Below are 232,637 nucleotides of genomic sequence, written 5' to 3'. Positions count from 1 at the left end.
AACAGTCAGATAAAATATATCTACTGGTATTTTTTGTCAAATCTTTGTGATGTGAAGGCCCTCTTTGACATTAAAAGGTACCCACACTCTTCCCAAACTTACGGTTCTACTTTTGTGTGTGTGTGTTTCTACTTTATCATACATTGGCAGAGAAAAATTCCATGACAACATATTTTTAAAGGCCCCTAGGTACCATTCAAAAATACTAATACAGGGGTTCACAAGATACTGTTTTTTATTTCAGGCAATGTTTAGAGGACATTGGCAGGCTGTGACAGCTCCAATCAACCCAGAAGGAAAAAAAGCTGACATATGCCTTCCCCTAAGAAGTCTTCCATTTTTAAAATGGGCCTACACAGGTCTTAATGTCACAGCCTTGACATTAGCACCCCACTGGGCCACTGAGATGTTCTAGGGGAAGCAGGCTATGATTTGATCTTGGAAGTCCCCTCCCCACAGAGTCACCTCTGGAAGGCTTGCTAAATAACTGAGGAAGAAGAGGATTGTGATTGGTTTGGCAGCCTGACATGCCACCAGCTACTGTAGTGAGCCCTGGTGGGGACTGGGAGAGGGGAAAGGGGGCAGAAGTGAGATAATGGGCCCACTCTCCTACCTTAGGACCTCAATTCCATCTCTCCCTGCTCCTTGAGAAATACAAGCTTTGTAGACAGAAACAGCCTGAAGGAATCCATCCAGCACTTTGAAAACCAGATTTCATCTCTCTATCTAGAAATTAGTCCTCTTCCCCTGGATAACTTAGAGGGAAGTAGTAAAGAAAAAATAAATCAGCAGTCTGATCTACCTTCCAAGCCCAGCCAGGGACCAGACTAAGGTTAGTCAGAAAGGAAGTGTCTGTTTCCTACCCGAACCCCCCCCCCCCCCCCCCCCCCCCCCCCCCCCCGGGGGCAGACTAACAAACAGTCCAAGGCTTCTTTTTAGGAGGGAGCTGTCATGTGAGCGAGAGAGGGCACCTGACTAATCACAGGCAGTTGAACAAAGAAAAATTTGTATTTTATACTTGAGGTATGTGGTCGTAACTATGGGAAGAAAATGTAAGTAGGACATATCCATAACAAATCACAGGTTACCAGGAAGTTTAGCAGAACCCAGAGCTGGGCCCAGATAAAGAAAATGAGATCTTCCTGATGAGTACCTCTAAATCACGAAGAAAAACCAACAGAAAGCGGTCGCCTCATAGCAATGCCAGCTCAGCAGAAATGATGGTCCCCCAGAGCAGTAGATTCTCCAGGATGAGAAGCCAAATGAGTCTAGTAACTTCGTTAAAATATCTTCTCTCCTTTGCACTCAGGAGCACTTGGCAGCTTTTATCAGGGCCATAATTACATTAGGTACCTGCAAAAGGCTTCAATAAAATTAATGTAATTTTCGATAGCTCCAATGATTTGCTGATTCCATGAAAGGTCAGAGCCTGCTACCATTGGCACTCTCTGTGGACAGGGACTTCACTGTGGTCTGTACCCAGAAATATCACAGGTATGAGGATATTCCATGGATCAGTCCCTCACTCTCGCCTTTCCTTCCTTTCACATGTACTCAGTGCCGGCTATATGCTGGAGATTACAAAGACTAGTTAGACACAATCCCTGGCCTCACTGAGCTTCCAGTCTGGTAGGAAAACAGCAAAGATGGCCCTTCCCAAAAAAGACCTAAATGTAGTGGTTAGAAATAGCTACACCTTGAAGAAAAAGGAACACTCACAAATGTGTAAACATAGGAACATAAAACAGCTCTACGGTGTCTTATCCATCAATGGTAGGGGCAAGGAGTCTTGCTTATAAATGGGAACACACAGAAGGTGTTTGATAAGGTTTTTTTTTTTTTTTGTAATTTTTATTTTTAGTTGTAGATGGACATAATAACTTTATTAATTTATTTTTAGGTGGTGCTGAGGATCAAACCTAGTGCCTCACATGTGCTAGGCAAGAGCTTTACCACTGAACCACAGCCCCAGCCCATTGGTAAGTTCTTGTTGAAGAAATTAGCTAAGCCACAGATGAATGCTAGCACTGGCTTCTGTGCTCCTCAGGTTCCACCTTTCTAGTCAATGGAGAAGCAAACCGAGACTCAGAAAGGTCAAGAGTGTTGGGTGAGTAAAGATTAGAAGCAGAGTACAAGACAACAGCCATTTCTGTCATCTGGCTCTCTCTCCCCGCTGATGCCTGACCTGGGCCTTCAATAATGCTTTTTTTAAAAAAGAATTAAGATGTGAACTTTTCCTTCCCAGGCTCCATATATTTTTTTTAAAAATACTTTTAGTTGTAGATGGACACGACATCTTTATTTTATTTAGTATTTTTTATATGGTGCTGGAGATTGAACCCAGTGCCTCATGCACACTAGGCATGCATACTAGTGGCGCCACTGAGCCACAACCCCAGCCCTTCATATATCTTAATTCAGCCTTTGCCCTCAAGTAGCTCAGAGTAAGAGAGGGAAGATCCTACTGCCCTAGGACCTAGGGAAGCCCCAAGGCTGAGGCTGAAAGAGAAGTGGGTTTCCAAGCAGTAAATGAAATCAGGTAAAGTAGTTAAAGGAGGGTTTAGAAGAAACCCCGCATAAGAAGAGAAACGTGTTTGTTATGTTGGTGCAGCATGGTCCTTCTGTGATCACAACATTAAGGACTTCTAGAAGAAATTTTCCAAGCCGCCTAATGTTCTCATTTTCTGAGTATGTCAAATGCAGAAGTTAAGCAACAGCCATATATGAATTTTGACAAGGCCAATTTAAATATCAGCCTACACACTGTGAAAAAGTAGAGAGGGATTAACTTAAAACACATTTGAACAAATTAATTTTTTTTTTTTTTTTACTTTTGAGAAAGGAATACAATTCCAGTTATTCACTTGGGGATCACTTATTTTGGAACAAACATTTTGTTGATAGTATCAACAAAATGGGTAGAGTGGGGTGCCAAAATGGCCACCTCTTTCAGAACGGCTCTCTCATTCAGAATTGGCCTCCCAGAATTCTTTTGCCAGAGCTTTCCCCCAAAATCAGTCTGATTGTTTATGTAGCAGGTAAAGGAATAGGAAGTTGACTGTGTCACTTAACCCAGAGTTATCAGATGTGGGGGACTGCCAACCTGCCACCAGTGGTTCTGAGGTCACTGATCTTTCCATTAAGCCCTTCTCTCTGTTGCTGTCTACCAGAGAAAGGCCAGCCTGTTTAGGCCACAACCCCTCTTCTTTCTAGACGCCTTATATATTCACATGGACCCTTTTGGTCATAATTGTCATGACAACCTACTCCCTCTTCAGCAACATATTTTTATTGCACAACAAGTAGAAAGAAAGGGCCATCTCTTCTTTTTATTGGTAGGCAAAATCCCCACAAATTCCAAGAGGAGTTTCACTCTGTGGCAAGCAGGAAGACTTGACCCAAATTAACTAGATTTGGTGGGTTCCCTCAACAGGCCAAGGGGCACCAAGGATTACGTTCAATTTGGAATTATTCATTTGACTTCATTATTCCTTTCAAATATAAGGCTTTTACAAAAAGTTATTTCAGATGTTTAAAATAGGCCTTCAGATGATCCACTTGAGCAGTGGAACTGCAAAAGGACTCAGCTGTGTGAGCTTGTGAGGGTCAGGTGTTAGGCTGTCATCGGACAACTCCTGTTTGGAAGCCTTGACACTTCCTCCTCACGTGTCTCCCTTTGTGATTCTGTCACCCATTTTGGAGGCTTCAGCTGTCTCTCCAGAAACGAGCACAAGAGGGCCAAGAGACATGATATTAAAGGGAGTAGGGAAGGAGTCAGGGGGAGTCCTTTCTAACACCCGAAGAGCTACCTTCTAGGCAGAGTAAATCCAACTGCAGACCAGGAAGAGTTTTGAGGCCTGACACCTTGAACGTGGCCTCTTAGGGTGGGTAGGGAAGGACACACAAAACCTGTCCCATTAACACTCCAGGACCCTTTCTTCGGTGGGCCAGGAAGAGGGGCTCCACCAGGACTAGAACTGTGAGACAAGTTCCTTTAGCAAAGGAAAAACTTTCTTCTAAGATGTATGAACCATCCCGAATGAGAAGCATTCAAACTCAAATTTACCATCTTCATAGTGACTTTGGCAGTTCTCTTCCATATATTTCCATGCTAGAATTTGCTGGATCATATACAGGAGCCTCACATTTTGCTAGTTTGAGAATTTTAAAATGATGTTCACATCACGTTTTCAAACTTGGTCAAACTTTTTGTTTTTTCCCTATTACCCTTCTGTTTCACAGGTTTACTTCATTTCCAGGTGTGGTGTGGGAGGGGCAATAATCAGATTTAATGTCCCTTGAGCCCTTTTATGCTGGGGGGGCTTCAGTAACAAACTATTCCAGAAAACTTTACACATTAGCACATGTGCCTAATTGCCCCAGTAAGATGCAAGGGTAATGAACGTTTCCATATGGCCTCGATTTTTTTAAAATGCCACATCAGTGTTTGAAAGTAACTTGTATTTAAGTAATTGCAAGGCATTTTGAATAGATTTTCTAACAAGCAGATGAGGACACATGCTCACTTCACAAGTGTTCTCAAGATGAGAAATGGACTAGAGGGACCACTGACGAAGCTAATGCCCTGTGCGGGAAGCCAGTCAGCTGGCAGCACTGCATTCATTCTGACTTCATGTCTTCTGCATCTTACCATAGGATTTTTTTAAAAAAAATTTACATTTTAAAAACGTTGTCACAAACTCTCACTATTACTTCTGATTTTCAAAAGAATTGAGTACTTCCTTCAACTGGCAACAATAATCTATAACATGTTAAGCCTGGCCCCTCTCTCTTCAAGGACCTAAAATCTAGTTGGGAAGAAAAAGGTTAGGGAAAAACAAAACAAACAAACAAACAAAAAAACAAGAAGTACTTGGATTTTAATACTGAGTTTTAAAAAATAATTCAAAAGTTTATTTTTTAAAGGGTGCAATAGTTCCTTTCTTGCATTTTCAAACTTGTCTTTCTGTTTATTCCCATACCCACTATGTAGGTCTGACCTTGCCTTTTGTTTCTGTCTATCCTTGTCTAGCCTTGCCTCCTTGTTTTTTTTTTTAATATACTTTTTTTAGTTGTCAATGGACTTAATTTTATTTATATGCAGTTCTGAGAATCGAACCCAGTGCCTCACACATGCTAGGCAAGCACTCTACCACTGAGCCACAACCCCAGCCCTGTTTTGTTTTTGATTATGAGCATCTGTTCTTGAAATTTCATGTGGGGGATTTCTTTGGAGCCTAGGTTCAAGATACTCCTTCAGAATGGATTTGTCTGTTTCTGACATTTGCTTAGAGGGCCATAAACTGAGACTCGTAAAGTTTATTCAATAATCCCATGGTATCATGAATTTGGGTCAAAATTTTATATGAAGACCACTTCATAGTCATGAATTATCAAAGAATATCCTTTTTATATTCTTCATCCCACATAAGCATCAAGAGAGGTGAATTTTTCTGTGATCCTCTTCAGCAAAGCAAGTTAATTTTATTTTCATCTTGACCTTGGCCCTTTAGAGTACCAGTTTTATGGGAAAGTTGTTATTCTTCTGATCTGAGAGATGCCTGAGGATATATCTTATGTCTCTTAGATCCTGCACACTGGTCAAAGTGGACACTCAAGGACACAGTTGTTTGAAAGATGTTTTAGGAGCTTGTTCACTATCCAGGAGTTCCACCTTAGTTTTGTTTTTGGTCTGTAATTTTCTTGTTTTCTTGCTAGCTCAATGACTGATTTTTAAAAATTAAAAAAGTTTTATCCAGCTTTAGTTTTTGTGTGTGCATTTTTATGTGTTTCTTTTTCTCTTTTCTGTTTATCAGATTTAGTTTTCATCAAGTTTGTATTTGCAAAAGCACATACTTACTCCACTGTATTCAACTCAAGTACTTTAAAACCAAGTATATTAGTCAACTATTTTACTGCTCTGACTAAGGACCCGATCAGAACAACCGTAGAGGAGGAAAAGGTTTATTTGAGGGTTCATGATTAAGAGGTTTCAATCCATAGACAGCAGACTCCATTCCTTAGGGCTCGAGGTGAGGCAAAACATCATGGTGGAAGAGTGTGGTGGAGGGAAGCAGCACACATGATGATCAGAGAGAGGTCTCCACTTGCTAGATACAAATATATACCCCCAAGCCATGCCCCAATTCCCACAGCCTCCTGCCACACCCTACCACTTCAGTTATCACTCAGTTAATCCTTATCAGGGGATTGATTCACTGATTGGGTTAAGACTCTTACAGCCTAATCATTTTTCCATGGAACCTTCTTGCATTGTCTTACATGTGAGCTTTTGGGAGACACCACATCTAAACCACAACATCAAGGTTAAATAATGCATAATCAATTGGTAAAAGAAGTCAAGTGCTTCTGTTGTCCCTTCACTTTATTTTTCTTTTTGTTACTGGGGATTTGACCCAAGGGTACTTTACCACTGTACCACATTCTCAGCCCTTTTTTTAAAAAAAAAAGAAAGAAAGATAAGAAATCTGAGAAAGGGCCTCCTATGTTGCTGAGGCTGGCTTTGAATTTGCAATCCTGCCTTAGCCTCTTGTGTTGCTGGAATTACAGGTATGTGCCACTATGCCCCATTGTTGTCCTTCCCTTTCTATTTGAATAGACCCCTATATCAGTGGTTTATTCAAAACAAATCTTCCTCAGAATGTAAGATAGTAGCTCAGTGGAGTAGGGGTAAGGGTATGCTGGTTAACTGTCCCCAAGAATGAAGAAACAGGAAAGCATAAAGAAAGGCAGGAGGGCTGGAGCTGTGGCTCAGCGGTAGAGTACTTGCCTAGCACATTCAAGGCCCTGGGTTTGATCCTTAGCACCACGTAAAAATAAATAAATAAAGTAAAGGTAGTGTGTCCACCTGCAACTAACTAACTAACTAAATATTTAAAGAAAGGCAGGAACCAGCTTAGTAGAGCACACCTATAATCCTGAGTTAGAAGGATCAAAGCTGCCTCAGCAACGGCAATGTGCTAAGCAACTCAGAGAGATCCTGTCTCTAAAACAGGGTTGGGGATGTGGCTCAGTGGTTGAATGCTCCTGAGTTCAATCCCCAGTAACCCTCACCCTGTCCCCACCCCACCCCACCCCCCCAAAAAAAAGAAAAGAAAAGAAAGAAAGAAAGGCAGGCAAATTTAGTTGTTAGCATTGGCCACTTTCTGTGGAATAAATATGCCCATAATACTCTACTGCAAACTACAAGGGATGAGAAAAGTTGCCTCTCATGAACTGGATAGACCTCCAACATGCCACTGAAGAGTAGAAGGTACAAGTTAGGGTGGCTAAGTCAAATAAACACCCAGAGATCAGGCAGGAGGCATAAATGAGGGAAGAGGGCCTGATGATGTAGAGGTGAAGTGAAGAGCTCATTTGTTCCTCATTTTTAGTAGGAACAAATCAGCCAGAGCTGAGGGCAGACACTGGAGTATGAGTCAGAGAGGGCCCCTATCTCAGTGGTCTCTACAGTCTGTGCCTCTGATTCCTTTAGCAATTGAAAATATGTCAGTGTCAGACCCTACCTTCAGAAATGCTAATTCAGTTGGTTCAACATAGCTCTTGGGCAGCACTATTTTTAAAAGGTTCCTTAATTCAGTACTATTCTAATCCTAAATGCTTTAGATCCATAATCTCATTTAACCCAATTCTTCCAACAATCCTAGAAGGCCTAAGTCTCATTTTATGGGTGAGGAACTGGGACTCAATGGTTAAATAACACTTCCAAGGTCACATAGCTGGTAAGTGGGGGAATCTGACATAACCTTAGAATCTGTTCTTACTCCCCATGTCACTGAACCTACCTCACAAGGCCTCTGTGAGGCTTAAATGATGAAAGTCTTAAAGTGCTCCATTCAGGGTCTGAAACATATTAGGGGACAAACAAAGGTTAACTATCATCATAACCTTATAATACCAAAACAAAATTCTTACCAATTTCTTGTCTACCCAGTTCAATTTCAGGTAAACATTCACATTTTGGGGTTCACTTACTTCTTCTGTTCCCCCTCCCCCCAAATATTCAAACACTCTGTCCAAATGAACCACAGCAGTCATCCTTACAACCTGGATAGACTTTCCAGGGCTTGTCATGCTTGACGTCTTCAAAGAGGAAGAGAGAGGACCAGAGTTCCAGACTCTCTTGGAGAGGGTGGTGATGAAACTTGCCTGGAATGACACCCCAAAGGACAAGCCAAAGCTCACTCTGTACTTTGGTACACGGTGTTCAACAAAGAAGTTTTCCATGTGACTGGTCTGTAGAGGAGATAGGAAACAGAAAAATAGACTGATGAGCATGTATAGATTGGGGAGGAGCAGTAGACCTGCGTGTTAAGGATACTCATTTCTTTCCAGCTGGTCACAATCTATTGATATAGACACAGGAGCCACTTCAAGGAGAAACTGAGCAGTGTACTTGGTCCTTAATATTTGGGCTTTGGAGTCAGAGGGAGGCCCCTACTGGCTTAGATGCAAGGCGAACTGACTGGGCTGGCACACAGGTGCTGAGTTGCAATCTCTCAGAGGGAGAACCCCAGCATCTTTCACTACCAACCACCCTCACAACTAAAGGTAAAGGTTCTCAGTTTTATCTGGTGAAAGTTTTGAATACCTCCAGTGACTGAATTTACAAAGTGCAGCAAACCACTGCCACCTTAAATCATTTTGCAGAAATAAATAGGATATAAAATTGTTTAGAAGGGAAAGTTTTGACCAAAAATTCTACCTAAAAGGTAATGCTAGCATTCTTTCTCAATAACCATAACTTACTGAACTTTCATATAATAATAAAGTTTAGAGACTAAGAAAGGTGGGAAGAAATAGAAAAAGACCGGTGAGGCCTACAAAGGGAAGGCAAAGGTCAAAAATTTAAGGCTAAAAGGGAAAAATCTGAGATTCAATCTCTGTGTTCTCAGTTTACCCATAGGGATAAATTACCAGGGTAAATTCTTTGGGGTGACATGCACAACTAGCAAAGCTAAATATTTATAGTCACTGCCATCTTAAGTTTTTTGATCAATTCATTTGATGCTTAACCAACACTATATGAATGTCTTCTTGATTTGTTCTAAGCTGCTTTCAAACTCTTAAAATATTTAACTTTAAAGTATTTCTTATGTCTGTGCGATAAATGGCTTTATTATGTGCCTGTCCCCCATTCCTCACTCTGAGGGTCACAATGTTCTTAGTGCATCCACTGACTCTTTAACACACACACACACACACCCTTTCTGGAATGCCCTTGGGATATGCATTCTGTAAATGAACACTCAACATGTTTATAGTGAAAAATCTAATGGCTGAGAGCCCAGCCAGTGTAAACACATTCTTTCTACTTCTGCAGATCTGCACTATAATGACAAAGGATTGCTTAGATTTATAGAGGAACAAGAGTGGATTTTTTTTTTTTAATAATAGCATCCTGAATTTAAAACCATCAAGTGAAAATTCTTTGGATTTTTCACTGCATGCAACGTGAAGCCCTGGGTGATCTAGCCTCCTGGTATTTAATGTAAAGCTGAACATCAGACTCTGGGTAATAAGCTTTTAGCACTGGCACCTGAAGCTGTGTTGTGGTCATACACCACCGTCTACACTGCCAGGCTGTGAATCAAATTCAAACTCAGGGATTCTCAGGCCCATAAGGAGAGAAGAGCATCCTCAGGCGAAGGAGCAATCCCAGGAAGCACAGGGTTCCCTTCCCCTAAACTTCCCTTTCCAGAAACAACCCGAAGTAGAAGCCTATATGTATACAGGCAGAGCCCTACGTCTCCAGACCTGCACACGTGGACTGAGGATGGATATTCGGAGCAAGGGAGCTAGGGCACAGACCACGCAGGGTGCTGAGAGTCCACCTTGCGGCCAAGATGTGTGTGCCACTGAGTGTGTACGTGGTAATTTCTGGGCCACCGCAGCGAGGCCCGGCCAGGCGCGGCTTCCAGAGCAAGGACAAACTGGCGGCTTTATTCCTTCAGTGCCGAAGCAGATGGCGAACTAGGGCGAAAAGAGGCCGCGTGCGGCGACTACCACCTGCCGATTCCGTGGCAGCTCGCGCAGAGCCCGAAACTAGCAGTCAGGCTCCCGGTCCGGGTCTGCCGGATACGCAGACAGCGCGCCTTAGGGACAGCCTTACCGCCTCTGCAGTAGTGCTAGGAGAGGCCGCCACGCTGGCCCCGCCGCGTCCCCCAGCCAACGCCGGCTGTCCCAAGCGCCCGCCACTCTGCAGCGCAGGCAGCCCCACATTCTATTTAAAAATAACACCCACGTGCGCTGGTAAACAAGCGCGCGCGGCCTCCCCGGCCGCGCGCCCTGGGTGAGCAGGTGCGGAGCGCGCACCCCTCCTCCCGCACGTGTCTCCTGGCTCCGCCCCCCAGCGCCGGTAATACCTCGTCCCCGCCCCCTCAGCCGGCCTGGCCCCGCCTCCAGCCCGGAGCCCGCTGCCCCCGGGCCCTAGCGCCGAGCGTGCACGGAACGCTAAGTTTCCTCCTCCGACTGTTGCTTACCGCAGCGGGACCTGCCTTCCCAGGTCTGCCCCCTCCTTTCCTCTCCGGTTCTCCCTCGTCCCTCCTTTTAATCCTCCTGCCGTCCGCACGCGAAGGACTCCTTCTGGAGCGCCCTCTTTCTCTCCTCCTTCCCCTCCTTCCTCCTTTCGAATTTTACTCGATTGTTTATTATTTGCTGGGGGGGGGCGGAGGTTGGGGGCGGAGAGGGGCGTCTGGGGCCTGGAGACTGGTGCCTGTAGCCAGTCAGCGCACAGCGTGGCTTGACGAGTAAGCGGCGCAGCGAATGAAGACGCGGCGCAGAGCTCCGGGGTCACGCGCGTGTGGAGACAATGACATCATCTGTTTGTACGCGTCGAACTAGCTTGGTGCAGGGGCGGGGCCTCGCGTCACTTGAGTGGCAGGCCTTGGGCAAAGCCCGGAGCCCGGAGTCAGCTTGGTGGGCGGACTCCTGCTTACGCTGTGCTGCTGGGTCTTTTTGTGTATAGGGCAATGTTGCGGAGCCCGCTCCTAGACTCTGGAATATCTCCAATGACTTAGGTTTTATTTTAAAGAGTATTTATGAACCAAAGTGGCTAGACTTTTGGTGTACATATTGCATGTAGTACATTCTATAGGATACTAATGAATGATTTGGAGCACGCATCCTAAGGACTAGCGAAGATGATTTTTTTGTTAAACCTAAAGGCACATTTCTTTAAAAAGTCAGAAATGCAGTTAACTGTTTTTGGTGTCATTTTTACAGATTAGAATAAAATTGTTTCCCACTTTAAATTGTGCGGTATCTGGTCTTGCGTTTAGGACTGAGGAATAAAGTGCTTGTACTAAGTTACTCTTCTCCCTTGTTTGCCAAGAAATCCATAAAAAGTGAAAAACGATTGTGGTCGAGTGTCCAAGGTAAGGGGACTCAATGCACACCTTTTGGTGCTTAATCAAATCTGAGGGAATCAGCTTATCGAAGTCTTGCAGGCACCAACATCTTGGCGGGTTAGTATTTCCACGCCTAGGTAACCCTTGCCATCTGTGATCAGCATCTTATCTAAGGTGTTACTAGTGTCGGGTTCTAAAGGAGAATCGGATACTAGGGGGTGATCACAGCCTGGTGGGCGGACGCGCAGGCCGGGGACCCCAGATGCCCGAACGGGGCGCCCAGAGTCTGGGAGGCCGCGTTACGGCGCTCAGAGGAGGGTTTGGGGATCTGGGTCTCTCCCTCTCCCCTACCAGCGCTGTGCTTTGTTGTCCGTGAGGCTCCTGGAGGGAGGAGGAGCCCGGCGGGGACTGCTGCTGGAGCCCGCCGAGTTCTGGCCGGCTGCGCGCGCCCCGACACCCACGCCCGCAGCCCCGCGGAGCCTGGCCGCGCAGGCGCGCGCGAGCACACACGCGCACTCACACACGCACGCACACCAGCACACTTGGGCCCCCGCCCCAACCCTCCCCCTGGGCGGGGATCCGCCCGCCCGCTCGCCGTCATTCTAGGTTGAGGCTCCCTGCGTGTGTCTATAACTTTGTGCTGCTGCCGCGGCCGCCCTGCTCGTGGAAGGGAGGAGGAGGAATGTGGAAGGCGGCGGCGCGCAGGCTGACAGGCGGTTCCTTGGGCGGGCTGCAGCGGTGGCCCGAGCGCCTCTCCTTCTCCAGGGTTTCACGTCCTCTCCTCGCCTGGCCCCGGACCTGCGCGGGATTGTGCGTCCTCCCGCCTCGTCCCTGAAAGGGAAGGAACCGAGGTAGGCGCCGGAGCTGTGCAGCGGGGCGGCCGCCTTCCCGGTGACTCCGGATCTGCTTCCGAGCTGGGCCAGGCTCTTCCCTTTTCCCTCCCCGTGACTCGGTGTGCGCGCCCCCCTTCTCTCCCGCTAGTGTTTTTAAAGGACTTGAGGGAAGGGGGAAACTGTCAAGATGGCAGCAGCGGGAGCGAGGAGGTGATGAACGTGCTGGTCCGGGTTTTCTGGCAGCCCGGGAGACTTGGCACTTCCCGACCTGTTGGAAGATTTATGTTCCGTCTTGCTCCCTCCTTCCGACCCTGACTGGGAAGGGGGCGGAGGACACCACGTCCGCGAGAAAATAAACCACACAAACCCTCCGAAGTAGCCGTTCAAACAGGGCTCGACCCTTTGCGAACACCCGCCGGCTGCTTGCCCCCTTCTTTCGCCTTTCTTTTTTTGGAAGTGACAAGGGCCTGTTTGAACTCAGCCCTCTGTTCTCCTTCCCTTTCCTCAGCCCGCGGGCGAGGAGAGAAGGGAACTGCCCGCGCCATCCCGGTGCTTGGGCCACTCTGCTGGGAGGGGTTGGCAGGGGGATCGCGGAGGCGACAGGGCCGTGCAAGGGGAGAAGAGCCTAAGACGCCACGGACTTAGGCGGCTGCGCCGCGGGAGGTACTTGAGCGGGCTGGAGCGAAACATAAACAAACGCACGCCCGCACGCCTGCCTGCCTGCCTGCCTGCCTGGACTCGGGCTCCGACCTCGGTTCGGCTGCGCCAGCTCCGGCCGCTGCCCACTTTAAAGGCGCGGCCCGGCCTCCCCCCCCCACCCCGCCTCTCCCCTCCCCCTTTCTCCCCGCCCAGCCACCTAGCCCAGGAGAGACCTGCAGATCTGGCGGCGGGGGAGGGGGCTGCCCCGTGCGAGGCCGTCGATTCGCTCACAGCTCCCCAGCGGCCTGGCCAGGGGGCGGCGTCTGCTGCGCCAGGTTCGCGGGACGCACGTCCCCAGGTCTGCTTGTTCCTGGGAGGCAGGCGCGGTGAGGTCGTGAAGCCGCGGCAGCGGCGGGCGAGGACTCGCCAAGGACTGGGCTCCCGCCCGGGATAACCAACTCTCCTTCTTTTTCCTTTCGCGGTTCCTTAGGCGGCGGCAGCAGCGGCGCCCGGGAGCCGGAGCCTTCGCGGCGCCTCCGTCCCTCCCCCGCCGCACCCCGCCCGGGCGTGAGAGGAGAGCGCGAGAGTCCTAGCCGCCGGCAGGCGGGCGGGCAGGCGGCGAAGATGGCAGAGGCACCGGCCTCCCCGGTCCCGCTCTCTCCGCTGGAAGTAGAACTGGACCCGGAGTTCGAGCCCCAGAGCCGGCCGCGCTCCTGTACGTGGCCCCTGCAGAGGCCAGAGCTCCAGGCGAGCCCGGCCAAGCCCTCGGGGGAGACGGCCGCCGACTCCATGATCCCCGAGGAAGACGACGATGAAGACGACGAAGACAGCGGTGGCCGGGCCAGCTCGGCTATGGCGATCGGCGGCGGCAGCGGGAGCGGCACGCTGGCCTCGGGGCTACTCCTTGAGGATTCGGCCATACTGCTGGCTCCCGGAGGGCAGGACCTCGGGTCCGGGCCAGCTCCCGCGGCGGGCACGCTGAGCGGGGGGACGCAGACGCCGCTGCAGCCTCAGCAGCAACTGCCACCGCCGCAGCCGGGGACGGCGGGGGGCTCTGGGCAGCCCAGGAAATGCTCCTCACGGCGGAACGCCTGGGGGAACCTGTCCTACGCCGACTTGATCACCCGTGCCATCGAGAGCTCCCCGGACAAACGGCTCACTTTGTCCCAGATCTACGAGTGGATGGTGCGCTGTGTGCCCTATTTCAAGGATAAGGGCGATAGCAACAGCTCAGCTGGCTGGAAGGTGCGTACTCACCAGGGGCTGGCAGCCGGACCGCCGGGCCTCCTGCGCAGCGCCGGACGCGCCTCGAATCCGTCGGACGCAGCGCGCCTAAGGGCGCTGGGGAGAGGGTTGGTAGGGAAGCCTCTGTTGTGAGGCTTTGGAGGGTTCTGTTTGACCTCTGGAGCAGGGGAACCTGGGGATAGCCTCAGAGAGGGAAGGAGTCTCCCTGGGAAGCCTCGGGCGAGACCAGGTGAGGAGGTGGGGGGCAAGGTTCACTGACAAGGGAAGGAAGGATGGGCTGGAGTGCATTAGCTGGATTGTCGGGGCAGCGGCGAGGAGGTAGGTCCGCGGCCAACTTTGGAATAGAGTTTACTGTAGCTGGTTGCAGCGAGGACACCGTGGGTGGAGTGAAGGGGTGTGTGGGGGGGTGGGAGGAAAGAGATTTTCATTTGGTCGCAGGAGCTGAATGAGAACCTTGGAGTCCCAAGTTTCGGACTGTGGGTGTTAACTCCCACAGGCATATCCATCCCCTTAAAAACAAAAACAAAACCAATGATTGCAAACCTTTTTCCGGCTGGCTCCCTTTCCTTGCCTATGCTGACACCTTTACTCTTAAGAGGTATCTGTCACTTCACTCAGCTTGCCCCCGCGGCGCCTCTGAAATGTTCTGGGACCTGGAACAGATCAGCCTCTGGGACCTGGAACAGATCAGCCTCGCCACCTGAACGTGAACTGGCCGCACCTGCTGCTTCGGACAAGGCCTGGACTTTGGCACTATTCGAGGCAGGTGTGGGCCTGCGTTTTACTGTTCTGTTGAGAGGGAGGTTAGATGGCAGGGCTGAGCCTTAATGGCTTCTTCCTATATATGAACCTGAAGAGAGGTTCTCTACAGTTCCTTTTCAGCCTCTTGAGGCATCGGACTCGACTCCTGTTAGAGAGAGAGGTGTGGAAAGGCCTATGATGTAATGACTTCCTGCAGTTGGGCATCCGAAGAGATTAACTCCTCTGGCCTTGCTGAGCTGCTGACATCCAGCGCTGTGCTCTTACTGGGCACATTCCTGCCCTCTTTCCCTAAGATAGGAATGTGTCAGAACCAGGAAAAACGGAGTCCTCCGTGGTCATGGGTACACATCGCTTATTATAAGTCCCTCTTATTGGCAGTTTAGTTTGTTTTTAATGAAAGAAATCCTTGCTTCCCCTTTCTGTCCCTTCCTTCGTTTTTCATTGGGGGAGCCCTGTGTCTTTTTGGGTTCCAGACTTCCCAGGTGTATAAAATAAGGACAGTTTAATAAAACTGAAAAACCGACTTGTAGCACCTGAGAGGAGTCTTAGTATGAAAAAGCTAAGGAATATAGAGTAGGGTGTATCTTAATTTGCTTTTAGGAAAATCTTGTTTAAGAAAAAAAGTGCCTTTATTTTCTTTAAACTGGTACTATTGGAGAGGTCTTGTTTAGATACTTTAAAGCAAAATGTGTGCTTTGATGTTATTCCACAAATCTGTCTCAAATGAGACAAATGCTGACATTATGAATCTTATATTTGATCTTATATTATTGCTTTACAAAGGAATGCCAGTTGTGTGATCTGAGAGTTGTTTACAGAAAGGATGAAAGTTCCATTTCAAAGTACTGCTAATGTGATAGCTTTTTAAAACTGGGATTTCCAAGTGGATGACAAGGGTTAAACTCAGGGTACAGTGTTGAAAGGAGTGAGTATATAGAACTTGAGAAGATGGATTTGGGGATTTGGATATTTTTCATATTTCTCACACTTGAAATTAAGTCCTCCATGTTTGAATTTGGTGCAGAGAATGTATTAGTTAAAAGTTGCCTTTATTGTTAAAAATTAATGCAAATAGGAAAATTTCCATTTTTCTATGTTTGTAAGATGACAAAACAACTTAATTTCACAAATAACATTTTTGCTATTTTGTTTATAAAGATAATAACAGTTTAATTTTATTTTTTTGAAGATTTATGTGAGATATTGTGTACTAAAAGTAGCCATGAAATGAGCTTGAGCTATATTCTCATATAGTCTGCAGGATTTAAGTAGAGATTTTGGGCTTACTTGTAAGTGGTTTTATGTCATAATAATTTGTGTGTGTGTGAGAGTGATGGTTTCTTTTTTCTTCCCTTGCTTTCTCATTTCTCTTCAATTAAAACCTTATGAAATACTGTAAATTGAAATTCTCAAGATTAATAAGTTTAATGTGGGCACACATTTATGGTTATTCTTACTTTAAAATATTTTTATCAGTTCCATTTCTGAATATCACATGGCAACTAATCCTTGAAGATAAAGGAGATATAAATTAGTTCCAGTTTTTGTAAGATGACCTTCATCGAAAGATGCAGCCATGCAGGAACTTCCCAATCTTTGATGATGGAGAAGGCCTTTGAAACTGGGGCTGGTTTCATAGTCTGATTATGACTAATAGCTAACCATTTTTATGTTTGTGGTTTAGTGGGGGTGGAAGAAGAGGGAAAAGGGAGAGGTCAGGAACTAATCGTGACCCATTTCGCTGCGTCCAAGTTGAGGAGTTGATTCCTGTCATGATTAGTCATTTTGGAAGCATGCATGTGCATTTAAACCACACTACTTTCATTCTGAGTTATGCATTGGGATTTTTAACTTCTAAAAATGTCTAGAATTCAGGTTAACCTCTCTTAGTGCACACGGGGCATATAAGCCCGTGTAGACCTTCTTTTGTGGCTTTTTGGGCCAGCATTGTGAGATCCTGTAACCAGAATTAGTTCCTGAGATCAAATAATGAAGGAATTGGAAAGGAGAACTTGAAGATTGGAGTTCAGACCAGTGATTCTCAGCCCATGGTTGCTTCTTAGAATCACCTGGAAGCTTTTGAAACATACCAGTACTCGGAGCATCTGATATAATTGGGCTGGCATGTAGTATAGCATTGGTGGATTTGTGGTGTCGTTGTCCTTGTTCTTATTTTGTTTTAAAGTTTCTCAGATAATCCTAATGTATAGCCAGGATAAAGTTTGCTTGTCTAGTTCAACCCTCTTAGTTTATTGGTGAAGAACCTGATTCTTCAAGAAGTTAGTGACTTTTTTAAGATCACACAGCTAATTAGTACAGAGGTAATTAGTAGCTGCAGTTCTAGATGTCTTTGTTCTTTATCTTATTATTTTTTTTTAAATTGACCTTTTAAAAAAAACCATTTACTAAGTAATGGATTCTTAAATTAGCCTTCCTGAATAGTACATTTGCCTCAGTCTAAAAACACCTTGGTTATTATTTCAATATCAGAGGATAGGCCCATATTGATGGGGGCTCAATGGATATGTCATGTTTGCATAGCTGCATAGTCCAGTGCTTGGGAACTACCAGAGTGATAAAAGTGACAAGAGAGATAGCATTTTAACAAAAAGAGGAAGCCCTTGGTCACCATGCATCTGTCAGAGGCATTCTGTGCCAGGGAGAAGGATGATGGTTATCTTACAAGTTCCCTTACCTCAGGCATTAAAGTAGAAACAAATAATCAGATGTGGTTATGAGGGGAAAAGGTTACATTTCCTTTAATTCAGATTAAGTTTGCTCTCAGTACACCCATAATTGAACTAGTGAGTTCGTGGTTCCTCTTAAGAAGACCCAAGCATTCCAGGGTTTCCCAGGAGGGCTTGTCACTGACTCCCTGTCCACACCTGCACTCTGTTTCCCACAGGTCAGGGCGGGATCTTATTGGGTAGCCACGAGTGTCCTGTAGGATACAGCATGAAGACTGCTTTTGCAGAGACAAATTTCTTAAGAGTCTGAGCCTTCCTTCATGTGAGAATACTTGTTCTATGGCTTCTTGCCAAGGTCAAAAGATGAGGGCTGACCTGCCACAGTTTGCATATTTATGCCCTTACCCTTCTTGTTCTTTCGATCAGTGCAGCCAGTTTCTTTATAATATATTGAATTAAGAAAGTGTTATTTTAATTGTAACTTTGTTTTAAAATTTGTTTTTAAATTTCAAAATGACAAAGACATAATGATTCCACATTGGCTCATAATTTTGACCTCTTTCACCTTTTGGAATAAGGACCACCAAAGGGCCAGAAATGGTTGTATGTGAAGAATCTGTCTTCTTGGCCCATGTTGCCAAAATGCTGTTTTGTAATTTCCTCTGGCAGTACTGTCTTTGTCAGTGATTCTCAACTAATATACTTCCTCTTTCTACAGCAGCAGTACACTAGGGGGACTGTTTTTCCTCTTTTTCAAAGCTGTGTCATTGACCTATGAAGTGAAGAAATTGGCCCTTTTAGACTTTGATCTGTGAGTCTATATAGCAGAAAGACTCTTTAAAAAAGAAGCTAAGTGTGTGTTTTTGTGTGTTTATCTCCTTCTTAGAAAATGAAATGAAACTACAGCAGACTTATTTTTAGGAGATTTTGGGAGGGTTCTATTTTAAGAAAATGACACCATAGAAGAACATCTTGTAGTTAAACTTTTTAGTACTCTGCTTGTGATTCTTACTTAAAAATCTACCAGATATTTTTCTTTGGAAAATTAACGAAGAGGCCTTGTTCCATTAAAAAGTCGTTTCCTTGGGCTGGAAAGAAACTCAGCAGACGCAGTCCATCTGAAGCTCTTGATGACAGTGTAGAATGGAATGTTTAGGCCTGTGTATTCTGGTGAGTACCTCACTTACCTACGGCTGGTGCCTCAGATTCCAGATTTCCAGGGCTGGAAAGAAAATGGAATTTAATTTGCTTTCATATCCACTCATCATGCCTGTTAGGAACAGACTTGATCCTATTCTTTTTTCTCTCCTTTTCCTGTATCACAAATTGAGGGGCCCTGAGGAGCCACTTTGCCTCCCTGCTGCCACAGCAGAGTCTGGAGAGCATACATACAAAGGTGGTTAGTATCCGTGGATGTTATCACTGGTGAATGTTTAGTGAATAAAAGATGGCAAAGAGAAAACCCATTTGCATCACCATCCTGTTACATTCGTTCAACTAATATTTTTCAAAGGCCCCTGTGGGGAGTATTCTGCTAGATTTCAGGGGTATGATGGTAGCACAAGGCAGGTAAGGTTCCAGTTCACAGTGGCGGGGAGAGAGACAGTGAGCATGCAAGGCTGTGCTTTGTGTACTTGTTATTATTTCCCATTCTCTTTGCCTTTTCACATTTGTACTTCTGCTTTCCTCAGTGCCTCAACTCTGCAGAGAAGTTATGAGCAAATGGCAAAGTTGATGTTGGGCAAGGCTTGGAGCTGGCCTTTAGCTTTCTGCAGATCCTTTTGAGCTTGCTGTGGAGATGCAAAACCACTGTAAATGAATTCTGTAGTTTGGGTTTGTTTGGGAGAAGCTTGGGTTTTCCTAGATCTACCTGGTTTAGAGCACATCTGTGGCCCTGGACTGATGTGGGATCCTCAGTTCTGTCTCCTGGAGCCTGGTACGGGACCAGCCTCTTTCTGGAATGGTTGTGTAACCTTTTACAGCTGGTTCATGTGCATTGCTTAAATTCAGAACTGAAAGAGGTCTTAAAGATATTTACGTGCTTCATTTAATAGGCGAAGCAACAGGCCAGGAGCGTGTGAGTGACTGGCTCAGGGTCTCAGAGCCAGCAGGGTCCACAGAAGCCCAGGGCACCACGGTTCTGTAGTGTCTGCTGCTAATTCTGTGGCTTCACAGCTGTTCGTGTCAGTGCCGCTCTCCTCCAGTTCTGCAGGCTCTTTCTTCATTTGCTCTCCTCTGCTGCTCCTCCTCTGCTCTAGGCTGACTTGAACTGGAGTGGCTGTTTCTTTTTGCATTCTCCGTAGGTGCTCTCAGATCACCTTCCTGAAGAAACCTTCTCTCTCAACCCACCATACCCTGCCCATCCCACGACTCCTGCCTGTTTCTTTTGTCATTTTCCTGTGACTTTTAAATATTTCCAAGTACAGGGTAAGAGCCTTGTCTACCAGGAAAGAAGGCATTTGTGACGCTGCTTTTTTGGATTTTTATGTTCTCAGGCCACGAGGATGGCCTTGTTTGAGACTCTGATCCTGAAAGAGGCTCATCCTGAGTCACAGTATCCTATGTCACATGAGGAGTCTTGATGCTTGTAGCTGTGAAGGTGTTACACCTTCTAGTGTTGACCTTCTTGTGTTGCTTTTGCTGTGATGTGGAGTAAACGGGAAGGATGCTCTGCTGCCTATGGGGTTGGTTCCTTGCAGGGTCTTGTTTCCTAGTATAAAGGTCCCTGAAAACTTCACAAGTACTCACCACTACCCACCACAGAAACGAAGGGAAACCTGATTGGGGGATGATCTTTCAATAAGAAAAAGATGGAGTCAAGTTTACCTTCTGTGTGACTACACTGTTTCATTCAACCTATTCTTGCACGGTCTGGAGAGTGACTGTAGAATCATTAGCCTGCAGTTCACTAACCTCTTAGAGGAGTAGAGCTGTCACGTAAAACTAAGTTGTTCATGATATTCTCTGTTTTGGGGGCATAAGTCCCAGATGTTGTAAAGTCTTATATCCATGGATTGGGAAATAAGAAGTCATCTATGAAGAAAGAGGAGGGAGGAGGAAGTCTTTGCAAAGAACCGTCTGAGGGCCAGGATGTAGCCTTGCTGAGTTAGTTTTCTGAATAGGTGGTTAACCTAGTGATTATGATAAAAGGCCCCAATTCTGATGGCATCACTGCCCAGATAGTCTTAATGTCTTTAACTATTTTGTGCTTAACCAAGCCCCTTTTACTTCCTAGTATCTCTCTTTCCCCAGTAGGAGAAAGAACCAGAATAGCAGGCATCTGTAGAGGACTGTGATATAGCCCTCTTTCCTGGTAAAACCCAAATGTATGATTGGAGTATGTTTTAAGCCAGGCTTTTCTAGGGTACATGTGTTCCACTTTTCACTGGCTGTTTTGATGTTCTAATCTTGAGCCTCTTTCCCTGCAGTGCTTCAGTTACTATTATAGGATAACATTGCCCAGTGAAATGGACTGACTTCTCTGATGGGCTGTGGTCTTTCTAGCAGTTCTGCTTCTCCTGGGTCATTGCATATGGTGAAGAAGCCAGGTTATCTTTTGGGACTCCCGGACCTGTCCAGATGTACCTTAGTCCTGCAGTACAGAGATGAGTGCAGAGTGAGGAAGGCATGTGGCATATTTTTAGGAGGCAAGGCCGAGGTAGGAAGTGACTTCTTCCCCGAATGATAGGAGTGGCCCTATTTAATAAACTCAACAGAGGTATGTTTGTCGGTCTTTTAGTATGTTTAGGGATTTCTTATTTATTTGAAGACCTTTATGTATGCATGCATAAGGGGAGAATCCACATCATATTTCTCCTTGTGTTTTAGATGTCTGGTGAAATTAATAATTCAGCTCCTGAAGCCATGGAGAATTCACTTTAAATTCAGAGCCAGCAGAGGGAGTACACAAGTCTTTACGCTGATCTCAAGTATTTTTTTCTCTGTAAAGCTAAAATAATACCTTGATTTTAAAAAAGATTCTGATATTTCCATGTAGGTAAATTGTCATCATTAGAAAAGGATAATTTGGTGGTAGTGGTGGGGTGTAGATTGAAAACCTAATGGTAACTCTCTCCCAGGAAGCTTGGTTGTCTAAGCTGGTGGCCGTCTTCTGGTCCCCGAATAATTCAGTGAGAATGCTTTTAAATGAGAGTGCCCTCCGCTGTCTTTCATCTTTTTGCTACTCTGCCCCTGATAACTAATGCGAATGTTCATCTATACCTAACACCACACTTTACAGAGTATGCTGAATGTCTGGGCCAGTGAAGTGATCTTTATTTAGTGCTGTTTCGATTGTGGGACTTAGGATACTTTCTAAAGCTTCACAGTTTCCCATGAGTGAAAGGCAAGAATGTCATTATTTCCAATTCAGATTCAGTTGTCATACCAGAGAGTAGGACTCTGAACTTTTTAATAATTCCATAGTGCTGTAATTTATTATCTCCCTCCATATTGTCCCATTGGGTGTTGGTGGTTTATTTTGATTTAGCAGTTGTGGTAGTTTGAATCTTGTCCCCCTCCCAAAATCATGTCTGCCTGCAATCTCTGACAGAATGTGACCTTATTTGGAAATAAGATCTTTCTGGAAGTAATTAGTTAAGATAGATCACGTTGGAGGAGGGTAGGTCCTAATCCACTGACTGGTGCCTAGGGAAGAGAAGACAGGTCCACGTGAAGAGGGAGTAAGATGGAAGCAACATAGTTACTTCCAGTGGCTAGGAAGTAGCAGGAAGAGACCCTTCTCTGGAGCCTGCAGAGGGAGCATCGCTCTGCCAACACTTGGATTGTAGTTTGTTAGTCTGCAGAACCATGAGGGAATAAATTTCCATAGTTTTAAGCCCTTAAATTTGTGGCAATTTGTTGCAGGTAGTCCTCGGGAACTAACTTTGGAGCCTAGGGTTGCAGGTGGAGGACTAAAAAGGCTTTATTTAGATTCAGATGTTAATAATCATTCACTTTCTTCTTTCTCCTGATTTGAGGGACAGAAGAGGGGAAAGGATTCCCTGTGATTTCCCAGTTATAAGTACCAGAACTTGTCCCTGTCTCCGGTTTTGAACGAGGGTGTCCTGTGCCCTCCCCCTTGGATTTCTTTTTCTTGGCCTATTTCCTGAAGTGGTGGTATGGCTGTGCTTGTCAAGTGTGGTGAAGACTGGCTGAGGGCTTTGGCTTAGAAGTCGGTATTTGTGGGGAGAAAAGAACCAAAAGGGCTCAGCGGAAGAATAGTGTTGAAGAAGAGTCCTGCCTTCCCAGGGCCTGTCAGGAGGGCCAGATGAGGCATGTCTGATGCACTGCCCTCGATGGTGGTAGAAGGGCTAGTCCAGAATCTCTCTGGTACCTCCTCAGCTTTTCCTGTGCTCGGTTCAAGCCATTTAAAGTTCCACACATCTGAGACTTCAGGCGCATGCCCCCCTCTGGCTTCCTACATTGATATCCAAAAAAATCCAGCTGCCCCAGTGAAGCAAAGAACAGAGACTAATGGCCCTCCTAGAAGTAGAAACAGATATTTTCTAGATACCTAATAGGTGATTGGCTTGGTAAGTTCAGGCATAATTAAGAATCAGGGGGCTGAGGTTATGGCTCAGCGGTAGAATACTTGCCTAGCACGTGCGAGTAAATAAAGATAAATAAAATATTGTGTAAATAAAGATAAATAAAGATATTGTGTCCAACTACAACTACAAAATAAATGTTAAAAAAAATCAGAACTGTATCTGTTTATTCTTATATCATAAAATGGTATTTTGGAGGAGGAGAGTCAAGGTTGTATTGGAGACAGTTTGGTTTATATGGTGAAAAGAGGAGTCTACAGTAGACGTTCTCAGGCTTAGTTATTAATAGTTACAGTAATATTGACAACAATAACGTGATTTATTGAGCATTTATTATGTGCCAAATGCTCAGCTACTGGTTTTTTTTTTATGACTAATATTGATTCTACAAGATAGATATATGAATGGGAGCCCTAGGATAAGGAAATGGTTTAAAGAGATGAGGTAACTTGCTTGGACTTTAAATTCAGGCCTCTGACTCCAGAGCCCTTGCCTTTTCTGTTCTGCTCTCCTGCCTCCTGGAGTATGAGTGGGACTTTGAGTGGGTGGGGTGTAGCAATAAAAAGTTAAACAGCTGCCATTTAAAAAGTTTCTACTGTGAGTCACATTCTCAACATGAATTACTACTAATCCTCATATTAATCCTGCAGAGTATGTCTTGAATGCTTATCCTTAAGAGTTGTGGCTGGCTCAGGGTAAGGAGCACCTCTCTGTGTCGGAGACGTGGAGGTGGATGGTGATTTGGTTCCTTTCCTTGATATTCCATGGACTACTAACTTTTAGGAATGAGGCATACCTGGGCTTTCAGTAGGGGTAAACCTGTTGGATTGGGTATTACCATTTCTCTTTGCTCACTGCCTTGAATCATGGTTTACTATGGGTCAGATACAGAGTGTACTATTTAGAAATAATAGCGTGATGCATAGTGGGTAGAAATCCTTTGGGTTGGGTCCTTATCTCTGAGAAATTTTTGCCTTGGGACATCAGAACATCTGCACTTCTACAGGTAGATGCAGGGAGATAGCAGCACCTAGAAACACAAGTTTCAGGGAAAAATAAAACAACACATTTACAAGTTTCTGGCAGAAGTCTGGCTGTCAGATCAGATCTCATAATTAAAGGTATTAAAATATTTTGTGAGGTGGTTGACTCTTTGCATTGCAGTTATTAGTGGGTTTAAAGGCAGGCTGCCAAGACTGAAACAGAAAATGTTGCATAATTCAAGTTGCTGGCCAGGTTCAAATGTTTATCTCCACTGAAGAGCCTACTGCTTTTGTCTTGAAGGTAAAAATATGTGGGAGTAGGACCCAAAATGGTGGTTTTAATCGTCCACAGGAATGCATTAGCCATGTGCCCTAAGATAAAACATGGCTAGCTGAGTACTAATTATCCCTTGTTATTATCTGCATCTTGGAAAAAAAAATTCAGAACCCTCAGTTTCATGTTAAAGCTAGGTAAGTAGTGTCTGGAGAGTGTCCAGGGGACAGACTGAAGCCCTGTGATAACCGGAAGCAGGCAGGACTGCGCTGCCCGATAACTGAGCACAGCTGGTGTGCGGGAAGGGTGGCTTGCTAGGGGCAGTAGTGATAGCAGGTGACAGTGCCCAGGGTGGCCTTCTAAGAGGGCATGGCTCTGGGCTGACACCAAACGTTAAGGAGGGCATAAAATGACATCCAGTTTAAGCTCATTAGAGGTCTCCTTGGAAACTGGTACTACATTAAAAAGATCAAGTGGATAGTTAAGGCATCAGTTCAGATAATTCAGACCTCAGAACTGCTTTTTTCCTGAAGTGTCCTAATAATTGATTGTAAAAATGGTATTTCTCTCCTCATAAATTATGTGAATAATTGCCTTGGCTCCATATCTCACAGCAAGCTTCGGCTAGTGATGTTTAACTCTCCTTGCCCCCCAGCCCAGCTCCCCTCTCTTTGGATCTTTTTATTTTACTTAATTTTTTTTTTTTTAAACAAGAAGGCAGTTTGATTTTCTTCTGATACTATAAACAGTTTATGGAGTGAAACACTTTCCCTAAATCTCTACATTTAAGTTTTTCATATTGGTAAGTTTCTTTTTTTTTTTTTTTTTTAAAAAGGAAAAAAATAGCCTATCTAACTTAAACTTAGTGTTGCTTTGGGTCTTCCAGTGTTTTTACCTGATACATAGGTGTTTTTGGTGTTCCAGCCAACACTTATGTCCAAATCAAGGACTTATTAACCTCACCCTTCAGACTTAGAAGTCTGAATAGATTATTCATTTGGCAGGATGAGATGGGACATAATTCTGTTTACTAGTTTGGTTTTTTTTTAGAGCTAGGGTTGTGGCTCAGTGGCAGAGCGCTTTCTTTGCACATGTGAGGCACTGGGTTTGGTCCTAGCACCACATAAAAATAAATAATTTAAAATTTTTTCTTAGTTTCAGATGGACACAATATCTTTATTTTGTGTATTTTTATGTGATGCTGAGAATCGAACCCAGTGCTTCATGCATGCTAGGCAAGTGCTCTACCTTTGAGCTACAACCCTAGTCCCGTTTACTGGTTTTTTAGTTTACTAGTTTTTCATTAACAGCATTAATTTGCCATTTATGACTATACCTATTTATGCTAAATAGTGGTCCATTTATTTATGATAAATAGTGGTCCACAGACTAATTTGTAAGCGAGGTAATTTTTAAAAATAAAAACTGAAGCTCTGAGTTTAAGCTTTCTTCTAAATTTCTTCTGAAGAATAATTGATCTGGTGCCTCATTTATGTAACCCTGAGAGGAGGGCCTGGAATTGACTTCTGACAATGTCTTGGACCTGGTTATTTTAAAGCTCTCATGGAGCTGATACTGGTATGTGCGCTGGCTTCAGCGCACTTGGGCTCTTAAGCCCCTGAGAGATAACTTCCTAGGTGAGCTGGTATACTATTTCTTGAAATTAGTGTCCTAGATCAGGCCTTCTATCTCCAACCCTGTCCAATAAAGATAAGTTTACAGCCTCCTGTTTGAATAGGTGCACGTCCTCTGCTGAACTGAATTATCTAAATCAGTCCTAGTTAGTCTCTTCCCTTTCCAAGAAAGGTCCTTGTTTCAGACTGAAGGCCCAGGTGCTTTCGGCCATATTTTAGGCTTTATCCCACTAAGCCCGCATGTCAGTTGCTAAGGTGAAATTTGGCACTTGACTGTAAACATTGTTTAGTAGGTGTTCTTTGGCAGGAGGGGAAAGGTTTATTCTAGTAGTCTCACGAATGAGAGAATGGTTTGAATTAACTTATGTGCAGCCAGTACTGTGTAAGTGAGGTACCAAATTAAATTAGGAAGAGTATCTTGTGGTATTGGTGAAAATTGCCATGTCTTCTAATTTGGCTTTAAATAATTACCAAATGTATGTTTTTATCAAAAATTACAATTCTGATTTTTAAGATGCATTTTTATCCACATCTCAGTTTTCTAATCAAATCTTAAATTTAAATGAAAAATTTTTAAACTTTTTTCATGCAGTTGGAAATATGTCTGGAATTTTATGTTTGGGCTCTTCATGTTTCCCCACTGATGTGAACAGAGAAAATTCTCACCTGATATAATTGTTACCTGCTCTGATAGTCCTTCCTCTTTCCATTGATTTCCACCAATACCCATTCTTCTACTTGGTTTATGCTCATCATTCTGGGACTATAAAGCTTTCAAAAATATTTTTTTTTTCCTTAGCTTGTTACCTTATGCATTTGTGCTCATCAAGAAAGCAAAGAAGAAAATGTCTTGGCTTTATTGTTTATATCACATGACTTTACACCTTTGAAAACCCATTTATCAATGTAGTTACTGGAAAGATAATTTCAAGTACTTAGTTCTCTGAGACTTCTTTTTAAAATCTTTCCTCTCACCCCTTTAAAAAGGTGAAAATTGCCAAGGGAGAAATTTCATTTCAACCCTCCCTTTCTTGGGAAGATTACAAGGTCGAATTTGCCTGTGGAAGCTCCATGTGAAGCTGGGATATAAGAGTACACTCGGCTTCAAAGATAAGGACATCCTTCTCTTAACAAAATATATTTAACCGGGATCTCCTCCTCTCCTTTCTTTTGTTTAATTGTATGTGGCTTATTTAAAGGTTCCAACTCCCACTTGTTTTTCTAGACTCCACTGGACCCTTGTTAACTTATTTTGAAGTTTTCTGAAATTTGTAAGAAGGGATGGTGCTATTTCAGATTGTTGCATAAGGCTTAGAAATGGAGACACATAAACTTATCCTCCTTTCGTGCAACCTCCTCTGTTAGACCAGAGAGCTCCACATACTCTGATGCATTTAGCTAATGACTCTCAAAGTGTGTTCCCCAGACCAGCAGCATTAACAGCACATAGGAACATGATAGGAATGCACACTTTCAGGCCCACCCTGGCATGTTAATTCAGAAATTCTGGACCCAGCAATCTGTGCTTTAACAAGTCCCCCAGGTGATTCTGCTTCAAGCTGAGGTTTCAGAGCCACTCTGTTTTTTTTTTTTTAATTTTGTATTCTAATTTGTTATATATGACAGCAGAATGCATTACAGTTCATATTACACATATAGAGTATGATTTTTCATATCTCTGGTTGTATACAAAGTAATATATTCACACCGTTTGTGTCTTCATACATGTACTTAGGATAATGATGTCCATCTCATTTGGGAGAGCCACTCTTTTAAAGTCATTTGCTAAGTCAGTGGACCTCTACTGCTGACATGTTTGTTTGCTTCAGAACCCTGACAAGAATGGGGAAGAATCAACAGACTTCTCTGATAGGGTCTGTTGAAATGGAACAAAGCCCTTGCCCTTTGAGTCCTCTGGACTTCCCACAGAATCCTTGATTTCTTGTGACTTTCTGTACCAGGCAAGGCCATCAGCCTCCTTCCAGGATGACAGTTGAAATAACAAAGGATCCTGTCAGGTGTACAGAGGAAACCAAGTGTTCATCCTAGGGCAGATACTGTATTCAAAGGGCTTGTGTTTAGACTGGACTCTGATGGTTTTGTGATCTTTTTTCCCCTTTGTTTGTTTTCGGTCTTTAGGGAATGTTCTTACTTTTAAGACGAGCATCAGACAGGGGAGTAGTCACACTGACTCATCCCTAGACGGATGTGGGACATGTGTGAGGAAGATAAAGTTAAAATGAGCTGGGTGTAATCAGGGTGTGAGGGGCAGGGAGTGAAGGGGAGAGTGATGTGGCTCTTGTGATGAAGTTAAAGGAGAGGCGGTGACTTCTATCTTGGATCAGGATCCTAAAAGGTGCCAGCCTTCCCCACCACAAGGTGAAGCCGGGGATAGATCCGAATGAGTTATTGCTGCTTGCCAGTGCCATTGGATTCTGTAGTCCATTAAGTAAGGCCTCATGGTCAGCCATATCAGGCATAGCTGATGGCTTTAGGCATATAAATAGTGCAAAGAACAGTGGGTTGGCTAGTATCAGAAGTTCATTTCAGGACCTTCTTAGCAGCTGCTTCAGAATACTGAGATTCATAAACACTCATATCTGACACATTAAAAAATACCTGCCAAAATTAGTTTGGATTACAAATTCTTCTGCTGTTATGAGCATACCTTCTCCTGTAGGAAGCTGTATCTGAGACAATATGGCTTGAGTGCTGAGCTTCCAAAGGGTGGCCATCTGGGCCTTTTTTTGTTTCCTCGGGGTGGTGGGAAGGACAGGCAAATCACTCTCCTCAGCCTCATCAAGATCCTTGGGAAGGGTCAAGAGGGAGATTTTGGTGTTGGATCTCATTGGAAGTTCCACGCAGAAGCGACAGCTGCACTGGGGCGAGTTTGAGGCGAGTCGTGTGCCATTACCACTGCAGGCAGCATCACAGGTGGCCTCCAGGAGAGCACTAGGGACTTCTGAAGACCGGAAGTTGGTCAGGTAGAGCTGATGGGAACTTGAAGCACTTGGGAAGGTGGGGGCACTTTGCAAAGCTGCCACTGCTCACAAAGGAACTATAAAAACTCATGGTGGTGGTTTTGTTGATCCCAAAGCATGCACCTCTGCTTTCCTGTTTTGGGGGCAGGGAGAAGGGTGTATCTTGAAAGGATCTGGCATCAAGGATTCATTTACTGAGGAGGAGTCTTCAAAAACAATCAGGCTCCTAAGAAAACGCTGGCCTGGCAGCAGTCTACAGGCCTTGGCTCCCTGCCCAGAGGGACCTGAATCCTTGACTCCTGTGGCCCTGATATGAAGAGAGTGATGAGGGCCAGTGTCTGCTCCATCCCTCTTTAAGAATTCCCTCCGGGCCATAGAGGAGCCCTTGGTTTGGAGGAGAAGGTCCCTGTTCTCCAACTTCTACATGCTGCTGAATTGCAGAGAGTTGAAGTTGAAAAGCTTTTATCCTGCCCCACTCAAAAACAACAACAAAGGACAAAATCTACAACACTGTCCATCTGAGTTGGTTTGCCTGTAAGTGAGGTGTGCAGTCACAGCCTTTGGCTTATGCATTGTTTTTGTGGCTGTAACTAAGACACGCTGTTCATTGACCATTTATTAGCAGTGCACCATGTTGTTGAGAGTTTAATAGCCCTTCTTTAAACACGAGGAAACTGAGGTACAGAATGGTTAAGTGACTAGGCTAAGTCTACACAGTTGGTGAATAGTAGAGATGGGATACTGGCCTAACTCCAATGTCAATAATCTATCCGAGCCTTAGGGATTTTGATTTTATAGTTCTGCCCGAGACCTCATATTTTTCATTTGGGGGTGTTTATATTATCGGTTCAAATGGAGATGAGATGTATTCTACCCAACCCATCTGAAGCACAGCCTTGAGCATTTGGGCATCTCCTACTCCTGTGGAACACGGGAGGCTTCCCATGTGCACTCTGGTGATATGCGATGGTTCTTAGGGATGGGACTCTCCAAACTGCCCATTTTCTCCAGGTGCAAATGTAAGCGATATTTTAGAATGGGTGACCCGAGAGGTCTTTTTTGAAGTTTCAGAAATGAGACACACTGCATCTGAACTTCCCTGTGATCTAGCCTTTCTCCCTCTTGGTTCCTCTCCTGGGAAGTAGAAACGGCCTGACAGCAAGTAACCCGTCATCTAGCGAATAGCCAGCTGCACAGCTCCTGGAAGAAGGTGGGTTATTTGGGTCTAGCTCTCATTCTTTCCTTTGTTCTGCTTCACACTCCAAGGCCCAGGACATTGTGGGTGGTGTGGTTCAAGGTGACCACAGTGAACAGATGTTGAATGATGGGGCCAGGAGGAGGCGGCCAAGTAGTGGAGGTCAGGATGATTACTTGATGGGCAAATGGTGGTCTAGGAGTGCTGAAGATGACCCACTAAAAATTGTTTGGCGGAAGCTGGAGGATTGTAGTGTTGTGATTGTGATGAAATACTAGGGTCAGTGGCTGGGTTTAGGAGAATTAAGCCGGCATGTAATTTCTTCAGAGAACATTATGGATCAACACATATGTACTCCCAGGAAAATGCTGTCACTAATGAGCACATGTTATAATTAAAATGCAGACAGAATTTGCTTTCAGTCTCATCATGGAGACACTTTGGGAGGAAAGTGAGCCACTATAGTTCTTTCTAGACTGGAAGGGAGAAAAGGAAACAAAGTTATTTTGTGGTTCTGGAATAATAAAAAGAATGTCTGTGTTTTGGTAGCACCTTCCCAGGAGTTCATAATTGGGAATCATTTCTTCTTTGCCAAGGTGGGAGAGGCATTTCTGTCCATAAACCAAATCTCCCAAAGTTCTCCATGTTTGATGGTAAAGGAATGAGAGGGAAGAAGTGGGAAACTGCCTGGGCCATCTTTCCCCCATTATCACCCTTTTGTGAAAAATGAGCTGCGGCTTGCTGCCAAGACTTTGTTAAAAGAACTTGGTTGTCTGGTATTTTTCATCTGCATGAAAAATAAAAAGTATCTCCATTTATTTCTGAGATTAATGGTAGAGATAAAGCTTTCTCAATATTTTAAAACATAGGCTGCACACTCCAAGAAAAAGTGCTAAAAACAATGCAGGCTATTTTGGGAATATTATATAAACAAGAGTTTCAACAATCAGATAGGAACAATTCCACCCTCCACTTCCCCCATCCCCCGGACTCCAACCTTCACAGGGAAAAGAAGAACATTTCTTTGTTGGTTTGGCATAGGTCATTTATTTACCCGCCACTTAAGCCGTGCCTACTGGTCACTTTAAGGTTAACTTTAGGGATCATCTTAAGCATCTTGTTTTCCAAATGGGGAAAGCAGGCCTGGTAGGGTTGTGGGTGGAAGTAAAGGCAAAGTATGTGCTGAGACTCCTTGTCCTGTGCTCATGTGGGACATAGGTTTTCATTTGAGGAGTCACAGGTTTTCATTTGAGGAGTCGTAAAAATTAGATGCCCCCCCCCCCATACACAACATTTTGTAACTGTTAAAGTCTGATAATCTTAATTTTTCTAAGTCATGGACTAATAACAATTTTAAAAACAGTTGAACATTTTAAAAATAAAAATTTGTGTACCTCTTCATGTTAAAAGGAGGCATCCTAAAAGTCATAAAAGAAAATAAATGAACCATTTGTCGATAATGCATCTATCCCGCTCATCTCCATCCCTTCAGTTTGGTGTTTGTCATGGAGGTGGTGAGTCACTCCTAGAGCGTGTTCACGATTGGGTCATTTCTTTTTTTGAGGACAATTTTCAGGACAGACTTTTGTAGTATTTTGCTGTCTCTTGCTTTGTGTGTATAAGTGTAGGGGACATAGGAAAGCCCTTCTGACTCAGATAAAGGAGTATGGTTAGCCAGTACTCACTTTGGCCTGCTGTGCAGACCAGGTTGGGTGTGCTTGACCTGTACTCCTGACTGTGAGGGGTGTAGAACCCTTCTTGTGGCTCCTCTCCATCTTACCTGAGTCCTGTATCTGGAGAGGTTTCCTCAGGATAGCACTAATCTGCTTCTCAGAAGTGACAGTGGAACCCCTGAGCTCCAGAGCTGAATGCCTTGAATGTCATCTAATATGCCCTTTTATGTTCTGCATGAGGAAATTAAGGTTCAGAATATAAAGAAGCTCATAAGAAGCCACACCGCAAGGCCCCTCGTGATTCAGAACTGATGTGGTGGTCACCACCACTCTTAGGAAGATCAGCTGACGGTCTCATGAAGATCTGTGACTTGTCTGCACCCGCCTGAGCATGCTTTTCACTTCAGACACTGCTCCCTCCTTCCCTAGAGAGGAGCACTTCACTGTGCCCAGTGTGGAGGCATTCTGTAGAAGTGTACCAGTGGGAGACTTCTTTGGGTGCTAAAATGCTGTCTTCTAAACCTCTGGATCTTCCTGGTGTTAGCCTCCTGATCCAGAGTGATGAAGCCTGAGTTTTCTAAGTGATTATAATTTTCAGGATTGTGACTTTGGGAAAGAATTATGCTGTGTGTAATATTTCCAAGAATTACTCTGTGCCAGGGAAGTGGGCACAGTTAGCTGGATCAATGCTTTAATTGGCAGTAGTTTGCTACAAGGGAATTTTGCAGTTCTACCAGTCTTAAAGCTGGGCAGCTCATGCATTCAATACTGTTGGATGGACTTGGGTATCTTTTATTGGGAATTAGTGGGGGATGGAGGGAGGGACAACTTCTTTCACTAGTAAAATCTGATTAATAATCCTAAACTCAATTCTTTAGGTACTGGAGAAGTTTGGCAGTCTTTGAAATAAGGAATTTCTTTGGCTTTGGCCCTGAGGTCAAAATCATCATTTCTAGTCACTTTTAATGTTACTAGGATATTTCAGTCTCAACACTGAATGAATGAATGAATGAATGAATGAATCTTTATTGAAAGATTTATGGCAAATTGCATTTCTGATGTTGAGAATTAATCTTTATGTGCACTTCTAAAAGTGAAATAAAAATACAGCAAATTATCTGACTGTGACTGCTGTCACATATAGGTTAGATGCTCTGGTCTTCAGCAGTGGGTTGGTGGCCTTAGTGTTGGCTTCTATAGCTCGAGCCAAGTCCAGGCCTAAAGCCAGGGGAACATACACATGTCCAGGGCTCATGTGACATGACCGTGTGAGGACAGGGCATGAGGATTTGCTGCCTGGGCCACAGCCGTTATTATTCCTCCATCTGTTTCCATTTAGCTAACATGTGGTAATGCATGGAGTAAAGATAGACATAGAATTGGCTTTCATTTTTTTTTTTCTTCTTGAGATGGGACCTTGTTATGAAGCTTAGACTGACCTAGAACTCCTGGGCTCAAGCAACCCACCTGCCTTAGGCTTCTGAGTAGCTAGGACCACAGGAGCACACCACATGCTCAACTTAGTTTTTCTTTCCCTTTTTTTTTTTTTTTTGGTATGGGGAATCAAACCCAGGGACCCTTAACCTCTGAACTACACCATCAGCCCTTTTGATTTTTCATTTTGAGACAGTTGCTTAGAGCCTTGCTAAGTTGCTGAGGCTGGCTTTGAACTCACAATCCTCCTGCCTTCAGCCTCCTGAGCCATTGGGATTACAGGTATGTGTAACCACGCCTGGCTAGCATTGTTTTTTTTTTTTTTTTTAATTTTTTAAATTATATTTTGTTTATTTATATGTGGTGCTGGGAATTGAACGCAGTGCCTCACGTGTACAAGGCAAGCGTTCTACCACCGAGCTACAACACCAGCCTCTGGCTAGCATTGCTTTTTGATGAGTCTACAGTGTAGTGAATAATAGGGATATGCAAACAGAAGTGTGCAGTATTTCTTGGAAGACTGCGCTACCATGTCTAGATAGAAGGCAAGTCTTGCTGAGCTGAGCATCCTAGCCCATATCTCTGTCATTGTTCATTATTCTCACCTCTGATAATGTAATTTGTGACAATACAATATGTTTGTTGTTGGAGTTCATTTTCTTTTGTTGATAAAAGTATTACAGTGATCAAAGAATTTCTTGCAGAACTTTTGCAACTCTCAAGGAAAAGTGATACAGCACAGACCCTGCTTGATAGGTTGCAGGGAACAGGGAGTGGGAGTTGTCCTTCCTTTCACTTTGGCTTTGCTCTTTGTGTAGCTAAGAAAGACTATCGAGTCTGCTTTTTGTAAAGGAGATAACATGACTCATCACTAATATGCAGAATGCCGGGTGAATTAATGAGTGGAAGGCACTTATGAAGTATTTTGATGATTTCACCTACACTCTTGCCATCTGGAAACCTGCATTTACTAGGATGCAGAGCCAATTTCAGATGATACTGAGTCCAGTGTGTATTTAGAATGGTTTAGATTTTCATTTGGCTAAAACCTAGGATGTTGTAGACTAATAGAATAATAATGATAGCTTTTCCTAAGGAGTTCGGAATAGCTTCAGAAGTACTCTAATGGGAGGTAAAAGGCAAGAATCTTATTGTATTTCATAGTGATGATATTGAACGCATGGCCTGTCCGGGGTCCTAAAGCTTTCCCCTTTTGAAATGAGAAGTTGAATTCCTGATTATGGCTATGGCTCTTGCTTTGCCACTAACCATTGTGGTCTTCAAAATCTTCCCCCCTGAAGAATCTTTTGCTGTTTTATTGTACCAGTTCCCAGAAAGCTTTCCCACCTGGAGTTTAAATTCCACCGAAGGTGCATAAATCCAAGCTTCAAAGTTCTCAGAGCAAGGCTCACAGGCTATTTGACCTGGGGACCTTCTGTGCAGTGTTGAGTTTGGAACCCAGTTGGTAGTAAGGCCAGGCAGGGCCCCTTCACTCTCCAGGAGGGCCTTCTACCATTCTCCTCAGCACTTCAGCAGGAGGGGGCTGGACACCTGGGAACCTCTGCAAGGTTTGCCTCATCTTCCCATCAGTTCTGAAATGCCTTTTAACTCCCATTAGATACTGTGCAGGGCACCTTAGGAAAAGCTATCGTCATTTTTCTATTAGTCTGCAGCTTCCTAGGTTTTAGCCAAATGAAAATCGAAATCACTTTAAATACACATTGGATACAGTGTTGCCCCAAATCATATCTGTGTTCAGAGGCTTCCAGAGTGTGAAGAGTGTTGCCCTAGGCCTCTGGCCCTTCCTTTTGTTGTGCCCTAATGCGTCTTTCTAGGGCACATGGCAGAGAGATGAGGCACATGCCTGAGTTCTTCCACCCCATTCCTGCCCTGCTTCCTCAGAACGGAGGCTGTTACACTGTCATAGACTTGCCATTCCCAGATGGACCCAACCTATGGGAAAGCAAAGACCACTCTTCCCTAAAGGTATAGATTTCAAGCTTATGTTTGTTTATGCACCTCCTCGTACTGCAGTGGCAGCTTACAAAAGTATTACCAAGTGATGAAGCCTGCGGGTCAAGGATGGCCTAGTCTTGATGGGTGCTGGAGTTATGCCACAGGTACGGCTAAGTTTCATAGCAGCTGAAGCAGCTGAGATTTGCCTTCAAACTTACAACAGATCAGTTTCACAGAAGTGGCATTTGTGTGTGTGTGTGTGTGTGTGTGTGTGTGTGTGTGTGTTTTCCTGTTTTGGGGAACCTTTTCCTCTTAGGACATCATAGAGAGATTATTGTTCTAATAAGTGGCATTCTCATATTTGAAATTTGGTCTTCTAAGGTAATTAACTTGTCCACTTGTTTGAATATTCTTTCCTCAGTGATGTATTTATGTTCATATATAGCCTTGTGGATCCTTTTCTGACATAAGGTGTTTGGTTGAGTGCATATGGCTCAACCCAACTGCAGACTTGGGCAGGGACTGGATCTTACAGATGAAGCAGTATGGATCAGGTTCTTTGGAAAAGGAACAGTCCATTGGAGGAAACCTCTGATACATCGGCAAATGAAGGAATCAGAAGAAGGTGAAAACCCTGGTATAATAAATTGTATACACCCAAAGTAGCAGAGACTCAGCAGAAGGGGTTAGGGTTGAGGGGAATATGAGGGGGACTGGTATGTAGATCAACCCCACAACTTCTTCTCTCCAGTGCAGATAGGTCCCAGATTGTTCAAGGGAGTAAGGGGGCCCATTAAAGGAGCATCGGATATGGGGATGGATGGGAGTGGGTATTGGGCAGTCACTTGATGCTCTGCATGCCTATGGATGTTGCATATATTATATAAACTATTACAAAAATGAATCTGTGTATGAAGACACATGCCCACCCCCACATTGACACACAGAGATTGCACAGTTTGATTTTGAAGTGAGAGCCATGGTTCAGTGTTGGCCTTGTTTTTTTCTCCTCTCTATTGTAGGCCAGTCCATGTTCCTGCAAACAGACAGGGCATTGTTGAAAGTACAATGTACTCTCCTGCTTTTGCACTGTCATCAGAAACCCTTGATGAAATGCTTAATTTCTCTCTGAGGTTATGCTGTATTTAGTTGGCTTCTCTGATGGTACATTTGATTCTGGAACCTGGACCTTTGCTTATGCCCACCTGTATTGTGTCATCAGTCATGGGATACCCATGTTTTTATAGAAAACTTAAGGATTCCTGTTCTTTGAGATGATTCCAAACTAGTAACATTAACTGGGATACACAGAGATGGGGTCTCCCTCTTTCCTTCCTTCACCTCTAGCTTTTCCTTAGTATAGCTGCCCCTTCCTAATGACCACTATTTACAATAAGGCAAAAGAGACCAACCTCTAAGTGTAAGGTGCCCCCTAAAAATGAGGATAATTTTAAGTACTTTTTTACAAAATTAAAAGCTTAAAATTCTGTGATAGTCTGCTAACCAGTTGCATTGCTCATTTAAGAACATGTTTTATTTTTTTCATTTTTAAATTGATAATTTCAACAAAGGTATACAGATAAGTAGTTAAATCATTTTGAACAATTAAAGTTTATTTTCTGTTTTTCTCTGCACTTGGGCTTATTCTTGCTAGTTTGTGATTAATTTGCATGGACCACTGACTGGGTAGAGTAGAATTTGTTTTTAAAGGTAAATTATATGAAAAATAAAGATTTACAAAGGAGAGAAAATGGAGTTGTTGTACATTTTTTAATGAGCTGTTATGTTTTAAACTTTTAATTAATGAGCTGTTTTACTGTTTCAGAAATCGTTATAGTCTACTTTACAAGAATGTATTTGTTATACAAAATGAGACATGTTTTTATAGACAGATCATGCATTCTCCCTTCTTTCTCTGGTCAGTTCAGCTTCTACTTTATATCCCCCTGTTTCCCCAACCAGAGGCAAAGAAGAAATTTAAAATATCAAGACACAGAGCTGTCTTTGTGGTGAGTCAGGCCACAATGCCTGCTGGCTAGGAAACAGTAGGCTGGGCTTTTGCAATAGTGATGGTAGGCTGGAGAAACAGAGAATGCAGCTTGCCTGGGACTTGCCCTCATACTCGTGAAGCCTCAGCAGGATGCTAGAGCCTTAGCATTGCTTTCTGCTGTGCTGGGATTGTTTTCTGCAACTAGGCCAAAAAAAAAAAAAAAAAAAAAAAAAACCTCACAGTTTGTTCCAGTGTGAACTTGGAGAAGCTTGAAGGAGTACTTCAGTTTTTGATGGAAAAAATAACCACAGTATCTTGGTTACTTAACATTGATTAGGTAGTGTTGTAGGTTTGCAGGACATTTACAAATTGATATTCCTAAGGGTGTTTTCTAGGACAAAATAGCCACACTTGCTTTTGACCTGGTAAGGTGGGAGTAGTTTGATCCAAATCTGTTTTGAGAAGAATGGATGGCATTACAGGGCCTTGGTACTATTCCGGTGGCTCTCTCCGCAAGTAGCTGTTTCCCATGATCCAGCTTTACTTAACTTTAGAAAATTATTGTTTTTGAAAATAAAAAAAAAAAAACAACCCAAAAGTAAGTAGTAGAGAGAAATACAGGCTGTATTTAAAGTGGCCTTTATAATTTTTCCTGGTCACATGCAGCCCCATATTTTTGAGCTCTGTGAAGTGAGCATCCCTGGCTTGGGTGCTGGAGTCTTATGGGGCCTGGCCTTGGCTGCCTGGGGCTCCATAGACACGAGCACAACCCGGATCCTTGTTTACTTCCTCTCCAAGTGCTGGGGACATTGAGTACTAAGAAGGACCCTGTGCTTGCACAAACACTCCTGCCAGTGCGTGCTTCTCAGCCCTCTGGTTCCTGGCTGTCTTGGAAAGCACCACATCCCTGAGGCGGGCTTTTGCTCCAATTACGCACCTTTTCTAGGATTCCAGTGCAGACTGTGGTCCCTCTCCGTACAGTCCAGCCCAGGGAAGGAACCTTAGCTCTGACTGCCACTAACTTTAAGAGCTGGAGGAGGAGTCAAGCAGGGCTGGCTGGGTGCTCAGCACGAGTTCCTGTGACTAATATCTGGGAAGCAGTGCTTTCTTCAGATGCCTGTGAGAAACTTAAGGGGCTTTTGGATCATACAGAGTTGTCTCCTCTCCGTTTTAAGGCAGAGTTTTTCCGAGCCAGCCTGTGAACATATTTCACACTGAATGTTAGTCAAGCTGAAAGTGATCCCTTGCAAGTTCGTGAATAGATAAAACAAAAGCACATTGCCAGAACGAACTGTTGCAAAAGCAGGTGGCATCATTTTCAAGGAACTTTTTCATCCTCTGTTAGTCTATTGGCATTCAGAGATTTATTATTAATCAAAGGGTATCATGTTTTGTGCAGCATCATAATAGAAAACCTAAAACATTAGTATTCAGACAAAAAGGTATATAGATGTATAAAGCTAAATGTAAAGTCTGTAACTCATTAGCAGGGCTTCATTTAAATAAAAATTTGAAGGGATAATACTCAAATTTGAGGAAAGGAAAGAAAAAAGGGGAGACAACAGAAAAAAGTACTTCTTTAGATTTAAGACTGATAATTCTATCAGAATTGTGGGTGCCTTGTTCACAGATTCTGTGGTTTTAAAAATAGGTGACTTTCTCATTTTAACACTGGAGGTTTGGCTCTTTTATGAACCTCATGGGACAGCTTTCAGACTGGAGAGAAACTTTGGACTTTTTCTAACTCAGCCTCCCCATTTGACAGAAGAAGAAACTGAGGCCAAGGACTTGGTGGGCTCAGAGTGCCAAGCTAGTTTATGAGGCAGAGGCTAGAAAACAGCCTTCTCACTCTAGACCCTTTCTTTCAGAAAATGTCACAATCAGCTTTTGTGGCTGTTATGACGACTTGTTTGAGGCATGGTTAGGGATGTGGAAGATAGAGGTAGAAGAATTCCTTGGCATCTGGAAGTATCAGATTGTCTCATGTCACCACCTCAGTGTAGCTGGGCCTCCTGTTTAGAACCTGTAGAGCACATCAGGCCAGCACGGTCCCTTTCCATTGACAATAACCATGCCTGTTGTTGACAGGCAGGCTATCTGAAACCAAGTGCCATATGAGGCATATACTTTGTATATCTGTTCCCTTGGTTAGGTTAAACAGAATTTACATGGTTTATTTATTTTCTAAACAGTTCTTTCCAGAGCAACCCCATCTCAAGGGAAATCCTATCATGTCCTTCTAGTGGTAGGGAGTCAGCATGAAATTCAAACTCCCCAACAGTCAGGAAAAAGCAGAAGGCTCAGAACCCAAATTAAACTATAATCCTAAAGTTCACTTTTCGGTCAGGCATTCAGGAAGCAGCACATGAAAATTTACTTGGATGGAGTTTCCTCATAGTTCTTCAGCAGCTTGAAATAACATCTTGAGCTGGCAGTAAACAAAATCGTGGGTTATCATTTTTCTTTCCATTTGATTCAACAAGTTTTCCTGTAGGGAGGTGGAATAAAAAACAAAACTTTGTGTTTCTGAAGCCTGATGTTTTGGGATCTGTACTTTTTTTATGCAGTTACTTACAGGTTCTAGTTATCTTGAAAGGAAAAAAAAACAAGAATCGTTAGAAGGTTTTATTTGCATGTTTTGAAGTTAAGCACTACCTTTTTTTTTTGATTAAAAAAAGTTTGGAAATTTTTTATTTGCTTTATTGCTTTTTATTGCTGAATACTACTTAGTAACAAAAAGGAACAAATCATGGATGAATCTCAAAACATGCTCAGAGAAAAAAGCCTGACGTAGAATACATACTGTAGGACTCTGTTTCTGTGAAATTCTAGAAAAGGCAAAACTGCGGTGACAGAACACAGATCAGTGATTGCTGGGGCACTGGGTGTAGGAGGAGATTGATGACAAAAAGGCACAAGGGGACTTTTTGAGGAGAAAATGTCCTGTGTGTGTATTGTGGTAGTTGCACTGATTGTACATTGCCCCAAATTCATCTAACTACATGCTTAAAGTGAGTGTACTTTTTGGTTATGTAAATTATACCTCATAAAGTTGATTTAAACAGAGTTTTAGAAATAGCTATGGTTGGAATTTCTTTATGTAACATGAGAACAAAGAGTAATTTAGGCCAGTGTTTTTTTTTTTTTTTTTTTTTTGGTACCAGGGATTGAACCCAGGGGTACTTTACCACTGAGCCACATCCCCAGCCCTTTTTATATTTTGAGACAGAGTCTTGCTAAGTTGCTTAGGGCCTCATCAAGTTGCTGTGGCTGGTTTTGAATCTGCAATCCTCCTGCCTCAGCCTCCTGGGCCATTGGGATTATAGGTGTGCACCACCACGCCCGGCCTAGGCCAGTTCTTGCAGCAGTGTCAGCAAGGCCCTTTGTGGTCACATTTCCTCAGTTTGCCCTTCATTTACCATCACTTGAGGGTCCTCCATCTCTTCTGCCTTTCTCCTCGTCCCATGATTTGAGCAGTAGAAACTCCTTCCTTTCAGAAGCTTACAGTCATCAGTAGTAAGCAAGCACGTGCCGTGCCTTCAATTCAGCACACGTGATTTTTAAAGTAGGGGCTCCTGTGGGCACTGGCCGTCTTGGGTGAAGCATGGCAGAGGTGTGCATTTCGTGTAGGGAGAGGCTGTGCTCCTCAGATCGTCCTTCTGGGGTTCCTCACACCTATCTAAGGGACTGTGTTTATTCTGAAAGAAAGTGTCATGAATTTCGATTCTGGTACTGGTGTGCCACAGCTGGGCCTAGGTTGCATGCCTGTCGTGGTTTCAGAGTCTCTGAGAAGCCATTTGTCGAGGGTGCCGTGTGTGGTTGCTGCGGATAGTAATTGAGAGGCTCAGAGGAGGAGGAGGATCCTCGGTGCAGTCATTGCTCTTCAGCCTTTAATCTCAATACCATTAGAATTTAGAGAGGGCTATTTTTTTTACTGTGTCCACAGAGAAATGGATGCATGCTTAGGGATGTATAATTTATTGGGCAATTTGAACATCTAGATATTGGGAGTAGTCTTGTTGAGTGTTCATTTGAAAGTTCAAGTCCTCCATGCTCAGTCGACATTGGCCTCTAAGAAAGAACTAGTTTGTCCTTAATGGACCACGTTGGCTGGACTTGGTACAAGGGTTTTTCTTAGAAGGGAGGATTACATATTACAGTAACAAGATGTTCTTTTATTTCCTAGTTTATCAAAAGATGTTGATTGTGAAATAGGGTGTGCAGATATTTTAGGTCTGTTTTTTAAATAGAGGAGCTTGAAAGGGTGGTAAGAGGTTGTGTCAGGAGGTTAACTGGGCTTAAGGAAAATTAAATAATTGGCATAGCATGGAAAAGCAAATTTTTTTTCCTTCTGTTGTGTATTTCTTTTGGGCATCTTTTGGCTTGTGTTTTGTGTTAACTTTGACTTAAAAGTCAGTGAAGGAGAGATGGCAGAAAGTTGCTTTCCCTTTTTTTTCCTCTCCCCTAAAAATTAGTTTAAAAAAAAATTAGTTTTTTAAGTGGAGGTCAAAGGGCAGCTTGATATTTTCACTTTAAGTCATATGTTTGTTTACAAAAAGATGAAAGCTGGTGAAGTCTGAGAAACTTCAAAGAAGAAAAGGGAGAGTCCCTATTTTCCACCTTCCACCTCCCAGGAGAGTTGTAAATATAGGAAGCCTGTTTGCTTTCAAGGTTTAGAAGCCAAGTAAAGAAAACAAAGCTAGCAGGTTACTAGAGTGTCAGCTCCTTAGTAGAATGGTGGTATGAAAGGGCCACATCCTGGTTCCTGGGGTTTCCTTAAGGTGAGGGGCTGGCGGTGCTTTCTTCTTCCCTCCCCACCTGGGCCACCCCTCCCTCCTTGCCATGCCTCCCTCTAGCTTCGCCTTTTGGGCTCAGCCTGCCGCCCTGCCCTTGTTTCTAATTGCTTTCTAAACCCTAAAAATAGAGATAGCAAGTCCAGCTCTGCCTCACTGTGGTGGCCCTGGTCCTCCATGTCCCCTGGAGCTCTGTGGGCATGTGGTGCCTCCGTGAAGGGCCGGGGCAGGATAGCCAGGCACTGGCATGCCCTCTTGTCCCCAGGTCGGGTTTTGTTGAACCTGGCTGGGCTCCAGCTCTTTCCAAACAGGACTCCTGCCGGCCCCTGTGCTGCGAGATAAGGATGGGCTACACCTGAGCAAATTTTTGAAGGGCAGCTCTCCCTTTCTTTATGTCCTTATAAGACCTTTCTAGCGCCTGTGTGTGGTGGACTACAATGTGCCCGGGAAAATGTGTGATTTTGAAACAAACATTTGTGATCCAAGGTATTTTCATGGTGATTTTCCCCAAACATTAGCAAGAACTGAAAGTTCAGTTTATCCTTCTGGTATTTTAATGTAGTACTCGGAGGGCTCCCCTCCAGCCCCCCCACAAGGCATGACTTCCAGCCTTCCCTCTCCCCTTTCCCCTAAGCAGCGTGATTTGCAAACCCTGGTCAAGCCACAAGTTGGTGAAGACAAAGCCTTTGGCTTATTTCGGTTTATTGCAGGTGTGGACACAATTTTTAGGTAGTGATGTGGAATGTAATTTGAGTTTTCCGGAGTATCAGAGGTATTTCTAAAGAAGGAAGGAGAATAGAAAAATACTTTCCAGTATAATTGTCAACTCTACTTTTCATCTTAAGCTACATTTAACTAAAGATATAGAAAAACTTTGGTGCTTATTGTATTGAATTCATTTCCCAAACATACTATTGTTTTGTATGAAATACAATCTTAATTTTTTTTAACCCAGCAAAAAGCCAAGAACTCTTTTGCCTTTTCATTAAGACAATTTAAATAAATCTTTAGTTTCTTAACCTAGTATTCGATGTTCTCCTTCTCTCATAGAAATGTTTCTGGAGAGAAGGCAAGTTATTAATACAAACGCTAAAGATAGACTACTTAACTCTAGAAAGGAAGGATCAAAGAAAGCAGGAACTACAGACAGTTTCTTGTTATGCCTCCCATTGTTAAGACTTTAGGGTGAAACCTGTTCTTCTGTTTTAAGGAATTGTTGTGCCAGGGAGATTTTGAACACTCTCTGTATTTGCCATGGGTGTGAGGGATCTGCTGATGGAAAATGTCAGGCTGCCATTTTATCTTCTGAGTGACAAGTGTCATAATTCTGCTGTAAATCCTTTGCATTAATGGACCAAGTATAGGATACTTTATTTGTGTAAGATAAATATTTTTTATGGAGGCAGTTCAGTTTGCTTTCATTCTATCAGACTGACTGGACCCCGCTTCCCACCTTCTCTCTCTCTCTCTCTCTTTTTTTTTTAAACTATTTTTTTAGTTGTAGATGAACACAATGTATGTCTGTATGTCTGTATGTATGTCTGTATGTGGTGCTGAGGATCAAACCCAGTGCCTCACATGTGCTTGGCAGGCGTTCTACCACTGAGCCTCAGCCCCATCTTCTCTCTTTTTGTTTAACCTTACCACCCTTCTTTTTTTTCCTTAGATGTTCTTACTTTGAAGAATACCCCCCAGATTTATAATGTCAGTATGTATTATTTTATTATACAAGTCAAATGCTTTATTTTGTACATTCCTTTTCATTCTATTATCCCTCAACATTAAGAATATTTTTAAAAATAATACTATTTTTGCTATTATTTGCTAGTGATTTTTGAGGAATGATAAACCCCTTTGGGAAAGCTGCCTTGGCTGTCACCCAGAAAATGATCATATGGGACATTTTGGTGTGACTTACATGTGCTTTCAGAAGCTTATGAACCCTCTAAATCTCATACATGGACTTCTGGTTAGTACCCTAAATTTAAAAAAAAAAAAAATTGTGTGAAGTAAAAGTAGGAAGGTAAACTCAGATGTAAAAACATCTAGATAATTGGAAAAGTTAGGAGTTAATGAGTGAACAACTCCTCAAGTATGTTTTGTAAGCAGGGAAGGAAAATGCTTGTTAGCAAAGGGGATGGGAGGGTTTAAACAGGATGTGGAAATCAGAGATGGGAGGCTAAGAAAAGATGTTTAGAAGAAAGAAGGTAAACATGCACCTATGTATAGGTGAAGTTATGTGAAATTGGGGAGAATCAAATACTAGCTTAATTATATATTTTGTTTAAAAAATGTTTAAATGAATTTGGAAAGTTCTTTAGTACATGCTCACCCTTTGAGTGCTTTAGGATGTGTGCCAGGAGTTGGGAGCTACTGACAAATCCTACAGTAAAGAAATCTGTTCTATATGGGTTTTGTTGTTGTGTGTGTGTGTGTGTTTGTGTGTGCGCGCGTGCGCTGGGAATTGAACCCAGGGCCTTGTGCATGTGAGGCAAGCAACTCCTCCAATTGAGCTATATCCCCAGTCCTATTCTATATGGTTTAACCCAGCATATTCCAACCAGTTCTAGGCTCAAAGGGTGCTTTAGGCCAGACTGTTATCAGCAGAAAACACTTTGCAAAATGAAATGCTTTTCCAACATTTTTAGAGCTTGAAGTGTGAACAATATCCTGAACCACAATTAGGCAGAGAAAATCCTAAGGATAGAGAGAAGATATCACTCAGGAGATGACCAGGTGAGAACATAAGGAGGCCTGCAGTTATGTCTTTATTCCTCCCAAAGGGGAGGCACTAGGGTGTGAGTGGTAAGGCTGCATTGTATTAGAGACACTTGGGTTAGGGTTTGTGTAGGTTCTTACCATGTCTGGAGGACAAAGAGAGCCAGACCTAAGAGTGTTCAGTGGAGACGTAGAAACAATGTCAACTTCTCAGTCCCCATTAAATCTAGAAGCATATTAAGCTGAGAACAGGTAATGGGTGTAAGCACAAAGAAATTGCTTGCGATTCTGAACTTGGAAGGCACTTTTAGGTTGTGAGGATGTTCATTTCAGAGAAATTGCTTTCTTATTAAAACAAAACTGATTGTGCTGTTTTTAATTGTATTAAAGTATCTCCATTCTGCCTTGTGGTATCCATACTCATTCTGGATGATAGCTGTGTGGAACAGTGGATTCTGTGACCTAAGTTTAAGCTAGCATTGTAAGACTATGTGCCACCAGTCTCCGAAGCCCAGCATTCTCTTGGTTTGGTACCGGGTTTTCATGCTTCAAGATTTTTTTTTTTTTAACACAGATTTCTACAGTTTTGGTGGTTCACCCTATGAAGTCCAGCCGCAGCACATGAGGTGGGCCAGAGAACTATTTCAGGAGCAAACCTCATGTTTCCTCTAATTTTTTATAAGCACTTAGGTCTACCTGATTCTGAGGTGTTTCACAGAGTCCATCCCATGCCACCTCCTAGAGCACTAAGAAACCGCTAAAACTAGAATGCATGCTTTGGTTTCTTAAAATTAGTGACTCTTCTTTGGATGAAACTGAAGTAGAAATTATGAATAAACTAAAGCAAGACAAAACTTAACTAAAAAATGAAACCATAATTTCTTTCATGGAGTTGGAGGACCCCAGTTATCTGGTGTGGGGCATGTGCTTCCCTTTGGGAGTCCAGTTCCCTGGCTTCAGTCCTGCCTCCTTCCTCCTGACCCTCCCCGATTGCATCTTCCACCTGTATGGGGAGGGGAAAATCCCTGTGCTTCTCCCAGGCCCTTTACCCTAAGGTGCCTGTCGTCTAATCAGGTCTTCATATTTACTCAACCCCAGAGGAGGGGTGGATTGGCTGAATTCTGCTGACTTGTTGCTGCCCAGCTCTGCTGATATGGACATTTGTAGGGTGGGGAATGACAGGGGATTACCAAGCAGTTGCTGAGTGATAAACCAAGCTGAGGCCACCACAAGCAGGATGCACAAAAAAGAGCAACAGGACACACTGGCCCACTGCTCTGAACCAGCTGTCTGTGCTGCAGCCTGCTGGGAAATGGTGTGGGGCGGGTGGGATCCAGAGCTTTCCCTTGAACAAAGTTAAGGATAGCATGAGTCACAAAATGTTTGGGGCCGTACAGATTTGGGGCGTGGGGGAGTATTCCACATTTTATGGCGATTGACTTACTGGAAACTCATCATGGAAACAGAGATTTAGGGAAAGAACTCTAAATATGTTCTGGGAAGGCTCCCATTCATGGAATTGGTTAAGCAGACAAATGGCTTCCAGGAATGCCCAACCAGATTTATATAGCAAGATGCAGATGGTTGATAGTCTCTTTTCCTGATACTGCAGCCTAGGGCAGGGGGACACACACCCTTTCACCCCCTTCACTCGCAAGTTCTCATGATGGCCAGCAAGAAAATCTCTGATTCTCATCTATGCATATCCTCCTCCTTCCCCTTTTCTTGTTACATGTAATTAATAAGAAGGTTACAAACAGTTATTACATAAGAAACTTGAGATGTAAACAGAGTTCGCTAGAAAACGGGATGAGAGCTGGCTGTTTGTTCCTACATCAGTGAAACTTTGTAAAGAGCACATTTTTGTTTTGTTTTGTTTTGCTTGGTACTAGGGATTAAACCCAGGGGCACATTACCACTGAACTACATTCCCAACCCTTTTTTATTTTTTATATTCAGATAGGGTTTCCGCTAAGTTGTCGAGGCTGGCCTTGAGTTTGTGAGTCTCCTGCCTCAGTGTCCTCAGTCACTGGGGTGTAGCACACACCAAGCACCTGGCTTGTGAGCACATTGATTTTTTTTTAAAGTATTATTATTTTAGTTGTTGATGGACCTTTATTTTATTTGTTTAGTTACACACGATGCTGAGAATCGAACCCAGTGCCTCATACATGCTAGGCAAGCACTCTACCACTGAGCCAGACTGCACATTGATTTTAATTCCTTATCTTCCATCTTTCCTTTTCCTTGTTATTATTAATAACCCTCTGAATTGAAACAAATTTGTGACTTTTTTCTTTAAAAATATAACCTTTAAAATTGATAAAATAGGTAATTTCATGAAAAGAAAATTATTAATTTTATCGTTAACCTTCTTTTAGATAATTTTACTAAAAGAAAAAAAAAATGTAATCTTGCTAGGTACTACCTTTGTTGCTTATTCTGGACCAAGAAATACATTAGCTTCTATGCCTCTGTACGATTTCAGCTATGTCTAGAATGTTGTGTGTGTGTATGGATGCACATATCACAGCTATAGCTTGTGAGTTTGTATTTTGAATACAGTTATTTTTTCTTGTTTGAATGGTGTCCAATGTTTTATTTAGGAAGCAGCACAAATAGTTTAAAGATTTCTGGTTTTTCCTAATGCTTCTCATAGTGACCTTTCATCAGTACTGCCTTGCCCTGGGACCTGATGGAAGAAGGTGCGTCTTCCTGGCCTTTGCTGTTGCAGCCAGCCCCAGAAGGCTTTCCCAGGTTCCATTTGGCAACTTTTAACTGCAGTTTAGTAGATCTAGGTTATCTAAAATCCTTTTCCTACCTTCCTGTAAAAAATCTTAGTTCATTAAAATTTGACTCACAAACTTTTAAATGCTTTAGAATAAGTTTTTGAGAATAAGTTTTTGAGAAGCAAGCCCACCCCAAATCCATCGTTCACATAGCTCTTACGCGCTATTCTATTTCAGATAAATTTCAGCCACTTCCTTCCATCCCGTTTGCTCTTAATTCTGGGTGTGGATTGTCCCATCTCAAGTTTCCTCCTAGAATGTAGCTACATTTCTGCAAGAAAATACTGGGTGGCAGTTTTCTTTAAGACCATAAAACTATGTCAGTTCTCTGAGCAAGATTGAATTGCTGCCCAACACCTCTACCCCCTAGATAATCTCTGCTTCTCAAGATTTCTAAGAGGTAAGTCACTCATTTTAAAAGACTACTGACAAAACTTTAGTTACTTGAGAGAGCAACTGTACAAGCACATTGACGTTCATAGATAAAAGCCTTTTTAACTGTTATTTCCTCTTCTTAAAATCTATGTATTCATAGAAAATGTAGAAATGATGGATTGCAAAATGGAGAAAGTCAAAATCACCTGTAATTCTGCACTTGATCACTGTTAAAATTTCTCCATGCTTATTTCCTGGTTGTTTGGTTGACTGGGATTATACATGTGTTTTTTGTTTTGTTTTGTTTTAGTTGGTGCATATTCACTATACAGAATGGTGGCTTTCATTGTGGCATATTTGTATGTACATAAGAGCATAATTTGATCAATTTCACTACCTAGTATCTCCCCTACCTTCACTATACATATGGTTCTAAAATCTTGATTTTTTTTCTTAAGCCTTGGGGGCTTTGTGGTTGGATGTCTTGGCTAATTTTTGTAAAAAGGGAGAGATTTTGCATACTTTTCTGTGTCATTAAATAAACATCAATGGCTTTATTTTTTAATTAAATGTCATATTTCCAAATAATTGTAGATTCACATGCAATTATAGGAAATAATAGAGAGAAATCTTGTGCACTGTCACCCTGTTGCCCCCAGTGGTAATGTCTTGCTAACTATATTGCATACTGCCAAGACCTTGCCATTGCTACAGTCAAGATGCAGAGCATGTCCATCAGCATGGAGGTCCCCCCAGTCCTGGCTGGTCTTTTATAGCCACACCCATTTCTTCCTGTACTACACCTGACCACTGGCAACTGTTGATCTTTTCTCCATTTCTATAATTTTGTCATTTCAAGAATGTTAGGTAAGTGCAATCATATAATATGTGAGCTTTTAGGATTTTTTTTTTTTTTTTTGCGGGGGGATGGGGGGTGACGGGGTGGTGGTGGTGGTTTTGGCTTTTTCCATTTTCTGCATTCCCTGGAGATTTATCCAACTTGTTGCACATCTCAGTAGTTTGTTCCTATATGTTGCTGAATAGTATTCCAGTTTCTGTATATTTCAGGTTCTAAAGTTTTTGATTATTTTGAATAAAGTTGCTATAGACATTGGTACACAGGATTTTGCATGAATGTAAGTTTCATTTCTTTAGGATAAATATCCAGTTATTTCATTTTAATAATGGCATAATGTTTCTTTGTGGGGCATTGTTTTTTATTTTATGAAATAAATATTTATTTACTTCTAGATGGATTGTTAAGGATTTTCTTACATCCTAGTTTTCCTGCTTATTAGAAATATCACTGATGAAATTCTCACAGGTAAATTTGAATGCACATATCCCCTTTATTTTTCCCCTAGAATTGAAATTGATGCTTCAGAGTATGAAAAAATTTAAAGACTTTCTTTTTAGAATTTCTCATTTTCCCTTCTAAAAACCTTTTAAACTCCTAACAGCAGAGCACAAAATTGCCTATTTCTCATCTCTTGGTCAACACAGAGCATTATTACTTTAAAAATCTTTGTAATTGTCTACCATATCCCTCTAGCAACTTGTACCTAGAGCTTGACTATTAGTTTTCCAGTTCTGGTTGGCCTAAGAAAATCTTCCACAATAAGAGATACCACCAAAATCTTGTTTTTGCATAAAATTTGGGCCTCTACTGAGGTACTTCTGTAAGATTTGTTTAAACTTACCATCATTATTTTTCCTTCCTAAAATATAGTCCCTCATCTTGAAGAATGCTCCCCAGACTTAAAATCTGTCAGTATGTGTTATTTTATTGTAGAAGCTAAATGCTTAATTTGGATTTGGATAGAAGATCTATAACAAATTACCCTAAGCATGCCTGCTCTTTTATGTTGTCCTTTATCTGTTCCTCATATTTATTCAGAACTAGATAACAATGTATTGCCAGAACAGATAGCATTTGAAAAAAGCAAAGGAGGTCCGGGGGTGTAGGGCCATGGTAGAAGCCCATGCTTAGCCTGCACGGAGCCCCAAGTTTAGTCCTTGGCACACAAAAAATGAAAGGAAAATGCTTTGAAATTGTGAACCACTTTTTAGTGAAGGCTGATTAATATATACAGTATAGAGGTAGGTGTGTGTGTGTGTGTGTACACACACACAGGACCTGTTGAAGCCATTAGAACCGAGTTGGGTAGTCATTTAATGGGAGCACTGTGTGAAGGCAGAGTGGTGAGACACTTTGCCCGCTTCTCATGCTGCCATGTTTAGGGTTTCTCTGAAGAGGCAGTGACTTTGAGGGAATAAGATAGGGCCATTGATGTATAGCTACCAAGGCTGAGGAAATGTATTTGTGTTTTCAGAGGTAAATTAAATCTAGTTTGAAAATTACTTTCTGGTGGAATATAGCAAATCGACTTTCTGTCCAGTGTAAGACTTGTTCTTTTCTTTCTGTGTTTCAAGATCTGGAGTTTTTTTTCCCCCCTTCCCTTCTTTACCTTCAGGACCATATTTATGATAAGCACATGTGTCAGTAAAAATTGATTTTTTGTTTATCACTCTCATAGAAAGCTGGATGATTTTCAGGAAAGATTATGCTCACTGACATCTTTGGTGACAAAATTAGTGTCCTGTAATCAAGACTCCATTATTACAAATAAATGAATAACGGAAACCAGCAGAATCTGGCATTTCTGCCTTTAAAGTTTATAAGATACTCTTTTGTTTAGCCAGCCACTTACGCACCTCTATCTTGCAGCTAAGAATTATGTTTATGATCGTAATGAAATGAGCAAATAAAACATCATCCATGAAAACTGTTCACTTTCTCAGAGATGACAAAAAAAATTTTTATCATGATCCATCCCCTGAAACTTATTTTACAGGGTTCTATAAACCTGCATTTTTAAACAAGCCTTTGATTAAAAGTGGTTTGGGAAGTAATTCTAACTTCATTTTTGTGTCAGATTACATAATATAATAAAATTAAAATCCATATGATTAAACAAGAATTCTTTGTTATACAGAGTATTACTAGATACCTAAATACAACTTGGTTTGGAAAATGAAATAAAATGAAGTCATATGTATATACTTGTCATCATAAGTATGCTAAATCAAAAGCTGTGCAACAACGAGAAACATTAATGGGTCAGATCCAAGTACAAATGAATATACTTCTGATTTCCCACGTTTCATTGAGCATCAAAACTCACCAATCTTTTGGTTCTTTTCTTGTACACTGTTCTATATCTTCTGCATCTGATTAGCTCCCTGGATTTTATTTCATTTTTTATGTGACATTCTCTACAGATACAGTCATTGGCTGCTGCTTGGGGGGTTGAACATCCTTCTGGGTGTGCATTATTAGTACCTATACACCATAGAGAAGGTTCCCTGTGTTCCCAATAGAACTGTTGCAGCACTGCAGCCCATTTTTCTGCAATTTATCATGATTCTTACAGCATCAGTCACATGAGCATTAAGTATCTAGAATATAAACATATGTTTTAGACTAAGAAAGAGTACCGTATTGAACATCAAGATGGTCATTTTTGCTCCAGATATATATACCCTGATTTCCAGAGCCTGATTTCAAGTATAAAGGGGATAGAGGGAGGGAGTGCGCTAACCAGGGCGGAGGCCGCCATAACTGAAGTTTTAAGTAGGTATTTCTGTGAGGCTGGCCCTTGCAGGCTTTTCCTCTGGGTGTACCATCCTTTCCTTCAGAGCACTTGACAGGTCCTGGAATTTGTCAGTTTTATTGAGGCAGAGAGTTTATTTCTATTTTTGAAACAAATTTTATCTGCATGGTACATTATAGTCTTTTTAAAAAAATCTTTAAGAAGTGGTTTTGCAGTGATCATAGAACTAACTATGGGTCCAAGGACTAGAGTGGTCTTTGACTAGTGCCTAATACTCTGAAAGAATGTGGTTCTGAGGATGATTAAATATGAACAGCAACAGTGTCAGACCCTCACCTGCTTTGACTCCAGGAGCCGTGTTTGATTCTGACTTGATTGGTTGTTGGTAAACCAGTCAGCATCACGCAGAATTAGTGTACTGAGGTCAGATGGGAGCTAGAAAAGAAAAAGGAAAATAATATCTAAACAATCAAGATTTATTACATAGATATTTTAGGAAAGATTTGCTCATAAAAATTTAGAATTATGGTGAATGTTTTAGTAATAAAGAAAAATTAGAAGGTAGTATCAAATGTTAGTATATTTCTTGGCAAATAAATGAGGTGAAATTCATTGGGTTCCTTTGCCCTCTTCAGTGGCAGATACAGTTTTGTGAATTATTGTACTTTCAGATGACGTGTTTTGTGGTCTTTTTGGCTTTGGATAAAATCGAGCGGTGATATACTTTTGCCTGAAATGAGTGAGTATATTAAAATGTAGAAGCTTCTTATGACTTATTAGTATGTAATACATTTGACTCTCTGAATTCATGTAGTGAACAGGTACAGAGTTTTTCCCTTGTCATTATTCCCTAAACAATACAGTGTAACTATTTGCATAGCATTTACATTGTATTAAACATTGTAAATAATCTCCTGATGACTTCTGGTATTGGGGAGGGTGTGCGCAGGTTATGTGCCTGTAGTACCCTATCTCATAGACAAGATTTGAGCTTCTGCAGCTTTTTTGGTATCTGCCAGGGAGTTGGAGATCCTAGAACAAATTCCCCTAGATACCGAGGGACAGCTGTAATTACATTTGACATTGACCTATTTGTGAACAAGGAATAATCACAGCTGATTTCATTGTTCATTATTGTGTTTGGAAAACAAATAGATCTTATAGTTTTAGAAACTGCTAGAACCGAAGTTGAATTTAGCCAAAGAAAATGGCTAGTCTGGATGTTTTAGGCCCCCTCAAGTCTTCCAAATTTGGTTTTTATGTTGTTGCTTTTTCCCTTTTCTGTTTATTTGATTTGATGACCTGCCTCTTTTTAAAAAACAAACAAACAGGAAAAAAACCCAAACTCTGGTTCATCCCTGAAAAGATGCTCTCATTGCCACATCTGAATGTCATAACTATGTGGTGATTGTGGTGATTTTAAGCCTTCCTACCTTATTTTTGAGACTTGGCTCACATGTAGGTCATAATGGCCCAATAAGAAGAGAAGAAAGGGGGTTTAAGGTCAAATGCTTCTGTTTTGCAGACTTTTTTCCCGCTCATTCCTTTACAAGGCATGGCCTCTTGGCTTTCCAACTTTTATTTTTAAGCTTAAATTGTTGCTTTTGCCAAAATAAACTTTTTTAATTGAGGCAAGTGAAGTTTGTAGTCATACTCTATTTTTTTCTTTTTCTTTTTCTTTTCTTTTTTTTTTTTTTTTTACATATAGTATTTACAATCCATACTTTGAAAGTCACCCATTTCTAAGTCAGGGCTTAGGTTAATGAAAAGCTTGCCTGAGATGTTACTGTAGCAAACAAAGTGGGATTAGAAGTCACATTTTTTTTTCTACTTCATAAATGGTTCAGGGCTGATTTTGGAATTATCATAGAGGAGAAGAGTTGTTTGTTTTTGCTTTGTTTTAGCACAGGAAACATCAGGATATGCCCTGTTTTGATTACCTGCTTAGATAAAAGTACATGACCAGGTCAGGGTGGCTGAACAGTCCCAAATGGAGTGAGTGGGAACTCTAGCATGAGGCAGATTAGCATGTGGGACTGCAAATTAGGAGAAAAATAGGTTGAAGGGAGAAGTCAAAGACCCAATTATGTTATAAGAGGTGGTGCTTTTAAATCACTATAAAGACCCAAGTTGGGGATAGTTTTATAATATGAATATGTGATGCTTGGTAATTCTTGTCATTGGTGAAATATTGGGGGGAAGTTCAGTATAAGAATTAAAAGTAAAATAAGATAGTTTGTGCCACAAAGAAAGTTTGGTGCAAAACAGAACAATTATAAATTTAAAAGAGGTGGGAGTGAGAGAAGAATTAATTTGGCAACCAGGGTTTAAGCCTGGCATTCTTTGTGGTCTGATGGAGACTCACCAGAGTCTCTTCCTTGGTTGTCAGTAATGTTCTTATTCATGACTAATTACTGCTCCTGCATTGAAATCCAGCAACTCTGAAGATGGGGAATTTTTTTTTTTTTTTTTGAAATTAACTCCATAGTACTCACCCCTTTTGTTCAGCACTACGCACTGTACCCTGGCTCCTCTTCCCAAGGGCAGTTCATTGGCAGGGCTGCCTGGGAGGGCAGTGTTTTCTGCATAGTAATAAGGCCCCTGCAATTGTGATATTCCTGCCCCTCACCCTAAAGTCTTGGGTGCTTGACATACAGTGGCAATGCCACTTGTAGAACAAAAATCAAAAGGAGAAAAGGAAAAAGGTCTTCCTGAACTTGATACATCTATTCATTCTGCCACGCTGAGATTAAGGCTTATCTACAGGAAATCCCATGGAAAACTTTCTTTTCCTTCCCAGGAAGTTGCTCTGTGAACAGGAATGTTCAGGAAGCCAACAAGCTTTTCCTAGACCTTTTACCAGTCTGTCCTACTTTTATTAAGGGCTTAGTAATCTGTCTGCCTTTTGATCACCTTTAGTGCATGCTAACTTGCATGTCTGTTTTGAAACCTAATGTGAGCTAACCACTGATGTGTGTGATTCTCATTTCTGTTGCTTGCTGTAGTAGATGGGGGTCCCCTAAAGATAGGTGTTGAAGAAGTTGAAGAAGACAATGCTTGTTCAGCCAGCAGGCATCTGGGTTATTTTTTTAGAGAACCAAACCCTTGAGATATTAGAATATTTAGGAGCAAGGTGTTATCGTTGGTTCTCAGACTCAGGGAATTTAGAATTCAAGGACTTTTAAATTATTAACTTGTACGTTTTGTCTTTGATACCCAGAAGGGCACATTAAGGACATGAAAGAATTTTTATGCCAAATTGAAATACTGTAGACTACTTCCAACACTGCCTTCTTCAGGAACTTGCGTTGTAGATATCCTCTCTGATCATGGAGAAGTTACATGTCTTCAAAAGAGCACTGTAACATGTTTCTAACCCTGTATGTCTCACTCTGTTCAACTACCTGGATAGATTCTGCTCATTCTCTTGAGAGCAAGGGAGTCCCTGTACCTTCTGGCTTTTCTGCCATCTGATACATAATGGGATATAAGTATGCCTTTCCTTTAGGGGCTTATAGGTTAAATAGCAGAATGCTTTATCTCAGATGCTAAGAAAGAAATTTATTCATGCACTAAATATTTACTGATGCTTACCAAGTGCCAAGCATTGTTCTAGGCATGGGAAATCCATCAGTGAACAAAAGACAACCAATACCATCCCCAGCCTGCCTAAAGGAGACCACATCTTCTAGAAATGCACGTTCTTTAAGAGTAGATTGACCTGGATGAACTGATCTCCATCATTACCAGTATCTCAGGTCAGGACAGTGGCATTCAAAGAGTTAATGGAAGTTGAACCTTCAATCCTGCCTGTCTTTTTGCTGCCTTTTCCCAAGGATTTGGGGATTGTAGGATGTCAGAGTTGAGAGTTCTAGCCCCAGTCCTTCACTAGTCCCAGTCCTTCATTTTATTCATCAGAAATGATTAGAATCTCATGCATATTTCCAGTTGGCCTTAAGATCATCTCAGGTTTCTCTGTTTCAAATGTAACAACACGGAAACATCGTTTTCTGCTCGGTCATCTTTGGAATACTTGGGTGGGGTGAGATCTCTTGTTTAGCTCCTTGGAAAACTGATGCTTGGATAAGTTAAGTGACTGAGTACTGGCTATCACAGACCTGTTTTCTAGTCTAACAAGTAATTTTGCCAAAGAGGCTAATTTCTAACTGGAAACTATCTTTCTGTTCCCAGAGGGAAATGGAACATGGATTAGATTATAGTCTCAATCCAAACAAAAGAGAAGAATGTTCAAAACAAACAAATAAACAAACAAACAAACAAAAACCTCCCACCCTTTTCTGTTGCCACTGAAGTTTCTCTATCAAAACAAAAATCCAGAAGCAAAAATACTCTTGAGAGAAATCGGGAAACCAGATAGCCTACCAGCTAGCCACTCTATGGTTTCTGAACAGAGTGTACTGTTTAGGATCCCTTTTAGCTGCCTTTGGGCTTATTTAAAAACCACATTAGCATGTTTATAAGTGGAAAACAATTTAATGGTTCTTCTTTTGGCCTTGGTACTTTCATAAGGTTTAACATTTCTAATAGTAAAGTCTTCAAAAAAATTTGAAGAGAAAGAGGATATTTTGACAGAGAAAAAAGCTTAACTTTCTGTTTTTCTCTACCTCTACCCCACCCAAAGTCAGAAAACTGGCCTTATGTACCCTGGCCAGCTTTGTTTCAACTCTAGGACGGTTGTTCAAGTAGTTAGTACTCAGCAATCTGAAGTACTACCTTTTGTTAATGCTGAGGTTGCCAGGGTGCTTCCCAACTGCAGGGTTTCCTAGCAGGACCTCAAGCTAAGAATATCTTTGGTTGTTTTCACCTTAATCCAAATGGACAGTTACCAGAGTACGTGATGCACAAGAGGTTATTGGAGATTAGTTCTTAAATGTCTTTAAGATCAGCCTATTGTAATTCACATTCTGTAGAGCTATGCTTTATAACTGGTAAGCTGAGTAAATAAATGGATTATCTCTAAGCCTTGCTGTTTTTAACCTTACCCCTCACCCCAAGCAAATGGTGAATCCTCACATCACTTCCAAAAGTGTTTTATTTTGGCAAGTGTTTAGATACTGGACAGATCTCAGGATTTGTTCCTAGGAGCAGACAGAGGGTAGGAATGGTTGTGGTCCTCCTGGGATAGCATCTGCCATGGACAGAGAGGCACCGTTTTTTACCCAGTGGGTGGCAATGGGCCTGGGTCCTTAGCTGCTTCATAGCTGAGTCACCTTGGGCCAAGTTATAAAGCTCTGGTCTTGATCTCTTCAGCTTTAAATTAGCCAAAATACTAACTGCCCTGTCTAATGCATTTCAAGACTGTATAGAACTACAGCATAGAGATGGCAGGTGGTATTGTTAAGAAGGAAGGGGGTGGGGGCTTAGCGTCAGATCCTAGTGAACCTGTCTCACTGCACTCCTCTCTGTGTGGAGCTGTGATCACCTTCAGGCTAAATTATTTGTGTCACTGGGTCAGCCACATGGGCCAACAGAGTGACCCCTCTTAAACTGGGAAGCAGTGTGTTCTCACCTGTCTCCTCAGGTCACACCCCATTAGTGGGACTTACCAATTCAGGTCCTTCAGTTGTAGCTTAGTTTAACACTTGGGGATGTCCTGCTGACTTGACTGAAGGACTTTACTGTTCACAGCAGGACTCCTTGCCTAGGCTGGAGTCCTTCCATGAAATTCAAGAGTCATGCATGTTGGATTAAAGGACACACATGAAGTTGGAAAAAACCTGTCCTCTTAATTTATGAATTCATTGAAGGTTAGTTTGTATGCACATGTATTATGTACTTAGTTGAATAAGAGATTTTCTGGTTTTTGCTTTTAAAAAAATATTTTTAGTTGTAGATGGAAACGATACCTTTATTTTTTATTTATTTTTATGTGGTGTTGAGGATTGAACCCAGTGCCTCAAACATGCAAGGCAAGTGCTCTAAAACTGGGCTGCCACCCCAGCCCTGGTTTTTGTTTTATGTACTTCCCATATATAGGTTTAATAATGACTATTTCATATTATTGCTTTAATAAGACAAGGATTAGATGGATTTGTAATTTAACTGTTTCCCTGTAAGAGAGCCTTTTTTTTTTCTTTTGATACCAGGGTTTGAACTCAAGGGCGATTAACCACTGAGCCACATCCTTAGCCCTTTTTATTTTTATTTATTTATTTTTGTTTTGAGACAGGGTCTCACGAGATTGCTCGCAGCCTCACTAAGTTGCTGAGGCTGCTTTAGAACCTGTGATTCTCCTGCGTACGTCTCCTGGGCTGTAAGGGATTACAGGCATGAGCCACCAAGCCTGGCTCATTTTTCTCCTTTAATATGATAATTTTTTGTTTTAATAATTTAAAAGGAATGGATTTAAGTATCCTATAAATGGCTTAGTTCTAACTGTGGACGCCTGTCCTGGAATTCACAGTAAACTGACAATGAAGAAATTTGCCCCATAAGAAACTCAATAGAATCAAAAGTGTTCTTAAGTACAAATGAGAGTCCTGGGAGGAGACTCTCAGTGGAATGGGCTGAGCCTCTTCACCTTTGAGCTCTGAGTCAAAAGAGAAGAAAAGAGTGGAGCTCTTGGATTTGTGTGTTTTGTTTAACAAGAGAGCACACACATTCACAGTCTGGGGCCTTTGTAAGTACGGACAAATTGGGTGAAATCTGAAGCTGTAAGTGGAGTTTAAAACAGTACTGAAGTAGCCCCCTCACATTTTCTAGTACTTATTGTTTTTGCTCCCCTCCCCCCAACACACACATCTTATGACTCAGAGATAATACTCTCTGCTTTTGAGGCATTTGGATAATTTTATAGGAAACTACCTTTCTCTCTTTTTAAACTATGGTATGGTGATTTATTTAGAAATTACCTGTAGAAAAATTTAATCAAATTTATTGAGTTATAATTTGAAAACAAAATTTACTACTTTTAGTATAAAATTTGAATTTTGATAAATGTGTATGGTTGGATGTAAAACATTTTTAAACAGCTGAGGGAGTTGGGCAGCCGTGGAGTGCTGACCTGGCATACATGGGGCCCTGTTCACTCCCCACCACTATAAAACAACAACAGCAAACCCAAAAACACTTCAGACATTTTCATCTCTTCTGATTTTTTTCTGTCAGTCCCCTCTCCCTCCGCCTACCCGCTGGTAACTGCTGTTGTGCTTTTTCCCTCTTGCTTGAATGTCCCATAAATGGATTTCTAGTCTGTGTAGCTGCCTGTGGTAGTATCTTTCACTTAGCCCATTACACTTGAGACTCATCCATGCCTTTTGTCGGTGACTCATTTTTTTTAATGGCTAAGAATACTATTTTACGAATATTCTATTATATAGATCACAGTATTTTATCCATTCATCCGTAGGTGGACTTTTGGGTTATTTCTAGTTTTTTACTACTGTGAATAAAGCTTCCATGAATATTCACATCAAATCTTTTTGGGGATATATTTGTTCATTTTTTGGGGACAGATACCTAGGAGTAGGATTGCTGGACCATAGGTACAGTATGTTTAACTTTATGAGAAATGGCCAGACTTTTCCAGGGTGGGTGTACTGTTTTGCATTTCCACCAGCACTTTCGAGAGTCGAAAGTTGTTCCACATCTCTCCAATGCTTGGGATTGCTACTCTTTACTGTTATCTATTGTAGAATGTCATGAGTGTGCAGTAGTAGATACCTGAAGATACTTTCAATGTGCATTTGCTTAATGACTAATATTGTTAATGCTTTTCATGTGCTTATTTGTAATTTTTATGTCATCTTTGGTGAGATCTGTTGAAATCTTTTCTTTTTTAAAAAAATTGGGTTATTTATGTTCATACTATTAAGCTTTTAGGTGTTTCTAGTGTATTCTGAGTACAAGTTTTTTTTAAATTAGAAGTAAGTTTTACAGATATAGTTTCCTGTGAAACAGTTGCTTATTTGTTAGTGCTTTTTTTAAATTTTATTTTAAATTTTGGTTCAAGTCCAGTTTCTGCTTTTTCTGCTGTGTTTGAGAATTTTTTGTCTAATCTGTGATCACAGTAATTTTTTTTCAGTATATTTGTTAAAATCTCATAGTTTTAGCTTTGAAATCTAAGTCTCTGAACCATTTGGAACTAATTTTAGTATTTTAAAAATATTTTTTAGTTGTAGATAGACACAGTATATTTGTTTATTTTTATGTGGTGCTGAAGATTGAACCCAGTGCCTCAGACATGTGAGGCAAGTGCTCTACCACTGAGCTCCAGCTCCAGCCCTAGTTTTAGTATTTTGTATGAGACTTCATTTATCTACAGAATATCTTCGATGCTTTCGTCTATTCCTGGGTCCTTTGTTCTGTCTTTTGATCTGCATGTCTTTTAATGCAAATACTATAGCATCTTTAGTATTGTCAATTTATAGTAAATCTTGAGATCATGTAATATAAGTTTTCCATTTTTTTGATTACTTAGACTGTTCTACCTTGATTGTCTTTAATTTATCTCAACAATGTTTTATGTCTTATAATTCTGACACACTTTTATAAAAATTTATCCCTGAGAACTTCATATTTTAATGCTGTCAAAACTGGTTTTTTAAAAATAGTATATTTCCAATTGTTCACTTTCAGTATATAGAAATATAATTAATTGGGTTTTGTATAAAAACTTTATTTCATATCATTTTTAAAAATTTATTAGTTTTCATACCTTTTTTGTAGATTTTTTAGATGTTTATGTCTGAATAAGGAGTATTTTCCATCTTCCTTTCATATAATATATATATATATCTTATATATATCTATCTAACATTTCTTTTTCTTGCCTTATTTCACTGACTGGGTCCTCTAGTAGTCAAATAGCAGTGGTATAGGCAGAAATCCTTGCCATGTTCCAAGTCTAAAGGGAGTAGGAAGCATTCCATTTTCCATTGTTAAGTATAATGTTAGGTATAAGTTTTTCATATATGTCCTTTGTCAGGTTGAAGAAGTTTTCTCTGTTCCTATGTGTGGAGTGGAATTTTAATCATGATTAGATACTGAATTTTGCAAGATGTTCTTCCCACCTCTGTTGAGATATCATATGACCTTTCTTTTTTATTCTTTTAGTATGATGAAATATACCTTTGTCTGGTTTTGGTAATCCCATAAAATGAGTTGGAAAATATTTTAGTTCTGCTTTTTTGGTAGAATTGGTATTTTTGCTTTCTTAAATGTTTGATAGAATTCAATAACAGTGAGGACATCAGAGTTTGGAGTCTTCTTTACAAGAAGATCTTTTTTTTTTTATTTTTTTTATTTTTTTTATTTTTTATTTTTTTTTTTATTTTTTTTTATTGGTTGTTCACAACATTACAAAGCTCTTGACATATCATATTTCATACATTAGATTGAAGTGGGTTATGAACTCCCAATTTTACCCCAAATGCAGATCTTTAACTGCTAATTCAACTTATTAATAGCTACTGTGCCATTGACTTATCTGTTTCTTCTGAAGTGAATTTTGATCATGTCTTTTAGGCAGTCTGTCCATATCATCTAAATTGTCAAATTTTTGGCATACAGTTATTTATATTATTTCTATATTATACTTTTGAAACATATATCTGTAGTGATTTAATTTTCATTTCTTATGTGGATTGTTTGTTTTAATTCTTACCCTCACCCCCTCATTAATCTGGCTTGTACCTTACAATTTTACTGATCTTTTAAAGAATCAACATTTAATTTTAATTGATTTTTTTTCCTCTGCTGCTTTTATATTTCTTAATTCCATTGATTTCTGCTCTTTATTATTCTGTATGTTGTGAGTTTAGTTTGCTTTTCATTTTTTTGTATCCAAAGTAGAAGCTTTGATAATTTATTTTAGACCTTTCTTCTTTCCTAATATAAATATTAAAAGCCATAAATTTCTTGCTATAACTGCTTAAGCACATTTAGCAACGTTTGTTTTCATATTCATTTCAGAATGGTTTCTAATTTATGTGTGATTTTTTTTTTCTTTAATCTATGGTTTGTTTGGGAGTAAATTATTTAATTTTCAAGTATTTGGAGGATTTTTTTCAGCTATCTTTTTATTATTGTTTTCCAATTGAATTCTTTTGTGGTTAGAGAACCAATTTTTGTATTATTTCAGCATTTTAAAATAGATTTGAGATTTGTTTTGTGCCTAGAATATGGCCTGCCTTGTTGAATGTTTTGTGTGTACCTGAAAAATGCATTTACTGCTGTTTTGGGTGGTGTGGTCTATAAATGTCAGTTATGTCAAGTTGGTCAGATTCTTTTTCTGATTGCATGTTCCATCGGGTACTGTAAAAGGAGTATTGGATTCTGCAGCTGTACTTTGGGTTTATCTGCTTGTCTTCAATTCTGTTAGTTTTTGCTTCATGTATTTCAATTTTTTTTAATTTTTAGTTGATATATAATGACTGTATACTGCTTCATGTATTTTAAAAATATTATTAGGTAAACTTTTTAGGTTGATATATCCTCTTAATTTATTGACTTTTTGTTATAGAATGTCTCTTTATTCCTGGCAATAATCTTCATTGAAATCTGATAATATAGCTGTAATTAATATAGCTACAGCAGTCTTTATTGATCCTTTTCCCTCCTTGTACTTTTAACCCAGCTGTGTCTTTATATTTAAAGTGGGTTCCATGCAGACAGCAAATCACTGGGTCTTTTTGTTTTTATTGCTGTTATTTAATGCAGTCTGACAATCTCTGCCTTTCATTCAGAGATTTGGTTTTATTTTTAAATGCCATTTCATAGTGTGTAATTGTGATAGACTTGGGTTTAAGTCTACCATCTTGATATTGCTTTTCCATTTGTCCCATCTGTTCTTTGTGTCCTTTTTACTCTTTTTCTTCCTATCTTCTTTTGAGTTGTTTTATTTTAATGAATTCATGTTATCTCCACTCTTGGCTTATTAGATAACACCTTTTTTTTTTTTTTAAATGGCTGCTCAGGAGTTTATACATCTAATTGATCGTAGTCAAACTTCAAATAATATATAATTTTACACAGAGTATGAGATCCTTGGAACAATATATACCCATATCTTTCAAATAATTAATATATATGACAAATATATTGATATTTTTGCCTTAGTTATCTCAAACAGATTAAAAATGAAAAAAAATTTTATTATCCATATATTGATCATTCTTAGCTTTTCATACCTTTGTTTAAATTCAAACGTCCTTGTGGTATCATTTTCTCTCTGCTTGATGAACTTTTTTATTTTATGTGGCACTAGAGATTGCACCCAAGGGGTGCTCTGTCACTGAGTCACATCCCAAGCCCTTTTTATGTTTTGATTTTGAGATAGAGTCTCACTGAGTTGCCAAGGTATCCCTTGAATTTGACAATCCTCCTGCCTCGGCTTCCCAGGTTGCTGGGATTATGGACATGTACTTCCATGGCCACTGCTTGATGAACTGTTAAAATCATTTCCTTCAGGATAATTTTGCTGGTATGAATTCTCAGTTTTGTTTGTCTGAATAAGTATTTTATGTACATTTTTGTAAGACACTTTTGCTAGCTATAGATTTTTAAGGTTTTAGCTTTTTCCCTTTTAGTTAAGTATGATCTTCCATTGTCTTAACTTAAATTGTCTCTGAAAAAGTTAGCCCTCATCCTGTTAATCTTCCTAATGACTTTTGTCTTGCTCCTTTTAGATACTTTTATCACTCATTTTGATTATGATAAACCTCTGATTTTCTTTCTGTTTGGGGTTTGTCAAGTTTTCTTGGATCTGAATGTTTATAATTTTCAGCAAAAAAAAATTATAATTTAACCATTATTTCTATCTTTTCTTTTCTTTTTTCTTTTCTTTTTTTTTTTTTTTTTAGTTTTAGATGGACACAATATTTTTATTTTACATTTATGTGGGGCTGAGGGTCGAACCCAGTGCCTCATGCATGCTAGGCGAACACTCTACCACTGATCCACAACCCCAGCCCCTAACCATTATTTCCTTAAAATTTTTGTTCTGTTCTTTTCCTCTTTTCTTTTGCAGCTCCAATAGAAAATTTACTGTCCTCACAACTCACTGATACTGTTAATTTTTTTTTTTTTTTAGTTCTTTTCTTTTTCTGTGCTTGTGGTCTACTGATCTTGTGCAGTATCTCATCTGCTCTTGATCTCATCTGTCAATTTAAATAGCTAATTCTTCTTCACTGGAAGTACCTCTGGATAGGTTTGTTTTGTATCTTCCATTTTGGGGCTTATTTTTGTTCTACCTTCTTACTACATGAAGTTTGTTTATTATAACTTTTTAACAGCTTCATTTAGACATAAATCTGTTTTAAAGTGAACCAAGTAAGTTGGTTCTAATTTTAGAACATTTTCATCATTCCACAAAGAAACCTCATACCTATTATACCTATTAGCAGTCACTCCCCATATCCAGTTCATAGAGACTATTTTGACTATTTCATATCAGTGGAATCCTACATGGGGTGATCTTTTATAACTGTTTTCTTTCATTTAATATTATGCTATCAGGATTTATCCATGTGGCTGCATTTATAAACACTTCATTCCATTTTATTGCTCAATAATATCCCCTTGTATGAGTGTGCAACATTTTATTTATCAGTTGCTGGACATTGGAGTTGTTGCCTTTTTGAATGTGAACATTTGTTACAAGTTTTTTTGTGGATGCTTTTGTGGGTTGTATGATAACTGTTTAACTTTTTAAAGTACTACCTTTTTTTTTTTTAAGAATCTGTGCCTCTATAATAGTTAATTTAATGCCTTTTCTGGTGATCTGGGTCATCTTGTCTTATCATTTCTGGTCTGTTTCTATTGATTAATTTCTCTCCTGCTTAGGGGAGAGAGATTTTTCAGATCCTTTGAATGCCTGGTGATTTTTGCTTGAATACGGGAAATGGTGAATTTTACCTCATCAAGTGTTATGCTTTGTTATTGTTGCTTTCGTTTTGGGCACAGGGGATTGAACCCGGGTATGCTTTACTACTAAGTTACATTCCCAGTCCTTTTTATTTATTATTATTTTTTAAATTTTGAAACAGGGTCTTGCTAAGTTGCTGAGGCTGGCCTTGAATTTATACTCTTCTTGCCTCAGCCTCCTGAGTTGCTGAAATTATAGATGTGAACCACTGTGCCTGGCTTGTTTTCTTTTTGAAAAGGCCCTAGACTTTGTTTCCACGTGCAATTGAATTATTTGAAATCAGTTGTATCTCTTTGAAGCTAGTTTTGTAAGCTTTGTTAAGGGGGTCTATTAGTCTAGGGATGATTTAACTCCAATCCTAAAGCAATATTCTTCTGAGGACTTTACTTTATGCCACGTATATTTATGAATGATTTGCTTTTGCTGGTGAAACATGAATTATTCCTAGTCTCTGGGTCTTCTCAGGTCAGCTGCCTTCTGGTGCTTGTGTCCCCAACTTTAAGAGGTTTTCTCTCAAACATGTACAGAGCAGTCTGATGTGCTCTAGAATCCCCCTTCCCTGTTGCCTTCTGGCCATAAGTTCAGGTAAATAAAGGGCTTGCCTCATTTATTTCACCTGTTCTAGTAATTAAGTTCTGTGCTGTCTGTTGTCCAGTATCTGAAAACAATAGTTTTGGGTATTTTGTCTGATTTTTCTAGTGGTTACTGTGTCATAGATGGAATCCATGATAAATGGGATGCCGTGGTTATAATCTGTATAAAACACACACACAATATATACATATATACACATATTAAATACTACATTTCATACAGTGTGTGTGTGTATACACATCTGTGCATTATGTAATATATTAACTGTTTAAAACAGAGCCTGTTATAGAAGGAAAAAAAAAAGTTCCTGTAGCCGTGGGCCAAGTGGAAAGCATTCCTCCTATATACCACAGTCATGGTCATCTTTACTTTCTAACTTGGAGCATTTGGGATCTGAAGAGACAGCGCTTGAATTTTCATGCTGGTGGTTGTTTGAATAATTGCTCCTTCGCACTCTTTCAGTCATCATCCACACTGTATTTACTGAGTCAATACCCACTGAGTGCTGGGGGCCCTACTAGGCATGACTTACTTTTCCTTATGCCTGCTTCTCGGTGGTTGGAATATGCCAAACAAATGAAATTAAAATAGTTTTCCTATTCTGGTTACAAGGTTGGATTCTTGGATTCATCTCCTAAACATTGACATTTGGAAACTGAAAGGGGAATGTAGTGTGTTCTCAGATGTAAAGGGTATCTTATTTCTTCACTGGCCATCTGTTTATTTGTGTCCAAGAATAACAAAGCTTTGGTCATATCCGTACTTTTTAATTACTAAAAATAACGAATGGGCTGCACCAGACTTGCCCCACTTTTGAGCGCTTCTTCCTATAGACTGTTGCAGTAGGACGCTAGTATCCTGATGAAGATAAGACCAGACCTGCGCAAGCATATATGGTATTGCTGTATCCAAAGTTGGGAAGGTGTGATTAATGATCCTTAAGAGTTTTAATTTGGCATGTCTTACTCCTAAATCGCACTTAAGCTTGGTTGCAAAACCTGACAAATGGGTCTTCTGTGCTTGCTGGCTGAGACAGGCACTGCCTCTTTGAGGTCTCATTTCCTAACTCTGCCTGGCAGCCTTCTAGATTTGATTCACAGGGTAGGGCCCAGCTTGCATGGAGACAGAGGGAATCTCCACAGATCAATCTTTGCAGAATAGTTAGATGACATTCCTTGGCCGAAAGCATGGTTCATGCTCCAAACCAGTTCTAACAGGGTCCTCTGTTAGATCTTTAGGTTAATAAATCCTCTTGTTGTAGTTTTGGGATCAGAACAAAAGACCATGCTTATATCCAGGAACTAGAAGTACATAAGATCAATAGCTAATTCATATCAGATCTTAGTATGGTTTTGACTTATTTTCATGTGGGGGATATTTTCTCTCACATTTTAATAGTACATTTTATTTTTTCATCCTTTCCAATAGAAGGGAAAAAATTTTCTTCAGTAGGAAAATATGTGGTGGTACATGGTATCAATTTATGCCTTGTGGGATGCAGAAGTTTCTCCTAAAAACTAGTTACCTGCTTTTTTGCAGATAGGGCCTTATTTCTTGCACAGTGCTTTACCAGAGGTGAGGCTGTGCACAGCGAGGACATTTGGAATCATGGTGTTTTTCTGGTGGAGCTGGGATTGTTTGTTATGAAGCCATGCTTGTGAGTCTGAGGATGAGAACATCAAGTCATTATTTATCTTGGAAAGAGCTAATAATTTGTTTATAGTAATAGCAATTTTATTTTTCTGTCTCAGTCAATAGCAGCTGCTGTTGGCAGTATTACTAAAAGATTTCAACTTGAAGTTTTTAATCTAGGGTGGGGGTTGGGGAGAACAAAATTAACATTGTAAGTATTTTTACTTAATACAATTTATTTGATTTGATTCAGGGTCTGTTCTGGTGTCTTTGTTGAACAGTATTTTTTTGCTGACCCTCAATCCTTGGTGCTGCCACAGTTTCCCAAATGTTGGCACTTCTTAGTGTGTAAGTGGTACAACCAAAAATATTAAAGTGTTTACTAAAATCACATGCTACTTATACTTTCCATTCCAAAGAGAATGTTGAGGCTAACTAGTATTTTAATTGCTCAAGTTGGATAATTTTATTTGGATAGAGAATCTGTGTTCTCGTGAAATTGGGGCTTATGAAATAAGATTGGAAAAAAATAGAATATATAATTGGGCACATCCTGTGCCCTGGTGAATCACCAAGCCAATGTAATCTCCGTGAAGCATTTGGAAACCAGGCTTGTATGCCCTTGCTCTGCCCAAAAACCTAGGAGTTGCCCATGTGGAACAGCAGTTCATCCAAGCTGTAGTCATCGTGATGACTTGTGGAGCCTCTTGCTCATGTGAATAAGCCAGCTGCCTGCTCCTGCAAGTCACAGTGGCATCAGATGTCATCAAAACCAAACCAGAGACCTCCTTAGTCATTCTTAAGGGCCACAAGGCACAGTTCAAAATACCGCTTACAAAGCAGCATCCGGAAGGAAGAACTCATTGTGGGTCTAGGGCCCCATGTACCTTACCTATTGCAGTGACAAATTCTTGGATTGAATCTTTCATCCCATTGGTCAGTTTTCCTTTAGCCCTAAATTTTCTTCCTACTTTGGAATCGGTATAAAAATGCCTGAAAGGGGGAAATCTAAAACCTTGTATAAATCAGGGGTTCATGTTGCCCTGACCTTGTAAAGCATGAAAGTCTTTTTAAGTGCTCTGAAAATGGAATGTAGAAGATTGCACTCGTACGGGGTTTTCCTAGCACACAGTGCTAGGAAAGTCTGTGACTTCCAGAGACGGTACCTGGATCTCTGGAGTGGTGGGCTTGTTGTGATGAGCCAGCTAAACCTTTAAATACCCCAGAAAGTAACCTATTTAACCCTATTAGCTGTATTTACTGGCCTTCATCGGTGCCGGCTGCAGCACCCCCTTTGCTCCAACACTGAATCCTTTTAAGGACAGACTTTGATTTCCTTGTGGGTAGTAGCTGGTTAAACAGTATGAGACACAGAGCTAATTTTTATTGAAGTTTTTGCCTTGGAAGCACTTTTTCTTCTTTGCCAATCCTAGTTTTTAGTTTTGTTTCGAGGTCCTAGCAGTCTGGGGCCTCACACTTGGCCCTTGGCACATACTCTTGCAGCGTGGAAGTCCAGAGCACTGTCACATGGTGCTTATAGTTGAGAGCATGCAATTAAAGAAATCCATATTTGAACCCCAGCTCCACCATTTACCAGCTGTGTGACCTTGGATAAGTCCTTTAGAGTCTCCTTGAACCTCATGGTCCCCCCTTTTTTCTCTTATATAGAATGGGGATAGTACTACCCTCTTATTATAGGTTTGCTCTAAGGATTAAAAGAAGAGAATGGCTATAAAGTACAAGGCATAGAGTTTGGCTTATTATGAGCTTCCCATAAAACTCCAGCTGCTACTATTAGGTGGTAATAAAGATGTTGAATATATGATTAATCTTTTATCTGTCCAACGTGGTTGTCAGTGACTTGAGGTCAGGGGTGCCTTCACCTTGTGTTTATCGTTCAGCTGTCCTAGAATAATTAATTGTTGGTTGCTTTTTAAGCATGGTCCTGAGTTCCTCTGAGGCTACCAGCAAAATCTTACTCTTCCTGTATCAATGCTCACAAGACATGGTGAGCGTGGCTTTCATCTGCTCCTGCTTCTCCTGCTTTTCTACTTGGGATGCCAGGGTGCTTTGTGAGTAGCTCCAGAGACCTTTCTCAGCAGCAGCACTATAGTTTTTAGCTTCATTTCATTGGTCAGCTCCAGTGTGACCCTTTGGTTATGAATGTGTGGTGCAGTTTGACTTCTCAGAGGTTCTGTTAGCTTTTCAGAGTGTCCACTCTGTAGTCCTCAGATGAGACAGGCCATGAATTTAGTTCCGCTCCTTTGTAAGTAGGGGCAGAAACACTGTCAAGTCCACGCTGCAAACGGGAGTCAGTTGTTCCTCTTGTACCGTGTTTCTTACTGATGTGGTCTCCATTCTTGGCCCTGTCTCAGCACTGCCCCAGGCTGAGCCTCTAGGTTTTATTATGTCCTCCTCCCTCTAAGAATACGGGAACTTGCAAAGAGAATATAATCAGAAGTGATGATGGGAAGAGGGGTTTGCAGTTTTGTCTCCAGAGGACATTTAGACATTTTGATTATCATACTGGGGGTACGGGGTGGTGCTACTAGAATTTAGTGGGTAGAGCCCAGGGATATTACTAAACATCCTACAGTGCTCTGGACAACCCAACAATAGAATTAGGTGGCTCACAATGCCAGTAGTGCCAAGACTGACGAGGATGCAGATAGACCATATCACAGGTATGTTGGGGAGAAAGTCAGGGGTGAGGGGCTTCGGCTCCCCTGAAGCCAGGCCCCTTCAGTGCTTGCCAGGTAGGCAGTGGCTAGGATGCCCTAGAAAGAGTTCTCCAGAATTTGGCCTTAGCCTAATGCAGTCCTGTCCATGTGGGATCGGGGGTGGGAGGGCCTGGTGCAGCTGAGGACGGCTGGAAAGAAAGAAGCCAGGGCCTTTAAAACTTTGAGGAGAGGTCAGGGCGGCTTGCCTTCATTTTCTCTCTGCAAGCAGAAGAGTTAGGGAGGGAGGTAACTTTGTAGCTGAGTCAGCTAGGAGAGGAGGAGGGGAGGGAGGGAGGGCAGAGGATGGAGTCCCTGCCTCAGGAGAGGATTTGGTTGAATTCCCCCCATCAACACTCCTTTTTTTTTTTTTTTTAAACATCTGTGCTTTCTTCCCCTCCCTCTTATTACCCCTATTCCTTTTTCACCCGTTACCACAGCTTCCAAGGGGAGCCTTTCTACTCCTGGAGGGAAAGAGGCAGCAAGAGCTCTTCTTAGACTCTCTCTTCCCATTGCTGTGATAATCCTACACTTGAGTTTCTACTGATTTCATGGGATCAGTGTGCCTTATTTGTTTATAGCAACAGCAGTAAGTATAGATTAAGTGACTCAGTTTGTGCAATTTTTTAAGGGAGGTGGCTGGCCACTGGGGATTGAACCCAGGAGTACTTTGCCACTGACTACATCCTCTGTCCTTTAAAAATATTTATTTATTTATTTTTTTAAGTTTGAGATAGGGTCTCACTAAGCTGCTCAGACTGGCCTCCAACTTGAGATCCTCCTGCCTCAGTCTGCCAAGTTGCTGGGATTATAGGTATGTGCTACTGTGCCCAATTTATTGAAGATTTGGTGGGGGCTACTACGGATTGAACCCAGAGGCACTTGATCTTTTTACTTTTTATTTTGAGACAGGATCTCACTAAGGTGCTTAGGGTCTTGCTAAATTGCTGAGGCTGGCTTTGAATTTGTGATCCTCTTGCCTGAGCCTTCTGAGTTACTGGGTTTACAGGCATGTGCTGTCATTGAGGCATCCTTTCAAAAAACTTGGTTCTTCTGGAATAACCAAGGGCATAAGGGGAACTTTGAAGGAAAAAAAAAATGTTGGGAGCCATCTGCTCCCTGAGGTGAAGTGGAAGCTGGAGGAGGGTAGGCCACTTCCAGAACAATGGGAGAGGACACAGAAGGAGGCCTAAGCAGGGCAAGACCTGGTGTGTTCAGACCCTTTCTGTGGCATCTTGGACATGCCTGAAGACTAGTGCATGCTCAGAAGTCTACCAGGACCTGCTGCTGATGGTTTCCAGCATCTGAGTTTGGGGAGAATTCTGTTGAAGCTCCCAGGGATATCTCCGGGGAAATGGCAGGGCCGACCTGGAGAGCCTGAGATATCTCTTATACCTTCTCTAATGAGCTTATAAGTGGCCTGGTTTCATGATTTCTGGGTCATTGGTGAGTGGGCGTAGTGGGTGTTTTGTGAGTGAGTAGAAGACACTTGGGGCAGGTAAGTATTAGTGAACCCACCTGCACATGTCAATCTTCTTCATAGTGACTCACTTCCCAGCATGGATGGAGAAGCTTGCTGCTTGCAGGTTCCTTCCTAAGCAGAGCATGGTCTTAGGTTCCAAGCTGACAGATGCTAGCTTGAGCGACTGGGCCTGGCCTTCTGCTTTGGAAAAGCTTGCTTTTTCCTTGGAAAGCCTTGTCAGATTTTCTGCTCCTTAGGATTTGCTTTTTTTTTTTTTTTTAAATCTTTGCTATACAAAAATCACACAGCATCTTTCTAGGAAGGCAGAATACACATAACCTGTGAAGCCCCTGACCTTTGTAGAAAACACAGTTGTAACAAGTATAACATAAGTTGTAACAAGTCTGTAGCAAAGTTGCTAGTTGATCTGTTTCATTAATAAATAATAAAAGGAATAAAGGAAATTCAGGTCTTCATCTGTGGGTGCCTGAACTGGAATTAAGAAGAAACTTCCTTGTATGATGCTAACTGTTCTTAGTGTTTCTGTCTTTATGAATAGTTGGAACTAGAGTTTCCTTCCATAGAGAAACAGTTGAGCGTGGTGGTGCACATCTGTTATCTTAGGTACTGGGAGGCTGGGGCAGGGGGATTGCAAAGTTCAAGATCAGCCCCAGCAACTTAGGGAGGCCTTATCTCAAAAATTAAAAAGAAAAGAGCTGGGTTGTGGTTTAGTGGTAAAGTGCCCCTGGGTTCTATCCCTGGCAAACACAACCCCCCAGAAGAAAAAAGAGAAAGAGAACAACCTTCAAGTTTTCATTGGTTCATTTGTTAACTGGATTTAGAAGTGACTGGGAAAATTGTATTCTTCAATGAAAATAGGTGAATATTGGGTGGGGGTGGCAGTGATTGTTGCCATCAAGATTTTGTCATCTGGATTATATTCAGACTGTGACAGGAACATGATAAAATAGTTCTGGGGCAAGGGAATTTCATTCTTATGAACTTGTTTGATATTTGGGGAATGTTCTAAGAGACATTATTTCACTTACTTGGTAAACGAGGTCCAAGTTTGTATGTCCAGGTCAGAATATATCCTCGGCTTTCCAAGGACATTTCTTGTATATGAGCCAAAGGCTTTGAAGCCTGTGGTTGATGGAATTTAGGGTATATCTTGTTCTGATGAGACATTTCTTAGGATAGACTAATTTTTTTTCTTTCTTTTTAAAATTTATTGGTGTACTTTAGAAAGATACTGCTTTTGGGTACAAATCTAATGAAGTCCAAAGAAGGATTCTATAATTATTTTTCAAAATGCAAGGGGGAAATCATCAAGTTTATCAGACCAGTATGTTTCTTACCTAATAAATAATGGCAAAAAGAAAGCTGTGAATCCAGGATGAGTGCAATTTTTAGAGAAGATTATTTGTAGTTGCAGAGCACATCCTGTATGTGGAGTTTGACATAAGAAATTAAATTGCTACTTCATTTTTCCAGGAAATAATCAAAATGTGAAAAGTAAAAATTAGAATTGCATTTTGGTAGAGCTTTAGATGATGTATTTTATATTTCTTAAATTAAACTTTATGGCATAGAAGTGGTAGTCTAGTAAATCACAAGTGCATCCTTAAATTTATTATTATTTTTACAGTTGCTTGACATTTTTAAAGCTCAGACAAAAAAGGGTATGCATTGAATACAAGCCATGCATAACATTTTGTTATTTGTTACTATTTATTTAAGCAAGTGAGTTTGTAAAACTAACACAAACTAGCATACATTTAATATTATTTTATCTTAGTTATTATTATGATTATTTTGAATAATTATGATTTCTTTGAAAAATTCACATAACATTTCCTGTTCCATTTTGTTTGCGCTACTGTTTCACTTCAAAATAATGATTGAAGTAATAATTGTGTTAGATCAGAGATTGGTAGACTCCAACATTCTGTATAATCACAGCAACTAATTTCACTCTGTAGGTTTTAAAAACTAATACAGATTCTAGGCTGGTCTCAGGACCATAGTCAGAGTTACATTCACACATCTGGTATGAGGTACCTGTCTTCACTGTATTGATCATTTGCATTAATCAATAAATTTTAATTTTTTAAAAGATTAGATGAGTAAGAAAAGAAGAAGAAATGATTTCTCCAAAATGGAAGAAATCCTGCTTTAAGCAACTGTGCCAAATGGTGTTCTAAGTTCTTCTGCCTTTGTCAGGGCCCTGTGAGGTGGCTTTGGGGTCAGGGAAAGATGCTGTATTGTGGGCCAGGAGGCCAGGACCCAACCCCCTGCTGCCACCTCTCACCACTTTGCCAGGATTCATTTGCCTCATCTTTAAAAGTGCGTCCCTGTGCCCTGGCTTGCTGCAGGAGGTTGTGCAGCACCAGCCCAGGGCCTCCCTACCACAGGGGCTCCCTGTTCTCGCCTCCTCCAGTGGGAGTCCAGAGCACTTTGACTTGGGGTGGTCAGCTGATGTGTTGCATGAGCTTAGTTATCTGTTTTTCCTTTCAGTTCTTCTAGGTCGTCAGCTGATGAGAGGGAAGTGGGGGCTGGGGGAGGAAGCTGTGTGGAGCCCCAGAGGAAGTAGTCTGAGGCCTGTTACTGGAGGAGCACACTTCAGTGTGACCAGGACCTCTAGAAAAGGTCAGGTTATGTCCACTCTACTCTTTTGAACTGGCTAACATCTTAGGATTTGGGCACTGAGACATAAGTCAAGTTGGTTCTTTGGAAGTGTCCCTTGTGTATGACCCCCTTTTGTGTGCAGTGGTGCTTATTAGCAGTGTGCTTTCAGTGGGTGCCAGCTTGCTTTCTGAGGCGTCAGAACTTAGTCCTGTTGCCAGCCCACGTACCTGTGGTGCCTGTCCTCCTAGCTGCTGCCTCATGATTTTAATCCTTATTCCTAGGTTAATTAATGACTTGAACACATGTATCAGAGATAGATAGGCAGGTCATTTTTTTGTTTTTTTTTTTAGATGAAGAAAAGGTCTATTGCCAGGAAAGGGAAGATCAAATCAGCTTACAGGTTAAGGTGGTACAGGGTTCTCTGCCTTCTCAGATGATTTTTGTTTCTAGAAATCATTGACTTTTATGGCTTAAAAAAAAAAAAAAAACACCTATACCCATTCCACATTTGTCTGTGAAATGTCCTATTAGGATAATCTTGGAATTTTGTGTTCTCCATCTAGCTATGCCAGTAGTTTGGTTAGGATTATAGGTGGTGCTGAGTATGGTGGCACATACCGGTAATCCCAGCAGCCCAGGAGGCTGAGGCAGGAGGATTGCAAGTTCAAAGCCAGCCTCAGCAATTTAGTGAGATCCTGTTTCAAATTAAAATAGACTGGAGATGTTGCTTTGTGGTCAAGCACCCCTGCATTCAATCCCCGATACCAAAAAAAAAAAAAAAAAAAAAAAGTCAAAAAGAAGTCCTGGTGTGTGGTGGGATTTTCCCAAATACTTGTCAGATAAATAAATGACTGAACCCTAGATAAGTGTATATGCTGGGAAGGTAGGAGAAGAAACCTCCCAAAAAAAAGATTTGAGTATGAGACCAGAGGATTTGTTCCTCTTTTTGCATGACAGGACTGTTGTAGATGCCCTCTTGCACATTTATGTGCTGATTGGTGGCTTCTGAGACACTCCTGATCCTGTCAAGAGCCAGGGCTTCTATCTCTAATGGACACCAGGGAGGGGATGGAGCAAGACAAGACTGTCCAGTTGCTGAGAGTTTGCTTTTCAGGGATTTGGAAATGGGGAGTAAAGAAATGAGCTCTTTCTGTTAGACTGTTTTCAGTCAGTACCAGTCTGCCTTTGGGTATTCCCAGAAGGGTACACAGCTGATCAGAGTGTTCTTGGAGCTTTTTTTTTTTTTTGGAGGGGGGGGTGGTGGCTAGAGGTTTGCACAGGATTGTAGGAATGAGCTGTGGGTAAGAAGCTTCTAGCAGTGTGGCCCTTTTACCCAGTTATTTACTGATGACTGCCTAGCTAGGTCACAATACTGGTGACGGACCATCACTGTGGTCTCTGGCCTCAAGAACTTGCAGCTTTATTGGAGGAATAACAACCTAGAAGTGGAAAAATAAAAACTCAAATAATAAATTTGTGGGGCTGGGATTGTGGCGCAGGGATAGAGCGTTCGCCTAGCATGTTCAAGGACCTGGGTTCCATCCTCAGCACCACATAAAAATAAATAAAATAAATGTATTGTGTCCAATTGCAACTAAAAAGTAATTATTCTTTAAAACTAATAATAATAAATTTGCAGTGTAGTTCAGTAACTAGGAGCCCTGGCGTGGAAGTGTCTTGATCTACATCCTATTCCTTTGCTTACTAACTATGTGACCTTGGGCAAGTGGCTTATGGACCCTTTCCCTCAACTTGCTCTACTGTTAATAATTTTGCCTACCTCTGGGCTATTGTGAAGGTGGAGTGAACAGTGTTCGCTTGTTTAAAGTACTTAGGACAGAGTTGGCACACAGTACATGCTATGTACCCAAACTATTACTTTGGAGGTAGAGTCCGTAAGCCTGGGTTTCCTCTTTGTAACTAGACTTCATGGGGTTGTGAAAGTTCAGAGAGATAATATCTGTAAAGCATCTAACAAAGAGCTTGGCAGAGGCCAAGTGCTCAGTTACTAGCGATCATCATCATTATCATTTGGTTCTTGCCTGTTGGTGAGTTTGTTTGGTTCTCCCTCCAGAGTCATGGGAAGATCTGATATATTGTAGTCATCTATTTTTACTTTTGGTTTCCGAGTCTGCTTTTCAAAACAAAACAGGCATTTGTTAACAGGCTGCTCCTATGCCAAGAAGAGTGACAAAATTACCTCCACATACTCTTTCCTGCTCCCAAAGCCCTGTATGAGCTCGTCTGTGGCTGTGCACATATAAGTATTAACTGAGCTAAAGCATGAGCTCAGCTTCTAATGCTAATCCACAATAACCCGTTTTAAAAATCTTTTTGGCTCACACAGGAGAACTAGAGGGACAGGGCATTTGGGTGGTTATTTGAAAGGCATATCACTCTTGAGTGTGGAGGGAAATGAGGGGACAGTGATGCCCACTCGTTTCTTTGCTTGGTGCATGCCTCTTCTTCCAGTCCACCTGCCTTACCCAGGTCATGGGGCAAGACAGAAAGAAGGAGGGTCTGAGCAGGTCCAGTGGTGTGGAAAGAGTTTAAGCCCACACCATATCCATAGAATCAGAAGAAGTGGAACAGTACTCTTCTGCCCTGGGATAGGGTGGGCAGGACACCTTCTTTCTCTCCCACTGGACACTGAAGGCTAAAGACAAAAGGTGGGAAGAACCTTGGGTGCTGGTGGTCTTCTGATCTCTGGAAGCTTTTGAACTTCTGGAGTTGAGATGAAACATGGCTCTTTTTGCCTGAGGTCATAAAGTGGTTAAAAAATTGAGTTTTGTAATCTCACCAACTTCCGTTCCACTGTGAACCTGGCCTTCTGGCTGAGGACCGGAACAAGTTCTGTAACCTCTCTCACCCCCATTTTTCATAGGAATAGTCTGGGCTGAGGAGAAATTGAAGTTATACATAGTTCCAACCAAATGTAACTTTACACATTATCTGTTCCTGGTGGTGGTGGGAACACAGCAGCGAATAAAGGGCAGATAGAGGGAGCAACAGGCAGCCTTCTCAAGGGTAGGAGACAAAAGCTGCCACCCAGAGTGTAAAGGGCCCTTCTGAGACCTTCTTTTAGTTCAGGGTTGAGAATAACAGGGTTGAGAATAAGTGTTGTGTAATTTTCTGGTATCTTCTTCCTGTGGATAGCTTAAGATCTGAACCACAGAAAGAAGTTGGTAGTCTGGGGTGTCATCTTAGGGGGAGGTTTGTTGTTTCTCCTTTTTGACTATGATATCCAGCAATTTATATTTTGTTGGAATTGCAGAGTCAAAGGATGATAATATTTTCAGCAATTGTTCTCTTTTCAGAAGGGATTAAGAGGAGGTAGAAGCTTTAGTTAGGTAGTATTTTTGCTTCATAGTTAAACCTCTCTTTTAGCAGTATTGTTTTATAGTCTTCTTTAAAATACCCTCTTTTCTGACAGGAGATATTAAATAAATGAGATATCTACTTTTTATGTGGTTTTCTCAGTCTTTTTATGAATCAAGTAGCACTTGTCTTTAAGCACCTTTGATAGGAATTTAGATAATAAACCAGTGAAAGCTCTTTTTCATCCATAAATCCCTGTGGCCTTGATAGTGAACCCATGATAAAAAGATTAGAACTACAGACTGGGAAATTGATTCAGATACATTTGCCTGGTTATATAAGTGCTGCACTTTCCAGCCCTGAAATAGAATAGGTCTACCTAAAATTTAGGGGACCTCTTAAACAACTTCCAGGTCCCCTTTAGATGTCTTAAGATTTTTTTAAAAACGTGACCAAGTATCTTTTTTGTGTGTGGGGGTGGTGCTGGGGATTGAACCCCAGGACCTTGTATACTCGAGGCAAGCACTGTTTCAACTGAGCTATTTCTCCAGCCCAAAACCATGACTAAATATCTTATATTACATTGTTCTGAACTCTCATTGGTCTTTTCTTAGAGCAGATCATTTCTTCTGATTTGGTCATAGGTTGCAGGTGGCAGCAGGGGAACAGGCTTCTAAGGGTAGCATAAAGAGGGAAAGGAGGGTGGGTAAAGAAAGTTTTGGAGACCCAAGTAAGAGTGGAGACAATTGGGGAACAAAGAAGAGGAAGGTGCAAGGAAGTCAGGGAAAAGAGGAAAGTACAGATTGGAAGAGAAGACATAAGGGTGAAAACAGAATAAGGAGCCACCCTGAGAGGGCTGGGGAGGTATCAGGCGGGTGTGGCCGAGCTCTGGTTGAGATGAAAGGGCCCAGGTGGATAAATGGGGGGAAAAGTGCATTGGACCTGGCAGGAAGGGGGTGGGTAACAGAGCTGGAGAGATGTCTTTACTGCTGTGAGACACCAGGGAATTTGAACTTTTGGGGTGTGCAGGATGACCTTGGAAACCTGACTTGGCAAGGAAGCCCCGGGGCATTTGTGTTTGATGGGATCTTCTGGACTTTTATGCTGTGGGGGCAGAAGAAAATAGAAGGCAGCTTGCCTCCCCTCTTAGGTTAATTTCTTGTGGTCCTGTGACTAAGGCCAGTCTCTGTTGGGTTGACCAGATCTGCATCTGCCTCCTTTCTCCAAGTTGGATTTGGATCAACTCATAGATTAAGTCTTGCCACTTTTCTCCTTAATTCTTTTTAGCTGGTTTCATTCCAAATATAAAAAGCTTTATTAGACCATCTCAAACTTTGCTACACTATCTTCCTTTTTTTCTCTCTGTTACCACTTAGGGTCATTGTGTTCTTCTCAAGGAGTATTACAAAAAGATGATATTTGTTAACTAACTTCTCTTGGGCTCTAGGATCCTTTATTACATTTCTTTGGAGAGAGGGTTTATTGTGGTTGTTTTGTTTTAAGCATGCAAGTGCTCAAGCCCATTTATTTTAGACACTGTAGTAGTAGTCTTTCTAAAATATATGAAATTTTCTGCTTTCTTAAACTCAGTCATCATGGGCCCATCAGGATTTTCTAAATTCATCTAGTCTTTAGAAGACTGAGGTAGTTAGGATTGTGGGTCCAAGTATTCACATTGACTTGAGTGTGTTTTATGTGTTGGGAACCTGACAAATAAGACCAGCACCATCCTGCACTGTTGAAGGTTAGTCTGTCAATTCTGAAAAATGATCAGGACCTTTAGGTGTAGAAAATACCCATTTTAGTCTGGGTGCAGTGTCCCAAGCCTGTAATCTCAGTGATTTGGGAGACTGAGGCTGGGGAATCCTGGGTTTAAAGCCACCTTCCCAATTTAGCCACACCCTAAACAACTCATTGATATCCTGTCTGTAAATACAGGAAAGGTCTAGGGATGTGGCTGAGTTGGTTAAGTGATGCTGGGTTCAATCCCTAGTGCCCCACCCCTGCCAAAAAAAAAAAAAAGAAAGTACCCATCTTTGGCTAGGCATGGTGACATATGCCTATAACCCAGTAACTCAGGAGTCTGAGGCTAGCCCCAGCAACTTAGTGAGACCCTGTCTCAAAATGAAAAATTTAAAAAAAAAAAAAAAAAAAGGCTGGGAAATGTAGCTCAGTGGTAAAGTGCCCCAGGTTTGAGCCTCTGGGGGGGGGGGGGAGGTGGGCAGGAGAGAATAAAAATACCCATTCTATGTTCTGGATGGTTAGGGTTGTCAGACTGCCTTTGGAGTTTTATCTTCTTGCAGGTGGTGGGGAGGAAGAGGAGAGTGGCACTTGTTGATTTGCATTAAGACAGTCAATGTTAGTCTGGGATTTTTTTTTTTCCATAGTTAGAATCATTCTAAATGATTAGTCTATAATCTTGAAAAAAAATGCATGTATTTTTTTTCCCTGACGGAAGACATTAAATATGGGAGGAGCCAGCTTTTTCAAGTGGTCTTCTCAGATCATTGATTGATGAGTAAGAGAGCACTTCTCTTTAAGCTCCTTTGACAGGAATTTGGATATCAGCCTGTGAGAAGGGTGGTACTACGCCTACAATAAAGTGCCTTCTGATCCCCTCTTGTGCTGATAAGTTTAGTCTTATGCTGTGCCCAGCATTTCTCTTTCAGAGTTGCCTGAAGGGGCTTTGGTGTAATCGCTGTCCTTCCTGGTACTGGAATTGTGCAGGGTGGGGGTGGGGTCTGCTAAAGAGACAGCAGGGCGTTGTTTAAGGGGGGACACTACTGAAAGGATAACTGTTTATTACTCATCTGACAGAACATTTTGTCCTTGGAAAACATATTAGTAGAGGGAATCAGAAAAGAAAGCTTGGTTGTATCATTTGTCAGATGAACCAGCTGTCAAGTGCATAAAGATTTCCTAGGTGATTTTCAGCAGCAGACCCTCCCTCAGCAATGGACACGGACTGTGGCCTGTGAAGGAACCGACTGTGGTACTGGCCACTCCATTCTCTTTCCTTCAGATCTCAGGCTCGAGGATCTGTGAACAGTTTGCCAGTTTAAGCTACTTTGATGATAAGACTGAGAATGTGGTCAGAGAGGCTTGAAAGTATTTGCTTAGTTTATGCATAAATATTTTTAAAATTATGCTTTTGAGCTTTCTTAATTTAGAAAGTATGAAAAATTCAAACATATGCAAAAGTCTGGAGCAAGTATTCAACAGTTATCAAGATTTACCTCATTTGCATAATCTATCCCACTTTCCCCCACAGCCTACCCCCTGTACTGAGGATCTTCAAGCAAATCCTGGGCCTCAGTTATTTCACCTCTATATTCTTCAGTGTGCACCTCAGAATACAACTTGGGTGTATTCTTCCATAATCATAGTGCCATTATCACACAAACTTAGTGACTGTATTTTGTTGGTATCACCAGTTTATAATAATTTTTTTAAAAAATTATGAACAGAAAATATCCTTTTAAGGTTGTTTTGTTTGAATCAGCATTAGACAAGGGCTGTATATGGCACACAGATATTCTTTCTCTCTTAATCAATAACTGTTTCCAGCCATACACCCTCCGCCCCTTTTTTCCATGCCATTGACTTGTTGCAGAAACTGGGTCAGTTGTCCTGCAGAATGTCCCACATTCTGGATATATCTGTTTTCTTGTGTCATTATCGTGTTCCCAAATCACCTGAATTTCCTGAAACTGGAAATTAACTCTGGAGTCTTGATTAGATTGAAGCTAAACCTTTTTAGATGGGAGTGTTGTGTTTCCCATTGTACTACAATAGGAAAAGGCTCCTTCATTTACTTAAAATAAAAAATATTAGCACGGAGTTGGGTGTAGACATGGTGCTGGGCCATATGGGGATTACACAAAGGTGAAAAGTTGTAGTCTCAGATGCCTTATATTTCTTATTGGAAGCAGACCACCCCAGCAGCCTGATGGACGATCAAGAGTTAGTCAGGGGGGCTGGGGATGTGGCTCAAGCGGTAGCACGCTCGCCTGGCCTGCGTGCGGCCTGGGTTCGATCCTCAGCACCACATACAAACAAAGATGTTGTGTCCACCGAAAACTAAAAAATAAATATTAAAAAATTAAAAAAAAAAGAGTTAGTCAGGGATAGATACATCCATATCTAAGACAGGTTGTCCAAGGAGCCTTGCAAATGTCAATACTCTGGAAAAGTTAACACAGAAACGTGCCACTCTCCCATGCAGCAGCAACTGTGTTCTTTTCTACACCTGGTTTTATTCCACACAATTCTTTCCTGAGTTTTTTTCCCACTTAACTCACTGTGCATTACATTATTTGGGAGACCCTAACATGGACATTGGTGCCTTTTAGTGCACCTGGGTTAGATTGGGATCTACAGAAATCCCTGTAACTTCCCATGTCTAGTCACAGTAAAAGAGACAGCTGGCACCATGCTTGAACCCGTGATCCGCCAGTGTCAGCCAGCTCTGTTTCTCCAGGCCATTCTGCCTGACCCATGAAAAGTCAGAGCACAGAAACAGAGAGTATGGACAGGGGAGAAACTTCAGCTTTCTAGAGGACACCTTAGTATTTTTTTCTTTTGGAGGGAGGTCATGGAGAGGTTTGTAGGTTACCAAGCATAAAGATAGTTTATGGGTACTTTGTAAGATTTTAAAACCTATGAAATAGCATGCTAATATATCACAACCTTTTTTTAAACCTCTATCTTCTCTACCCAGTTGCTACTCCTTATAATTTATTCTTTCCCATAAGAAAGTGAAATTTCAGTTGAAGGATAGTCTCTCAATTGAAGGTTCATAAACCAGGAACTTAAGCAAAAGAGAGAATTCCTCCATGTGTTAAAAATAAAAAGCTCTCCAGGGAGTATTTTGTTCACTGTTGTATTTCAACATTTAGTAGAGTACCGGGACTCAATGCTCAATAAATACGGATTGGATAAATAAAATAAGATGTTGGGGCAGTAGTGTTTATTCTTGTTTAGAAAGCTTAAGTAAACAGAATGCTCACAGTGAAGAACCCCTGGCCTGCCCTGGACAAGAGATTTTAACTTGTGCATAGAAAAGAGAGAAATAGCTGGAGGAGCAGAGAGCAGGGGGAGACACGGGGCCATTGGCAGATGGAAGAGAAGGATTTGTCTTAGCTGCTGATTTCTTTTTAAAAGATTGTGTGTCTGCTATAAAGAACATAGCATTTAAAATGTGTACATCCTAGAAAGTTGCTGAGTAAAGTTCTGTATTTGGTTCTTCAAAAAAAAAAAAAACAGTCATTTTTCTTCTTTAAAGACCAACTTCTAATATAAATGACCAAAAATTGTTAGAGGACTAAGCTTTGATGCATTTAAGGTCAAATGCTTGGGTCATATAATTATGCCCCCTTTTGTGCATGTAGTACAATGCTCTCTTTGACATGGTGTTGCCACATTCTCATGATGGATGGTCACGTGTTTGGGGGCATTAAGAGCATGATCTCCCTGTCCTGTTTTAAGTGGCTGTTGAGGCTATAAAGTTGAGGAGAGAAGCTGGACTGATGAATGGCTTTTGTTGACACCTTTGTGCAATTTTTTACTTTTCTTACACAGAAGTCCATTTGATTGCAACCTCTTAAAAGGAAAAGTTGAATGTCATAGAGCTGCAAACCAGCAGTCCAGAGCAGTCCACAGATGACTCTTAATCTGGCTTGGTTACTCAAGATTTTTGTCTCATACTTGCTAGTGGAATTTTGATTGCTTTCTATTCCACTGGGGCAGGTCCTTTTGCTAAGGAAAAAGTGTGTGAGTTACACGGGCCCTGCAGTTCATCCCCCTGGGCCTAGCACATGGGTTCTGTTTATTAGCGATTTGACCTTGGGGCATTATTTCACTACTGTGTTCCACAGTTTCCTCATCTGTAAAGTGTGTTGATAGTGTAGTGTGAGGCATCGGAGAAGAAAATCACTGGCACAAAATTGCTAATGTGATAAACGTTAGCAACTGCTGCTACGTGTGCAGATGCAAGTTTATTTAGAGATGCAACTCGAGTATTGACTGTGTGCAAGAAGGGAAGGTTGTGGTTTCTCTCAAGGTGACAAGAAAATACAATCTTGGGTGGCTCAAGGTTTCAGAGGTAAAGCTGAACTGAGGTTAAATGTAGTGGGCAATGGGAAAGTTCTGGGGTGACCTCCCTGCCCTAGAGCCACTAGTAAGGAGAAGCTCTGGCTCAGACTCCTGGCCTGTCCACAGAGTGACTGGAGGGTGATAAGTTGGTAGGGAATAGATACAGCAATCTATATATAGTTTATAAGATTGATCACAAGGCTAGATGATGAATATATGGGGTTTATTAGAATGTTATTTCTATCTTAGCATGTTGGAAATTTTGCCTAAGAACCTTTTTTGTTTTGTTTTGTTTTGGTACCAGGGACTGAACCTAGGGGCATGTGACCAGTAAGCTACATCTCCAGCCCTATTTTGTTTAGATACAGGGTCTCACTGAGTTCATTAGCACCTCGCTTTTTGCTGAGGCTGGCTTTGAACTCGTGATCCTCCTGCCTTAGCCTTCCAAGCTGCTGGGATTACAGGTGTGTACCCCTGTGCCTGGCAAACTTTTTTAATTGAGCAAAAATGAAAGTTAAATGTATGATGCCATTTATTTAAAGTTTAAAATTTGAACAGTATTCTACATTTTATGCATATTATATTTATGTAATAAAAATTAAAAGTTTTGTAGAAATGTTAAATACAAGCGTAGTGATTATAAGAAAGGTGGGAAAGAAATGGAATGAGCAGGGAATACATAGGTATTTCACCTACATCTGTAATATTTTGTTTCTTTAAAATTTATTTGAAGTAAATATGGCAGAATACCAAGTCTTGTTAAAGTTGAGAAATAGGTACTTGGGTTTTTGTTATATTCTCCTGTGTTTTTTTTATGTCTATTTAAAATGCATGAAAGTAATAATGAGATGTGGGTATTCTGTAAGAAGTATTTTTCAGGCACATCAGAAACCCAGCTGTAGGAGGTACTAAGTGTGCCTTCCCTGTCCTGTGAGAGCACTTCACCCTAGAGCTGGGGTGAGGCTTTAACTCCTGGAGGCAGCCTTCATGGGGCAGGAGAGAGAGAGCAGGGAAGGGGACAGAGTCACAGGTGTTAGATACAGCAGAATTCGTGGTTGTTGGTGCATGCTGACCTGCCTTCATCAAAGGGATTGGGCTAGATTATGGGGAATGAGTTGGTTACAATGACTCAAGTGTTTAGAAACAACAAGAAAAACGAAGATTAAAAAAAAAAGCATAACATGGGTATATGTGTATTCTCAGATAAGAGAAGGCTCCCAATTCTTGTGTGGGTGGTTCAGCCTTCCCAGGAATCGAAGCTGGAGTAGCTGGCCGAGCCTGCACCTGGGAGGCAGGCCCACCGATGGGCAGTGAAAGGAGGATCGGGAACCTGGGCTTGGGGGCTGCTTCCAAAATATGACTACCTCCTCATGCCTCCTCCCTGCTTGTGGGATGAACACCTGGTGATTGAAGTGATCCTTGTGCCCAGGTCCCATTCTGTGTGTGATTTAATGTGTTTATAGATGTTCGGGGTAGTGAGCATGCAGAGTGCCAACAGGAATGCAGGTGTGGGATGTTCATGTCTTGGTTATCCTTTCACCAGATCTGTCAAGAGAGGATCTGGAGAGACCTCGTTTAAAAGCAGAAGGAAAGGAAAACCCAATATACCTTATAGATTCAACATGATGCTAGTCATTGAGCCCTGTGTTGAGCCTGCCTGGATTGGTATGAGGGGCGGTGTGCATGAGGTAGGAGCCAAGCACCCTAGAGACCTTGCATTTATAACACATGTGTGCTGGTTCCCTGGATTTTGAGGAAGGAGGGAACTAGATCAGACTAGTGCTTCATCACTGTGCATCATGGAAAGTGGCCTGCCTCCTCAGTTAAATAGGGATGGCAGTCTCTAGGGCATGTTCTGAAAGTTTGTAAGCATGGGGACTGGAGTGAGCTCCCCACCCAAGATGGCACCTCCTTTTATATTTGCCAGGTGAGAAATCACGGAATACAGACTCCCCCCACCCCATCCCTAACCGGCAGCTGCTGATGAGCCTCACTTCTTCTTCTGTACTCCAGCCTTATTTGCATTCTCTGGGAGAATTTAAGAGGTTCCAGGACTCCAGTGGCCTGGGCAGCTCCACAGCATCCTCCTAATATATGGGCCTGCTGATCTTCTGACATTCAGGAATGACCTAGGAGAGGTGCAATTTCTGCAGAGAGGTTTCTGGGTATCAAGTAGAGTTTTACCACATTACTGCTGTTCTTTATTTTAATCTATATTTTTATGTCTTCCCTTAACAAAGTTTTCCCCAAAGCTGGCAAAAATAAACCAAGTTATAGAATGAACACACCTATAACTGAGAGGTTATTTTTCTATTACCTATTTTTGTCTTCCTTACTTGTTTGGCTAATCTAGCACCACTTGAAAAAAAAAATAGTTTTACATTCAAGTTTGATGAGTGCACATGAAGCAGTAGTTATTTTGACATGCTGCTGGATCCAGTGACAAGATAGGACACATAATTAGAGAACTAGAAACCAGCCTAGGGTCTTGTCCAAGAGTCCTGCTTACTACACCTTGTTATAGATTTTTAAGTGTCTATTTAATAGGAAGCCAATTATATAACTATGAGAATATGTAAAAAATATTTTAAAGTCTCTAAATTCAGCCCATGTTCCCCCCCCCCCAGAATAGTGGGAGGTTAAGCTGATCAATAATAGTGAAGTGATGAACCACTGCATGTTTTCATGGGTACAAACATATATGTAATACTAGATGACTTATGCCTGTATAGGTTTATTGCACAACCAGACTCCTGGCGAAGATAAAGATGGTTCATTTTCCCAGAGTTGTGATTCTATGAGTCTATATTTCTTTCTTTCTTTTTTTTAATACCAGGGGTTGGACTCGGGTCACTCGACTACTGAGCCACATCCCAGCCCTGTTTTGTATTTTACTTAGAGACAGGGTCTCACTGAGTTGTTAAGCACCTCACTCACTGTTGCTGAGGCTGGCTTTGAATTCAGGATCCTCCTGCCTCAGCCTCCTGAGCTGCAGGGATTGCAGGAGTGTTCCACCGTGCCTGGCTTGAGTCTATATTTCTGCAAAGAATTTCTTTAGTGTCCCCTGAAGTTTCTCTCCTCACTGGCCGTAGGCAGTGTGTTTTTTCCTTTTGTCCTGGCCTTTGCCTCCTCCCCGGGCTTCTCTCCAGTAGCTTTTTGCTGTCTTCTTTTCTTATATTGTCTTCATTAAAATTCCCCTCACTTCAGTGGAATGATTATAATGTTCAAATTTTGTGACATATTTCAGAAGGTAGCCGTTTATCAAAAAGAATAATCTGAAGTTCTCACGAGTATTAATAACAATTTAATAGGTTGAGCAAATACATGTCCAGTGTCAGTCTATAAAACAGGACAGAAAATTATGTTTTCAGTTTTTCAAAACAAATATGCTTGGGAGGAAGAAGATGAAAAATGATATCAAAATGTCAAAACCAGTTAGAAGTAGAATATGAGTGACCTATAACCCTGGTTCCCACATTTTCAGCAGTGTCATTCTGTGCATGCTCACGTGTGTCCTGTGCACGTCCAAATGGCATCATGGATGTGTGGAACAGGAGAATGTGCAGGGGTGTGGCGTGGAGCAGCAATCCTACACAGCCCTAAGAAGCCCCACAGATCCTTGGAGGGGCTTCTGGGTCCTACCAGGGAAGATGGGGCCCGATGGGGAGGCCCTGAACCTTTCCCCTTCTATTTTAACCAGTATTTCCACCTTCATTTTCTGTGCATATCCAGTTTTGCCCAAGATATCATTCGGGAAAAGGACACTGCTGCTGAATAAAAGTTTAAAAACTAGTGGAGTAGAAAGAAGAGTACAGCTTGGGATCAGTGGTAGGACACATGGGTCCAGCGTGTGTCCAGGTGGCTTCAGTTTTCTATCACACTTACCACACCCCTCTCTGAAATGATGGTTTGGACTAGGTGATGATCCAAAGGTCACTTACAGATCTTACATTTTAACATTCCATTCAGGGAGTGTCAGAAACCCAGCAACCCCAGGAAGAGAGCTGTGTCCCAGGCTCCTCCCACTGCCCCAGCAGTTGCCCAGGTGCCCAGAAGACAACAGAAGGCTTAAGCTTCCTGTTGTGGAAGTTTTGCTTCTTTAACTTGTGGATCTGTTTATCTTAGTAGTGTGTAGTCATGACAAGGAGTCATAGGATCCAGCAGGGCAGTGTACTTGGCTGTTGAGGGCACTTAACCAGGGAGCCACACCCCCAGCCATTTTAATTTTTTGATTTTGAGATAGAGTCTCACTAAGTTGCTGAGGATGACCTTGAACTTCAGTCCTCCTGCCTCGACTTCCCAAGTAGCTGGGCTGACTATACTTGGCTGTTTTTTTTTGTTGTTGTTTTATTTGTTTGTTTTGAAGTTTCAGATGAACAGCATGCCCTTATTTTATTTGCTTATTTTTGTATGTGGTGTTATGGTTCAAGCCCAGAGCCTTACACTAGCTAGGCAAGTGCTCTGCCACTGGGCCCCAGCCCAGCCCAGCCCAGCCCCTACTTGGCTGTTATTAAAGATGGCTTATTGTTTCTTGATTGGAGGTCCAGGCTCTTTAGAAAAAGTGGTGGATGGTAATTTCTGCCATCCTAAGGTTATTCTTAAAATTCTACCATAATAGGAAAGGACTAAAAAAGTGGTACTGTGTCCTGGCTAATGGTGTCTAGGGTGTTCATTTCCAGGGCCTTCTGAATCCTGGTCTGCTGCTATGCTGGCACTGTCTCAGTGGTCCTAGCTGAGAGGCTGAGCTCCCTCTGGACATCAGGGTCTGTAACTGGAGACCTTTCATGGTAATGAACCAGGAGGAGAGATAACCCTGTAACTTGTCCTTTTGTACTAGAGTTGCTTGGAGCCCTCACACTGCTTTTCAGATCTGAAGACCTGGGGATCCTTCTGTCAGGCCCTGCCTCCCAGACCTGCAAAGCATAACTCCATTGAACTCCATTGGCTGCTGCAATATTGAAGCATTAGCTTTTTGACTTTCGGGAAGAGTTTTCATCTTTAGGTATATAAAATATGTGGTATTGTAAACAAAGTTTATTGGTGGCAGGGGCATTGGACTGGAAGGGGAGAAAGCCAAGTTTTATCTCTTGTTACATTCTGCTCTCAGATAGCATTTCCTGCCATGAAAAATCCTGCTTAAGCCTGGGTACAATGAATGACCTCAGGTGACAGTGGTGGCAGGGGCTCTTCTAAAAGGAGCAGGTGGAACTGGACCTTTTCTTCAGATAGGTTTAGATTTGCTCCCTGGGTCAGTTTAGCCCCTTTCCCCCTAAAAAAGCCCAACTTTCTTTTATATTTCATTTGAATAGCTTAAGTGTGGGCAAACTCTTATCTGAAAAATACATATCAATTATTTTAAAAATAACTATTTATTTATTTATTTGGCGCTGAGAATTGAACCCAGTGCCTCATGCCTGCTAAGCAACTGCTCTACCTCTGAGCCACAGTCTCAACCCAGTACATGTCAATTTTAAGGGGACAAAACTAGGATGATTAATACATCATGGTCTTGATTGGACCTATAGCATAATGCTATAGGTCTTGCTTTTTTCCAAAAATTAATGGAACATCACACTGTTTGCATCAAACTGTGTCAGTCTAAGGTAGAGAAAGAGTAGAAAGCTCCCTCTGGTCTCTGAGTTCTTAGCCTACATGGTGAGGCAGCCTGCAGCAGAAGACTAAGCTCCTCCTCCTTGATTGGAGGTCCAGGCTCTTTAGAAAGACTGGTTCAGAATGGCAGAGCACCCAGTATGGATGGTCCTGTTTTTGTCATGGGGCAACTGCCTCCAGATGCAGATGCCACAGCTGCCATCTGAATGGAGAGGAGCCAGTCCTGCTGTGGGTAGCGAGTTCCAAGTGGGAATGTGAAGTGGGATAGGTGTGAGGAGGAGGGAGAATGTGCTCTCAGAGAGACTTTGAAGAGAAAAGGTAGGGATGGGTCTAAAGGGGGGGAAGGAGAGAACTGTGGCGCAGGAGACCTTAGTCCAGCGTGCAGAGGGTGTTTCGGCTGCCACAAGCCGGGCAGCAGTGTGTGGGGGCTGAATGCAGATTTCCCCCACCCCTAGCACCCCATCCAGTTGGCCTTGTGCTTCCTCCAGTAGCTAGGCCTCTCTGTTAGGGTACTGAATGCTTTCTGGGCTTGGTGGCTCAGGAGGCCAGCCTCAGCAATTAAGCCAGGCCCTCAGGAATTTAGCCAGATCCTCTCTCAAAAATAGGCTGGGGATGTGGCTCAATGGTTAAGTGCCCCTAGGTTCAATCCCTGGTCAAAAAAAAAAAAAAAGTACAATTTGGATCACAGATGAACTTGAACTATGTACTTTTATGAATACTTAGCACATACTAAATGTAAATTCACAAAGATACCCACTTTATCAGTAACCAAGCTCAGGATTTCATGTGGCTGCATTATAAATTCATCCTGATTTTTAAAACTTTCTGCTTCATTTTTTGTCGGGTAAACTTATTATCATTCATTATATAGCATATTTGGGACATTTAATCAATTTGGGGTTTTGACCCTTCACAATTAAACATGTATTATTAGCATTATCTAAAATTTAGATGATTAATTATATAGTTTATTGTAGTAATGTCCTCTGGGCATCTTCTTTCTGCTACTTTGATTTTACCCTTGTGTGTTTTGTTTTTCTACAAAGTTGATATTTCTCATTCATTGTAGTCGATTCGACAGATACATATTTTGCACTGCTGAGTGCTGGGTGCTGTTCTAGATATTGGGCTACCTATTTAGTGTTATTGATTTAGAAACTCAGTATTTCAGTATGAAGGGATTGTTTTAACTAAGTTTTTATTTCCTTACGATGGCTTTAAATATGTCACTGAGCTAATTTAAATATTTCATCATCAATAACAGAACCCAAACATTAATGTTAATAAAATATTTCTGAACATGCTTTTGAGAGAAATCAGCTTAGTAAATTTGACACCTTGAATTTTGGGAAGTTGGTCTGCTTCTCTTGCCTAGGGCCTAAGGAACCTCTGTGGTTCCACCCACACTTGGAAAACCAGTTGCGTTGGATGAGCTCTGAAGTATCTTCCCATTCTAAAATTCTGTCCCAATTTCTCCGTGCATTTTCTTCTTGTATCAAACAGGAAAATAACACCCAGGTAATCAGCCAGACAGAGATATGTTGGCTACTTGATAACTAATTGAAGGTGTGATTCATCCTACTGCATTTAGGGGTCTTTTCTTCCCCTAGTGGCTTGGTTGCCCCCATAACAAGCAAGATGAACATGAGGATAGGTGAGTACGTAAGAGTACTCTCATTGACATAAGAGTGTGTGAGGGATATCCTCAAGTATGATGTGTGCTGTCAGGCTACAGTAGTGCGCTCTCTCTCTCTCTCTCTCTCTCTCTCTCTCTCTCTCTCTCTCTCTCTCTCTCTCACACACACACACACACACACACACACACACACACACACACACACACACACACACACCCCAAAATAAAGAACAGTCATTCTATAATCAAAATCTCTTCCAGGGTCTTGCTTATAAAGGCTGAACTATTCACAAACAAAACACTAATTATATTAAGATCTGTCCATACAAGTAGGTTAACTGGAAGAAGGTTCTTCATACTTGTTCTGCATTCTGCATGAATTTAGGGAAAAGAATGCAAGAATATATGGAGCTTGAAGTATGAAATCTTAATAATTCAGACTTCGAGAGTAGTACCCAACTGAGCTGTGAACAGTATAGGTCATTAAACTTTTTAGAAATATACTTAAGAATGTGTAACTACTTTCAATATAACATTAATTTTGGGGAAAAAAGGACAGCATGAAGGATGTTCACATTCTTGTTAGCAGCTATAGAAAATAAATAGCAAAATCTACAAAGGGTTGTATCCAGAGGGTTGATTACATAATGTTTTTCTGCTTTTTCACACTTTCCTTGTCAGGTTTTTAGAATTAGCATCTTATTACTTTGGTATCAAGGAAAAGTTAGCAACTGAAAACAAAGGTTCAACAAGGCATGCAGATGACAATAGATATTTTAAAATTAGTATAATTTGTGTATGGCAGTAGATGATACTATAATTTTAACTCTTGCATTGTTTGGAACAATTGCTAGAAGAGTCACAGATAGGACTGTCTGACCTCTGTCCAGTTGAGCCCAATTTGTGGTTCTATAAAGTCCAATTAATGGTTCCATGAAGCTAATTCATATCCATCTAATACAACATCAGCTTTTGTTATTGTTGTTGCTTATTTGTTTCAGGTCTCTTAAATACAGATTGAGCTCATTTGCAAGAATCCAGGACAAAACATTTTTATTTCACATGATCCAATAAGTACATCTAAGTTTTCTAGCGTAAGAATTTCTGTGTGCACCCTGCTTCTGAACCCAAAGACACTGAATCATACGATGTAAATAGGTTTTTAAATTCTCCTTTCTCCACCTTTTCTCTACATAAGGCTTTACGGTAGGAAGAATTCTGTTGCACCACAGTTTCTGTGTGGTGCTAGTCTGCAGAGGATGACTTCATTTTTAGTTCATTCTTGGCAATTTTATTGTGTAAACAATAAGTTCTTTACCCATGGCCAGCTTGACCTTTTCAGACTTAATGTAAATTAAACTGGCTGGAGGCAGAAAGGACAAGGGAGGGGCCAGGGGATTGGGAAGGATTAGGGAGACCAGTCAAGTCCCATGGCTTACTTACCCTGCTTGTTTTGAACACTGACAGTCACCACAGAGACTAGCGCTCCTGCTCTTGGGCACCTAAAAACTGTGAAGGCTGCAGCATTGCTGGATCTTAGAAATAAAATGATCAGCACTCAGAAATCAGCAGCTCCTGTTCTGGTTTTTGTTGTTTGTTGGTTTGTGTTCCTGGTACTGGAATGAGGACTGTCCCAACTGCAATGGGATGATTGCTTCTCCTCCCCATTTTCCTTCCTGAGCTCACAGGAGTGAGTCTGTATGTTTTTTGTTGCTTGGCCCCTGTGTAGCCAGTGGCAGTGGTGCCACTAATTGGAAGTGGTACCATCCATGCTGACCTGTGTGGATGGTTCACCAGGGAAAGGACACCCCCCCCCCAGTACACATCCAGCCGTGTTTGCCCCTCAGATTGTCTCTATGATGAACTAATTTTCAGCAATCCCTCATGGGTGAAATCGTGTGAAATTGTCAAAGCTTACCCTTTGGGCTATACCAGCTCCTGCCTAGTATTTTCACAAGGTAGAAAGACTGGTCCTGTGGTCATTGTTTCCCAGCATATTGATATGGTAGGCAGTTTTCTATCACTGCAACAAATACCTAAGGTCATCAACTTATAAAAAGTTTGGAGGTTTTAGTTCATGGTCGGGTTGTCCTATTTGAGGCCAGCAACAAGGTGGCACAGCATGGCAGGGAACCTGGCACAGCTGAGCAGCTCACCTCCTGGCTGAACTCAAAAAAGAGGGAAGGGCTAGAGTCCCAGTATCACCTTCAAGGGCACACTCCCAGGGATCAGAAGACCTCCCACTGGGCCCCTGGGCTTAAAGGTTCTGCCACTTCCTCATAGCACCTTGTTGGCTGGGGACCAAGCCTTTAAGAAACACATGAGCCTTTGGGGAACATTACACATCCAAACTGTAGAAACTGGTAAAGCCTGTAGAATTGCTTTGTGCCTTCCCGTGTCTTCAATTGGGAAAGTCCAACATGTGACTTGAGGGACAGGACAACACCAGCCCCTTCTCATAGGTCTTGTGTCCTGTTCCCCCTCAACCCCTGAGTTCTCTGCTGCATTGTTCTTGGGCTGTGGAGCCAGACCCTTGCGTTCTCACCCATGTGGGCTTGGGTGGGTTTCTGCAAGCTACAGTTTTCTCACCTATCCAATGGGGATATCTTACTCCCATTATTGTGAGGACTTTTAGAGGTAGCACCTCTAAAACCCTTAGAAGAGTGCTTAGTATGTCCTAAGCATTTAACAAGCGTCGGCCTTTTTATGGCTTTTCTTATTAGTGGTAATCACTTCCCTGGCTTCTGTTCTTAGCACTCTCCTGAGATTGCTATTGCCAAGACCAATGATCCCCTCTTGTTGCCAAAGCTCCTGGATACTCTTCCATCTCCTAGTCTTTCTAGATCTTTCAGTGATGACTGCTTGCTCCTTGACACACTGTGTACCCCTGGGCATGATCACCACTCCCCTCCTGCCTCAGCTTTTGTCCATTCTCTTTTGTGGGCCCCCATCCCTTACCAGGCCTCAAAGAGAGAGAACCTTCAGGTTTTCTTCTCTCCCTGTACATTTGGTACAAGGAGGACTTCAGTAAAAACCTGTTTGAATGACTGAAGGTTTGTGAGGCCCCTCCAGGTCTTCCTCCACTGCTCCAGCCCTCACAGTTCAGCTGAGCTAGGGGACTTGGCTGCACCTTCATTTTTTCCCCTTACACTGGCTTGCCGACAGATTTAGCCCTTACACCAGGGCATGTCTTCTATGGAACTATGCCACAGTCACCCCAAAATCATATACTCCTCAAAGTTCATGATCAGAAGACTCAAGTAAGTGCCAGGTTATACATCTTGGATGTTTTTTGCACATCCCTACACCAAAGGAAATTGGGACTTGAATGTGAGATATTTATGCCAAAGGAAAAATATTAATAAAATAAAATCACTTTCCCAAACAGTTTACCCTATTAAACATTTATTGTGATTTGGAGGGGGTTTTTTTATTATTATTATTCCCTTTAGTGTGGTTATAGTTGAATGAAAAGTAGTGTCTATGCAGAACTCAGCCTTGTGCTGGAGTTTCATGGGAAAAACCAAAGAAGTTGGCAGGCCTGGCTCCAGGCCTTCCCCTGCAGCAGGGGTGTCCAGGCCTCGAGGCCAGCTTCAGAGAGCCAAGACCTTAAAGGCTTATTTATGTAGTGCCAGGAGTGGACTTGACAGCTTATCAAGAAAGAGTTAAAAGATGTTGGGAGGACAGTTAAAACTCTGAAACAAACTTTTTTTCATCTCACACATGGGAATTACTATATAGTATTTGTCAGTACAATCTATGTAATATAAAATATTAGTTATTAAATAACCTCTTCCTCTGAAGAAGCCATCTTTTCTTCTAGGGTTGGCTATGTTTTTACATTCAACAACTACAACCCAGCAAGTGCATACCTAGCTAAGAATATTGATAGCTAATTTTTCAGCATGTCTTTCTTACATATTGAGTAAATTAGGCAGCAGAGTTAAACATTCATAATGCTACCCTGGTTACTAGGATTTCAGAGAGGACATTTAAAAATATATCTGTATATTTTTAGATGTAGGTGGACACAATACCTTTATTTTATCATTTTATCTATCTATCTTTCTTTCTTTCTTTCTTTCTTTATTTATTTATTTATGGTGCTGAGGATTGAACCCAGTGCCTCACACGTGCTAGGCAACCACTCTACCACTTGAGTTATAGTCCCAGCCCAAGAGAGGCCATTTCTCATAAATACCCTATAGACGTGAAAAACTGAGACAGTCATGGCATCTTAATGCAATAAAGTCTTTATTCTTGTGTAACGTTCATTATTCAGAATATTGAAATATTTCTGAGACAGATTTCTTATTTACTCATTTCCTGATTTTTGAATATTCATTTTAGAGAAGGATAGCTAACCACATTTTAGCTCAGTGGGAGTATAGAATTTTTTTATATATAAGATATTCTTAGTGGGTGCTGTTCCATAACATCAAGATATAAGACTACCCAGTTTCTTATTGGTTAGCATTTCTGTTTTCTAGACTTGAATGGATTTCTGGGCTTGAGTTGAGACCTTCTTTCTGCCTGCTCATTTCACGTTTCTCTTACAGCCGGAACACAATCCGAGCAGCCTTTGTGCAGGTTATGGGGTCAGCTGTGTCCTGGGTATTCTGGACTCCCTGGCCATTGAGGTTGTTTTCTGATAGTTATGTGAAAATTATTACTAAGACAGTGGCCCAGATGTAATTCTCATGATCGATAGAAATAGTCTTTAATATTCCGTTACCGTAAAAGTTGGGACCACAGTCTCTCTCCAGGACATCTTGTTCATGCTTCATTTTTATATCTTGAATCCCCAAAAGTGCTTTTTCTCTTGAAATCCAAGTCCATCTATAACAAGAATGTTAAAGACCTCCCTGTATCACAGCCTCTTCACTTCCAAATGTGCTGAGCCTCTGTCCTTCAGTGGCCTCCACATCAGAACTTGTAAAACTTTGGGGCCAGGAAGATTACAGCCTGCCCTGCCAACTCATGAAATGGGAGGATGACAGTGCTCAGTGCTTACGCAGTCATGGTTGAAAAACACTTTCAAGTGCCTGATGACACGTTCCTTAGTAGGTGGAGGTAGGCCCATAAAGGCCTTTCTTTCTCTTTTTCTTTTTTGTTCCTGAGGATTGGACCCAGTGGCACTTTACCATGGAGCTCCATTCCCAACCCTATTTATTTTTTTGAGACAAGTCACTTAGGGCCTTGCTAAGTTGCTGAGGCTGACCTCAACTTGTATTCCTCCTGCTTCAGCCTCCTAAGTCTCTGGGATTATAGGCATACGCACCACACCCAGCCCGTAAATCCCTTTCTTGCTCCATGTTTCTGTTGCATTATCTTAATATGAGCAGAAACCTCTCATCACCATTGTTAATACTTGGACTCATAATTAGCTATTTTTGTTTTGAGTCTAATTTTATACACAAAGTATATACACAGATACCACATGCTTATATCAATAAAATTTATTCCTAAAAGTAGAATTGCTACATCTATTGGGATTAGGTTTAAATAGTGTAATAGAATATCCAAATATAATAGTGAATTATCCTCATATAAGTGATATCCAGAGTTGGGCATGGTAGTACACACCATAGTTCTAGCTACTCGGGAGGCTGAGGCAGGAGGATCACTTGAACCCAGAAATTCAAGACCAGAGCATAAGGACATCCTCCCCACATACGCACAAACAATTTTATGTCTAGGACCGGTAAGTCCACTACAGGAAGTGATTTAGGTTGGTCTCCTTTTATATTCTTCCTTTCATCTCAGCAGCTGGCCTTTATCCTCAAGGTCCCCTTATAGTCTATCCAGGTATAGGTCAAAAGGGACTTGCCTCTCACGCAAGTCAGCTGCCTTTGGTCTTCCTGAAAGTTCCAGGGACCTCTTCCATTGCCAACTCATTCTGCTCAGTCACACGACCATATTCTACTCCAAGAAAGTCTAGGGAGTAGTCTCTTTCTGGACCCAGCTAAAAATCAGCATTCTGTTGGTAAGAAACAAGAGGAGAATGGAATGGTGTGTTCCAGTAAGTCAAAGGTTCTGTACATTTTAAATACCAATAGATATTGATAAACAAGCCTCCAAAAAACTCATACCTATTTGATACTCTCACCAATGAATTCAAATGTTCATTTTCCCAGCTATTCTTCAATCTTAATTAGAAGTAAAATAAAATGTTCTCTACTTCTGTATTTGAATTGTGTAATCCTCTTGAAGCTTGAGAATGACTTATTATAGAACTCATAATGTCTACATTTTGCACTTCTAGAAGCTTCTGAGGTATAAGGTCTGATTTATTTAAATCTAATACTTTATCACTGTGACTTTAAATGTGAAACCTGGGTTTCCTTGAAGAAGGAGAATCTGGGAACAGTGAGTATCCCCCCTTTCGTGATGGCCTTTCTGGATGTTTGCAGATGCTGACCTCACTTGGCATGGTTGAGTTCAAAGGAGAAAGTAAAGAATTAATGTACTCTTTTAGGAAAATAAAAGAATTAGGAGTTCACTGTATGCCAGGCATCTCCAAGATAAGAGACAGACAGGGTTGAGCTTTCATTCTTTTTCTTTTAATTTTGTTCCATTGTCCCATTATGGAACACCTGAAAAACTTAAATTGGGCAGCAAATATATCACTTAGGTAAATTTGAAACAAATATCTATGTTTTTATAGTTCCATTCTTTTGAAAAGAGTTGTAGGTGAATAATTAGTGACAATATTTGTTAATGATAATAATGTAATGGACTCTAGATTGTTATTTTCATGCACCTATGTAGATTATAATGAAATATTCACAGAAAAAATATTGATGTTTAAGTTAAAAAAAGAAATATTCACAGAACTTAAAACTTGGAACTTAATAAGTTAACTCTTTCCAGTTTCCTTATATATGATCTCATGAGACCTTTTTCATATTTTATGCACTTTGTCCCTCCAAGAAATATTTTAATAATCATCCCTAAATAGAGTGTAAAAAAGAGCTGTCACATGGAGGATAAGCCACAGGACTTTTTAAGTCCAAATGGTATCTAGATCTTAGACCTTGTTTCCTAGTTTTAAACTTCACTTATTGATGTAGACAGAAAACTGTAAGAATGTTTCACTGTAGCTTAAATTGGTATTTTTAAAATAACAGCTTTTGCTGGACATGATTGTACATGCCTTATAATCCCAGCAGCTGGGGAAGCTGAGGCAGGAGGATTGTAAATTAGAGGGCAGCCTTAGTGACTGAGGCCCTAAGCAACTTAGTGAGACCCTGTCTTAAAGTAAAAAGGGCTAGGATAGGCTCAGTGGTTAAGTGCCCTGGGTTCAATCACCAGTACCAAAAAAGAAAAAAAAAGGCTTTTACTAAATTGTTTTGGCAGCTACCCTAAACTGAAAGCACTAAAAATTGATTACTTGTGAGTTGTTACTCTATTCCTGCAGGCATTGCCCACCCAGCCCAGGCTGGAGTTCTTGTATGCTGTTGGTATCTGGAGTGCCTATGCTGGTGACCTGCTGCCCAAGTGGAATGGGTTGGCCCTAATATCCTCCTGGATGTCCGAATTCCTTTTCATGTAGGTCCGCAAAGAGCATCACAGCAAATTAAAGTAATTTTCTGATTGATGTAAAGACTAACCAAAGAAACCTTGTTGTGTTTGGTGGCCAAAATACCACACAGCATGAACAGAGTGCAACTGCTGGCCCATTTTATAGCATTCTAATTGATAATTATTTCTCAAAGAGCACATTATTTGGCCACGTGGCAACAATCCAGTATGGGTCCAGAGGCATTGGACGTGTAGATGCATGTGAACACCATAGTAAATATATTCTTCCTTTTGCCAAAATAGAAGTAGGTTATCCAAGAGGAAAGGGGAGGGAAAAGAAAATACTAATTTCCTCTGTACCAGAAAATGTCTGGCTTAAATCAGTAGTTAAAACTGTGGCGCATGCAATCATGTTAAGTTTTTTTTTTTTTGTACTTTGAGCAAAGACTCCTGGTTCCTAGTTAATAAGCTAGAAAATGAACTCTCTTCTTTTGGAAACTTAGAGAGAGTATATAAATGTGTATCACATATGTTTGTTCTTGGTTCATGGGAATTGCCTGGTCTGTTTCCCTTTTTATAGTTCAGAGCTCCTGAACACTACCAGAAGAACAAAGAAAAAACTATGTGGGAGAGCTCAAGTGGGAAGAGGAGGAAATCCTAGGTCTCCACATATGTGACACGTTATAGGGACAGAGTCACTGTGGCCAGGCCAAAGACCTGAAAACATCTCCACCATGGTTAAATGGAGGGCAGCCCACAGACTAGCCAAGGACTAAAGAGAAACTCTTCTCCTGAGAATGGCCCAGAGTTGCTCTCTAATGCATCTGGACCCTGCAGAAACTCAGCAAGTGCAATAGTAAAAATTGTTTGCAATGGGGCATCCCAGGAGTCAGGAAGGCAGGGAGGGGTGCACATAAGGCTGTCTGCCCTTGTGTCTGGTAAGACAAAATCAACCCTACAGCTTGCTCCACTCTATTCTTCTCAAGTGAACCACAACCCTGAGCAATGACTGGAAACAATTGTGACTGAAGCAGATGAATTGAAGCAAAATGAGGACCTTCCTGTTTTCCCCACCTCTTATTCCTGGCTTGCTACCTAAAACCTTAATGGTCCTCAGCAGTGGCCAGTCAGAATGTTCAGTTGCAGGAACATTGTATGTATGTCTGTATGTCTGCCTCTCCTGCTGGTAACCCCTTTCCTTCTGCATCCTATTATCTTGGTTCCTTCTCATTTATGAAAGGGTAGGGAAAAGTTGGCTGGAGAAGTATTTCCCAGTGTCATCGTTTGCAGTCAAGGACTTGTGAGCAGTCCACAAGTAGAAGCAGTGAACTGTCAAGAACTGTCAAGAACTCTCATGAACTGCTGAGGCCTGAGATTGGACCCTGCCAGCCACAGGCCTCTGGGTCAGAGGCATAGGGATTTTTCATCTCCTCATGGCTCAGCAGCAGCATGTTTTGCGTCATTCCCTCCCTTGACCCAAGTCCCACAGGGGTAGCATGAGTGGGCCCAGGTTGATGGCTGCACATGGGTGGGTTGTCCAGAACCCCCGATTAGGGATTTCCTAAATCTAAGGGGCGAAAAGCATGCCTGTACTTTGCTCTGGGAGGAGACACCCATTACCACTTATCTTTCAAGGCTGTTTACTGTGCAAATGCAGATATCCTTGAAAGATAGTCCAGAGCAAAGGGTCATTGTAATTTGCTTGCAAGAAAAATAGAAGTACAAGAGACCCTGGGAAAATTGTCCTCCAACATGATTGTGTTACTTTTTAAAGAAGCTGGTAGCCTGGCTGCCCTTTCTATCCCCAGATTACCATTAGGACTCAGCTGTCAGTTCTGACTTGGGGAGGCTGCTGTGGTGGTAGCTATTTGAAAGAACCTGATAGACTCGTTTCTGGAGAGATGGCTAATAACAGGGTAATACTGTCTCATGTAATGCCTCAGATAGTTGGAAGTATGTTACTTGAAGATACCTTTGAACCTGAAAATAGCTCACAGCATCTTTTTTTTTTTTTTTTTTTTGGTACCAGAATTGAACCCAGCGGCACTTAACCTCTGAGTCTCATCTCTAACCCCCTTGTTTGTATTTTATTAGAAACAAAGTCTCCCTGAAATGCTTAGGGTCTTGCTGGGTTGCCGAGGCTGGCTTTGAGCCACTGGGATTACAGACATGCAGCATCACGATGCCTGGCTTCACAACATCTCTTGCTGTCTGTTTTTGCTCCTTTGTCTTGATGTGCAGGGATTATTCTCATTCTCCCTTCCACACATGTGCAGTGACTCCTTAAGACATAGAGGAAGACCCCGTACTTGGTCACAGTGTTAGCCCAACACATTTTCTGTGAGCAAATGAACAATTTAAGGGGAAAGAGTTGGGAACTTCAGGAGGTCCAGATGTTGGGTTTCAGGAAGATGGGGGAGAGGATCTAAGGTTTAACCTGCCAAGTCGGACTCCACCAAGGAAGCAATTATACAGCTAGGGGTTCTGCATTCTCAGGAATGTCCTTAGGATCTCTGATGGCCAATGAACCAGGGAGCCCTGGTGTACTGTCACACCTGCTGATTGAGGAGGGGGCTCCTTCCTATCCTCTAACCTCTTTCTCTACTTAGACTGTTCTATTTCAACCACAAACAGGGTCTGAAAGAACTGTCTCTAAATTCCTTTAGCCTTGGAGCACTTAGTTACAGGCATTTTTCCACTCCTACTACTGTGTGTTTAGCTTTTAGAGACTCTTTGGTGACTATCCTTGCCAGCTAATTTATTCCTCCTGCCCTTTGGGTGGTATATATCACACTACTAATGCTGGCAAGTGCTTTCCAGTGTTTTCAGGCTTACCTATCAGTGTACGTGAGGTGGATTTAGAGCTTAGCACATATTAACACTAAAATATTATATTCCTGTTGTGGCCTTTAAAAGCTAGTTTATCTCATGTGTGTTTTGTCTGCTTCATGCATCATAGTTTAAGGAACATCCTACTACACATTTGAGAACATGCTAGATTTTAGGTTAAAAGATGTGTACGTATCTGGGTGGCTCAGTAGAAGCTTTTTCAGAAAAATGGAGTGAGTGCCTGGTTCTGAAGTCAGTGGAAATTCCCTTTCCGTATTTGATTCTTTTATGCGAACCTTTGAGCTGCCTGGTGCTCACCTGTGTGTGCAGTTGGCACCCAGGAGTGTCCTGAAGTAAATGGTTGATTTACTTGAGAGTTTAGGAATATCATCATATTGGTCATCAGCCACTTCTGCATCCTGTGGCTTTGAACAAGAAACTATCTTGTAAAACCAGGATAGTGCAACAGCGCTCGTGAAGAGGCGGTTATGAAGGTAGAGAAGGTTCCTCAGGAGGCTCACATTAGCTGAATTTCAGGGGGGTGTGAAGGAGACAGAGGGTACTGTTGGCTTGAGTCATTTGCAGAACTGACCATGTCGAGCTCTCCCATTTAAAAAAAATAAAATAAAAGTCCACAGGTGGTTTCGTTTCTAGTGGCTGACAGAAGATATTCCGGTATGTGGCCTTCACTTATTTTCTCAGCTCCTTTCACCAGTAACACCTTGATTTAGGGTGACTGTTGAGGATAATTAACACTGACACTTGGCAGATAGGCTGCTTCTGATTTCCTGCACACTTGTCTGTTTTGTAAATACGAGCCCAAACTTTCGTTCCCTAGCTCAGAAACGTGTTTCTATCCCTCCCAATCTTTCCAGGGTGTGTGCCTGTGTGGAGCTGTTTGTGCCCACACATTGGCATATATTCCATAGCTACCAAAAAGAAATTGGTTGCTCTTGAAATAACAAGGCAAAAAAGAACGGTTTTTCTGAGCCGTAACATCTGAAGAGCTGGAAACAGTTGTGTTTGTGTGATACTAAAGCCAGGAAATTTCATGCGAAGGGAGCGATTGTAAACCAAGAACAGAAAAGCAGTTTTCCCAGATTTCAGATGTCAAACTCTCAGGCTGCTTCCCTCACCCACTTAGCACCTCCACATCCATCCCCTTAATGTGCTTGCATTGTCGGTGGTTTCTGTTGCTGCAGGTTTTGATGCCAGAAGACAAATAACAAAACAGCACGCAGATGCAACCCCAGAGCAGTTCCTACCAGAGTTTTTGATTGAGGTTAAACAGAAGCATCCGATCGTGCTGTCAGTTGGCAGGCAAAAGACATCATATTTTAAGATTCACATAGTTTTCAAGCAAGTTAATCTTTTCTGGCACAGTAATAGACTAATTACATGTTTTAAATAGTATAGAGTCCAGTCCCTGTTTCAGATTAAACCTCATAATAGCAAGGTCCAGGGCACCAGCAGACATACGCCTGAGGTCTCCAACTCGAGCCTCTGTATGTAGCATGGTGCCAGCTGTTGGATGGCCTCAAGAGGCCTGCCAGGGACAGCCAGGTAATACCGCCTTGACCCAGTCAGGACCTAATTCTCCATGAGCACAGAAGCCTCGGGACATGTCACCAAGGAAGGCTGCATGCTTAGCCATCTATGGCTGTAATCATATTGGTCACCTCCTGCGTTGGTGATGCCAGGAGTGTCCCTTTTTTGAAATGTCTAAGGGAAAAGGGGTGCTGTTTCTTAAAAAAAAAAAAAAGGAAAGAAAAATAGCTTTGACAGATGGGCAGCTCTGGGTCCAATAAATCCTGCTTCGTGGCTTGTTTTCTCACCTTTCATAATCTCACGGGAACATGTGCAGAATGTTTAATTCGATCACATAGATTTTGAAGTCTTTGGAGTGTCACGTTTCTTGGTCATCTCTTAGTGGTGCCCCACCACCACCAGTTTGGTGACTTCAGAGGGGAACACACAGTGCCATGGCGAGAACTTCGGGGCCAATCTCAGCTTTGCAATTGATTTCTGGCATCACCACCTACTGGACAAGTCACTTAACCTTTCTGCAGCTCAGTTTCCTCCCAACAGGCTTGGTGGAGAAAATGAAATAAGATCACATTTGTCAGGTACAGAGCAGTGGTCCTGATGGGCACCAGATACGTTAACTTCCTTCAGGTGAAACGGACTTTTGTGTGTGTGTGTGTGTGTGTGCGTGCCTGGGATTGAACCCAAGGGTGCTTAACCACTGAGTCACATACCCAACCCTTTTTATTTTTTCTTTTGAGACAGGGTCTTGTGAAGTTGCTGAGGCCAATCTAAAACTTGCATTCCTTCTGCCTCAGCCTCCTAGATGGTATTACTAGCAAAATGGACCCTTTTGGATTTCCCTTCTTACCTTTGTGCTTCCTTGGAGGAGACTTGGAACCGGGGTGTGTTATATATGTTTTTGATTGTATCTCTGAGGACTCTGAGCCAGCCTCATTACCAAGCATGAGGGCCAGGTGACATCCCTGGACAGACAGGGAGTCAGCCCTTCATCCTGAATGGATCCAGTATCTTCTGCTCCAGTGAATAGTCTGCGCACTATCATTTTGCTCTTCTTACCATCCCTTATTTATTATAGAGGACCCTAAGCCTACATGTTAGAATATATCATTGGTTTTTTTAATATTCATTTTTTAGTTGTAGTTGGACACAGTACCTTTATTTTACTTATTTCATTTTTATGTAGTGCTGAGGATCAAACCCAGGGCCTCACATGTGCTAGGCAAGCACTCAACTGCTGAGCAACAACCCTAGCCCTATCATTCATTGTGTTTTGATACCCAGAGTGAGGCTTGTCAACTTGAAAGGAACCTAAATGCTACTTCAGCCTTAAGAGTGGAAACTTTCTTCCATCTTCAGTCGAGTAAGGACATTGGTCATGTGTCTTATCACATCTCATTTCAGAGTACAATTCAGGTCTATTTTGTGGCTCCTACTCCCTGCCCACTGACTCATTGATTAAATGAAAATTTTAAACACCAACTGTGTGCCAATGCCATTATAAAATGCTAAGGTCATATGCGACATGGGATATGGCTTCATTTGGTATCTGGTTTGAAAGCTCACTTTGTATTAAAAAAAAAAAAAAGACTTCTGTTCCCTTACGTTATAAAACAAGGCAAGTGATGGGTGGATAGTTGGATGGATGGATCAATCCATCCCTCCATCTTTTGTACTCTCAGCACTTTATCCCCTCAATTGGCGTGGTAATCCAGACACTGGGACTAATGCTGTATTTCTGGGTGGTATTATGTTTGCACCTCAAGGCCAGGAAATCTAGCTGTTGAATTCAGGTGTGGCCCTGGAGTTCTTTGGTTCTTATTTCCTTTCACTGAGAAGTCTGGACTACTTTTGGGTTTTACCTCTCCATTTCCCCCAGCATTACGTTTTACTGAGTTCCCTGCCCTGATCTCTGCTCTAATGGCATGAAAGTGATTCCAAATTCTCTGATCTGTTCTGAAATTTCTGGGTGTGTAAGCCTGTTTCTCCCCCACACCTCCATTTTCACACACTCAAGTTTTCAAAATGGAAAAAAGTAAAGCCTTTTTTTTTTTTAATCTAAGTGAATGAGTTATAAAACCTTTTCTGTTCTACTTTGCACAGTTTCAAGACTATTCTGTAATTCCTCTATATATGGCTAACTGTGCCTGGTCTTAAAAGGGGATCCCAGAGGCATGTGTTTGCTGAGATGAGCAAACAGATTCAGTTACATCAGGAGAGAACCTGAGCAGATTTCTCCAGTTTTAGGCTGCCTTCTGAGGAGTGTCTTGCATTGACTGCGAGAGCATAGCTGCTGTTTCCTATGTCTGTGGGCAGAAGGATGTGGAGCTGGAGGAGGAGGGCCTAGGGCCAGGGGTGGGTGCTTCAGCAAGTGGGTGTGGGCAGAGGTGCATGGCTGCCAGGGTTCTGTGTGTGCCGGAAGTGCAGGTTTGGCTGTGAGGAATGGAATGTTCCCTCTTGCCCTCCAAGAGTAGAAACAGCTGTGAAAGAGCTTGAAAAGAAGATTGCTAAGTGGAGGGGAGGGGGGGAGTTGAAAATAAAATCCACACTGGAAAACTCACCAAAACTGTCTGCAATAGAGTAGTTTCCATCTTTCCATGTTATTCAGAAGAACTTACTTCCCATTTAGGATTTCTTTGGGGGGCAGGATAAATTGCCCAGTCATTTATTCCCTAGGGAAGGCTAGGATTGCCTGGATAGAAAATGGATTCGTTATTCTGATCACCAGGTAGTTATTTTAATCTTCCTAATGAGAGACCAGAACCTGTCACATTTGCTTACTGCATGAAAAATTAAATGCTGGTGTCCAAAGGAGACCTCTGTGAGTAGAGAATTATTGTCAGCAAATTTAACAGGAAAATCTTATTTTAGCTGGAAATTTAATCCTCAGACAAGTTCTCAACAACATTTGTTTTAGAACACCGTCATTAAAAAAAAAAAAAGTTCCTTAATGATTTAAACTTTTAAGAGCTTTAAGAGTAGAGCTAGACTGGAGCTTCTTATATCAGAGTTGATTGTGCAATCTTTTAAGGCTTGTTTACACTTCTCAATGTGGAAGGCTTATTTTTGGCCTCCATAGACAGTATTGCATATGAAATAATAATTGTGTAGGTGTGTATGTTGCTGGGGATTGAACCCAGAGCCTCATACATGCTAGGCAGGCACTCTACCACTGAGCTACATCCCCAGCCCTGAAATAATAATTTTCTGATTTCAAGTCTGCTTTATGCTACCCTACTTTCTATGTCTGCTTTTAAAGAACACATCCCAAAGTAGAAAGGGTCCAGTGGAAGAAAATAGGCAGCTCAGAATTAAGACTCTAGCAATATCTGAGAAAATCATAGGGTCAGTTACTGACTCAGTGCCACCTCCTTCAGCCTGCATCAAAGCGGGCAGCTGTCCAGAAGGCAGTGAAAGGTCGGCAGTCCTTCCTCAGACCTTATCACTTTTAAAGAAAAAGATGTGGATCTCAATTGTCTGAACCAGTTGCTTTAACTCTCCACTTTACTCTGCTCAAATAATCACAGCTTTAATTTCTGATCCCAGTTCTTACCCTTATCAATTCTCAGTGGTGGAAAGCTGGACTCACAGGACCTTGATCACTGAGCTATGTCCTCAAACCTGGAAAAGACTGGGTATCACTAAGTTGGAATCACATCTCAGTCTGTGGAGTGTTAGAGGAATCTTCCAGTGGTTTTCAGCCTTAATTGCACATTAGAATCATCTGGGGAGCTGTAAAAATGCATCTGTTACAGGCCTTACCACACCAATTGACCCAGAAACTCTGGGATTGGGGTGTCAGTGATTCAAGTCTCCCCAGGTGCTTCTAATGGGCAGCCAGGATGAGCTACTACTGAAGAGAAGTCAAGGGCCTAGTCCAGAGAACTGCCAGTCATCAAAAACAAAGGCCCCTGTCCAGGCCCTCGCTTGAAGCTGTCTTTGCCTTGCTCTCTGGCACACAGATCTCCGAGTCTCTCTGTGACTCCAGCGGGCTGTTCTCAAAACCTCCTTCATCTGTAGTTCAGCAGGTGCATGTTTTAGAATCCAGGAGTTTGGCCCCTGGTTGTGAGTTGTCATTGCCCACACGTGAGTAGAAATACTTGCAATGCTGGTCCTGTTCAACGGCAGGTGCGCCCTGTAGTGAAAGACAGCCCTTCCCCTTGAATTCCCTCCGCAGACCAGAAGACACCTGCAGTTGCCTGGGGGGAAGTGATGGGCCTGGCTCTGGAGTTGACAGCCATAAGTCATTTTGTTGCTCTCCAGACAGCCTAGAAAAAGACAACCCTTGCCCCTTTCTCTTTTTTTTTCCTATTAAAATAAATAAATAAATAAATAAAAAGCAGGGTCTTTTAAGAGTTAAATTACACAACTCCTGTTTTATTTTTAAAGTGAGTAGATTTCTTGTTGCTGAGAAAGATAAATTGATACCACATGTTGCTTCCAGACAAAACCCTCTCTGTGTTCCAGGGGAAGCACATGCAGCTGGTGTCTGGGTTAGTGGACAAGTCTCCACAAGGTAAACATGGCTTGGAAGGGGCTGAAGCGGATGTAGGGTAGCAACAGTCAAGAAATTTCCAGTTAATCCCAGCTGGCACGGTACCTTTGAAATACTTCAAAAAGTTTACAGTCCTTTCTTGGAAGGAACCACCCTCTCACCTTTTGGCTTCAAGTGGATGATGCTCGGAAAACAGTCAGTGAACGTTTGTGACGTCACGGCTTCCATGTGTGGGATCTGCAGCGGCTGAGAGCGTCTTTGTGCCTGGAGCTCTGCGGAGGGGTGTGCCTGCAGCTCTTAGCTTCATCTTCCCAGCGATCCCAGCCATAGAAGAGAGCATTTTAATCTTCCCTTTTCCAAAGGGACAACTGAAGTTCAGATTGCAGGCAAATGCCAGAGCCACACGGACACACATGGATGACATCAAAGCCCGAGGTCTTCAACATCATGCCATTGGCCTCTAGAACTGTGCATGTTGAATTAGCCACTTTGCGCATTTTTGGTGGAATACTCTTTCATTTCAGGCAGCTTCTCTTTGAAACCTAACTTTATCTTGTTTTGGGTCCATCTATTTTCATAACCAACTGACATATATGTAGGAGGCATGGGCACTTTAGCTTCTGCAATAAATGTGTCATGCAATAGAAAACTCGAATGTTTGTCATAGCAAGAAAACTAATTACCAGATTCTGATAAGTGCAGTCATTTTTATGCTGAGTGCTTCAAGGTGGGCCAAGCAAAGGAATCTCTAGGCAGTGGTGACACAATGCAGTCAGCATGACTGAGACATGAATTCCGTCACGCGCCAGCCTCCGTGCACCTGCTGCCCATGCCTCAGTGAAGGGTTGTGCCCCTAATTGCAGCTGCAGTCATAGAGCGCAGAGGTTTGCTGGTTGTTACTAATTAACCTAATGGGTTTCTACCCCAGTGATGGGCTGTTTCAGCATAAATCACTTGGTAGAAGATTGACATAAGAATACTCCCCATCAAATTTTTATCTCTGCTTTCTCTTTAGACACAATTGTGATAGGATTACTTTAAAGGTTCTATAAATCCTTGGTTCCAAATTGGGGGAAATTGGGTGTATTTGTTCTTGAAGTTTAAATTGCTTTCTAGAAATATTTGTTTTCTTGAAAGTCATCAGAATCTGGATTTCTAATTAGTGGATTTTTGTTTTTAATATATACTGAAGATTGAACCCAGGGGCACTTTACTACTGAGGTATATCCTCAGTCTTTTGAGATAGGGTCTCATAAGTTGCTAAGGCTGGCCATCCTCCTGCCTTAGCCTCCTGAGTTGCTGGGATTACAGGTGTGCACCACTGTACCCAGCTAAGTAGTATTTTAAATAACTAGAACTATTCCCATGGTTTGGGGTTGAGGTAGCTTCTTTAGTAATAAACAAACAAGACAGAATGGGCTGAGCTGTAGCAGTAGGAGTTTTGGTGCGTAGTAGATAACTCCTAGGGAGAGCGCATTCCTAATTCTCTAGCAGATTACCATTGGTCTGCCTCATAGACTGTTTTACAATGTGTATTTAGATCTGATTTTTAAAAATCGCTCTAGTTCTATCAAATCTTCCTTCATTAACTCACCTCCCAATCTTCGAACTAATGGAAAATCTTAGACATTTAGACTGGTTGATTGAAAGGAATATGAATTCATGGAAAACCATAGACTATTTTTGATGGCAGTTTTCCTGGGGTTAAGGTGTGGAAGGGACCATTTGAAATCTTAAAGATATCATCTTCTTGTACCTTTCTTTATCAGGGAAGGTGTAGAGAAATGCTGTAGTATTGACATTTTGCCTGTATTTATGTACCTAACATTCCTATTCCTGCTTCACCAAAACTTAGGCAGAGAAGCTAGTAATTAGAATTCTGAACTCTGACCAAAACAGTGGAATATATATCTGGCTTCTGACCTTGGCACCACGTGGGGCATTTGAACCAGAAATGGATAGGTGAGGCGTGTTTGTTGGCCTTCGTCGATGCCCCACTTTCAGATTGTGGATTTTGTAAATGAACGGGTAGCCAACCTGTGTGAATAGATGGCTGCTGTGCTAGGGGACTCCGAGTGTGGTGGTGGCCCAGTTTTTGTTTGTGTTGTCTTAGTAATATATCTGGAAAAACCTGTCTTGAGCATTCTCTAGATAATAAGCCTCAGGGAATGTTTTCTGTCGCTAATAAACCTCTAAAGAGAGAGTCGAGCAAAGATTGGACACTGAAGCAGATCACTCATTCAATAAGGTGGGCTTTGCTTTGGGGGCTGGTGAGAGTTGGCAGTGGTTTTTGGGAGCCCTGTCACGTGCTCCAGAGTACAGGGTTGGCTGCTTGCCTGAAATGAGGCAAGCATGTGCTACAGAGTCGGCTTGCACTCTCTGGTTTGCTCTGCTGAGAGGCAGGCTGACATCCTTTTTTTCCCCAGCCCCTTTTATTTTTTTATTTTGAGACAGGACCTCACTAAGCTTCTCAGGGCCTCGCTAAGTTGCTAAATTGCTGATGCTGACTTTGAACTTGTGATCCTCCTACTGTAGCTTCCTGAGCCACTGAGATTACACTGTGCACCACACCCAGCCAGACTTTAAAATGTTTTGATAGGAAAACACCAAATTATTACTCCCAACTATTTAATAAATAAAACTGTAATAAGTATGTTTTTGTAAATCTTTCATAAATGTTAGTTTCTTTAGATGTTTCTCTTAAACTGTTAGCACAAATAGATTTAAATGGTGACTTCTAAATAATTTGGTGGTAGGCCTTGGAAGGGTTGTAAAGAAGCACTGGCTTAGAGTTGAGAAACCTAATTTCCGTTTGGGTTCTTTAGGCACTAGCTGTGGGGCCTTCTGTCATGTTATTTAAAATTAGGGCACTGATTTGCTAACTGCAGGTCAATTAGCCTTAGGGACAGTGAACCTAAATACTATAGTTCTCTAACTGACAATGCTATAATCTGGCAGGTCCTCAATTTGTTACCCTTGCAATTAGGGACTGGTGGGTGATCTTCATGGTCCTTCCCTGCCCTGACATCCTGTGGTTCTGGCCCTCCATGTGGGTGTTCCAGCCCCTTTGCCTCATGCCTTACAGAAGCTTAATGTCTGTCTCCAAATCCATCCAGTTGTAGCTTGTAATTGCATAAAATTATATGTTGTTGGAGTTCAGAGTCATAGTAATAAATGGCCATCAGAAAATTCATATGGAGAATTTTGAAGTTCTATAAAATGTTTCATTCTTCTTCTCAGTAGGTTTGGAATTGGTGAAACTAAAATACGTTTTAAAAATATTGTTGCTTGAATGAGAGGATGGTTGGATACTTGAGATTGCTCCTTCTTGTTAATTCTGGGTGTTGGTGTGAACTCTTCCCAGCATCTAGAGTGAAGGGGGCTTCCCAGATAGGGGTAATTGGGGAGCTGACCACTTGGCTGCCCCCCAGCCACAGACCTTTCCTTTTTTTACCCGGAAGCTTGTTTTCATTTTATTGAATACATTGAGTCACCTGAGTACAGGAGTGGAGCCGTCTTTCATTTATCTGCTTTTCAAACCATATGTGTCAGGAGCATGATTCATACTCATTTCATAGAGAAACTGTTCTACTTGTAAAGAAATGCAATTTCTGAACCATTAGTAGAGAAGCCATTATTCTTTTTAAAAACCATAAGAGTAAAAGGGGAGCAAGATCTACTGTCTCTTGGGCAACATTTATTTCCTCAGATACTCAGCACGCTGCACATTTTCTCTCTCGTACATTCTGATGGCTGTTGTAGAAATGCCAACTTGTGACCCATGGTGGTTAGTTTTCATTGTCCAGCCTGAACTAACTGCAGTCCCTTCTTGCATGGGAACATACGTAGGAAACACTGAGTATTTTGAGTTATTTACTTATGGTACAATCCTGCTTTGACTTTCTGTGTTTTAAAAACATTCTGGTAGAACACATGTATTTGTATCTTCTGTATAAATACAGTTGATGATTGCCAATTTTTTTTTAAAAAGTAACTTTTAGGATCGTTCATATTTAATATATAGTCTCAGGTGATATCTTCTATCTTACAAATAAAAACTCATCTGGCTTGCAGGTACTGTTCCAGATGTGGAGAATACCACCAACTCTTCTTTTTTAACCTCACATGAGGCATTTCACAGATTAGAATGAGCCTGCTCAAGCCATGAGCTACATGCTTCATAAGAGCAGCAAGAACACCCTGACTTCATAGTGTGAATGGCTTCTGAAGTATATTATCAGCTGTCATCATTACATCATCCCTGGCAGGGAGGGTTCTGGGATATTATTGGGGCCATAACAAAGATGGTGAACTGCAGTTTTTGCAGGCGGATTAAATGATTTATTCAGGGTCACATGGTTGGTCAATGGCAGAGATAGGACTGAATCTGGGTCACCCCTGTTAACTGGGTGTATCCACTAAGCCAGGAGGAAGATTCTTTTAAGATGGGTGCAGTCTTTAGGGTTTTGAGGTGTTTGCCCTACTTAAAAAAAAAAAAAAAAAGACCTTCTATTTTAGAAAAGTTTTAGATATACAGAATAGTTGCAAAGATATTCTCATATGCCCAACATCCTGTTTCCCCGATTCTTAACATTTTATAGATGTTATAGATGTTCCATGAGTCACAGCTCATGAGCCAGTTCGATAGGGCTGGAGTCTGTACATTAATCAGATTTCTCTCATTTTGTCCTAATGTCCTCTTTCTGTTTCAGGAGCCCCTTTAGGATACCACATTACCTTTAGCTGTCACGTTCTTCCTAAATGTGATAGTTTTGAGGAGTATTGAACAGGCACTTTGTAAATTGTCCCTTAATTGGGATTTGTCTTTTTTCTCATGGTTAGACTGGGATTATGGGTTTTGGAAGGTAGACCACAAAAGAAATTGCCATTTTATCACATCCTGTGGCGGGCACGTGCTGCACACATGCCTTGCCCCCATTGATGGTGACCTTAGTCATCTGGCCAAGATCTGTCAGGTTCTCCACTGTATAGTTAACTTGTCCTCCCCCTTTTCATAGTGTGCTCTCTGAGAGGAACTTACTGAGCTCAACCCACACTGCATTGAGGGGAGAGTGTCTATATAAATTATTTGGATTCTTCTAGAAGGCAGACTTGCCTAGGTCTTTCATCAACCTAGAAAATCCTGCTCTGCCATTCTTATGCCTGCCAGGTGTTATATAATAAGGTGGGAAACTGTGGAGTCATAGGAAGGGTAGGTAACAACTCATACTATTTCTGCATCCACAGAGGTAATTAAGAATAAGTTAGAGGCTGCCTCTGTACTAGTGTAGGAGGGGGCCCTAAGAGAATAAAATGGCCACCCAGGTGATTAATGACCCTTGGAAAGCCAGAGAGGTTTGTTGCAGAGTGCAGGGAGGGACTGGTAATAAATTACAAGTGTGAACTATAATATAGGAAATATAATTATAGAAAGGACAATAAAACTTAGGAATTTGAGGAAAACAATGTCATTGCACTCATGCACTCCTAGTATCTTCTGGAAATGAAAATTTCCCCCCACCTCCTAGATCTGATACCTTCCATTTAACAGGTTGTCATTTTATTCCAAGTCAAGGAGGGTCATGCAGAAGTTTGACCTTTTTTTTTTTGCCTTTGAAATCAAGGAGACATTTTTTAAAAGGGGGATTCTGGTTAACTATTTTTTCCTGCATGCTTGGTTGGGATCATACCAACTCATATTCTCCGTTTTCCCTTCTCTCTCTGCAGAACTCCATCCGGCACAACCTGTCGCTGCACAGTCGGTTCATGCGAGTCCAGAATGAGGGGACTGGCAAGAGCTCTTGGTGGATCATCAACCCCGATGGAGGGAAGAGTGGGAAGGCCCCCCGTCGGCGGGCTGTCTCCATGGACAACAGCAACAAGTACACCAAGAGCCGTGGCCGTGCAGCCAAGAAGAAGGCAGCCCTGCAGACTGCCCCGGAGTCGGCAGACGACAGTCCTTCCCAGCTCTCCAAGTGGCCTGGCAGCCCCACATCACGCAGCAGTGATGAGCTGGATGCATGGACAGACTTCCGCTCACGCACCAATTCCAATGCCAGCACAGTCAGCGGCCGCCTGTCACCCATCCTAGCAAGCACAGAGTTGGATGACGTCCAGGATGATGACGCGCCGCTCTCCCCCATGCTCTACAGCAGCTCAGCCAGCCTGTCACCCTCTGTGAGCAAGCCATGCACTGTGGAGCTGCCACGGCTGACTGACATGGCGGGCACCATGAATCTGAATGACGGGCTGGCTGACAACCTCATGGACGACCTGCTGGATAACATCACACTCCCATCGTCCCAGCCATCGCCCACCGGAGGGCTCATGCAGCGGAGCTCTAGCTTCCCCTACACCGCCAAGGGCTCCGGCCTGGGCTCTCCAACCAGCTCCTATAATAGCACGGTGTTCGGACCGTCATCTCTGAACTCCCTGCGCCAGTCTCCCATGCAGACCATCCAAGAGAACAAGCCAGCCACCTTTTCTTCCATGTCACACTATGGCAACCAGACACTCCAAGACTTGCTCACTTCAGACTCACTCAGCCACAGCGATGTCATGATGACCCAGTCGGACCCTTTGATGTCTCAGGCCAGCACCGCTGTGTCCGCCCAGAACTCCCGTCGCAACGTGATGCTTCGCAATGACCCAATGATGTCCTTCGCCGCCCAGCCTAACCAGGGGAGTTTGGTCAATCAGAACTTGCTCCACCACCAGCACCAAACCCAGGGCGCTCTCGGTGGCAGCCGTGCCTTGTCGAATTCCATCAGCAACATGGGCTTGAGTGACTCGAGCAGCCTTGGGTCAGCCAAACACCAGCAGCAGTCTCCCGTCAGCCAGTCTATGCAAACCCTCTCGGACTCTCTCTCAGGCTCCTCCTTGTACTCAACTAGTGCAAACCTTCCTGTCATGGGCCATGAGAAGTTCCCCAGCGACTTGGACCTGGACATGTTCAATGGGAGCTTGGAATGTGACATGGAGTCCATCATCCGTAGTGAACTCATGGATGCTGATGGGTTGGATTTTAACTTTGATTCCCTCATCTCCACACAGAACGTTGTTGGTTTGAACGTGGGGAACTTCACTGGTGCTAAGCAGGCCTCATCTCAGAGCTGGGTGCCGGGCTGAAGGATCACTGAGGAAAGGGGAAGTGGGCAAAGCAGGTCAGTGCCCAGTCACTAGGTGGGGGCAAAGAGATCCTGTCTTCTCTTTACTTTGAACTTCACGTGGAAGACCATGGAGCCATGATGCACAGTCACATGGCTTCCAGCCAGTTCACTTTGGTGATTTACGTGCAAGTCAGATTAGGCTTTCAGGTTTCCTTCCTCACAGTTTGGTGGCAGCTCAGGAACCTTTTTTTTGCCAGTAAAAAGAACACACAGCACAGACATTTAGAGATCTCATTCTTCTTTGTATTCCACCGTCCTCCCAGAGCTGTGACACAGGTCCCCCAACATGACAGGTGGATGGATGAGAACAGGAAAGGGCTTGAAGGGAAAGCTTAGGCCAAGTAGCTTTCTTAGAAGGGCTGAAGTCCAACACTGCCTCTGTCAATCTTTAGGTGTTATGGTTTCTTCCTCTCTTAATTTTTTTTCCAGTGAAGCCACAATTTGCAGTGACTTCTAATTTAACACTAGAATGTGTATTTCTGGACTTTCTCATATATGTGAGTATTTGCACCAGGAGCAAGACCTGTTAGATTATTCCTCACCATAGTACTAGGAATCTTTATTAGCATTCAGGATCGAAGCATTTAAAAAAGCAAAAGAATTAAGTTGAAAGCACAAGTTGTTATACGAGGGAGCACTTACCATATACTTCCTGTTGCCCAACCTACATGTGATGTCAGGGTGACAGGGGCTGTGAATGGTGAGAGAGATTTTTTTAATGATGGCATTTTAATGCTGTTATAACCAGAAAGATCAGGCAGTGTGAAGTGGTTAAGAAGAGCATCTGAGTGAAGGGCTGGGGCTGGGGCTGGGGCTCAGGGGTAGAGCATTTACCTTGCACAAGTGGGCCTTGGGTTTGATCCTCAGCACCACAGGAAAAAAAAAATTAACAAAAATAAATTTATTAAAAAAAAACAGCATTTGAGTGGAGTCAGGAGTTGAGGGCTCAGCCCCACTTCCACAGTTTTCTGGCTGCTGTTGGGGTCTTGTCACTTAGTCTTTGAGCCTCAGTTTCCCATTTTATAAAATGAAGTTACTGGTCCTGTTACTTCATAGAATTATTACAAGAATCAAATGCACAAAAGTGTGTGAAAACCCTTTGTAAGACTGCAGTGGCTTAAAATGTGTATAGTACGATTAGTTCAACACAGGGCAACACATGAGCAAGAAAGAACCCAGAGGCTTTTTTTTTTTTTTAAAAGAGAGAGTGAGAGAGAGAGAGAAAGAATTTTTAATATTTATTTTCTAGTTCTCGGCGGACACAACATCTTTGTTGGTATGTGGTGCTGAGGATCGAACCTGGGCCGCACGCATGCCAGACGGGCGCGCTACCGCTTGAGCCACATCCCCAGCCCCCCAGAGGCTTTTAAAAGTACCTTGCCCAGAATCACGCAGCTGGATCCAGAAACCGTATTTCTTAAATGACTTGAGCCATGGTAGTTCTTCCTAATTTTCTCTAGGTCCTCTGGACTGAGTCAGGTAGTAGACAAGCCTGCCCTGGAACTCTTCTCTTGAGACTAAAGTGATGGGGGTTTCTGCCGTAGCTTTGCACCCCGGACACGCCCACGTTGAAGTGTTCGGCTCTACACTCCAGCTCCCTGTTTTGTTTTGTTTTTTTAATTTCAATCTCAACAAGTTGTTTATCCCCTTCTTGAAATAGTGTGAAAGAGTAAAGGCACTCAAAGCCATAAAAACCCAGACTTGTTTGACCCTCTGCCGTGGTGAGGGAATTACAGGGTCTCCTATGGTGAGCTCACTGAAGCCCACAGTCACTGTCAAAAGCGGAATGTCAAGAGCCTTGTGAAGCCTCGCAGCATTCCCAGGCATGAGCAGGCCCCTCCTGGAACCCAGACATCTGTTCTTGTCATTTAATAGCCCTTGAGCTGATAAAAGGACTGTAACGAAGCTAAAGAGGGTGACAGTACTTGCATACCCGCCCGGTCAGTATTGTACCAGAACCTAGGCTGGTGGAGGTTTGTCCATAGCAGTTTAGATATTTGGCTTTTGGAAGAATCATGCTTTGTCTTCCTTTAAGAAGAGGAATGTGATTGTGGCTTCTAAAGACACACAAAAGTTCTGATTTGGCTGTAGTTGTGAGGAGACCGCTTCATTGGAAAGAATAAGTTCAGAAGAAAAATGCACCATAAATTTTTGTGTCTTAAAAGATGGGCATGTTTTACAAAAAAAAAAAAAAAAATTGTCTCACTGTTCAAGTGAAGAGTTTCCTTTAAGTTGAACAGCAGACCTTTCTTATGTGTATAATTATAAAGGAGTGTACAAAAATCTTTTGAGGGAAATTTAAATATATTTTTCAAATATTTATTTGATGAACTATGATTTCCATAGTAAGTTCCTCTGGGGATAATGCATTTACTATTAGGTCCTCATGGAACATGTAATCACTTTTTCCTCAGAACATTCTGGTGGGGGGAATGATTTGAGAAGATACTTCTTCAGTTAAAAATGAAAAGTTGCCAAATTTTTTATAAGTTAAATACTTCAGTATGTCCACAGGGCTAGAGAAGAAACATCCGAAGGACAGGAATGGCTATGAGGGAGGTGGCTTGGGAGATGGTTTAGGAGTGTAGAGTTTCCATTTTGCCTTAGAACAAATTGTTTGTCTCAACAGCCAGGGGCACCTGAGGCCTGCAGTGGTGTGTGTGTGTGTGTGTGTGTGTGTGTGTGTGTGTGTGTGTGTGTGTGTGTGTTTGTTTTACTTTTAAGCTTAACTTGTGGTGATCACTTATTGAAGACTCTCTAGGCTTCAGAAAACAGGCCTGAGGGCAGAATCTCAGACCTCACTTTTCTGGAGTTAACGCACTCTAGTTTCTCAGGAGCTTTTTGGTTTTTCTCTCTCCCGCTCTTCCTCTCTGACCCTCTCCCCCTCCCCTTCTCTCCATTCCTCTCCCCTCTCTTCCTCTCTCCAGATTGGCTTCTGGCTCACTAGCAGAAGGTCATTTGGCCCCAGTTGGGAGCCTTCTTGTGGTGTTAATGGAGCAGCTCTTTGCGGTTGACGTATTGCTGGAGAATTGGAGGGAGATGTTCCTCTGGGGGCTGGGAGTTTCACACGTGTCATTCACTTTAGACCATGTGTAAAATCCTTTGGCCTATATAAGTCTCTCTCTTAAAAACAGTCACACCTTTTTGCAAGTGACAGCTACTGGGGTGTACAGGACACTGTCTTCCCTCGGGTACTGTTTGGGCTTGGTGCACATCCGCTGGCAGCAGAAGTGGCCGTGAGCTAGTGTGGTGGCAGCTTCTGGCAAGCCCTCTTGAGCTCGACAAGTGCCTTCCTGAGGAGGGAGAGCCGCTTCAGCTTCACCCTTCTTTTGATGTCGGGAGATGCTGAGATTCACAAGCTCTTTCATTCATCTTCGTCTTTTGGCATTGGGAGAACTATTGGGAAGCCACTCAGACTTCAGTCTTATGTTGTGTTTCTTAATATTTTTTTTAGTTGTAAATGGACCCAGTATCTTTCTTTCTTTATTTTTATGTGGTGCTGAGGCTCCAACCCAGTGACATAGGTAGCTGTTCCAGGCAAGTGCGAGGCAAGTGTTCTACCACTGAGATACAACCCCAGTTCTCAGTCTTATGTTTAAACAGCCTTATGATAAAGATTGGAAAATATATACCAGGAGAAGCCCATGCAGAGAGGGGAGAAATAGTTCTCTTCCTGTTTCTGCCACTGACCACGTCACCAATAAATCTCTTAGAATATTAGGTTTCTCGTCTAGGACAGAATTGTGGGGTTTTAAAGGTACAGATAATATGTCATTTTAAACATGAGACCTAACATTCTGTGAAATGGCTCTAGTGTGATGATGTGAAACTATAAAGAAACACTGGCATACTAGTGCAGAGATCATTTGGAATGTATACCTAGGCTGCTTTCCAAGAGGGGTCAATCTGTGAGACCTATTGGGTTGATTTCTGAATGTTGTGGTTCTGTAGTATCTTTATAAGATTTGTGTTTGGGGATAGGATTTCTAACCAAATGCAAGTAATAGCAGTTATCTGTGTCACGTTCTTCTTGATACAGATCTTTCTCAGGGACTGTAACACGTGGTAAATGCATACTGTGTGGAGAGGGTATCATGGTATCTGCACTGTGACTGAAGAGACAGGTATACTATGCACGTCATCTTTCCCTGGAATGCAGTGCCACCCAGCACTGACACTGCCCTGCCTGGGTTGTTAGTTTATAGCACACTAAGCTCTCCTGGCTATCCCAGGAAGCATGGGGACAGCCTGAGCAGCTCCCACTTCAAGCAAGTGCATTTGTAAGTGGCTTTGAGGGAAGCCTTCTTTAACCGTGGAGCTATGTGGAACAAATAAATGGCGCAAAAATCACTGGAATTGCTACTTGTAATAATTAGCTCCATTAAATGCTGCTTTTCAGCATGTTCATGTTGCTTGACAGTATTCTGTAAGGAACATTTTCTGTAGGTGGCATCGGCCCGGGTGCACCTGTGATCCTCTCAGGTTTACTGCTCTGTAGACAGATGAGAAAAATCGGCTAGTAGAGGCCCTTCTTTGCCCTTTTCCTCCCTGTTCCCAGAGTTTCTTCTCTGCCCATGTCAGGCATTTCTCAGTCATGGAATTGGTCCCACCTGTGGGTGAGCTGGCCACCTGGCAATGTGGTAGACCCCATGTTGGTGAAAATGCTGAAGAAAACCTGAATTCATTCAGTGAAGTTTATTTGAGTATTTGCTGGGCACAGGGGAGAGAGATTAATCAAATAGGGGTCTCCCCTTCAAGGGATGTATGGCCTAGTTGGGAGGGTGGTGGCAGTGATGGTGACCATTTGTCCCAGACCAAAAGGCTGCCTTACCCACAAGATTTGGCGCAAATGCTTCATGTGATGTGACACCCTCACGTGGCTGGGTTTCCTGGACAACCCTGTTAGAGGGCCCCATTCCGTCATCACAGGGTATTCTCCCTGTGTCTTGGGGCATAAAAATGCAGACCCTATGACTTCAGGAGCTCCAGACAAATAGGTCAGAGTTCAGGCTGAATCCAGATGCTGGTTTCTGCTAACTGTCCCGCAGGACCCTCGCGTTGGTTCATGTTTGGTTTGCAGAGCCGGCCAGGCCATCACGGTTGGATCTGAGCCAGCTGCCCCCTTCAGCACATTGTCCCTGAGGCTCTGCTTTAAGGGGAGCTGCAGATTAAAAAGCCCTCCCCTGCAGGCCCCTTGGAGTGGAGCAAGGACCTGTGGGGCTCCTGTCAGAAGGCTGCCATAGTCATGGCTATGTGACATTGAACTAGGTCACTCTTGAATCTCAGTTTGCTTTTCTATAAAACCAGATTAAAATGTAACCTTCTGGCACAGGGCTAGCTCTTACAAGAACTAGCTCTGATACGGGCGGCTATCTCTTGGCATCTTTTTAAAGTCATTTAATGTTTAATGGGATTTTAAAAGGTTCCAGAAATTAATACAGAATCTAACAAGTAGTCAAGCCATCTTACTATGGATAAAAAGAATGACTGTTCTCCTCGTAAACTAGAATCAATCAGGTTTCTTCTCATTAAACAGCACGTGCCTGTTGAATGAACTTTTTTTTTTTTTTAATTTCTAAAGTCGATGTTCCCTGGAAGTCCTGCCTAACCAATCTGGATACCCTAGCAAAGCTGGTGTTTTCCACTTTAAAAGGGAACTTCTACTACAGTTGGAATGGTGAGGCTGTGTGTGGTACCACAGTGACCATTAGCATCTTTAAAGGATTTCCTGAGCAGCCTGGCTAGTTGGCTTCTGCTCTCCTCAGAGGGCCTTTTGGTCCCTGCAGGGACTAGTCACAAGCTCCTGAAGGAGAACTTCACCTGCCTCTTCCTGAGCCTCTCTTTCATTGGGGTCAAAACTTGGACTTCTCCCCTGTCAGGCCATTCAGAAATGTAAGCAGCAAGGGCCACATAAAGTCACCCTGCTGGCAGTGACGGGGCCTTCCTGCTCCAGAAAGCTGGTGGCTTACCTCTTATGCCACAACTTGGGCACCAGGACATACAGTCCCAGTTCCCTTCAGATCTCTTCCAGCTCTGACGTGCCTGCTCTTCTCTAGATGTCTCCTCTAGGAAGCAGTGGCCAGGCCCCAGACTGGAGTGTGGGGGACCAATGGGGACCGGCAACCTAAGGTTTGGTCTGCTTTTGTTTCTTTCTCCCCCAGCGATTGATGTGGATCTTACTCTGTAATTCTAGGGTTTCTTCTTTTTAAATAACCTCTTTTTTTGCTAAAAATCCATAACATTCATTTATTAAAGGATGGGAATCTCTTAGTCATGAAGTCTCAGGGGGTAATTCCAGGTTTCTGAAGGGCAAACTTTAATTGTCAGTCCTGGTTTGATTGAAGGTTTGCCTGTCGGCTCAACCTCTTTTTCCCTTTCCTCTTTCTCTCTGATGAAAGAAGAATTTAGCCACAAGATTTTTTTTTTTTTTTTAAGTATTCATATCTGTGTGGAGTGTTTGATTTGATCCCTTGGGGGAAATTAGTGACCAGGAAGAGGAGGCCCAATGGGTAGGAGTGTTATGGGTTCCAAGGTCAGAATTCTCAATTAATTTCCACTGGCCCTCCATTTGTATTCATGCCACTGTAGACCACTGGAACATTCGTTGGTTGTTTGTGCATTTAGAAATAACTAGAAAGTAGTACAGCCCAACGTAGTTATAAGTAGTGAGGGTCTGTGTGTTGGTGAGACCTGCTAGAAGGGGGCCCCTTGGCTGAACTGAAAGTGCTGTCCCCTGACTAATTGCCTCAAGCTGAAGCACTCCCTGCCCCAGTCAAGCCAAGGCTGCCCTGCTGACTGGGGTGGGGCACTCTGGGGTAGAGACCCCTACACCTACCGCTGCAGTGCAGGTGCAGACCAAGCAGCTAGATGTGGGCCACAAAAGCCTCACAAGTCTAGAACAGCCTCACTCCAGGAGTCTGCATACCTGGCCTTGGTCACTGGCCCAGGGCAATCCTTTGTCTTTCTCAATCTTGGAGCCACACTTGAATCCCTCCATTTAGTTCTCTGTTGTGCCAGCATGATGGTTGCTTCTTGGCCACAATCTGTGTTGCCTGCATGTCCTGGTCACATCTTACAGGTGGATAAGGGCTTTGAGCTATTTGTGAAGTTCAAAAAGCTAACTTTGTGCTTTGAATTTCAGAATTACTTGGAAAAAAAAATAGACGTCTCTCAAAGCCCCCCATTGTATCTCTAGTAGGAAAAGAGGACTTTGGAAACCCCCTTCTTCCCTACTGGGTAGCCGGACCCTTGGGTGGGCCTGTGACTGACTGCACCTACACTTCACCCACAGGAGATCTAGGGCAATCCAGCGTGCACGCTCCCATCAGTCAGCCCTCTGCCCCCACACACCCCAGTAAGCTCAGGGAAGAGCCACACAGGACAGTGTCATGCCCAGAGAAGGTAGTCATACCCAGAGAAGATATTCAGGCCATGACTCTTGTCTCTAAGCGTATCCTCCTGAACTACAGTTCCCTTTCATTCTGTAAATGGTAAGTCACTTTATCAATGACAGCAACTTGAGATGTAGAGTTACAGGACTCCTCTTTGGGGACCAGTGATAATGGTGGGATGTGCAGAAAGAAAGGAAGATGGCGAATTCTTTATAAGTGCTTGAGAATCAGTTGGATATTAAAATTGTGCCTTGTATTGATTTCATCTTATACAAAATAGAAATTTTAGAAACTTAATTAGAAATCAGCCTCTCCCCAAAAAGTGTTACTAATCTTTGCTCCTGTCCCATGAGTAATTGATTCTACTCGGCTCCAGTAAGACTCAGCCCTGGCAGATGTGAGCGGGTCATGAAGCTGTAGCAAGAGAGGAGGCTAGGCATTTGAACTGGCAGAGAGGAAAAGCAGGCCCTTCCAGAAGGACGGCTCTTTCATTTATTCAGCCAACATTTATCGTGCATCTATTTTATGCTGTCCCCTTTCCAGGCTGCTTGGGACATCAAGGACACTATGCTTCCCTCACTGGAATGTCTGAGCTTTACCCTTAAATCACAGGTGCTCCCTAAGGGAGTTGATTTGAAGTCTTCACTCTGCTTTCAAGGAGCTCATAGTCCATAAGGAAGTAATCATTCCAGGCACTGAACAGTCAGGTGCCAGGTGAGAGACAAGGGGGTTCATTAAAGGGCAGCCCAGGGAGGGTGGGGCTGGAGAAGCCTCTGAAGGTGCAGGTGATGCACTCGGGTGGGGAGGAGGGCAGCCAGGCAAAGTGTCACTGACCCCTGAACCCGACTCATCAGACGAGCAGAGGGTTTGTTCTCAGTGGTATTGGAAAGGAAAGTGTGGATGAGGACAGTGGAACTCAGTCCCACAGGTCTTTGCCAGCTAAAAATTGCTGGATATCATAATTAAGGTCAGTTAACCAGAGAGGATCCAAAGGCCCCTTAGGGCTTTTTGCCTTATAAAAAATGGTTCTTTATAAGACTGTAATCCCAAATTACATGCTATTCTGTTTAGTTTGAAAAATCTAAGCATCTTAAGAAAATATGAAATCTCTTGTTATGTCTCTGTTGACAGTAAAGCACATGTTGATTAACACAATCCCTCCCTGATGGATTTATGCAGAGGTAGGCCATTCATGATAAACTTACTTTGCCCACCAGTAATCCCTAGAGTTTAAGCAACAGAAAAGCCAGCGTGCCTCCGTGCAGCTCTCCGTCCTTCAGCTGTGACATGCTAGGATGGTCCTTGCTCCTCATTTCCCCCGTTTTTGTCAGCACAGCACAAGGGCTGGCTGAAAGGGTGTCCATGCTGGGTCAGGCTGTCCCAGAGACAATGGCTCTCAAGAGTCCTGTCTCCAGCCTTCTCCATCAGACTTCACCTGCCCCATGAGAAAGCCCAGCCTCCTGGGAGGTGGCACCACAGAACACTTCCACGAGGCAGGATGTGCTTTCACCCTGACAGAGGTGGGTTGGTTGTAAGTAGTATAGTAGTCAGGTGTCTCTCTGTATCATCCTGAATGTCACCCTTGCCATTAAAGCTGCTGCTTCTAAGCTTCCCTTACCTTCTTCATGTTTACTTGCCCATTAGAAAGTACCAGAGCCCAGGAGCCAGGTTCCTGGAAATTTGACTTTCCTTTTTGGAAGCTTCTCAACTGAATACCAGCCTGGCCTCCAGCCTGCCTGGAACTTCTTTACCTGTTCTGTTTCCCTCATAAACTATTCAGTGCCTCAAATGGCAAGTTGACAGCATTTGCCAAAATGCATTTTTATAGACCCTCGTCTCGGGCAGACGTAGGATATGGTTCTGTATGGCCAGCATTGCCAAGCTCAGGGCTGGACTTGCATTGGCTGGGCTCCTGCCATAGCTGAATATCAGGCTGGTTTTCGTCAGTGTTCCAGACTCCTTCGTCACCTAGTCCAACCTAGAAGATAATGAAGAATGACCAAGTCGGAGTGCTCATGTTTTCTTCAGCTGCATAGGGTTTTGCCTGTGGAGATGAACCCCACAGGAACTGCTGCTATGCTGGCATTTCAAAATTAGACCCACAAAAATGTTTCTCCCAGGGTGATACCAGCTCTGAAGTCCTTGCTGGATGCTGGCAGATGGCGGTGGCTCCTGATGGATTGGTGTGGCTCAGTCTTTCTGGGAGTAAAGGAGAGATGGTGGCAGGCAGGCATTTCTTTGTCCTGGAGTGAAATGGTCAAGCTCTGAAATACACCCTGTTCTTTGGACTCCACGTGAGGTCACCCAGATCCAGGGGTCCATTTCTTTTCTCTCCTGAATCTTCCATTTTTAGTCCCCAGCTTGCCCTGGGAGTTGTGGGTTTGGCAGTTGTCCTGTGTTTCCAAGAGAAGAGAGTTCTGTTTCACTTTAATTTTGTTTTTCAGGCAAACTTTGTGCCAAACATTTTTTAATTCTAATGAGGAAGATGGCTGAAAACCTTCATGTGTGTGAGAATGTAAGGGTTTCATCCTCTTGTCATGTTTCTCCTGTCACATCTAGTACTGGGGTCTTCAATCCTTCTCTGCCCAGAAGATCAAGACCCTACTAACAAATGCATGTTTTTCACAGTGGAATTAAGCTGTGGGAGGATGGCGGGGGGTGGGGGTAGTCATGTTCCATTCCCAGATAAAGTCGATTGAGTTATGTTGGTGTGGTTTTGGAGGTGTTTCCCTCTCTCAGATATCATGTGACTTGGTGATAATTAGGCAGAAGCTTGCCTTCCCTGCAGATGCTGGGATTACAGAAGGACTGCCTCTCACCAGAGACCAGATGACAGCATCCACGGATATTTTTAGAATGGGCCTCATCATTTATTTGGTCTCCTCATTTCATTTTCCCTGCATCTACAGCCCCATGTCAGTCATGGAGCAGGGAGGAGTAAGGGGATATCATCTACTTCTTCGTGACAATCACCTGTGAGACAGGGCAGCAATTCCACACGTATTGTTAATTGATACATTGCCTGGTAACTGCAGCGTAACAGCTGTAATTCTGTCAGCTATCTGCTATCTTTTCCTTTCAAAAGTTTTCCTTTAAAGGCCCTACTTGAATCCGTGAGAGTGATCTCGGCTTCCTTAAAACCCATGAAACTCTCACCCACTGAACTCCCAGCTTGGTGACTAGTTCCATCACTGACTGTGCACTGCCCCACGCCCTTGTGGTCCTTGACTGTGTCCCATAAACATGCAGAAGAGCCTCAGAAGTCTAAGCAGAGTTGCTGCTTCCTGTAGGATGATTGTCTTCTTCTTCAGGTCTTCGTTGTGAGTGGTGATCCTGGTGTGCCTCTTAGAAGGATGACTATTTCTGTGTGACATTACCTGGTTCCTTTATGTTTTCACAGTGTTATAGTCCCTTTTCCTTCTGTCACAGCGAACAACCCGTGGCCTTTCATTTGCGTGGAGTGAGGGTTTCTCTGATAGCTGCCTCCCCTCCTGGCTCATCCTGCAGTCACAGAGCTGGCTCCCTGCAAAGCCCCCAGAGGAAGCCTGTGACATAGCATCACAGGTGGCCCCACCCGTTCTGCAGAAAGAGAAAGTGATGATTAGTGCATCTCCTTTTTAATGATGACACTCCCAGAAGATTCTGGGCCTTTGCTGAGGGAACAGGAATGTATGTGGCCTGGGGATTGTTGTTGGTATGGCTTTGGACTGCCCCCGATGGGCCTCCTGCCCTGGTTTCAAGGCTGATGGGCCTGTCCTGCTTATAGCAATGTCATGTTGGGGTACCTGGACACTCCCATCTCCTTCCCCCTCACATTGTCCTGCCCCAGCAGCACAACAAGCTGCATGCTCTGCCTCTGTACTAGGGGAATGAAGTGTCACCTTCCCAGTCCACATTAGTTTCCGCAGCAGAATAATTAACACCAAAGGGAACTAGGGAGAGGGTCTGAATTAGGTAATACGTTGCCACTTCTCCCTTGGCACTTACAGAAAGTCAGGATTGGGACTTGGGGACCATAGCCCCTGATGACTAATTGCATAGTGATGTTACACTGTGATCTATCAAGTGTTATTATTGAAGGAAAAAACCAAATCTCCTTCAAAGGACCTTATTTGTGAACCCCTATCTGATCATGCCTGGGGGCCCAGGTGAAGGACTTAGAGTAGCACCAGCTCTAAGAGGCCTGAGTCCTCACAGATCTGGGATTTACTTGAGCTTTTTCTCTCTCTGAAATTAATAACCTATTATTTTATAGTCTGAAATAATATTGTGTAGTCACTTAACAAAGCAGAGAATATATTCCAAAAAACCACTGGCCAGGGAAACGAAAGACTAGGGATTCATGGAGAGAAAAAGCCTTTCTTTTCCTGCTTGATTGTCTCTCTCTCCATTGAAACAACCTAACTCCTCTTTGGAGCTATGTCAAAAGTAAGAAAGACTGTAGATACGTAGCATTCGGAATACTAGGTCCTGCTGTCTTTGCAAATGTGGGAATGAAAGGTAAGATTGATGGCAAGGACAGAGTCATGAAAAGACTGAAGTCACAAGGACACTTGGAAATTCCAAGTGGACGTAGGGTATCTCCTCCTGGTGGAGACACATCTGTACGTAACATGGTGTGCGAGCACTTAGTCACATGGTCTGAGTTTATGGTGCTTCACTACTACTTTTCTATCCAGTTCTTGGTCTTGAGCTTTTTCTCTTTTACATCCATGACAGCCAATACTGTCTCTGCAAACAAAAGATCTTTTGTCTTGAGCCCTGTCACATTAGTTTATTTAACTACAGTCTAGTACTGAGTAGTCTCCCTTTTTCTTTTTCTTTTTCTTTTTTCTTTTTTTTTTTGGTTAGTCCTTACCTTTTCTGGGCTCATTGGTCACAAGAAATCTGATAGACTTTTCTAAATTCGGATGCTCTGGGAGGACCTTCACCATGCCTTTCCTTTGAAGACTGTTAGAGACAAAATAATAATAGTAATGTTGTTATTTGTTAAACAGATGTTTGTGGGAAATTTGTTTGGCTCTATGTGCATTACATAATTATGTTTATTTTGTGATAGTTTTTTTAATGTAAAAATCTAAGATAGCCTACTGAGAAATGACTTGCTGTTCTTATGGTGGGGAAGTCAAGACTACCCACACCCTATAGTGCAGACATACTAAGCCTCTGTAGAATGTAGTCATGTCATCAGGGTGTGAAGGGAAAACGCGTCCAGCAAGTTCATTTGGGCTGCCTGGCTGGTGGGGAAGAACCAAAGAAGCTTAGCTGGTTCACTTTGGGTGACCAGCTTGCCTGGTTTGGGCATGAAAGTTCCATGTCCCCAGGAAACCCCTCAGTCCAAAAATCCAGAACAAAACCTCATTTGCACCCTGGACATCCCTAACTTAACAGAGCTAAAACACCTCTAATGTGCTCTTTGTTAGCTTCCCAAAGTTAATGGCTCCCATTTCCTTTGAGCCTTTCAACTTTGGAGCACTTTATAATTAGGACAAAATAAGAAATAAGGTAAGTCATCTTCCTGCTTTGTCCTTAGATTTTTCAGACCTTTGAAATGCTTTCCTGATGTGCCCTGGGTGGGGCGAGGAGAGGAGGCTGATGAGGCCGCCTCCCAGGTGCCCAGGTGCTATTTGAAGTCCTTAATGATGTGTGATCTTCTTTCTCCTCTTTTAGACCCTCAAACTGACACAAGACCTACAGAGAAACCCTTTGCCAAATCTGCTCTCAGCAAGTGGACAGTGATACCGTTTACAGCTTAACACCTTTGTGAATCCCGCGCCATTTTCCTAACCCAGCAGAGACTGTTAATGGCCCCTTACCCGGGTGAAGTACTTACCCTTGGAACTGAACTCTATAAAGTATGCAAAATCTTCCTCATACGGGGTGGCGAGCCCACCTGCCAGCAGAGGACAGCCCTGTCAGCACCCAATCTCCTTCAGAGCACACCGTGAGCCCCACTGGCAATTCTGTGGTGTTTTAATATCGCGATGGTTTATGGGATGTTTTCAGTGTCATTTTGTGTTTGTTTTCCTTTGACCTTTTTCACACGCATTAACTTGCAGTATTTTTCTGTTCAAATGTTCACCGTCCCTCCCCTGGCAAATTTTAAAACAGAAGAAAAATGTTGTACCAGTTACCATTCTGGCTTCGGGCGTCACAAGCCCCTGAGCCCGTGGAACTCCATAAACTAACACATTACATAAACTAGAGGGGGATTTTCTTTCTTCTTTTGTTTGGTAGAAAATTACCCTTTTCTAAAAACTGAACAATGGCACAATTGTTCGCTGTTCGCGCCTGTCCAGGACTGAGCACGCACAGGCGAGCCGAGTGGAGCGCGAGTCTGACCCAGTGTGTTTCCAGGTCTGAGTCAGGGTGGTCTGTGGACGAGACCCCCAGTGCCTGCTCTGCAGCTGCAGGTCAGTAGGGCCTGTGGTCTCCTCAGCTAATGCAGTGGACAGCATTGGCCTCTCGGTTAGAAACTAGATCTTTTCAGGAAAGAAGTCAGCTCAGCTGTCCACTCATTGCCAAAAGCCACTAAAGGATTTAGTTTAAGGAGAAAAGTGTTCTGTTTTGTTTTGCAGAAGAAATGAACTTGCAGGTGAGCATGAAGCTTGCAGTGAGAAATGTGTGAAGAGGACAAACCAAGTCAATGCTAAGGCAGGTCTAACTTCACTGTTTTTAAAGTACACATCCTTGATTATTTTCAGCCTTGCTGTGTATAATCTGATCTTCTAGAAGTGTATGAGTGAAAGGCAATAGCCTACAAACTGATTTTTTTATATAAGTTAGGTTATAATTGTACGAGTGACACATGGAAGTACAAGATAGGGCAGTTTTGATTTTCCTTTTTTCTTCCTTTTATTAAAAACTTTCCTGCTTCTGTGGGTTTCAATTTGTTTTGTTTTCAAAAAGTTATGGTGCTGTATAGGTGCTTTCTGTTTAACCTAGAAAGTGTGATATATTCATTGCCCCCTTTGGTAGACAGAAGAGTTGGGAACACATTTGGTACCTATGAAACTGGTGTGACGACACTCTGATTAGCACAGCATATACATACTTCTCCAAAGTGATATATGAAGACTTTTCTTTGCATAAAAAGCATTAGGCAAATAAATGTATAAATATATTTTATCATGTACAGTACAAAAGTGGAACCTTGTGCATGGGCGTTAGGAATACAGGCTAGTATTTCAGCACAGACTTCCCTGCTTGATTTCCCCTCGATGCTTGCACCGTGGCAGTGAGCACCAACACAGACATGCCGCCCGACCCCTGCACCCACCACCACCAGGGACCCTTTGTGCATCTTTGCTTTGTAACCCCTCTGGGGCGGGGGGCATATGGGTGGTAAGCACAGCTCCTAGCATAATGAGAGTTCCATTTGGTATTGTCACACGTCTCTCCTGCCTCGCTTGGATTGTCACGTTTGAGCGATGGCCCTGTCAATTTCACCCTGCCTTTTACTAAATCTGTAAATTGTCGTGCAATTGTGGTTATAGTAGACCTATAGCATATTGCCTTTTCTGAACTGCTACATGTTTATAATCTTCATTTTAAAAGTATGTATGATTTTTTAAAATGTGTATTCTGATCACGTGGTCTGCTTGTCAGTGAGCCGGACTTGCCTACTATATTCCTTTATGATAACGCTAGCTACTTCCTTGGTTCTTTACTTGTCTGATGTATGCGAGAACTGTCCAGTGTCAGCAAAGGAGGGCTGCCTCTCTGGCTCCCTAGGTGATGGTGCTGGGGTGGGAGGCCACTGCAGAGCCAGTGGCAGCAGCTGGGAGGGAAGCAGGGGAAGGGGTGTGGAGAGAGATCAGACATGAGGGAGGATCCCGAGTGCTTCCAACAGGAGGGCCTGAGAATTTCTCTCCTGAGCTCAAAGAAACAAGCAAACTAACTCACAACTTAGGTACTTGCCTGTGCAGCTTTACGGACCCAGGGAGCTGCTCCCAGAGCCAGAAAGGCAACTCTCCGGTGTGTTCCAGCTTGGAAATGTTGAAGTCCTTTCAGACATGTGGCATCTCACTGGTTCTCTGCTTTTCCAATGTTTATTGGATTTCAGGCACAATGTCCTACAAAATGTCCTAGAACCCGATTATAACTCAGTGTGAAACAGCTGAAGGAGGGACAGAGGGGCATGAGGGACAGGGCAGCCATAGAATAGATCAGGAAAATGGAGGGAGAATGCTTTGATATTTTTTTTTTTAATAATTCAATCAGCATCTACACATAGAGTGTTGTGGAGAGCTGAGACCAGAGCCTGGTCAAAGGCAGCATCAGCACCATGAGCCCACCAGGCCCAGGAGAGGTTCGTCCAGGCTCCCTGCACCACCCTGTGAGCTCAGTCCAAGGCCCCTTAGACTCGGCAGAGGTGTGGCCAGAACCCTCTGTCCTTTATATCAAGACCCTGCTTTCAGGATGGGTCAACACTGCATTTTGAGTGTCTTGTATCCCTAACAACGAATGTTCTGATCTGGAGCACCTCACCGGATTACTTAGCGGCCTGGGCCAGGGGCTGTAATGTTTGAGTCCTGAGAAGAGCCGTGCGGCTTGGCTCTCAGCCTCCCAGTGAGCTGCCTGCCTTGTGATGGGAAGTTAGCAAGCAGTGAACCTAGTGTTGACATGCACCCTGGGGTTCCCAGGTTCTCCTCGGGCTCCAGACCTTGATACCTGTACCAAAGCCAGAAAAGAGCTTTATTGCAAGCCTTCGCTGTCCCGGCATGAGGACTGACCGTCGGGCTCAGCACACCCCATTAACTGTGAATGCCCCTGAGGCTGGTTTCCTTTATTGAATCCTCTGCAACATAATGAATGGTGAACACATTCAAAACCTTTTTTTCAGGAGTCTGTCTCTCCTGTTACTAGGAGGACCATGCACACACGTGTACTACGAGGTGGATTTAGTTTTCAATGTTGATTTTTAGCATCATGTATGTCACTTCCCCGCCCTGAAGAGAGGACATTGTAGCTCACTACTCAGGACAGGTTTGCCCCATCTCAGGGTGTGACTTCAGGTGGCTTCCAAACTTGTACTCAGTTTAAGGATCTTAGGGACAGACTTTGCCTCTACCTAATGAACTCCATCCATTTAGAGAATAAAGAACATTTGATTCTCTTGGAAAAGACCATCAAGAATAAAGCGGTCAAAAAGCAAGTCCTCTTATCCACGTGTTGGCACCAAGGGCTGATGAGAGGAAATAAAAATGTTACCCTTTCTTCCTCTCTAAAATCAAAAAGAAAATTCTTGAGAGCCCTGAACTCTGATTTTTCTTTTTTCGTGCTGTGTTTGGGGAACATCATATAATGAGATGTAATGTGATTTTTTTTTAATTAAGAAAAGCAAATTCTTCTGTAGAAATGCAATCACTGGTAAAGAGGTATGAAAAAGTAGCCCCTTCCGGAGCCCAGCAGAGGCAGGGCAGGAGGGGAGAATAAAATTCTTGTGGAGTTGTGTCCATCAGACAGGATCTTAAAGGCCCAAGTAACTGAAAAGAGTGTGTGATATTTGATCAAATTCCTAAGTGGGTAACATATTTTGTAGGTTGAAATATTTTCCTCTTGTTTATAATTTTATTCTTCTGTGTTTTTCTTTGATGAGTGAATGATTGCGAGGCCTCTGCCACACTCCAGAAATACTTGTGTGACTGCTTTTTAAAAGAAGAAGAAGAAAAAAAAACTGTGTGTCTGATCACTTTTTTCTCTAAAATTATCTCATTGCCTGGCAATCAGTCTTCTCTTGTATACTTGTCCTAGCACATTATGTATGCGGGAAATGTAAACAGATGTGAAGGAGGACCAGAAAAATTAGTGAATATTAAAAAAAAATGTATTGTGCATTTTGGCTTCACATGTTTAACTTTTTTTTAAGAAAAAAAAGTTGCATGAATGGAAAAAAATCTGTATACAGTATCTGTAAAACTGTCTTTATCTGTTTCAATTTCTTGCTCATACCCTATACAAACTAGAGTTAAATATGGTGCATGGCCATATTCAAACACCTAAGAATCGAGTAGTTCATCCTTTGGTTCGAAGCACCTCATCGTTTCTTTCAAAGCGAACACTATCACATCGCATTTTTATGAGGATTTTGTCTAACTCTGTGTTGCCATGAATTAACTCTGCAGCCTTTCTTCTCAAGGATCAAAACCAGTTTGATTTGGGAATCTTCCCCTTTCCAAACGAAATGGAGATGCAGTACTTAACTTTCCTTGGTGTTTGTAGATATTGCCTTGTGTATTCCATTTAAAACTGTAATCTAGTTTGTAAAAGAGATGGTGACGCATGTAAATAAAGCATCGATGACACTCTTGTCTTACTCCAAGAAGTCTTTTTACCTAACCCTAGGAATGCAGTGCTCGAGTTTATCTCGATGTCTTCCGTGGGATTGCCTCTCAGGCTACAGGTACAGTACTGAGACTCTCGTGTAATCTGTAAGTGAACGAAGCAACCTTTTTGTTTGGCCCACTTTTTTTTTTTTTTTTCAATCAGGAATTGAACCCAAGGTGCTTTACCACTGAGGCACAATCCCAGCTGTTTTTGGAAAAAAAAAAAAAATTTAAATTCGAGACAGGGTCTTACTAAGTTGCTTCGGGCCTCACAAAGTTGCTGAGACTTGTCTAGAACTTGTGATCCTCTTGCCTCAGACTTCCGAGTCACTAGGATTACAGGCATTCACCCCTGTGCCTGGTTTCTGGCCCACTTTTGACCTCCACAGCCAGCCGGACAATTTAATAAATTCGGATTTATGGAGTTCATGTTTGCCAGGGGTCGCTCTTGGTGTGTATTGAGTCCTATGGCCCCAAAGAGGCAGGAATTAGACTCCACCTTCACAACTGCCAGAGGTTTTAACCTGCAAGTGATCTGAGCCTAACAAGGTCCTCCTCCTGTGAGTCCAGCAAATGAGTGTCAGTCATGTGCAGGGCCCTCCTACACATTGAAAGGCAAACAGTGCTCCAGCCTTCTGAGGGCAACAGCACAGTTTTCCTCTGTGTGTGCATTAGTGCCTCCTTGTTAGGAGGGACGCCACCCTGTTGTAAAACTATTCTTAGTAGCCTTGATTGTGCCTCTTAATAGACGGGCTGTAAAAATTATTGCACTTACAGTAACCCCCAGAATTCTGGTTTAAAGGTCCCAAGCAACACGATGGGCTTCAGATCAGAGAGGTGAGAAGGCTTTAAAGCTGGCTCTTTGGGATGAGTTCGATTTTGGTGGAGATTCATGCTTTTGTCGGGTTTTCCTTGCCTTTTCTTTTAATTAATAAAAAGGTAAAACGTCACCATCTTCTGATACCAATGCCTGCTAGGAAAGGGTATTTTATGTGAGATTGCTTCTCAGTTTTTATTCTCTCAAAAGGGTAAAGATGGAAATCTACTGTCACTTGTCCTAAGGGTCTTAGAGTTTGCCAAAGCCATGTAAATATGCAACCAAAACTTGCTAGAGTTAACTCTGATCAGCAGGGTTAAGTCAGTGTCAGATGCAGTGATGGTCTGACCCGTAATGGCACCAAGAGAACCCTGACCCAGGCCTGCCCTCTGCCAGATGATGGAATAAAGAACCAAATCTCAATGAGTGTCCCTGCTTCAGCATCTTGTTTAAAAAAGGAAAATTTGGACTGATGTCTAAAATACCTTAGGAGTTTGATTTTGCAAACATCAAATAGTAAGGGTGAAGCTTGCAGCCAGCAAAGGCTTCTCTGACAAACCAATTGAGTCAGCACACCACAACCACAACATAGATCCAAAGGTGGAGGGAAGCGGGATTCATAGCCACGATCCACCAGACGCTGCATACACACTACCACTACCCCATGGTAAGGAGAAGGAGGAAGATGGACACGGTCGGGCAGGAAGCACTTTTTGGTTCCCTTCATGCTTCTCAATTGGATGGTGGAAATGGGCAGGGAGTGTATTATAGGTGTGGGTCTCAAGAGGGAAACACTCAGAAAAAGGACCCGGTTCAGCTCTGCTTTCATCTCTGTTGAAGACAACATCGGAAGTGGCTTGGAGGGCCCCCATAGGCAGAGCTGGAGGGAGAAGAATCCTTTCTCCTGGATGGTGGGGTGCATCTTTAATCCCAACAACTTGAGAGGCTGAGGCAGGAGGATCTCAAGTTCAAAGCCAGCCTCAGCAACTTGGTGAGATCCTGTCTTAAATAAAAAGGGCTGGGGATATGGTTCAGTGGTTAAGCACCCCTAGGTTCTATCCCCAATACGAAAAGAAAAAAGGCCCTAGGATGCACTGTAAGAGGTAGATTCTAGAAAGATGTTGGGGAAATGAGAAGCCATGGAAATTCATGAACTATCTTCACAACAAGGCAAGAAACTGATGATGTTTATATGGCCCACAGAAAGCTGCCACTGAGGTTCCAGGTGACTGGCCCACAGCCCTCAGTCACAGACCCTGTAGAGAGCCACGAAGACTGAGCTGTCAGCAGCTTAACCCCTGTGACTTTCCAACCAAGTGGAGAGGCTGTGATCTAGAAGTCACTGAAAACTTGGTGATGGGTAAACCGGGGGGGGGGGGGGGCAAGGGAGCTTGGCTTTCAGCTCTTCACATTGTGTATTATTTTAACTTACCTAAGTGGAGTGTGCTGATTTTATAAAGATAAATACAGCTTCCAAAGAGCAGAGGTGGACCGGCTTTGACTCCTATTCTGAGATGGGAGGGAATAAGGTGGGAGAAGGCTATTGAGATGAGAACTGGAGATAATAACTACACTGTAACAGGAATCTGACTAATAAATGAATAGCAAAATGGTGAATTTGTGTCTTCATAACTTCTTCCTGTTAACATCTTGTAGGAGGTACCTAACCAGAACAAAGGACTATTATACATCCACTAAAACAGTAATTATGAAAACTATTTATATATATCCTATTAAATGTAATCACCTAAATGTTTATAACTATGTACTTATTGATATAAAGAATACAATTAGAATCAACCAATGTGAAACTATGGCTGGAGAGAAATACTCAAAGGCAAATATAAAAATCAAAATAATCCTTGTGTCCTGGACACTCTGGGCCTTACCACAGGACTCAGGCTCTTGCTGTGGCTCCCAGAGTCAGAGAAATCTGAGCTACCTGCTGCTTGAGCCCCAGTCAGAAGGGCCAGGGACCAGAAAATGCTAGCCCTTCCAGCCAGGGAGGAGAGACTCTTCCTCCCCACGGTAAGTACCTGATGAGCAACTCCCACAAGTAGGAAGTAGGCGTTCATTTGAGGACATGTCTCCAAAACACAAATGTCCATTAGGGAAATTGAGTTATGCAGTTTTTTTTGTCAAAATTGTCTTCATTTCTTTGTACTGTATCTTTAAATTAATATTTTGAAAGATAATGCCTTCAGATGACTCAAAAGCCAGAAAGCATAAAAAGATATAGGGACTGTCTTCCCAAAATCCTTGATTCTACCTGCCTAATTCTTTCCACGCCCAAGTTTCTTGTGTGGATACAAGAAACTTTGTATCTCAGAACTGCTTGTGGTTCCTTTAAGTAATAAAAACACTGATTCCTACTTTCCCCTTTTTATTATACAAAAAAAAAAAAATGTACTATTGGCCATCTTGTTTTCTGAATTTTTTTTTTAACCTACCCATGAAGGAAATAGTACAAAGCTTCCTGGCATTTTTTCTGTAGTGATGAAGAATTCCGCTGTATTGATGCACCATAACCGAATTAACTAGGAGATCCCTATTGGTAGACACTAGACATTGAATTGTTGCCAAGCATTTATTATTGGCAACACTGCAACAAGTATCCTCATATTATTTCATATATGTGCAGGAATCTTTGTAGGATTAACACCTAAAAGTGGAATTGCAGGTCAAAGGATATACAATTAGTGATTTTTGACAGAAGTTGACCAAATTGCTCTTCAATGTATCAATTCACACGGCCAACAAGGTGTGTGAATCCCTGCTTTCCTAGTCTCATATTTTCAATATTTTTAAAAGAAAATCGCAGCTGAGCATGGTGACACCATGCCTGTCATCCCAGTGACTCAGGAGGCTGAGGCAGGAGGATTACAAATTCAAAGCCAGCCTCAGCTGGCTTTGTGAGGCCCTAAGCAACTCAGCAAGACCGTGTCTCTATATGAAATATAAAAAGGGCTAGAGATGTGGCTCAGTGTTTAAGCACCCTTTGGGTTTAAGCCCTGGTACCAAAAAAAAAAAAAATTGCAAATCTGCATTTCCCTTGCTCTCTAAGTCCATACCTAAGGAAAAGGAGGACTGCACCAGGAGGTGAGGCTGGGTGGAGAGTGGGAGGGAAGCTTAGGAGGTGGAGTCGGGGTGACCTGATGACTGCTAGGGACGGGAAGCAGCTCTGAGCACTCAGGTGATTTCTGCACGTTGAAGAGTCATGCTGCCAACCTGTCCATCCAGTCTGGCCTCAGGCTCCTCCCCTCACGCCACCAGCTTGGACCGCCTTGCCTCCGGGTTCAGCAGCCTGACCTTCCAGCTGGGCTCCCTCACCTCCCAGAATTCCAAAGGGGAGCTGTCACCCCAAAGGAAACAAGTCTGGTCTCCTTGGCCCCAAACCACATGCCCAGGCCTATTCATAGTGAGTTGCACAACCATCTGGAGGACAGCCCAGCTGGGCATGGGACAGCAGTGCTGGACCAGGCCCTAGGCCAGGGTGCTCTGGACAAGCCTGCCAGCCTTCAAATCAGGGCTGTCCCCAAAGCTCTGGGGTCTCACTGACGCCTCCCAAGGAGGGAAATGGCTCCCCCAAAGGAGAAGCTCTATGGCTAACAGCCTCCCACTACCCTACTGTGCAGGGGGGCACTGCAGAGAGGGGTCCTCTGTTCCTGCATACAGAAGCCAGGAGGCAGGTGCTGACAACAGAGGAAGCTTACAAGTGGGGAGCCGGTGTCAAGGGGCCGGGAGGGAAACAGCCTTTGAATGGGTCCACCTTGACTGGCACCCAGCCCTACAGGTCACCAGCCCGACGGTGACAAGTGAATCAAGTACTTCCCTGAGCCTCAGTCTTGCTGGTGTTGCAATGGAGTCAAGTCTGCCTGTCTTGCAAGGTCATGCAGACAACCTGAGAATGTGCCCGGAAGCCTCTGAGCCACACTTCAAGCAAGTCCAGAGCAAGCCCTTCATACAGTCCTCATCACCATTGACCATCTCATTGGCCCCCACTCCAGGGGCAATGGGGTTTTACCATATAGGAACATAATCTAGCGAACCTATCAGTATAACTGGATATGAAGTAATCAAGTACAAAAGCTACTCAGGCCTTAACGTGTGTCAGCCTTTGCTTTCTTTGATGTTCTTTAGGGTCTTTCAGCAGATGCTGGGCTCATGGTCTGCTTCCTCCATGCTGTGTTCCAGAGAATCATGGTCATGGTCTCCAAAATTTGAATCCTTGAAAGACGTGGTCAAAGGAATCGTTTCTGGCCCTCGCTCTGCCACCAAGAACTGTGGGTCCCTGAGTGCATCATCTCTGTTGCTCTGGTGTGGGTTTCCCCATTTGCCAAGTCTACTTCCTGCACACCCCCAACTTCATAAAGGGACCCCGCAGAGCCTAGAAAAGGAGCTCCACTCTGCGAACCACTGCGTGCTTGCACATAGCAAAACAACAGATCCTGTTTTGAGCCGGGTGGGGGGGTGTTGGTAAAGATGAATACGTTGGTTCTCCAGAAGGGAAACTGAGGCAGACTTCAATGTGGGCTCAAAGATTCACTGTTCCTAAAGGGTAATCCCCCTTACTGGCTCAGTCCTCCAATGCCACCTGCCTAAAGTAGTGGCACCCTGGGGAGGGATCTGGGGTAGAAAGTGCATCCTAAGGGCCGGGGAGAGAAGTGAGAAAGGGAAAAGGATGAAAGAGATGAAAGGGGACTTGGAGATGGGGAGGAAGAAGGGCCAGGAGGACAGGAATGGGATGGAACGGGGAGAGAGTGGCTTATTTCATGGTGTCCATTTCAGAGGAGGCGGTGCCCCCTACACAGATGTCAGCCCTGACGTGTGGCTGGTTCCCAAAGAAGCGACCTGAGGCAGGGACCTGTGTGGCCCAGTGGGATCATCTGCCTGATGCAGATAGGAGACCAGGAGAATTTTCTGCTAGTCTGAAGAGGTTTGGAAATGGCAGCAGCCTGAAGCTGTCCCCTGGTGTTTCTGTGTATGTGTGTGAGAGAGACAGACGGACAGAGAGACCGGAAGAGAGAACAGGAGCGCTCTGATGTTGCTGTCCACAGGAAGGGCCCAGATGGACCCCTTCCTGCCCAGAGCACTGTTGCAGCCCTGCCAAGTGTTTGGGGAAGAATGTAATTAAAGAGCACCGACCAGGGTGGCTTCAGCTTTAATTGCCATGTTTGTCCCTCCCTGAGTGCAAGGGTCCAGGCCTCCTCCCACCAGGCCCAGCTAGGCCCTGAGCTGGTTCCACCTCTGGAGGAATAAAAACATCTTCCCTGGGCAGCGTGGCCACCGCACAGGCCTGATTTATGTTTCTTCTTATAGAAGTCACTCATTAACATAGAACTCAAAGCAAATCAAGCTTATAATGGTGAGCTTTGTGTAGTAATAAGTGCACCACACACCACAAGAACACAATTTCTCCTTATTATTTTTTTTTAATTGTACCAGGGATTGAACCCAGAGGTGCTTAACCACTGAGCCACATCCCCAGCCCTTTTTAAAAATATTTTATTTAGAGACAGGGGTTTGCTGGGTTGCTCAGAGCCTTGCTAAGTTGCTGAGACTGGCTTTGAACTTGTGATCCTCCTGCCTCAGCCTCCTGAGTCACTGGGATTATAAGCATGCGCCCCTGAGTCCCACAAGAACACAATTTTTTGTGAGAACAGGCCCCCACTGTAGTGAGAGGCACAGTCCATCTTCAGAGTTAGATGCAGTGGAGGCGCTTTAGCTGTTCCAAGCTTCAGGGTTCTTGTCTGTGGATGAGGGGTACTGATAATACCTCCCTTGAGGAGTCTTATGAGGAAATGCAAATTCCTATCTCCCTATTCATCCTTGATTATTAGTTATGGAGGACCATCTGTGGGCCAGTACTGTGCCAGAGTTAGTGGTTAGAGCTTAAGGTTTAGAAGGCAGAGGCCAACGTATTAACATTCACCAATGATTCTCTCTTCCATTCTTCTCCCTTTCTCACTCCTTTCCCCATCTCTTAGCCTGCACCCTCTACCCCAGCTCCACCTCAAGGTCCCACTACCAATGACAAGGGAAAGCAGATTTTCCCATATGTGGTCTTTGGGTCACACGTATCAGAAAGGCATGAGGGAACAACCTTAGTTTTCCAATACCTTGGGCCCATTCCAGAAGGACTGAATCAGAACCCAACAGAGCCCAAAATGCAATGTTTGAGAACATTACTTCCCATGACTCTGAAGAACACTAAATTTTGGATATCCCTGTGGGGGGGGGGGAGCGGGGTCAAAGGTAAAAATATCCACCTACTCAGGAATATCTTGTGTGTAGGCAGAATAATAGCTCCCCAAAGACCATATCCTGGTCCCTGGAAGCCATAAATATGTTACATTATAAAGCAAATGGGGGTTAGGGATTTTTTTTTTCTTTTTTTCCTTAAGCTGCTTTTTTGTTGTTGTTTTTAAGGATCACGTATTAATCAACAGTTTGTTTGTTTTTAGTCATAGATGAACACAATACCTTTATTTTATTTGTTTATTTATATGTGGTGCTGAGGATCAAACCCATGGCCTCACATGTGGGAGGCAAGTGCTCTCCACTGAGCTACAACCCCAGTCCCAAAGCCTTGTATCCACTGACGTGTGTGTGTGTGTGTGTGTGTGTGTGTGTGTGTGTGGTGCTGGGGATTGAACCCAGGGCCTTGTGCCTGCAGGGCAAGCACTCTACCAACTGAGCGATATCCCTGCCCTTCAACAGATTTTTATTAAAAATAAGATGATCTGGGTAGGCCCAATGTCATCACAAGACTCTGAAATGGGGGAGGAAATCAGAATAAAACGGACTCAACCAGAGAGATGGCAGCATGAGAAAGACTCCGCGGGTCACTGCTGGCTTTGAAGATGGAGGAGAGGCCACACATGAAGCCACAAGGGCAAGCCTTCAGACACTGGGAAAGGCGAGGAACAGCGTTCTCACCAGAGCCTCGGAGAGGGACCGTCCCTGCCAATGCCTCCTTGACTCCAGTTCAGTGAGAGCCCTTCTGGACTTCTGACCTCTGGCATCACAAGATAACAAAATCTGTTGTGGGTTTAAGCCACTAAGGGGCTTAAATCCTGTGGCTTTTCAGAAGAGCCATAGGAAATGATTATGTCCTTCACCTCAGGCTGGATGTGTGCTACAGGATTTGAAGGAGCCGACGAGGTCCAGACCTGGGCTTGGACTGTCGCACGGCTCACGGGCTCTCCTCTCAGTTGCTGACCTCCCTCTGCCATTTGTTCCCGTTCATTGACACTCTGGTGCTCAGACAGCTGTTGAACAAGACTCTTGTGTGTTCATGGGACTGAGGGTCTATAAATGGCAAACCTCCTGCAGGTCCAAGGACCTCAATCATGTTTTCAACCCAGAGTGCCTAGAGCACCTAAAAATGGCCCAGGTGGCTCCTTCCAGAACCCTGAGGGAAGGGGCAGAACTAGGCCAGGAGACTTCCAACCAGAGTAGGGCACTCCTCCCCAGCCCAGATCCCCTTAAGATGGGAACACGGGCGGGTTAGGTGCAGGGCAGGATGAACTAAGTTGTCTGCAGGGCAGGCTGAAGGAATGTTAGCTGCAGGATAATCCACACACTCAACCCCCCCCTGTCTGGTCCTTTATCACTTGTTTGTGTCAAGTCTGAACACTCAAACCCTGCCCCCTGAAGGCTGAGCACTCAACCCCCCTTGTGCCAACAAGGCGGCTTGCAGACCCAGAAACCCCATTAGATTTGGGCTATAAAAACTCCCTCCTGCCAGGCCCCTCTCTCTTGCTCTCTCTGTCTCTCTTGCTCTTGCTCTCTCTGTCTCCCTCTCTTGCTTTCGCTCTCCCTTGCGCGCTCTCTCTCTCTCTCTCTCTCTCTCTCTCTCTCTCTCTCCTCCTCTTTTGCACTGCTGCAATAAAGATCTCTTAGTCACTCTGAGTGTTGTGGTCACTTTCATGGGGCAGCCCTCACACCCTCTCCCCAGGGGGCACAGACATGGACTCACATCTGGCTTCTTCACCTTGTCTAGGGCGTTTGAGATTCATCCATAGCAAACCTTCTGGTGATCTCCAAAATCATAAAACTAACACGGTTTTATAGATTGCCTCAGAGCCTGTTTCTTACAAATGAAATGAAAGGGGTCCTGGGACATCTGGCCCCAAACTCACTCTTCAACAATCTGGTTGAGGCTGCCAGTCTTCAAATTTGGTGGAGTTCTTACAGGGTCTCATTGTCCTTCTTCACGGTCCTCTCCCGTTACCATGCTTTAACAACTGGATTTGTTTTTTTAACAAGCCCAAGAGGGAAGAGCAGCAGGTACCTGTACCTGTACCATTTTGATGAAGGTGGCCAAAGTTCAAGGATACTGGTTTTTGACCAAAGTCAGCCAGCCTCCTTTGGATGGGAAAAAATCCTGGTTCTTCCCATCCCCTCTCCAGGGTTTTCTGGCTTTCAAGTTTAAAAACTTCCCCAAATGGACAACACAAGGGTGGTGATCTCTTTAAGTGGCACATTTTAAAGTCTATTTTTGCCCCAAATAAGTGATAGAGTTGGCGAAAGGAGAATATCCTCTCCCCCCCGCTCGTGGACTGCCGTCTCAATTTCTCATTTGCAAGATGGGCGAACCCTTCCTGCCTCCTAGTGCTGCTTGAAACATAGAGGGGAGAGAAGCGGAAGGTGCCAGTGGGTAAGGCAGGGGAGGCACTCCACAAATGGCAACCGTTATTACCCATTCGGTTTATTAGAAGCTGCTGAAGGTGCACACCACTAACTCTGGTGGGTGATCTCTGCCTCCCAGTACTGCACAGTTTTTCTGGCAGTGATAGGGGAAGCCAAAGGGTTAACAAGGAGGCCTAGAAGCTGGCACAGCTGGGGCTCATTAGTTCCCAGTGAGGGGCCAGCCAACAAGGAAGAGGCCCCACAGCTGTGAGGAGGGTGCTGCCTGCCCAGGGTGTCTCCCGTGGAGGAACCTTGGGCTGCAAACTTTGTTTTTCTTACTCCTGAACTTGGTTTTACACTCCAGAGGGGAGTTCTTAGTTTCTGGATTTGGGTTTTGAGCTCTGGTGCTGGTAGTCCCCGCAGTGGTGGCTTGCCACTTCTTGTGGGGCCGTGTTGCTGTTGCTGTTGGCCCCAGGTGGTGAGAAGGTAGGATCTTCCAAATGGGGACTCTCTGGTTTGGCCACTGAGATGTGTCTCCATAAGCACAGTTGGGGCTGGGACAGTTAACCACAGGGTGGGTCTTGAGGGGAAAATTCTTCTCAGCCACTCATCCCTACCCTCTCCTTAGTCTTATTATCATGGCCCCAGTGTGGCCTGTATCCTGCCTCAGACTCCAGTGAGACAAGGGAACTGTGTCAGCTCCCGCTGGGCCCTGAAGAGGCTCCTGGCAGCAGAAATGGAGAGACCAGGTATCCGAGGTACCCTGGAGAGTGAACCAGGTACTCTGACAGCCTCTGTCCTTCACAGCGCCCAGGTGGCTGGAGCTGTAGAGTGGAAGAACAAAGGGAACACAAATAGCCAAGAAGGCTTCAGCTCCTCTGTGAACTCTCATGACCCCCTGGTAGCCATAAGTGACTTCCGCTCTGTCCCCCCTTAGACCCCTGTCCCCTCCCTCTGTGGCACTAGTCATGCTACTGTAATTTACCTGTGTGGCTGGCCAGCTCTGCACTGCTCCTACCTCAGGCAGCTGTGGAAGGTGCTCAAGACACACTGATGGGGGGTTGAATGAATCTGAAGGAAGCATGGACTCCCACTGAGCAGCCCTGACCTGATGGACAGGCACTAACTAGCAAAACAGTCACAGGTAGGAGTCTTCATTCCTGTCCTTTGAGTTTCTCCTTTCTTTCTTTTTTAAATATATATACAATACCTTTATTTTATTTATTTTTATGTGGTGCTGAGGATGGAGCCCAGTGCCTCACACGTGCTGGGCGAGCGCTCTACCGCTAAGCCACCACCCAGTCCAAGTTTCTCCCTTCTTTTTATTCCAAGTATTTCCCCATGAGCAGTGAGTACTGGCTTTTAGGTGCATGTGACCTTTGTCTTCACAGCCACTGTGGATGCTAGGGCCCTTATTCCACTTCTGCCATCCTTCTGGGTAGACTCATGCCTGCAGAAGGCAAACCCGGGGAGCTTGCTCCCTGCTGGTTTAGCTTGTTCTTGATCTTGACCTCATGCCCTCCCGTATGATGTTGCAGGTCATCATAAAGCACTTATCTGACGATGATACAAAGCAAGCTCAGCACTGGCTGTGATAAAGGGGACGCCTCAAAGAAACGAAAGCATTTCAGCTAGGTGCCTAGCAGGCATTGTGGAGTGGGGGAGGGGAGGAGGTACCAGAGAGCCTGGTCCCATGAGACTCATGCCCAGGTCCAGTGAGGGAGGTGGATGATCATGACAGAACAGTGTGAGAAGCGCTGGGATGCGGTGAGTGACTGATGAGTTATCCAAAAGGCAAAGCTGATGACACTTTCCACCTTCCATTCCCACTTCACACACACCCTCCCTTTTCTCACCCCTTGATTTGTGGAGTTAGTAGTTTGGGTGCCTGTCTCCTTCCAGCCAGGCAGAGAGGACAAGACGCGATGCTCAGGAGCTGGTTGGCTGTCCAGTTGACTCCTAGAAGCCTGTTTATTGCCCAAGATGATTGATTAGGCATGACACTGTGAGATGTGCTTTTTGTCTTCCCAGAGGCTTACCCCAGCTTTGGCCAGAGCTTGGCGTTCTTAGTCACACGGGGCCCTGGAGGTACATTTGGTGCCACCTGGAACTCCTGGATCAGGGAAGAGGAGCTGAGTGGGGCCAGAGGGGCCAGAGTGTCCCATCCCCCTGGACTTGGGTCTTCCTCTCCTGCTTCACCCACTAGCTTCTCCAGCTCCTCAGCCTCCAGCTCCAGGATGCAGCCATCTTGTAAACCCTTTCCTCTCCTCCCCACTGGGCAGGCAAGAGGGAGACCAATTTCACAGCTCAGCCCAGAGAGGTGAATCCTGGGCCCTTGCTATTTTCAAAACTTAAAATTGAAGCCCATGGTTTCTTTCCTCAGCACTGAATCAGACTGCAGCGCCTCCCAGGGCTGCCCCCTTCCCACCCATGAGGGCAGGCCTGACCAGTGGGTTTGGGAGCTGACGCCATGTTCAGGTGGGAGGGCTGGGGCCTGGGGTATTTTTACATATCGGAGGTTGTGGAGATAAAACTGCTTGGTTCTGAGCCAATTAGACTAAGTCAGTTGGGAGAGGAAGGGAGCAGGAAAGTCGTTAAAGCGTCTTGCTTCTTTGAACTGCATCGTAAATCTACTAGACAGGAAGTGGGGGTTGGGAGGAGAGAGAGGCAAGGAAGGGAACAGAGGAGGGACAGCGAGGCTGGAGTGGGGCTGGAACACCACCACCCTTGCAGCCTGGCTCAGGGGAGGTCCTGTCCTGGGGGGCGGGTTTCATATGGGGGGGTTGGGGAAGGGGCAGGTGAGAGGCACAGGTGTCCTAGGTCAGGTCAGGTATGGGCTAACTTGTATTCCTGTGGTGACTTCCAAGCTGGTCTCAGGTCCTCCAGCTAACAACACTGTCATAGAGACAAATTTTAGGACTGCAAAGGGCTTAAGGGACCCTTTAATGAGGGTTTTAAGGACAACAGAAGTAAATGAAAGTACCCAAAGCCAACAGCTAATGAGAACCAGAAATGGAGATAGGATCTCTTGACTCGAGATGGCCATCTATGAGATCTCCTTTTCTTATTGCTGTTTCTTGGCTTTCTTGAGGGCACCAGATTTTATTCTAGAGTAAAGAAAGCATAAAATGCAAATGCACTTGGGTAAAATTACATATATTAATTCAACTCATATTAAGAGATAAATTGATTTTTTAAAAATGTAGCAAAATTTACTATTTGCTAAAACCCAAACATCAATACTCTTTAGAGCAATATAGCAGAACTTGGATACTATATATGTAATATTCACAATGTCCAGGATTCAAGACATAAAAGGCCAGGAAAATATGACCTGCTCTCAAAGGAAAAGACATCAAGTGATCTCAGCTCCAGGATGATAATTGATTCTTATTACTTTACTGGGTAGAGATTTTGATAAGTAGGAGGTCCCTGTGCTCCGTGGAGAATCATTCTAACCATTGAACGGGGAGGCATCTGCTTCATGATTACTCTGAGCTCCTCCAACTCCAGTGTTTCTGAAAGGGGATGTGATTTGTGATGTCCTTGAAATAGATGCAGCTCCCTCCCCAGGAGGAGTGACACCTAGCTAATGACCTCCAATATTCCTACATTTTGCAGCATTTCTCTAAAAGTTTTAGATACCTGCCTTAGGACCATCATTACTGTTGGATAAAACTTATTCCCACTCATGAAACCAAGCAAATTCTCATGCTTCCTACCCTTCCTTTCCCTCCCACAACACTAGTGAGACTGCCTCTCAAATGTTGGAACTGATATCTGAGAACCATGTGTGACCTTCCTACACACCACAGGACCCTGAATTAAGTTAAAGAATAGCCATGGCCAACATTTATACTTGCTCTCATTTTTTGCCAAGCACGTCACTAGCATTATCTCATGTTCTCTGGTTAACTATTATCATCATCCCCATTTCACAAGAAACATCAGCTTGAAAGCACCAGAGAGCTATTGAGACAGGGTCCAATGTACTAAAGAAAAGAGAAGTTCAGAGAGGTGAGCAGTTTGACAATTGCAACTATTTTCCCCACAACTCTTTTGCTGATTTCCAAGCAATATTGAGATACTAAGTAGCTGAACATGACTCTTTGCAGTCCCATAGGACTAAGAATATAAAAATTAGAATTCAAGGCTTGTCAAGGGGGAGAAGTCTTAGAACCCAAGTCTTTCATCTGGAAACCTTGAAGGGTTATACACCGGCAGTAAAATTAGTGTGGAAATAGTCTGACACAGAGTTTGAGACTCAGATCTAAATCATTTCAAGCTCAGAATAGATTAAGGAAATATTCTGCTAGCTAACTGCCTGCATACACAAGAGTAAACCTGCTCTGGAGGATGACAGCATGTAGAAGCTCAAATTATCACTACAATTTTTCATACATGGTTTCTTCCATTATGTTTTTTTTAGAATGACTAGGCATAACAGGTGATAGGATCAAATGACTGAAAACTTAGAAAAAAAACCTGTCATTATTCAAAGATAGAGTCATGTATTGCTTAATGATGGGGATACTTTCTAAGAAATGCATCATTAGGTGATTTCATCCTTCTGTGAATGTCATAGGGTATATTTACACAAAACTATAGGGTGGACATCCTACTACAAACCTAGGCTATGTGGCATAGCCTTTTGCTTCTAGTCTACAAACATGCTTAGCATGCTTCAGGCAATTATAATACAACTGTTTAGAATATATGTATCTAAACATATCTAAATGTAGAAAAGGTATAGTAAAAGTACTAAGTGATAGGAATTTCTTCAGCTTCATTATAATCTTATGCGGTCATCCTCATATATGCAGTCTTTTGTTGATTGAATATCATTTTGTAGCACATAACTATAGATGTAGAATCTGTTTTAATAAAAACCAAATGAAAATCTAGAACTGAAATTAAGAACTCAGTAGAAGGGCCTAAAAGTAGATTACACACAACTGAAGAGGAGATTCATGAACTTGTACATAGGTCAGAAGGAAATACTCAGACTTCACCACAATTATATCAAGATAAAAAGTTTAGGAAATACAGAGAAGAGCCTAAGTGATTTGTGAGACTCTCTATAAACTTTTGCAATTACTTTTGTGTGTGTGTTTGTGTTTGTGTTTGTGTGTTGATGGGGATTGAACCCAGGGCTTCACATATAACAGGCAAGCATTCTACCACTGAGCTGTACCCCGAGCCCCCATTGTAAATATTAGTGTAGAAGGAAAGGTGAGAAAAAATGTTGCTTAGCAATATTTGAAGAGCAAATGGCCAGGAATTTGAAAATTGACAAAAAAGCATAAAGCCACAGATTCATGAAGGGCTCTAAACCCCAAACAGGTGAATACAAAGAAAATAATAGTGAGGTACATCATAGTAGAACAGGTAAGAAAACAAAATAAAAACTCATCATGCACAGAGGCACAATACTCAGCAGATTTTTCAACAAAAACAATGGAAGCTAAAAAACAATGAAATGACATGTTTAAAAGACAAAAAAATAGAATAACCACTAATTTAAAATTTTGTACCCTCAGAAAATATCATTCAAAGAATAAGAGTGAAATAAATTTCTAACAAGCTATAATTTATAAACAGCTGAAAGACACTACAGGAAAAATTAGATTTTTAGGTAGAAGCAAGGAAATACAGAAAGGCTAAAGAACTTTGTAAAAGTTAAACATATGGGAAAATCTACATTAATATTGACTGTATAAAATAATCCCTGGAAAGTTAAAATATATAGAGAATTAAAATATACAATAATACATTTAAAAATGGAGCAAAATGGAATTAAAGTGATCCAATGTCCTTATCATTGCCAGAAACTGAAAAAATGATCGATTTATATTGGAATTAAATGAATCAAGGATACATGTTGTAAATTTGGGGTCTAGGAATGTACATTCTACAAAAACAGGAGCCTTGTGCTCATATGAGAAGATAGTCTTGATTTATGTACCTCCACCTTTGAGAAATTTATTATTTCAACAGTCTAAATTCTTTTTTTTTTTTAGTTTCATAAGAACATCTTAATTGCTTTCTTGTAGTTAACTAGTATTTAATCAATTCTCCCCGCCCCCTTTTGTGTGTGTGTGTGTGTGTGTGTGTGTGTGTGTGTGTGTGTGTGTGTGGCACTGGAGATTGAACCCAGCGCCTTGTGCATGCAAGGAAGCATTCTACCAACTGAGCTATGTTCCCAGCCCCTAATTTTTCCATATTTTTATTTCCATATTGGTGCATTATAATTATACACAATAGTGGCATTCATTGTTATGTAGTTGTACGTGCACATGATGCAGCAATATAATTTTCAGATATTTTCCCTTTTCTCCCCTCCGCCTTCCTGGTGCCTTTCCTCTTCCCTGCGGTTCTTACTCCCCCCCCACCACACACACAGCTTCGTTTTCCCTTGTCCTCTCTAGCTTCCACCTAGGAGAGAAAATATGCACCCTTTGACCTTCTGAGTTTGGCTTATTTTTACTTAACATAATGTTCTCAAGTTCCATCCATTTTCCTGCAAGTGACATAGTTTCATTCTTCCTTATCAGCCTAATTTTCTATCAACTGAAAAGATGAAGATTTTCAGCAGAATTAATTTTCAGATTTCCTATCCCATGATGCAAGATGAAAATTAAAAATAGGGTCCCCCCCCAGGCCCCGTGAAGTTTTGGATATATTTATTGATGTAGATCTGTAATTGACTATGAAAGAGAAGCCGGATGCTTGAGTTATGGCTCTGACCTTTAAAGCTGACATCCCCGAGGACAACCATATGCTTCCACTGTGGGTGGACGCTGGGTCTGACTCTGTGTAGCCGGGTATGCCGGCTGCAGCAGCCTGGGTCAGAAGCATGGCTTTTCAGCTACCCTGAGCATCCAGGCGCTGGCCTCACTGCTGCTAAATTAATAATACTGCTAAGAACCCCATATGCTTGTATTCAGGAGCAGCCAAGGTCACAGAACTGGGAGATGGTGACCTGGCTGACCCCGGTTGTCATTCCAGGTCTGCTTCTAAACAGCTGGGAGGGAGATGCTGGGCATTGGACACGACACTCGGTTCTCAGCCCCATCCATCGATGAGGACACAAAGGTCACCTCTGCAGAGTTGTTTTGGGTATGGGTTATGAAAGCACTTGGCCAGGTGTGATGACAAGGTGAGGTACTGTGGTTGGTTTTCTCCTCAAAAGAAAATAAAAAAATAGTGCTCTGGTGACCACATTTTATTGTCAGGAAGATTTGTCCAGTCCAGTCTGGTGTCCCGTTGATAGAAGGATTTTGTGGTCAAAAACGTTCAGGTGTCTCTGGATACCTGACTGCCACTCAAGAGGCCAAGTGCTCTCTTGTCTTTTCTTCCCCTCCAGAAGCAAACCATTCATTAGACTTCGAAAGGCCCTGAGAAGTCCTGCCGTGAAGATGTCGGTTTAAGTGTATTTATCCAGTGTCTACCAAACTGATTGGACCAGTGAAGCCTCTGTGAGAGGCCCACCACCCCTTCAGACTTCACAACCTCCCTAGGTGGCCTCATCCATCCCCACAACCCCAATACCCCTACACAAAAGACTCCCAAGCTGATATTTCTAATCTGGACTTCTCTGAAGTTCTAGACCATTCACACAGTTGCTGATGTCTCAGGACAACCCAAACTCAGTCTGAGCAGACTGTCTAAAATCAAAATCAGCACCTCTCTCTACCCTAAGCCTAATGGGTCCCTAATTGGATGAATGGCCTCAGCCTCCATTAATACCCTGAGACCCAATCCATGCCTGCTCTCTCCCCCTCATCCCTCACATCTCCCACACTCAGTCTATTTATCTCCTGCCCAGTTTATGCCTTGCCTATGTCTCTCCAGCCCTTGGTGCCACCCTGCTCTACGTCGCTACAGGCTTTTACCTGGACCATTACTAGTCTCCTTGATCATTATCTTCCATGAAGGAGTGGGATAAATTTTCAGAAGTCTTATTCCCTTAACCCTTGGAATGGTGTCTCCTCAGCCCCAGGTTCTCTGTGACCCAGCCACCAGGTTTTTTTGTATTTCTTCAGGGGACCCTACCGTAGGACCTTTGCTCGTGCCAATGTCTAGAATATGCCCCCCATCCCCCACCCCACTGCCTTTGCCTACTTAACTTCTAGTCATTCTTTAGCTTTCAATCCAAACGCCACTTTCTCAGAAAAGCACCTCAAATCCTAACTTAATCAGGACCCTGGTACTGGTACAGCCTGGGTCCCACCACAGGCCTCTCCTTTAAGCCTCTTCTCAAATTATTCTTGTTTTGTTTTGTTTTGTTTTCAAATCTAAATTAATGTCTTTCCCCCTTACTATTTTTTAAATTTTTTTATTTTTAGTTGTAAATGGACGTGGTGCCTTTTATCTTTTATCAGAAAGGTTCAAGGTTTCTATATGACTTATGTATCTGACCCAGGACAGTTTGGGAGACCAGTTTGTATCACTGTTCTAGGCTCCCCTGCTGGAATGCCCCCTCCCTGCACACACAGAGTGTTAAACAGGCTGAAATTTGCTTGGATCCTGGGTGGAAATGGAGTGCTGTGGTTTCCCTGTTTGCTGAGGTTGGGCTGGATTCTCACACTCCATCTTCCCAACTGCAGACCTTCGCTGAGGCTGAGGAAGGCCGCCCCATGCCACACCCACTCACTTCCTTCCCCCCCTGCTCAGCTCCTACTTATCTTTCAAGCCTTAAAACCCTGGCCACTTCAGAGGGATTTGGGGGGGGGGGGCTGGGGTACTGGGGATTGAGTTCAGTGGCATTTAACCATTAAGCCACATCCCCAGCCCTTTTTTGTATTTTATTTAGAGACAGGGTCTCACTGAGTTGCTTAGGGCCTTGCTAAATTGCTGAGGGTGGCTTTGAACTGATGATTCTCCTGCTTGACGCCTCCCAGGCCCCTGGAATTACAGGTGTGCGCCACTGCACCTGTTCAGAGGGATCTTGCCCCACAGATCCATTTCATTTAGTTCACCCTGCCATGCCCTCAGAGCATGTCACACTTTGCCTTCAAGACATATAATCAGGATTTGCATTTTCATCTTTCTGGTGCATGCATCTGTTTACTGGTCGTCTTCTTACTAAAAGGAGAAACTCCTCCCTGAGAGCAGGACAGGTGTCTGTTCTTCACAGCCCTGTGTGCACACAATACCTGTTCACAGCAGGCGTCCCAGGAATGTGTCTTGAAAGGAAGAAGCAATGAATGAACCCATAAATGTACTTGTTCTGCAAACAGCTTGGGACCTTTGGAAATTTGCCCACTTTGAAAACAACTCCAAGCCCAAGCAAAACTTAAGGAAGTGTAATTTGAAGAAATAACTTGGGCCTTGAACTTGTCAATGCCAATTCTCTTTCTATTTTTATTTGTTTTTTCACCTGTTGGGTTCCAAGTGACCTCACCAGTCCCTAATCTCCTGGGGCATGTACGTCCTTCTGCCCTGTAATAATAAGCTGCGGGGGAGGGGGAGCGGGGGCAGTGTGGTTTTAAAAGTCCACAGGTGGCTTGTCCTCTCCCAGCCCGATGGGATGGGTTAGAGGACAGGGTTGTACGTCCCTCCTCTTTTGTACCCTAGGCTCAGCTCGCCGTGCCCAACCTCAGGACATAGTCTTCTGATCCCCTTGGAACAGAATTGCTGTCCTCTCTTGGGTCTGTGTTTGGTCCTGAATGCATTCTTACCAGGAGCAAAGCAACTCCAAAACTTCATAGCAGAATATGTCAGTGCCCCATGCACCCTCCCCAATGCTTTTACCATTTTAGGTACCCCTGGGTTTGGTGGGTCTTTTTTCCCCAAAGCCAACATTGTGACTCTTTTTGGTAGAGAGTCCTTGGGGACTCTGGCGCTGCTTAGCCTGCATGGACAGAGAGCCTGGAACCTCACTTACACCCCGGAGCTCCTTCACCTGTGGGCTCAGGTTGGGACTAGTCGGTGAATCTGGGGCCCAAGACCCTCCATAATGCGAATTGGCCACAATTTATGGAGACCAGCGTGTTCACTGAATGATTCACAACTAATTTCATAGCTCATTAGAAGGGAAAATTGGCATTCGTCACAACCTCTTCCCTAGGCTGGCTGGGACTTCTGCTGGTTGCTCCCTCATGGGGTGACCCAGGTCTTCATCCTGGAGGAGTCTGCATCTCTGGTTACCATGGCTGTGGTTGCCATCATGACCCAGTCGAAGTCAACACCAGACAAGGAGAGACCCAGAGACGCCCTGCACACATCCTCTTGCCTGGCACCATTGTAAGCAAGGACAGAGCCTCCTCCTGCGGATCAGGGTCCATCATCCTTGCCAACAGGGCCGTCTGTCTTGCCTGATTCTACCAGTATGAGGAGCTTCCGATGACTGCCTGGTTGCCACAAATTAAGGTTCAGTGGGGCTCGGTGTCCTCTGTGGATGCTCTTCCCTTCCAGGAATTAGGACTTCCAGACCCACAGAACCTACAGTTGTGACCACAGGAAGCGCAACTTCCCCCAAGTAGGTCAGCAGGAATGGCAGAACGGGCCTCTCCTACCTCTCCTTTTTCTCTGGCAGAGACGCTTCAGGTTTGATCAACCCCTATAAGACTGACTTGAGCTGCCCCTTTTGAGACTTTGCAAAGATTTTTCTTGGCTTCTGCCCTTTATTTGACCTCCCTCGCACCATTACCGGTCACCTCTGGGGGCGCTTCCTTGGTCAATTGCTTGCACCAGCGTCTTCTTTCTAGGAAGCCAGCCAACGACAGACCTGGTGGCCATGGCCGGTGGGGTGGACAAGGCACTCCAGTTTTGATTGCACAAAATGGGCTGAGACTAGCATAGCAGGGAGGAAGTTTGAGCTACGGAACAGACCTTGACATTGAAGTTGAAGATGCTGAACTATTTCCTTCACTCCCAAACCCTGCAAAATGGAACTTGGCTTTACCATGTCACTGATAGGGACAGTGCTTTAAACTGAGAGATGCAGAAGCAGTATTCAGAGAGCTTGTAGCACATTTATTTCAAAGTAATGAATTTCAAAATCGATGAAGTTATTTGCATATAATGTATCCTATAATAAGATGATATTAAGAGCACTGCGTAGGACAATAGCTAACACTTTCCTGTGTTCCTCTGGCCACACATGGCACTGATTACTCCTTGGTGCTTCTCTTTTATCCTTCCTCCGTCTATGAGGATGGTGTGAACGTTAGTTATTAGCTCCGTTTTATAGCTGCAGAGACTGAAGGACAGAAAGTGATTCACTGTATGAGCCACAAAGACAGGAGTCAAGCCAGGCCTGAGCCCTCAACTATCCTGAGGCACCCCAGCAGGGACACGCGTTCCATCTCTCCCTGAGACAGGCAGGGCATGTACCATCCTCATTTTTAAGTCTGCCCCCCCCCCCCAAAAAAAAAAAAAACCCATGGTTGACTGAAGTCACAAGAGAGTCACCTGCTTGACTGGTCTCCCCAGAGGAGGCAGGAGCGAGCCCAGAAGGGACTTCCAGCCTCTTCCAATTCAGGAATCTGCACTGAAGCACCTTCAGTTGGAGCAGTTTTTCTCAAAGAAGGTGATTCAACTGTGGTTCCAGAGAAGTAGTTTGTCAGGGATTTCTCGGTCACCAAGGGCATCTGAATGAGGCTTGGAGATTGGTGAGTCTGGAGTGCCCACTTGGTGGTCTGCCGTCATGCACCAGACGCTCTGTGGAATTAGGGTCTTTGTTACAGCAAAAGCTCTTGGAAGGCTGGGCAGGACCTGTGTTTCGAACACCGCTGGGGACCTGCCACTTAGTAGGCTTTCTAGAAATATATTTATTGAATTAATAAATGAATTGACAACGGACTAAAGAGAGTCTGTACAGTTCGCCATGAAGAAGCCCAAACTCTGGAGCTCCATGTCTGGGTTCGTCAAATCCCAGTTAGCTGTTGGACGGTGGTCAGGTGACTTGGCCTCTCAGGAGCCTCGTTTCCTGGCTGTTCAATGGCATTCACACGCCTCCCTTAAGATCCAAGGGAGGATTTAAAAAGCGTGAGAAGCCCTTGGATCAGGGCCAGGGACACTGTTTCCTCGCTGACTGTGACATCAAAGCATGCCATTGCGCTGGCACCTTTTGCTTCCTTGTCTTCCTGCCGTCCTGGAGGAAACAAATTTTGTTGTGTCTGTGGTCCTTGAAGACCCCACCTCCATTCCTCACTCAAGTGAACGTCTGTCCAGTGGTGTGGCTGGCAGACTGAGCGTTCTCACTGTTTGTTCAAAAAAGTGCTGAGATCCTTAAAAAATCTCTCTTGTGAAGGATGAGAAAAGATAACTCCCCCACTTTTTAAATTTTGAAACCCTTTCCCCATCAACCACGTCAGAATGACAAAATCCGGAGTCATTCTCAAGAAGGAGTAACAGGACTGGGATGGTGGCTGGAAGCCAGACATATAATGCTTTAGCAGAAAGTGGGGGAGGAACAACTGGGCTTCCCATGAAAAAACAGTCTATGAGCCAACAGTGTTGGAGTCAGTAGTCTCCAAATGGAGACCACAGGGGATCACTTCAGCCCACAGGGACTGCTTTCCACCGACTTAGAAAACCATTCAATTCTTCACTTGTTCATTTAACAAATGTTTATTGAACACTTACTATGTGCCAAGCACTGGAGAAGCAGAGTCACCAAGACAATTGTCTCTGAATACCCGGAGTTACATTCTGCCATCTTTAAGGTCCACTCACCACTCACTGAAAACACTGCTCATCCAGGAAGGAGTTCACCGAATGCATAGAAATTCCTCAAGAGTTCTCTAAGACTAAGCTGTAACATACGGAGGATCACTTTGCTTCTTTGGTCCTGTGAGAAACTTAGCAGAAATTCTCATTGCTGTGCATAAGTCTCAGTCTTGGCATTGGCCCCAGGACTGCCCAGAGCTCCACTGGATCTGTGCAGGACCCCCCTGCTCAAGAGTTAAGGTTCCACACCTCCCAGAACTAGAATGGCCACTCTCAAGAAAAGTATTGGTGAAGATGTGCAACATTTACACTCTCACGGACTGCCGTCCATTTTATAATGGGATCATAAAACAGTGCAGTACTATGTAAAACAATATGGTGGTTCCTCATAAAATTAAAGCTACCATATGGTCTAGTGACCCTATTTGAGGGTATATATTCCAAAAGAATTAAAAACAGGTCTCAAAGAGATATTTGCACATCACATCTTGTTCAAAATAGCCAAGAGGTGGAAGCAACCCAAATGACAGTGGATACATAAATGGATAGACATAGACATATATTATATGCATACAATGGAATATTATTTAGCCTTGAAAAGGACAGACATCCTGTCACATGCTGCCACATGCATGAGCCTCCAAGACATTATGCTAAGTGAAAGAAGCTGGTCACCAAAAGACAAATATTGCATAAGTCTATTTCTACAAAGTATCTAAAATAGTCAGACTGATAGAAGTAGAAAGTACAGTGAGGATTGCCAGAGGGCCGCCGGGGAGATTGCATATGGAATGAGAAGCAGTTTAACGGGTGTAGAGGTTCAGTCCTGCCAGTTGAAAAGTTTCTGGAGATTGGATACACTACAGTGTGATTAAATTTAACACTTCTGAACTGTACTCTTAAAAATGGTTGAGATTGTAAATTTCATATTAATTATTTTTTGACACAATTACAAAATAGAGTTACAGCTCCTGTGGCCAAGGGCTATGGCTGTAGCCTGGACTCAAGAGAAAGAAGGGAGTGTATGTGTGAGTGTGTGTGAGTGTGTGTGTGTGTGTGTGTGTGTATACGTGCATGAATAGGACGGGCCCAGGGGCCCTGACTCTACCCTGCCGCAGAGGTCCTAGAAGCCCAAATTAATCTGGTCACTAGAGACCTAGGATTATTTTTATTGGCAGAGGTCCCCAGAGGAAGTGACCTAGTGCCCAGAGTCTGGTGGTTGTCTCCGTTGGGTTTCTAAGTCCCTGACTTTCTATCACAAGAGAAGAAATGGGGACACAGTACAGAGCAAGCTTCCACGAGTTCAAATTCCATCTCACATTACAATGTGACCTTAGACCAAGGTCCCTGAGTTCTCAGTTACCTATTTCCTCATCTTTAAAATGGGTGCAGCAATGGGACCCCCCATCATAGGTGTCGGTCACGGATGTCCCATGGAAGCCATGAGCACCTTGCCCAGCATGCTGTTCTGTTTGTGTTTAGAAAGTTCAGGATTCTTTTTGTGTGGGGGTGGGTACCAGGGATGAAACTCAGGGACACTCGGGCACTGAGCCACAACCCCAAACCTATTGTGTATTTTATTTAGAGACAGGATCTCACTTAGTTGCTTAGTGCCTTACTTTTTTTTTTTTTTTTTTGCTGAGGCTGGCTTTGAACTTGGGATCCTCCTGTCTCAGCCTCCTGAGCTGCTGGGATTACGGGAGTGTACCACCACACCAGGCATTCAGGATTATTTTTTTTTTTAAAGTATTTTTAGTTGTAGATGGACAAATGTCTATTTATTTATTTAGTTAGTTATTTGTGTATTTTTTGTGGTGCTGAGAATCAAGGACTCCATCACTGAGCCACCTACCCCAGCCTGCATTCCGGATTCTTGATGGGGTCCAAGTGCACACACATGGAGAAATGCAGGTTGCAATGAAAGAATGGGGACATTCAGATGGCAGTGTGCCCCGTGCAAATGTGAGTCCTTCTGAAGGCTGGAAGGAACTGCTGCTCTAACCTGCCCCTTTCTGGATCAGAGGGCAGACTGGCACCGTGCGGGGCCTCCCCTGGGCGTGCTGCCTTTTCCTTCTCTGCACGCCCATGGCTGGTGGGAGGGGGTGGCGCAGGTGTGTGGGGGTGACAGACCACAGGTGTGGGAAGCTGCAGGGCCTCAGGCTCGGTCCTTGAGACACAGGCCATTTCTGGGGCCCAGCACCTCCCAACCAGGCTCTGGTAGCCCCTGAAGAATCACCCAGACCAACTCCTGAGGGTGCATTTTAAAACCTGTTTTTTCTGCTATTAACCCTGCCAGTCCTGAGTGAGCACACACCCGGGTGGTGCTAATGAGGGTGGGACAGCCACCAGGACTCTGGCATTTGGTGCCAGCCTCCCTGCAGGTCACACAGGGTTGGGGTCTTGGTGGGCCTGCCACAGGCATCACTCAGAACCTGCAGCTGATTGGGGTCCTCACTCTGCTCAGGCTGGTCCAGGAGTGTGTCCCTTGACACACTTGGGAACCCTGCAAGGTGACGGCTGCATAATCATAGTGCCTAAAGACGAAGGTTTTGGAGGAAGGAGCCCACACTGAGCACTAACTCTGAATGTACTCTACAGTCACCATTTCTATCCTCATACCAGCCTGGGAGGTGGGTACAATTATTATTCCCATTTTATAGATGAGGAAACCGAGGCCCCAGGTGTTAAGGTGCTTGTTTAGGTCCCCTGACTTCGAGTGATAAAGCTGGTATTTATTTAGTTATTATTTTCTTTTTTTAAAATTGATTTTTAAAATTCATATATGACAGCAGAATGCATTACAATTCTTATTACACATATAGAGCACAATTTTTCATATCTCTGGTTGTATACAAAGTATACTCACACCAATTCGTGTCTTCATACACGTACTTTGGATAATAATAATCATCCCATTTCACCATCATTGATAACCCCATGACTCCTCCTTTCCCCTCCCACCCCTCTGCCCTATCTAGAGTTCGTCTATTCCTCCCATGCTCCCTCTCCCTGTCCCACTATGAATCAGCCTCTTTATATCAAAGAAAACATTCGGCATTTGGTTTTTTGGGTTTGGCTAACTTCACTTAGCATTATCTTCTCTAACTCCATCCATTTACCTGCAAATGCCATGATTTTATTCTCTTTTATTGCTGAGTAATACTCCATTGTGTATATATGCCACATTTTTTTTTTATCCATTCATCTACTGAAGGGCATCCAGGTTGGTTCCACAGTTTAGCTATTGTGACTTGTAAAGCCACTATTTAAACCCAGGTTGTCCGACTTGCGATCCTACTCAAGGCTGCTTCTCCTTTCCACTTCACCATGAGGACGACGTGCTCAACCTTAGTGTATTCTTTGCTACCTCTCAGGCTTAGCTGTTGATAAGAGCAATGAACTAATGATGGGAAATAGTCAAAACTGTTAAAAAAAAAAAAACTTTCCACCTAACATAGGATCAAGCCACTCCCTTTTCCAGTGTCTTTAGTGACTTCTCTACTTCCCGGTTCATGTTAAAATTCTTTCGAGTGCCACACAACACACTAGAGAGAGAGTGACAGAATGCCAAGTTCTGACTTCCCTTTTCTCTTTCAAGGAACGCTCTTCAGTCTGGAGAGTGAAAAACAACCCTACTGAGTCCAGGATTGGTGAGAAGATGCCTGAGAGGCACCACGGGGTTGGAAGCGGGTCAGAGTGGCAGGTCACATTGCTCAGAGGCTGCTGTTCATCTTTCACAAACCATAGCTAGTGTGAGGCAGCCCCAAAGAATGGAGTGGGCAGAAGTCCCAGTTTTCAAGAGGGAGAATGTTTGGGGTCTTGCAAACTACAAACCTACAAGTGTGAAAGGGAACACCAATAAAGCGGTAGTGCATGTCACTGAGCAAATAGTTTGGGCCCCTTAGAAAGAGGAGCACAGCATGCCGCGGAGCTACAGGGCCCACTGGAAGCAAGTCATGCCCGTCTCCCCGCCTCTCCTCTCCTACCGGGTGTGCAGGGCTGGTAGGTCAGGGAGATGACAGTGATATGGTGCACTGGACGGCAGCAAGGCGGCTGATCGTCCCTAGTAACTTCCTTGGAGACAAAACTAGAAAACTGTGAGCTAGAGGTCTTCTGAGTTAGAAGAACTCATGACCGATTGAGTACATAAACCTGAGGAATGCTGATTGACAGGATCTCAGAGGGAGTCCCTGGGGGTGGTTGGCAAGGCTCTGCCCTGAGCCGGCTGTTTTGGACATTTGTAATCAATAGCTTGAAGGGCAGATAATGCAGCATTGAGAGGGATAATTAACCGATTAGATGCCATAAATGGGATCAGACAGGAATAATGGGCAGGATGTAATAGGGTGACATTTAAGTGGAGTAAATGGAAAGTTCTGAAGTTTGGTTTAACAAATGAATGACCCAGGGTGAAAAGGACTTAAGGATTTTAGCTGATTAAAATCTTAATATGAGTTCAGAGGAATCAAGCCATGGTAAGCGCCTCATGGCTCGCCTCTGCCTTCAGGTTACCAGGTTCCTCCTTCGTATCTTATGCAGAATCCTCCAGATGTGATCCAGCCACCAACTATGTGACACGTTCTAGAATGCGCCAGTTCTTGCACACCTCCATACCTCTGCACATTGTCCCATCTTCCTCTTCCTCCTCTTCTCTTTCTCTTTCTCCTGTCCTTCTTCTTCTTTATTAGGGATTGAACCCAGAGGTACTTTACATCCCAGTCCTTTTTATTTTTTATTTTAGGCAGGTTCCTGCTCAGTTGCTTAGGGCCTCGCTAAATTGATGAGGCGGGCCTCAAATTTGCAATCCTCCTGCCTCAGGCTCCAGAGCCACTGGGATTACAGGCATGTACTGCCACACTCAATGTACTTCCCCAGCACTCCTACTGGGTTCCTGTCCACTCTAAGATCCAGCTCCACAACCCCACCTGGGTGGAACCATTTGAGATGACATAGTATACTCCCTCCTCTCTGCTCCCTTGTGACACTGAGCCCATTTTGTTAAAATGATTAACTCCCCCTTCCTCGCAGAGCAGGGCTATCTTCTTCATAGAATGCACGTCAATCAATGTCTACAGAATAAGTCTGACTGCCTCAAAGGTTAATTCTGCTCTTTGTTGTGTTTGCACAAGAATGATGGACGGAATAGATTTCCTAATTCTACTCACACAGAGCGGGTCAGACAATTGGAATATGGGTTTCAGTTCTGGGTCTCCTAGGCAGAGTGATCCCACCAAAGGGCAGGCTAGGTGGCAAAGGATCTGGAGAGGAAAAGTGAGGACGGTGGGAATGTTCGCCAAGAGAAGGGAGGTGAGGATCAAAGGCTGTCTCAGATGTTTGGCAAAATGTCCCCTTACCCTCAAGGGCTCAGGGACTATTTCAAGTACACGATGAAGCTTTGGACACGCACCTATGATTTTTCTGAGCGGGAGACAGCATAGGACGGTGAGGCAGAGGCTGGTTGGACTAGCCCATGTTCATCTGGACCCCGACTGCACTATTTATTAATGCAGTGGCCCTGGGCTAGTTGCTTACCCTCCTTTTCTGTTTCCTTATCTGTGAAATGGAGATAAAAATATTACTGTCTCAGAGAAAAGATGAAATGTGATAATACAGGAAACGTTTAGAATAAAGTTTGCCATATTCAGTAAATACTAGCTTTAAAAAAATCCATGGGTGTGCCCAAAGTCTAAAGGAGTTCATTCCAGAGGGCCACAGACACCAGCTGGACGGCCTCAACCCCTGCATTCTTCTTCTCTGCAAGGTCACGTTCCTCACGCATGCCTGGCCACAAGCATCTGTGGGCCTGGGCCCTCTGTTCTTCCTCCTTTGCCTGAGCCCCAACCTCTCTGAGCTTCATGTATTTAAAAATAATTAATTAAAATATATTAACTTTCAATTGAGAAATAATGACTATAGATATTTATGGGAAACCCAAAATGATGGTTTTATATATGTATATACATTGTAGAAAGACTAAATCAAGTCAATTGACATACTCTTTTCCTCACCCACTTATCATTTTTGTGTGTGAGAAGAGCATTTAAAAATCTAGTTTCAGCTGGGAGTGGCAGAGTATGCAGCTCAAGAGGCTAAGGCAGGAGGATTGCAAGTTCAAAGCCAGCCTCAGCAAAAGTGAGGCGCTAAGGAACTCATTGAGACCCTGTCTCTAAATAAAATACAAAATAGGGTGGGGTTGTGGCTCAGTAGTTAAGTGCCTCTGAGTTCAATCCCCAATATCCTCCCCACCAAGAAAAATCTAGTTTCAGCAATTTTGAAATATACATGAGTCTACCTCTGCTTTTTAAGAAATCAGCCCACGACCTCCCCCTAACGTTTGTGGGGGCTGAGGCAGGAGTACAAATGGGAGCACTCAATACATGAAAGTTAACAAAGCAAGCTAACAATTTCTAAATATGTTCTACCCTCACAACTCCACAATACCTAGAAGCTGGGTTCAGACTGAGTACTGGGCTCCTTAACATTTGGTGCTCAAACGCCAAAGCATGGGAAAGCCGGTCTCAGCTCCAGCTCAAGCATGCAGATGTACCCCAGGCACACCCCTCACTCTGAGGGGCTCCCCAGGCAGCTGTGTGTCCAGCAGCCCTTGTGGTGTGTAAGCCACGTTCACAACCTCACGCTTCACCTCCCCTTCCTCACTGCCCAGCAAATGGTCAGAAGGACAGACCAGGGAAAAGGCTAGCCAGGGCCTGTGGACATGCTCAAGGCTGAGTGGGCAGGAAAGCCCACTGTCCTGGACTCCCAGAGCATGGGTAGGGAGTGCCAGTTCCCCGTGGCTCTTAGAATCCTGGCCTCTAAAGCTGGGACTCAGAGCAGGGTCTCCCCAGCCAGGCCGGAAGGTGCTACTGTTCCTCTGAGCCCCCAAAGCCCACAATGCGCTGCTCCAGCAACGCCCAGCCTACCCCACACAAAGGGCTCAGAGTGGAGGCTGTGTGTCTGTTTTCAGGCAGTGCCACTGAGGAAGAGAGTGGCAGATTATTTGTCCCAGGATCAGTTTAACGAAAGATATAGGGTAGTGTGGCAGCTTCAAAGAGCACAGGAGAGCAGGGGTAATGCCGGAGGCTTGCAGCAGGGAGAGCCACCCTGAACCTGAGAGGGGGCTGGAGGAGGCGCCTGTGGTCCAGGACATCCGCTCTTAGTGTTGCTCCTGGGCCTATTTGCTCTTGGGCCCATTCCTAGCCTCTCCTCAGCTCTGAATGGTAGGATCAGGCTCTGAGGGCTGTGCCTCCCAGGATGCCTGGCCAGGGAGCTGCTGACCAGGGTTTTAGCCAACTGAGGCTTTGGCAAGAGAGGGCAGGACAGGTGGGGGCAGGAGGAAGCACAGCATTTCTTCCCTGTATTTTTTGGAGGTTGTAGTTGTTGTTTCCTTGGGTGTATCTGTGGCAGCAGCTGCATGTCTCTCAGGACTCTTCTTCACCTATAGCTGCCAGGTACTTCTGGTGACCTGGTGCCTGGCTTCGGTGAGCCTCTATCCCCATTTTGTCCTTCCAGCTTCAGCTGGTGGCATCCTGTTATTGTTGATCTCTTGCTGTCCCCTGGCTGATGTCCTAACCATTTTTTTTAATCACCTATTTCCTGCATTCAATTCCTCCTGTCTCTTACCCTTGATTTCATACATCACTAATTTTAATTTGTGGACCCAAACTGATACATAGTATTACCCTCATTTACACAGATAGGAAACTGGGTTTGAGAGAGGCTAAATGATTTTTGAATGTTACCAGCTAATAAGGGATAGAACAAACACGTTTGCTTCACTTCCTGGTCTATTTTCTTTCCAACATGCCTTACTGGCTTCTGGAAATAATTCTGGAAATAATTCTTGGTCAACTGTTGCTGTTGTTTTTTTCCCACAGTCCATATAATACATTAGTATAAAAGGTACCCTAAAGTATGCTAAGTTCCATCAATGAGAGGGTTGCCCATAGAAATTATTTTTAAATACTTTTTTAAATAATTTTTAAATAATTAAAAAAATTTTTTTTTTATTTCTTCGTTCTTTTACCAAAATTTCATTGAGTTCCAGCTATTCGACACTGCATTAAACAGGGAATGCCATGTACATGTTATTTCCACTTTTAAAACTGGGGCCATGTTTTATCCACCAGGAACCGGAAACAGTAGACTCTTAATATATGCCTATTGAAGGAAAAAATTGATCCAACAATGGTGTATAGTGACATAGAAATTCTTTTGTTCAATTATTCACTTGCAGATTATTTTGTTAGAGTCCAGTTAAGTGGATTTAGGGACCATAGTCACTAAATAAAATGGACCAATACTTAAAAAGATCACTGTCCCTAATTTTAAAAAATGATACTGCTAATGCAAGTGCCAGGGAAAAGTGGCAGAGCTAACCTCTACTCCGCTCTGACAAGTTCTAACAATCACAAGCACCAGCACATCCAATGAACTACATAAAAGACCTGTGGGTTGTGGTCAACTGTTTTTGAGGAACATCTGAGGCGATGTGAGAAGCCATTGGAAGGAGATTTGAGGGGTGGAGCATGGCATCTGGCCACTTTAACCGACGCCTCCTGGTTGCTATGGAGCCATGACTAAATACAATTCTCTAAATGCTCTTTTAAATACTTCCAGAAAATCTGAATAGAAAGAAATAGGGCGGAGTCCACACCAGACTGTCACTCAGGCCACCTAAAGCAGGTTGAAGTTGTTAAGCTGAATGGAGAGCTGTGTGGATTGAGAGCCATGTGGTTTGAGAAACAAGAAACCAGGCTAAAAGGAAATGCCTGGGACAATTAGACAATATTAAGATTTAATCCTGTTAATACCTGTGCAAACAATTTTCCTCTCCTGCTCGCTGTTTTTTCTTCTCTCATCCCTTCTCTTTTAAAACCAGAAGCCAGTGGTTCCTAGAGAGTGGTGTGGCCTCACAAGCTCCCTCGGGGAGATTTCTTCCCAAGGCAAGGAGCACAGGCTTCCCCAGTGCTGGAGGGGAGGTACCCAGGGCAGGTAGCAAGTGGGAGGAAAGGGGAAAGGAAATCAAGTCCATGGAATCATTCTCCTCAGTTTAAAGTTTTTTTTTTTTTTAATTTATTTTTTTTTCTTAAAACCAGCGCAAACATGTGGAGTAGAATCTAGACTCCAGTGTGAGATGTCATCTGATTTATCATAAATTTACTCATGAACAATTGAAGGGATATCACAGAGGGGTTAGGTTATCTGCCCTCAAAACAAGTTTTGGAACTTCTGCCTTCAAAAGCATGCCATGAGCTGGGAGCGGTGGCACACGCCTGCCATCTCAGTGGCTCAGGAGGCTGAGACAGGAAAATCACAAGTTCAAAGCCAGCCTCAGCCAAAGCGAGTCACTAAAAAACTCAGTGAGACCCTGTTTCTAAAAAAAATACAAAATAAAGCTGGGGATGTGGCTCTGTGACTGAGTTCAACCCCTGGTACCCCTCCACCCCACCCCCCAAAAAAAGAAAAGGAAAAAAAAAGCATGCCATCAGGCCTGGCTTCAAGTGCCATGTGATCCTTTCCAGGAAGGGGGCCACACTGGAGTGCAGATATGGCGGCCCTCAGCCTCCCAGACCTGCCTGGTCTGACTCTTCTGACCCTCCACATGCACTGCTGTGCACCAGACCATGAATGCCCCTGCCCTCATTTTAGTTCAGGTAACACTGTGGTTCCAGGGAGAGGGAACCCCTCTCGGGTTAGGGTGTGCCCCACACATCTGGCAGGCGCTGTTCTGGGGTGAGCTAGGCAGCACCTTCCTCTCAGCTCCAGGTCAGTATCTTCTTTCTTTCTCTTCATCACTTGGATTAACCCAAAAGGCAGCCAAGATGTCGGAGTGGATAGTAAAGCACCTCCACTTCACCTTCAGGTCCTAGGAATAGAGGAGGAACATCTGCTCCTGTGCTTGGTGGAGAATTCTGAGCATTTCCCCTGAAGCCCGCTGTCCTCCCACTTCACCCCAGGACCTCACTTCCTCACTCCTCCCCCCATCACCCACGCTCTGTTTGCTGGAGAAGAGAACTGTTGTCAAAGAGAACCCAACTAAGATCCGGTCTACCTAGCTGTGCGCTTCATTAACAACAAAAGGATTCCCCGGGAATCAATAATCAGTGGCTTTGAAGATCCCACCCCCAAACCCCATCTATATTAAATGCAGCCATCGGGTTCAATATTGGCACCACAGTCGGGGAGGGGTTAATAGGATCCAAATTCATCCTGTAGGCGAGTGTCTTTTATCAATTCTAATAAGTCACCGGTATTGGCAGGTTGCAGGCCAATTTTTCAGAACGGCCAATATTTAATAGACTACCTCAGATGATGAAGTGAAACCATTTCTTGGAACCATCCCAGAGCCAGCTCTAAAAGTTGTCTCAGCTAATTATCTCAGAACTAAAGGAGAGAATCATAATGCCACTGGCAGGTTTAAATGTGATTTCTGCCAACATCAGGCCTTCTTCATCTGGGCTCCCCAGTTCAGGTCAGGTCACAGAGGGACAGTGAGTACTTTCAGGTTTTATACAACACCGTGTGCATTGGTATCCATTTTCATGAGCTTCTTAAGTGATCCACGACTCTATAGAGGATGAAACTGCTGCTCTGGGAGTTGTGGTGCCATTTATTTTCCTGGTCTGTTTCTATGATCTGGTTAATTTTTCATTTTTGCTTGTACCTCCTTTCCCTTGGTGGTCTTTGTATACTGGACACAAGAATACTAGGTGGTTTATCAGACTGTTTTTGCAGCTAGGAAAGAGAGGGTATTATTTGGGAAGCTAGGACCTCACTGCTCCCCCAGAGCCTCACCCCTGCATGCATGTTCTAATACATTCCAGTCTAAACCTGGAAATGGCCTGGCAGGGTGCAGTGAACTCAAAATAGAGCCAGCTTTGGTGGCCCAAGCCTGTAATCCCAGTGACTCAGGAGGCTGAGGCAGGAGGATAGTGAGTTTAAACCCAGCCTCAGTAACCTCGTGAGGCCCTAAGCAAATCAATGAGACCCTGTCCCTAAATAAAATATTTAAAAAGGGGTGGGGATGTGGCTCAGTGGTTAAGTGCCTCTGGGTTCAATCCCTTGTACAAAAAAAAAAAAAAAGGAAAGAAAGAAGTGACCAAAATAGAGGCAAACCAAGCTCTCTCCTCCCCTCATAAAGCACATTTAAAGTCAGATTTCTAAACATCTGAGGACAGTGTCTCTTTTCATGTCTTGGTGAGATGAAATTATACTGAGTTTCCTCTGATGAGGTCTTTTCCTCCCTACACCCTGTCAATTACCTGCCAATTAATACAATCGAGTATCCACCTTACGAACAACTCTTAATTTTGATTGTCAGGTTAATACTTTTCCTCCTCCACCACCCCGTGATTTCCCAAATTTTCGAGCCTTGAGCTTTCCCACCTCCCCCATCACTCAGCTGAAGATGAGGGAGAGCTGGAGGGAGTGAAGAATATGTATGTGAACTTCTGATGAAGGACTTCTGCCTACTTCCTTCCTAAATGTAGTAGTCAGATAAAGCAAGAAGGTCAACAAGAGCCGGGTAAAAAGCTTCTCCAAGCTGTCATGTCAGAATGGCAGTCCGGGTGACAATTAGCTCCTGAAGAGATCTGGTGTCTCCAGAAAACAAAGCCCCTTTGTTCAGCAAGCTCAACGTTCCAACACCTCCGCCCTCATTTCCTCTATTCTCCAAGCCCCACCTGTGAGGAAGCCACGTGGGGTGAGCCGCTGCACCTGCACCTTGCTGTCTTCCAGGAGGAACGCGCACCTGTGGCGCTGTCCATTTTTGTCCCAGTGACTGGCTCACCTCAGACAGAGGGGGAGCGACCAGAAGGGACTTCTGTCCTACTGCCAGAAGCCTGGACACCCTTTCTTATCCTTCCACAAGCTATGCGACCCTGAACAAGTTTCTTCATTTCCTTCCACTGCTGTCAAATGGAGAAATGACGCCTACATTACAGGAATGTTCAGTTTAAAGGAAATGCAAGGGCTGGGGATGTGGCTCAAGCGCCTGGCATGCGTGCGGCCCGGGTTCGATCCTCAGCACCACATACAAACAAAGATGTTGTATCCGCCGAAAACTAAAAAATAAATATTAAAAATTTTCTCTCTCTCTCTCTCTTTAAAAAAAATAAATAAAGGAAATGCAAAGAGGGATTAGCATTCTATGTTGGGTTTCTTCTTCTTCTGTAAATGGGGACAATACCTAACAGTAACATATTCCTACTTATTAATAGCTGACTCCAAAGCTGGGCTCTATGGAAGGCTGCAAAGAGTGATTGTGGCCAATTCTCCTAAAAATGTCTGGTTTGGAGGTTGAAATTCTGAAATGTGGTGTCAGTGAAACATAAATAAAAACTACATGAAGTTTTCCTAAAGTTTGTCCTTTGGAAACCATAGAGACAGTGAATTGTGAATTCTGGAATCGGATATGTTTGGAGAACATAGGCATAATATTCTGGAGACTCACATTGAACATTAGCAACTTAATGTTCTGTGACTTAAAGTGTGTAACAATGATTAACCCAATATTGGCCCATTTATTTGACCTTGGGACCCTTTCATTCATGTCATATGTTAATACAATTTGAGATATGAATTGAGAACCTAAAATAGGAGTGTTCCATGGCTATGCATTAGTCATTATGAATTATTATTTTTACTATATTTCATGAATTCTTTTTTATCCTATGATTAAATAGCATTTAGATTCATGGCCTTATTGCAAAAGCTGGATTCTATATCTCCTGGATTCAGATACACCATCATTTGAACATTTTGTTTAGGGGATAAAAGGTCATTTTGGATATATGTGGCTTATTATCTAGTCTTCTGGTACTCAAGATCATAAGGACACACAGAAAAAAAAATAGAATTATGGCTAAACTATTTTTCACCACCCTCAGCTGAAGATGTATGAAGATATTTGTCTTTGTCCTAACAACTGTACACACCACTCTACCTTCATCCTAAAGGACCAATGCCTCCTGAGTTTCATGTCCAGTGGCAGATTGAAGTGTGTTGTTTATATGTCCTAGACACTGTGCATGTATTTTTAAATTTAATCCTTATTACAACCTTTTAAGTTAGGTATGATTTCTTCTATCCTATAGATGAGGAGACCAAGATTCAAAGTAGTTAACTTGCTTACATTAAGATGTAGAACTGGCATCCAAAGACCAGATCTATTGACAGCAAAGCTTGTGCTCTTTCTAATCCTTACATCGCCTTCATTCCTCTTCCCCCAGATGTTTGGGATTTTCCATGTGGTAAGAGTGCATGCGCCACAGCTTTTCTTACTCCATAAAATTACATCTGTCTTAACAAAGAAAGAAAACCATGTGTGATCATTTTAATCAATGCAGAGAAACTTGGCAAAATTCAGCACTCATTCATGATAAAAGCTCTCAGCCACTAGAAACATGCTTGAATTTATAAAGAATATCTAAAAAAAAAAATCAAACATCATACTTAGTAGTGAGAGATTGAAAGCTTCCTCTCTAAAAAATCAGAAATACAGCAGATATCTACTTTTTCTTCTCTTTCACACTGTACTGAGGCCATAGCCATGGAAATCAGGCAAGAAAAAGAAATAAAAGTCGTGGTGACCAAATAAACTATTGCTCAGAAAAATTAAAGGATACAGTTAAACGGAAAATTATACTGTGGTCATGGATTATGAGGCTCAATATTATTAAAATGAAATTCTCCCCAAATTGATTTATAGATTAAGCATATTCTGATTTGTTTATTTGGTACCAGGGATTGAACCCAGGGTCACTCAACCACTGGGCCACATCCCCAGTTATTTTTTTATATTTTATTTAAAGAGAGAGTCTCGCTGAGTTGCTGAGGGCTTTGCTAAGTTGCTGAGGTTGGCTTTGAACTCGCCATCTTCCTGCCTCAGCCTCCTGAACTGCTGGGATCACAGGTGTGCACCACCATGCCTGGCCAGATTCAGCATATTCTTAATCAAAATCTCAAGAAGATCTTTTTTTAAAAAATCGAGAAACTAATTCTAAAATGTACATGACAATGCAAAGGACATATTAAGTTGGAGGACTTTCCCCACCTGATTTCAAAATAGTTGTTATAATACTAGTCATCAAGATAGTTGACATATTGGCAAGAAGACTGACATATAGATTGATGGAGCAGAGTAGAGAGTCTGGAAATACATCCACACATATGGCAATAGGAGGTTTGTGATAAAGATGCCAAAGCAATTCAATGGGAAAAGGAAAGTTTCCCCCAAAATGATATGAAACAACTGAATACTGAATGGAAAAAAGAAAGAATATCAACTCTTATTTGCCATCACATATAAATATTTACTAAAAATGACCATAAACCTAAATGTAAAACATAAATCCAGAAGAAAACGTAGAAGAAAATTCTTGTGACCTTAGAGTAGACAAAGATTTCTTAGATATGTCACATAAATGACTAAATTGGTTACATCAAAACTTAAAATATTTGCCTTCAAAAAATACTGATAAGAAAAGCCAAACCACCAAATGGAGAAAAACATTTTCATTATACATATATCAGATAAAGGGTTTGTTTCTAAAATATATAAAGAACCCTCATAACTAAATAAAAAGCTTTTAAATGGTCAAAGCAAGCTAGATGTAGTAACTCAGGAGGCTGAGACAGGGGGATTGCAAGTTCAAAGCCAACCTGAGTAACTTAGTGAGGCCCTAAGCAACTTAGCAAGACCCTGTCTTGAAATAAAAAGGTCTTGGGATGTGGCTCAGTGGTTAAGTGCCTCTGGATTCAAGTGCCTGGTACAAAAAAAAAAAAAAAAAAGTCAAGGCATGTGAGCAAATGTTTCATGAAAGAAGATTTAAAAATAGGCAATAGCGCATGAAAAGGTGTTCAGCAGTATTAATCATTAGGGAAATGCAAATTAAAACCACAACACACCACTATAACCTTTAAAAAATGGCTGAAGCCAAAGACTGATCATGCTAAGTATTGGTAGAATGTGGGCCAATCCTGTTCTCATAAATTTGTTGGTTGTGTAACTACTTTGAAAAATAGTATGGTACTTTCTTCAAAAGTGAAATATCCACATCCCAATGACTTGGTCATTTTACTCCTGGGTATTTGCCAAGAAAAATGAAAACCCATCTTCATAGAAGGACTATACATAAATGTTCATAGCAGCCTTATTAGAAATAATCCTCAATAGGAAACAGCTCCCAATGTTCAGCAACAGAGGACTAAATAAAAAATTGTGACATACTGATGTAAATAGAATGTTACTGAGCAATGTAAAGGAACAAACTAGTGCTACATACAATTATCTGGATGAGTCTTAAAATCATTATGCTGAATGAAAGAAGCCAGATACCTACCCCCACCCCCTGCCATACATCCAGCTATATAAAGCTTTTTTTTTTTTTTTTTTTTTTTTGAGTACCAGGGATTAAAAACAGGGGATTTAACCACTGAGTCACATTCCTAGCCCTTTTTATTTTTTAATTTTGAGACAAGAACCTCACTAAGTTGCTAGGGTCTTGCTAAGCTTCTGAGGCTGGCTTTGAACTTGCAATCTTCTTGCCTGAGCCTCCCAGGCTGCCGAGATTATAGGTATAGAAAGCTTTTTAAACAGCACACTATAGTAGTAGAAACAAAAGAACAAATTAAGGGATAGACTACCCGGGGGCACAGAAAAGCTTTGGGGGTTATGGAAATGTTCGCTATCTGGATTGCGGTGATAGTTCATGAAGGTGAACATTTGGTAAAACTCAAATTGTCCGAATTTAATTTTTGCAGTTAATTGAATGTCCGTTATATCTTAATGAAATTGAAAAATAAAAAATGCACCTGTCCTGAGCCGATTTGGTTTGAACCCCTGTTTTCCTAAGAGTGAAATCATCCATCAGGTGAAACAGTGAGAGGGTTTTAGAACAGAGGAAGAGGACCCACCACCACCCAGGAAGGACAAAGAGGGGCAGGCAGGCTCATTTTCTATTCATAAAGCACTCTTGGCTCTAGAGCTCCAAAGATTTTGTAGCCAAGGGCTGAAGGGTCTTTAATGGGCATTGGTCCACTCTCCTGGAGTCCTGGAGGACAAGACTTGGAGGTGCTGAAATGCACGGGCTGATGAAGATGCAAGTGGGTGGCACTGGGAGGTTGAATGACCCAGTAGGAGAAGGGGCGTGATGGCACCCAAAGGGTGCTGACACCTGGAGCTGCCCACCTCCGCCTTGACCCACTTCTGTTTGGTATTTTCATCAGTGACTTAGATGAGAATGCAAATGACATATGTACACTGAGCAAATATGGATTGGGGGGTGCTCAACTGTGTAGGCCCCACAAAGGACAGATCTTGGGAGGGGAGGATTTGGCCATGGGAGTCCCTCCCTCATCAGTGGGATACTTAATTTTTTCAGCTGGCTGTCTTCTCTGCCATTGAAGACACAGCCCTCCGTCCTCCCCTCCAGAGGATGAAGCCCCCTGCTGGATACCAAATGCTGGTGCCTTGATCTTGAACTTCCAACCTCCAGAACTGTGAGTTAGATATTTCTGATGTTTTTAAATTACCCAGTCTGTGATATTCTGCTGTAAACAAAAGACCCACGCCAGGCTTGTGTGATCTGGGGTTCCTCCTGAGACAAGGGCAGCAATCGGAGCAGGAGAGTGACAACGTTTGGATTCGTGGTTATACAGATTTATCCCGGAGCTCGAGAGGACAGAGAGAAACCAGGGCCTGAGATGGACAAAGGGCGAGGCAAACCTGCTCTCAATCCTGGACTCAGACCCTGTCACGGTGTTGTGTCCCAGGAGGGTGGAGGCAGCAGTTCTCGACCTCTTGTCCCTCAGCCCCACCCTCCAGCTCACACTGTTGCTGTCCTCACCCGTGACCTTCACAGTGAGCATTGTGTGTCCGGGCTTATCTCTGTCTGCCCCAATCCTTGCCCCTCATAAAAGCATATGGATTTTGGTCTCCTCGTATCTGGCTACTAATCTGGCTCCATTACTTCTTGGCTATCACCTGGGGCAAGTGACTAAACTTTCTGGGCCTCGGTGTTCTCATATAAGGGGGGTGAAAGAACCTCAGTAGGATGATGGTGAGGATTACATGGGTTTTGTATGTAAAGCGAGGGGTCAATTTTAGGCTTTTCCTCGGCTTTTCCCCCAATGAATCAGAATTGGGTTTTGGTCCTCAACCTTTGGGACCCAGAGGCCAATAATAAAGTTAGGAAATGTTGGAATTGTTAAAAATCAAACCACCTCTAGGGCCAGGATGTCTCTAGACGGATGCAGGTTCCAGTGCCATCCCACTGAGCCATCAAAAAGAGCATCAGAAAACTTTGAGAGTGTCGAGGGCCTCAGTGGCCCCTGGTTTGAGTAGGATGGGGGGGGGCGCAGCAGCAGGAGTTCCCTCTCCTACATGGGGCAGGTGTCCCTTCTTAGAACACTTCACTGGGTGCTTCTTAACTGAGAGTGATCTTGCCCTCCAGGGAACATTTGACAATGTCTGGGAACATTTGATTGTCGTGACGATGAAGTGTTGCTGTCATCTGGTAGGCAGAGGCCAGGGATGCCTCTAAACAAACCACAGTGTGAAAGGCGTCCCTTCAGAGCACCAAACCATTACCCAGCCCCAAATGCAGAGATTCGGAAGCTTCAGGCTCGTAAGAAAAAGGGATTCTAATCACAACTCCATCATTAATAGCTGTGTGATGTTGGGTGCGTTACTTACTTCTCTGTTTTTACACCTGTAAAACGGAGACAGCCATAAGAGTTCATATCCCATAAGGTTGTCACGACATTCAATGAGTTCAGCGTAAACCCCATGTTTAGGTCAGTGACTGGGTCGTAAGAAAACCCTTTGTAGGAGCTGGGTCTTGCCAGGTGTGGCGGCACACACCTGTAATCACATTGACTCCGGAGGCTGAAGCAGGAGGTTCACAAGTTCAAGGCCAACCTCAGCAACTTAGCAAGGCCTTAAGTAACTTAGTGAGACCCCTGTCTCAAAAACCAAAAAACAAAAGAGCTAGGGATGTGACTCAGTGGTAAAGAGCTCCTAGGTTCAATCCCCAGCACATTGGAACGGCCACCAGGATCTGTTCTCTGGACTATGCCTCCTCATTCTCTTCCATTGACACAACTCCCAGGTTCTTCACGTGCTGGTCTGTTTTCTGGAATTGATTCGGTTAGTATCACTTTTAAATAACCCCCTTCGCCCCAGGATTGTACTGAACACATACAGCGCTCAAAATGCAAGGGGAGCAGCCTGCTGTGAGCCTGGCACAGATGGGCTGATGGCTTTCTGAAGAGGCCCCGTGCTATCCCTGTTGGCTTACAGTGGGGACTTCCTGACCTTCCTCTAGCAAAGGAGGGGTCTCAGGAGGGTGTCACAGGGAAAGTGGCTGTCTGACAAGTGCTGGATAAAAAAAGAGTTTTCACCTCCGCCTGCAAATGCAGTGAAACAAAACCCTGCTTTCCTTGAGATTAAGTGCAGCAGTGGCTGAACCTCACAGAAAAGCCACTGGACGCAGCAGGAGTCCTGGCACCTGCCTGCTCCTTTCCTCCTCCTCAGTTGTTCATTCCTTTGTTTACTTCGTCTCCTAAACTCCTCAGAGAATAGCTCCTTCTACAGACAGGATCCTGTGGAAAGCCTCCTTTGTCTAAGGACCACGACGTCCTGTGGAGCAGCTGTTTGGCAAATTAAACTGGGGACCCTGTTGCTGCAGGTAGCAAGGGCAGCCTCCCCGGAACTTTCCTGTGTCCGGGGGGAGCCCACCTGAGGCACTCTCTCACAGACCTCTGAGGGAGCCTGTTAAACCTTAATGCCTTCAATTTGGCCCAATTAACCTCACGCTGGGCTAACTTCTGCCCTTGGCTCCGCGTTGCCAGCAACGACTGCATCAGGTACAGTGGTGGGCAGGTACTCCCAGAAACCATTTTGGTATACTAAAGGCAAGAAGTGTTAGTCACATCCTCCAAGCACAAGAGGATAAACAACCCCCCTTGGACATGCTGATCTAAAGGGCACGTTTCAATCCACAAATTGTCACAATAACCAAATAAAGTGGAAACGAAGCACACACCCGCTGCCAATGGGAGGATGGTTGTTTTTTGTCTTTTATCATCAGTTGCCTTCTATTTGCGGGTCTTTTCTTACCCAGTGTTCTTTGGGAATCTTTCCCTCTAGGTTTCTCCTTGTGTTACAGAGCTGCCCTCCCCAAAGGGGCTCTGAGAGTCTGCTGTCCGCTTTTGAACTTGGTGTCCTGTTGAAGGATCCGCCTCACCAGCACGAATGACCTTTTTTGCTGGTATTTGAACCATGCATGGTTTGTGGCTGAGGCCCAGGGTTTACAACTCAAGGATGGGAGACGGCGTAGAAGACCTGCAGAGTTGAGGTCGACGTCTCTACTCTCAGTGTTAGGTAGAGGGAATAAGAGCCCCGATTCCAAATCCCGCTCCCCAGAACGCTGGGGTCCTCTGTGGGTGACAGTGGGGGTATGGAGAAAAGATGAGCAAATTCTAGCTCCTTTTTCTGATCAGAGACCTCTACCTTGACATATTTTTAACTCTCTTTCAGAAAAGGGCATGGATCAGTGAGAGTTTATGAACCGAACACAGCTGTGTGACCAACAGATCCAGAAATGCTTCCAGGCACCCAGAACCCCGTCATTCTCCCTCACAGAGAGGGGGGGGTGCTCTCCTGGCTTCTAACAGCATCTCACTGATACATTGCAATCAATTATGGTGGCTCTCCCCAGAGTCTTTTTATTATTTACTATTTATTTAGGTACTGGAGGTTTAACCCAGGGGCACTTTACCACGGAGCTACATCCCCAACCATTTTTTAAAGTCTTGAAACAGGGTCTCACTAAGTTGTTTAGGGCCTCACTAAGTTACTGAGGCTGGTCTTAAACTTGCCATCCTCCTGTCTCAGCCTTCTAGAAACTGTGGGGATTCCAGGTGTGCACCACCCATGATCAGCTCCCCATAGGATCTTTAAAAACATTTTTATTTTAAAACAAATACAGATTCACAGAAAATTACAAAGAGAACATGGACAAGCACATGAGGTTTTATGTTCTTTTCAAATATTCAAAAAAATATTTTTCTTTGAAGTTGAAAAACCCGTGGTGTAGTAGAATCGGGTTTCATAGGATTGAGTCCTAACTAGACCCCTTAGTATCTTGTAACCCCTTGACCACGGCAGGTGAGGACCATACTACTTTTTCTGCTATTGGTTGGATTCAACTCGGAGAAAGCTTATGACCATAGGAGTCACCTGTAGATATCACCCTGAGGCGCGTGGAGTGCTAGAGGGAGGAGCCTTCTGCCAGGGCTTCCCTGATGGCAGCTTTGTTTGGATTCTAGTCAAAATACAGCGAGGCACCCTGCTCCTCGGCTCTTCCAGGGTTCCTCTACCTCCCACACCTGTGGCAGCATCTCCCTCGAGCTGTTTGGGCAGGTGGAGTGAGGAGGTGTTGTAGCCTGGGCAGGAGGGCCAAGGAGCACTGACCAGGCAGGCTCCGGAGGTGTGTGTCCCTCCCAGACTGCCCAGACCTGGCCTGGCCTGGGCATTTCGCCTGTGGGCTGGTCATTGGGAAATCACTGCTCCCATGCCACCTGGAAAGGCCGCCACAACCCCTCCCTTCCCCATTCTGAGGGAAGGATGTGGCTCTCCCCTTATTAAAACAGAATTCCCACTGGGATAGGTCAGGCAGCCCTCAAAGAGTGTCCTTACCCAATCCAAAGGAATTCAACATCCTCTCATTAGTGGGAGGGGAGCTAAAGGCCACTCTCGGCCCTGAGTCAACCTGAGGACAAAAGCCAAGCCCACATGACCCATCTCGGAGGCCTTAACCTGGGCAAGCAGATGCCTGAAGTCACCTGAGAGATAAAATCTGGAAGGGCCAGATCCACCAGTGTTAACAATGGCTGTAGGTTGGCTCCTGTCGCTCTGCCCACCCCAGGCCATTATCACCTGCCACACCTTCAGACCTGGGAAGGGGGTGTGTGGGCAGCTGCCTTAGGGAACCTCCTCACAGACCCTGCAGCTCTTCACCACGGCCTGTGCCCCTGGACTTACCTATCTTACAGAGCACGTGATCCTAGCAAAATGAAACGTCTTCCTGGGGCCCAGGTTTCCACCCTGCCCCTGTCACTGTCACCAGAAGAGGGGCTCCGGTCTACCCCTGCAGAAGATGCTGAGTGCTCTTCTAGGGTGTGCACCTAGCCCCGGGTCCTCCTCCCTGTCTTACAGGTGCTTTTCAGTTGGAGAGCTGCCCTTGGGCCCACCCTCTGGGGGTTGTCAGTTCAAAGGTGGATGTAGAGGAAGGACCTGTTCCTCTGGTTGTGGGCCATCTTTCAGGTGTCAAAATGTGCCACCTACATACCAGGGCCACTTCTGGGGACTAGAGTAGGACGGACCCCGTCCGTACCTCAGGCAGATGCACGGTTCTGGGGATTATCTCCCATCCTGTCTCAGTGGTGAATCTCAAGGGGGCAAATTTGAGCTTAAGTCCAGGAAGATTGGCAGAAGAGGCCCTCAGGTTGGTGGTGCTAATGATGGTAACAGCAAGAAGAGATGTCAGGGAGACAGGCAGTGAGAACACGGAGTGAGGACCAGGCACTGGACATCCTCCTGCTACTGATGGGAGTCACTCATGAATGCCTATATGAATGTGCCTTGCACGACACACTTTGCATGTATTGAATCCTCCAGTAACCCTACGGGGGTCATCATCCTAGGGTTATGATGTCCTTCATCCTTCAAGTAGCTGGCCTCAGGTCATGTAGCTGAGTACAGAGCTGGAATGAGAACCCAGGTCCATGTGACTCCAAGCTCCTCTGCTTTCTCTGCTTCCTGGCCCTTTGTCTGACCGAGAGAGACTCTTAACCTTCCTAATTTTCTATTCTGGACAGAGTTTATTCTCAGCTGATTGCCTGCTATGTTTGTTGAGAATGATTGACATCCATTAAAGCTTAAAATGTCGCCCATTATGGGGATATTTGTGCTTTAATGGGAGTTGGTTCTCACGTGATGATGGAGGATTGCAGTTGTGTTCACTGGTTTGTGTTCATTATCTCATTGTTTTATAGCCACCTTTCTAAAACTGGCATGTGCATCAGAATCACCTGGCAGGGGCGGGGCTTGTTAACACAGATGGCTGGGCCTCACCCAGAGTTTCTGATTCTGAAGGTTTGAGGTGGGGCTTGAGAATTTTGCTCTTAAAATAAATCCCAGGCGAGACCAGTGATAATGGCCAAGGAACCACACTTTGAGAACTACAATCCCAACGGATTAGAAGAGCAGTCATTATTGTCTCCATTTTTTAGATAAAGAACTTGATGTTCAGGGATGTTAGATGACTTTGTGGTTGGGCGATAGTCATCGAGAGCAGAGGTAGAACTTTAAACCCAGCTATGACTCCACATCTCATATCCTATGCCATCACTTCTTAACAGTTCTGTGCAGTATCGAGATCACTGCAATGATAGTACAAAAAAAAAGTGATATGAGCTCCTCTGAATTGCCTAAGTTACCACCAAGACCTGAGTGCCACCTGCTTTCCAAGATATGCAGGTGCATTAATAACTTATTACCCCAGTGAGGTGGGAGCTGGGCCCACTCACCACATAAGACGGGAAGCAGGCCAGACTCAAAAGTCCACGTGCACAGGTAGGCAGACGGATCACACACAGCTGTTGTTTCTATCCAACAGTTTGCAGCAAGAATTGGCCAGCAGAACGAGAACTGCTCTTCAAGTGGAAAAGGCTGAGGTCTTAGATGGCCACAGTCAGAGGAGGCTTTCCAGGTCACTTGTGACCAAACTTTGCTTAAGTTTGAGTCCAACAACCCTGAAGTACCGAAAAAGCCCTAAAGCTATCAGTGCCCAATTGACCTGGGCGCTCAGGCATCCTCAGCGTCACTGCATTCCCGTGGCACAGGGACCCAGGCTGAATCGACCACTGAATCCAGGGTTGGCAATTCTGTTTTGGCAAAGCTGGACACCTACCTAAGAGCCCTGGCTTTAAGGAGTTTTTATTCAATTTAATTGGTTTAGTCTGGTCATATCAAGAAACACACTGAAAATAATTTCAATCAATACTCAAAGGTTGACGGATTTTGTTGTTTTAAACATAGAGCTGTACTTTTAAAAATTTTTTTGTTTGAATTAGTCATACATGACAGTAGAATGCATTTATGCAGTTTGACATATCATACATAGATGGATATAATTTCTCACTTTTCTGAGTGTACATGTTGTGGAAACACATTGGTCATGCAGTCACATATATTCACAGAGTAATGATGTCTGTTTCATTCCACAATCCTTCCCATCCCCACATGCCCTCCCTTCATTTCCCTCTACCTAATCTAAGGTAACTCTATTCTTTTCAAGTGCCCACCCCTTATGTGAATTAGCATCCGCATATTAGAGAAAACATTCGACCTTTGTTTTTTTTTTTTTTTTTTTTGTACTTCTTACATTTAAGAAGTTCTGCTCTATCTATATTCCCCCTCTACAGTCCTAATAAATATATGTCCCACATTGGAATCCCAGGGATGGAGAGGGCAAATCCCACTGTGGGGTGCCCCCTTTCTCCAGCCTCCAAGTACCATGGCTTTTCTTTCAGAGGTGAAACTGAGTGGCAAGAACATGAAGAAGAGCTTTGATAAATGGAGCTAATGAACACAAATGGCAGTAAATTGAAGTAAAAAGGTATCCGGAAAAAGGAATGTTCCTACAAAGCCCTGGTATGGCAGGGTAAAGGGTCACAGGGTAAAGGGTCACAGGTCCCCGTCTCACCCTTGCTCCCTGGGTTGGGTTGACCCCTCTCAGGGGTTGACAGCCAGTGGTCCTGGTGCAGTGGAAAGGACTTTAGATCTGAAGGTCGGCCCTACCTTTCCCTTGTGGTGTGACTTTCAACCACTCACTCGGTTTGATTGTCTGTAAAATGAGGATGGTGCTCAAAGTGCTGCCCCCAAAGTGCAGCTCACTTGAAGAATGTAAGTGGGAGCTCGTCTAACTGTGAAGTGCCAGGCCAATGTTCCCCTGTTTCATCGGTCCTTTTCAAAACCCTAGCGGGCTGCACCACCAGCTTCTGGAATTCTGCCCCTCCCACCCCATACACAGGGCCGCGGCAGCCACTTGATCCCCACCACTGTGAGGGGTCAGATCATGGAGGCCACATTCCAGGGCCCTCCAGGGAGGGTAGATTCTATCATGCTAGAACTGGGTGGGGCCTTGGAGGGTTTCTGCCCCACCCCTCCTTCTGTGAATGCAGGAAATGAAACCAGAGACTCTGGACTCTGACCTTCTTCATGCCATGAGGGGAGTTAGTGACAGATCCAGGAATTACTAGCTGGGATGCTTTTTCAAGAAATTCTCTCTTTCCCCCATTCTTTCTCTTATATGCAAAAAATGGAAAAAGGCACCCGATTTTCTGGAAGTTGGAGGACCACTTGGGAGGGAGAGTGAGGCCCACAGCATAGCAGGGAACTCAGTCCAAGAAGATGCAAAAGGCTAAACAGAAGTCACACAGTGCTCTGGAGTGGTGGGCAAAATGGCAGACGATCAAAGGAATGAGCCCATGGAATATTTCCAAGGCCTTCGGAGGATTTGGAAGGAAGGCTGATGTATTCCTATTAAGGATATGCTCAGAGGATTCTGAAGTTCACTTTTTCCACCTATTTTTCACCTATCAAAATAGTAATTCCAAAAGATCCTTTGCAGGGAGGGGTGGGGGTGAGGAGCTGTGAGGATAAGTGGGGTGAGTCATTGCAGAAAACCTGAGCAGAGGGGTGGAGACGGGTCTGGAACAGGAAAAGCTGGGCCCTCTGTTAGTCACAGGATATGTCAATCACATCACCTTGGCAAATGGCAGTGAACCTAGAAACACCTTTCCCACTGGGATCAGGCACCCAAGTCTTAAGACATTTTGAATTTACAGAAAAATTATTTGGCTGGAAATTCAGGGTGCGTTAAAAGGAGAAACATTGGGGCTGGGGTTGTGTCTCAGTGGTAGAGCGCTTGCCTAGCTCGCAGGAGACACGGGGTTCCATTCTTGACACCACATAAAAATAACATAAAGGTTATTGTGTCCACCTACAAAAACCAAAAAAAAAAAAAAAAAACAGAAAGAGAAACATTAACCTCAGGAATACGTAGGATCCAGAGAGGTTAAGTCTAGGAATGATGTTTAGAGATAACTATTTAATTTCTTTTTAGTTTATGAAAAATCACATCAGAAATCCATTTGTACATGCCATTGCATAAATTTGGGGGGCAGGGGCGGTGTGCTGCAGATCAAACTTAAGACTTCATACATGTTAGACAAGTGCTCTACCACTGAGCTACATCCCCAGTCCTGTATAACATTTTAACTGATAAATGGTTTCAGATGTTCCAACATGCTGAAATGTATCAGTAAACACAAAAGCAGTCCAAACAACTTCTTCAGATAATATGCCATTGGAGGCCTAGAATTAGTTTTTCATCAGTATAGTTTAGTTAAGAGATTATTGGTATTTAGAAATTCGACCTAGCTTCAAGAGCAATGAGGTGAATTAAATAAAAATGAATCTCGATTTTGATGCCAAGATCACATGGCTAGAGATGATTTTTAACTTCATTTTATTGACGTGTTATATAAGTGAGGCAGACTTTGGCTCTAATAGACAATTTGGTACTGTGTTAGTCAGCTTTGTGTCACTGTAACACATACCTGAGATAATCTACTTATAAAGAGAAAAGGTTTACTTTGCCTCACAATCTTGGAGATCCTAGCGCATGACTGGTTGGCACTGTTGCTCTGGGCTTGTGGTGAAGCAGCACATCAAGGGGGAGAAGGGCTGGGGTCCCACTATGCCCTTCAAGGGTAAGCCCCCCTCCCAGTGACCTAGAGGATCCACCACCTCCCCATAGCACCACACTGGGAACTAAGCCTTTAGCACAGGAGCCCTTGGGGGACATTTCACATCCAAACTAGCAGGTGCTGATCCTGGAATGTATCTCCAAGGAAATGCCCTGTCTGGTTGGCAGTCCATCCGATGAAACTAAGTCAACCTCATGGGACAGATGCTTGACAAGCAGCCACGCCCTCGGGCTCCGACTCCAGAGGCAGCTAGAGAAACCCACGCATGATTCATATCGCTTAATCTATGACTCTCTTCTTAAATCATGACTTCATTTCCACTAAATAGCTCGGCAGTGTTTCAAATCTGTGACTTTGTGGCACCCAGGGCAGTTCAGGGTTAGGAAAGAAAGGCTCTCTCTGTTTTCTTTTCAAACCACGTGCCCATGTGCATGCATCTGGGCGCCTGCCATTCCCATGGCACATGAGATGCCCTATCCTTTCCCCAGCAGCCTCCGGCCCATGCACAGGGGCGACTGGATCATAGCAAGAAGGTGTAACCACACGAGCCGCATCAGGGAACGTTCACTTTAACAAGACCTGGGTCGAAGGGTGCTGCTGAGTAAATCTCTCAAAGTTTCCAGAGCCCGGCTATTTGCCTGTGTTAAAATAAACTGGATGTGTCTACTCCACTTCAGCTTCTTCCAAGCAGAGGGCAGGAGCTAGGAGGAAGCTCCCCGGCTGGGTCACTTCCTCCCCCACTTCACCCATGCCAGGAGCCTGACTTGCCAAGTCTTCCAGAGCCTCTGAAGAGGATCCAGTGGGAAGTGGGCACACCCCCGCCCCCTCTAGTAACCTGACTAGACTGTTCCACCTGCATTGGCTGAACTCTTCCACGTTTAGACCAAGGGCCTCAGATTTCCTTTAGGCAGGTAATTAGTTAGCCCCTGACTAATTAGTGCGCACTAGTAGGCAGAACTGTGAAGATGAGCTAAAACCCTCAGATCTGACACACCCTTGTGGGCAGATGGCGCAAGTGGACCAACTGGCTATCTGTTGGATGAACCCTCCTAAGACAAGAGACAGAGAAGCCCAGCTTTGCTGGAAGGTGGACACAGCTTTCGTAATTGGCAGATGAGTACCTCTCAGCGCCAGGATAAATGACAGGGTGAAACAGGCATGGCATGTAAGGCTCTCTCACGCGCCAAAGAGCTGCCAGTGGTTCCTGAGAACAACTTGTGAAGAGTTGTGGGGCAGCCTCCAGGCTCCCTGGAAAACAGATCTGTGATGGGTGAGCTGGGTCTGCTGTAGGCCCAGGCGGGAGGAATGGCAGCTTCTGGCCTCCTGGGGAGGTCTGCCTTAGGCCCCAGCCAAGAATCCTGAGATCAGTTCTTCCAGCACAGACTCGTGTCAAATTTTACCTGCACTCCAGTCTCCAGAGGTTTGCCCAATATTTAACACCAACTAAAAGAAACTAGTTGGGGCCAAGCTCTGATGGGGCATGGCTTGGAGAGCTTGGGGAGTGCCCTTGAACTTTCAAAGCTTCCTCAGACTTTTCCTGTGTACACCCACCATGATTTCCACAGAGCGGGGTGTCAGTGAGTCTCTTATGTTAAAGGGGAACTGAACACTTATTCACTTGTTTTGAGAAATGAGGTAGAAGGGAGGAGTTGTGGAAGCTGTGACTTGTCCGAGAGTAATCATGAAGGAAGAAAAATGCTCTTTATCATGTGTAGCAGCGTCAAATGGAAAAAAAAAAAAAAAAAAGCAGGCCAGATGCCTAAGGCCCACCTGGAAGACAGGTAGGTGATAGAGGAGGTGGTGAGACAGGTGAGAGGGAGATCACAGGGACACTGAACAGGAGGGAGTCCAGCATGACTTTTCTGGATTTTCTTCTTATACGGTGAGGATTCAGGGGAAATATTGGTAATTTTATTATATGGGTAGCAACAAAAGAACCTGACCTACAGTCAGGGGACCTCAGGCTGGTTCTGAAAAGGTCAGCTTCTCCATTGAAGACTTTGCTTTTCCTCCTTTAAAAATAGCTCCCACATCTATAAACCTACATAACTATAGAACTGGACTATCGAGTGTTGAAGGGTTTTCTTGCAAAACTAAAAGAAACTGGTGTATGTGTGTGTGCGTGTGTTATTCCCGAATATTACAGGAGCTACACTGGTATATGATTTCTAAACCATAAAAATTCATTCCAATTAAACTTGCTTTTTTCTCCATTCTAATATTCCTCCATAAAGCCCTTTGCCCAATTACGACTTTTAAAGAAACCCAGATAAATTCTTTTCATGGCCCAATTATTCTTTGAAGAATAAAGAAAAACAAAATATGCCCCTTTTTTTTTCCTTGGAAAATTAGCTGGGCTGTTTTATGAATTGAAACTCTTCCAATTAAATCATTTTTGTTTGAAAGAAGCCAGAACACACATTCGTTCTCACATTTCCTGCCTCTTGGTGGGGTGATGGATCTTTCCTGTGAATCGCTGTGCCCAAGTTCTACGCGTTCTGGTCTGCAAACCTGTTTTCCGAGCCTTCCCTCCAGTTGTTTGTGGAGAAACAAGCCTTTCATGGCAAATGGAAACATATCCTGTGTCAAGTTCCCTGTTCTTGACTCTAAAATTAGAACCTATTGGGTGGGGGCGTGGACTCCTGGAGGGGGTGGAGGACTGACTGTACTTCCTCAACGCTCCAATTAGATGGGCCCTTCTACCTAACGTGGTTTGCTTTTATTTTTTCCTGAAACCCAGGGAACTTTGTAAGAAGAGGAAAAGGGAGATGTGTTCCTACGGAGGGTGCGAGGAGAGAAAGCTCTCGTTCTTGGTTGGCAGTTTCTATTAAAACAGGAAGCTCCCACACCACCCCGTGCCTCCCATCTCATAAATATGCTGGATTTCTGTTTTCTAAAGGAAAAGTAAAAATGGTAGTGGATGGATGGATGGATGGAGGGATGGATGGAGGAATGGATGGATGGATTGCTTGTGTATTGAACTATGGGCAAGTTCTGAAAACTTGAATCTACCTCTGGATTTTCTCTGCAAATCAACCTCCTCCTATCTTATTCTTCCCAGTGTACCTGTCCCAGGACACTGGAGTGGCCTACCCTTTCCATGTTTCTGAGCAAAACCATGGGGATGAGTGTTGGTTGCCAGGGCCACAGAGATAGAGGAATGAGAGACAGAAAAGGGCTCGTGTCCAGGTACATTGTGCTTCTGCCTGGGGCTAGAATGCCAGTTCTCCTTGCCCTTTGGCTTTGGCATAAGGGAAGGAGGAAGTAGAATAAGTCTTTGTCCTCAGTCCCAGGTAATGTGAGCAGTTTTGCTTGGCCGGTTGAAGTTGGCTGGACCATTTCATGCCTGTGGATTTGTTATTTCCTCATTTGCTTCTTAGGGCATATTCCTCTTCTTGTCCAAGGTGGTTGTATAGCCTTCTGTTGTGCAGGGCCTGCACTTTCCTTATCCAGGTTCCTCTTGAGGGCATTATACAGTGGAATGTAATCAGAGTTCTACAAACATTTGAACGAGTAAATTCTTGCAGTGTGGAGTTACTGACAACCACAATGTGTAAGATGCCTATCCCGGCACTGCCAACGCAGGCCTGCGTCGAAAGGCGACTCTGGCACCTGCAGCTTGCAAGGTGAGGGAGAGGACCGTAACTACTGTGGTGCCAGGTGGAAATGACACCCAGTGACTGCAGAGAAGTGCAGACAAAGGTGTGCACAAACACACACACACACACACACACACACACACACACACTGAGTTTCTAAGTCCAACTCTGCTCTAGACACACAGTAACAAATGCAGTTCGAATGCTTTTTTTTTTAGAGAATTTTTAATATTTATTTTTTAGTTATTGGCGGACACAACATCTTTGTATGTGGTGCTGAGGATCGAACCCGGGCCGCACGCTTTCCAGGCGAGCGCGCTACCGCTTGAGCCACATCCCAGGCCCTCGAATGCTTTTAAATCCAATAAATACTCATTTCTGAGTGTGTTGCAGGTTTTGGCTCCCCTACTTTTGAAATCAGACAAACCACCCCAGAAGCCACACTTTAGAGGGGGTCTTCTCTCTGCAGTCTTTGTAGAGGCTTTGAATATGATCCAACAAACACCCCTTTGCTCTTTCCCGTTCTTTACGGCCCCTGGAGATGTGAGTTAGCAGCCCACCGCCATAGAAGGGTTTCTCATTAGCAAACCTATGCGGTTGGCAATACTGGTTAGTGATTGTAGGAAGACAAATAAAATGAATCTCAGGTGAGGCCTGGGCTTTGCTCAGGTAGCCTCGGTGAGTACTGTGGGTTGTCTATAGAACAAGGCTTGAAGTCTGGCCCTAGGAAAGGGGTGAGATGATAGAAGAAAGAGGAGGAACCACATTTACTCTCAGTAAATAACAGATGGAAAAGGCCCAGCCAAGTTCTATTGTTTGCTGGGGGAGGGGGGAGGTGAAGAAGAGGGGGATGAGAGTCTGGAGTCAGCTTTGGAGTCACCAGAGGAGCTGGAAATCATTGGGAGAGTTTGCTGCTCTGTTGAACAATTGAGATGACGTTGCCAAAGGGGAAAATTTCAAAATCTGAATCATGTTGCAGAAGTTCTTTGCAATCCTCTTTTCATTCATTTGACATTAAAATGTGGCATAAACTTTGGGTAGTTTGGAAACCTAATAACACCAACAAGTCCCAGGGGAGCCCGGAAAGGGCCCTGGCCTCTAGAAACCCCCAGGACTCTGTTTTGATGGCTGGTTTGAATCCAGGAAAAGGAGATTGCTTGGTCTTTTTTTTTTTTTTTAAATATTTTATTTTATTGGGCACAATATCTTTATTTAGTTTTATGTGATGCTGAGGATCGAACCCAGTGCCTCACATGTGTGAGGTGGGCGCTCTACCACTGAGCTACAGTGCCAGCCCTGCTTGGGTATCTTCTGTGCCTTGTGTCTGGAACCCAGATGGATAGCTGGGGAGGACCGTGGTCATGGGTACCTTTCTTAGCTTCACCTCTGAAACTTGTCCCCAGGACAAGGTGGGCCTTTGAGAAACTAGAGAGAGCTATGGACATTTCCTCATGTTGGCCCCCATTTAGTATTCATGAGCACAAGAGTGGGGATGTTGGGGATCCCCTGAGTCCACTCATGGGCCTTAAGACTTTCATTATTCCTTTGCTCTCAAGATACTCCCACCTCCCATCCAGAATCAAGTCTAAGTTCTAAACCATGGTTCAAATCTTCTGCAGTATGGCCCTCAACCTCCCCTCAGTCCCACCAAAGCAGGAGAAGGGGCTTAGCTGGCCCCAGGTGCCTGGCAGGCCCCGCCCAGCAGAGCTTCAGACCCAGCCGCTTGGTGCTAAAAAGTAAAAGGGAAATTCAAAGACTCAAGAGGGAACAAAATGAACTTAAAAATAATGAAGATGATTATAATACACATTCCTTGCACGTGGCAAAGAGTGCAAAGTTTTCTGGCAAAAGCCACCATTGTTCATATTTATGTAAAACTCTAGCCCCTTACAGTGATTTTGACTCTTCTAGCCTCCCTCTCCCTTTCTTAAACCAGAGGGTTCTTTGCTCTTTTCAGAACAATTTAGGCCTTGTTCTCATTTTTCTCTTGGGATGTTAAAAAATGCTCTCGGGAAACAGTCCCACCATTCAGAAATTCCAAATATATCCACGAGCCTTTATTATTCTTCAAGGTTACAGGAATTTTCCTTGGAAACTATTTGCATTTGAGTAGAATTTTTGCCTTTCATGTCTCCTCTTGCTTTTGAAATGAGTCTTGCTAAATTGAAGTCTCTGAGCTTATATTTACTTATTTATTTTGCCAAATCTAGTCTGTCTAAATATGCTTTGTCATTAAAAACCCAAAAAAAAGTAATTTCAGGCTCTCCTCCTGAATTTCCTTGTAAAAATTAACTGGGCAAGATGTGACAGTGTGCCATTTGTTACCTTCAGCTTCGAGCTGGCGTTGACATTCGAAGAGGAAGCCAAGTGAACATAAAAAGACATCTTTTGGCATCTTTTTCAATAATCTGAACAAAACCTCGAAAGCCATTCCATCTTCTGGTCCCAACTTTGTCAATTAGACCCCAGAATATGCCAAATTTTAGAGGCTTTTTTATCTTCAGGCTAAGATGCTCCTCCAAAGAGAATGGAATATATTGGGTGTTGCCAGCAGAAACTAAATCACGTACAACTTGAGACCCCAAGGGGAAAATGCTGTGGGTCTTGCTCCTTGCCTGACATTTTGGAGTGGAAAATAACAATGTTGGCACAGCAACATTGTTATTTTCTCCCAGATGGCAAGTGTCTTCACCCCAGAGCCACTTCTGTATCCAGCAATCTGTCCTGCCCAGGCACTGCATGAACTGTGGAGCCCAACATGGCACCGGGCACCGAAAACAGGCTCCTGGAATACAGCAGGGTACCCAGGAGGAAGAACTGCTCACCATCTTCCTGAGAATCAGAGCACTGTGTCACTTTTCAGGGGGAGACCACATGGAGCATTATTGAAGGAACCATCAAGAGCTACATAAGAGTAGAAGGTCATTTCTTCTTCCTGACATTGATCCATAGTTCCATAGAGTCTCCACCTGTATCCCAAAGATGCTCCATGTGCTCTAGTTGGGTTAGGTGTGACCAGGTTTGGTGGGAAGGTCACAGATTTGAGGTCACATTATCTGAAGTCATCATACTTTCCTCCTTTAATAGCTGTGCATCCTCAGGCACACTGCCGAATCTCTGTGGACCTGTCAAATGTGGACATAATGTTTGCTGTGACTTCCTCTGGGTTGCTATGAAGCATGAGTGAGTTGGTGGCAATGAAGCCCTTGGGTAACCTATAAAATGCCACAAATCGGGGGTGGTGACATTCTGACTGGGCTCTGCTGAGATCTCTACTCTTCAAAGTTGCCCTGGCCTCCAGATAATTAATTTTTGGCTTGTATCAACTGAGACATTTGAATTCATAGTTATTTTTTTGAGGCCCATCAATCTGATCTGGTCTTACCTATTTACCTGCTTCATCACAGGACCCTGGAAAAGACACCTCCCTCCCTGTGCCTCAGTGATTCCCTCAGGAAAACTGATCTAGTTATGTGTTAGTTGGCTTTCCATCATAAAATACCTGAGATCACAACTTATAAAGAGAAAAGGGGGGATGGGGCAGTGGCTCCGTGTAGCTCACTTGCCTGGCATGTGTGAGGCACTGGGTTCGATTCTCAGCACCACATATAAATAAATAAAATAAAAGTTAATCAGTAACTTAAAATATATATATTTAAAAATAGAGAGAGAAAATAATTGTTTTGGATCACAGTTTTGGAGGTTCCAGTCCAAAACTGGAATATCCATTGCTTTAGGCCTCTGCTGGGCATGCCTGATAGGAGTAGCAGGAGTGCTTGGTAGAGCAAAAAGCCACTCTATCTCAAGGCTCAGACTAGCGTCCCATAGTTCCTTTCAGAGGATCTTCCCAAACGTCCCTTTACTTCCCAATATTGCCACTTGGAAGATCAAGCTTTTAATACATGTGCCTTTTGGGAGACATTGAACATCCAAACCATAACAGGTACACAACTCGGCCTGTTTCAAGAAGACCCAAAGAGGGCAAATCAAGTTCATTCACTTGGCCAGCATTTATTAAGGGCTAATTCTGTGCCCAGCACTTAGGACAGAATCATGAATTAAAAACAAAACAAAACTCCCGCCCTAGAGGAAGAGACAGGCACGTGATCAGTCATGTCCAGGTTACAAAAGAAAAACAGGGACAATGCCACAGAGCCCATCATGAGTCCTGCACAGGAATAGCAGGATTAGAAGGGTTCTTCTTGCCAGCGTAATTCCACCAATGCCTGTGCTGTGCTGGTCTCGAAGAAATGGTTAAAGCAGGAACTTTCTCTCTTCTTGCACAAAGTTGGTTCCCCATAAGCCACAGAACCACGGCGCAGGGGTTTCATCCTCAGGCTTAATGTCAGGGAGTGTCCTGAGCAGCCCAGGGTGGAGGTTCCCTATTCTGTACTAAACATAGGGTGATGTCACTCCTTTTTTGCTGACTTGCCCCCTGGAAATTGTTTCTTACTGGGGCCAAAGTAACATTCAACAGTTTCAATAAAAGTGGTGGTGAATGATCCACCTGCAGCACACTTGGGGGAAGTCAGCCAAGTCAGCTATGGCCTGGGGTTGACCTTCCCTGACTCACCAACTTGGGAACTTCCCAGTTATACCTTCAAATAGGATGAAGAGGCCTCCTCCTAGCCTGTGCCTGCACCTAAGGAGGACATCATTTGGACTCTTATCATATGTAGGATGGGCAAGGGGCACTGGACAGGTAGATGCCATCGTGACAGTGATATGAACATTCATTCATTCACTCTTTCACTCACTCCTCCCTCCCCCAATGATAGGAAAAGGAAAATAAATGCACAAAAATTGTTATTAGAACTTTTGGTCAATTCAAACTTATGTCTCTGTCAGCCTATTGTTTTGGCTGTCTTGACAAGTCCTGCCTGGTTGGGGACCTGCATCTCTCTTTAGAGTATGGGACCATTGTTTTAGCTTTGGACATCAGCAGAAATTCTCAAGCAAAATAAAAATTCCAACTTAATTTCTGTCACTCATTCGTTCATTCTTAATATGATTCGGCAAACACATTCTGTGCCTGGGACCATGCCATGGTGCACTCCATAAGGAGCAAAGCTGGCACTTGACTCTGAGTTCTTCTAGGTGGCCTGGCGGGGACCCACCAATTGCTGGTTACTTGAAACCTTTCAAGAACATCTAGATTTGAAGACTCCAACTAGAGCACAGTTATCCTGCACTAGTGCAGGGCTTCAGACAGGTGTAGCTTCACATTTGTCACCAGGGTCCCACATGCTACCAGATCCAAAAGTGCCTTTGAGTCATCTTTTATAACGTAACCATCAGGATTGTTTTAGTGTCAAGTGTATTTTGCTGACCTCTGATTCTTTAGCAAGTACAAACTTAATTATACTTCTATTTTCATACTAAATAAACACATGGTCTAAGATAGAGACGGAGCCCTATAATCAGAATATTTGTTAGATGCTATCTCATTATTTGACCTGACTGAATTCAGACCATTTTCTAATTTTTTTAATAGAGTAATTCATCATTCTGTGATATTGGATATATACATTTGTGGTGTGTGTGTGTGTGTGTGTGTGTGTGTGTGTGTAAGTTTTTTCCTTTTTTTGAGAATGTTTTTATTATATTGAATTTTGCTAGAATTTTCCGTCTTATCCAAAAAAGGTGCCCGCTTTCCTGGTTTTCATGGATAATGCGTTGAAATATTCAGTTTAACTTGATTTTTTAAAAATGCAAATTCATATGTTTTTAAAACTCTCCGCCTGTTCTTGGCACTGCCAATGATAAACATTCGACTCAGAATGTCGGCCTTGTTCCTGAAGTTGAAGTCCGTGTGTTTTGGTTTCCTGGGTATTTTTTTTTTTTCATCTAATTAAACCTTAGCATAGATGAAAAGTTTTGATCTCATGCAGGGAAAAACACCAGAGAATCTTCATTGTTGCCAAATATTACATTTATAAAGTCTTGTAGTCTAACCCCGGCTCCCTGATGTAATATATAAATCTCATTAACCTTATAAATATGATTTTCCAAGAGCAAGGAACTTTCTCTTCTTCCTTTATTACGTCTAATTTGCATACCAGCACATAGTCCAAGTGTTGGCAGATAATAATATTTTAAAGGGCGTTGAAGTATAAGAATAACTACGTACTTGCAGATGTGTTATGAAATATACCCTATTAGTCACTTTATATTTGAAAGGCAGAAAAATAGGCACCTAGCAACAGCAGGCTGTCACTCAGGATTAGAGAAAAGCCACTTTACAGCCAGGAGTTATTACCCCCTCTTTGGGGGAATGCCAGGCTAGTATATTTAACTATACAAAAGATCTCACAAGGAGACTTGGCTGCTGATTGTCCATATTCATGGTGAATGACAGTAATGACTTCCCCAAAGGATCCTTTTGGTGGTAGAGAAGATAGGGCTTATTGGGAGCTTTCCAGACGCGTTCATAAGTCAGTTCTGTGCAGAGAGACCCAAGGCTACACTTGTAAGCTCCTGGAAAGCCACTGGTCCTTCCTCCTCCTCTTTCTCTCTGAGTGGATTCCTAAGAGGGTCCCCAACTCTGGAAATAAGAATCAGACCCTTAACACCCATTCGGGATCCACCTTCCTCCACCAGCCATGGGGGAGAGTGTTAGCACCGGTTCAGACTGAACTTTCAGAAGGTTCTTTTCTTGCACCAGTTAGGACAGGGGAGAAGGGAGTAGGAGGCAAGTGAAGGAGGTGAAGAGAAAAAGGGAGGAAACACTCAAAGTGACCTTCATCTGGGAACCCTTAAGGCACTTGCATCTGGGCCAGTGTAGTGGGGGGCTTCAGGGTCCCTAAGGTTGTTCTTGTGACATTCACTGACCCCTGTGGCAAATACGAGGTCTGAGACTGAAGACGCAATCCTAGCCTTCAAGAAGTTCCCTCTTGGGGCTGAGGTTATGGCTCGGCGGTAGAGCGCTCGCCTAGCACGTGCAAGGCCCTGGGTTCGATCCTCAGCACCACATAAAAATGAATAAATAAATAAAATAAAGTTATAAAAAAAGGAAAGGAAAAGGTCTTAAAAAATATTTAAAAAAAAAAAAAAAGAAGTTTCCTCTTAGAAAGCTTAGCACTTTGGGAATGTTCCAGAAGCAGGATTTTCTCTTTGTGTCATAACAACTTGGCAGCTGGCAGAAATTCACATGTGGTCAAGTTAACCTCTTGCCTTCAAGTCTTAGCTTGTTTCTTTGCATGTTGGTTATGCAAAGAAATATAAAGAGGTGCCGTGAGATGCAGTGAGGATTCACATACATGGGGGAAGCCAGGGCTGGAGTGGAGATGGACTTCCCATCTCTTCTCAGTGGGGCAGAAAAAGAAGGAAGATAAATAAATAAATAAATAAATAAATGGAACAAAAAATGGTCTTTATGAGAACTACATGGTGGTAATATTTTCTCAGCATCATAAACATGCCATGCTGGGTGCAATATCCCATGCCTGTTATCCCAGGGGCTTGGGAGGCTGAGGCAGGAGGATTGCAAGTTCAAAGCTAGTCTCAGCAAATAAAGCAAGGCACTAAGCCACACAGTGAGATCCTGTCTCTAAATAAAATACAAAATAGGGCTGGGGATGTGGTTCAGTAGTCAAGTGCCCCTGAGTTTAATCTCTGGTCCAAAAAAAAAAAAAAAAAAAAGAAAGAAAGAATTAATGCCATGGAGAATGGTTAAAATGGCAAAGTTTGTATTATATAATACCTAAAAATGATATAATATGCCCCAAATCATGAAGTATGCATTTTAAATGGATGAATTGTATGGTATCTGAATTTATATTTCAAACTTTTTTTTTTTTTTTAAATGGTATCCACAGGCAAATGTGTTGGTTTGTGTCTGCACACACTTCCTGGCAGAAGAGAGCTCCAGTTCCTTAGTTGATCTACTTTGGGTGGAAATTATCAGAGTGAGGGCTAGACAGGGCAGAGGAGAACTGTTACCTGTATGCCCATTATCAAGGGTGTTCCAGAGAAAGAAGCAAAGTATGATAAGTGTTAAAATAATACCATAAAATTACAGGATTAACACAATTCTGGAAGGGGAAGATTCTCTACTAGAAAGCCCATGCCCAGTTCTACTTTGTAGATGCACTTTGTTGGCTCATGAAGTCCACTAGACAGAAGACCACGAGAAGCTCCTGCTGTCCCTTTGAAACACACGATTGTGCTTAGGACCACAGCACATCTGTTTTGGTTACACTTTGGTGTCAGTACACTAGAAGTACACCACCAAGGTCAAGGGGTGTGGTGTGGCAGAGGCAGTGGTAGGTGGGTCAAAGACCTGCCTTTTCACCTGGAGACTCACTTGCTGCTGTCACAGTCTAGGCTTCCTGGGCCATAAAATGCAAATGAGGATACCTCCCTTGTCCTCTCCTTGGAGTGGTGTGAGGAGCAAACTCCAAACAAGATCACTTGTGAAGTGTTCAGGAAACTGTGATTCACAGCCTCGGTGGGAGCTCTTCTGCATGCACATAATAGAAACTTCATCCAGTGAGAAAGGAGACTCAGATATCTTTCAGAAACTGTGACAGGATCCAGAACAGGGTTCTGGAGAGCAGGGACCATAGGCAGTTCACTCCTGGTGGCTTCTCTCTGCTCATCCATCTGCTTTGATTTCTACCCCACTTCCCCTAGACTGGATTTTGTGGTTCTGCTTTGCAAGGCTCAGCATGGCTGCCCCGTGGCCCCTGTGAATACATACCCACTATTCAAACCACTTTTATGTTAGGTCCTCATCCAGTTGGCTCAGCCCAGGCAGGTGGGCCCTCCTAGTCCAATGAGACATGAGCATAGGTAGGGCTCACATAGGATGAACTCAGCCATCCCTTGTGCAGCCCTGGGGTGTGAGCTGGGCCGGTAGCAGGAGACATCCTTCCAGTTGTTATGGCAACATCTGGTAGTGAGATCGCAACGGTCAACTGGAGAGAGAGGTTGGGTTCTGAGGGCTTTCTTCCTAGTGTCCCCATCTGGCAGTCTTCCATGAGTTCTACTGGGTGAGCTCTGTGGAGGCTGGCCGTGGCAGGGCAGGGTGGCAAGGTGAGCAAATGTGAGCTGGAGGGCCCCGAAGCTATCTTGTAGCCCTTCTGAAATGGGGAGCAATCTATTCTGCTTGTTTTGGGGGTTCACTTAGTATTTCTTATGAGTAAAGGTGGGTACAAGTCAGAGAAGCCAGTTTCAAGCCAGCTGAAACCAAACAGCAATGATTCCAGGGCTGCTTTTCTGGTTCCCTCTGTCCTGGTTCTGCTGCCCTTTGAGCCACTGTACAAGGACCAGCTTTCCTCCCAGAGATGGCCTGGTGAGATCTGCACTGCTCTCCCCTATGAAAGTTCAGGATGCTGAACTAGCCACGGCTGCAGATCTCCCCCTTCCTTTTCCTGTATTTCTGTGTTCTGCAGTTACCCATTTCTCTCCTGGCCTTCAGAGACTGTGGGAGGGTGAGCAGGTGTTGGGAGCAACTTTGTCCCTTTTAAGTCAACTTCATTATATGGAGAAGCTCCAGCTCTCTGTGTGCAGCTGGCAGCTCCTCCAAGGCCAGAGCACTGGGCAAGCTTCCTGAGAGCCGTGCTGGCCTGTCCGAGGTCACGGGGGCTAGGCCAGGCCTGCTTGTCTCTCTTCCAAGAGCTACTTTTCCTGTGGATATACCAATAACTGGATGCCTCAGAGAGACTGCAATAGGGTCAGGGTGCCACTCTGTCAAATATCATGACCTACCTGAAGTTCAGCAGTCAGTTTGCACAAAGGTGCAACCCACTGCTGTTCTTGCAATCATTAACTAGAGGGACGGTGCAGGTGGGGGAAGGGTGGGTCAACATTTAAGCAATGCCATCTGATGGGGGTGCTGAAAATGAACAAAGGTGTGAATTATTCCACAGCTGCTCACCCTGGCATTTATTGTGACTTTAAAATCTGCGAACATATGGTAACGGCTGGAAGCATGGAATAGCAGTTGGAAGCTCGTCGACTTAAGGGAAAAAAAAAAACAAAACAGCCATGCTTATACTCCGCATTTGCCTCCCTGAAAAATGTGGTCATCCTGCCAGCCCTCTGTGCTCCCAAGTCTGGAGAAAGTCCAGGACAAAATGTCCCCCTTCATTCAGTCCATCCCCCGTGCATTTGTGCAAGAGTTTCTCCTCTTGCAACAGAAGAGAGGATTCTGGTTCTGGGTACTTGCAAGCGCCCTTGCCCTTCTGCAGTTTTTGATGGATCTTGTTCAGAATGTACTCTTTGGTTTGGACTGATGGAGACGTTGGGGTGATGTTTTGTTTGGGATCCATCGTGGTCCTGGAGAATTCAGGCTGAGGGCTGCTTCTCTTGCCAATGGAGGGAGACGTGCTGTGTGGCCAGGCGATGCCCAGGCCCCCCTCTCTGGTCATCCAGCAAACCCCACTTCTTATCCATCTTCTCTGTAAACTTTGGGATCATCCCGGTGTCGATGACCACTCTTCTCTGTGCTGGGACTGACTTCTGCCTCATCCACTTTCCACATTACATGTTTTGTCTCTCCTAAGTTGTAAGATCCTGAAAGTTCAGACCCCGCTTTTCTCCATTTGTCCCCTGAAGCACTCAGTGGTCCCTGCAAAGGAGACATGGGCTGTCTTTTCCAAACTGCTTCTGTCGGGTGGGAGAGCCCGTGGCCCCTGACTGCCTGCTCAGCCCACACGAGGGTTCAACTTTGTGTCTGCTGTGGAGCACGATGTCTTCGAGCAAGGACAGAGGCCAGGATTCTCAAGCGGGTTCCCTGATTCCTCAGCCCTCTTCTTTCCTACCCAAGTTGACTTGGGATCAAGGGGTGCTCCTAGCACAGAGGCCAGCTTCACTCCTCTCAGAGCTGGTTGCATGAGAAAACAGAGCTTCCCCCAGAAGCAAGTTCTCCCAGAAGGACCAGTTCAGGCAGTAACTTCTCGTCTGAACATGTCTCTCTAGAAAGCCCCTTGCAGAGAGAGCTAATTTCTTATCCTATATCCACCCATGCCTTCTTAGGAACAGAACCAAAATGTTAGTCTAGTTAGGCATTAACTCAGTGAAATGATTCTGTTTCCTGGAGCTTTTTGCAAAAGTGGAGTTATTGGCTGGGATTTCTAGAAAAGCCCTTCCTTTTTTTTTTTTTTAACTTCCTATAATGTGTGGGATGATGATATGATGGTTGGCGCTGCAACAGATATACTGAGGCTATGAAGAAAAGACCAAAAAAAATCACAAAGACTCAGCCCTAATGTTCTTGAGCTACTAAATCAATGCCAGTAATTCCCCCCACGTCTGCATTTCTCATGACATGATAAAAATAGACCTTTATATGTTTAAGTAACTATAGTTAGTTCTGTTTAGTGACAGAATGGATCTATCATGGTCTCTGAAAGCAATTCCTAACTGATACCCTGCATTAAGGAGAGAGTAATTGGATGATCACTCAAAGGCCTTAGTAACAGAACTAGGCTTTCAGGAAGCCAGAGTTCTCAGAAATTCCTTCCTTGCTGACAAGCCCCCAAGCCCATCTTCTCTGAGTTTAGTGAGATTCTTTTTGGTGTTCCCAAATTTAACTTCTCCAGTGAAAGTGAAACACGAGAGCCACTGGGCTCCCTCCCCAGAAGCAGTTTGGAAAAGCAAATCATCATCTCCCTGCGACACCTGGTCACCTGCAAAAGCGCTGCTGAGACCAGGCCAAGCGCTACAAGTTCAAGTTCTCCAACATCTGTCAGCTGAGCTGCGACTTGCTTTTTTTTTTTTTTAAATAACTTTTTATTCTATTATTTATTTTTATGTGGTGCTGAGGATGGAACCCAGTGCCTCACATGTGCTAGGCGAGCACTCGCCTACTGAGCCACAACCCCAGCCCCTACAAGCCTTTTTTAAAGTAAAACAGAGTATTTAAATGTTTCAAATTTAGTTCCTTCAGCATTCTGTTGGGCTCCTTTACCTTAGTCCACAGCTGCCAGCAATCCAAAGCTTTCTCCTATACAGACATTTTCAAATTTTTAGCCAATCTGTGCATTGTCTTCGTTGAAGTCGGCAGCCGCTATCGTGTCCTTGTACAAAAGCTTTCTCTGAGGTTGGGGCCCCTTTAAAAGGCCTATATCTTTTGGTAGGTATGCCCTCATCTCAGGCAGGCAGTTTGTTTTGTCTTTTTGCAGGGCTGGGGATTGAACCCAGGGCCTTGTGCATGCTAGACAGACAGACACCCTGCCGATAAGCCACAGGGCACCCTGCATTTGGGGGTAGTTTGATGCATAGTGGTGCTGGGGTGCTGGGGCACAGCATTGATGAGGATGACCAACCCCGGCCTTCTTGCTCCTGTACACCTGGGTGGGGTAAGAAGCCCGTCAGTGGTGAGTAGACTTTGGAGAAGCTTGCACTCCATCCTGAAAAGCCGCCATCCCACTTTGTGAGCCTTTTCATGCCTGCGATGCTGCCCAGGACCTGAAACTCTTAAATCCCCCTCTTCCTGCCTCCCTTCTTGGGTCACCCTGCCCCCAGCTTCCTGCTGACTTCTGTAAGGAATGTACTAAGGCAGTCATAGCATGTCAGCACCAGAAGGGGCTTCAGACACGGCCTCACTGCAACTTCTAATTTGACACATGGGTAAACTGAAGTTCATGGCAGACCGGAGACCTGCCTCAGGATATCACTAGGTAGCAGCCTTCCCTTGAGTCTTTATTTATTTATTTATTTATTTATTTATTTATTGGTACTGGGCATTGATCTCAGAGGCAATTGACCACTGACTGAGCCACATCCTCAGAGGCACTTGACCACTGACTGAGTCCTATTTTGCCTATTTTGTATTTTGTTTAGAGACAGGGTCTCACAGAATTGCTTAGCACCTTGCTTTTGCTGAGTGAGGCTGGGTTTGAACTTGTGATCCTCCTACCTCAGCCTCCCAAGCCGCTGGGATTACAGGTGTGCACCACTGTGACTGGCTTCCCTTGAGTCTTGATCCTAGAACAGAATGTTTGGCACAGTAATAGATTCAAGATTATTCTTCCATAGCATTTTCTATATGTAAGACTCCATTTGGAGGAACCTTGAATCTTTTTTCCCCCTTTTTTTGTTATTAAAAAGTTTAATATGAAAATGTTCATTGCTCAATTTTTATGTCATAGTTAAACAGGCCCTTTGGAGAGGAGACATGGATTTCTCTGCTGAGCAGTCATTATTTATATTTGTCCCAAGGTTTCTAACATGGTGATACTTTTCCTTGTGTAACCACCTTCCAGTATTGTTCTGTTGTCCACTGGTTGTCATCTCCACACATTCATCTATCACAAGATTCATTAAGGGGTCAAATCTCTGCGATATTCCTTGGATGTGTCTGCCACCACTTAATTTCACTGTAAAGTCCAATGCTTTTAATCCCTATGTTCTTCAAGTTCAGCGGGGGTTAGGTTTTTAATTAGGTTGAACATACCTGTTTTTCATAATTTCTTGTCCATAAATTTTTTTCACCTCAGGAGGGTGAGCTTTGCAGGTTCAGAGATGCTTTGGAATCTATCTGATCTTATTCACTGAATGCATGAGGAACGTAAAGCCCAGAGAGGTTAAGTAACTTGTCCAAGATCACAAGTAGTAAGTGGCAGAATTGGGACTTGAGCCTGGTTTGGTTACTGACCAATATGCTAATGCTCTTCCATTGACTATTCACTTGGGTCCAGATGACAGATCTCTAGTGAACTCCTTGGTCAAAGGCTTAATCTCTTACCTCTGGAAAAGCACTTTGCCTAAATATGTTAACAATAGGGGCTAAATTAACCAATCCAAAACAAAACAAAAATAAATGTCATCATTCGATAAATATCATTTTAAACCAAATTAAGCAGTTTTTTTTAAAAGCTAATTTTCTGCACATATTCTTTTCAGCATCTTTAATGCTGATAGACATTGTGAATTCTCTGAGAGTTAAAAAGCACTTCCCAATCTTTCTAGACCGTAGAACCCTTTTTTGATGCCATGTTGTCATCGTACTGTAACCTCAGGAAAACTAAATTGGGTGAAAAAGGCCACATGTGTTTCATTATTATGAAAGCAGTTTTGATCTCGAGGGAGGATGCCCTGTAATGGGCTTCACCATCAGCAGGGTTCCCTGGATCACCCTTTGAGAACTGCTATCCTCAAAAGTAATATTGTCAAAGTCAGATCTGAAGCCCATTGGCATGGGGCTACATATATTCTTGCCTGCTACACAGAACAAAGGAGAGCAGCAGATGGAAGAATAACTCTAAATATGGAAGAAAAATTCTAAATGTGTTTTTAGAATCAGTTCTGTGGGATCCTTTTATCCCCCTTTCTTCTCTTCCCTCTTTTCTTTTCCTTTAAAAAAAAAAATCCCTTGTTGCTCCCTACAGGATTTAAGGTAGCTTAATCTGCCAGGAAGCCTATATTCCTGTTGACAGAGACATATTTAAGCATAAGTAAATGTTATTATGGGGGGGGGAGTTACTCCTGACCTTGCACATCCTGAAAATTCTCCCCTTTAGCATCCTAGAGGTTAACCTAAAACTTCTATTATTAGCATTTTGTTTATTTGACTAAGGCAGCTTTTTGAGAAAGCTGCTTGGGTTTAGACACAATGTCAACCTGGGGAGAGGTGTGAACACCTTTGGCTCCTCCCACCTCAGCAGGAGAATGAGCCCCTCGGATTAGGGGGACCCATCCAGGGAGGGATTCCTGAGGGACAGAGACTCAGGATGGGGAAGGACTGCAGGACCCTAGAATGTGAGGCGCCCTGGTGGGAAGTAACCACTCTTACCTTGGCTCTTTTTTTTTTTTTTCCTTTAGCAAAATGTCCAAAATACATTTTATTTATATAACAGTTTTGTTTAGGGCCTGCCTTGATCCAAGGTCCTTATGTGTTTATACTGGACCAGAGGTCTTTGAACCTGACCTCAAATCTCAGGTCAAGGCCAATGAAGTACTGTTCTCGAATTTAACAACCCAGGCCAGATGGGAAAAATGAAATCTACTTTAGGTGAGGTGATCCCGGGTACTGACCTGCAGCGTGTTCCAATTGTCCTTTGCTCACAAGGCAGGTGAGCGGCACAGGTGTGTGTCTTCCAGCACAATCTAGATCAGGGGCAGAATCATAGACTGGGAGTCTGTGGGTGCTCTCTCCCTGGAGAACAAATAACTTCCATCCTTTCTTTTCCATTCTCTCAGGCTCTGGGGCTCTGGCTCCCTGTATTTGGGAACTGAGAGGCCATGATCATCAGGCAAGGCCACACAGAGTGGCCCACCTCTCCAGACTCGCTGTGTGCGCCAGCTGTGTCTCCAGCTGTTAGAGTCCCGTAAGGTTGCTAAATCCCTTGTCAAGGCTCACCCATCCACCCAAGTGTTTAACAAACGACAAAACAGGTTCATTAGGGGCTTTACACGTACATTCTAACTCGAGGAAATTTAGAAAATACAAGAAGGAAAATGGGAATGTCATCTTCTTACCAGAAACTCCTCCATGCGTTTTGGGGACCATCCTTCCCACCCTTCCTGGCTCTCTGTGGCTCTGGATTTGCAGCTGGAAAGGATTCCCCTGAGGTCTAAGCATGGGCACCCCCACCCTGGGCAGTGACTGGCAGTTAATGTCTTGGGGGAAGAGCCCGTTTCTGTTTGGATTCTTGGGCCTGGAGGGTAAATGGAGAGGAGAATGTGAAACCCGCCTCTCTCTGCCTCAGGGAGGGGTCTGACCTGGCAGAGAGAGAAGCATGCTTCCTTCCTTGTTCTGGGCAGAATTCAGTGGGGCTTCCTCAGAGTGAGCGAGGACTTGAGGTATGGCTGTTCAGCTCTGCTGAGGGAAGGAAGGGAGGATGTCCTCCTTCAGTAATGTATTGCAACTGCTCTTTCCTCCCTGGGCAGCTCCCTGTCATGGAGAGGGGTCCCAGGCAGGGAGTTGACAAGGGGTACTGAGCTCTTGGTCAGGGGCCACCAACGACGGCTCCTAGGGACCCCTCCAGTGTCTGCCATTGAGGCTGTTTTGGTTTTCCTTTTAGATTTCCTCATTCAAAGTCTATATTTAGTCTTTTCAGCACTCGAACACGCACAGTGGTTAAATATGAACTCTAAAACGTCATAAGCCGGCAGCCTACTATTCCATTTAAAATGTGTGGAGAAATGTAGCGAGCACTCGCTGGCTCTGATGAATCACCTTGGTTTCTCAGCATCTCACCATCTCTCTTAATCCTCCAAATGGCACAGGGAAGCAGCTGGGGAAAGTCGGGCTCCTCGGAGGCCCCGCCTGGCCAGCTAGAGGATGCTCTCTCTGCAGGCTGGGCCTGTCCACAGGCAGTTGGGCTGGCTCTCTGTTTATTTTGCACTTAGCGCCAGAAGGAGACTCTTGGGGATATTTTTGCATGGGGGATCCAGAGTTTATATCTCAGAACTGTCCCTCTTCAGAGCACTGGGTTCTGTAAGGAGGGTTTGCAAACAGTAGCTCTCTGTGCTATCTATTCTTGGTGATAAGCCTTGGTAATCGTATGATCCACAAATGTAAACCTCCCCATATTCAGCCCCCTATTCCTCCACTTGCTCTTCTCCAGCAATCTGGACCTGTACAGTGTTTTGGCTCCTGACCCCCATGGAATGCCCTTGACTTTGATATTAACAACAATTGTGCTCCCTTCACAGTCTGAATTTGAGATGTCCCACTCCCCATCACAATTTTCTCCTTCCAGCTCAGTCATCTGTCTCCAATGATTCTTTGACTTTCTTTGGACCCACAACCAAAGATCCTGCCACCAGTGTTCCTGACTACACCTGTAGGTCCTCACTGCCCTCTGTACCACCTAGATGTTGTGGTCAGGTCCATCAGCATTATCCCATTCATCAGGGCACCCACTTCACGACACCTGCCTGGGAAAGCCACACCCCGGCTGAGTTCTGCTCTGCCCACCATGTCTGCACCTGTCTCCTTTGCAGCTGCTGGTCCTTACTCAAGTTCAGTTTCACCCACCTGTGGGTGGGTTCCTGGTACTTGCCTGGCTCTCTCATTTTGTCTCCCTATACCACTTATTCTGCATTCTTTAAAACAGCGCTTTCACATTTTCTCTTCCTCCCTCAAGCACTCTGTTCTTTTTACCCCCTCCTTCTCCACCACAGGCTGATGCTTCCAGACTCACTGAGGCAATAGAACAATCAGCTGACAGATTCTCCACGTCTCCTCCACCAGGCCCTCCATCTGTGCCCACCTACTTTGCCTTCCTTCCTAATATAAGGAATGAGTATCCTAAGCACCTAGTGGGGATGCTCAAAGTCGGGGCCTGAATCCTGATGGTAGCTCCAGCCTCACTTGAAAGATCATCAGAAATGCAAATTCCAGACCTGCTGAATCAGAGTCCCTGGGGTTTTAACTGATTCACCAAGGAAACCTTGTGAAACATGGAGTGTGAGAAGCATTGAGCTGAATCCCTTTCTCTGTCACCTGCTCAATGTCCCCTCTGTGTGCATCTTCTCACTTTTCCTTCTTTAGTGGTTCATTTCCATTATCAGAGGGACAATCTGGAAACAGAGCCTTCCTCCACCTCAGATCTCTCTTTCCCTGCCATCCCCTTGTTCTACTTCTCTTCAGCCAGTGTTTGGCTTTTTTTTTTTTTTTTTTTTTTTTTTTTTGCAGTGCCCAATGCATTCTACTATCATTTCTACCCCCATGCCTCCGCCCCTCCCTTCACTCCCCTCTGTCTAGTCTAAAATACTTCTATTCTTATATAACCACCTCCCCCATTGTGAACTAGCATCCACACATCAGGCCTTTGGTTCTTTGGGATTGGTTTCTTTTGCTTAACATACTCTCCAGCTCCATCTATTTACCTGCAAATGTACTAATTTCATTCTTTTTTAAAGGCTGACTAATATTCCATTGTGTGTATATACTCCATTCATATACCATATTCATTCATCTTTGAAGGGCATCTAGGTTGCTTCCATAGTTTAGCCATTGTGAATTGAGTTGCTATAAACATGAATGTGGCTGTGTCATTGTAGTATGCTCATTTTAAGTCCTTTGGGTACAAATCTAGGAGTGGGATGACTGGGTCAAATGGTGGTTCCATTCCAAGTTTTCTGAGGAATTTCCATACTGCTTTCCATAGTGGTTGTACCAATTTGCAGTTCTACCAGAAATGTACGAGTGTACATTTTCTCCCACATCCTCACCAACATTTTTTTATCGTTGCTTATATTCTTGATGATTGCCATTCTTTTTTTTTGAATTTTTAATATTTTATTTTTTATTTATTGGTGGACACAACATCTTTGTTGGTATGTGGTGCTGAGGATTGAACCCAGGCCACACGCATGCCAGGCGCGCTACTGCTTGAGCCACATCCCCAGCCCCGATGATTGTCATTCTACTGGAGTGAGATAGAATCTCAGTGTAGTTTTGATTTGCATTTCTGTAATTGCTAGAGATGTTGAACTTTTTTTCATATACTTGTTGATTGACTGTATTTTTCCTTCTGTGAGGTGTCTGGTTCCTTTGCCCATTTATTGATTGGATTATTTTTATTTATTATTTATTTATTTTGGGGGGGTTAATTTTTTGAGTAACTATGCATCCTGGAGATTAATACTCTATTAAGATGCATGTGGTAAAGAGTTTCTCCCATTATGTTATGTAGGCTCTCTTTTCATGTTAGGCAATGGTTCCTTCTAGAGACAATTTTCTGCACATATTCTCTAAGCCTTTTTAGAATTTTAATTCATTTTAATATCCTTTGATAATTCTTCTTCTTCGGGTAAGATTGTTTGAGGGCACAATCCTTGGATTTCCTCTTGATTTGTATTTACTCCTCTTCCCCCCCCCCCCCTTCAGTACTAGAGATTGTACTCAGGGGTGCTTTACCACTGAGCTCATCTCCAGCATTTGTTTATTTATTTATAGAAGTTTAGACAGGGTCTCACCAAGTTGCTGAGGCTGGCCTCAAACTTGGGATCATCCTGCCTTAGCCTCCTGAGTTGGGATTGCAGGTGGGTACAACCACACCCAGCCAGGATACCCCTCTGTTAATTTCAACTTCAATGTTGGCTTTAAATGCCTTCTCCACAGTGATGGCCCCTGAGTTTACATCTCTAGCTTGGCCCAAATCCTTGCTTGTCCCACTGCTTACATTCAAAGCCATACTCCTGATGCCTTTAAACCTGCTTTACCCATAATCTTCCTCTTCTCAGTAAAGGTAACTCCTTCCAGAGATTCAGCCAGAAACCATCAACTCTATTTCCCACATCTTATCGTTATCAAGTCCTATGGGCCTGGCCTTAGAAATACCCAGATCCTTGTCTCATCCTTACATTGCCACCACAGTGGGCCCAGCCACCACCATCATCTCCTGCTGGAATGGTTGTATTCCCCCTAGTTCCTCCCTGACACCTGCTTTCCTGCCTCACTCTGTCTCATAACAGCCTAGATTATCTTCATATACACAGTCACATTTCCCCCGCTTCTCAGCATTTCCCCAGATTGCTCAGAATTAAACCCAAAGTCCTTGAGGGCCCAAAGTGATCAGGTTCCCCTTGCCTGCCCAACTTCATCTCTCCTGATTCTCCTGGTCTCAGTCAATTCCCAGAACACTCTGCTTTGCTGTTGGACGTAAACTCTGATTTGGAGAATCCTCGCCCAGATACTCAAGGCCCAGATACTCTCGCCCAGATACTCCCTTATTTTGTTCAGTCCTCTAGTCAGATTTACCCTAACGAGGTGTCTTTCCCTGATGGGAACTCTGCCCAGCCCTACTTACACTCCCTGTGCCTCTTAGTACTTACCACTATCCCAGTGTTTTTACCTATTTGTTTATTATTTGTCTTCTCCCACCAGAATGTAGGGAGTGCAGGGACTTGGTCCTCGGAACACAGAATGGCATAAGGTACACAGTAGGTACTCAATAAACATTTGTAGAATGAATGAAAGAATGAATAGCCAAATAGGGTAGCTGAAGCCATTGGCCTTAGGTGAGGAAGCAAGTTTTCTGGTTGAACTTTGCACGTGTTCTTCATTTCTTGTGAATCCAGAGTCCTGTCTTTCTCCCCCAGTGAATTTTATCTCAAGGATTTTGTCTTCAAAGCCTTGTGAGTAGCCTATTTTGGACCATGCTGGGCTGTCACCTGTCCACTTTCTCAAGAGCTGGCCTTGCCAATACTTGGTGATGTCATATCTGAGTCTCCAACACAGATTTTTGTTCATTGGCCCCAGGGCTCCATTATACCACCAGGGAGGGCTGGTCCCCTACCTGCTTAAGGCTCACCAGAAGCCTAAAAGGCAGCTTCAGGTTCTACTTTTGCAGAAGTAGAGAAAAAAAAAAAAATCATGAAAGTATCAGAAATGAGGATGGAGGCTTGGGGCCTGTTCAGAACCAGTATTCTTCAGGAAGGAGGAGCATGATAGGGCTGATGGCCCAGCCAGTGCTGCTTCTTGGTGCTCTCCGCTCTCTGACACCATCTCTGGGAAAGGTTGTTGGAAGCAGCAAGCACACAGGCTGGTTGATGAAAAGCCTGTTTATCCCTAGTACACTGGACACTTTGTTCAGGAATTGTTCATCCATTTGAAAATATTGCCCTTGAAACGGTGCCAAGGTCGTTGCCTGCTGGGGTTATCAGCTGTGTGTGTGCCAGCTCTGACAGGGCCATTTCAATAGGTGTTATCATTTCCCTGCCAAAGGGACTAAAGAATATGGAATAGTTCATTTGTATTCAGTGTTCACCCTGCATGTATTCATCATATCCCATTTCTGTTGGGACTTTAAGAGAAAAAGAGAAAGAAATGAATTAATCGGTTAGGAGATGAGGAACTGCTTTCAAAAGGAGTTTTGAGTGGGACTGACTCAGCCTGCCGCGCTCCATGCCCACTCGGCAGTCACAGCACACCTCCCCCTGAAAAGCCCCGGATGGCTTTCAAAGATGTTTCCATTCATCTCTCCTCTGGTGCTCAAATCAGCCTTGTAAGTGAGGGAGGTGTGGCCCCCTTATTTTAGGTGAGAAAACTGAGGCTCAGGGAAATTCAGTGGTTTATATCAAACAAGATCAAAGAATGAAACATGATAGAACAAGCATTAGGACCCAGGCTCTTGATGCCTAGGTTTGATCATGTCCATCCCATCCTAGTGAGCTGGGCAGCAGTTGGGGTATGTGCAGGGGAAGGATCTAGCTGGGTTTGGTCAGAGACCCTATGTTATGTTTTGGATGTGGGATGTCCCCCAAAACCTCATGAGTGAGACGATGCAAGAAGGTTTGGAGGAAAATGATTGAGTTATGAGAGCCTTAACCCAATCAGTGAATTAATTCCCCTGATAGGATTAATTAAGTGGTAACTAAAGGCAGTTGGGTGTGGCTGGAGGAGGCAGGGCATATCCGGGGGTGGTTATGGGATATATATTTGTATCTGGTTAGTGGAGTCTCTCTCTCGGCTTTCTGATCGTCCTGTGAGCTGCTTCTCTTCACCATGCTCTTCTGCCATGATGTTCTGCCTCACCTCGAACCCCGAGGAATAGAGCCAGCTGTCTATGGACTGAGACCTCTGAAACTGTGAGAACCTAAATCAACTTTTTCTCCTATAACATTTTTCTGGCTGGGTCCTTTAGTCGCATCAGTGAAAAATCTGACTAAAACACCCTAGAAGTGAATGTGCATAAAGAGCAACTTTATTAGCTGTAGCCCTCCATGTCAACCAACACAAGGCAATACGCACAGCCTCTCGCCCTGACAGCCTTGTGGAGATCTACCTGCTGAGCACACGATGATAATCCACTCAGGTGTGGCAGGCACCATGGGGATATCTCCACCAGGGGCTTCAGGAGACCAGAGTTCTAGTGCCAGCTCCACGGTCTATAGGTCCACAGAACGACCCTGAGCACGTGACTTCTACAGTCTGTAGGAGACATTTGGTAACACCTGTTCACTCCCTGATATACACAGCCAAGTTTTATTGCAATGGATCAAAGCAGGCCAACCAAGTTTGTGAATGCAACAAAGCAGGAGAGTGTAGCTAATAATGACAAATGACAGTCAAGGGTTCTAGAAGATTCGAGACTGGATGGAACATTTTCATGAAACCTCTAAGGTAACTAGACAGAATTGTCCCTGGGTTTAGCAATAACTATACCCGTGGCAGCATTTTTATTGACCCACATCTTGCTTACTCGTAGAAAATATTTGGTAAAACTAAATACACAGGTTTCAACTGAAGAACATCTAGAAGTTTTAATTGATCGGAGGAGTCTCAGTATGACCAGGGGTGAACAAAGACACTAGCCCACATATGGGCTGTCCCTACCGAGATGAAGGGGGCCTAGAATTAGGCCACGCCTTGGCTTGCTTACGTAGCCAAGTACACACAGGGTTCTGTGAGAATGCTCTTAATAAGTTCAGTGACAAATTGGAGCCAGGGCAAGTGGTTGGGAAATCAGTCTCTGCCAGGAATTATGTGGCCTGTCAAGAAGAATCCTCAGTGGGGTGACATGCTAGTGGTTTCCATATGATTGAATGGTCAGGAAACAGGGAACCTGTGGGCCATCTGCAGGGCTAACGCTGTGCCAGTGGATGGAAACTTCACAGAGTTTAGCTGTCAGATGGCCAGGAGGCCTGCGAGGGAGGCGGCGAGCTGCTTCTCACCAGACGGGCAGCCTGCCTGCTGGTACAGGGGTCCTGCAGAGCTGGGACTGGGGTTAAGGGCAGCTCTGACTGACACCTGCAATCCAGAAAAAGGGAGATGTGTGAGTTTGTGCTAAGTAAAGCAAGAGGGCTAGAAGATTGGTGAGCTTGCATTTACTTGGTCCCCTTTCTTTTTCTTCCTTTAAAAAAACATTTTAAAAGGGTTGAGCTTTCTCTCTTCTTTTTAGAGGTTTTTTTTGGTTACTTTGTAGATAAGCTGAACTCGTCTGGAAAAAAGAAATTTATTCTCTAAGCAGAGGTTGTAGGTGTCTGAGTAATGAACTCTGTGTCTAGAGAAGCTATCTGGCCAAAATGTAGTTCACCTCAGGCTGAGAACCCTGTAGAATGAGGCCCAGAGTTTCAGGGACCAAACCAGGGTGGCTTTTGACTGAGGGTGTTTCCCGAGGGTGCATTTGGGAAGGAAGAGGCCTGTGGCCCACACACCCATGCTGCTGTTCCTCACCAGCCACAGCTGGGTTTCCCTGAACTTCCTCCCACCCCAGCCCCTCCTCCTCAGCTCTAAGAATTACTACTGCCTCTGAGCAGGAGCTGGGTCCCCCCCACCCCCCAGCCAGGTTTGTATTATAAGGTCCTGACCCCTGACCCCTGCCCATGCAGTAGCTGCTTGACTCAGGGGGAACCATCTACAAGTGGACTGGACTCATCAGGGACCATCCCCTATGAACTGCACTGGAATTAGGCCCTGCAGTCATGTGGTTGATGCCGGCTGGAGCGGGGCATGAAGAGGGGCCAGTGTAGACCGCTGACAGCTGCCATTTTCTTTTTCCTTTAAATTTTTTTAGTTGTAGTTGCGCACAATATCTTTAATTAATTAATTAATTTTAAAAAACTACTTTATTTATTTATTTATTTTTATTGTTGGTTGTTCAAAACATTACACAGTTCTTGATATATCATATTTCACATTTTGATTCAAGTGGGTTATGAACTCCCATTTTACTCCGTATACAGCTTGCAGAATCACATCAGTTACACTTCCATTGATTTACATATTGACATACTCATGTCTGTTGTATTCTGCTGCCTTTCCTATCCTCTACTATCCCCCCTCCCCTCCCCTTCCCTCTTCTCTCTCTACCCCCTCTACTGTAATTCATTCCTCCCCCTTGTATTATTTTTCCCTTTCCCCTCACTTCCTCTTGTATGTAATTTTGTATAACCCTGAGGGTCTCCTTCCATTTCCATGCAATTTCCCTTCTCTCTTCCTTTCCCTCCCACCTCTCATCCTTGTTTAATGTTGGTCTTCTTCTCGTGCTCTTCTCCCTAGTCTGTTCTTAGTTACTCTCCTTATATCAAAGAAGACATTTGGCATTTGTTTTTTAGGGCTTGGCTAGCTTCACTTAGCATAATCTGCTCTAATGCCATCCATTTCCCTCCAAATTCTATGATTTTGTCATTTATTAATGCAGAGTAATACTCCATTGTGTATAAATGCCACATTTTTTTTTTTTATCCATTCGTCTATTGAAGGGCATCTAGGTTGGTTCCACAGTCTTGCTATTGTGAAGTGTGCTGCTATGAACATCGATGTAGCAGTGTCCCTGTAGCATGCTCTTATTAGGTCTTTAGGGAATAGACCGAGAAGGGGAATAGCTGGGTCAAATGGTGGTTCCATTCCCAGCTTTCCAAGAAATCTCCATACTGCTTTCCAAATTGGCCACACCAATTTGCAGTCCCACCAACAATGTACAAGTGTACCCTTTTCCCCACATCCTCGCCAGCACTTGTTGTTTGACTTCATAATGGCTGCCAATCTTACTGGAGTGAGATGGTATCTTAGGGTGGTTTTGATTTGCATTTCTCTGACTGCTAGCGATGGTGAGCATTTTTTCATGTACTTATTGATTGATTGTATGTCCTCCTCTGAGAAGTGTCTGTTCAGGTCCTTGGCCCATTTGTTGATTGGGTTATTTGTTATCTTATTGTCTAATTTTTTGAGTTCTTTATATACTCTGGATATTAGGGCTCTATCTGAAGTGTGAGGAGTAAAGATTTGTTCCCATGATGTAGGCTCCATATTTACCTCTCTTATTGTTTCTTTTGCTGAGAAAAAACTTTTTAGTTTGAGTAAGTCCCATTTGTTGATTCTAGATGTTAACTCTTGTGCTATTGAGGAATTTGGAGCCCGACCCCACGGTATTTAGGTCGTAGCCAACTTTTTCTTCTATCAGATGCCGTGTCTCTGATTTGATATCAAGCTCCTTGATCCATTTTGAGTTAACTTTTGTGCATGGCGAGAGAAAGGGATTCAGTTTCATTTTGTTGCATATGGATTTCCAGTTTTCCCAGCACCATTTGTTGAAGATGCTATCCTTCCTCCATTGCATGCTTTTAGCCCCTTTATCAAATATAAGAAAGTTGTGGTTTTGTGGGTTGGTTTCTGTGTCCTCTATTCTGTACCATTGGTCCACCCGCCTGTTTTGGTACCAGTACCATGCTGTTTTTGTTACTATTGCTCTGTAGTATAGTTTGAAATCTAGTATCGCTATACCACCTGATTCACACTTCCTGCTTATTATTGTTTTTGCTATTCTGGGTCTTTTATTTTTCCATATGAATTTCATGATTGCTTTCTCTATTTCTACAAGAAATACCGTTGGGATTTTGATTGGCATTGCATTAAACCTATAGAGAACTTTTGGTAATATCGCCATTTTGATTATGTTAGTTCTGCCTATCCATGAGCAGGGTATATTTTTCCATCTTCTAAAATCTTCTTCAATTTCTCTCTTTAGGGTTCTGTAGTTTTCATTGTATAAGTCTTTCACCTCTTTTGTTAGGTTGATTCCCAAGTATTTTATTATTTTTGAGGATATTGTGAACGGAGTGGTTGTCCTCATTTCCATTTCAGAGGATTTGTCACTGATATACAGGAATGCCTTTGATTTATGCATGTTGATTTTATATCCTGCCACTTTGCTGAATTCATTTATTAGCTCTAATAGTTTCTTTGTAGACCCTTTTGGGTCTGCTAGGTATAGAATCATGTGATCTGCAAATAGTGATAATTTAAGTTCTTCTTTTCCTATTTTTATGCCTTTAATTTCTTTCGTCTAATTGCTCTGGCCAGTGTTTCGAGAACTATGTTGAACAGAAGTGGTGATAGAGGGCATCCCTGTCTTGTTCCAGATTTTAGAGGGAATGCCTTCAATTTTTCTCCATTCAGAATGATGCTAGCCTGAGGCTTAGCATAGATTGCTTTTACAATGTTGAGGTAAGTTCCTGTTATCCCTAGTTTTTCTAGAGTTTTGAACATAAAGGGATGCTGTACTTTGTCGAATGCTTTTTCCACATCTATTGAGATGATCATATGGTTCTTATCTTTAAGTCTATTGATGTGGTGAATAACATTTATTGATTTCCGTATATTGAACCAGCCTTGCATACCAGGGATGAATCCTACTTGATCATGGTGCACAATTTTTTTGATATGTTTTTGTATCCGATTCACCAGAATTTTATTGAGGATTTTTGCATCTAGGTTCATTAGAGATATTGGTCTGTAGTTTTCTTTCTTTGAAGTGTCTTTGTCTGGTTTCGGAATCAGGGTGATGTTGGCCTCGTAGAATGAATTTGGAAGAGCTCCCTCTTTTTCTATTTCCTGAAATAGCTTGAAAAGTATTGGTATTAGTTCCTCTTTAAAGGTTTTGTAAAACTCTGCTGTATACCCATCTGGTCCTGGGCTTTTCTTAGATGGTAATCTTTTGATGGTTTCTTCTATTTCCTCAATTGATATTGGTCTGTTTAGGTTGTCTATATCCTCCTGACTCAATCTGGGCAGATTATATGACTTAAGAAATTTATCGATGCCTTCACTATCTTCTATTTTATTGGAATATAAGGATTCAAAATAATTTCTGATTATCTTCTGTATTTCTGAAGTGTCTGTCGTAATATTGCCTTTTCATCCCGTATGCTAGTAATTTGAGTTCTCTCTCTTCTTCTCTTCGCTAGCATGGCTAAGGGTCTGTCAATTTTATTTATTTTTTCAAAGAACCAACTTTTAGTTTTGTCAATTTTTTTAATTGTTTCTTTTGTTTCGATTTCATTAATTTCAGCTCTGATTTTAATTATTTCTTGCCTTCTACTTCTCTTGCTGTTGTTTTGCTCTTCTTTTTCTAGGATTTTGAGATGAAGTATGAGATCATTTATTTGTTGGTTTTTACTTTTTTTAAGGAATGAACTCCAAGCAATAAATTTTCCTCTTAGAACTGCTTTCAATGTGTCCCATAGATTCCGATATGTTGTGTCTGTGTTTTCATTTAACTCTAAGAATTTTTTAATTTACTCCTTGATGTCTTCTAAAACCCATTGATCATTCAGTAACCTATTGTTCATTCTCCAAGTGATGTATGATTTTTCCTTCCTTCTTTTATCGTTGATTTTCAGTTTCATTCCATTATGATCAGATAAGATGCATGGTATTACTCTACTCCTTTATATTGTCTAAGAGTTGCCCTGTGACATAATATATGATCTATTTTTGAGGAAGGATCCATGTGCTGCTGAGAAAAAAGTGTAACTGCTTGATGTTGGGTGGTATATTCTATATATGTCAATTAAGTCTAGGTTGTTAATTGTGTTATTGAGTTCTATAGTTTCCTTATTCAACTTTTGTTTGGAAGATATGTCCAGTGGTGAGAGAGGTGTGTTGAAGTCTCCCATGATTATTGTATGGTGGTCTATTAGACTCTTGAACTTGAGAAGAGTTTGCTTGATGAACATAGCAGCACCGTTGTTTGGGGCATATATATTTATGATTGTTATGTCTTGTTGGTGTATGGTTCCCTTGAGCAGTATGTAGTGTCCCTCTTTATCCCTTTTGATTAACTTTGGCTTGAAATCTATTTTATTTGATATGAGTATGGACACTCCTGCTTGTTTCCGCAGTCCATATGAGTGGTATGATTTTTCCCAACCTTTCACCTTCAGTCTATGTATCTTTTCCTATCAAATGCGTCTCCTTTTAGTTGTAGTTGGACTCAATACCTTTATTTCATTCACTTATTTTTATGTGGTGCTGAGGTTCGAACCCAGGGACCCGAGGATGCTAGGCAAGCAGCTGTACTGCTGAGCCACAATCGCAGCCCCAATTAATTTATTTTTATGTGGTGATGAGGATTAAACCCAGGACCTCGCCCATGCTAGGTGAGCGCTCTACCGTTGAACCACAACCCTAGCCCCACAGCTGCCATTTTCTGATAGGGGCTTTCAATCAAATGGACACGTTCCACTTGGTTCAAAGAGCTAAGAGGGAACCTGTTGTGGGTATGGGAAACCAACATCTTCCTTATTTTCTTGATAACTGTGATTTCCCCGGGGTATAATTGCTATGAGAGCTTGCCTGGGTGGTCTTGGAACTTAACTCTTTAGCATAAAAATACATAGAGGTGGTTTTAAGATCAGAGTGACTGTCATAGCCTGGTGTGGTAGCACACACCTGTAATCCCGGCAACTCGAGAAGGAGGATCATAAATTTGAGGCCACTCTGGGTAACTTAGTGAGACCCTGTTTCAAAATAAAAAAGGGCTGGGAATATAGGTCAGGGTCCATTGCCCCCAGGTTCAATTCCTAGCACTCTCAATTAAAAAAAAAAAAAGTGGGCTGGGGATGTGGCTCAAGCAGTAACACGCCCACCTGGCATGCACGGGGCACTGGGTTCAATCCTCAGCACCACATAAAAATAAAAAATAAAGATGTGTGTCTGCCGAAAACTGAAAAATAAATATTAAAAAAATTCTCTCTCTCTTAGAAAAAGAGGTCTGAGTGGGCCAATGGGTTGCATTAGAGATTAATCTCACAAGGATTTTTGAGGCAGGCCATGGTGGTGCACATCTGTAATCCCAGCAAATCTAGAAGTTGAGACTGGAGGATCATGAGTTCAAAGTCAGCCTCAGCAACTTAGCAAGGCCCTAAGAACTCATTGAGACCCTGTCTCTAAATAAAATACAAAAAGTGCTGAGAATGTGGTGGATGTGGTTAAGCACCCCTGGGTTCAATCCCTGGAACCAAAACAAAACTTCTTTTGATATTTTTTTTTTTTTTTTTTTTTTGTGATACTGGGTATTGAATTCGGGCCCAACTACTTGGGCAGTCAAGGCAGGAGGATCACAAATTCAAAGCTAGCCTGGGCAATTTAGTGAGACCCTGTCTGAAGGAAAAAAAAAAAAAAGGTGGAGTGGGTGTTTAGCTGGGAAAATAGATCAGTAACATAGTGCTTGCCTAGCATACGCAAGGCCCTAAATTCAATCCCCAGTAATACACATGCACGCACGCACACACACACGAAACCACGTAACATTGTAAAATCTCTGATAGGCTTTCCAAAGCTGACCTCTCGTGGCTTCAAACACAACTAAATTATACACTGAATTTTTTTTTTTTTTTTGATACCCGGGATTTAACCCAGAGGCACTTAACCACTGAGCCACATCCCCAGCCCTTTTTTGTATTTTATTTAGAGACAGGATCTCACTGAGTTGCTTAGGGCCTTGCTAAGTTGTTGAGGCTGGCTTTGAAATCGAGATCCTCCTCCCTTAGCCTCACTAGCCACTGGGATTACAGGCGTGGGCCACTACAACCAGCTACATTGAATTCTTAAATGTCCCACTAAAACCAACTCTTTCTCATCTCCTGATGTCCCTGTATGGAAAGCCATAGCTTTCTCTTTTTTACCTTCATCCATCATGTCCAACCAGTTGCACATCTTATCTGCCTACTGTCCAGGACATCTCTTCAATTTTCTATTTATTCCTTTCACCCCAACTATCAAGGCAACTGAACATCCACTAAGCCAGGTACTCTGCTGGCTCTGCATATGTGAGCCTCTAGGGCGCTGAGTCTCACTACTTCAATCCTGAGTTACATCCCAGGCTGATTTTCCTGACTCCATGCTGAGGGCCATTGCCAAGTAGGAATGACGCATCGAAATCCTTGCCAGCGTACCCCATGTTAAATGGACTTGCCTTGGAAATTTGCTGTGACCTTGCATGTGTGTTTGAGAAAGGTGACCCTGCTCAATGACCAGGGTGGATCCAGGATTAGGGTGTATCCTGCAGGTTTGAGGAAGTATCCGGGTCCTTGGGTTTAGGGCGTTCCCGGTTTAAGACAATAGGAGTTTTAGGGAAGTTGGAGGTTGAAGATTATTGCTGCTGGGAGTAGGGCGTGCCTGCTGCCTGAGTTCCCAGCTGAGTTCTTGTGGAGAGAAAGTATTTAGTAGGTAAATTGTGCGGGCAGATTGTGGATTTCCCCAGAACGTGTTTGTAGACGGCTGGTGTGAGTTTGGGAATAAAGAATTGCTGTTTGAATCTACAAGGTGTGTGGTGGCACGTGATTCTGTGCCAAGCCGAGACCTTGGCAACTCCATTTCCACATCCATCCCTCCTTCTTGTCCACATAAACTGTGCTTAAATACTGTCTTCTTCTTCCTGCTGTGTACAATCAAAACCTGTGTTTTTCAACAGCCCCTCCACCCCGTGCCCATTGTGATTGTGCCATCTTGGCTCCTCCTGGCCCTAAGAAACATATATTCTAGAAAGATCCCTGTGCAGCCACTTTCTGCCACTGTGACCTTAGTTTAAATTTCTGGCTCCAAGTGGGCAATGGAGCTAGGAAAGCAAGGAACTTGGTGAGTTTGCAGAACAAGGAGCAGTAAGGAAAATTGAAAGCACCTCCTGTCTTAAAAAGTCCTTGACCACCTCTGATCAATTCAGAGAGGCTTCAATGACTCTTGAGAGGATTAGCCCAAAGGACTTCAGGGAAATTTCTGTGCTTTTGCATTCCAGGGTGGAAACCCTTGTCAAGTGTGAAATACAAACAATACTTGGGGTGGAATGAGAGCTTTATGATGATACAATACAGCATCTCTTTAGAGCTCAGTCTATCAAACACTTCCAAAATATTTCTTTTAATCTTCACAATCATTGAAATGCTTTAAAACACACACACTTTACGATTCCTCTAGCAGAAGCATCACCAGCAATCTCCCGCACATTCAGAAAGATCTAGTTTCCAGACCTGTCATCTTCTTCCTATTATAGAACTCTTTTTAGAGATATTGACCAGAAAGAGGTAAAGTGGATGTTATTAGCTCCATTTGCAGCTGAGGAAATTGCAGCCCAGGGTGGCACAGTGTCTTTTCCCGAATCAAGCAGTAAATGGTAGAGTTAGGAAGCTAAGCTTGATCTTCCCACTCTCGTCCTGTTGAGGATACAGTGAGAGTGAAGGAAATGGTGACAGTGAGGGAACAGAACCCATTTCATCCCCTCCGCTACTCCTGCCCCAACCCTTGCCAAGATGTCTGGGGAACAGGAGGAAGAACACAAGTGGAGAGGGACATGCTGGATTTGGAAGAGCTGTGAGTGCATCCTGGAGACTGGGGTGTAGAGCACATGGCAGTGCAAAGGGAATGATCACAGTTCTAGAAGCAGGATCACGGGGGACCAAAGAAGACCAGGGTCTCCCAAATAGCTTTTGGCGTAGATTTAGACACTGGATTTGCCTCTTTAATTTTTGAGCATACATTTACTGGTGAATACTCCACAACTTGCTATTTGGGAACAATCATTAACCCTATCCTTAGTTCATAGATTTCTAGAGGAGCTGAATCTACCCCCAGATCAGGAATCAGAAATGGACCTGGGCCTAAACTAATCAATCCATCAAATTAATGTCAGCAAAGTGATTGGTTCAGGAATGGGCACTGACTCAATTAGAGCCAATAGAATTTCCCCCAGGTTTTCCAGAACAAAGATGCTCATTTTCTTCCAGGTGGATCAGAAGGGTGTGATTTTGGATGTTGCCATGATCATCTTATAATCAGGAGCCTCTTTGAGAATGGTTTCAACAAACTGGAAACAGAGAAGAGAGATGGAGAGAAGTGGGATTCTAATAAACTTTATTTGAAATCAGGTGCACAATGACCTTCCTCCTTAATTTTTCAGTTATGTGAGTCTAAATTTTTTTGTTGTTTTGTTTTTTAACACAATTTGGGTCACGTCTTCTCCAAACTGCAGACAAATGGACACTGTTTCATAAAGCAAGATTTTAACGTGATGTAAATAGTCTGCAGAGTTAGAGTTTGCCACATAGATTTACTGTCATGGAGCTTATATAGAATTATGTTGCAAAAGGCTTTTGCTTTTGACTACAATGAAGTGGCTGGCATCAGACTATCCTTCACTCAAGAACAACCATGAAAACTATGCTTAAAAACACAGCTGTCTGAAAACATGAAGAAATGTCAAGGCAGCCAGGATTGGAAGGGGACGGGATCTCTGAGAGAACAAAATACCAGTTGAAAGCTCAGGGTGTTGTGGAAAGTGACAAGCTAATTTTAAAATTTATATGGAAAGGCAAAACGTCCAAGAATAGCAAGGACTATTTTGAAGGAGAAAAAACATTTTCTTAGCACTACCAAAAAGGAAGAGTTAGAACGGTCGCCTCAAGTAGATGAAGAGACCAACAGAACAAAAGAAAGAATCCTGGTGTGAATATACTGTGTATACAACCAGAGAGAGGAAAAATTGTGCTCTGTATGTGTAATAAGAATTGTGATGCATTCCACTGTCATATATAAATAAAAATTTTTAAAAAATAAAAAAAAGAAAGAATTCAGACACAGAAATAGAAATTTGATTTTTCAACAAAGTTGCCACTGCAGTGCAGTGAAGAAAATACGGTCTTTTCAATAATTAATGTGCTGAGTCAGCTGGAGATACACTGGAGAAAAACAAACAAATCAGTTTTGACCCTCACCTCATACTATGCACAAAAATTCATTTCAGATGGATAAAAGACACAGGTGTGAAATATAAACACTAAAGCTTCTAAAAGATAATATTAAAGAATTGTTCCATAGCCTTGATATAAGCATTCATTCTTAGACCAGAAGACTCATTTATTATCTTAAAGAAAAATTGTGAAAAATATTATAAATTTCCATTCAAACTATTAAATAATCATCTAATTGACTGAATTAGACTTTGTTAAAAATATATTTTTTAAATTTATTACAAGAAAATGTAAATGCAAGCCACTGAGTGGAAGAAGATATTTGCTATGTATATATTTGACAATGGACTTGTATCTAGACTATATAAAGATTTCCCATATGCCCATAAGAAGACTGCATACTGCTCATTTTTATAAAGGGAGACCAAAGACTTAAGCTGCCTTTTCAAAAAAGGATATCCAAATGACAGGCAAATATATAAATAGATGTTCAGCCAGGCACAGCAGTGTACCCCTATAATCCCAGTGACTCAGGAGGCTGAGGCAGGAGGATAGCCAGTTCATGGTCAACCTGGACAACTTAGCAAAACCCTATCTCAAAGTAAAAATAAAAAGGAGGGCTGGGGGTGTAGCTCAGTAATAGAGAATCCCTGGGTTCAACACACACACACACACACACACACACTCACACGTATAAAGGAAATGTAAATTAATACCACAATAAGATAATACTCCACAGGTGCTATGTGACTAAAATTTTAAAAATGGAGGATACTAAGGATAGAGGATTTGGATCATCTAAAATGCTCATTCCCTCCTGGCAAGGTATTAAGCTGCATACAAATTCAGAAACCTACTTGGTGGTCATTACCAAAGTCAAACATTCCCTGTGATCAGTAGTTCTATTGCTTAGTATATATGCAACATTAATATTCTTATAATCTCTCTTTGCGTTCTCTATAGTTTTTGCTTCCTTAATTGGCTATTATATAATTTACTACATAACTCCTTAAGCTAAATCAATCCTGTGATTTATATATTTATTATTCTGAAACATCATCTTGCGCGTAACGTTGCTTGTCATATATTCAATCTTGCTTGATTTGGGGCATGCCAATTCCCCCCTTTGGTGATTTTTTTTGTCTTTATATATTCTTGCCAATCCTGCTGCCTCCAGGTGTCCAGTATTTTGGTGCACAAGGCCCTGCCTACTTTGTGCTGGCTTCCCTGTCAGCTGGTGAGGTCCTATATCCTTGACCTTTGGGACTCACTTCTTACTACAACTTGCAGGAAAAGTCCTTTTCTGTCTTGAGTCCTTTGGAACAGGATCCCCCAGCAAGGTGGTTCAGACCCCTAGTGATCCAATTTGTCAATCACCTCTTCCTATTTCAAAGTGCACAGGCATTTTGGTGGTCCAAACCAGCGGTAGGGGGTTTAGGTGCTCCTCATAGGAATTCTAACTGGATACGCTTTCTTACTCTTCTCAGCATTTGTCTAAAGTGCTCTCCCCCTTCCTCTCCGCCTGTCCAAATCCTAGCTGTCCTGCAAATCCCCATCTGAGTCCCATCTCCTGGAGAAAGCCCCCCTGATGAGACCAGTCCTCCAGAATTGTTCCTTTCGGTTTTACTCAATGCTGCCTCCGCGCCCACCCACCATAGGACATAGGATGACCTGGGTTCAGGTAAATAAAAAATCCAGTTAAAAATAGCTTAACTCATAAGGAAAATGCCTCGTATAACACGAAGTTCAAAGGCAGAGTAATTTCAGGGTTGGTTAACTCAGAGGTTCCATCATGTCTGGAGAGGCCCATATCCTTTCCATCTTTCCATGTTATAACCTCAGCCTGTCAACCACTCCCCTCATGGTTGCAAGATAGCTGCTTCCCAAATGCACCCAACAGGATCCAACTAGCTGTTGAGAGAAGAAGTTGGGTACCTTTTTAAAAATATATTTCTAACTTTTTAATTGACACCAAATAATCATACAGATTTATAGGATTTAGTGTGGCATTCCAATATAGGTATACAATATGTAATGATCAAATCAGGGTAATCAGCTTATCCATCATCTCAAACTTTTATCTAATTTCTTGGTGTTGGGAATATTTGGAATCTGAGTCTTAGCTAGCTATTTTGAAATAGACAATTAATCCATGCCATCCACAGCTATCTTACTGTACGATAGAACACTAACAGGTATTTTTCCTTTCCTGAGGTTAGATGCCTTTTGAAAGGGGGAATAAGATTTCCCACAAGCCTCCATCACACTTTTTATCTTATATCCTTTGACGAGAACTGCTATCATGGTGCAGTGCAGGCTAGAAAGAAAATGAAAATCCCATGAGTGGCTTGGGCAGCAAGATTCTGCCCTGTGCATAGCAGGAGAAGGAATCAGACTCCTTTAAGACACAGAAAGAGCCCGACTTCTGATTAAAACTGAAGAGCTGCTAGCTAAGAAGTCGGGGGAGAATGGATCCCGGGTGAGCAGCCCGTGAGCCTGGTGTAGTGTTCAAATGCTCTTCCAGGACTTCGCCCCATATGGCCTGACACCATCCATAAGGCTTCCTGTAAAACGCTTGAACACCTGGACCAGGTGTTATTCATTTCAGCATGTCCTGCAGAGATTGGCACTTGATAAATGTCAATTCCATGACTTACTGAGTGGGGGAAATAAAGAGAAATGGATGACGGGTCGTCATGGAGGCAGCAAAGGTAGTAATCAAGGGAGAGAAAACACTGCATCATTCTACAACAATTTTTAGCAAAAGATATGCCATCTTACATCAAGAGTATCTAAATGGTGAATCGGGGGAGGCTCCGATGTCAGCCAAGTCTCTGGAAAGTGAAATAGTCCTAGTGTCCCAAAGGCTGGGCTTTATCCTGTGAATCTTTATTAAAAATTTCCATCCTTGAATTTCATACGTATTTCAAGAATTAGAATAACCTGGTACTTGTTATTACTCAATAACTAATATGTTCCTCTTTTTAAGATTCGGGTGTTATTCCTTACAGAGTGCCACAAACTGCCACTACAGATTAGTCACCTCTCCTGATAGCTGGTGTAAACAAGCCATGACACGTATGTTTGTGAGTGTGAGTGGGATGGTATGTGATGACAGTGACGTGTGTGTGAGGATAAGTGAGAGTGAGGGGGAGAGAGACCGACCGAGCCCCCAGCAAGGAACAGTCACAACCTGGAGGCTTCAAACATGTCTGCAAATTCTCTGAGGCTTCTCCATTAAGAGGTAAGGTATGGGCTGGGGATGTCGCTCAGAGTGCTTGCCTGGCATGCCCACAGCCCTGGCTTCGATTCTCAGTACGGCAACAAATTATAAGTAGATAGGATATCTATGGCCTTCCCTTGAATCTGAGTCTTAGTGATTTCTTGGTCCACTTTAGTGACTGGCTGGTGCTAGACTATCGATGACCATGCAGCTTCCACCTGGTTCTCCTGGGGAACTTGAATTTGGATCCTGGAGATGCCATGTAGGAAGTCCAAGGTTGCCAAATTTTAAGGAAGTCCCACCTATATTGAGGGCCCAGGTGTAGGTCTGCTCGCTAGTAAGACCAACTGAAATCCCAGTCAAGGGGGCTGGGATGCAGCTTAGTGTACATCCTTTTACCTCGCATGCACCGATCCTGGGTTTGATACTAGGTGAATGGAGAGGAGAGGAGAGGGGGAGGAAGAGGGGGAGGGGGAAAGAAACCCCAGCTGAGGTGGCCAGCCACCATGAGTGAAGATGCCGCCAGATGATTGCTGTCACGGTACTGAGATGCCCCAGTCTTCCCAGCTGGGACTCTAGATGCTACTGAAGCCAGGACAAGCTGTCCCCACCTCGCCTTTGCCCAATTTCCACAGAATTGGTGAATGTGAAACAACAGTTGTCTTTCACTGCTAGGTTTGGGGATCATAAGTCACACAGCAATAGATACTTGGAACAGTAGTCATAACGCCTTTTCATGAGAATACGGTTTTCATGAACTGTATTCTTCTTAGGAAGAAGGAGTTGCTCACATTTTATGTTCCAAATATACGTCCACAGAGTATCTAATGGTGTTTATTTACCATAGCAAATAGCTGAAGATGTCAATCTCAGGGAATTCTGAAAAGCAACCAAATGCAATGTTCCTTCCAAGCTCTCCACTCCAAATGCCAAATATGCACAGGTTTCAATCATGTGGCCTACGTAGATGTTACTTATGAGGCTGACGTAGGAGGATCTGCCTAACTCATTTGTTCTTTTTTTAAAATTTTTATTTTATTTATTTTTTTATTGGTTATTCAAAACATTACAAAGCTCATGACATATCATCTTTCATACATTTGACTCAAGTGGGTTATGAACTCCCATTTTTACCCCAAATACAAATTGCAGAATCACATGGGTTACACATTCACATTTTTACATAATGCCATATTAGTGACTGTTGAATTCTGCTACCATTCCTATCCCCTACTATCCCCCCTCCCCTCCCCTCCCATCTTCCCTCTCTACCTCATCTGCTGTTGTTCAATTCTCTCCCTTGTTTCCCCCCGCTTTCCCCTCACAACCTCCTATATGTAATTCTGTGTAACATTGAGGGTCTCCTACCATTTCCATATGCTTTCCTTTCTCTCTCCCTTTCTCTCCCCCCACTCGTCTCTGTTTAATGTTAATCTTTTCCTCATGCTCTTCCTCCCTGTTCTGTTCTTAGTTGCTCTCTTTATATCAAAGAAGACATTTGGCATTTGTTTTCTAAGGATTGGCTAGCTTCACTTAGCATAATCGCTCTAATGCCATCCATTTCCCTGCAAATTCCATGATTTTGTCATATTTTAGTGCTGCATAATACTCCATTGTGTATAGATGCCACATTTTTTTTTTATCCATTCATCTATTGAAGGGCATCTAGGTTGGTTCCACAGTCTAGCTATTGTGAATTGTGCCGCTGTGATCATTGATGTGGCAGTATCCCTATAGTACGCTCTTTTAAGATCCTCAGGGAATAGTCCGAGGAGGGCGATAGCTGGGTCAAATGGTGGACCCATTCCCAGCTTTCCCAGGAATCTCCATACTGCTTTCCAAGTTGGCCTCACCAATTTGCAATCCCACCAGCAATATACAAGTGTACCCTTTTCCCCACATCCTCGCCAACACTTATTATTGTTTGACTTCATAATGGCTACCAATCTTACTGGAGTGAGATGGTATCTTAGGGTGGTTTTGATTTGCATTTCTCTGACTGCTAGAGATGGTGAGCATTTTTTCATGTACTTGTTGATTGATTGTATGTCCTCCTCTGTGAAGTGTCTGTTCAGGTCCTTGGCCCAATTGTTGATTGGGTTATTTGTTATCTTATTGTTTAATTTTTTGAGTTCTTTGTATATTCTGGATATTAGGGTTCTATCTGAAGTGTGAGGGGTAAAAATTTGTTCCCAGGTTGTAGGCTCTCTGTTTACCTCTCTTATTGTTTCTCTTGCTGAGAAAAAACTTTTTAATTTAAGTAAGTCCCATTTGTTGATTCTTGTTATTAACTCTTGGGCTATGGGTGTCCTATTAAGGAATTTGGAGCCCGACCCCACAGAATGTAGATCGTAGCCAACTTTTTCTTCTATTAGATGCAGTGTCTCTGATTTGATATCTAGCTCCTTGATCCATTTTTAGTTAACTTTTGTGCATGGCGAGAGAAAGGGATTCAGTTTAATTTTGTTGCGTATGGATTTCCAGTTTTCTCAGCACCATTTGTTGAAGATGCTATCCTTCCTTCATTGCATGCTTTTAGCCCCTTTATCAAATATAAGAAAGTTGTAATTTTGTGGATTGGTTTCTGTGTCCTCTATTCTGTACCATTGGTCCACCCACCTGTTTTGGTACCAGTACATGCTATTTTTGTTACTATTGCTTTGTAGTACAGTTTGAACTCTGGTATCGCTATACCTCCAGATTCACACTTCCTGCGTAGAATTGCTTTTGCTATTCTAGGTCTTTTGTTTTTCCATATGAATTTCATGATTGCTTTATCTATTTCTACAAGAAATGCCGTTGGGACTTTAATTGGCATCACATTAAACCTGTAGAGAACTTTGGGTATTATTGCCATTTTGATGATGTTAGTTCTGCCTATCCATGAACAGGGTACATTTTTCCATCTTCTAAGATCTTCTTCTATCTCTCTCTTTAGGGTTCTGTAGTTTTCATTGTATAAATCTTTCACCTCTTTTGTTAGGTTGATTCCCAAGTATCTTATTTTCTTTGAGGATATTGTGGATGGAGTGGTTTTCCTCATTTCCATTTCAGAAGTTTTGTCGCTGATATACAGGAATGCCTTTGATTTATGCGTGTTGATTTTATATCCTGCCACTTTGCTGAATTCATTTATTAACTCTAGCAGTTTCTTTGTAGACCCTTTTGGGTCTGCTAAATATATTATCATGTCATCCGAAAATAGCGATAATTTAAGTTCTTCTTTTCCTATTTTTATGCCTTTAATTTCTTTTGTCTGTCTAATTGCTCTGGCTAGTGTTTCAAGAACTAAATTGAAAGGGAGCCATGAGGTAAGGGGATGTAGGTGCTCAAGGTGTTTCCCTGAGAATTTAGGAAGGGGTGACCGAGGCCGTGGTCGCGGTGGGCGCTTTGGTTCCAGAGGGGGACCAGGAGGAGGGTTCAGGCCCTTCGTGCCACATATCCCATTCGATTTCTATTTGTGTGAAATGGCCTTCCCTCGAGTCAAGGCAGCACCTGATGAAACTTCCTTCAGTGAAGCCTTGCTGAAGAGGAATCAGGACCTTGCTCCCAATTCTGCTGAACAGGCCTCAATCCTTTCTCTGGTGACAAAAATAAACAATGTGATCGACAATTTGATTGTGGCTCCAGGGACATTTGAAGTGCAAATTGAAGAAGTCCGACAGGTAGGATCATATAAAAAGGGAACAATGACTACAGGACACAACGTAGCTGACCTGGTGGTAATACTAAAGATTCTGCCAACATTGGAAGCTGTTGCTGCCCTGGGGAACAAAGTCGTGGAAAGTTTAAGAGCACAGGATCCATCTGAAGTTTTGACCATGCTGACCAATGAAACTGGTTTTGAAATCAGTTCTTCTGATGCGACAGTGAAGATTCTCATTACGACAGTGCCACCCAATCTCTGAAAACTGGACCTGGAACTCCACTTGGATATCAAGGTGTTGCAGAGTACTTTAGCAGCCATCCGACATACCCGCTGGTTTGAGGAAAATGCTTCTCAGTCCACAGTTAAAGTTCTCATCAGACTGCTGAAGGACTTAAGGATTCGTTTTCCTGGCTTTGAGCCCCTCACACCCTGGATCCTTGACCTACTTGGGCACTATGCTGTGATGAATAACCCCACCAGACAGCCTTTGGCCCTAAATGTGGCATACAGGCGTTGCTTGCAGATTCTGGCTGCAGGACTGTTTCTTCCAGGATCAGTGGGTATCACTGACCCCTGTGAAAATGGCAACTTCAGAGTACATACGGTCATGACCCTGGAACAGCAGGATATGGTCTGCTACACAGCTCAGACTCTGGTTCGAATCCTCTCACACAGTGGCTTTAGGAAGATCCTTGGCCAGGAGGGTGATGCCAGCTATCTTGCTTCTGAAATATCTACCTGGGATGGAGTGATAGTGACACCTTCAGAAAAGGCTTACGAGAAGCCACCTGAGAAGAAGGAAGGAGAGGAAGAGGAGGAGAATACAGAAGAACCACCTCAAGGAGAGGAAGAGGAAAGCATGGAAACTCAAGAGTGATCTTCCTTCCCTTCAGTCCCGTTCCTACTCAACGGGAAGACCAGATCCTAAGCTATCTGCTACTGGGCTTTGTATGGTGCATTTCTGTGGAATAGAGGAGACATCAGGAAAGAAACTCTATAGAAAGATTTGTCATTCCATTGGTTTTGATACTGGCCTAGCAACCCCAAATCTCCTGTTTATAAATGCCATCCATCTATAATGAAGCAGGATACCAACATTTCTTCCTTATACTCCCAAATCCCAACTCCTAAACACCCCACTCAACCATTACTCTGTTGTTGAAATGTGAACTGTTAGGTGTCTGGACATTTTTTTTTTTAAGAAAAACTATTAAAGTACTTCCTAGTAAAAAAAAAAAAAAAAAAAAAAAAGAACTAAATTGAATAGAAGTGGTGATAGAGGGCATCCCTGTCTTGTTCCAGATTTTAGAGGGAATGCCTTCAGTTTTTTCCATTTAGGATGATGCTAGCCTGAGGTTTAGAATATATAGCTTTTACAATGTTGAGGTAAGTTCCTGTTATCCCTAGTTTTTCTAGTGTTTTGAACATAAAGGGATGCTGTACTTTGTCGAATGCTTTTTCTGCATCTATCAAGATGATCATATGGTTCTTGTCTTTAAGTCTATTGATGTGGTGAATAGCATTTATTGATTTCCATATATTGAACCAGCCTTGCATCCCAGGGATGAATCCTACTTGATCATGGTGTACAATTTTTTTGATATGCTTTTGTATTCGATTCGCCAGGATTTTATTGAGAATTTTTGCATCCAAGTTCATTAGAGATATTGATCTGTAGTTTTCTTTCTTTGAAGTGTCTTTGTCTGGTTTTGGGATCAGGGTGATGTTGGCCTCATAGAATGAATTTGGAAGAGCTCCTTCTTTTTCTATTTCTTGAAATAGCTTGAAAAGTATTGGTATTAATTCTTCTTTGAAGGTTTTGTAAAACTCTGCTGTATACCCATCCGGTCCAAGGCTTTTCTTGGTTAGTAGTCTTTTGATGGCTTCTTCTATTTTTTCCTTTGTTATTGGTCTGTTTAAATTGTGTGTGTCTTCCTGACTCAATCTGAACAGATTGTATCGCTTAAGAAATTTATCGATATCTTCACTATCTTCTATTTTATTGGAATATAGGGTTTCAAAATACTTTCTAATTATCTTCCGTATTTCTGTATTGTCTGTTGTGATATTGCCTTTTTCATCCCTTATGTTAGTAATTTGAGTTCTCTCTCTTCTTCTCTTCATTAGCATGGCTAAGGGCCTGTCGATCTTATTTATTTTTTCAAAGAACCAACTTTTAGTTTTATCAATTTTTTTCAATGGTTTTTTTTTTTGTTTCAATTTCGTTGATTTCTGCTCTGATTTTAATTATTTCTTGTCTTCTACTACATTTGCTGTTGTTTTGCTCTTCCTTTTCTAGGTTTTTGAGGTGTAGTGTGAGTTCATTTATTTGTTGGTTTTTTTCTTTTTTTGAGGAAAGAACTCCAAGAAATGAATTTCCCTCTTAAAACTGCTTTCATTGTGTCCCATAGATTCCGGTATGTTGTGTCTGTATTGTTATTTGTCTCTAAGAATTTTTTTTATCTCCTCCTTTATGTCTTCTGTAACCCATTGATCATTCAGTAACATATTGTGCATTTTCCATGTGATGTAGGATTTTTCTTTCCTTCTTTTATCATTGATTTCCAGTTTCATTCCATTATGATCAGATATGGTGCAATACCATGCACCATAACTCATTTGTTCTTGACAAGGGAGGAAGTGTTCTGCATTTTGACTGAGGCCCAGGGGGTGTTCACTGTAGTGTGAGTGTGAGGCCCGTGGTGAAGGAGGGGAGGAAGCGAAGGAGCAAACACATTCTGGGAGTCAAGTTGGAAGTGGCCAGTCTTTATGTTTGGAAGAAAAAACTCAAACCAGATCTCTAAGCAAAATGGCCCATGGGCTCTATATAAGACACACATGTAAAACAATATGTCTTTGTGGGGCTCAGTGATGCACACTTGCAATCCCAGTTACTTTGAAGGTTGAGTCTGGAGGATAGCAGTTTAAGGCTGGCCTCAGCAACTCGGTGAGAGCTTGTCTCAAAAAGTAAAATATACAGCTCGGGGTATGGCTTGGTGGTAGAGTGATCCTAGGTTCAATCCCTAATATGGCAAAAAAGAAAAGAAAAAGCATTTTTGAAAGCTTGTAAATAAAAAGATTGCAAATTTATATTATGAAAAGGGATGCAACACACTAAAAAAAAAAAATAGGAATTGGCATCCTTAAAATCAAACAAGATTGAATTTAAGGCGAAAAGCAAGATAAAACATGATGAACATGGTATTTTATAGCAATAAAGGTATATTCTGCAATAAATATCTAGCGGTTATAAATAGATTTAAAGAAGATTATATAGTAAAAATGCATAAAATAATACCTACATAAAATACAGAGACGTAGAAAGAAAAGCATTCAGGATAGAAGATTTTAATTTTTTTCTCTTAGTCTGTGAAAGCTTCAGAAAAGTAAAAATATTGAGCACCAAAATAACACAAATAATAAGATAGATCTTGTTTGTTCAAATGACAAATCAGAATATACCATCTGTAAGGTATTCATTCAATAGTAACAAAAATGTGACTATTGAAATGATAATTCATTAACCTACAAAATAGGGTAATAGTGCAGGTAAAATTCTCTGACAGCATTCCAATGAAACTGGAAATTGATTTTTAAATAATTACAAATCTAAAAACCTTATCATGGAGAGAATTTAAACTCTCCATTAACTCTTTGGTTAAAGAGGAAACTAAAAAGTCTAAGAAATCCATAAAGTAAAGGAATGCATATAATATCAAAATCTATGGGTTATAGCTAAATCAATGCTCAGAAAGAAATTGAAATCCTAAGTATTAACAAATAAGAATAAAAAGAAATTGACATCTAGTTCTAGAAGTTTAAAAGAAGAATAAAACTAAGGCAAACAGATGGAAAGAATAATAAAGATTAGAGCTTAACTCATTGCATTAGAAATCAGGCAAATGATAATACAGAAAAATAAATCAGTCTAAGAGTTTTTTAGGGTAAAAATTAAAAAATATATAAACATTAGTCATTCTAAAAAAGGAAAACGAAGAGAGCATAACTATACAGCATTTTTTCCATATAAATTGTGAGTGTTGAGGTGTACATAATGGTGGAATTCATTGTTACATATTCATACATGAACAAAACATAGCATGCCTATAACCCCAGCAACTCAGAAGGCTGAGGCAGGAGGATCATAATTTTGAGGCCAGACTCAGCAATTTAGGGAGTCCCTAATCAACTTAATGAGACCCTGTTTCAAAACAACAAATAAAAATGGCTGGGGATATAGCTCAGTATTAAAGCACCACTGGGTTCAATCCCCAGTTTCGAAAAAGAACAAAACAAACACACCAAAAAAATATAAAATATACAAAAAATGAAACTGAAAAAAAAAAACCATGAATAGTTGCTTCACTTAACTCAGTGTATATAAATGCCTAAATGGCTTTTCTAGGAAATATAAATTGTCACAATTAGTCAGATAGAAAAAAAAATCTAGACAGACCAATTTTCATGGAAGAATTAGAAAATGTTATTAATGAGCTAATCCCCAAGTAATAACACTCCTTTACAGTTTCTTAGGCAGCTTCTGTGAAATTTTTGATAGATTATTTCAGTGCTATTTGAACTATTTCAGAACAAAGTAAAAAAATAAAATACACACGTTGTTCTTAGAAAGCTAATATAACACTGATATTAATACCCAACAAAAATGGCAACAAAAATAATAAAACCAGAGCCCAATCTCACCTATGAATATTGATGTCAAAATCCAGCATAAAAGAAAGTCACTAAAGTCAGAAAATAAAATCATACATTATTACCAGTATTATTTAACAATGTATTGGAAATACTAGCCAACATAATTAAGCAGGAGAAAAAAATTAGAAGATTAAAAGCTTGAAAGCAGAAGGTAGAATTATCATTTTTGTGAATGGTACTGTCTGCCTGAAAAATCCTATAGAATCAAAACAAAAACCTACCATAAACAAAAAGAAAGCTTGCTTAAGCTGGCTACAGAGCTAATATTAGGAAATAATCTAATTATATAGAACAATAACCAGTTAGAATGTGGCAGAGGGAAAACCTCATGTACAAAAGGAACAAGAAGAGAATTAAAAGGAACATGTGCAAGGATTATGTAGAAAAAAATTTAAATGCAAATGAAGACTTAAGACATGCTATGTTCTTGGATAGAAATATTCAATTTTGTCAACATGTTAATTCTCCCTACAGTAATCTATAAATGTAAAATAATGACAATAAACACACTTTCAATGAACTTTTTTAGAATTAGATAAGTTGATTAGCTGCAAAAATATTCTCCAAAATAGAAAAAAAAAAAGATATAATAGAGTTCCTTTAGATTAGGGAGAGGGGAGTGAAGGGAAGGGAAGGGGTATGGGAGTAGGAAGGAAAGTAGAATGAATCAGACATTATTACCCTATGAACATATATGACTGCACAACCAGGGTGATTCTACATCATGTATAACCAGAAAAAATGAGAAATTATACTCCATTTATGTGTGATGTATCCTAGCGCATTCTACTATCATGTATAACTAATTAAAACTAATTGAAAAAAAGGATATAAGAGGTGTATTAGTTTTCTATTGTTGTGCAAAAAAAATTACCACAAACTGAGTGTTTAAAACAACCTGTTTATTAACGCACAGTTCTGTGGGCCAGAAGTTGTGAAAAGGCAAGGCAAGATCAGGGTCTGGTGAGACTGAAATCCAGGCACTGGGGAAGCTGCATTCTTCTGTCCTGAGAGATGGACGGGTACAATCAGCCTACAATTTCATTCAGATTGTTGGCCAAATTTAGTGTCTTGTGGTTCTAGGATTGAAGGCCCGTTTCTTTGTTGACTGTCCGTGAGGGCTCTTGACTCTCTGGGGTGTCCCACGTTCCTGGCCACATGGCCCCTCCATCTTCAAAGCCATATTGATTCTCTTTCATGTTTTGAATCAGCTTCTCCAGGAAGAGCCAATTCCATTTCAACAGCTTGCCAGATTAGATCAGGTCTACCCAGAATAATCTTCCTTTCTTCAAACCAGCTGTGCAAATTGCATGACCTAATTATGGGAGTAACTGTCCATCATTCACAGATCCCAGGGATTTTAAAGGATGTGCATATGGAGGAGCAGAAATCTTGGAGTTTTGTTTTTTGTTTTTTTTTTTAAATTCTGCTTACCACCAAGGGCAATAGCCTTACCAAATATTAAACCATATTAGAAAGCTGTAATTGTTCAAATAGTGTGATACTATTGAACAAATTTATCAATAGTTTTTAGTCGGTAAATAATATAGATTTTCTAGGTCAATAAATCAATTTGGATTGAAAGTCCAGGAATAAATCCAAAAGCATATATATGCATAGGACATGGGAAAGATGATTTTCAAATTATTGGTGAATAAGACCAATTATCCTGTGAGTGGCACTGGAATAATTGGTAGCTATCTGGGAAAAGCATAGTAGAATCCTATATTAGTTATAAAAAAAAAAGTCATGTTAGCTGCCATAACAGACTCCAAGTTCTCAAATTTTATTCTTATGTATGTTAAGTATGTCAAGTACAATTGTACGTCAAGTACAATTGGCTATTCTCAGTTGTACAGACTTCTATGTGGTCACTCAGGGACCCAATCTCTGTTCTGATGTGCTCTAGACTTGTGCCATTCAATATGGTGGCCACTAGCCCCATGTAGCTATAGAGTGCTTGGAATAAAATATGGCCAGTCCAAAGTGAGATGTAACATAGCATAAATTATACACCAGATTTTGAAGATATTTTGAAGAATGTGAAAATTTCTCATGAATACATTTGATACTAATCATTGAAATGGTAATGTTTTAGGAATATTCAGCTAAATAGAACACATAATTCATTTCACATGTTTCTTTTTACTTTTAAAAATATGGCTCCTATGGTTTTTTTTTAAATTATATATGCATCTCACATTTACGGCTCTTGTTTAGTTCTATTGGCCTGCTCTGAGCTCTGAGTCTTCTCTCTGGTGGATTGAGAGGGCAGGAATGAAAAGACCAGAGGTTCACATTACTTTCCCGCCATATCCAATGTTGGGCAGAACTGAGTCAAAGGGACACACCTAATTACGAGAGAAGCAGGGACGTGTCATCCAGCTATGTCCTGTGCTAGAGAGGAGGCGAAGATGGCTTTGGTTCACAACTGGTCAGTGTCATCCACAAATCCCCAATTTCACCTTACACCGAAACAAAATATAAAGAGATAAAAAATTAAAAGGTTAAAAAGGAAGGAAGGGAGAGAGGGAGGAAGCGAAGGCAGGAAGGAGGGAAGGAGAAAGAGCCAGGAGAAGTTCTCTTTTAATGTAAAAAAAAAAATAAATGATAATTTTAAGAAATATTTATTTTATGAATCAATTCAGCATTTTTGTATTAAAATGCAAGAATTTCTGATATTTTTTATTTACTTATTTATATATATACTTAGCAATATTAGTGATTGAAACCAGGGGCTCTCTACCAGTGAGCTCCATCCCCAGCCCTTTTTTATTTTTTTAATTTGTTATACATGACGGTAGAATGCACATTGATGTGGCTTGTCACTGTAGTATGCCGATTTTAAGTCCTTTGGGTATAAACCAAGGAGTGGAATAACTGGGTCAAATGGAGGTTCCATTCCAAGTTTTCTAAGGAATCTCCATACTGCTTTCTATAGTGGTTGCACCAATTTGCAATCCCACCAAAATGTATTCAGAAATACTTTTAAGAATTATTTAAAACTAATCTCAGAGTAAAGAAGGCCTAAGTATAATTTAGAATACAGAAGTATACATTCAACTAATTTTGAAATCAAAATAAATTCTTCCTGGCAAAACAAAATAAAACATCATAAACAGAGTAAAGAGAAGTCAAATTCTGACTGGGAAAAACCTGGCACATTGGTATCTTGCCAAAATATAAGTTTTCTATAAGTTGCCCAAAAGATCTCTTACCAATCAATTTTAAAAGGGCAAGAAACCCTGAAAGTAATGAACAAAGGATGTAAACAGAGAGTCCACAGGAAAGAAATAAAATGGTTCTTAAAAGCATGAAAAAATTCTTGACTTCCCTTATGATTAGAGAAATGCAAAACTGTACGTTTAACCTATCCAACTGGCGAAGATTAAGAGATTGATAACACATCCTGTTGGCAAGCATGTGCGGTCATGTCAGGGTGGTATAAATTGCTCTAATTCTGTGGAGAGCAATTTGGCAGTAAATTTTAGCATTTCATCACACTTTGACCCAGTAAGTCCACTTCTAGAAATTCATCCCGCAGATCTACTTGGACTTCATGAAAAGACAATGCCCACTAACTAGCACAACAGTCACGGAGGATCAGAAAGGCCTCGGTCTCAATGTGGAAGCAGTTAAATAAAATGAAACACTGTGGATTCATAAAAAGAAGGAGGCATAATATATATTGTGAAGACTAGTATTCCATAATACTTGCTTAGCCACAGAGGAAATACAGGAATAGTGTATAGAAGAAAAGAGAACAGAGATTCACTTTCAGGGGAGAATGAGAATTTAGAAGGTAATTGGGCAACTGGAAGAAAGGGATGAGAGAACACATTTCCTTTTATAATATACCCACTTTTTCAATTTTGTGCTGTTTGAATTTTGTCCATTGTGCTTGGATTGCACATTCCCAAAAAAGTCTGATTTGAAGTTTCAGAGTAATTGTGTGTGTGTGTGTGTGTGTGTGTGTGTGTGTGTGTGTGTGTGTGTGTGTTTGGTGGGAGGCGGGTACTGAGGATTGAACCCAGGGGTGCCTAACCACTGAGCCACATCCCCAGCCCTTTCTTGTATTTTATTTAGAGACAGGGTTTCACTGAGTTGCTTTGGGCCTCACTAAGTTGCTGAGGCTGGTTTTGAATTCGTGATCCTCCTGTTTCAGCCTCCCGAGTCACTAGGATTACAGGCGTGGGCCACTGTGCCTGACTTTTGTGGGTTTTTTTTTTTTTTTTTTGGTGTGTGTGTGTTATTTTTGCAAATCTCAAGATGGGAAAGTGATTTATTAGATTATTAGAAAATGCTGGGAAGGAAAATGGGGGAGTTCGAGACAGGAAGGAGAACCCTCGGCCTGTGATGCAGGTCTGACTTCTGAGAAGGGAGAGAGGGAGGATGGATGTTTTGATAAGGCCATGGGAGTCCTTGAACCCAAATCACCAGAGTCCCCACCTTTCCTAGGATGGGTTTGCCGTAATATTCCTGCCACTCTCAGCGGTGGGCCAGGAGCACCTCCCTGGGGGAAGCATGGTCCCAGAACTAATAATAGATTCAGAGGGCAGGAGCTCTTGACCAGTGCACTCTGAGTAGCATATCGCAGGGCTGCCACACCCCCCAAATCTGTTCTGACCGCCCCTTCACTGAAGTTTGCAGATGCTGCTCCTAAGTGGTGAACTGACTCTGATTTTGTAGTTACAGTGACTTGGACTTTTGTGGTTTTGGAAACTGTATTCATTCAACCAACCCGTATTTATCAAATACTACATGCTATGCATTGAGCTATATGCTCAGACACAAAATAGACACGGGTCCCAGATTCATGGGCTTGGTGGTTTTCTGAGCACACAGGCATAAATCAAATGCCTAGGTGGCCTATAATTTCAAACTTTTAAGTACTACGAGATAAAGTATAGAATGTCATGATGCATCTAACATTAGCCTGGAAGATGGGGGAAGGCTCCACCAAAGAGGTGAAGTACTAGAAATAAGTGGTCATTGAGGAAAACAGAGTATAGAAGAGTCTACTGAACAAAACCCAAATCACCCATAATCCTAGAACCCAGGGATAAACTTACCTAGCAATTTTGTCTTTTTTAAATGCAATTTTCTATTATAGCACTGTCCAATAGAAATAGAATGTGATCCACGTGTGTAATTTTGTTTTCTAGGGCTCTTAAGATATTTTATGCAATTGCTCTCTTAAGTGCTAGACTTAACTTGCATTGCCAGCTGTCCTGGGAGTCTATGTCTTACTGTGACTTTGGCAAGAATGACCGATGTAATTTCTTCTAAATTTGTTAATTTGATTTGCCAAAGTTGGCATTTCCTTATTTTCACAAACAAGTCTTTGGATTCTAGAGAGGCTGAACATTCTTTGTCTCTCTCTTCATAGCAAATTCCCTTCTAGTTTTAAATTACGAATTCACTTCTAAAAGAAGTGAATATTATAGAGAGTAGGGTCGGATGAGGACTGCTACTTGTATCTCTCTGTCTAAGCTAACTTGGTTTGACTTCCAATCCCATCAACAATTGTTGAACCCTACGGATTGGAAGCTGTTGTGCTGGGTATTAGAGAGAGCACATGGAGACCTGGTGGATCCTCACAGAAAGCTTGAAGATCTAGAGGTGACAGGTGGGTCAGGGGTAGCTTATTGGCAGGGCTTGTGCTTAGCATGCAGAAGATCCTGGGTTTGGTCCCAAGTACTCCTTGTCCACCAAAACAGGATCAGGAGGAGAAAGGCAGGCTGAATCAGGAGCTGCCAAGAGCCCAG

The 232,637-nt window shown here is 43.0% G+C and overlaps 2 protein-coding genes, 1 long non-coding RNA gene and 1 pseudogene across 5 annotated transcripts; 2 read left to right on the top strand and 2 right to left on the bottom strand.

Moving 5' to 3' along the window:
* Positions 1–7,100: 7,100 nt before the first annotated feature.
* On the bottom strand, positions 7,101–10,358 carry LOC106145042 (uncharacterized). The gene is made up of 3 exons (XR_013424982.1): positions 10,133–10,358; positions 8,068–8,256; positions 7,101–7,863 (listed from the first exon to the last, which is right to left on the bottom strand). It is a non-coding gene; the product is annotated as an uncharacterized LOC106145042 (long non-coding RNA).
* A 1,577-nt stretch (positions 10,359–11,935) lies between these two features.
* On the top strand, positions 11,936–131,329 carry Foxo3 (forkhead box O3). Of its 3 annotated transcripts, XM_005330145.4 has the most exons (4): positions 11,952–12,220; positions 13,332–14,086; positions 112,190–113,625; positions 126,693–131,329. In XM_005330145.4, exons 2-3 carry the CDS (start codon positions 13,466–13,468, stop codon positions 113,588–113,590), a joined length of 2,022 nt encoding a protein of 673 aa, XP_005330202.1. In that variant the 5' UTR covers positions 11,952–12,220; positions 13,332–13,465; the 3' UTR covers positions 113,591–113,625; positions 126,693–131,329. The 3 variants fall into 3 exon arrangements, with proteins under 3 accessions (XP_077875656.1, XP_005330202.1, XP_077875655.1); XM_078019530.1 differs by lacking the exon at positions 112,190–113,625 and having other exon boundaries at positions 11,936–12,220; XM_078019529.1 differs by lacking the exon at positions 13,332–14,086 and having other exon boundaries at positions 11,955–12,220.
* LOC120889105 (DNA-directed RNA polymerases I, II, and III subunit RPABC4 pseudogene) lies at positions 51,044–51,213 on the bottom strand (annotated as a pseudogene).
* Positions 131,330–221,810: 90,481 nt separating the features above from the next.
* Positions 221,811–223,159, top strand: LOC101958405 (interleukin enhancer-binding factor 2). Its single transcript, XM_078019528.1, is given in 2 exon segments — positions 221,811–221,818; positions 221,866–223,159. Coding segments are annotated over 2 exon segments (1,173 nt in total). The 5' UTR covers positions 221,811–221,813; the 3' UTR covers positions 223,034–223,159.
* The last annotated feature ends 9,478 nt before the right edge of the window (positions 223,160–232,637 follow it).

This window comes from Ictidomys tridecemlineatus, chromosome 8, assembly GCF_052094955.1.
Source record: "Ictidomys tridecemlineatus isolate mIctTri1 chromosome 8, mIctTri1.hap1, whole genome shotgun sequence".
Lineage (NCBI taxonomy): Eukaryota > Metazoa > Chordata > Mammalia > Rodentia > Sciuridae > Ictidomys > Ictidomys tridecemlineatus.
The sequence above is the reverse complement of the archived record's forward strand: the minus strand, read 5'-3'. Positions and strand labels throughout refer to the sequence as shown.

What these genes read in the sequence shown, in the direction of transcription:
- Foxo3 (XM_005330145.4), top strand. Translation starts at nt 13,466, where the DNA reads ATGGCAGAGGCACCGGCCTCCCCGGTCCCGCTCTCTCCGCTGGAAGTA. An exon ending in ACAGCTCAGCTGGCTGGAAG is followed by an intron (nt 14,087 to 112,189) that starts GTGCGTACTCAC and finishes CTCTCTCTGCAG; the next exon opens with AACTCCATCCGGCACAACCT.